General features: G+C 44.8%; 9 protein-coding genes, 1 long non-coding RNA gene and 1 pseudogene across 43 annotated transcripts; 8 read left to right on the top strand and 3 right to left on the bottom strand.

The window, feature by feature from the left end:
- Positions 1-9925: 9925 nt before the first annotated feature.
- LOC144300002 (piwi-like protein 1) lies at positions 9926-24167 on the top strand. 2 transcript variants are annotated; one of them, XM_077875967.1, is made up of 8 exons: positions 9926-10822; positions 16926-17040; positions 17514-17699; positions 18230-18302; positions 20427-20627; positions 20768-20871; positions 22955-23025; positions 23426-24167. In XM_077875967.1, exons 3-8 carry the CDS (start codon positions 17671-17673, stop codon positions 23611-23613), a joined length of 666 nt encoding a protein of 221 aa, XP_077732093.1. In that variant the 5' UTR covers positions 9926-10822; positions 16926-17040; positions 17514-17670; the 3' UTR covers positions 23614-24167. The 2 variants fall into 2 exon arrangements, with proteins under 2 accessions (XP_077732093.1, XP_077732092.1); XM_077875966.1 differs by lacking the exon at positions 9926-10822 and having other exon boundaries at positions 16633-17040.
- A 2027-nt stretch (positions 24168-26194) lies between these two features.
- LOC144300000 (uncharacterized) lies at positions 26195-53145 on the top strand. Of its 14 annotated transcripts, none has more exons than XM_077875950.1 (10): positions 28096-28360; positions 29259-29390; positions 31398-31526; positions 33855-33983; positions 36303-36431; positions 38755-38883; positions 41211-41339; positions 43609-43788; positions 48395-48829; positions 52231-53145. In XM_077875950.1, exons 2-8 carry the CDS (start codon positions 29330-29332, stop codon positions 43773-43775), a joined length of 873 nt encoding a protein of 290 aa, XP_077732076.1. In that variant the 5' UTR covers positions 28096-28360; positions 29259-29329; the 3' UTR covers positions 43776-43788; positions 48395-48829; positions 52231-53145. The 14 variants fall into 14 exon arrangements, with proteins under 14 accessions (XP_077732081.1, XP_077732091.1, XP_077732083.1 ...); XM_077875954.1 differs by having other exon boundaries at positions 52217-53145; XM_077875951.1 differs by having other exon boundaries at positions 51888-53145.
- A 2026-nt stretch (positions 53146-55171) lies between these two features.
- LOC144299999 (uncharacterized) lies at positions 55172-67145 on the bottom strand. 16 transcript variants are annotated; one of them, XR_013366657.1, is made up of 9 exons: positions 66946-67127; positions 65377-65504; positions 62678-62816; positions 60152-60289; positions 58383-58447; positions 57800-57980; positions 57004-57080; positions 56519-56542; positions 55306-55343 (listed from the first exon to the last, which is right to left on the bottom strand). XR_013366657.1 is itself a non-coding variant. In XM_077875946.1 (6 exons), exons 1-6 carry the CDS (start codon positions 59403-59405, stop codon positions 55209-55211), a joined length of 420 nt encoding a protein of 139 aa, XP_077732072.1. In that variant the 5' UTR covers positions 59406-60145; the 3' UTR covers positions 55172-55208. The 16 variants fall into 16 exon arrangements, 3 of the variants coding, with proteins under 3 accessions (XP_077732072.1, XP_077732075.1, XP_077732073.1); XR_013366659.1 differs by lacking the exon at positions 55306-55343 and having other exon boundaries at positions 55966-56542; positions 57800-57853; positions 57956-57980; positions 66946-67130; XR_013366664.1 differs by lacking the exons at positions 55306-55343; positions 60152-60289 and having other exon boundaries at positions 55966-56542; positions 57800-57853; positions 57956-57980; positions 66946-67134.
- A 469-nt stretch (positions 67146-67614) lies between these two features.
- LOC144299630 (uncharacterized) lies at positions 67615-102299 on the top strand. Its single transcript, XM_077875019.1, has 6 exons — positions 67615-67676; positions 70052-70417; positions 70522-70565; positions 91634-91726; positions 94571-94726; positions 100739-102299. The coding sequence occupies exons 1-5, from the start codon at positions 67615-67617 to the stop codon at positions 94648-94650; spliced, it is 645 nt and encodes a 214-aa protein (XP_077731145.1). The 3' UTR covers positions 94651-94726; positions 100739-102299.
- On the top strand, positions 94740-143228 carry LOC144299629 (small G protein signaling modulator 2-like). Its single transcript, XM_077875018.1, has 5 exons — positions 94740-94744; positions 96260-96412; positions 121510-121577; positions 140359-140408; positions 142210-143228. The coding sequence occupies exons 1-5, from the start codon at positions 94740-94742 to the stop codon at positions 142243-142245; spliced, it is 312 nt and encodes a 103-aa protein (XP_077731144.1). The 3' UTR covers positions 142246-143228.
- LOC144299468 (phosphoglycerate kinase 1 pseudogene) lies at positions 104178-109165 on the bottom strand (annotated as a pseudogene).
- A 19674-nt stretch (positions 143229-162902) lies between the features above and the next one.
- LOC144299995 (2'-5'-oligoadenylate synthase-like protein 2) lies at positions 162903-177367 on the top strand. Its single transcript, XM_077875941.1, has 6 exons — positions 162903-163319; positions 170819-171107; positions 171901-172076; positions 172792-173033; positions 173688-173829; positions 176105-177367. Exons 1-6 carry the CDS (start codon positions 163122-163124, stop codon positions 176615-176617), a joined length of 1560 nt encoding a protein of 519 aa, XP_077732067.1. The 5' UTR covers positions 162903-163121; the 3' UTR covers positions 176618-177367.
- Positions 177368-181478: 4111 nt separating this feature from the next.
- Positions 181479-195148, top strand: OASL (2'-5'-oligoadenylate synthetase like). Its single transcript, XM_077875942.1, has 6 exons — positions 181479-181946; positions 185118-185400; positions 186691-186866; positions 189850-190091; positions 192626-192773; positions 194119-195148. Exons 1-6 carry the CDS (start codon positions 181749-181751, stop codon positions 194617-194619), a joined length of 1548 nt encoding a protein of 515 aa, XP_077732068.1. The 5' UTR covers positions 181479-181748; the 3' UTR covers positions 194620-195148.
- Positions 195149-196272: 1124 nt separating this feature from the next.
- Positions 196273-206089, top strand: C27H12orf43 (chromosome 27 C12orf43 homolog). Of its 3 annotated transcripts, XM_077875943.1 has the most exons (7): positions 196326-196459; positions 196678-196982; positions 201949-201991; positions 202189-202287; positions 203388-203461; positions 204108-204198; positions 204686-206089. In XM_077875943.1, the coding sequence occupies exons 2-7, from the start codon at positions 196739-196741 to the stop codon at positions 205038-205040; spliced, it is 906 nt and encodes a 301-aa protein (XP_077732069.1). In that variant the 5' UTR covers positions 196326-196459; positions 196678-196738; the 3' UTR covers positions 205041-206089. The 3 variants fall into 3 exon arrangements, with proteins under 3 accessions (XP_077732071.1, XP_077732070.1, XP_077732069.1); XM_077875945.1 differs by lacking the exon at positions 196678-196982 and having other exon boundaries at positions 196273-196459; positions 204689-206089; XM_077875944.1 differs by lacking the exon at positions 196678-196982 and having other exon boundaries at positions 196273-196459.
- HNF1A (HNF1 homeobox A) lies at positions 206035-226838 on the bottom strand. 3 transcript variants are annotated; one of them, XM_077875938.1, is made up of 10 exons: positions 226288-226832; positions 219343-219542; positions 213922-214108; positions 213228-213469; positions 212065-212216; positions 211722-211923; positions 210897-211088; positions 209600-209721; positions 209369-209513; positions 206035-207451 (listed from the first exon to the last, which is right to left on the bottom strand). In XM_077875938.1, the coding sequence occupies exons 1-10, from the start codon at positions 226611-226613 to the stop codon at positions 207324-207326; spliced, it is 1896 nt and encodes a 631-aa protein (XP_077732064.1). In that variant the 5' UTR covers positions 226614-226832; the 3' UTR covers positions 206035-207323. The 3 variants fall into 3 exon arrangements, with proteins under 3 accessions (XP_077732064.1, XP_077732063.1, XP_077732065.1); XM_077875937.1 differs by having other exon boundaries at positions 211722-212216; positions 226288-226838; XM_077875939.1 differs by lacking the exon at positions 226288-226832 and adding an exon at positions 221291-221683 and having other exon boundaries at positions 211722-212216.
- On the top strand, positions 222019-234355 carry LOC144299998 (uncharacterized). The gene is made up of 3 exons (XR_013366654.1): positions 222019-225756; positions 229802-229989; positions 230490-234355. It is a non-coding gene; the product is annotated as an uncharacterized LOC144299998 (long non-coding RNA).
- Positions 234356-234578: the final 223 nt, after the last annotated feature.

Raw genomic sequence — 234578 nt, 5'->3', positions numbered from 1 at the left:
AGCTCCGGATTCTATACTTGCACCCCTCCCCAAACTATAGACTCATCAATCCCTGGTTCCCTGGGTCCAATCTTATGCTGAGAGTAATGGGCTTGTTCCAAGGAGGGCTCCTGTGGAACGTCCACCGGACTTGCAGAGTTCCCCTCCCTCCGCTTTCCCTCCCTGGTGAGAGGACTTCTCTGCATTGTCTCTCTGCCCCCCAGAGAGGAAGGAACCATGGGGTGAGGTGAAGACCTGCCCCCCACCACAATGGGAAGCTGGTAGGTTTGGCTGGTCTGTCACCTGTCCCTGCTCTTTGTCCCTGGGATGTTGTGAATCTGAATCTGCATCAGAATGTTCTCTGAGCTTGGGACCCCTCTGGGGACCTCTATGGGGATCAATGTGGAGGAAGAAGCTGGGCTATGGAGGCCACTTCATTGAGCTCAGGGCTTCACTGTGGAAAAGAGGTTGCATCCTGATAGGGAGGCTCCTGGGCAGAAAGGAGACCCCCATCTGGGAGGAGGGAGCAGCGGAAGGGAGCATGGGGTGCAGTTCTCTCTCTCCAGGGTCCCCTTTCTGTAAGAGCCTCTGGCCCTCAGGAAGCAGGGGGAGCACCCTCCTGGGGCACAGCTTCTACTGGTTCTCGGCCCCCTACCCCCACCTTGGAGCTCAAGTGCAGGACAAGAGAGATGTGCTGACTCCCCCACCCTCCCATTGAGTGGAGCAAGTGGGAAGCAGAGCTCCAGGGGTTTGTCCATCACAGCCTCTATCCCTCCCGCACCTCCTCCCTCTCTGCTCGGGTAATCTGCTGTCAGGCATCAGGGGAGGCCTTGCCATTTCCTTCTTATAGGAGGGGCATCACATGACAGTGACTCAGACTCCCCACTTTTGTGTGTCTCTCCCTTTATTTCAGGACGCCCGGCACAGTGTGTACTGTCTCGGGAATCTCAGGGTTGGGGTATCCTGGACAGAGAGGTACCTGCCTTGCACTGGGCAGGTCAGCACTTTTGGATCAGGAGGTCCAGGCTGGTATCAACAGCTCCCTGGAGCTGCCCCCAGAACTGTGATGCCCAGAAGTTCTTGGTGCCCACCTCATTCCACTATTATGGTTATATTTGCCTCTTTAATTAGTTGTGGAATGAACCAACCGTCTTCTATTCAATGGAAAACTTTGAGTCTATTTAGAATGATCTGTTCACTGAACAGATGCAGGAAGTGACCTCTAAGGGTTCCGTGTGATTTCTATTCCTTGGGAAGTTGTCTTGATGACTCATCCCATGTCTTCAGTGACTGTAGGACTAGCCATGATTTTCTGCCTGGCTTCGGACAAGTAACCTAACCCCTCTGAAGGCAGCTGCATGCAGAGGTGACTAAACTCACTTTATACGTTTGGGCCAAATGGACAAAGCCTGGTTAAGTGCTTGGGATACGTGGGGGAGGGTGGGGGGTTCTTTGGAAGGACCTGTGAGGCTGTACAATGAGTGTGCCGGGAGGGCAGTGACACGGCAACACTGCTGTATATCCCACATGCCCTAGATTCTGGTAGAGACAGCCAGCCCCTAGACATCTATGTTTTAAGAAAAAATGGCAGGCACACAACATAGAACTGAGAAAAGAATGCCCATGGCAGAGGTTGGCTGGGGCTGGCTGGGACCATGGGGGCAGCAGCTCTGATGCGCGTGGCACCTCTGAGCTGTTCAGAGGCTCAGGCCTGCTGAGCAAGCAGGGTTTGCACAGAGGACCCGGTTACGTGGGGCAGGCCACCAGCAGGCCGCCACGCAAATTTGGTGGACAGTAACGCGACACACTCCACGGACCTTACATGAATAATACTTCTCTCTGTCCTCACGAGTAATTCCAATTACTGTCACTCCTATTTTATTTATTAATTTTTTTCATTTTATTTTTTATTTAAATTCAGTTAGCCAACTTATAGCATATCCTTAGTTTCAAATGTAGCTTTCAATATGTCACTCATATTTTAGACACGAGGCATGGGCGCTCCTAGAGAAGTTTGTTGATCCGGCCCTGGGTCACGTGGCGCGAAGGGCAGAGCTGGGCACAGAGCAGACTGTGCAGATTCAGATCTCACGCTGTCCCCAGCATGGAGTGTTGTCCTCATTGTCCTGTCTCCAGAGAATCTCTGTCCTGTTCATCAGGTGCAACGGGGAGTGTGCAGCATGCTCTGGAGAGTAAGAACGTCACATCCTCTGCCTCCATGGATCCCAATTATTCTGAGGAAGATACACGTAAAATAACCTCACAATGAATTGTCTCCTAATAGGAGACCCCTGAAACAGATCAGCTGGGCACAGCTCTAGTCAGGGAGATCTTGGGAGGCTCTCTGGGAGGGGGCTGAGTGTCCATCTGAAGAAAGCATTCGGGGTAACTGGGGTGCAGCCTGAGTTATGGCTGGGTGGGCAGTGGGAGAGAGGATGTCTCCCTGAATGACCACTGGTCTGCTTGACTCCTAACTGTCGCAGAACCCGTGACATTCTAAATCAACTGTCCACATGACAGTTGCCCAAAGAATGAGCTTCAACTGACCAAACCTGGGCGATGAGCAGCTAATATTAGCTAGGAAAGGGGCCTGCCAGGCTGGTGCTCTGGTGGCTTAATGGATGGAGTCTACAAAGCCCCAGTGTCTTGATGACCAAGGGTCTGACCCGCCCTCCGAGCAGCCAGAACTAAGGCACGGCCCAGAATCGGCAGGGGCTCCCTGGCTCTGAGCGGGCACCTTCCTTCCTCCTTCCTTCCTCCCCAGCATCCAGTCTCTGCTGCACAAACTACAGTCAGTCGACTTGCATCTACTCACGGATTTTGTACCCACAGGACCTTCAATGGAGTAGTCCATGGAGGTGATATTTGTGGCTCTGCCCTGTTGTTTGGCCAGAAGTCCATTTGGATGCTGCCGAGACACTGCTGGGGACAGCCAGTAGATTTTCTTGACTACAGATGATTTTCTTGTGAATCCTGTGTTTGAATTCCCTATGATCTTCTCTTTTTGTAACCTAAGCCATGATCCTGGAAGTACACTAACCACAGAACGGTCGCTATGCAGCTGGGAGAGGACCCTGGGAGTGCGATCGTTCATTGCTGGGTCACACTCCCGTTCTCCTTGTTCACCTGTGCCTGGGGAGCCAACTGAGTCCAGGCTGGGCCCAAGAGGGGCATTGCGATGTGGTGTGTGCTTACCACCCCCAGCAGAGTGATGCGTGGGGACGCGATTTTATTTGGATGAGACAGTACAGAAAAGATAATAGGACAGTGACCAGGAGCATGGGAGCTCGTGTCTGATGACTGGTATCCAATCATACTAGAAGCCACCTGGGAAAGTTACCTAAACCCCCTGTCCTCAGTCCCCGTCCTGTGACATGGGGCCTACTTACTAGTATTATGCTATAAAGCTTACTAAACTCCAGGTAACGCCGAAGGAAATGACTGGTACCTCGTAGTGCTGCATAAGTGATCCCATATGCCACATCTGGAGGAATAAGCAAGAAATGCAGAAGTGGCTGCCTGCAGAGGGGGAGCGTGGATGGCTACAGGGCAGGAGAGGGTGGAAGGTGACCTTTCACATGGGCACGATGCTTTACCTCAGGGAGAATGTCTGCCATCGTCTCCTGTGATCCCCCAGCAGCCCCCCATGGCATACACGGGGCAGGTGCAGTCACCCTCTATTTCGTAGTTCATGGCACTGAAGTTCAGAGATTTTTAGTAACTTGCCCAGAGTCATGATGTTGATGACAGACGCATCTGGGACAAGAAAGGAGTTGGTTCCCTGGGGACGGAGATCCCCGAACCTGGCCCCCAACTGAGTCCTTGGATCATGTCCTGGACTCCAGACCAAGTGCTTCCCTTTCTCTGTTCCCCAAACTCTCTTGCTGCAGAGACACAGGAGGTGCTTGTGCCAAAGAAGGCATATGCTTGACTCAGCCTCCACCCAGAGGTTTTCTGAAAGAAGTTCCTTGAAAGGTCAAGGGCTCCAATCTGTGTCCCTTCTCCCTCAGCATCTTCACACAATAGCTGCCCAAGATGAACTCCTGGGGGTCTGACCAGTGGTCTGCGTGGCTCCCACGTGGCTCAGAGTCCAGGCATTTCCAAGCCAACTGTCCACATGACAGCTCTCTAGTGAGTTACCTTGGCCTTCACCGACCAACTCTAGATGAACAGTTGGTGCTGATTAATGAGGACAGTGATCAACTGGGCTAGTATTTGGTGGTTTAATGGAGGAAGCTGGCATGTCCCCCGCTGTTTACTTACTGATCTAAGCACCTGTCTGAGCAGCCTGGCCTAAGGTCTGGCTGAGGGCAGGCAGGGACTGCACTGGCTCTGAGTGGGTATCTCTCCTACTCCTCAATATGACAGAGTCTCTACAGACTCCTCATCCTTCTTAGTCTCCACAGTGGTAGCGGAGAGAGTCTCATGTTCTCCTAGAGGGTCACCTCCATAGCCATAGCCTATGACACCCACCCCCCAGGACTCTGAGAGTCACCCAGGCCCTCCTTCCCTCTGTCACCAAATGTTCATTCCATCAACCCGATGGCACTATCCCTTCTCACCACTCCCCTAGGCAACACCCAAATGGCCAGGGACCCTGTCCACATCCATCCATGGAAATCCCACCGTGAGATCCCAGTTTCCTTTTTTTTTACCTGTTTCCTTTCTAAATCTCCAGATTTACACTGCTAATGTTTGGTTTTGGATTTTGACATCTACATCCAGGGGGGTTGACCTGTGACACCCACCCACCCCCGCCCCATTCCTGTCGTGTCCATGCTGGGGTAGCATCAAAATGCTCCTAATCCCATGAAAGCAGTGTGGGATGTTCCTCTGTGTCTATTCCCTGGAAGAGTGTGTAGGAGACTGGCATTTCCATCTTCAATATTCATTTGAATTCAGAGGAAGCCACCTAGGCTTGAAGTTTGCTTTGTGTGAAAATGTATTTTTTTATATCTCTTGTTTTTATTTTTTTTTAAATATTTTATTTATTTATTCATAGAGAGAGAGAGAGAGAGAGGCAGAGACACAGGCAGAGGAAGAAGCAGGCTCCATGCACAAAGCCTGACATGGGACTCAATCCAGGGTCTCCAGGATCACGCCCCGGGCTGCAGGTGGCACTAAACCGCTGTGCCACCGGGGCTACCCTATATCTCTTGTTTTTAATTGTTACTTATGCTACATATTATGCAGTGCACACATCTTAAGTGTACAGTTTTATGGTTTCTTATAAACACACTTGCCGCCAACACCCAGTTTCCACATGCTGAGCGGCTCCAGCACCCTGGCAGCCTCTTGTAGAAGGACGTCAAAGTCATTGCTAATTTATTAGGTTACAAGGATGAAATCAGTTACTCCATGAATATTCCAAGCACAATGATTACACATAGTTGGTGCAAAAATAGTGTGGCAGCACCCTGGGAAGGTAGTGGAGCAAGCGGGAGAGTTTCCACTGTGGGAGCCTGGGGCAGGGCAAGGAGGCTGAGAGAAGCTTCTCGGAAGCATTTGGCTTTCGCGGAGTGAACAGCCACTGCTCCAGAGTGCAGTACCTACATTAATTCAGCGACTGCTTCCTTTGCTTCAAGTGCTGTTCTGTTTTTGTGTTTCATTTTACATAAAAATATTTTAAAGATCAAACTAGCAGAAGATAAATTCTGCTTCCTGTAAAAGCCTCCAGCATTAACTATAAAATGTTTCTCTGCAACTCAGGTGGCATTTGTACAATTCACACACTCGGAGGCTGGCACTGACTTAGTTGGCTGGGGCCCGAGGAGCAGTGGGGAGCCCTTGGTCCTTGGCCTCCTGTCCCCTTTAAGCTTCCAGACACTCTGCAAGTCCAGGAGCTCTGAGATCCCAGCCGACACCTGTAGGGCACTTCCTTTCCGGGTCTCTAAGCATCTGCTGTGCAAAAGGGTGCAGGGCTTCCCCCCGACCCCCCGCAGAGGCGCAGAGGAAGGGGGACTGCTTGGGGGCGGTGTGCGGGACCCAGAAGGCTCCTCAGGTCCTGGAAGGTGACCTCGGGCCTGCAGGTCCCCAGCAGTCAGATCCGTGGGGCACTGGGTCTGTTTGTGGCTCTGAGGCTGAGGGTGTCACCCATCTGAGGAGTGTGTCTGTAAGTGTCCTCCAGGAGAGAGACAGCCTGGGCCTGGGGCCAGGAGCCCTCAAGCCCTGGGTGCCCTGGACAGTGAACTGGAGCGGCCGAAGGGGAGGCTCCAGACTCTGGGATGAAAAGCCTGAGTCCCACCCCTGGGCTTGTGAGGAGCAGGAGGTCTGAGAACATGGGGCAGGAGAGGTGACGTGTCCCCCACCTCACGTGTGATGGGGCCATGTGGCAACCTACACCACCAGGGTGCACAGTTCCCTGGAGGGCTTCCCTTTCTCCCCTAAGAATCTTCTCCACCAATGCCTTGCCTGTGCCTTTCAGCTTAAAAATGGTCATGCTGAAGTCATAAAAAAATAAGCTTACGGCTCAATGTGTTTCAGTGTGAAAAGGCACTACGGGGACACTGCTATTTAAAATGTGATGAAACCTAAAAAAAAATTAGAAAGTAATGAAACTGGCTATTTCTGTTTTATTAATTAAAAAAATCAGAAAATAGAAGAAACATAAGCAATTTGCCATTCTTTTTCTTTACCATATCCAAAATGGGCATCGCACTACATGTCCTTTCACTTTGTGTGCATGTTTCATTTGATTGTTACATATATACTTGAAAGTCTATATAGAACTTTGGCTTGGGGTGCCCCAGGTCCTGTGTGGAGAGGCTGAGGGGCCCCTGGGGCTTGGGCAACTCCCAGCTGGGCTCGGACGCTGCGGTGTCGCCTCCTGGCCGCCGGGCTGCCCTGCACCTGCGGGGATGGGGAGCTGGGCCGGCTGAGGGGCCTCTGTCCTCCCCACGGGCCCCGGAGCCTGAACTGGGAGGAGTCAGGGCTGTGCTCTCACATAAAGAATGGACCAGGCATCAGTTTCCAGGATAGATGTCCCCAGGACACCCTTCACTTACCTGCGCTGGTTCTTCCCACCCTCCTGCGTCCCTTGGGCAGTCACGTGAAGGGTGGCCCCCGAGGGGCCCCCTTTGGGTTTGTTCCTTTTCCCAAAGTGCAAAGACAAAGTCAGGGGAGCAGCGGAGAACACGAGCGCTTGTCTGCCTCTGCTTTTCCTCCTGTCTGCTCTACACGCCCGTTTCCTCCTCTTCTTCCACTCCATCAGCTTTCACTTCCTTCATTCCATCTCTTGAGCCCAGGATGAGGGAGCTTCTGATACCACACTTCTGTGGGACCCGAGAAGAATCCGGGCATGTTCTGAGCTCCCCCCACCCCTCCCTGGGGCAGGAGAGCACCGAGCAGGGCTGGTGCCCGGGGCAGAGCCAGTCTTCCGGGGCCCCTCCAGCATGGGGACCCTGCCTATCTCACCTCACCCTCCCACCCCCCTCCCACCACCCAGGGCTGCTCAACACCATTCAGATAGTGCAGACCCGGGTTGGAGTCAGGGTGATGCCGGGAGAGCGGGTGAGGGGGGCAGTGGTGGGAGATTTGATAGACACCAGAGATGCGAGGACCTCCTGTCCCCAGATGGAACCGGGTCCTTCAGGAGGACAATCATCTAAAGAGGGAATGGGGAAGAGGTGCAGAGGAAGCTTATGGGTAGGGAAGAGAGAAAATCCAAAAGAGATGACGAGATAAATCACTGGCAGTTTTGCTCCCTCTATCCAGCCTTCATGCAAAGTAACCCTCTGCATGGACCATAGCGGGAGTGGCCTGGGAGGGGGTGGCCTTGGGAGAGGACAGGGGACAGTCAGGGCTGAGGTGAGAGTACCTAGGGTCATGGCCCAGAAGATTATGTGCCTGACCCTAGAACTCAATTCTGTCCCAGGAAAGACCATGATGGCTTCCCCTCTGCCATGAGGGACTGGGTCTCTGATCCCCACCACACTCTTCCGGCTCTTGGGTTTCATACTGTGGTCTGGAATGAAGGCCTGTGTCATCTTGTCCTTCCAAGAAGGCAGCCACCATCACCATGCATTTCCATGTGGGATGTTGCCTTCCTCAGTACCCACGACTCACTGCTTCCCTTCTTCCTATCTCTCCTGATCAGTGTTTGCTTCCCTTCTCCTGTCACCTCCACCCACCAGATGGTTCTCTGACATGAGAGCAGTGGAAGAATGATCATGGGTGTGCTGCCACCCTCCATAATCAATCAGTTGATCAATTCACCAATCCAGCCAAATCTGGGGGCACTTGCCATCAGCCTGGGCTGGGCCCTGTGAAAGGGAACAGTGACCCATGCCACATACTGCATATCTGCCCTGTGCTGGGGTGACCTCAGCTACTTGGAGTTACTTAATCCTCAGAACAGCCTCTTTAAGTTTCCCAGCCCCTTCGAGTGGATGAAATTAAAAGGAACTTATCCAAATTCCCCTAGTCTATAAGTGGTGTGAAAGGGGTACCAGAGCAGGTGTGGTACATAAACTCGGGTATCTGCCAGCATTTGCCCTGAGCCCCAGTAGGACTGGGGGGGGCCTCTGGGCAGGCCCGAGGGAAGTTCCCAGGTGGGGCCGAGCCCCTGGTGTGGGGAGCAGGCCCAGCACTGTGTGGCTGGAACAGCAGGTCCTGACGGGAGCAGGGAGCAGGTACTCAGAGCCTCTGTCCTGGGCCTGGTCAGTCCCAGGAGACCAGCTCTGCAGGTCCTTGAAAGGGACTGTGTGTCACCTTCACACAGGTCCCTACAATTACTGCCGCCCAGGGAGGATCTCGGGGTGTTTACACACAGGCCTCTGTCACTTGGAGGCAAGTGCAGATTTCATTCTGGTCCCAGGACTGGGGATCTGGGCGAGGAGAGGAGAGAAATGTGCTCCAGGCTGTGTCTCCCACCTCCCTTCTGCAGTGGGACCTAGGAGCAGTTGCAGGAGGCTGAGAGGGAACATTCTCTGTGCTGCCCGCTCAGGGAGCACCCATCACCCAGGAACAGACCTGAGGGCGGCCCTGCTGGTGCTGCTGGGTGCTGCTCCATGACCTAAAGCTGCAGAGGGAGAGGGTCCCCAGCTCACAGAGATGCACTCTGTCTGCCATTTAGATGTATGGGACACAGTGCGTCCCACCAGACAGCCTTTGTCATGGGTCACCCCAAACCCGACCCAGTACTCCCCTACTGAGTTCCCAAGACACATGATCCAAACATAAGCAAGGCTTTGCTGCTTGGCAGAGGCAGAGCAGAAGAGAGCGGGTCCGGGGAGAAAGTAAACTTTAAATAGCAAAGCACATGTGATGCCTACACACATAATATCTCCTACTACTATGTCATTGATATGTGAAGAAAACAAGACAAGCCATCACACGTATTTGCCTCTTCTCTCTGATTTCACAACACCCTCCCCCACCTCAGTCTCCAAAGCAGTAGGTGTAACGTGGCTGTTCCCGGAACCATCTTTCATTGATTCCCACTGGAGCGTAGTTCCCAACCTGGAGAGTCTTCACCCTCACTACTGCAGTCAAAAATACTCTCCAACCCCCAATCTTTAGGGACACAAGCATGAGCAGCAGGTTATTAGAGAGAGGGGCTCCCCTGTTGCTGCTACTCCAGCTGAGGCCAGGCTCGCTCACCCAGCATCACCCGCTCTTCCTCTGGGTCCTCATCCTTCCTGGGCTCCGGGAACTAGAGCCCTTCAATAGGACAGTGACCACAGTTGCAAACCTTCAGTGACAGAAAGGATCCCCCTTCACCTGGCACTTCCCCATCTCCACAGGATCATGACAGCTCTCACCTGCACACGGATCCACCTGAGATCCCAGCTCTGATGGACACACGCTGGGTTAGGTGGGGTCCAGGTGCAGCCCCTGTGCAGGATCACAGCCATTGTTCAGGGGAGCCATCTGTGGTAATAGAAATGTCCTCTGACTCATTGAATAGGTAGCCTCTGGCACATAACTATCGGGCACTTGAAATGTGGCTAGTGTGACTGATGGGTTAACATGCTTCAATTTATGTATATTTAATGAATTGAACTAATTCATTAATTAGTTATAAACAGGCACATCTGGCTAGCGGCTATTCTCCTGGAAAGTGCAGCTCTAGGATCCAAAGATAAGGGAAATGTCATGTCCCTGCCCTGGGGGTTCCCACAGAGGAGTTTGCTGGCTTGATCTGATCGTCATTTGTAGATTGTCCTTGGGCGAGGAGAAGGGTGGGGCAAGATGGCGGAAGAGTAGGGTCCCCCAAGTCACGTGTCCCCACCAAATTACCTAGGTAACTTTCAAATCATCCTGAAAACCTACAAATTCGCCCTGAGATTTAAAGAGAGAACAGCTGGAACGCTACAGAGAGAAGAGCTTGGGCTTCTAACAAGTACAGCTTGTTTTTAGCTACTCTGCACTGAGCAAAATGACTAGAAAGAAGAACTCACCACAAGAGAAAGAATCAGAAACAGTCCTCTCTCCCACAGAGTAACAGAATTTGGCTTACAGTTCAATGTCAGAAAGCCAATTTAGAAGCACAATTATAAAGCTACTGATGGCTCTGGAAAAAAGCAAAAAAGACTTCAGGACTACAGAATTTAGATCTAATCAGGCCGAATTTTAAAAAATCAATTAAATGAGGTGAATGCAATCCAAACTGCAGGTCCTCACGACAAGGGTTAATGAGGTAGAAGAACAAGTGAGTGACATAGAAGACAAGTTGATGGGAAGGAAGGAAGCTGAGGAAACAATACAAAAACAATTAAAACAGCATGAGGAAAGTTAAGAGAAATAAATGAAAGCCTCAGAAGGAAAAATCTATGTAAACTTGGGGTTCCAGAGAGCGATGACTGGGACAGAGGACCAGAAAGCGTATTTTAACAAATCATAGGTGAGAACTTCCTGAATTTGGGGAGGGAAACAGGCATTCAGATCAGGGAAATAGAGAGGTCCCCCCCCTAAAATCAATAAAAACCGTTCAACACCCTGACATTTAATAGTGAAACTTGCAAATTCCAAAGATAAAGAAAAGATCCTTAAGGCAACAAGAGAAAAGAGATCCCTAACTTATATGGTGAGAAGTATTAGGTTAACAGCAGACCTCTTCACAGAGACATGGGAGGCCAAAAAGGGCTGGCAAGATATACTCAGGGTCCTAAATGAGAAGAATATACAGCCAAGAATCCTTTATCCAGCAAGGCGCTCATTCAGAATAGAAGGAGACATAAGGAGCTTCCAAGATAGGCAGAAACTGAAAGGATTTCAGTGACCACCAAGCCAGCTCTGCAAGAAATATTAAGGGGGACCCTGTAAAAGAAAGAGGAAGTCCAAAGAAATAATCCACAAAAACAGGGACTGAATAGGTATTATGATGACACTAAATTCATATCTTTCAATAGTAACTCTGAATGTGAATGGGCTTAATGATCCCATCAAAAGATGCAGGGTTTTAGACTGGATACAAAAGCAAGACCCATCTCTTTGCTGTCTACAAGAGACTCATTTTAGACATAAGGACACCTACAGCCTGAAAACAAAAGGTTAGAGAACCATTTACCATGCAAATGGTTCTCAAAAGAAAACAGGGATAGCCATCCTTATATCAGATAAATTAAAGTTTATCCCAAACACTGGAGTAAGAGATGAAGAGGGACACTGTATCATACTTAAAGGATCTATCCAACAAGAGGACTTAACAATCATAAATATGTATGCCCCTAATGTGGGAGCTGCCAAGAATATCAATCAGTTAATAACCAAAGTTAAGACATACTTAGATAATGATACTTACACTGGGAGACTTCAACACATGCTTTCTGTAAATGACAGATCTCCTAAACACAACATCTCCAAAGACAAAAGAGCTTAAAATAACACACTGGACCAGATGGATTTCCAGATATTTACAGAAATTTACATCCAAACGTAATTGAATACACATTCTTCTCAAGTGCACATAGAACTTTCTCCAGAATAGACCACATACCGGGTCACAAATCAGGTCTTAACCGATACCAAAGATTGAGATGATCCCTTGCATATTTTCAGACCATACTGCTTTGAAACTAGAACTAAATCACAAGAAGAAATTTGGAAGAAATTCAAACAGGTGGACATTAAAGACCATCCTGCTAAAAGATGAAAGGGTTAACCAGGAAATTAGAGAAGAATTTAAAAGATTCATGGAAACTAATGAGAATGAAGATACAACTGTTCAAAATCTTTGGGATGCAGCAAATGCAGTCCTGAGAGGGAAATACATCACAATAAAAGCATCCATCCAAAAACTGGAAAGCACTCAAATACAAAAGCTAACCTTGCACCTAAAGGAACTGGACAAAAAAGAGCAAATAAAACCTACACACAGCACAAGAAAAGAGTTAATAAAGATTTGAGCAGAACTCAATGAAATAGAGACCAGAAGAACTGCGGAACAGATCAACAAAACCAGGAGTTATTTCTTTAAAGAATTAAAAAGATAGATAAGCTATTATCCAAACTTATTAAAAACAGAAAAGAAAAAAAAAACAGAAAAGACACAAATTAATAAAATCACAAATGAAAAAGGAGAGAGCACCACCAATACCAAAGAAATACACTGATTTTAAATTTTTTTTTAAAAAAAATATTTTATTTACTCATGAGAAATACAGAGCGAGGGAGAGAAGGCAGAGGGAGAAGCAGGCTCGATGCAGGAAGCCCTGTATGGGACTCAATCCCAGGTCTCCAGGAACAAAGAATTGGGCTTCAGTCAGCAATAAAACGCTGTGCCACCAGGGCTACACCGATTTTAAAAACATATAATGAGCAATGTAGAAGAAATTACCAAAACTGGAACAGGAAGAATAGAAAACCTGAAGAGGCCAATAACCAGGGAGGAAATTGAAGCAGTCATCAAAAACCTCCCAAGACACAAAAATCCAGGGCCAGATGGCTTCCCAGGGGAATTCTATCAAACGTTTAAAGAAGAAACCATACCTATTCTACTAAAGCCGTTCAGAAAGAGAGAAAGAGGTGGAATACTTCCAAACTCGTTCTATGAGGCCAGCATCACCATAATTCCAAAACCAGACAAAGACCCCACCAAAAAGGAGAATTAGAGATCAATATCCCTGATGAACACAGATGCAAAAATTCTCAACAAGATACTAGCCAATACCATCCAAGAGTACATTAAGGTTATTCACCATGACCAATGACCAAGGGGGATTTATCCCTGGGATGCAAGGCAGGTTCAAAACTTGTAAAGGAATCAATGTGGTAGATTATATCAACAAGAGAAAAACAGGAATAATATGGTCCTCTCAATAGATGCAGAGAAAGCATTTGACAAAATACAGCATCCATTCCCGATCAAAACTCTTGAGAATGTAGGGATACAGTGAACATTCCTCAGCATCTTAAAAGCCATCTACAAAAAGCCCACGGCAAATATCGTTCTCAATGGGGAAACACTGGGAACCTTTCCCTAAGATGAGGAACAGGATAGGGATGTCCACTCTCACCAATGCTATTCAAAAGAGTATTAGTCCTAGCCTCAGCAATCATGCAATAACAAATAACATGCATTAAATTGGCAAAGAAGAAGTCAAACTTGCCTTCAAACTTTCAAACACCAGATGACATGATACTGTACATAGAAAACCCAAAAAATTCCACTCGAAGATTCCTAGAACTCATAAAAATTTGGCAGTATGGCAGGATACAGAATCAATGCCCAAAATCAGTCGCACTTCTATACACAAACAAGGAGACTGAAGAAAGAGAAATTAAGGAGTCAATATGATGTACAATTGCACCCAAAAGCATAAGATACCTAGGAAGAAACCTAACCAAACAGGTAAAGGATCTATACCCTAAACACTACAGAATGCTCCTGAGGAAATGGAGGAAGGCACAAAGAGATGGAAAAATACTCCATGCTCATGAGGGTTGGAAGAACGAATATTGTGAAAATGTCCATGCGAACCAGGGCAATTTACACATTTCATGAAATCCCTATCAAGATACCATGGACTTTGTTCAGGGAGTTGGAACAAAGCATCATAAGATTTGTGTGGAACCGGAAAAGACCCTGAATAGCCAAGGGACACATGCACCCCAATGTTTATGGCAGCAACGTCCACAATAGCCAAACTCTGGAGGAGCCTCGGGGTCCATCGAGACATGAATGGATAAAGAAGATGTGGTCCACAGCTACAACAGAATTATTACTCAGCCATGAGAGACAACAAATACCCACCATTTGCTCCGACGGGACGGACCTGGAGGGATTATGCTGAGTGAAATAAGTCCATGGGAAAAGGACAAACTTGATACGGTCTCATTCCATTGGGGAATATAAAAATTAGTGAAAGGGAATAAAGGGAATGGGGAAAATGAGGGAAAATATCAGTGAGGGTGACAAAACAGGAGACACACCGAACTCTGGGAACTGAACAAGGGGTAGTGGAAGGGGAGGTGGGCAGGTTGTTGGGGCGACCCGGTGATGGGCACTGATGGGGGCACTTGGCGGGATGAGCACTAGGTGTTATGCTATATGCTGGCAAATTGAACTCCAGTAAAAAAATGTAAAAACAGAAAACATTTTGCTAATATTTAACACAGACTAGTATGTCCAAATGTTAGCTTCACAACCCCTCCCATTAAATCTGACCAAATTAGAGTTCTCAATGCGATTTCACTATTTTGGCCACAAACTAATGACTGACCTTTTAAATTAAGGTGTGGACACATGAAACATAAAGAATACGGCTTAGGAGGTTTGTCTTAACAATGGCACCCCGAGCAAAACTGAATAATGATTCTGTTTTGTGTGTGTGGATAGAGCAAAAGAGCAAGTGTAAGGAGGAGACGGGCAGAGGGAAAGGAAGAGAGAATACGAAGCAGGCTCCATGCTGAATATGGGTGAATCTGATGACCTTGAGGTCATGACCAGAGCTGAAAACCAGGAGGCAGAAACTTAGCTGACAGAAACACCCAGATGCCCCTAGGACAAGATTTTTGAAGCTATTTAATGAATCAATTTTCATGTTACCCTCTGGGATCTCCGCTGATGGGTCAAGTTCTTGCTATTCAAGATGGTAAATATTTTCACCCGTTTTCCAGGGCAGATGTCCCCAGGTTGTCTGCTCGTTTTTCCTTTTGTTGTTTCCACAGGAGATCCTGGGAAATTAATGGACATAGAAGGAGCTGTTGACTGACAGGTTGTTGTTAGAAGAGCCTCGAAAATTAAGGAGTCAATCCCATTTACAACTGCACCCAAAAGCATAAGCTACCTAGGAATAAACCTAACCAAAGAGGTAAAGGATCTCTACCCTAAACACCACAGAACGTTTCTGCAAGAAATCGAGGAAGGCATAAAGAGATGGAAAAATTTTCCGTGCTCATAGATAGGAAGAATTAATATTGTGAAAATGTCCATGCTACCCAGGGCAATTTACACATTTCATGCAATCCCTATCAAAATAACATGGACTTTCTTCAGAGTTGGAACAAACCATCTTAAGTTTAGTGTGGAACCAGAAAAGACCCCAAATAGCCAGGGGACTATTCAAAACGAAGACCCGCATTGTGTGGGGGCATCACAATGCCAGATTTCAGATTGTACTACACAGCCGTGGCCATCAAGACAGTGTGGTAGTGGCACAAAAACAGACCCATAGATCAATGGAACCAAATAGCGAATCCGGAAGTGGATCCTCAACTTTATGGTCAACTAATATTCGAGAAAGCAGGAAAGACGATCCCTGGAAAAAAGACAGTCTCTTCAAAAAATGGTGCTGGGAACATTGGACATCCACATGCAGAAGAAGGAACCTAGACCATTCTCTGCCACCACACACAGAGATAAACTCAAAAAGGATGAAAGATCTAAATGTGAGACAAGAATCCATCCAAATCCTAGAGGTGAATGCGGGCAACACTATGTTTATGAGAGTCTTGTTCTCCTGGGCCATGTGTGCTTACAGGGAAAAAAGAGGTCATCCCTGGGACATCTAAATTAAGAGACTTTTAAGAGTATCTTTAACGTGTTCTTAAACTTGGGGAAATAGTCTTCCTAGCACACCCCTGGGCCTCTGTTAGTGATCCAGACTTTTATGTACCTATTTAGGTGACTTGACTAGCCTTTGCTGACAGTCACACCAGTGTTCTTTCTCACCTCTTTTGAGCAGCAGTAGAATACAGAGGTTACCGACCTAACTCAGCCACTGTTGATCAGCAAAGGTAAATGGAAAAAGAGCCAACAGGACGTACCCCATAAGCCTATAATGCTGGTTCCTGAGCTATGCTACCTGACAGGTACTTCAGATTTATGCAGTCCTCATAGAAGACCACCCCTTTCAAGCCCCAGATGTTATGATGTAGAAGTACAGGCTTCTCACAGTACTCCATAATGACCCAGAGCTGTGTTCTCTCCGTTGGCTCTTCCTCTTCCAGATAAAACCATCAAGGCTTCTTCACATACATATTTATTCTTGCTTGTTTAGCTATATCTTCTTAACTTTTTAAGGGTCTATCAGTTAAAATGCTAAAAGATTACAGGGTGATGAGAGACTTGGCTCTTCATATGAGGTTGGATCCAGAAAAAAGGCAGCACGAATTACGGAAACTGATGAATACTATACAAATGTTAAGTCCTATTCTTCTCTGTATGTGTTTGTGTGTGTGTCCTGAAGTTGAGACCCGTGCAGAATTCTCCAACTAAAAAACAACAGGTTGGAAGAAAACGACCTCTTGTGGGAACAACTCTATTTGTTCCATCGATGCAAAGTTAGAGGAGGTCTGGAGGGGAAGAACAAAATAGAAAGACCCTAAGCACAAATGTGAGAGTAAGGACATGACTTCAAAGTACTAGAGACCCTCTCTCTGCAACATGTCAATACAGAAGACAAACAACAAGGCATCTTAGATTAAAGGAGAATTTTGCAAATGAATCATCACTTTTGCTTATTTCCTTTGGTTTGATTCTGTGGAAATATTTTTACTTTCAGAAATAGGGAGGTACAACGGGAACTTTGACTCTGGGGTTTGAAGTTTGATACCAACTTCTTGTCCTTCTCGAAGAGGATCTTGAAAGGAGTAAGAATTTTTCAAGGAAGAACAGTGGTAAGACAGCTTCAAAATGGTCATGTTCTAGTTACTCATGTAGTCATTTGGGGCCAAATGAATAATAATGCAGAGGACCTAAGTCAGGTCAGTAACTCTCTGCTCTCTCTACTTGGCCTGTTTGTCCTTTCTCTACGGGAGAGCAAGCAGGTGTTCGATTAGAATGTATGTAACACCTTGGTTAAAGGTAAACTTTAGTTTACCTTTGGTTAGTGTTGGTGGACATCTCTTATGGCAAAACAATCTGCCAAGTATATCCTTAAGAGTCAAATAGCTAGAATCCAAACAATCCAGAGTAACCCATGATAGAATCCCAGTATTACTTACCACTATCTTAAGGAAAGAATATGTAATTCAGTTTTGACCAAAGTTTAAAATTATAATGTTTCGGTAGGAAGTAGCAAGGATTTGCAATAGAAAGGCTCTTTGATGGTATTTCTTTAAAAACTGAAGTCTTATACTGTGTCTTCCAGTTTGACTCCCATCCACAGTTTGCAGATTGGTTGAGAGAGACCAGAAGTGGACCCTTACTCAATGTGAAGTCGCTAGATCATTGGCTAATACTCTATCCTACGAGAAATTATGGAGCGGCTTCATCCTTAGTACAGTCTACGGAAAGTCACACCCACCATGGGCATAGCTATGAGAGAGGCAAAAATGTAAGTAGAGCTGAAATTAAGATCTATAACAACCGATCTTCAAATCAGAGGTAAAGTGGAGTCAGACGATATTAAATTATAGGAATTGGTCACTGTATTAAAACCATGGAGGTTTGTAAACAAAGTCTAATCTATTCCAATTAACTGTAAAATAGGCTTTGGGGATATATAGTTTTGGCTATTGGGATACATGCTGAGGAAGCCAAAAATTGAACTTATTTTTGTTTTAAGAACAAACTTTCAGGGCACCTGGGTGGCTCAGTCAGTTAAGCATCTGACTCTTGGTTTTGGCTCAGATCGTGCTGGGTGCTCAGTGGAGAGTATGCTTAAGATTCACTCTGTCTGCCCCTCCCCTTATGTGTGTACGTGCACAAGCTCTCCCTCAAATAAGTAAATCTTTCACGACCATTAGTTAAAAGTAATTTTTTTTAACATTATACCTTGTTTTTATGTGGTGCTCCATTGGGCTGCATAAAACATTTGTTACATATTTGCCTTTTGAATACAGATGACATATACTTATTTTCTAGGCTTGAAGTAAGTGATACAGTCCAGTCCTATACAACTGTCTTAGAAAATCATGTTTCCTCCAAAACACAGATGGTAAGTGTCTATCTGATAGCACTTCCTTTAAAAACAACAACAAAAAAAGATTTTATTTATTCATGAAAGTGACGGGAAGACAGGAGAGACAGAAGCAGGCTCCATGCAGGGAGCCTAATGTGGGACTCCAGGATCACACCCTGGGCCAAAGGCTGGCACTAAACCGCTGAGCCACCCCGGCATCCCATTGACAGCAGCTTGCTGTCTTACTTTGTAGTGTTATAAATCTCACCTGTTTAATTTTGAGTGGTAGACGCTCAAAATCTATCTCAAGTGCCCTTTCTTTGGCAGCGACTTGTCTTCAATTTCTGTCCTTTCCTGTCTCTGAGGCTGTCAGCCTGTTCATGGTCTCTGACCTTTCAACCATGTTCACTGGAGAGTGGGCAGACACTTTGGGAGAAAGTGGCCTCAATTGCTGAGATCACCTCTCTGGGTCCCTACTTCTTTCCTGTCTTAACCTAATAACTCTTTATGACCTTGTTAGACTGGCTGAGCCCCAAACAGGCACAGTCCCTGTGTTTTCATCAGTTTGAACAGCTCTTCTTAGGAGGAGACTGGCCTATGCTATTCCAGAAGCTGAAATTGTAGGATACGTTAGCTGATCACTCTCTGAATACTACTCAGAAATCATCACAGAAAAAATTAGAATCTAGATTTTGCACTTGTACTTAAAAGCTTGACTTATTGAGCTATTGAAATATACATATATGTGTATATGTATATACATAAATTTATATACATAAATATATATGTATATTTATATATGTGTATATATATAAATAAATGGAGGTGTGTGTGTGTGTGTGTAATCTGTACGCAAAAGATTAGGTGCTTTAAGAAAAGCATATCTGAACCTTAATGCACTAAGCGCAGTGAACCAAAACAAAGTAGAATAAAATAAACAAAAAGCAGAAACTAAACAGAATGACAGATCGAAAGCAAGAAGTGTTAAAACTTGGTGTTGTCAAGATTGAAGAAAACAGTCTGAGGGAGGCTTGGCAACATTAAGAACAAGGAGAGTTCATGATTAACAGATTTGCTAGAGGTTAAAGAAATATTAGGAGATGGGGCACCTGGATGGCTCGCTCAGTCAATTAAGTGTCTGCCTTCAGTTCAGGTCATGATCCTCAGGTCCTGGGATCGAGTTCCACTTCAGGCTCCCTGCTCAGTGGGGAACCTGCCTCTTTCTCTCCTCCTGTGATAGCTCTCATTCTCACTCTCTATCAGATAAGTAAATTAAAAATCTTAAAAGAAAAAGTAGAATACCATGGGCCTAGGATAACAGTAAGCCTGAAATGCAATCTTCAGAAAAAGAAACAGTTAGTGTGGTGAATTATAGGAAAAATAATTGCAGATGAAATGTAAAAAAAAAAAGTACAAAATGCATTTGATAGAATTCCACATTCATTCACGTGAAAAGAAAATTGTAAAATGAGAAAGGAATTTCCCTAGTCTGATTGAGGATTATCCCCAAAAAATCTTCCTAGAAGCATCATCATGTTAGAAATAATACATTGAGGATCTTCCATTATAGTTAGAAAGCAACCAAACAGTAATTGCTCTTTCTTATGATCCCATGTCCTGTTGGAGGTCTGAGCACGTGTTAGAAGTCTTGCCCTGCTGCCTGTACATCAGTTTCCATAACTCCTGAGCTTATTTGCTTATCCCCACTAGTAAAATGGGGATACTAGTCTTGATCTCAGTAGGTTATTGAAGAATTAACTGAGTCAAGTACAATGCTTGGCAAGTGCTCTCACAGCACCCATCATGTAAGTGGTGACGTTCCTGATGATGGTACGTTTCAGTCTGTGCTTGTTAACCCTCTGTGTCAACTTCGTGATGAACTCCTAGAAACAGAATAGCCAGGACGTAAAGACTTTGCAAGTGCAAGTGATTCATGCATATTGCCCGTGCCTGGCTCCTAGGCTCTTTCTTCTTCCATATGCTCACCTTCGCCATTATTGAATGGAATGGGATTCCAGACCCTTTACCCTCCTGGGCCAGCTGTGGATTGAATGAACAGACTCTGTTCCTCCACCTAGGTAGTTTGCTTGACGTGACATCCACTTCTCCCATTACTGTGGTTTCATGTCCTAGGTAGTCTTGTTGCTGCTTTCTTTCAAGGTCCTTTGTGTGCTGTCCAGTGAAAAGAAAGACCTGTATGATGGCATAAAACAATACCTGTGTGTCAATTGTCCGACCCCAAGCCAGTGTGTCGTGGCACGGACCTTAGACAAACCCCAGACGCTGATGACCATTGCGACAAAGATTGCCCAGCAGATGAACTGCAAGATGGGAGGAGCCCTCTGGAAGGTGGAGACAGGAGTACGTTGGATTTCATTGCCTTCTCTTTATTTCACTTGTGTTCAGTGGAATTTAAGACTCAACCATCTTAAACGCAATTGTTTAATTGTGCTTCTATTGTGTTCTAACTCAATGTCTTACCTTTTTAAAAATATTTTCAGTTACAGAATGCGATGTTCATTGGTATCAACTCTTTCCATGATATTGTAAATCGGCGGAAGTCAGTTGCAGGCTTCGTGTCCAGCATCAATCAAGAATTGACGCAGTGAGTGGGCGTAGGCAGACATTGTGTAGATGGTAACTAGCTGTAGGCCAAAGAGGAGAGGTGGGCCTAACTAATGTTTGTTGACAAGGGCCATGGGCAGGGTATTCTCTCCCTCTTCTGGCAAAGTTATGCTCCAAATACATTTGATGTGGAAGGATCTATATCATTTTTCTGTTGCTGCTTAACAGATGATGACAAACATGGCAGCTTAAGAGGACACTCCTGTGTCTGCGCATAGGTGTGTCAGGCAGCCATCAGGTTGGCCATGTTGGCCAAGCCACAACCTCCTCTGGAGGCTTGAGGTCCTACTCCAAGTGCACATATTGTGGCAGAATCTTTTTTTTGTTTTGTTTTGTTTTGTTTTTGTTTTTGATAGATTAAGGACAGAGGTCCCCATTTCCTTGCTGGCTGCCAGCTACAGACCTGTCTCAGCTCCTGGGACTTCATCCATATTCCTTCTCGAATGCCCTGCTCCCCCAGAGCACACACTCCTTGTTCTGCTTCAAATCTCTCTCCCCCTTCTGCTATCTTGCTTTTTCAGGGGGTTATGAAATTAGATAAGGTCCATCTGGAAAATCTCCCCTAAAGCCAACTGTGACATAGGGCATAATCCCAGGGGCGATACAATAGTCACAGATTCCAAGCGTTAGATTTCTGCTCACTGGGGGCTCTGATGATCAGTGAGTCTCCCCATTAACACATGGGGAAGGACTCAGGCCCCACATGGGGAAGACAGACCTAGGAATACAATCAGAATCCTATAGGTACAGGATCTGCTCTTCACAGATCTATATGTAATGGATCTGCCGAAGAAGATATGCTTCCACATCTCATGTTTCTCCCTTGCTCCAGGGATACTTTTGTTTTCTGTGCTTAGAGTAGAACCTACCTTCAAAAGAGTTTGCACATTCTTCAGTTTAGTTTCTTGAGCATTAGCACGTGTATAACCATCACCAGTCATTTTTATGCTTCCTGAGAATTGTGGCCCCCTAGGTATAATTACAGAGTATTCTTTAAGGGGGTCCATTTTTATTTTCATGAATGGCATCAATTATTCCAGTCTAGTTCCAGTTCTAGTTTAATATAATACTGGTTTGCTTTTTTGGTAGAAGGGCATGTGGAAAATAATGTTTCAATCATGGGAAGAAATTAAGCTCTCATTCAGTTCATTTTTTAATTTTTAATTCTTTTAAATTGGAGCTCAATTTGCCAACATATAACACCCAGTGCTCATCCTGCCAAGTGTCCCCTCAGTGCCCATCACCCAGTCACCCCAACCCCCACCCACCTCCCTTTCCACTACCCCCCATTTCCCAGAGTTAGGTGTCTCTCATGTTTTGTCACCCTCACTGAGATTTTCACTCATTTTCTCTCCTTTCCCTTTATTCCCTTTCATTAATTTTTATATTCCCCAAATGATTTCATTTAGTTCATGAATAATGTTGAAATCTTGCTTTTTGGCACAACATTTCCACTGCTCTGTTCTCAGCATTTGAACATACCATGATTTCATCTTGTAGACTGTAAATTTTGGAAAAGAAGCAGACAAATGTATTATATCATGTCAGGTCATTGTAATACTTTGAAGCAATTAAAAAAAAAACAGGGTATAGAAACTTGAGACCAGTATTGCTTGAACTGTTGGGTAGTGGTCAAGTAAAAATTACTGCTCCAAAGCAACTGGTTCCCTCAAACCATGATTATGGATGAACCATTGTTTAAGACCTCAGCCTGAAAGCGGCAATCTCCAGTAACACTGGTTATTTATTTTGGGTGTCCACCATGAGACAGCAGTAGTCCTGCACATTGAAGTGCGTGTAATTTGTACCAATGTTAGTGAATGCTTCCATATTCCTATTTGTGTGCATTCACAATTTTAATGAATGCCTAGGGTACTGGAAGAGACCAATGCTTCGATATCGGCAGAGGCATCAAAGAATGGATTCCTGACTGTATCTTCAGCTACCCATAGTGACTCTCCCCTCCCCCCACCACCACCAGAGGTTCTAGACTAACTCAGGATGAAAAATAAGGGAATTTTAAGACTCGTATCTCAAACTGACAGCTTATTTTCTCCAAACAGGTGGTTCTCTCAGTGCATTTTCCAGGAGTCGGGTCAAGAGCTTGTGAACGGGCTTAAAACCTGCTTGGAAGGTTAGTGTCCCATCAAGATTGGTTGCCTGACTCCATCCGGTAGTTGTCTGCCAGCGGACACACTGTCCCCCCGGAGATGTCTGGCAATGCCTAGAGATGCGCTCTAGGATGGGATGGAGGTGGGATGGAGGTGCTACTGGCCTCCAACTAGCGGGTAGAGACCAGGCATGCTACAGAAGACAGCAACACCCATTCTGCCCCCACAAAGAATTATCTGGCTCAGAATTTCTGTAGTGGTGCTGTTGAGAAATGCTGAGCTCACGTGAAGACCAAAAGGCAGTGAATGTGTCCTGGAGGCTACAGGATTGAAAGAACATGAACCTAGAAGCTGTTACAAATAGCAGTGGCCAGTTGGTTCTGAGTTACGGCTTATTCACCCGTGTTTCTGGTTTCCTTCCAGCTGCCCTGAAGCTCTGGTGTAAACATAATCAGTTTCTACTACAGGCTATCATTGTGTATCGGGATGGAGTTGGGAATGCTCAGCTTCAAGCACTGATGGATCATGAAGTCCCACAGATTGAGTCCTCCTTGAAATCTGTGTACCCTAAAGACTCTGGGTATATAAATTGTAAAGTGCAGATTGTGTAAACTCTACATTTCAGTCTCTGAAAGGAATATCACAGTTATGATCTGTGAATTAAGAGAGAGAGCATGGCACAGAGGGCATCAGTTGCTGGATGGGGAATTCATTCTTTGACTTTCTGGTCCACACCCAAGTCAGAGGACAGAGCAGAACTAGAACGTTCCAGATTGTGTTCTCCCCATGGAACCCCCTAAGAACCTGTTCCTTTTTTTCTAATCTCCCTGCAAGCCTTGATGTAGGAGGGCTTGTTAAGCTCGGGTACTTATTAAAATCCATAAACACAGCCTGGTGATGGTTTGTGTTTAGTCAACTTCTTTATTCTGGAGTTTTGTAGGTCCTAGGGCTGGGGAATGCCTCTCCTCTGCCTCCTCTGCTTGTCACTGGGGCCTGGTTCCCACCACAGATAGAAGCAGCCCCAACCTTGTGAGGAAGTTCCTCCCCCTAAGATGTGAGTGGCTGTGAATAGAAACCTCTCTTACTGCTTAAGTCAGGCTCATGGAGCTAGGACAGTAAAGTTGGTGTGTGGGGGGACTATACCTCCCGCAGATTCTTCTTAAGGAATCCTGTGTGTGTGGTGCTTCAAGTAGTTTGCGTGATCCTAAATAAAGCTGACTTTATTTGAAAAACAAACTTGAATTTTGGGGAATGACAGGTTCATGGACTAACCTCCTGATCAGTTGGATTAGGCCTGTTAAAAAAAAAATAAATTTCAGATGGATGGAAGAAAGCGGAGTAGAGGTCCTCATGTCAGCTGGTCCCCCAAAATTAGCTACATAACTATCAAGCCATCCTGAACACCAATGAAATCAAGCTGAGTTGTAAGCAAGAATGGCTGAGTGTACAAATAGAAAAGTGAAAAAATGAAGCGGAGTGTGGAGAAGTAAAACGGAAAGGGATATATTAGAGGATAATGGGTGGGGTGGGGGAGGGAGCACGTGTAAGCCACCTTTAGGAAAGTGAAAGTGCCCCCAGGTTCAAATCTGGGCCCTTAGAAGTGTGCTCCTCTAGAGATGTCCCTGCCTGAAAGGGACTCATTGGTGAAAGGGTGCAGAACCACAGGTCATTGCGGGGGGGGGGGGGTTCTCAATATTCCTGGAGGCCAGAAAGCACTCAGGTGCCTGAGCCAGCAGAGTTCCCAAGTACTGGTTCAGATGAGCAAGCCTGCGAGAATGTTCAGTTTGTGGTGCCATCAACCACGATCCCCCGCCGGGCCAGGTGACCCCCGTCCACACTGGCCTGGAACACAGCCTCCACCTTCCTCTGGGAGAGGAAGAGTGGGTCAGCATTGGCCCGGTTGAACGTTCTCCTTGTGGGGGGCCAGCAACCACAGAAAGGGACACACCTCCCGTTCCTCCAGGAAGAGGCGGGGAGGGCAGGAGCGGCAAAGACTGCCTGAGGAAACCTAAACATTGCACATTTCTGCGTCCCCCCAGGTCCCCTAGGAGAGAATTGGAGTAGGCAGGCACCATCGGAGTCTGCAGATTGGTCAGTCACCACATCCCTCATCTCTGGGGCTGGAGATCAGGGTGTGGTCTTTTTGCCTCTCACTCCCCAAAAAGACATGAAAGGTTTCAGGGAACAAAACCCTCACAAAGCAAACAGCCTGGCCCCCTGACAAGGTCGGTGCAACACCACCCAGGCACACACACCTGAGAATCTGTGCAGCAGGCCCTTCCTGGCAGGATCAGCTGGAAGGACAGGTGACCAGCACATTTCCTGACCAAACAGAAGTGGAACCTCTAGCACTGGGGAACAGAGCACAGCAACTCAAGGTTTTCCTTGTATGATTCCGTTTTCTTTCAAGATACAGTCATCCTCTATTTTTTCCTTTATTCTCATCTCACCTAGTTTCTTATTTTATCAAGTCTTCTTTTTGAAATCTTTCCTTTTTTAACTTGTATATATTATTTATTTATTTATTTATTTATTTATTTAAACTTTTATATTTTAATGATGTATTTTATTTAAAAGATTTTATTTATTTATTCATGAGAGACACAGAGAGAGAGGCAGAGACACAGGCAGAGGGAGGAGCGGGCTCCATGCAGGGAGCTTGATGTGGGACTTGATCCTGGCACTCCAGGATCACGCCCTGGGCCAAAGGCAGGCACCAAACCGCTGAGCCACCCAGGCGCCCCTAATGACATATTTTAATATTACTTGAGAAATGGACAGAGCAAAGGGGCAGATGTTTCTCGAAAGAGGACCTACACGTGGCCAAAAGGCATGGGAAAGAATGCTCCACAACACCTGTGAACAGGAAAATACAAATCAAAAGCACAATGAAGTACCACGTTACACTGGTGAGAATGGCTAAATTTAACAACGAACGTTGGCAAGGATGTGGAGAAAGGGGAACCTTCCGGCCCTGCTGATGGGAAGGAAACTGGAGCAGCCACTCTGGAAAACAGTGCGAGGGTCCTCAGGCAGCTTAAAATAGAGTTTGCTATACAAACTCTACTTATCTAACACTTTGTGATACAAAGTGTCTCCTCTCAAATACCACCCTTGTCTCCCCAGATGCACCTCAGTCTACAGAGCAGAAGTTGGTTGCTGTGCAGCTGCATTCACTTTGAAAGCTTTATGAGGATGCCCGTTGCCATGGTGACGGGAAACACCTCTGACTTTCTTCCCACCTGTCACTCTTTGAGCTGAGTGAGTGAGAAGTGAGTAGGTGCTCAGCTCTCTACCTGGCGTCGTGACAATGGGCAATCTCAATTCTTTACTCTGCGATGGTATGTTCCTAAAGATCTTCTGAATGCTCTTTGCTACCAACTGGATGGTTAACTCTTTCTCCGACTATATTTCTCATTGTTTAGTTTCCTCTCCCCAAATTGTCATGCGGCGTTATACGTACGCGTTTTCGTTTGTTCTATTGCTCCATTTCTGTTTTTCGTTATTCTACCAAACTAACTGCCTTGAATATTGTGCCTCCGTTTTGAAAAAATGTCTTACTCCCTATTATATCCTGCAGCCCTCATTTGTCATCACAAAGGACCTCACAGGGGGAAATATGGCCACGTCTATTTTCAGGTTTCGTTAGTGTCCAAAATTACACATTCAAAGTATTCATTTCAGAAATTAAGTGCAAATCCAGAAAGGTTGATATGGAGGATACTTGTCATTGTTTTATCAATGCTTTACAATGTCTTCCTTGCGTTTTTTCCCAAAATGGGGATCGAGTTCCGTATTTGCAGGGGCACGTTGCTACCTTCATCTGAATGGTTGCCCAAAAGTCCCCCTGTGAATATGAATGTCTCTGATTCCATTTATGCCCCAAACACATATTTCCTGTTACCCTTTGGGCATTTTCCAAAATTACACTTTATAGAGATATCAATTTTATGCTATCCCTCATCCCATTCCTCCCCTCTTAAGGTGTAAGCATAGTGAATATATGATATTATTCTCAGGTGTGCAACAAATAGCCAGTCTTTCTACTTGCGTGGATAATTGGTTAATAAACTAATGACTGAGAGATAACCATGTAAACACTTATTAGTCATTCTCAAAGAAAAATAGGTGATGCACACAGTTGAGTAGAGAAAGTAAATTTTACAGATGTGGAGAATGGCAAGCGTTTGCACTTAGGAATGTCGCTTGAAAACAAAGAGACTTCATTAGAGTTGTTTTCATATAACGTCTTACTCAGTTCTCCTAAACTGCCCTCCAGAACTCTGTCCAAAAGCTAAGCTGTGGTTTATCCGAGGACATGCCAAGGGTCACCAGGCACTGTTTTGAGGCACGTATATTAGTGTGAGGAATAATTAATGCACAGTGACCTTGTCTCACACGTTTTAAAACACAAGAGTTGATACTAGTGACTCTACTTTCCTGCACACTACTATGCATCACATTTGATGTGCTGATCATGACTCAGGAATTGGAACGTCGTGCAGGATAGTCAGGATAGATCAAGGGTCCCAAGAGTATATTCAGGGAGGAAGCAAATAGCTTTTTTTTTTCAAGGCCTCCAATTCTGTGAATACTAAATGGTGTTAAGGTAAAATACTTGTATTTAGGCAAAGCCAGTTTGCGTTACAAGGCAATGGTCTGGGAAGTCAGATTCCCAGGGTTCAATCTAGCTCTGGAACTTGGGAAACGTGAGATGTCAGACAGGATATTTAGCTTCTACTTAACCTTCCTGATCACTATCCATACCTTTATTCATTCAATGCTCATCAAACACATATGTGATGTTTTGTTGACACTCCCTCCTCCTCAGGTGGGGAAACAGAGACACAGTGATGAAGTTCATGAACTCCGAATTAAGGAGCCAGGATATGAATCCAAGCTTAGAGTCCAAAACTCATATTCTAATTAGTGAACTAAACTGCAATGATGACTCAGGCATGGAGTTATTGGTTACTGTGCAAAGGATCTTTAGCGTCTGTGTGTATGTCAGGAAGGACCTGTTGTGCCAAGGGAAATCCCAGCACTGTCTACCATTATGAGGTCACCTCCGTGGTTACATAGCCCAGGGAAGCTCTTGAGCCGTAGTGGTAAAGATCTTGCCATAATCACTAGTAGGAAAAGGACATAGGAGGCTGGTCAATTCCAAGTCATAGTTCTGGTCAGTTAAAGCATGATTATGGTCAGCATAAAGCTATGATAGTGGTAGGTGCAAAGCCATGGTTGTGGTCGGTTTGCAGATTCTGAGGGTTTGGAGGCACCATTAGATAACCTGGTCTAAGTCTGTCAGTGCTGAGCACGTGACCTCGATCCGCTGAGAATCGAGGACTTTCTTTCATGGTATGTGATGGCATTGTCTGTATGATGAGCGCTAGTAATGGTGAAATGAGAGCCTACCCCTGGGACAATGAAGATCAGACTCAAGGGCCAGGTTATGGTTAGCTTGGTATCCATTCCCCGCTCATTGCTATTTGCTTGTACAGCTGAGATACAGAGCTGACCAGTGCCCGGCCATCAGTGTCATGGCATGGTCTGACCTCAGGCCGTGGCACACATACAATAAGAATTGGAAGCAGAGTGGAGACTGCCCGGCTGGCTCATTAGTGGAGAATGCAACTCTTGATCTAGAGTCATGTGTCTAGTCTATGTTGGGCATGCAGCCTTCCTAAGGGAAAAAAAAGTGATAAGACACATGTGGTAGTATGTCTGATAACACATTCACCCTGAGGCCTAAAACATGCTTGAATGTCATGAATTCACAATAACTGTTCAACATGTTTGGTCAGTTGAAGAGAAGAAGCTACTTCTTGGCAGAGCCCTCATGGGACAGTATGTTTGGAAAATCCTGGGTTCTGAGTCAGCTTGGGAGAAGTCCACTGGTCACTGAGGGCGAGTCCACTGGTGCCCAGGAAGGCTTCATGGGAACCAGATGGCAGTGTGAGCACTGGGGGAGGATGACCACAGTTGGGCTTCCCGTTGCCATTTCCAAGAGCTTGACTTGGGGGCAACTGCTTTGTGTTTTGGGTCAGGGATTGAAACCGGGAGGTGGATGACTCCGTTAGGATGTGAACTTTACTCTTGGCTCAGGCAGTCCCCCTTGTTGTGGAATGTCTTGCACAGGGAACTTAGGGCAGGAGGATTTGAGAAAGAGACTGAGGCAGCCCTTGGTTCAGGGGATCAGAGCATGATCTCCGGGACCCTAGGCAGATCTGAAGTGTTCAGGGAACTCTCTCCCCAGGGAACCAACTCACGTCCTGTCTCGGACCCCTTCCTCATCAGTATTGTAACTTTTGGCAAGTCATCAACACTATGCACTGCGTTCTCAATGACTATGTTGTTCTGTTTTGCATATTGTCTCATCAAAAGAAAGGTATGTCCCCACACAGTGTCTGCTAGCGAATTTCTTGTTCTTTGACAGTAAGTGCATTTGATATCCTCTAATCTCTTCCTGATTTCAAGCATATAATACAGCGTTGCTTATGACAGGCCCTTGGTTGCAGATAGAATTCCAGAACACATTGAATTTGTATCATTGAAGCTTTGTATCCGACCAGCAACATTTCCCCCTTTGTCCCTCCTTCTAGCTCCTATTCTCTTTCCTGATGCTGTGTGTTGACCGTGCCAGTGCACATATAAGTGCCATCATGCAGTATTTGATTTACATGGCCATGCATGTCATCACAATTCTTGAGATTTCCTTCCTCTTACCTTGCGATAATATTTCATTGTAGAGATAGACTAATCTTTTTATCCTTTTGTTCATCAATGGACGTGAAATCATTGCTTTTTTCTTGGGTGTGCTGAAAGGTGCTGCAGACACTGCACAAAATCTCTGCAAAATTCAGCTTTCAATATTTTGTGAACTATTTGCCAAAACTCAGATTTCTAGAATATACATCAGACCTTTTTAAATACCTGGAGGGGTGAGACTCCATATTGTGTTTCATTGTAAATTTAGCAGATTATATTCTCAGTCAGGAACCATAAGCATATGGCAACTCCAGGCCTTTCTGCACGGCATGCTGACTCAGGTTGCTCTGCAAGGCAAATGACCAGTAATAAGATCAAAGTTTGACCTCTGATAAGGTTATCACTCATCTTCAATGCTCTTCTAACAGCTGCACCAGTTCACATTCCCACGTACAGTACAAGAGGGTTCGCTTTGTCCGCATCCTCTCCAACATTTGTGGTTTCCTGTCTTGTGACTTTTCCCCATTCACACTGGTGTGAGGTGGTATCTCATTGTGGTATGGATCTGTAGTTCCCTGATGGCCAGCGATGCGGGGCATGTTCTCATGTGCTTGTTGGCCGTGTCTCTGTCTTCTCTGTGAAATTTCTGTGAGTGTCTTTTGCCGGTTTCATGATTGGATTGTTTGTTTCTTTGCTCTAGAGTTGAATACGTCCTTTATAGATCTTGGACACTAGCCCTTTATCTCAGAGATCGTTTGCAAATACCTTCTCCCGTTCTGTAGGTTGTCCTTTACTTTTGTGGACTGTTTCTTTTGCTGTGCAGAAGCTTTCGATCTGGGTGAAGTCCCAATAATTCCTTCTTGCTTTTGTTTCTCTTGCCTTCGCGGATGTATCTTGCGAGATGTTGCTGTGGCCAAGTTGAAAAAGGGTGTTGCCTCTGTTCACCTCTAGGATTTGGATGGATTCTTGTCTCACATTTAGATCTTTCATCCTTTTTGAGTTTATCTTTGTGTGTGGTGTCAGAGAATGGTCTAGGTTCCTTCTTCTGCATGTGGGTGTCCAATGTTCCCAGCACCATTTATTGAAGAGACTGTCTTTTTTCCAGGGATAGTCTTTCCTGCTTTCTCGAATATTAGTTGACCATAAAGTTGAGGGTCCACTTCTGGATTCGCTATTCGGTTCCATTGATCTATGGGTCTGTTTTTGTGCCACTACCACACTGTCTTGATGGCCACGGCTTTGTAGTACAACCTGAAATCTGACATTGTGATGCCCCCAGCTGTGGTCTTCGTTTTGAATAGTCCCCTGGCTCTTTGGGGTCTTTTCCGGTTCCACACTAATCTTAAAATGGTTTGTTCCAACTCTCTGAAGAAAGTCCATGGCATTTTGATAGGGATTGCATGAAATGTGTAAATTGCCCTGGGTAGCAGGGACATTTTCACAATATTAATTCTTCCTATCCATGAGCATGGAACATTTTTCCTTCCCTTTATGCCTTCCTCGATTTCTTTCAGGAACGTTCTGTGGTGTTTAGGGTACAGATCCTTTACCTCTTTGGTTAGGTTTATTCCTAGGTAGCTTATGCTATTGGGTGCAATTGTAAATGGGACTCACTGCTTAATTTTCAAGGCTCTTCTAACAACAACCTGTCAGTCAACAGCTCTTTCTATGTCCTTTTTTTTCCCAGGATCTGCTATGGAAACAACACAACCAGAACCTAGCAGAAAACCTGGGGACACCTGCCCAGGAATGCAGATTAGACTATTAAACATCTGCTGCAGCTTACAAGTAGAACTATCACTCGAACCATCAAAAGGTAACATGAAAATTGATTCATTAAATAGCCTCAAGAAATCTTGTCCTAGGGGCACCTGGGTGTTTCTGTCAGCTAAGTTTCTGCCTCTAGGTTTTCAGCTCTGGTCATGACCTCTAGGTCATCAGATTCACCCATATTCAGCATGGAGCCTGCTTCGTACTCTTTCTTCCTTTCCCTCTGCCCCTCTCCTCCTTACACTTGCTCTTTTGCTCTCTCGACACAAACAAAACAGAATCATTATTCAGTTTTGCTCGGGGTACCATTGTAAAGACAAACCTCCTAAGCTGTATTCTTTATGTTTCATGTGTCCACATCTTAATTTAAAAGGTCAGTCATTAGTTTGTGGTCAAAATAGTGAAATCGCATTGAGAACTCTAATTTGGTCAGATTTAATGGGAGGGGTTGTGAAGATAACATTTGGACATACTAGTCCGTGTTAAATATTAGCAAAATGTTTTCTGTTTCTACATTTTTTTATTGGAGTTCAATTTGCCAGCATATAGCATATGCTCAGTGCTCATCCCGCCAAGTGCCCCCATCCGTGCCCATCACCAGGTCGCCTCAACCGCCCACCCACCATCGCTTCCATTACCCCTTATTCAGTTCCCACAGTTCGGTGTGTCTCCTGTTTTGTCACCCTCACTGATATTTTCCCTCCCTTTCTCCATTCCCTTTATTCCCTTTCACCAGTTTTTATATTCCCCAAATGAATGAGACCATATCAAGTTTGTCCTTTACCGATGGACTTATTTCACTCAGCGTATGTCCCTCCAGGTCCGACCACATCGGATCAAATGGTGGGTATTTGTCGTCGCTCATGGCTGAGGAATAATTCCGTTGTAGCCGTGGACCACATCTTCTTTATCCCTTCATCTCTCGATGGACCCCGAGCTCCTTCCACAGTTTGCCTACTGTGGACGTAGCTGCCATAAACAGCGGAGTGAAGGTGTCCCCGCATTTTTCCGCATCTGCAGCTTTGGGGTGAATCCCCAGAAGTGCAAAGGCTGGGCCATAGGGAAGATCTGTTTTTAACTCTTTGAGGAACCTCCACACACGTTTCCAGAGTGGCTGCACCAGTTCACATTCCCACCTACATTGCAAGAGGGATCCCGTTTGTCCGCATCCTCTCCAACATTTGTGGTTTCCTGTCTTGTGACTTTTCTCCATTCCCACTGGTGTGAGGTGGTATCTCATGGGGGTTTGGATCTGTAGATCCCTGATGTCCAGTGATGCGGGGATGTTCTCATGTGTTTTTGGCCGTGTCTCTGTCTTCCCCTGTGAGATTTCTGTTCGGGTCTTTTGCCCATTTCACGATCGGATTGTTTGTTCCTTTGCTCTTGAGTTGAATATGTTCTTTATAGATCTTGGACACTAGCCCTTTGTCTGAGAGGTCGTTTGCAAGGCTCTTTTTCCCGTTCTGTAGGTTGTCTTTTATTTTTGTGGACTGTTTCTTTTGCTGTGCAGAAGCTTTCGATCTGGGTGAAGTCCCAGTAATTCCTTGTTGCTGTTGTTTCTCTTGCCTTCGCGGATGTATCTTGCGAGATGTTGCTGTGGCCAAGTTGAAAAAGGGTGTTACCTCTGTTCACCTCTAAGATTTGGATGGATTCTTGTCTCACATTTAGATCTTTCATCCTTTTTGAGTTTATTTTTGTGTGTGGTGTCAGAGTATGCTCTAGGTTCCTTCTTCTGCATGTGGATGTCCAATGTTCCCAGCACCATTTATTGAAGAGACTGTCTTTTTTCCAGGGATCGTCTTTCCTACTTTCTCGAAGATTAGTTGACCATAAAGTTGAGGGTCCACTTCTGGATTTGCTATTTGGTTCCATTGATCTATGGGTCTGTTTTTGTGCCACTACCACACTGTCTTGATGGCCACAGCTGTGTAGTACAACCTGAAATCTGACATTGTGATGCCCCCAGCTGTGGTCTTCGTTTTGAATAGTCCCCTGGCTCTTTGGGGTCTTTTCCGGTTCCACACTAATCTTAAGATGGTTTGTTACAACTCTCTGAAGAAAGTCCATGGTATTTTGATAGGGATTGCATGAAATGTGTAAATTGCCCTGGGTAGCATGGACATTTTCACAATATTAATTCTTCCTATCCATGAGCATGGAACATTTTTCCTTCTCTTTATGCCTTCCTCGATTTCTTTCAGGAACGTCCTGTGGTGTTTAGGGTACAGATCCTTTACCACTTTAGTTAGGTTTATTCCTAGGTAGCTTATGCTTTTGGGTAAAATTGTAAATGGGATTGACTCCTTAAATTTCGAGGCTCTTCAAACAACAATATGTCAGTCAACAGCTCTTTCTCTGTCCATTTATTTCACAGGATCTGCGGTGGAAACAAATAAACAAAAATTGAGTGGACAACCTGGAGACACCTGCCCTGAAAAACGGCTGAAAATATTCACAATATACCGCAGCAAGGAACTTGAATCATCATCAGATATCCGAGAGGGTAACATGAAAATTGATTCATTAAATATCCTCAAGAAATATTGTCCTAAGGACACCTGGGTGTTTCTGTCAGCTAAGTTTCTGCCTCCTGGTTTTCAGCTCTGGTCATGACCTCAAGGTCATCAGATTCACCCATATTCAGCATGGAGCCTGCTTTGTACTCTCTCTTCCTTTCCCTCTGCCCCTCTCCTCCTTACACTTGCTCTTTTGCTCTCTCCACACACGCAACACAGAATCATTAGTCAGTTTTGCCGGGGTGCCATAGTAAAGACAAACCTCCTAAGCCGTATTCTTTGTTTCATGTGTCCACATCTTAATTTAAAAGGTCAGTCATTAGTTTGTGGTCAAAATAGTGATATCGCATTGAGAACTCTAATTTGGTCAGTTTTAATGTGAGGGGTTGTGAAGATAACATTTGGACATACTAGTCCATGTTAAATGTTAGAAAATGTTTTCTGTTTTTACATTTTTTTATTGGAGTTCAATTTGCCAGTATATAGCATAACACCCAGTGCTCATCCCGCCAGGTGCCCCCATCAGTTCCCTTCTCCCAGTCATCCCAACCACCTGCGCAGCACCCCTTCCACTACCCCTTGTTCAGTTCCCAGAGTTTGGTGTGTCTCCTGTTTTGTCACCCTCACTGATATTTTCCCTCATTTCGCCATTCCCTTTATTCCCTTTCACCAGTTTTTATATTCCCCAAATGAATGAGACCATATCAAGTTTGTCCTTTTCTGATGGACTTATTTCACTCAGCGTAAGTCCCTCCACGTCTGTCCATGTCGGATCAAATGGTGGGTATTTGTCGTCTCTCATGGCTGAGGAATAATTCCGTTGTAGCCGTGGACCACATCTTCTTTATCCCTTCATCTCTCGATGGACCCCGAGCTCCTTCCACAGTTTGCCTACTGTGGACGTTGCTGCCATAAACAGCGGGGTGCAGGTGTCCCCGCATTTCACCGCATCTGCAGCTTTGGGGTGAATCCCCAGCAGTGCAAAGGCTGGGCCATAGGGAAGATCTGTTTTTAACTCTTTGAGGAACCTCCACACAGGTTTCCAGAGTGGCTGCACCAGTTCACATTCCCACCTACAGTGCAATAGGGTTCCCCTTTGTCCTCATCCTCTCCAACATTTGTGGTTTCCTGTCTTGTGACTTTTCCCATTCCCACTGGTGTGAGGTGGTATCTCATGGGGGTTTGGATCTGTAGTTCCCTGATGACCAGCGATGCGGGGATGTTCCTTTGTGCTTTTGGCCGTGTCTCTGTCTTCCCCTGTGAGATTTCTGTTCGGGTCTTTTGCCCGTTTCACGATCGGATTGTTTGTTCCTTTGCTCTTGAGTTGAATATGTTCTTTATAGATCTTGGACACCAGCCCTTTGAGAGGTCATTTGCAAGGATCTTCTCCCGTTCTGTAGGTTGTCTTTTATTTTTGTGGACTGTTTCTTTTGCTGTGCAGAAGCTTTCGATCTGGGTGAAGTCCCAGTAATTCCTTGTTGCTGTTGTTTCTCTTGCCTTCGCGGATGTATCTTGCGAGATGTTGCTGTGGCCAAGTTGAAAAAGGGTGTTACCTCTGTTCACCTCTAAGATTTGGATGGATTCTTGTCTCACATTTAGATCTTTCATCCTTTTTGAGTTTATTTTTGTGTGTGGTGTCAGAGTATGCTCTAGGTTCCTTCTTCTGCATGTGGATGTCCAATGTTCCCAGCACCATTTATTGAAGAGACTGTCTTTTTTCCAGGGATAGTCTTTCCTGCTTTCTCGAATATTAGTTGACCATAAAGTTGAGGGTCCACTTCTGGATTCACTATTCGGTTCCATTGATCTATGGGTCTGTTTTTGTGCCACTACCACACTGTCTTGATGGCCACAGTTGTGTAGTACAACCTGAAATCTGGCATTGTGATGCCCCCAGTTGTGGTCTTCGTTTTGAATAGTCCCCTGGCTCTTTGGGGTCTTTTCCGGTTCCACACTTGAATCCTAAGATGGTTTGTTCCAGATCTCTGAAGAAAGTCCATGGCATTTTGATAGGGATTGCATGAAATGTGTAAATTGCCCTGGGTACATGAACATTTTCACAATATTAATTCTTCCTATCCATGAGCATGGAACATTTTTCCTTCTCTTTATGCCTTCCTCAATTTCTATCAGGAACCTTCTGTGGTGTTTACGATACAAATCCTTTACCTCTTCGGTTAGGTTTATTCCTAGGTAGCTTATGCTTTGGGGTGCAATTGTAAGTGGGATTGACTCCTTAATTTTCGAGGCTCTTCTAACAACAACCTGTCACTCAACAGCTCTGTCTATGTCCATTTATTTCCCAGGATCTGCTGTGAACATAACACAACCAGAACCCAGCAGACAACCTGGGGACACCTGCCCTGCAACACGAACAAAAATTTTTCCCATCTTCCGTTACAGAAAAGTTCAGCCAACGGATCAGAGCCCAGAGGGTAACATGAAAATTGATTCATTAAATAGCCTCAAGAAATCTTGTCCTAGGGGCACCTGGGTGTTTCTGTCAGCTAAGTTTCTGCCTCCTGGTTTTCAGCTCTGGTCATGACCTCAAGGTCATCAGATTCACCCATATTCAGCATGGAGCCTGCTTTGTACTCTCTCTTCCTTTCCCTCTGCCCCTCTCCTCCTTACACTTGCTCTTTTGCTCTCTCCACACACGCAACACAGAATCATTAGTCAGTTTTGCTCGGGGTGCCATAGTAAAGACAAACCTCCTAAGCCGTATTCTTTGTTTCATGTGTCCACATCTTAATTTAAAAGGTCAGTCATTAGTTTGTGGCCAAAATAGTGAAATCGCATTGAGAACTCTAATTTGGTCAGTTTTAATGGGAAGGGTTGTGAAGATAACATTTGGACATACTAGTCCATTTTAAATATTAGAAAATGTTTTCTGTTTTTACATTTTTTTATTGGAGTTCAATTTGCCAGTATATAGCATAACACCCAGTGCTCATCCCGCCAGGTGCCCCCATCAGTTCCCTTCTCCCAGTCATCCCAACCACCTGCGCAGCACCCCTTCCACTACCCCTTGTTCAGTTCCCAGAGTTTGGTGTGTCTCCTGTTTTGTCACCCTCACTGATATTTTCCCTCATTTCGCCATTCCCTTTATTCCCTTTCACCAGTTTTTATATTCCCCAAATGAATGAGACCATATCAAGTTTGTCCTTTTCTGATGGACTTATTTCACTCAGCGTAAGTCCGTCCACGTCTGTCCATGTCAGATCAAATGGTGGGTATTTGTCGTCTCTCATGGCTGAGGAATAATTCCATTGTAGCCGTAGACCACATCTTCTTTATCCCTTCATCTCTCGATGGATCCCTACGCTGCTTCCACAGTTTGCCTACTGTGGACGTTGCTGCCATAAACAGCAGGGTGCATGTGTCCCCGCATTTCACTGCATCTGCAGCTTTGGGGTGAATCCCCAGCAGTGCAAAGGCTGGGCCATAGGGAAGATCTGTTTTTAACTCTTTGAGGAACTTCCACACAGGTTTCCAGAGTGGCTGCACCAGTTCACATTCCCACCTACATTGCAAGAGGGTTCCCCTTTGTCCGCATCCTCTCCAACATTTGTGGTTTCCTGTCTTGTGACTTTTCCCATTCCCACTGGTGTGAGGTGGTATCTCATGGGGGTTTGGATCTGTAGTTCCCTGATGACCAGCGATGCGGGGATGTTCTATTATGCTTGTTGGCCGTGTCTCTGTCTTCCCCTGTGAGATTTCTGTTCGGGTCTTTTGCTCGTTTAACGATCGGATTGTTTGTTCCTTTGCTCTTGAGTTGAATATGTTCTTTATAGATCTTGGACACTAGCCCTTTGTCTGAGAGGTCGTTTGCAAGGATCTTCTCCCGTTCTGTAGGTTGTCTTTTATTTTTGTGGACTGTTTCTTTTGCTGTGCAGAAGCTTTCGATCTGGGTGAAGTCCCAGTAATTCCTTGTTGCTGTTGTTTCTCTTGCCTTCGCGGATGTATCTTGCGAGATGTTGCTGTGGCCAATTTTAAAATGGGTGTTGCCTCTGTTCGCCTCTAGGATTTGGGTGGATTCTTGTCTCACATTTAGACCTTTCATCCTTTTTGAGTTTATTTTTGTGTGTGGTGTCAGAGTATGCTTTAGGTTCCTTCTTCTGCATGTGGATGTCCAATGTTCCCAGCACCATTTATTGAAGAGACTGTCTTTTTTCCAGGGATCGTCTTTCCTACTTTCTCGAAGATTAGTTGACCATAAAGTTGAGGGTCCACTTCTGGATTTGCTATTTGGTTCCATTGATCTATGGGTCTGTTTTTGTGCCACTACCACACTGTCTTGATGGCCACAGCTGTGTAGTACAACCTGAAATCTGACATTGTGATGCCCCCAGCTGTGGTCTTCGTTTTGAATAGTCCCCTGGCTCTTTGGGGTCTTTTCCGGTTCCACACTAATCTTAAGATGGTTTGTTACAACTCTCTGAAGAAAGTCCATGGTATTTTGATAGGGATTGCATGAAATGTGTAAATTGCCCTGGGTAGCATGGACATTTTCACAATATTAATTCTTCCTATCCATGAGTATGGAACATTTTTCCTTCTCTTTATGCCTTCCTCGATTTCAATCAGGAACGTCCTGTGGTGTTTAGGGTACAGAACCTTTACCACTTTAGTTAGGTTTATTCAGGTAGCTTATGCTTTTGGGTACACATGTAAATGGGATTGACTCCTTAATTTTCGAGGCTCTTCAAACAACAATATGTCAGTCAACAGCTCTTTCTCTGTCCATTTTATTCCCAGGAGCTGTGGTGGAAACAAATAAACAGAAATTGAGTGGACAACCTGGAGACACCAGCCCTGAAAAACGGCTGAAAATATTCACAATATACCGCAGCAAGGAACTTGACTCATCATCAGATATCCGAGAGGGTAACATGAAAATTGATTCATTAAATATCCTCAAGAAATATTGTCCTAAGGGCACCTGGGTGTTTCTGTCAGCTAAGTTTCTGCCTCCTGGTTTTCAGCTCTGGTCATGACCACAAGGTCATCAGATTCACCCATATTCAGCATGGAGCCTGCTTTGTACTCTCTCTTCCTTTTCCTCTGCCCCTCTCCTCCTTACACTTGCTCTTTTGCTCTCTCCACACACGCAACACAGAATCATTAGTCAGTTTTGCCGGGGTGCCATAGTAAAGACAAACCTCCTAAGCCGTATTCTTTGTTTCATGTGTCCACATCTTAATTTAAAAGGTCAGTCATTAGTTTGTGGCCAAAATAGTGAAATCGCATTTAGAACTCTAATTTGGTCAGTTTTAATGTGAGGGGTTGTGAAGCTAACATTTGGACATACTAGTCCATGTTAAATATTAGAAAATGTTTTCTGTTTTTACATTTTTTATTGGAGTTCAATTTGCCAGTATATAGCATAACACCCAGTGCTCATCCCGCCAGGTGCCCCCATCAGTTCCCTTCTCCCAGTCATCCCAACCACCTGCCCAGCACCCTTTCCACTACCCCTTGTTCAGTTCCCAGAGTTTGGTGTGTCTCCTGTTTTGTCACCCTCACTGATATTTTCCCTCATTTCGCCATTCCCTTAATTCCCTTCACCAGTTTTTATATTCCCCAAATGAATGAGACCATATCAAGTTTGTCCTTTTCTGATGGACTTATTTCACTCAGCGTAAGTCCCTCCACGTCTGTCCATGTCGGATCAAATGGTGGGTATTTGTCGTCTCTCATGGCTGAGGAATAATTCCGTTGTAGCTGTGGACCACATCTTCTTTATCCCTTCATCTCTCGATGGATCCCTACGCTGCTTCCACAATTTGCCTACTGTGGACGTTGCTGCCATAAACAGCGGGGTGCAGGTGTCCCCGCATTTCACCGCATCTGCAGCTTTGGGGTGAATCCCCAGCAGTGCAAAGGCTGGGCCATAGGGAAGATCTGTTTTTAACTCTTTGAGGAACCTCCACACAGGTTTCCAGAGTGGCTGCACCAGTTCACATTCCCACCTACATTGCAAGAGGGTTCCCCTTTGTCCGCATCCTCTCCAACATTTGTGGTTTCCTGTCTTGTGACTTTTCCCATTCCCACTGGTGTGAGGTGGTATCTCATGGGGGTTTGGATCTGTAGTTCCCTGATGGCCAGCGATGCGGGGCATGTTCTCATGTGCTTGTTGGCCATGTCTCTGTCTTCTCTGTGAAATTTCTGTGGGTGTCTTTTCCCGGTTTCATGATTGGATTGTTTGTTTCTTTGCTCTAGAGTTGAATACGTCCTTTATAGATCTTGGACACTAGCCCTTTATCTCAGAGATCGTTTGCAAATACCTTCTCCCGTTCTGTAGGTTGTCCTTTACTTTTGTGGACTGTTTCTTTTGCTGTGCAGAAGCTTTCAATCTGGGTGAAGTCCCAGTTATTCCTTGTTGCTGTTGTTTCTCTTGCCTTCGCGGATGTATCTTGCGAGATGTTGCTGTGGCCAAGTTGAAAAAGGGTGTTACCTCTGTTCACCTCTAAGATTTGGATGGATTCTTGTCTCACATTTAGATCTTTCATCCTTTTTGAGTTTATTTTTGTGTGTGGTGTCAGAGTATGCTCTAGGTTCCTTCTTCTGCATGTGGATGTCCAATGTTCCCAGCACCATTTATTGAAGAGACTGTCTTTTTTCCAGGGATCGTCTTTCCTACTTTCTCGAATATTAGTTGACCATAAAGTTGAGGGTCCACTTCTGGATTTGCTATTCGGTTCCATTGAACTATGTGTCTGTTTTTGTGCCACTACCACACTGTCTTGATGGCCACGGCTGTGTAGTACAACCTGAAATCTGGCATTGTGATGCCCCCACACAATGCGGGTCTTCGTTTTGAATAGTCCCCTGGCTCTTTGGGGTCTTTTCCGTTTCCACACTTGAATCCTAAGATGGTTTGTTCCAGATCTCTGAAGAAAGTCCATGGCATTTTGATAGGGATTGCATGAAATGTGTAAATTGCCCTGGGTACATGGACATTTTTACAATATTAATTCTTCCTATCCATGAGCATGGAACATTTTTCCTTCTCTTTATGCCTTCCTCAATTTCTATCAGGAACGTTCTGTGGTGTTTACGGTACAAATCCTTTACCTATTTGGTTAGGTTTATTCCTAGGTAGCTTATGCTTTGGGGTGCAATTGTAAATGGGATTGACGCCTTAATTTTCGAGGCTCTTCTAACAACAACCTGTCACTCAACAGCTCTGTCTATGTCCATTTGTTTCCCAGGATCTGCTGTGAAAATAACACCACCAGAACGCAGCAGACAACCTGGGGACACCTGCCCTGCAACACGAACAAAAATTTTTCCCATCTTCCATAATGGAAAAGTTCAGCCACCGGATCAGAGCCCAGAGGGTAACATGAAAATTGATTCATTAAATAGACTCAAGAAATCTTGTCCTAGAGGCACCTGGGTGTTTCTGTCAGCTAAGTTTCTCCCTCCCGGTTTTTAGCTCTGGTCATGACCTCAAGGTCATCAGATTCACCCATATTCAGCATGGAGCCTGCTTCGTACTCTCTCTTCCTTTCCCTCTGCCCCTCTCCTCCTTACACTTGCTCTTTTGCTCTCTCCACACACGCAACACAGAATCATTAGTCAGTTTTGCTCGGGGTGCCATAGTAAAGACAAACCTCGTAAGCCGTATTCTTTGTTTCATGTGTCCACATCTTAATTTAAAAGGTCAGTCGTTAGTTTGTGGCCAAAATAGTGAAATCGCATTGAGAACTCTAATTTGGTCAGATTTAATGGGCAGGGTTGTGAAGCTAACATTTGGACATACTCGTCTGTGTTAAATAGTAGCAAAATGTTTTCTGTTTTTACATTTTTTTATTGGAGTTCAATTTGCCAGTATATAGCATAACACCCAATGCTCATCCTGCCAAGTGCCCCCATCAGTGCCCATCACCCGGTCGCCCCAACGGCCCGCCCGCCTCCCTTTCCATTTCCCTTTGTTCAATTCCCAGATTTTGGTGTGTCTCCTGTTTTGTCACCCTCACTGATATTTTCCCTCCTTTTCTCCATTCCCTTTATTCCCTTTCACCAGTTTTTATATTCCCCAAATGAATGAGACCATATCAAGTTTGTCCTTTACCGATGGACTTATTTCACTCAGCGTAAGTCCCTCCAGGTCCGTCCACGTCGGAGCAAATGGTGGGTATTTGTCGTCGCTCATGGCTGAGGAATAATTCCGTTGTAGCCGTGGACCACATCTTCTTTATCCCTTCATCTCTCGATGGACCCCGAGCTCCTTCCACAGTTTGCCTACTGTGGACGTTGCTGCCATAAACAGTGGAGTGAAGGTGTCCCCGCATTTCACCGCATCTGCAGCTTTGGGGTGAATCCCCAGCAATGCAATGGCTGGGCCGTAGGGAAGATCTGTTTTTAACTCTTTGAGGAACCTCCACACACGTTTCCAGAGTGGCTGCACCAGTTCACATTCCCACCTACATTGCAAGAGGGTTCCCCTTTGTCCTCATCCTCTCCAACATTTGTGGTTTCCTGTCTTGTGACTTTTCCCCATTCCCACTGGTGTGAGGTGGTATCTCATGGGGGTTTGGATCTGTAGTTCCCTGATGACCAGCGATGCGGGGCATGTTCTCATGTGCTTGTTGGCCGTGTCTCTGTCTTCCCCTGTGAGATTTCTGTTCGGGTCTTTTGCCCGTTTCACGATTGGATTGTTTGTTCCTTTGCTCTTGAGTTGAATATGTTCTTTATAGATCTTGGACACTAGTCCTTTGTCTGAGCGGTCGTTTGCAAGGATCTTCTCCCGTTCTGTAGGTTGTCTTTTACTTTTGTGGACTGTTTCTTTTGCTGTGCAGAAGCTTTCAATCTGGGTGAATTCCCAATAATTCCGTGTTGCTTTTGTTTCTTTTGCCTTCGCGGATGTATCTTGCGAGATGTTGCTGTGGCCAAGTTTAAAATGGGTGTTGCCTGTGTTCTCCTCTAGGATTTGGGTGGATTCTTGTCTCACATTTAGATCTTTCATCCTTTTTGAGTTTATCTTTGTGTGTGGTGTCAGAGAATGATCTAGTTTCCTTCTTCTGCATGTGGATGTCCAATGTTTTCAGGACCATTTATTGAGGAGACTGTCTTTTTTCCAGGGATAGTCTTTCCTGCTTTCTCGAATATTAGTTGACCATAAAGTTGAGGGTCCACTTCTGGATTCACTATTCGGTTCCGTTGATCTTTGTGTCTGTTTTTGTGCCACTACCACACTGTCTTGATGGCCACGGTTGTGTAGTACAACCTGAAATCTGGCATTGTGATGCCCCCAGCTGTGGTCTTCATTTTGAATAGTCCCCGGGCTATTTGGTGTCTTTTCCGGTTCCACAGTAATCTTAAGATGGTTTGTTCCAACTCTCTGAAGAAAGTCTATGGTATTTTGATAGGGATTGAATGAAATATGTAAATTTCCCTGGGTATCATCTACATTTTCACAATATTAATTCTTCCAATTCATGAGCACGGAAAATTTTTCCACATCTTGATGCCTTCCTCAATTTCTTTCAGGAGCATTCTGTGGTGTTTAGGGTAGAAATCCTTTACATCTTTGGTTAGGTTATTCCTAGGTAGCTTATGTTTTTGGGTGCAATTGTAAATGGGATTGAATCCTTAAATTTCTAGGCTCTTCTAACAACGAAATGTCAACTGCTCTACCAATGTCTATTAATGTCCTTGGATCTGTTGTGGAAACAACACGAGAAACATGTGGACAAGTTTTCGACACCTATCCTGTAAAACAATCGAAATTATTGAACATCTTCCGTCGTAGAAAATTTCAAGAACCATAGGAGATATCAGAAGGTAAGATGAAAGTTCATTCATTAAATCGCCTCAAGAAATCTTGTCCTAGGTGCACCTGGGTGTTTCTGTCAGCTAAGTTTCTGCCTCCTGGTTTTCAGCTCTGGTCATGACCTCAAGGTCATCAGATTCACCCATATTCAGCATGGAGCCTGCTTCGTATACTCTCTTTCTTTCCCTCTGCCCTTCTCCTCCTTGCACTTGCTCTTTTGCTCTCTCCACACACGCAACACAGAATCATTAGTCAGTTTTGCTCGGGGTGCCATAGTAAAGACAAACCTCCTAAGCTGTATTCTTTGTTTCATGTGTCCACATCTTAATTTAAAAGGTCAGTCATTAGTTTGTGGCCAAAATAGTGAAATTGCATTGAGACCGCTAATTTGGTCAGATTTAATGGAAGGGATTGTGAAACTAACATTTGGAAAAGCTAGTCCATGTTAAATATTAGCAAAATGTTCTCTGTTTTTACATTTTTTAATTGGAGTTCAATTTGCCAGCATATAGCATAACACCCAGAGCTCATCCCGGCAAGTGCCCCATCAGTGTCTATTACCGGGTCGCCCCAACCGCCTGCCCACCTCCCCTTCCACTACCCCTTGTTCAGTTCGCAGAGTTCACTGTGTCTTTTTGTTTTGTCACCCTCACTGATAGTTTCCCTCATTTTCTCCATTCCCTCTATTCCCTTTCACTAATTTTTATATTCCCCAAATGAATGAGACCATATCAAGTTTGTCAAGTTTTTAATAGTTCCCTGGTTAATCGGGGTCTTTTCCCTTTCCACAGAAATCTTACGATGGTTTGTTCCAACTCTCTGAAGAAAGTCTGTGGTATTTTTGTAGAGATCGCATGAAATGTGTATATTGCCCTGGTAACATCAACATTTTCACAATATTACTTCTTCCAACCCAGGAGCACAGAATATTTTTCCACCTCTTTGTGCCTTCTTCAATTTCTTTCAAAGTGTTCTCTAATTTTTAGGTTATAGATCCTTTACCTCTTTGGTTAGTTTTATTCATTGGTATATTATGCTTTTGGGTGCAATTGTAAATGGGATTGTTTCTGTAATTTCTTTTTCTTCAGTCTTATTGTTAGTGTCACATGCCTGGTTCTTGATGTGCAGAATCCTTTTCTGCATGAAAGAAAGTCCTTGGATCTTTTGGAGTTTTAATTTGAGGATTCCAGTGTTCAGTATGTTAGGAGAAATCCACCAGTGTAGCTGACGCGATAAGTTCACAATCTCATGTAGGAAACTGCATCCTTGGGATGGCCAGCCCCAGGCTTATTGCCGACCAAGCAAATAGTTCATTTTTGCCTGCGTTCTTCCATGAGGATACAACTAGAATGAGTTCTGATGTGGCGGGAGGCTAAACTCCATATCTACCCATCTTAGGATTTCCGGGGGGACTCATTACCAAGAGGATATCATCAAAAGAAAAAATTTATAAAGGTTTGCAGTGCACATCACACCGAAGAAATCAAAAACAAGGAGGAACTCAAAACAGCAGCTTAAAACTGTGGGCTTTATAGCATCTTCAGCAAAGAACAATAATACGTTTGTAGAAAGAATGATAACCTAAAGAAAAGCAGTTTTAGGCTATCAAGGGCAGCAAACTGGAAAGGTAAATATATGGGAAGACATTAACACTAAGATTTGTTTCTGGATTCCTCTTCCCAAAAATATATATATATGTATATTTTGGGGTGGCATACCCCGGCTTCCTTCACAAGGCTTTATACCTGGCTCTAAGGAATCCCTGCTGAGCCAAGCTCTAGTTATTGGTATTTGAGTTAAATTACAGTTATAGGTGGAATGGGTGCATGAGTCATTTCATTAGAATGTTTTCAAAAGATGTGCCCTTAGTCTCTTCTTTGACCAAAAGTGTGTGCAGAAGCCCCATCCTCTAAGGGATTGTACAGAATGTCTGGAGCTCTGTAGAGTTGGTTTTTTTCCCCCCCTCCTGAGGAAAGCAAGATTACTCTTTAACAGTTAAAAGCATTGTTCCTATTAGGGATAATGTAACACCACGTCATCCTTCCTATATAGTACAATCATTATGCATACGCTATAAAAACAGACTCTGCATGGTGACTAATTTTGGAATAAAACCATAGACTAAATCACAGCATATATAAATCATTTCTATCTCAACTGCTCACTTAAACCTGAACAAATTTTCTGGAAGCATGTTAATTTTCCTATGATACTCCTTAATATTTCTTGCAGAGCTGGTTTGGTGGTCACATATTCTTGCAGTTTCTGCCTATCTTGGAAGCTCTTTATCTCTCCTTCTATTCTGAACGAGAGCCTTGCTGGATAGAGTTTTCTTGCCTGCATGTTCTTCTCATCTAGGACCCTGAATCAATCCCGCCAGCCCTTTCTGGCCTCCCAGGTCTCTGAGGAGAGGTCTGCTATTAATGTAATAATTCTCCCCATATTCATTAAGAATCTGCTGTCTCTAACTACTTTACGGATTTTCTCTTTTTCTATGGAATTTGCAAGTTTCACTATTAAGTGTCGAGGTATTGAACAGTTGTTATTGATTTGGGAGGAGGACTACTCTATCTCCTGGGTCTGAATACCTGTTCCCCTCCTCAAATTAGGGAAGTTCTCAGCTTGGATTTGTTCAAATATGCTTTCTGGCCCTCTGTCCTTCTGGGTGCTCTCTGGAACCCCAGTGATACGTAATTCTACCTTCTGAAGCTGTCATGTATTTCCCTTAACCTTTCCTCGTGGTCCTTTCATTGTTTTTCTCTGTTTTCCTCAGCTTCCTTCCTTGCCATCAAGGAGTCTTAGTGTTGCTCATTCTTTCTTCCAGCACCTTATGCCTTGCCATTAGGACCCCCAATTTGGATTGCACCTCATTTAATTGATTTTTAACTTCAGCCTGATGAGATCTTAATTCTGCAGTCATGAAGCCTCCGCCTGCCCCGGGGGCAGGCAGGACTGCGGCCGTGTCCCCTGCACCCTGGGCTCCGGGGCCTTTGCTGCTGGCATCGCCCTCCCGGGGCCGCAGTGGGCGCCCGAAGGCAGAGGCGCAGCGCCCCGCCTGCCCCCCCGCTTCTCCCTGAGGCCCCGCCGGCTGCGGCTCCAGCGCTGTCCCGAGCTCTCCCCCTTCCTGTTTTGTCTTGTTAGAGGCCGCTCCCCCCCCACCCGCCTCTTTCTTTCTTTGTATCCACCTTCTACCTTGTTAGAAGGGAAAACCCTTCTCTTTAACTCTCAGCTCGCATTGGTAGGTGTCCAGGATGACTGGAAATTTATCTAGGTGAGTTGGCAGATCGGGTGAGTTGAGGACTCTACTCTCCGGCCTTCTTCCCCCTGTTGTCTCCATTTTGTTTTAAAGCCCTTTCTGCGGATCCCTGGGTGGCTCAGCTGTTTGGCGCCTGCGTTTGGCCCAGGGCATGATCCTGGAGTCCCAGGATCGAGTCCCACGTTGGGCTCCCGGCATGGAGCTTGCTTCTCCCTCCTCCTGTGTCTCTGCCTCTCTCTCTCTCTCTCTCTCTCTCTCAGTCTATCATAAATAAACAAATCTTTAAAAAAAAAAAAGCCATTTGCACATGATCTACCAGTGTGTTGTGGTCCCTGTAAGGGCTCCCTTTCCATTTCCATGTATGTTTATGAGTGAGTTCTGCAATTTTGGGTTTAGCTCCACTGACAGCAGGAGAGGAGTTACTATTCCAGCAGCATCGTTTTCAACTCATGAATGAAATGGAAAGTCATTTCCCTGTCTGTCTGGAACTTGTAATTACCTGATTATTTAATTAGTTTCCTTTATATTTATTTCATTTTGCATGACTCTATTATGGTCCTGCCTTTCTTTTTTTTTTTTTTTAAATTTTTTTTTAAATTTTTATTTATTTAGGATAGTCACACAGAGAGAGAGAGAGAGAGAGAGAGAGGCAGAGGGAGAAGCAGGCTCCATGCACCGGGAGCCCGACGTGGGATTCGATCCCGGATATCCAGGATCGCGCCCTGGGCCAAAGGCAGGCGCCAAACCACTGCGCCACCCAGGGATCCCTGGTCCTGCCTTTCTTTATGGTAGTGCATTTTCAGGATATCCCTATGCGTAAAAAAAAAAAAAAATCATTATTCTAGTTTGCTTGTGTCCCATTCACAGGTCAAAAGTTCTAAGCCATATTCCTACTGTTTTCTGTGTGAATATTTCAATTTAGAAGGTGAGACATCATTTGATGGCCAGAATAGTAAAAATGCATTTTCCAATCAAGTTCAGTTAATTTTTCAAGATTTAATTAGTTAATTAACTAATCAATTTATTAAAGAGGGAGAGAAAGAGAAAGGGATAGAGGGAGAAAACATGAGCAGGGTGAGGGTTAGGAGGAGGAGTAGGCTCCCCATGTGGAGGGACGCCAACATGTAGCTGAACCCCAACCATGGGATTAGGTCCTGACCCCAGGGCGTACAATTAAGTGACTGATACTACTGGCACCCTACAACTCAAATGTGATTATGGTTAATGATTCTTAGAGTAAAGCTAATATTTGGACGTTACTCTATTGCTCAACTTTAGCAAAAATAAATCTTCTATTGTTTTTATTCAATAGATGTTATTACCTAGTAAAAACTGATCTTTATTGCTCTGAATGACTTTAGGAAACCAGATGGAACATCATGTTTGAGACCATGGTGCCCAAAGGAAGTGAAAGGATACCTGGAGGAAGTTGTTTGTCCTGAAGGATGTGTCTCTCCAGTCCATTCAGGATGGTGACTACAACATTCCCCAGCCAAGCAGGAGACACCGTTGATGAGGGAAAGTACCCCATCACTGTCTTTATAAGCAGCTTTGGTGTCGCCAATGGTAAACATCCTCTCAGATAAGCTAATGCATGGCAAGAGGCAAGCACTCAGCACCCTTGCCACCAGGAAGATTATGTATTTCATCCCAAATGGACGCTGTCTGATGTTCATCAGAATTTGTGTGGAAAGCAACCGAGAAAGCAACATTCGTTCCTCAAAGATACTGAGCTCACCTTGACAGCATTAACTTGCACTTCTCCTCTGATGTTCTGGAATACTCTCATGATGAAGGTATTATAAAGTGCTTCTAGAAGGACACAGAGTACCCGTCAGCACATTGGTCATGCTGCTCAAGAATAATTCAGGTAGTGGTGCCTGAGTTGTTCAGTCAGCTAAGAGTCTGCCTTTGGTTCAGGTCACGGTGTCTGGGACCTGAAATGGAGCCTGATGTGGGGCTCCCTGCTCAGCAAAGGGTGTGTTTCTTTCTCTCCCTCTGCCCCTCTTGCCTCTTCTGCCCTCTCTCTCTCAAATACATAAATAATTTCTTGAAGAAAATAAAAGGCTAATTTGGGGACTGTTGATCAGTATGAATGAAGGCTAGTGAACATGATGGCATTTGGTAACTAAGCATGGGCTGAGCTACCACTGTTGGGCCATTCACGGGGTTAGGGCTGGAAAATATGGTGTGTTAGGAGTTTATTTTGGAGAATGATGAGAGAAGCCATGGTGCAGTGTCAGTGGGACAATGTTGGGGGAAAACTCTCTTATTCTTTCTCTCTCCTTCTCCCTTTCTCTGTATTTCTGTGTCCATAGCTGTCTCTCACTCTCTCTCTCTCTCTCTCTCTCTCTCTCTCAATTCTCTCTCTGTGTCACACACATGCACACACAACTCTGTCACACTCATAGGTTTAAACAAGTCACTCCACCCTAAGAGTCATGCACTCACAACCATACCAAACAGTGAACACACCGGCTCCTAGTATTGTAGAAATGTAGGCATGTTTTCTCACCTGGGAAAGCTGCCTATCTCACACCCCCAAGCCTCAGGAACATGGAACCGGGTGGCTGTCCAGAAGAGAACAGCAGGTTGCTGCATCTGCCGTACTATTTAGATTTTTTTTTTTTTCTGCAAGAGAGTGGTTCCAGAATACGTACCACTTTCGCTGGTTTCTGAGATGTCTGCACTTACACAAAAGAGTAAACCATGAGGGTCAGGTCATGTGTGTCCTTTGTCATTGGTTCTCCTAGTGAGTATTCAACACCACATGAGCAACAATAGTAAAACGATAGGCCTCCAAAGGAAGCACAGGTTGCACCCATGAAAAAGCAGGAGCTATTCCTGGGGGATGGATCTCTCCTTCACTGAAGGAGCCACACGAAATTCTTGAGGAAAAACTGCATGTGAGAGAAAGGTCCCTTACTACACAGTTTAAAACATCCCCTCCAAACCCCACGAAAATGGTCCTTACTCCTAAAAAATACACTGTTCCTTGTCATATCTGAATTCGCTCCAAAAAGAGGAAAAAAGGACCATTTCTAATTCAGGAAAATGGGTGAGCATTCCATAGAAGAAGTTGCAAACTCATTCACTGACTTTTTTTGTGGAAAAACTCCTGCACCACACACTTGGCAAGATTTAGGAGGACACAAAATAACTGTCAATGCATTCATTGGATGTGGTGCTCAGGAATTACTGAGCGATCACTGTTTATATGGATACAGGGCAAGACTATTGTAGTGAGTGATCAATAAGTATCATATGAGGGTCTGGGGTCCATCCTCCTTGGTGGATGAGGAAAACCTTCAGCTCAGGCCAAGGCCCCAGTGTCCTGCAATCCATCCCCTCCTTGGGGCCTTGTTCAGCCCAGAATGTGCTTCTCCCTTTCCCTCTGCCTTTCTCCCTTGCTTATGCTCTCTCTCTCTCTCTCTCTCTCTCTCTGAAATAAATAAAATCTTCCCCAGAAAGTCAACAGCAACTTCAAGTAGCCTGACATAATCAGGGCACAAATAGAACTGATCTGCACATAGATTCCAATGATGACTTCCCATCGCTCATGCAGCTTGTTGTGAAACCCAACTAAAAACTCCCACCTTCTGGACATCTGGCAAAATCATTTCTGTCTCTGTAGGTCCACATATGCTGTCCTCTCTTTTGTAAGTTTTTCAACCTGATTTTACCCCTTTTCTTGGTAGGTTTGATTCAATGCTAGACAATTATTCTCTTTTGTTCTATTTAGTCTAGTGCTCTATTTTATTTATTCACTAACAGGTTTTTTTTTTTTTTAAGGTTTATGTATTCATGAGAGACATAGAGGCAGAGACATAGGCAGAGGGTGAATCAGGCTCCCTGTGGGGAACCCGATGCAGAACTCGATCCCAGGCCCATGGGACCATAACCTGAGCCAAAGGCAGACGCTCAACCACTGAGCCACCCAGGTGCACCGGTAATCAGTTTGGTGAAAATATTCCATCCGGGAGAGGTTTAAATACTCAAAGTATACCATTTACCAATAGCCATAGCTGTGAAGCAGAGTAGGAGGGACAGGTTTCTCATTATGCATTAAAAAAATCACGGAGATCAAACGTACAGCATAGGGAATATGATCAGTGGAATTGTAATAGTGCTCTATGGGGACACATGGTATCTACACTTGTGGTGAGCACAGTATTACCCTATACAAGTATCGAATCCATATGTGGTACACCTGAGACTAATGTAACCTTGTGTACCATCTCGATTTCAATTTAAAAAAACAGTAGTAATGTGGGCACAAGGCTCATTCCTTTAGTTGGGCATCTACTTTGGGCTCATATCATGATCCCAGGGTCCTTGGATACATAATATTATGTATTTGTCAAAACAGTCAGATGCATAACACAGAGCAGTCCTTAATATATGTGGTCAACTTCATTGATAATAATGTCTCTACACTGGTTTGTTCTTTGTGATAAAAATTCCACACTAATGCAGGCATGTATGATCGTGGAAAATATGTGCCAAGGGATAGGGTGATATGGAAATTTTTATATTATATGCTGCCTTATGACACCAGTCTAATCCTAATCTCAATAAAAAGGTCTCCTTATTAAAACATAATCAGTGATTTTATGTTGTTAATACTGTACGAAGACTAGTGTCCAAATGTTAGCTTCACAACCCCTACCTTTTAATTTGACCAAATTTGAGTGGTAAAAGCAGTTTTACTATTTTGGCATAAACTACTGACTGACCATTTAAATTATGAATTTCACATATAAAATGTAAATAATATAGATTTGTATTTTTGTGTTTAGTATGGTATCCTGAGCACAGTAAAAGAATGATTCTTTTTTTTTTTTTTTTGTAAAGAAAGCAAAAGAGAAAGTGTAAGGGGGAGAGCAGTAGAGGAAAAGGGAGAGAGAATACTAAGCAGGCTCCATCCTAAGCATGGAGTCCAACCTAGGATAATCTGATGACCTGAGGTATGAACTCTGAGATGAAACCAGGAGGCAGTCACATACCTGAATGAACCAAACCTGTGCCCCTGGAATAAGTTTTCTTGAATCAACTAAAGGAATGAATTTCCTGGTTACTTTCAATCGACTCCTTTGCTGGTTGTATTTTGGTTTTTCCTCAAGCGTGAAGTAGTTTGGTCCAGTTTTGTATCCACAGAGATCCATAAACATTTTTCACCTAAGGTTTTTGATTGTAGACACTGGAAAACTCGTTACCATAGAAAGAGCTGTGGACATCTTGCTGTCAGAAGACCAAGTGGAAATTTTGAAACTTGACACGCACTATCCAGGATGAAAATTCACTGGATAGGCTCAGCAATCTGATGAAGAAACAAAGTAGACAGTGGACGTGTAAACAGAACAAGAGAAATCGTACTATCATGAGAGGAGTGCGAAAAGACTGAACAAAAATTGATAGGAACTTAAACATGCATGCCTAGGATACATCAAAAGTGCTAAGTTCCACAGCATGGAGTTCCTGTAGGAAAGCAGTTGGTGGGGATCCCTGGGTGGCGCAGCGGTTTAGCGCCTGCCTTTGGCCCAGCGCGCGATCCTGGAGACCCGGGATCGAATCCCGCGTCGGGCTCCTGGTGCATGGAGCCTGCTTCTCCCTCTGCCTATGTCACTGCCTCTCTCTCTCTCTGTGTGTGTGACTATCATAAATAAATAAAAATTAAAAAAAAAACAGTTGGTGTAGAAGAAGGTATGGGGGCAAAATGGCTGAAAATTTCACAAATATGTGACTCAGATCTACAAAGCTCTGAAAACCCTCCTCCTGACACATTGTAACCAATCTGCTGGCAAAGAGGAAGAAAAACCTTGAAAGCAGAGGAAAAGGACACGTTCAACCTAACAGAATACGAATTCCAAGGCCCGTGACTTCTCAGAAAACAGAGGTCAGAAGACACTGCAATGGTGACACAAAGTATAGAAGGAAAACACCTCTGAGCCTAGGACGTTATGTTCAGGAAAGATAGCTTTAAAGAATGAAGGCAAAAGGTGAATGAAAATGAAAACAAGACAAAGTCGGCAGACAAGCAGGTGGTAAACAACTGGAAGAATCAGTCATTGAGCCTGATTTATTTATTTTCATTAAAAAAATTTTTATTGCAGTTCATGTTTATTATTTTTAATATAGTTTGATTGAGGGAAGGCCAATTTGGATATGAATGGGCTGAGGAAGAGGGAGGCAGAGAATCCTAGGAAGGTTTCATGCCCAGTGAGGAATCCCACGAGGGGCTGGATCTCAGGCTCCTGAGAGAATGTGCTGAGCTGAAATCAAGAGTCAGATGCTTCCCTAAATGAGCCACCCAGTTCCCCTCAGTAGGTAACTTGGACATTAAATGATGAGCAAGAACCTTCTACCGAATGGAGTGAAATGACACAGGGAGATGCTTGGAACCTCAGGAACATAAGAACCTCAAAAGGGGTGGTTTTCTGGGTAAATGAGGTGTCCTGCTTTTCTGTCCTTCCAAATTTTGTATGGCTTTTGAGGGCAACAAGGAGACCACAGTCTCAGAGCCTAGGGCTCCCCTCCTTAATCAGTTGATCAAAGAGCCAATCCAGGCAATGCTGGAGTAGGTGCAATGGGCCTGGGGGCCTATGGTTTGGGGTTGCATGTGGCCCTGAGAGTGATATCCCACTGGGCTTATAATGTGACTGCTTTGTGCGTGGGGTGATCCTAGGTACTTGAGACAAATTTAACCTTTATTCTTTTTTAAACATTTTTATTTATGCTTAGGTAAATTCAGTTTGCCAACATATAATGTAACAACCAGTGCTCATGCCATCAAGTGGTCTCCTCCTGGAATATAAGAAATAGGAACAAGATAATGAGGGAAAGGAGGGGGATTGAGTGGGAAAAATTAGAGAGGGAGACAAACCATGAGACTCCTAAATCTGGGACACACTGAATTTTTGGAACAGCCCATACATGTCGTAGCCCATAGAGGAGATGAATGTGATGCTAGAGGTAAACTATGTTGCCCAATTTCCCTTAGCTTAAAAGTGGGCTGATGGCGTTTGTACAGCAGGTGAGGCCTCCTCAATACCAGCTTGAGCCAGCATCTGCCCTGATCCCTGGAAGGACTGGGCCATGGGCTCCAGGCAGGCATGAGGGAATGTCCTAGGCTGGGCCAACCCTTGACGTGGGGAGCAGGCCCAGCACTGTGTGGCTATAGCAGTGAGATCAGACAGGAGCAGAAATGCTCGCCTCCCTGCCTAGGGCCTGTGTCCTGGGCCTGGTCAGACCAGGAGACTAGTTCTGCAGGACCTTGAGCGCAAGCGTGTGCCGGCAGCCCAGCAGCTTTCACAGATTCCTCTAGATTCCCTGCACCAGTGAAGGCCTTGGCTGGCTGCACTCGATCCCTTCTCACACAGAGGCAAGTGCAGATTTTATTCTTGTCCCAGGACTGAGGATTGTGCAAGGAGGGGAGGAGGGAACTGTGCTCCCGGCACCCCTCCCACCTCACTTCTGCTGGACCCGGGAGGAGGTGCTGAGAGGGACCATTTCAGGGATGCCCATCCCTAGAGTGCACTTCCACCCTCTGGGCAGAACTGAGGGTAGCCCAGCATTGCTACTGTGTGACCTGTAGGTGCAGAGGGAGTGGGGCCCCGGCTGTACCAGCGACTGGCTCCCACGGAAGTAGTCTGTGTGCAAGTTCAGATGGGCGTGGCACAGCTGTGTATCAAGAGATTGGCTCCATCCAAGACCAAAGGCAATAACCCGAACCAAAAGGTCTCCTGCTCTATTCCCAAGAGGTGCTAACCAAACATCAACAAGGGCTTTGATGCTTGCCACTGACAAAGGGAGTCAGAGCTGGTCTGCAGAGAATGACCATCAAATAAAAAGAAGAATATGACCAACTGCACAATCCAATCCCAGGGCAGAATTCTTCCTACTATTTTATCCAAATACCCTACTGTTTATGATGGAATAGACCAGAGAAGAGCACCTTCGTGGCTCAGTAGGTTAAGTGTCTGACTGCAGCTTGGATCATTACCAGAACCCTAGGATCAGGCCTGTATCAGGCTCCCTGTTCAGTGCGGGGTCTGAATATCCCTCTCCCTCTGCCCTTCCCATTCTCCTCTTCCTCTCTCAAATAAGTAAACAAGTAAATGAAAAACAAAACAATCGCATTCCTATACATCGTCGTCTTTATTTCATCCCGCCCACTCAGTCTACAAAGTAGCAGGTATACTCCAACTGCACCAGGGACCCCCTCCTGTTGATTCCCGCCTCATTGTGCTTCCGGACCTGAGGTTTCTTCCTCTTCAGGAATTTCATCCTGAATATTCTCCACCGCCCAATCTTTAGAGATACAAACACGAGGATGAGGTGATTAGACAGTGAGGCCCCGTGTTCCTGCTATTCCAACTGAGGCCACTTTGGAACACCTGTCAACACCTGCTCTTCCTTGGGATCCTCAGACCTTCCCTGGGCTCTTGGGAGTTAGAACCCTTCACCAAGACATTGACCACAGTGGCAAACCTTCCTTGAGAGAGAGAGGATGCCCCTTCACCTGGCATTTCCCCATTTCCACAAGATCATGATAGCTCTCACGTGGACACGGATCCACCTGGATCCACCTGTGATGGGTGGTGGACACCCGCTAGGTTAGATGGGGTCCATGTGCAGCCACTATGCCAGACTCAGAGCAGCTGCCCAGGAGAGCCATTCATGATGATGGAAATGATCTGTGTTTTCAACATGCTCTACTGGGCTCTGGCACTGTGGTTGGTATGATGAGGGATGGAATGTGTAACGTCATTGACTGTAAGGAATTTCAACATATGCAGGCATGTCTGGCTATCGGCTGCCTCTTTGGATAGCTCAGGTCTAGGATCCAAAAATGAGGAAGCTGTGACCTCCCTGCCCTAGGGTTTCCTGCAGTGGAATTTGCTGGCCTGACCGGACTTCATTTCCATTGGTCTCTGGGCTCCTATCCATGAGGCAGGCACTACAAGAGGTCCTGGCATCACTCAGACAGGAAGGTCTGCACTCGGGTCCTAGAGGAATCCCAGCAGGGGCTGCTTCTAAGCAGAGGAGAGGACCCCATACACATGGGCTGGTCATAGTCAGATAGGGGCACACCTCATCCTCTTCAGGAGCTCACACTTTTCCTTCCTGATGCAGGCTAGAGCCTAGGTAGGTACTGGTTTAGTGTGGGGCCCCACACCCCAGACATGCTGAGCAGGGACCTTGCCAACCCAGAAGTGGATCCCAGTTTTTGAGTTGCTGAACTCACTGAGCCCTGGCGTCCATGTATCTCTACTTCCCTCTATCTCTCTGGACACAAACTCCTTACCTGAATGCTACCCCTTTGCTTGTGAAAACATGTCCATGGGTCTCCACCTGGAAGACCCGTTTTCTGGTTTGGGTTTTTGTTTAGTTCACTACACCTGTGATTTTCATTCCAGTGAGGACCCAGGATCAGATTGGTGCTCCTGACTAAAAACAGGAAGAGACTGCTTCAGGGTACGTACCGCTGTCACTAGTTCTGAGGCCACCTGCAGGTTCAGAAGAGAGAACACCATGAGGCTCAGCTCCCCCTTACTCTGCACTGATTTTACTGCTCTCAAAAACTTAAGGAAGCCAGATGGGACATCATGTTTGACACACTGGTGCCCAAATAAATGACAGGACACCTGGAGGAAGCTGCTTTTCCTGAAGGATGTGTCTCTCCAGCTCATTCAGATGCTGACTACAGGATCACTCAACCAAGCAGGAGAAACCATTGCTGAGGGAATGTACCCCATCTCGCTGTTTATTTCCAGCCTTGGTGTTGCCAATGGTAAACATCCTCTGAAATAAGGTAACGGTTGGCAAGGGGCAACCACTCAGCACTTTTCTCAAGAGGAAGATTATGTATTTCACCTCAGAGAGCCACTGTCTGATTTTCATCAGAATTTGTGTGGAAAGAAACCAAGAAAGCGACATTCATTCCTCCGTTAACGATACTGAAGCTCACCTTGATGATACTGATTTGTTCTTCCTCACTGATGTTTTCCATGAATTTTGTTATGAGGAATGAATCCAAGGATGAAACTAGAAGGACACAGAGAATCCATCAGTACATTCATCATGCTGCTCAAGAATAACTCAGGTAGAGATTCCTGAGTTGCTCGGTCATTTAGGAGTCTGCCTTCAGCTCAGGTCAGGCTGTCTGGGACCTGGAATTGAGGCTAGTTTGGGGCTCCCTTCTCAGCAAATGGTCTGTTTCTCTCACCCTCCCTCTGCCCCTCTCACCTCTTCTGCTCCCTTTCTCTCAAATAAATAAGTAAAAGCATGAAGAAAATAAGAGTAATTTTGGGACTGTTGCTCATTACGAATGGAGGACTAGAGAGGACCTGAGGCACTAGGTTAGCAAGCATGGGCCGATCTGCACTGTTGGGCCACCCACGGTCTTAGGACTCTAAGATGTACCGTGTGAGGAGGTTCTGTTTTTTTGTTATTTTTTTAAGAATGTCGACTGAGTCCATCTTGTGGTGTCGGTGGGACATATCTACTGGGGAGTCTACCTCACTCTTTCTCCTTCTCACTTTCTCTGTATTTCTCTGTGTCACTATCTGTCTCTATCCTCTCTCTCTGTCTCACTATCCTTCTGTCTCTCTCTCACACACAAGCACACACTCACACTCACACTCTCACACACTGCATAGAGTCAACAAGTCACCTCTCCCAAGCCTGTTGCACTCACAGCCACTCCACGCACAGAGAATACATTGGCTTCCTAGGAGTGTAGAAACATGGACCTCTTTTCTCACCTGGGAAAGCTATCTCACACACTCCCAAGCCTCAGGAACATGGAATCTGGGTGCCTGGACAGCAAGGGTGTCTGGGTGTGAGGACAGCAAGGTTGCCCCATCTGCCTTACTATTTAGAGATTTTCCTAAGCAAGAGACTGATTCCAGAATACACACCAGTTTCGCTGCTTTCTGAGACGACCTGCAGTTACACAAGAGAGGAGAAGATGGGGGTCAGTTCATGTGTGTAGTTTGTCATTGATTCTCTGGTGAGTATTGAACACCAAATGAACAAGTGTCGTAAAGTCAAAGGCCCCCAAAGGAAGCACAGATTGCACCCAGGGAGAAAGCATTAGCTTTTCCTGGGAGATAGATCTCCCAAGTTGACTGAAGCAGCAATTCCAAATTCAGAATTCAAGGCGGAAAAGTGCTTCTGAGCAAATGTCCCCTACTGCACAGTTTACATCCTCCCCTCCCAACACCCCACCAAGATGGTACTTACACCAAAAAAATATACTGTTCCTTACCATATGTGTATTCCCTTCAAAAAGAGGAAAACCAAGAGAGCAACATTTCTAATACAGGTAAAATGGGGCAGGCTTACCATAGAAGTGGGTGGAGAGTCTTTCAAGGATTCTTCAAACTCAGACGCCACAGCCTTGGAAAGATCTAGGAGGACACAGAATATCAGTGCATTGGTTGTGGTGCTCAGGTATTAGTGAGATCAGTGTTTATATCCATACAGGGGAAGCCTGCATGGTAATGAGGCTACTGCTAGGCCGTCATTGGTGGATGAGGAAAAACCTTCAGCTCAGGCCAAGGTCCCAGGGTCTGGGATCCATCTCCTCTTTGGGCACCCTGCTCAGCGGGGTTGTGCTTCTCCCCTTCCCTCTGCCCTTGCATATGCTCTCTCTTGCTGTCTCTCTGTCTCTCTCAAATAAGTAAAAACTTTTTTAAAAAGGCAATGGCAACTTTAAGTATCATGAAATAATCAGTGTAAAAGAGAACTGATGGGCACATCGATTCCAATGATGGGTTCCCTTCGCTCGTAGAGCTCGTTGTGAAGCCCAGCTCCATGTTCCTACCTTCTTGACCTCTTCCAAAACCATTTCTGCCTCTGTAGATCCACATATGCTGTCATGTCTCTTGTATGGTTTTGCACTTGATTTCAACCGTCAAAAGAGGGTGGGCTTGTGCAATGTTGGGCAATCCTTCAATCTGTTCTTATTTAGTCTATTACTCTGTTGTTTTTATTCATTAATCTGTTATCATCAAAATCATCCATTATGGGAGAGATTTAAATACCGAACGTGTACCATTTACAAATAGCCATAGTTGTGAAAAAGAACGGAGAGGGCAGGATTCCACATGTATATCAAAGCAGTCACAGGGCGAAAGGTCCAGCATAGGGAATATGATCAATGGAATGGTAATAGTGCTCTATGCGGACCCAAAGAATCTATGCTTGGGGTGAGTGCAGTTTCAATAAACACAAGTGCAAATCATAGGTGGTACACATGAAACAGATGTAACCTTGTGGGTCATCTTCACCCGAATTTAAAAGCCGTAATAATGTGGTCAGCAGGGTGGTTCCTTCGGTTGAGCATCTCCCTTTGGCTCGGGTCATGATCCCAGGGTCCTGGGTTACAGAATATTATGCATATGTCAAAACACACCCTAATGCAGAGCAGTCCTTAATAGAAGTGGTCGACGTCGATGATAATAATATCGCTACACCGTTTTTTTTTTTTTTTTTTTGTAATAAACGCTCCACACTGATGTTGGTGAGAATAACTGTGGACGTTTTGTGCCAAACGATACAGTGATGGGTTAATTTTTATAGTATATGCAGCATTATGATATCAACCTAACCTTAATGTCAAGAATATGGTCTATTTAATTAAAACACAGTAAGAGTTTTATTTGCTAATATTAAACACGGACTAATATGTCCAAATGTTAACTTCACAACACTTCCCATTAAATCTGACCAAATTAGAGTTCTCAATGCGATTTCACTACTTTGGACACAAACTAATGACTGACCTTTTAAATTAAGATTTTCACACATGAAACAAAAGAATATGGCTTAGTATATTTGTCTTTAGTATGGCACCTTGAGCAAAATTGAGTAATGATTCTTTTTGTGTGTGTGTGGAGGGAGCAAAAGAGCAAATGTAAGGAGGAGAGGGACAGAGGGAAAGGAAGAGAGAGTACGAAGCAGGCTCCATGCTGAATATGGGTGAATCTGATGACCCTGAGGTCACGACCAGAGCTGAAAACCAGGAGGCAGAAACGTAGCTGACAGAAACACACAGGTGCCCCCTGGACAAGATTTCTTGAAGCTATTTAACGAATGAATTTTCATGTCACCTTCTAATGACACCACGGAAGGTTCCAACTTCTGGGTGTGCCACAGGGGATGTTAAATTAGTATTTTCACCCACATTCCAGGGCGGGTGTCCCCAGGTTGTCTACACGGTTCTCGTTCCAGCGTTTGCACAGTAGAACCTGGGAAATAAGGGGACATAGAAAGAGCTGTTGACAGGTTGCTGTTAGAAGAGCCTCATATTAAGGAGTCAATCCCATTTACAATTGCACCCAAAAGCATAAGATACCTAGGAAGAAACCTAACCAAAGAAGTGAAGGATCTATACCCTAAACACTACAGAACGCTCCTGAAGGAAATGGAGAAAGGCACGAAGAGATGGAAAAATACTCCGTGCTCATGAGGGTTGGAAGAACGAATATTGTGAAAATGTCCACGTGACCCAGGGCAACTTACACATTTCATGCGATCCCTATCAAGGTACCATGGACTTTCTTCAGGGAGTTGGAACAAACCATCTTAAGATCTGTGTGGAACTGGAAAAGACCCTGAAGAGCCAGGGGACTATTAAAAACGAAGACCACAGCTGGGGACATCACAATGCCAGATTTCAGGTTGTACTACAAAGCCGTGGCCATCAAGACAGTGTGGTACTGACACAAAAACGACCCATAGATCAATGGAACCGAACAGTGAATAAAGAAGTGGACCCTCAACTTTACGGTCAACTAATATGCGACAAAGCAGGAAAGACTACGCACTGGAGAAAAGACCGTCTCTTCAATAAATGGTGCTGGGGAAATTGGACATCCACATGCAGAAGAAGGAAAACGGATGATTGTCTGACACCACACACAAAGATAAACTCAAAAAGGATGAAAGATCTAAATGTAAGACAAAAATCCAACCCAATCCTCAAGGCGAACGCGGGCAACACCCTTTTTCAACTTGGCCACAGCATGTCTCGCAAAATACATCTGCGAGGGCAAGAGAAATAAGAGCAACAACGAAGTACTGGGACTTCACCCAGATCGAAAGCTCCTGCACAGCAAAAGAAACAGTCCACAAAAGTAAAAGACAACCTACAGAACGGGAGAAGATCCTTGCAAACGACCTCTCAGACAAAGGGCTAGTGTCCAAGATCTATAAAGAACATATTCAACTCAAGAGCAAAGGAACAAACAATCCGATCGTGAAACAGGCAAAAGACCCGAACAGAAATCTCACAGAGGAAGACACGGACATGGCCAACAAGCACAGGAGAACACGCCCCGCATCGCTGGCCATCAGGGAACTACCAATCCAAACCCCCATGATGAGATACCACCTCACACCAGTGGGAATGGGGAAAAGTCACAAGACAGGAAACCACAAATGTTGGAGAGGATGCGGACAAAGGGGAACCCTCTTGCACTGTAGGTGGGAATGTGAACTGGTGCAGCCACTCCGGAAAACCGTGTGGATGAAGGTTCCTCAAAGAGTTAAAAACAGATCTTCCCTACGGCCCAGCAATTGCACTGCTGGGGATTCACCCCAAAGGTGCAGATGCGGTGGAATGCGGGGACACCTGCACCCCGATGTTCATAGCAGCAATGTCCACAATAGGCAAACTGTGGGAAGAGCCTCGGGGTCCATCAAGAGATGAATGGATAAAGAAGATGGGGTCCATGGCTACAATGATATTATTACTGAGCCACGAGAGATGACAAAGACCCCCCATTTGCTCCGACGTGGACGGACCTGCAGGGACTTATGCTGAGTGAAGTAAGTCCATCGGAAGAGGACACACTTTATATGGTCTCATTCCTTTGGGGAATATAAAAACCAGTGAAAGGGAATAAAGGGAATGGAAAAAATGAGTGAAAGTATCAGTGAGGGTGACAAAACAGGAGACACACCGAACTCTGGGAACTGAACAAGGGGTAGTGGAAGGGGAGGTTGGGCTGGCAGTTGGGGCGACCGAGTGATGGGCACTGATGCGGCGGGGGGGGGGGGGGGGCCCGAGGCGGGGGCGCGGGTCGCACTTGGCGGAATGAGCACTGGGTGTTATGGTATAGCGTTCAATTTGCCGGCAAATTGAACAGCCATAAAAAAGTTTTAAAAAAGAAAACATTTTGCTAATATTTAACACGGACTAGTACGTCCAAATGTTGTTAGCCTCACAAGCCCTCCCACTAAATCTGACCAAATTAGAGTTCTCAATGCGATTTTACTACTTTGGCCACAGACTAATGACTGACCTTTTAAATTAAGATGTGGACACGTGAAACATAAAGAACACGGCTTAGGAGGCCTGTCTTTACTATGGCACCCAGAGCAAAACTGAATAAGGATTCCTTTGTGTGTGTGTGTGTGGAGAAAGCAAAACAGCAAGTGTGAGGAGGAGAGGGGCAGAGGGAAAGGAAGAGAGAGTACGAAGCAGGCTCCATGCTGAATATGGGTGAATCTGATGACCCTGAGGTCATGACCAGAGCTGAAAACCAGAGGCAGAAACTTAGCGGAGAGAAACACCCAGGTGCCCCCTGGACAAGACTTCTTGAGGCTATTTAACGAATGAATTTTCATGTCACCTTCTAATGACAGCACGGACTGTTCCAACTTCGGTGTGTGCCACAGGGGATGTTATATTAAGTATTTTCACCCACGTTCCAGGGTGGGAGACCTCACGTTGTCTACACGGTTCTTGTTCCGGCGTTTCCACAGTAGAACCTAGGAAATAAGTGGACATAGAAAGAGCTGTTGACCGGTTGCTGTTAGAAGAGCCTCGAAAATTAAGGAGTCAATCTCATTTCCAATTGCACCCAAAAGCATAAGCTATCTAGGAATAAACCTAACCAAAGAGGTAAAGGATCTGTAACCTAAACACCACAGAAAGTTCCTGAAAGAAATCGAGGAAGGCATAAAGAGAAGGAAAAATATTCCATGCTCATAGATAGGAAGAATTAATATTATGAAAATGTCCATGCTACCCAGGGCAATTTACACATTTCATGCAATCCCTATCAAAATGCCATGACTTTCTTCAGAGAGCTGGAACAAACCATCTTAAGATTCAAGTGTGGAACCGGAAAGGACCCCGAAGAGCCAGGGTACTATTCAAAACGAAGACCACAGCTGGGGGCATCACAATGCCAGATTTCAGGTTGTACTACAAAGCCGTGGCCATCAAGACAGTGTGGTAGTGGCACAAAAACAGACCCATAGATCAATGGAACCGAATAGCAAATCCAGAAGTGGACCCTCAACTTTATGGTCAACTAATCTTCAAGAAAGCAGGAAAGATGATCCCTGGAAAAAAGACAGTCTCTTCAATAAATGGTGCTGGGAACATTGGACATCCACATGCAGAAGAAGGAACCTAGAGCATACTCTGACACCACACACAGAGATAAACTCAAAAAGGATGAAAGATCTAAATGTGAGACAAGAATCCATCCAAATCCTAGAGGCGAACAGAGGCAACACCCTTTTTCAACTTGGCCACAGCAACGTCTCACAACATACATCCATGAGGGCAAGAGAAACAAAAGCAACAACGAAGTATTGGGACTTCACCCAGATCGAAAGCTCCTGTACAGCAAAAGAAACAGTCCACAAGAGTAAAAGACAACCTAGAGAACGGGAGAAGATACTTGCCAACGACCTCTCAGACAAAGGGCTAGTGTCCAAGATCTATAAAGAACGCATTCAACTCAAGAGCAAAGAAACCAACAATCCGATCGTGAAACGGGCAAAAGACACGAAGGGATCATTGGGTGGCGCGGCAGTTTGGCGCCTGCCTTTGGCCCAGGGCGCGATCCTGGAGACCCGGGATCGAATCCCACGTCGGGCTCCCAGTGCATGGAGCCTGCTTCTCCCTCTGCCTATGTCACTGCCTCTCTCTCTCTCTCTGTGTGACTATCATAAATAAATAAAAATTTTAAAAAAAGAACCAATAAAACTTCCTTTAAAAAAAAAAAAAGACACGAACAGAAATCTCACAAGGGAAGACAGAGACACGGCCAACCAGCACATGAGAACATGCGCCGCATCGCTGGTCATCAGGGAACTACCGATCCAAACCCCCATGAGATACCACCTCACACCAGTGGGAATGGGGAAAAGTCACAAGACAGGAAACCACAAATGTTGGAGAGGAAGGGACAAAGGGGAGGGGAACCCTCTTGCACTGTAGGTGGGAATGTGAACTGGTGCAGCCACTCTGGAAACCTGTGTGGATGGAGGTTCCTCAAAGAGTTAAAAACAGATCTTCCCTACGGCCCAGCAATTGCACTGCTGGGGATTTACCCCAAAGGTGCAGATGCGGTGAAATGTGGGGACACCTGCACCCCGATGTTTATGGCAGCAATGTCCACCATAGCCAAACTGTGGAAGGAGCCTCGGGGTCCATCGAGAGATGAATGGATAAAGAAGATGTGATCCACGGCTACAATGGAATATTACTCAGCCATGAGAAACGACAAATACCCACCATTTGCTCCGACGCGGACGGACCTGGAGGGACTTATGCTGAGTAAAATAAGTCCATCAGTAAAGGACAAACTTGATATGGTCTCATTCATTTGGGGAATATAAAAACTGGTGAAAGGGAATAAAGGGAATGGAAAAAAGGAGGGAAAATATCAGTGAGGGTGACAAAACAGGACACACACCGAACTCTGGGAACTGAACAAGGGGTAGTGGAAGGGGAGGTGGGCGGGTGGTTGGGGCGACCCGGTGATGGGCACTGATGGGGGCACTTGGCGGGATGAGCACTAGGTGTTATGCTATATGCTGGCAAATTGAACTCCAGTAAGAAAATGTAAAAACAGAAAACATTTTGCTAATATTTAACACGGACTAGTATGTCCAAATGTTATCTTCACAACCCCTCCCATTAAATCTGACCAAATTAGAGTTCTCAATGCCATTTCACGATTTTGGCCACAAACTAATGACTGACCTTTTAAATTAAGATGTGGACACATGAAACATAAAGAATACGGCTTAGGAGGTTTGTCTTAACAATGGCACCCCGAGCAAAACTGAATAAAGATTCTGTTTTGTGTGTGTGGATAGAGCAAAAGAGCAAGTGTAAGGAGGAGACGGGCAGAGGGAAAGGAAGAGAGAATACGAAGCAGGCTCCATGCTGAATATGGGTGAATCTGATGACCTTGAGGTCATGACCAGAGCTGAAAACCTAGAGGCAGAAACTTAGCTGACAGAAACACCCAGGTGCCCCTAGGACAAGATTTCTTGAGGCTATTTAATGAATCAATTTTCATGTTACCCTCTGGGATCTCCGCTGATGGGTCAAGTTCTTGCTATGGAAGATGGTGAATATTTTCACCCGTTTTCCAGGGCAGGTGTCCCCAGGTTGTCTGCTCGTTCTTCCTTTTGTTGTTTCCACAGGAGATCCTGGGAAATTAATGGACATAGAAGGAGCTGTTGACTGACAGGTTGTTGTTAGAAGAGCCTCGAAAATTAAGGAGTCAATCCCATTTACAATTGCACCCCAAAGCATAAGCTACCTAGGAATAAACCTAACCAAAGAGGTAAAGGATCTGTAACCTAAACACCACAGAACGTTCCTGAAAGAAATCGAGGAAGGCATAAAGGGAAGGAAAAATGTTCCATGCTCATAGATAGGAAGAATTAATATTGTGAAAATGTCCATGCTACCCAGGGCAATTTACACATTTCATGCAATCCCTATCAAAATACCATGGACTTTCTTCAGAGAGTTGGAACAAACCATTTTAGGTTTAGTGTGGAACCGAAAAGACCCCGAAGAGCCAGGGGACTATTCAAAACGAAGACCACAGCTGGGGGCATCACAGTGCCAGATTTCAGGTTGTACTACACAGCCGTGGCCGTCCAGACAGGTGGTACTGGCACAAATGTGATCCTGGGAAATAAGTGGAAATATAGATCATGACTTGTAGAATTGTCCTGGTGTATGTAACCTCAGTCCTTCAAAAACCCAGGAACCCAGAGGGGACGTACATTTCCAAAGTAAAGTTTTTAAAGGATTATTTTGAGCGCACTCAGCTGTGCACCCAAATACTCTAGGGATAGTCTCCTCAAGGGGCAGAAAATCAATTATGTAAAAGCAACAAGTTATTAACAGCAGCTTACTTAAGAAAAACATTTGGTGCCCTTACAGAGCAATTGCTTTTGACTCATATCTGATATAAAGTGATTTAAATTGGCAGAAGTAATGATTACAAAAATGTCTCTAAAATATCCTTGGCCCTAAAGGGAGGGAAAAACAAAACAAGACAAAACCAGGGAGGGAGACAAACCAGAAGAGACTCAACTATAGGACGTAAACTGAGGGTTGCTGCAGGGGAAGTGGGTTGGGGGATGGGGTGACTGGGTGATGGGCAGAAGGAGGGCCCATGATGTACTCCTGAGTCCTTGTCGTATACACTGATGAATCAGTAAACTCTGCCTCTCAAGCAAATAATACGCTACATGTCTCTTGGATTTTAATTAAAAATAAGTAAAATACACTTGGCCCTAGATGCCCTAAAATTTACATCCAAATATCCTAACTGTAACTCCTGAAAATCACGTCCTCTAGGTATTCTAAGATATCGGCAAGCGTGACTGTTTTGTAGTTTAAGTGACACGTTTGCTTAATTAACAGAAGATGTCTACCTAAGAGAGAAAAGGGATTTTCAAAATACTGGATGAGAGGTTTCATGAAGTAGCTTAAGCACTTCTCACTTCACCTTCAGATGCCTAATCCTTACAGATTCCTTAGAAGGCTGAGAAATTAGTAACCATCCATGTTAACGCAACATCTTTCATAGCTCTTAAAACCACTAATCCGAGGGTTAAGCTCCTGGGGTACCTGGGTGACTCAGTCCGCTGGGCTGGTGACCTCAGGGTCCAGGGGTCCAGCCCCTTAAGCAGGCGGCGCGCGGGGCAGGGGCTGGAGGCTGCCCCATCGGAGGCTGCGGGGCGCCGGCAACGGCCAGGAGGCGGCGGAGATGATGAAGACGGCGGTTGCGCTGGGAAAGAGCTTGGTGCACGCGGCGTGGCGGCGGAGGGGGCGGGGCCGTGGAAGGGGCGAGGGTCCGGCGGGGGCGGGGCCGCGGAGGGGCGGGGCCGCGGAGGGGCGGGGCCGCGGAGGGGCGGGGCCGCGTGGGGGCGGGGCCGCGGAGGGGCGGGGCCCCGGGAGGAGCCCGGAGCAGCAGGTGGCCCCGCCCAGGCACCCCCCAGAAGCGCTGAGTCAAGGCAGCAGGTCGGCCCACCGGGCCAGTGCGGACGAGGAGCAGGAAGGGCGAGGCGCTGGCGACCCCACCACGGGAGCCGCTCCCTTCTACGCACGGGGCCCGCTTCTGAGACGAGCGCTGCGTGTTATGCTGTATGTTAGCAAATTGAGCTCCAATAAAAGTAAAAGAAATTAGATTCTTTGTATCTGAACCTAGAATATAATATTTCAACCTGTAGCTTCTTTGTTTATTCTTCATTCCAATCTTCTATAATTCTCATAAAAAGAACATGGGTCTAGAACACAATGAAGAAAAATGAAACTCGTGTGTATGTGGAGGGGGTTAATAATTCTGGGGAGTTCCTAAAGTAAGGTAATATTACTCATTTAATATATGTTGATAGCATCAGTCTACACCCTCGTCAGTATCTGTTCTAGGGACATTTAAGTGGAGATTTTCTTCCATGTGACTGGAATTTCCAAAGAACGAGACCAATCAAAGCCTCTAGCTCTAGTAACACAGTATATTTTAATGACCTAGAATTTCTAACATATTTATCTAATTCAGCATCTTTACTGATCCAAATTTTCTATTTTTCTCTTTTCTTTCTTTCTTCTTCTTTCTTTTTTCCTTCCCAGCTAAATATCTTTTCCATTCCCCTTCTTCTTCTGTATTTTGATCAGGTCCTAAGAATTACATCCACAAAATATGGAAATCCTTCCATATAAAACAGATAACTTACTAACTGGATAACCAATTGATTGAGAACTAAGAAGGAAGATCTTATTGAAAATTTTGGAACTTTTGTTTTGATTCCAGAGATGCTGGCATGAGTACAGAAAGGGAGTCATCTCAGATAAAATGATTTATAGATTTTTCTTAACAGAAGTTTTTTGAGGTCCTTTCATATGCAAATTTATTCAAATAGCACTTACAATTAGCCATCTACCTCTCTATATTTGACCATTTAATTCTCAGAGAGCATCTATTTTCTTTTCTTTTTTAAGATTTTATTTATTTATTCAGAGAATACACAGAGAGGAGAGAGAGAGAGAGAGAGAGAGAGACAGAGATACAGGCAGAGGGAGAAGCAGGCTCCATGCAGGGAGCCTGACGTCCTCCGGGATCACGCCCTGGGCTGTAGGCGGCGCTAACCCGCTGAGCCACCGGGGCTGCCCGAGAGCATCTATTTTCTGTGAAAGAACCCGGGTGTTGAAATGCAGGAACAGAATACTAAGTGAACTATCATTCCAATATTGTGATTATACGATTTGTTAGAAAATAAGAATTTATTTATTCATTAAAGATTTATTTTTTTACTTATAATAGACATAGAGAGAGAGAGAGAGGCAGAGACACAGGAGGAGGGAGAAGCAGGCTCCATGCCGGGAGCCCGACGTGGGACTCAATCCCGGGACTCCAGGATCGGGCCCTGGGCCAAAGGCAGGCGCTAAACCCCTGAGCCACCCAGGGATCCCCAAGAAGAATAATTTAAATATGTATTATTGCCTTCTCTGTATATCTGTACTAAGCTGGTGGTAGGAGGAGTAAGCCTATGCAGCTATTTCTGCATTTACTTGTGGAACCAATTATAGAAATAATTATGAAAACGAATGCAAATAGGTATTCACTTGGCATAGAAAATTATTTTAGCAATGAAATTCTTGAGTTTCCTTAATACCACTGAAATATATACGCGCATATATAATACATACAGACCATGTGTATCATTTCTCTGACAAGCACACACACACACATACATATACATATATACAAATATATGTATCAGTGGTCAGAGGGATTCTCCTCTTTTCTAATTTTATCAGATTTCTTTCATTTGGCATTTCCTTTTCTTTATTCAAAAACTCCAGCTTTCATTTCAGTCATGAGCAAGTCTAGGACTTGAGCTAAAGTGGCAGGAGATGAGTGATAGTAATAGGGAGAGAGATCAAGAATGAAAGGGAATTGGTATGACTAAGCCTCAGCCATAAATGGCCCCTGAACCAAAGTCCAGAATAGTCTTGTGAGTGTGTGTATGTGTAAAAGAAGAAAGGATAAACATTAGGTCCAACATTATTAGTACAAACATGAGATAAACATAAATCAGAGAAATACATTAAGCAAATCTTCAGTGGCCAAAATGACCAAATGAGGGGGAAAAGTGGAAATGACTGATAGGGAGTCACTCATCTTTTGGGTACTCTGGGACACTTAAGAATCTCTGCCAAAAGACTCGGTATTTCAAGGACAAGAGATTGAAGAGCCTAACATGAAAATCTCTTACATAGGTCTGGGGGTTGAAGTTAAACTATTGATAAGAACAGAGAAATCCCACAGAAAGAATTTAACCAAAAAACCGATTTCTGGTTTCGTACCTTCACATTCAGTGTCCAGAGTTCTCTAGAAAGGCACACCCCCAACGAAAGATTTAGAGATGATGAATATAAAGCCTTGCTAAGCAGTTATTCAAATCCTACTTCTCAAACAAATGAATAAATCTCGAGTGAGAGTCAACAGAAAGACCAAAGAACAAGATTCTCAATAATAACAATAATACGAATGATTAATAATAATGTAGCAGCTATCTCGTAATATCGCAGGATCACGCCCCCAGCGGAAGGCAGGTGCCCAACCGCTGAGCAACCCGGGCGTCCCATATTCTGTCCATTGTAGAGATGAGAACACTGAGGCCAGAGAGCGTCAGTGACAGTCCCGCCGACTCCCTCCCGCGGCCGCCTCCAGCCTGGCACCGGGCGCACCTCCAGGAAGGGACGCAGCCCCGCCCCGGCCCGCCCGGCAGAGGGTGGGACCTGCGGCGCCGCGCGTGGTGGGCGGGGCTGCCCGCGGGGGGCGGGGCGCTGGCCGGGCGAGGCCTGGGGCGTGCGCGCGGCCCGGAGGACCCTCCCGCTGGGCGCCCCGGCGCGCGGCGGCGGCTCGGGAGGGGCGGGGCGGGGCGGCCGCGCGGGGGGCCCTGACGTCACCGGCCCTCGGCCCCGCCCCGCCCCGCCCCGCCGCGGCTGCTGCAGCCGAGCCCGCGAGCCAGCGAGCGCCGCCGCCGCCGCCCGGACGGGAACGCAGCGCGCGCGGCCATGGCCTCGGGCCCCGCGGGTAAGCGGGTGAGCGGGCGCGGGGCGCGGGGGCGGCGGGAGGGCGGCCCGTGCCCCCGCCCCCAGCGCTCGGCTGACCCGCCGTCCCCCCGTCTCGTCCCACAGAGGCGGACACGCGGCAGAGGCTGCTGCGCACTGTCAAGAAGGAGGTAGGTGCCGGGGGTGGGGGGGGGGATGGGGTGGGGGGGGCCGGGGGCGCGACCCTGGGGAGGGAGCCGCCGAAGCTCCCCCGGGGCAAGGGTCTCCAAAGGGGTGGTGGCCCGTGGCAGCGGGGCGGCCACCTGAGCCGTGGGGCTCACCTGGGGAGGGATTGGCCTCCTGCAGGACTGGAGGCGGGTGAGTTTGGGGGTGGGGGCCTCAGGTACGGGGGGGGCTCGATGTTTTCCTGCTGTGTGTAGGGGCGGACGCAGCGGGAGGGCCGCCCCAGATAGGGGGCACACCCGGGTGTGTCTGGGTAGGACCCCCTCTGGTGGAGGAGCAGGTGGGTGGGTCTCTTTAAGGTGAGGCAAGCACCTGGGGGCTGACTGGACTTACTGGGAGGTGAGGGGCTGGGTAGGGCTGCAGGAGGAGGACCAGACTTCGGCAAAAGGGAACGGTTCACTTTGGGATAACAGCCCCCATCTCCCCTTCCCCACAATTCTCAGTCCTTAGAACCGCCCCCAGGAGCTTGGGGACTCCCTCCCCGAAAGTCCCTGGTCATTGGGTTACACCATCTGTGGGCCTGTGCCAGGGCGTCTCGGCAGGCGAGTTCCCCTCACCCACCCCTCCCCACCCCCGACCCGCAGTAGGGTGCGAATCAGGCAGGGTTCACCTGCCCCTCTGCCCCCTTCACTCTCCTTGGGGCCAGCTGGGAGCCCAGTCTAGCCTTTCGTGAATAGCCCTGGACTTCCCGAAGAGGGGCGAGCCTGCAGCGGCGGGCTCCTGGGAAGCATGTCGATGCCCGGACTGCGTGTGGAGCACGCTCACTCCTGTGTGGGCGACGACATGTGCCTGTGAGTGTGTGTATCTGAGGCTGTCTGTGCATCTGCCTGGAGATAACCAAGTGTGTCTCCATATTGCGTGTACACGTGTCTGTGTGTTGATCTGTCTTTGTGAGTGTGGTGTGTAACCGTGTGATGCAGAAGTCTCTGTGTGCGTGAGTGAGGCTGCGGCCATGTATGTGTGACTGTATGTGTGTGTGCTGCCCTCCTTATGCTGCCTCACATCCCTCACCCTGGGACCCGGTCACTGTTGAGCGGCATCACCTCTGTATCTTGGGTCCTCAGCTCGAGATCACAAATGGCTGTAGACCTTGGGGCTGGCCTGATGGCGCACGCGCCTGCGTGTGTGTGTGTGTGTGTGTGTGTACGCATGCGTGTGCACACACGAGGAGGGTGTCAGCCTGGTGTCAGCACCGAGCACCCAGAAGCCCCTCCCTGCATGGTGGCAGTCAGCCATCAAAGACAGCCTGGAAGAGGGGACCGGTGGCTGCCCCTCCCTCCTCAGGAAGCATGGGCGCATGTTGTGTGTAGGTCTCTGTGTGGCGTGTCTCGTGTTGTTTAAAGAATCAGCTCTAGAGCTAGTTGTATATTCTGGCATTTCTGAATAAGGATACATAATGGGAGACGTGGAATTCCTCAGAAAGGCCCAGAACTTTTCAGTTTAGCCCTCTTAGAGGCATTGTGGGGACCTGAAGAAAGCTCTATCTAGATAGACCACCTTTGCAACAAAACCTGCACACCTACAATTTTCTGATGACTGAGTTGGTGGAGGGTGTCTTATAGAAACTCTCTCAAAAGCCTTCAGGTTAAAAGCCTGTAGTCTCTTTGTTCATTGTTTAAACCTAGATGTCATTTGTACTCCCCGGAGACTGTCACATGGAATGGCTGTGTTTTCTTTTCTTTTGAAGCGTTTAGTTATTCATGAGAGACACACAGAGAGAAGCAGAGACACAGGCAGAGGGAGAAGCAGGCTCCCTGTGTGGAGCCTGACGCGGGACTCGATCCCAGGACCCCGGGATCAAGCCCTGAGCCAAAGGCAGACACTCAGCCACTGAGCCACCCAGGCATCCCCGGAATGGCTATGTTTCTCAGGAAATGGCTTGCTGGTTCAATGGAAGGGATCTATACAGGTAGAAGAGCCTGTGAGCAAGGCGTCTGGGAGGGCAGTGCCTCTCGGTATCTGCTTCTGGGCAGGGCTTCAGCTGGGCCTCTGGCCTGGTTCTGCCAGGAGCTCCCTTGGTGCCCTGGACAAGTCCTTTCCTCTCTCAAGGACTCAGTTTCCACAGCTGGAGAAAGAGGCATTGGTGCAATGCTCCTGGAGGTCCTACCCATGTCAATCTAGTTTGGAATATCGGCAAGCTGTGGGGGACACGTTGCCTCTAGTGACCAGAGTTGTCAGCTTGCATCCTCTGTCCTGGGAGCAGCCGAGTTTGGGGCTTAGACTGAGCTTTCTGCCTGGCCTAAGGCTGAGGCCATCACTTGATCAGAGGGACCCTTTGGCATCCTGCTTGGTGCCTGAAGTGGTCAGGGACAGAACCTCGCAAGTTTGGGCAAAGGTCCTTGACCCTGGATCTGCAGTCAGAGGGCAGGTTTATAGTCACAAGTTGGTGGCTGATTCTAAATTCTGCATTTCTCAGGGCACATCATTTCAGTAATCAGAGTTTCCATAGAGTGGGTACTATTCTGTGCCATATTCTGTGTACACGGTGACTTGATGAGGTGACTGAGGCTGCCCCCATTTCATGGACAAGGAAACCAAGCCTGGAGACGAGGTGTGGATTGCTCAAGAGAACACTGCCAAGAAGGTGCAAAGCCAGGGACTTAACCCCCCAGATCTGTCTGACATCAGAGCCAGGCTCTTACCTCTATATCCTAAACGTGCTCATCCGTGTCTCCACGGCACCACAGTCTCAGCTGTGGGTGGAATGATTTCCATCTTACAGAGGTGAAAAATGGCCCAGACGGGATAAGTGATTTCTCAAGGGCACGGAAGCAGTCAAGGGAAGACAAGTTCAAGTCTTCTATGAACCCCTTGCTGAGCATGGGTGCCCCTAAGGGCATGGCAATGAGTCCATGCCCCACCAAAGCAGACCTCCTCTCTCCTTGCCTTCCTCTGCCCACCTCTTGGGAGAGCATCTTGTCCCAGTATCAGAGAGCCAGTCTTCAATGGAATGGTGGAGGGAAGCTCTTTGACTAGAAATCTGGGAGTCAAGTCTGCTCTTCCTTCTCCTCATCTTTTGGGTTCAGAGAAGTCACATCCCTGCGTGTCACAGCCTCATCCAAAGGTACCTCCCGTCATTCTTCCTGGAAAGGGTGGCTTAACAGTCAGTTTCTTTAGACAAGGTTTGCAAGCTTGGGCTGAGCCACAGAAGCCAGAAAAGCCAGCAGTGGCTATGGGGCTGGAAGCTCTGTCCTGTGCTGACTCTGGGAGCCAGTATGACTCAGAACCATGAAGCAGGTCAAGAAGGAGCATTGGGCTCACCCGGAGCTGGGTTCAAATTCTGCATGTTTACTTACTGAAGGGCGTCAGTGTGCCGGACACAGGACTGGGCTCTGCGGATGCAGCAGTGAATAAAAGAAGTCCTGCCCTCTTAGGGCTGACATTCCCATTTTGGTACACAGATCCTGATAGACATTCTGAGTGTAATTCAGAGAATTATGACAGCCTTTGCACCAAGGTGTGAAGGAGAGGTACTCGGCACCACAAGAACATACAACAAGGTCAAGGTGGCCCAGGAAGGCGCCCTGGAGGAAGTGATGTTAAGAAGATACGTGAAGGATGAGCACACCTTTAAGATGAAGGCAGGAGGTGGGAAGACAGAGGAGAACCATTCCTGGCAGAGGGAACTGCATATACAAAGACTTTGTGGCTGGAGGGAGCACCGTGAACTTGAGTGATGAGAGGACTCTGAAGTGGCTGGAGTACAGAGAGGAAGGAGCATGGTGCCAAATGCAGAGGGGCAGAGCAGGAGGTCCTATCCTAAAAGCACAGGGAAAAAGGATGGGGAGGACAGGAGCCAGGTGGAGGAAGAGGGCGGACCTAAACTTAAGGCTTGTAATTGCACAGCCTTAGCGGGGCATCTGTCTTTACCTTCACAAGGGTCTGAGTTTCAGTTTATTCCTAGTGAGGATGAAGATCACTTGTCAGGATAAGCGATGTGAAAACACCCACCACATTAGCCTGAGCTGCCTCTGGGCAGGCATCTTATTTTTTCTGTCTCCCCAGTGTCGCCCAGGAGATAGGGTGGCCTGGGTGAGATTTCCTGCAGTTAAACCCAACCAGCTCCATTCTGGCTCCTCCCTGGCTGGCTATGCCCTCCCCTCCCTTCCCCTCCCCGCCTCCAAACCTTAATTTTGTTTTGGTTCCCAGAGTGGCAGCTGAGGGGACCGGCTTCTTCTTGCCATGACGACTGCCATTAAAGGAGCCAGCCACTTGAGCCAGGTTGATAAGGGAAGCCAAGTGACTAACTGCCTTGTTTTCTTGCCTTGGGCTAGGCCTAGGAGGCCTCTTAATTGGAAGAGACAAAAGCAGGTGCTTGAGGGCGGGAGGACAGACCCCCCGGGGGAAGGAGGCAGGGGGATGAGGCCGGTGCTGGAGAGGAGGCTCTTGTGGACCTCTGCCAACTGGAGCTGGTATGAGAGCTGCCATGGGGGGCCCTTGCCACAGCGGCTGAGCTGGGCGCGTTTGGGGAGCTGTGCCTTCCAGCCTTGGGACAGGGTAGGGGTGTGACGGGATGCTGTAGGAGGGTTTCACATCCTAAGAAGATTGGAGGAAGTGAGAGAATCAACTGATGTTTCTACTGAGACCCCTGTGGTGCTTCCACTTGGATCTACTTCTTTCTTCTCAATAAAAGAGGGGCAACAGTTTTGCCCCCCAGGTGAGGTTGCCGGACAACGTATAGGTCATCGAGTTAAATTCGAATTCCAGATAAACAGAAGTAAAGTGCCTAGTGCTAAATCTGGCAGCCCTAGCCCAGGGGACATTTGGTAATGTCTGGAGCCATTTCTCGTCAAAAACGAGGGTGCGACTGACATCTAGTTGGTAGAGTCCAGAGATGATGCTCAACCTCCTGCGATGCACAGGACAGCCCCCACCACCAAGAAGTGTCAGCCCAGACTGGCACTGTGGTTGAGACGGAGAAACCTCTGTGCTGGAAAACTCCTTCACTTCTTCATGACGGCCCGAAGAGGGAGGATACTTGTCTTCTTCGCTCCATAAAGGAGGAGCTGGAGGCACAGAGGAGTTAAGCAGCTCACTTTAAGGTCACACAGCCAGTCTGTGGAGAAGCCAGGATTCAAATCCTGCTTTGTCAGCTCTGAGGGGTGGCCTCACAGAGGTCCAGCAGAGTCCCTGGAGACATGGCTTGAGGTCAGGTGTATGTAGGGGAAGAGATGGGGCAGCAAAGGCCCGCTAGATGCACCCTGTTCGGGGCTTTGCTCCACTAGACGGCAGGGAGCTGTAGAAAATTTATGAGCAAGGAGGGTCTTGCTTGGACTTGGACTTCAGAAAGTATCAGCTGGTAACAGGGTCCAAGATGGAGCTTTTTGCCACTTCTTAGAAGAAAGCTTCCTCCTTTCTTTCCTGCCTCCTTCCCTCCTTTCCTTCCTCTCTATCCCACCTCCTCTCCCTCCTTCCATTCCTGACGTTTTTTGCTGCCTCCTTTCTTCCAGGAATATTTATTGAACATCAACTATGTACCAGGTACAGCTCTAGGAACTGTAGAAAAGGTGCAAAGCGGCATCCCTGCTCACATGCTCTCATGAAGCATAGGATCTAGTTGGGGGACAGATAGATAAACAATAAATATATGCAGGCACCCCTTGGAGATATTGTGGGTTCAGTTCCAAGCCACCAGAAGAAAGCAAATATTGTGATAAGTCAAGTCAAAGGAATTTTTTGGTTTCCCAGTGCATGTAAAAGTTGTGTTTACACTATAGTGTAGTCTATTAAGTGTGCGAAAGAATTATGTCTAAAAAAATATGTAATTATTATTATATTTTTAATAATATAATCATCTTAATCTAGAAATACTGTGTTATGTTACATATTACAATTATATTGATTTTATTTTTATTTTATTGTACATATTGTATACATGTTTTAAGGGGAGTGGGAGGTGAAGGCTTCCAAAAAAACCCATTTTACTGCTAAAAAAATGCTGACCATCATGAGTTTTCATAATCACTGATCACAGATCACTATGACAAACATAATAATAATGAGAAGTTTTGAAATATCGTTAGAATTACCCAAGTGTGATACAGAGTCAGGAAGTGAGCAAATGCTATTGGGAAAATGGTGCTGATACAGACTTGCTTGATGCAAGATGGCCACAAACCTTCAATTTGTAAAAAGAAAAAAAGAAAAGAAAAACAAAAGTAGTGTCTGCAAAGTACAATAAAGCTAAGTATGCCTGTATTAGAAGTCACAAATGCTGTGAGGAAAATAAAACTAGAAAGTGGGTGGAGAGGTATCTGGGTAGCTCAGTGTTTGAGCATCTATCTGCCTTTGGCTCAGATCTGATTGCGGGGTTCTGGGATCAAGTCCTGTATCAGGCTTCTCGCAGGGAGCCTGCTTCTCCCCCTGCCTATGTCTCTGCCTCTCTCTGTGTGTCTCTCCTGAATAAATAAATAGAAATCTTAAAGAAAAGAACGAAAAGAAAAAGAAAGTGAGTGGAGAGGAATGGGCAGTGCTTTCCAGAGGAGGTGGTCAGGCATGGCCTCTGATACTCTGACACTTGAGCAGAGACCTAAAGGGAAGGAGGGAACCCTGCTGACCTCTGCAGGAAAGGTGTTCCCGCCAGAGGGAACAGCATAGGCAAAGGCCCTGAGTCAGGAACGATGAATAGCAAATAGGTCAAGGAGCCTGGAGTGGAGTGAACCGAAGGGAGGAGGAGACAGGTCAGAGAGGGAGCAGGAGGCCATTCCTGCAGGGTCTTGTGGCCCCCCGGAAGTGAGACGGGACCCGTGGGAGAATTTTGAACAAGGGGAAAAGCAAGAATTCATCCATGTTGTGGACTGCTCTGGCCACAGCCGAGCAATAAATGCAGGGCACAAATCGGGGGCACAGAGTCTTTAGGCAAGAGAAGAAACTTCGCTGTTCTCTTCTGAGCTTTCAATTCTTAGGCTCGAAACCACAGCGCCTGACTCTGCCTCACTCCCCCACTGGCCAAATAGGGGTTCCAGAAATACTTGCCAGTCGAGTAGATGCAGGAATACTGGGTGTGGATATTTTGGGGTTCTCTGATGCTTACAGGGTTGACTCAAATCAGTTCACGTGTGTCGTGTTTTCAGGCTTAAGCTGGCAGAAATTCTCCTCGTGAATAATGCAGCCACATCCGTGCGGTGTGTTTTGATGCTTTTTTCAGGTCTCCGGCAATGCGGCTTCCGGGAGCTTTTGCTAGCGCAGGGCCTGGGCTTCAGCACCCTGGTTTGACGTGAGCAGGGTGGCAGGTGGGGCCTAGCTTTCCGGCTGGGTTATGTCTCCTGTGCAGTCTGGCTGGGTCTTCCCTGCAGTAACCTCATGAAGGGCTCCGGGAAATGGTAGTGTAGCATTTGTTGCTGGTCGGCAGGTAGGAAAGGGCATTTGTGCACCCCAGTGCGACACCCCACTTGCTGGCTGCAGACCCCAGGATGGGAAGTGAGGACACCAAAGTCCTTGTCCCAGCGCTGCCCCTAACCACCTGTGGCCGCCAGCAGTTTCCTTCTGCCTATGCCATTCTGCTTTCCAAGTGGACGCAGTTGGACAGCTCCAGGATTCTAAGAACCTCAAACCATCAGATTTGGCCAGCATCCCTCCCCGAGAGCCAGGTCTCTCGCATTTTCTCAACAAGGAATTTGCCAAGTCTGTATTTCAGACCTATTAAAACTTGGTCACTGGTAAGACCATCTGGGAATCTTCGTTCCGGTCAGGAAAAGCAAAGGCTCAACTAAAGGCATTCTAACAGGGTAAAGATTTTTTTATTTCTTAAACAGTATTTACTGAGCATCTTATGGTGATGGCCTCATTTAATTGTCATGAAGCCACACAAAGTGGATAAAACACTGTCCCTTAAAGGTAAGGATAGTGACTCACGGAGATGGCAAATAAGTCACCAAAGGTCACCGACAGTGTCAGTGGTACAGCTTGGACTCTGGCTCTGGAACCGGGCTCCGCGTCACTCCGGAGCTGAAACCAATGACCTATCACATATGGTGATGAGCTCCTCTGAGCACGTGGAGTTGGCAAAAGGTCCAAGCTTTGGAACCGGACAGCCTTGTGTTCCAAGTTTGAGTCCTGCCATTTAGTGGATGCTTGGACCCTTCCAGCTTCGGTGTCCTCATGCATCAGATGGCGAGGGTATCCTGTACCACGCAGCACTGCTGCGATGCTATCACTGCCAGGTATTCACCAGTATTTATGAAGGGACCAGGCAGAGTGCTTGGCTTACCCATTTAAGAGCAAGATAGAAATCAGTCGCAGAAGGACATTGTGCTGCCCTGTCTGGTCAGTCACATGAACTTGTAGATGTTCTCAGTGTAGGATCTTGCTCTCTTTGGGTAAGCCCCAGGCTGGGGGTGCTGCTGCCACAGGAGCAGTGCTGCAGCCTGGGAAGAGGGTATTTCTTGGGGTCCAAAGGAACGAGCCCTTGAGCGGGGGTGGGGAAGGCTGAGTCTTGCCTGGCTGCCTCAACATCCTGAGGTGGGCAGTTGGATCTTCCCTCTGGGTCTGCTTATTCATTGGCCTCGTGGCGTTAATCCCTCAGCTGAAGGAATTCTGACGCCCTTGTGAGCTTGCGGGTCTTGTCACTTAGCCACCGCGAGGCCCTGGATGAGCAGCTAAGTGCTGAAGGCCAGGGGGAGGCAGTGTACTTTTCCTTGAGTAGTAGAGGAAGACAAGAAATAAATAGATTCTTGTGCTTTTTCATTGGACAACCTTGAAAGAACTCAGTTTTGTAAAGGACAATAACCGTTCCTTTGGCAGTGAGTCTCCTACTTAAACATCAGAGGATGGAAGCCTCAAGACTTGAGACTTGATGATACCTGGGACCTTGACTGGATTCTCCTTTAATTTTTATTATTTAGTAAATTACGTCTAATTAGTTAGAATTATAGCAACTATCATGCATTTGTTTCCTTCTTTTTGAGAACTAGACATCTTTACAACCACCATTTATTAAATGCTGCTCTAACTTGCTTTGTTTGATCTCATTTAGTGCACAAAGCGAGCTTCCTATAGAGCAGGTACAAATAGCAACTCTTCTTTACTGATGAGAGAAACTGAAGCTCAGAGAGGTTAAGAAACTGGACCAAGGTCACACAACTGAGAAGTAGCACAGCACGGTATTTTAGCCAGTTCCACCCATTTCAATTTGGATGATAACTTGCTAACAAAGCCAGCTCGAGCAACGAATAAATATATGAAGATCAAGCCAAGAGGGAAAGAGAGCCTTACGAAATCGACGTTGTGGCTTCAGGGGTTTGGGAAGTTTGGAGTGAGGCCAGCTTTAGGTACAGCTCTATCCAGGGGTTCCAATGATGTCATCAGGACCCTCTGTGTTTTCTGGTCTCTGCACTGATTTTCTCTGTGCTAGCTTTCTGCTTTGCTGGTCTCTGTGGGGAGGGAGAATGTGGCCCAGCTCTCAGGTTACAACCTGCCAGCTTGGCATCAGCAGACAGAGAGCTTCCTTCACCCCCCCCCCCCCCTGTGGTTCTCCTAGAAGATTCAGGATTAGGTTTCATTGGACCTCCGCCCTGGTCACATATGGCTTTTGTGCCAATCACTCTGGGACTCATCGCTTAGATCTGTCAAGCCTGGAGGGACGCTGTGGGGTCAGCCCAGTGAGAGGGAGGGAGGGGACCCAGAGGAGAGTCCAGGTGACATGACCAGGCAGGGACATGGGAACGAACTAGGCAGACAAGACACAGAATCCCGCCTGGGCAGGGTGAGGGCCCCAGCATCTGGAGCTCAGCCCCGCAGTGCGGAAGTGACCTCCTGGGTGCTAGGTGTCTGTGGGATCTAGGGGCCTGGGCAACCCTGAAGTTACGCAGACACTTTGTACTTGTTGTAGGGAGAGAGTATCCTCAGTACGTCTCTGAGGTCCACAACCCCAAAACCCAACACTTTGTACTTGTTGTAGGGAGAGAGTATCCTCAGTACGTCTCTGAGGTCCACAACCCCAAAACCCAAATGCGGTTCAGAACCGCTCAGCAAGATGCTGGAATTTGAAGATGAATACAGTTTCCCCGATCTCAGCTTGCTCAGAAATGAAATGCTCCCTAGTTTGTAACCCAGTGAGCCCTCCAAAAACAACCACCCCTAACAACAATCATAATTAGCATTTATTGGGCACCTACTGTGTTCCAGACCTGCACCATCCAATTGGAGCCACTAGTGTTACATGTTTACATTTAAAGGAAGTAAAACTCAAATAAAAAAATCCTGTTGCTCAGTTGTCCCAAGTTTCAAGTGGACAATAGCCGCATGTGGCTAGGGATCCTGTTTTGGACATTTTAGGCACAGAGCATTTTCCAGAAAGTTCTGCTGTGTCCTAGACATTGTGCTAAGTGCTCTACATCCATGAACATATTTCAGTCTTAAAACAGCTCAGAGGAGTAGGTCCTATTTATTATCCCTTTTTATAGAGGGGAGTAAATTGAAGCACGAAGGAAGTGAAGTGACTTACCCAAGGCCACACAGCTGGTGAGGGAGCAGAGCCAGGGTACTCACCCAGCCCTTGGATGTGATGCTTGGCTGCTTTTCCTCCCAATGTAGGCTAGAGGTGGCTGATGTGTTTTCTGGCTCACCCTGTGCTGTTTGAAGCAACCATCTGGGAATTCATGTTCTTATCTCCTATAGCTGCCCAGACCCCCAGAGAGAATTGAGGCCGCTCCAGCGTCTGTGCGTGCCTTCCTGATCCACGAGGCCCGTGGGTCTGAGGAAGTGGGGCGTGTTGCCAGGGGAGCCGCCTCACACAGCAGCAGAGCACCCAGGAGAAGGCTGGCCAGTCTCCAGGGCGTGGGCTGGGAATGTGAGACACGCAGGCTGTTTTCTCCGGGAATGGAGGGGCGGCGGGGGACTGACTGTCTTCACAGTTCCATCATCTCCCTGAGTGGCTATGTGCGGGAGGTGTAGCTGGGGGGACCTTTTTGCCAAAATGCCCCCAGGTGAATGCCCCAGAACCAGGCACTGGGGTGACCTCCTCGTCAGGGGGTGTCTGAACACCCGTGCAGGGCACCTGTGTGAGGGAAACCCAATCTCAGCGCCCAGAACGCCCTGCTTCCAGGTCAGGGCAGGTTGGCCAGTCCCTATACTCTGAGGGAACGATGCGTGGTGCCTATTTATAGCATCCCAGAAAAGGATTAACTGGGGCCGGCCCAGCAGCAGCCCACTGAGAGACAGGCTTTTGCTTCCCTTGTAAGGCCCACAGCCATGTTTAGGGCAGGTTAAGAGGGTGGTGCTAAGAGGGAAGACTTTGCTAGCACCGGGACTCTGAAGATCCAGGTGCCATAGCTTCATCACCTATGTCCCCGCCCTCCCGCTCTCTCCCACAGGCACAGATGGGGCTGCAGAAGGACCGTCCTGTGTCTCTGCTTTCATTATCCATCTGTGTGGATGTGGAGGGCAGGGTGGAAGTGTGTGGCTGGGAGGGTGGGGCAGGGCTGTTCTGGAACCGTGTATGAGAGAGAGCAAGAGTCCAGGAGAGGAAGCTTTGATCCATTCACCAGTGGCTACTGGGCTCCCGCTGTGTGCCAGACGCCTTCAGACCCCTTCTCTGAGAAGGCCCCAGCCCCGTGCAGGCTGTGATGGGCTGAGGGCAGGGAGGAACCCATCTGGAAGGAGGCCCTTCGCCTATGTGCCGGAGTGGAGCGTTGGGATCCCTGCTGACATCCTACAGTAGCAGCAGAGCACAGACAAGATATTTCCTTTTTTACTTTCTTCTTTTTTAATAAGAGACTTTATTTTTTATAGCACGTTTAGGTTCACAATGAAACTGAACAGAAAGTACTGAGATTTCCTATACATCTCTTTATCTGCCCTAAAAATCCTCTGCGCTCTGCTGTTCATCCCTTTCTCCCCCCAGCCCCTGGCAACCACTGATCTTTTTGCCGTCTCCATAGTGTTGCTCTTTCCAGAATGTCCTGCAGCTGCATTTGGACAGCATGTAGCCTTTTCAGATTCTTTGGTTTCAGTAATACGTGTTTCAGGTTGAAGGTTTCCCTCTTGCTACCATGATTCTCCATTGGAGACCTATGTGCAGAGGGGAGAGGGAGCTGGGAGGTACTGGGCACACCTGGGGAGGTCAGTCGTGAAAAGGTTTGGTGGGGCAGAGGTGGAGCTGGTTGGTGCTGCAGGACCAGGACTCCAGGAGCAGGGAGTTGGCCACCTGGGACTCTGGAGCCGGAGATGATTCAGACCCCAGCCTCTTCACGGACCAGATGGTCTCCATCCCTCCTAGCTCAGCTGCCTCATTGGGAAAATAGAGTAGTAGCAATGGCACCCACATGGCATGCTTCTTATGAATCTTTGGGGTTCATGGATGTGAAGCACCCACGTAGCTTGTGGGATGCACCAGTACGTGTTGAATGGATAAATGAACCTACTGTGTGCCAGGCTCAGTGCAGGGCAGATGGTCGTGGGTTCGAGTCCCCACTCTGCCATTCAAAAGCCATGTGCTCTTGGGCAAGTATTTGACCTCGCCAAGACTCCGTTTCCTCATCTGTAAAAATGTGCACCCACACCCATCTCACCTAATTACCCTGAGGATTCGATAAAATAATGCCCCAAGCATGGTGCCAGGCTCAGCGAACACCTCATAAATAAGTGTATAAAGCACTTACTGTGCGGCTACCACTGTGTTAAATGCTTTTGATCTATTATGCCTGTGAGGCAAATACGGATACCCATTTTACTGATGGGAATGATTTGCCCAAGATTCTGTGCCAGAGCTGGGGTTTGAATTCTGGAAGTTTGACTCTAGAGCCCAGTGCTCATAGCTGACCATTGGAGCTTGGAAGTGGAGGAGGTCCCATCAACTTTGGCGGGGGGTGGGGGGTAGGGGTGGCTCGGGAAGGAGGGCAGAGGACACCTTAGTGAGTCCCAGAAGATGCAGTGGTTTTGCCAGAGCTGGAGATGGAGGTCAGAGTGGGTGGGGATATCAGGTGCAGGGGACTGCACAAAGCACAAAGCAAAGGCAGGGGGTGGGAATCGTAAGTCCTATAGAAGGAATGGCACCTGTGACCTGAGCTAGGCGTGGGAAGGGGCGGGGAGGGGACAGGATGTGGCAGGAAAGGAAGGTAGGGCCCCATGGTAGAAGCAGTCACAGCTCGCAGCCCTGTTGCAGGCCTTCCCAACTCACCTCCTGTGCGCCCCCTCCCCCATAAGAAATTAAAAAATAAAAAGCCGCCAGCTATTTCCATGTCGTGCCTTTCCCTGCCACATTGTCCTTCCATCTGTTCCTTCCGTTGAGCTCTAGGGTGGCTCTGGGGGGGGAGGGGCAATTGCAAGGGCAGCATTTTCCTCCTCTGGTTTAGAGTTGGAGAAACCAGAGAGTTCAGTTCTGTTTGTACTTTAGATCTTGAGCATCACCTCCTCCAGGAAGCCCTCCCTGACCGCTAGACCTACCTCATCAGCTCAAGTTCCTTTGTTATTCTCCAAGAACCAAATTCTTTTGCTGCAGAGAACTGGCCTACTTTTTTGTTGTCATGTACCCGTTTGTTGAACGTGGTTAATATCTGTCTCTGTAGACTGCTGTGTCCACAAGGACAGGGATTCTATCTGCTCGTCACCTTGTACCAAACTCCTAGGAGGTGCTCCATAAATGTTAAGTGAATGAGGGACAGCTGTGGTTCTTGTGAAGGGAAGTGCTGGGAAGGCAGGTGTTGGCAGAACATGGAAGAGGTACATTTATCCCTGCTTGGGTATGGAGAGTCCAGGAAGGCTCCCAGAAGGAGGTGACACCTGGGCTGAAGCCTGAGTTGCACTTAGCTAGCTGGAGCATGTAGGGAGGGACCCTTGGCAGAAGGCATGTGTGAGCAAAGGCACAGAAGAGGGCCTGAGTCTGAGGGCCCGCGGTCCCAGGCAGGGCTGGGTCTGAGGGCCCGCGGTCCGAGGCAGGGCTGGACATGCTGGCCTGCTAGGGCATGTGCATCTCGCCCTCAGCATCCAGAGTGCCCACCCGGGAGGCAGAGCTGCCCTCTGCTCATTCCCCTCTCCCCCTCACTTTGCCCAGATGCTGCGAGCTATTTTTAAAAGTCACCCCGAAGGCCGTCCAGACACCCTAAATGAACCGGCCTTTCCACTGTGAGTTTCTCGCGGCCGGGAGAGGCAGGGGGCCTCCATCTCATTAGCTCCTGCTGGCTCAGCATTACTCACGCAGCTGCACTGCCGGGCGCCAACCACCCTGGACCCCAGCTGGGGTGAGCTGTGCTCTGAGCCAGCACCGAGGCAGCAGGACTTGGAGGAGCAGGTGGCAGCTCGGCTGGTTTTTATTTTGGCCTAATGTGAGCCACAGGCACAGTGCTGGGTGCTTTATGCCAGGGGTCCCTGTGGCCAAATCCAGCCTGTGTGTGCACTGCCCTTAAGCCACGAATGGTTTTTACATCCTAAAAAGGGGTGTGAAAACGAGAGAGGATGGGACATAGACGGTATGTGGCCTGAAAATAGGTTTGACAGATTTAGCAAATAAAAATGCAGATCACCTGCTGAAACTTGAATTTCAGAAAAACCAGAGAATCTTTTAGTATAAGCCTGCACAGTATCTGGTACATACTTACACTAAAAGAAATTCCGTATGTATTTGAAGTTTAGATTTCACTGGGCAGCCTGTATTTTTATCTGGCAGTCCTGCTGTAAAACCTGAAGTGTTTGCTCTCTGACCCTTCACAGAAAACGTTTGCCCACCCTGGCCTTGAACACAGAGCAAATGAGATCAGGTGCCAGAGGGACTTAAGGACACTGGAACCAAACCTGATGAGCATGAGCTGCCGGCGTGTGTTACTAATATAATCAGAGTGATCGATCACGCAACATAGATTGAGCACCTCCTGTTTGCCCGGCACTGTCCTAGAGATAAGCGTGCAGGTGTATAGTGAAAGTCAGGCCGTGATAAATTCTAAGCAAAAGTATACAGCAGCAGAAGGGGGTAGAGAGTGACATGCATGAAGCTGTCTTTTACACTGTGTGGTTCTGAGCTCCTGCTCCCATTCTGAGCGCTGTGCATGCTTTTTTCATGAAATCTGCACATAGCAGCCCTGACAGGTGGTATATCATCTCCATTTCACAGATAAGGAAACTGAGGCCTGAGGTCATCCAGCTAATGGCAGAATCGGAATTTGACCTGACCCTGGTGACTCCTGATCTCCTGTCCTTACTGGCTTTACTAAGGTGCCTCCCTTTATAGGATGCCAGCTGTATTATGCTGGGTCCTGTTAGAGACCCTCTGCTGATACTTTCCATAATCCTTATGGGAAGGGGGATGGGGGAAAAAAAAATCCTTATGGGAGCCTTGCACGCTGGGCTGTATTATTCCGATCCAGGCATAAAAGCGGTGAGCACGGCACTGTGTGGAGAGGCAGCCGGGAGTAGTGAGTTGATCTGGAACCTAGCAGGGTTCCAGGTGGGCCACGTGAGGCTATCTGGGTATCAGTGGGCAGGTGGCAGGAATGGGGTGGGGAGAAGACACGGCAGGCCGGGGAGCCCCCAGGAGTCCCGTCTTCCTGCTTTTCGGATTGGCCTCGATTTCCCTGCCTGACTTCCTCCTGAGATTGACTACTCCTCCTGTGTGCTATTGAAGTATTTGCAGGTGGAGGGTGGGAGGACGGGGCTGGTTCCTGAATTTGCAGGGTGGGGCTGACAGGGCCTGATGGTCTGAGATCCCAGGTGCAGGGGTGGGGCCAGGCCACTGCCCCAGAGGCCAGTGAGGTCCTAAATAGCCCCTGGATGGGAAGCTGGGGTAAGTGCATCGAGCTGAAGGGCCCCATAGCTCACACTCATGAATATCTACTGTGGGCCGGCCCTGAACTAGGCAGTCCCTATCCTCTAAGACTGGCTCCTGTCTGTAGAATCCCTACCATGTGCCAGGCACTGTCTCCACAGGGCTCTTGCAAGGCTCCCATTACCCAATGAGGTAGGGACGCTATGATCATCCACCCTATTTGACAAGTGAGGAAGCTTGTCCAGCATCATGAGTGGTCAAGGATTCGATGTCAGGTCAGTGACTCCACATTCCGGCTCCTAGCCTCTCCACTGCCTCCTAACATCCTGTCGTTAGAGCTAATAAGCTGGTTCTGGAGGAAGTGAGCTCCCCTCCCCATCATTGGGGGAATGCAAGCAGATGTTGGAGGACTCCTTAGAATGGGTGCTAGACAGGGATGAAAGCTTCCTGACCACTGTGACCTTTGAGGTCTCCCTGCCCTGAAGAGGCCCCCACAGGACATGGGTGGCAGAGTCAGGTCTGGGTGACTCAGGACTCCTGACTTGCAGTTAGTGCTTCTTTGGTCTCCACGTTGGGCGAGACTGAGGAATCCCTTTCTCATAGGTTTCCCAGCACCTTGGGATTTTAGAGGGCCTGACCCCTTTCTGGGCAGGGCTGGAGGCATTGCTGACTGTGAGACCTAAGTTCAAGAGGTCCTGACTGTGCCCTTTCCTGGTTTTGTAACCTTAGGGCAAATTGCATAAACTCTTGTGAACCTCAGTTTATGCAGCTTTAAAATGGGGATGATGATGTTCCTGCGAGGATTAAATAAGGTATTCTGTACAGAGACCCTGGCACATGTAGGTGCTCAGTAAACATACTCTCTCACTCTAAGCTGGGCAATAACAAAAGCATTTTGTTCAAAATGGCCTCCAGCTTCTGCTATGAGACAAAGTATTTGTTAGAATAAAGGCCCTGGGTCTGATCGTGCCTCCTCTGCATGACCTGGGGTGGTTATGGAACAGCTCCCTGCCTCAGTTTCCCCATCTGTGAAAAGGGAATAATTCAGTAATCCACTTCATTTGGGTTGTCATGCTATAAACAGTTCCAGGAACACAGTGAGTGCTCAAAAAATAAAAAATGGCAGCAAGCTTTAGCATCACGAAACTTCTACTATGTCCTAGCCAGGCCTGCCCTTTTGCAAACAGCAGCCCATTTAATCCTCAGCCCTGGACACGAGGGGTTGAGCCGGGATGCAGATGGAGGTCTATGGGCCTCGAGTCCCAGCGACCACAGCCACTGCCTCTGTGCTGCCTGAATCAGACATGATCCCAGGGCTGAAGATTAGAGAAATCACAGAGGCTGGGGAGGGGCCGGGAGGCCACCTGCCACCGCCACCATGCCCAGACCACCCCGAGGTCCCTCACATCTGTCAGCTTTACAGCCGACCGAGTCCAAGCCCATGCCTGGCGCCTGAGAGGGGAAAGGTGGTTGAACTGAATTTCAGAGGCCTTCTGTGGCCCTCTCCCTCACCCCCACAGGTCTGGCCAGTTCCCTGGGGATGGGGCCCACCCTCGAGGGTATGGGTCACAGCCTCTTCCTGCGGCGTGTGCTCTCTCCTGGGAGGCTGTCAGCGTCCTTCCCAGGGAGACTTCCGCCCCGCTGCCTTTTTAATTTCCTCTTCTGGCCTCAGGCTGGCAGCCTGTTACTAACTTCTGGAGACGGGTTCTAGCCCACAGCTGGGAGCCAGCAGAAGTGGGGGGCACCTCACTTGTCAGGGCCCCTCCCCAGGCTGAGCACTACCCACTACCCACGGGTGCTGCATTTGCACCTCCACCACCCACCCCACCCCAGATCCATCCCCAGGACAAGAGTCCTGGAGCCAGCCTTCCCTGGGGATTGCCCTTCCTGAGTTTCAGAGTCCACAGCGATAAACGGACAACCTTCTCCACTCTGCAGAGTTTGGACTTGAGACAGCGCGTGTGTCCAGTCTGGGTAACGATAGGAAACAGAGGATTCCCCCAAACGGAGTACAGTAAGGTGAATTTAATAAAGGCACTACTGACCAAGGCAGGGTGGGGTGCGCCAAGGATGCAGCACCCTGTGGTGGTAATAGTGAGGAAGCCGCAACTGTTACCTCCCCTAGTCCGACTTGGGGGCCAGGAGAGGTGGCCAGAAGGGGCTGGCTGTGTGGGGAAGATCCCAGACAGGAGCCGTGACTGCTGAATCTCTTCCTAAGGATTTTGGGACGGCTTCTTGTTTTCTATCCTCTCACACCTCCTGCTGCCATCTGAGCTTGCGTGAGATTTCCTTGGAGAGCTTGATAAACATCCTGGAGTTGCTGATTCCATGGGTCGGAGGCCAAGCATTTGTATCTCTACCAGGTCCCACCTGGTGCTGGTGCTGCTGGCCCTGCTGGGCAATGTCACACTTGCCCTGTGCCTGTCTTAGTTTGTCCTACCTTTTGGCTCATTGGAGTGAAAGGTCTTCCTGGGCAGGACTGTTTGACTCCATCCCTGCTGCTCTGTGCCCTCAGTGCGAGGGCCTCCTGCCGAACTGAACTGCATTCATGAGCATTTGAACTGTTTATGACGACGTCTCCCTGTTGACTGTTGCTCACATGTGTGCATGCTATGGCTTGGCGGTCCCTGAGTGGAGGCCATTGTGGAGATGGAAGTCAGCATGCAGGTTTATTTGGGTATGCCTTTGGGATTGACACCCGGGGAGCAGAGTGAAGCAAGCAGGAGAGGGCCAAAGGAGAAGATGGGCCACGGGGCTTTCATGGAAGCGCCACGGCGAGTTCCCAGGGAGCTTTGTGGCCCTTCAAAGCTGTCCCAATCTGGGGTGAGGATGCCAAATCTTCAGGGCCCGCCTGCTCCAGTCTCTGGGTGAGGGCCACCCTGGGAAGCAGTGAGACCTTGGGGGAGGCTCTCCCTGTGGCTGAAGTAGTCCCCTGTCCTCTAAGGGACTGGCAGCCGAGGATTCTCCAGCACCCCCCTAAGCAGCCTCCAGTCCTAAAGGGTTCTGTGGGGCACACTGTGATACCTACCATGTGATCAGCTCCTGTCCAAGGGGCCAAGGAGGGGCCAGCGGCCATCCCTGGACTCCGTGCCCCGAATTGGAAAGCCCTTTTGCTCTCCCTCAAGCACACAGGAACCCCCCCCTCCAAGAACTCTGCCCATGGTTTTTGCCAACAGCGGACTTCTGAATCTTAGTTTTGCGGGGCCAGGCCATCATGTAGCAGAGAGAGGCCGAAGCCCCCAGACTCCACCCCAGCTTGTGCTGAGCTGGGAAATAAGTGCACCAGTGTTGCTATGAACCACAGACAGTGGTTAGGGGGTCTTCCCGGCCTTCTGGAGAGAGGGAGAGTAAGAGGAAGGGGTTGTTTCCTCTGTTGTGTCACGGAGGGCGGTGACCCCAGTAAGTGCATCTGACCCCTGTTTCTGGAGTGGAGTGGAGTGGGCAGAGGCTCCCCTTGGAGTCAGATTGCCCAGCGTAGAAACCTCAGCAGGATGACCTTGGATGTTCTGATGACCTTGGCTAGGTAGTAACCAATACCTCTGCATTTCATAATTTTCTTGTGTTTTTTTTTTTTAATTTTTATTTATTTATGATAGTTACAGAGAGAGAGAGAGGGAGGCAGAGACACAGGCAGAGGGAGAAGCAGGCTCCATGCACCGGGAGCCCGATGTGGGATTCGATCCCGGGTCTCCAGGATCGCGCCCTAGGCCAAAGGCAGGCGCCAAACCGCTGCGCCACCCAGGGATCCCCATAATTTTCTTGTGAATGAAGTGGGTGGTAGGGGCCACCTGGGAACCATGCTGTGGGGATTATGTGGGGCTTGCCGCGTGCCTCTGCTCAGACTGGCGTAGCAGAACACCACAGATAGAGTGGCCTAAACAGACCTTTATTTCTTGCAGTTTGCCAGCTGAGAAGTCCGAGGTCAAGGTGCTAGCAGATTCAGCTCCCGGCCAGGGTTCTCTTCCTGGCTTGCAGGCAACCACCGTCTCACTTTGCTCTGATTTCTTCCTCTTCTTTTAAGGACACCAGGCCCATCCTGAGGCCCTTGCCTTCAGGACCTCGTGTAACCCTGATTACCCCCCAGAGGCCCCACCTCCAAATACCATCACACCAGGAGGGGGAGAATAGGGCTTCAGCATATGACTCCATAATACCGTGTGTGCTTACCACAGTGCTGTGCACATAGTAAGCTAGAGCAGCTTTATTATTTTCAGAGACAAGCCATTGGCTGAAGCTTCTAGAGTAGCATCAAGAGCCTGGGTTTCTGCTTCTGCCTCCTGTACACTGTGTGACCTTGGGCTGGCTGCTTAGGCTCTCTGATCTTCATTCTCATAAAAATAGATCCACCCCGCACAGGGCTGTGGAGAGGGTACAGTGAGTTAATACGGGTAAGCCTAGAACTCATTCACTCGTTCACTCATTCCTCCTCTGGCACAGAAGTGCTCCGCTGGGGGGATGAGGACATGGAGCGTGATGGTGAGGATGCTGACGGTGGATGTGTCGGTCTGCCCCGGCTGCCATAACAAGCTGCCACACCCGGGGGGACCTGAATGCCAGATATTTACGTTCTCACGCTTCTGGAGGCTGGAAGTCCAGTATCATGGTGTTGGCAGAATTGACTCCTTCCGACGTCTGTGAGGGAAAGCTCTGTTCTGGGTGTTCTCATACATGGCCCTCTTCTCCCAGGATGGGGGACTCTTCCCTCTGTAGTGGTCTGTGTTCAGACTTCCTTTTATAAGGACACCAGTCGTACCAGATGAGCGCCCACCCTAATGACCTCATTTTAACATAATTAGCTCTTGAAGACCTTGTCGACAAATAGATGACATCCTAAGGTACTCGGGGTTAAGCTTTCAGCGTATGAGTGCGGGGATACAGTTCAGCCCCTAACATCGGGGAGGCCACAGTTTGCAGGCTCTGAGGCAGATGAGGCCCTGCCCTCAGAGCATTTATATCCTAGAGGAGGGAGATGGTAAGCAAAGAGACAGGACAGGAATAGTGTAAGTACCCTGAAGGAACTGTAACGAGGGATGGATGGAGTCAGGGGGAGGGCTGTCTCAGATAATGGGGTCAAGGAGGGAGATGACATTTCGTGTGACATCTGAAAAGTGCAGAGCAAGCACCCGAAAAAATACTTCAGGAGAATGTGAAGTGTGGAGCTCTTATAGGCCACAGGCCTCAGACTTAACAGAAGACGGGGTGAGCAGGGTGTGAAAGGAAAGCAGTTATCAAAACACTGCGGACGGCCTGAGAAGCCCAGGAGGGGCGACACAGCCCTTTGGGGTGACCACACCCCGGGTCGCATTTGGGTCTCCCGTCCAGCTGCCTCTGCCTTCCAGGTGAAGCAGATCATGGAGGAGGCCGTCACACGGAAGTTTGTCCACGAGGACAGCAGCCACATCATCTCCTTCTGTGGTGAGTCCGTGGCCTGTGGCCTTGAAAGTGGCTTCTTTCTCTATGGGCTGACCTGACCTGGGGGAGTGGCATCTTTGTGCAAGCAAGCGTTCTTAACTGCTTTTTTGCTTTGTAACTCCAGTTATTTTCAGATTTCCAAGGGGCCCCATTAGGGAATTTGGAAATACAGCAATGTCTCCAGAAGACATTAAGAATGGCCCCCTTGCAACCTACGAAGGGTTAATCACTGTTGATGCCGGAGGGCCTGCTTTCCCCTCTCAGTTCACAGCCACCAACCCACACCCCTAGTGATGTGGGTCTCGCATCTGAGGAATGGCTCCATCTGAGGAATGGCTCCGTGCCCCTTCCCCCGCCCTGTCTATGGCTGTTGCTAAATAATGGGAGGGGATGGATGGGCTTTAAAAATACAGGGAGTGAGGAACCATCACACCATCCTGAGGGATCATGTCCAGCTGGCTCAGCACAGGAGGCAGGCCCAGGGCTCAGAGCATGACTCAGACGTCTCTCCTTGAATCAGCTTTGCTTGCAAGGCTCCAGAAATAACCATGCTGCCAGGTTCTCACTATACTTCCACCTCGGCCACAGACGCAGGTTTTGGGTGTCCCCGGAGTCAGGATTCCGTTTCGACGTATCAGTGTGTACGTATAAGTGGGGGAGTTTCTTTCTCCCTGAAAACCTTTATTATTTCATGACTGGCATGTGTTGGGGTGAAGGACGTGCTGTAATCCCCCTCTCGTGGCCTTGGTCTCGTAGAGAGGCCCGAGCGAGGAGACCTGACTGGCCCCTCGGCTTCATCCAGATGGCTGGGCGTACCACCTGTGGGAACACACGTCATGACCTGGGAGCCTGCTGACCTCAGTTTGGGCCCTTTGCAGCCAGGCAGACCTGGGTTCACATCCCTTCTCTGCCACTTGTGTGTTGGGTGACCTTGGCAAAATTTTATGTTTTTTGAAGTGAGATCTGTTTAACCTACATGTATATTTATATACTTGCATATTTATGTATATATAGAGGAGTATATATGCACATAATTACATGAACATGTATGTATATGAAAGGACACATATACACACAAATGTGAATATGGGAATGTATTTACCTATATTTTTTTCTCCCAGATATCTTTATTTGCAAAGAAAATAAGCGGCATGCCCATTTCAGAAAGTGCTACGATACCTACTCATTAAAGACTTAGAGGAATAGAAAGTGATAAAAATCACAATAATCCTTTAACTCCAGCCACAGTTTGGGATGAGGGGAGAAATGTGATGGCACTGAGTAAGGCCTACAGGGTCTCCCTGAGGTGTCTCTGATCCACCGTTCCTTAGGATTCATTGTCAGAAAGAGTCCACCAAGCTGCCAATACCTGGATAGTTACTTAACTTCTTGAAGTATAAATGGATGAAAAGTGTTGTGTGTGTAAGCGAAAATGAAGGTGTTTAAGAGATGCTCATCCAGACTATTTTAAGCCCATAAGCAAATTAGGCAATAGGTGGACATTCATTCAAAGCCAAGCAATTACTGGGGCACCTGGCTGGCACAGTTGGTAGAGCACACAACTCTTGATCTCAGGGTTATGAGCTCAAGCCCCATGGTGGATGTGGAGCCTATTTAAAAAAAAAAAATTAATTAAAAAAAAAAAAGCCAAGTAATTGCTAACAACAACAACAACAAACCCAAGACAAGAAATTGAACCAGAACTTCTCAGTATTTGTCCTTGCACACAACATGACCTTGGCCGGGCTCTTAACCCTTGGACTGTTGGCGTTCTCCTTCTTTGGAGTGACGGCGACTAGCACACTCACTTCATGGGCTTTTTCCACCAGGATTGAGTGGAAAAAGCTTTTTCCTCCACACTGGTCTCACTGTGTGAGATAGAAGGTAGGAGAATACTTAATAGAGGCCTGCTGAAAGTACCAGAAATAAGATTGGGGTCATCAGAATGGCCTACACAGGGACTGTCCCCCAGCAGGGAACACTAAGTCCCAGAGATGGAAAGCGATTCGCTTGAGGTCACACAGCAAGTTAGAGGTAGAGCCCAGACTACCACCCAGGGCAAACACAGACACGGGAAGATGATGAGTGAAGCCTCTCTTCAAATCCTTCATGGAGGCACAGGCGTTGTGAGCACACCGTGGGCTCAGGCCTGGTTTTGAATCCCAACTTGGTCACTTATTTGCCAGGTGGCCCTGGGCAATTTGGTTTGCTTCTTAGAGCCTCGGTTTTCACATCTGAAAAATGGGGATGGTTGTCCTTTCTTCCTTGGCTGTGGCAGAGGGAGAATGAGATCTGTAATGCTAGCTGTTACTGGAATCACAGGAGTGACGTTCATGTCACTTTTATCTTGAGCCCAGACAAAGCTCAACAGTCCTGTGGTCTGGTCCCTCCTCTCTCCCTGGCAGGAGTAATAGCTAATGTTCCTAAAGCACTTACTGTGTACTGGGCTCTATGTGAAGTGCTTTCCATGCATTTTTTCCACCTCATTCTAACAGCAACCTTTTAAGATGCACGTTCATGTTCTCCCCACTTCACAGATGAAGAAACTGAGACACAAGGAGGGGAAGTAGTTGCTGGAGGTCACACGACTGCTTAGTGTCTGGGAAAGGATGTGGGCAGATAGTCTGACCTTGGGCAGCGAGCATAGGTTAACTCCTCAGCTGTCTTGCTCCCTTTCGAGGGAGTGGAAAGGAGAGAGGCATATGCGGTTTTCCCATGTGATGCTCTCATGAATTCTGAGATGCTGGGCCCGCAGCTCTCCAAGGCGCCTCTGTGTGACTGAAGTCCTGGGCTGGGCGCGTGGGAGTGTGGGCAGGGCAGGGCCTACTGACTGTCATGTCCCTACAGCGGCTGTGGAGGCCTGCGTCCTTCACGGGCTGCGGCGGCTGGCTTTCTGCACAGCAACAAGATTGCAGCTCTCTTCATGAAAGTGGGCAAGAACTGCCCGCCAGCCGAGGAGCTGAGCCACTAGGTGCAGGACCTGGAGCAGCTGATTGAGAGCACGTGAGTATGGAGCATGGGGTATGGGCAGGGCACGCCCTGCAGAGGACAGTCCCCCTGACTCCACGTTCCTCCCTGAGCTCTGCAAGAACCCATGCCTCCTGCCAGTTCCTCTCTCCAGTTTCCTTTCTGCTCCCCAAACCTGCCAGATTGTTTCCTACCCCAGGGCCTTTGCACATGTTCTACCCACCACCCGGTTCCCATACTTCATTTTCTGTGGCTAGTTTCTTGTCATCTCAGGCCTTGCCCCAGTTAAGGATAAATTCCAAACCTCACCCAATTTTTCTTTGAGATCATCACTCTATTTACTTACTTCCCTGTGGTTATCACCACCTCTAATTACTCTTTAATTTGTTTCCTTGATTCTTGTCTATCTTCCCCGCTTAACTCTGAACTCCTGAGAACAGGCAACTAACATCTGTTACTCCCCATCCCCAGTGCCTGGACAGTGCCTAGCACCTGGAAAATGTTCGAGACACGATTGTTGAATGCATAAGTGGCTCTTGGGAGCCAGACCCCATTCTGAATGCAGGAAGACCAAAGTTTAATCAAAGCAGTATGGTCTCTGTCTGCATGGACCAGGTGTCACATTGAGGCCACCATTGAAGGGGAGCCTTGACTTCACTCACATGTCTTAAGAGCTGATGATGTTTGCTGGGGGGAGGCTCATGGCCTGAGTATGTGTACTGAGCCCCCTCCACCAGAGCCTCACGAGAGCCCCAGTTGTTCAGCCAAAGCCTTGATCTGGAGCCTGGTCAGGGATGGCAAATAGGTTTCAGCTCCAGTTGTTGCTAGAGGCTGCCCAAAGGACCTTGTTGTGAAAGATTCTAGAGCTACTCTTGGGTTTCACAGGAAAGAATGCTCGGATTGATTAGATGGCAAGAGACAGGAGAGAGAAGCACGCATGCCATGTTTGCCTTCTCTGCCGTGGGTACTCCCTCCACTTCACTGGATGGGCAATGGCCCTTGCCTTGCCTTTCAGGCCATACCAGCCCAGAGCTGCTGGCCAGAACTGTGTGATGGGCAGGGCTGTGGATTTCACATTGCCAACTCCCATTAGGAATCTGACTCCTCAGCCACTTGGTTTTCAGGTGTCTTCCAGTCCATCTGTTAAATTCCCAAGTGTTTGCTGAGAACTTCTTAAAGGGGTAGATGTCCATCAGCCTTCCATGATATTGGGAGTAACTTTCTAATGGAGGAATTAGAGATACCCATGCCAGGTGGTAAGGGAGAGCCATTCCTTCATTCATGCAACCACTCATCCATGACAGATAGGTAGAAGAGAAGAGAATTGAATCACTATGAGAATCCGGCTTACCCATCAACAGTGTATGAAAGTGTATTTCACTGTGTCTTCATGTTTGCTGGGTATGATGATTCCTCCAACTCTTTGTCCGCTTGCCAGGAGCAATAAGGGCTCTTTTGTTGTTTTAGTTGCCATTCCTTCATTTCCTTGAGAGGTTGCTGTTTGCATATTGGTCCTGTTGGATTTCCTCTTTTGTCAATATTCATCCTTCTTCTTTACTGGTCTTGAAGGCGAAATCAGATCCAGGGCCTCCAGGAGAATGTGCGGAAGCTGCCGAAGCTGCCCAGCCTGTCCCCACTGGCCATCAAGCACCTGTGGATCCGCACTGCCTTGTTTGAGAAGGTGCTGGACAAAATTGTGCATTACCTGGTGGAAAACAGCAGGTGAGCCAGAAAGACCGGACGCCTGGGTGTGCTCTGCCGCCACCTGCTGGCCTTCTTGGAAATTGCACCCTGTTGCACAAAGCACCTTTCTTTTCTCCCCCTTGATATGGACTTGACTTGAAAGAGATTACATGAAGGCCGTCTGGATGTTCGTCTCCGAATTAGCCTAGTTTAGGACCTTGGGACAATTCAGTTGCTTACTGGCAACGCCGGATCTCCAGATTAGGAGTTGGGTGTAGGATCTTGCAAATCTTAGGCATCTTTCTTCTCCCATGAATTAAGCCTATTGTCTTCTTACTAACCATGGCCCTTAGAGGAGTCATTTAGCTTCTCTGTGTCTCTGCTCTCATTTGGTAAGTGGGACAGGGATCGCTGCCATTCTGGAGAAGAGGTGAGAAGGGAAGATAGTGAGTCCACAGCGTTTTGGAAATTTATAATGATACTTTCTTACATTTTTTTTTTCTAGCTCAGATCAACTTGGTGTAAATGTTTTGTAGTATGAGCCCTCTTGGCAAGCATTTATCCATCCATTCATTCTTCCAACAAATATTTAATGAGCACCTAGCAAGTGCCAGGCACTAACCTGGGATGTTGGGGATACATTGGTCTTAACTGTCATGTTCAAAGCTTGGATGTTATGCTAAGGGATAGGGAAGCTGGGGAAGAATGTAAAATCTGAGACTTCATGACCAGTACTCCTTTCCAGCCAGAGGGAGAGGGAGAGAGAGAATATCAAGGAAATACATGAGAATCTCCTCATCTCTTGGTATATGAAAGTGCCTATTTAACCACATCCTCACATAAAATGGGTATTATGATTATCTTTCATTCTTTGCCTGTTTGCCTGGAAAACATATCTGAAAGTATAGAACAAATCCTTCTCTTCATGAACCTCACATCGTAGCAGGGAAAACAGGTAACTAGTAATTGGGATAATATATGATGAATATTCCAAACTAGGTGGGTGGTGTTTAATCTCCTCTGGGTGGTCAGGGAAAGTGTCCTGGAATACATGCAGTTAAGCTTCCATTTGAAGTGCCGGTAGGCATAAACCGGGTAAAGGTGTAGGGGAAAGAGTGTTTCTAGCAGAGGGACAGCAGGTGCAAAGGCCAGGAGGCAGGAGAGGAACTGGAAGAAATCCAGGCTCTGGAGTCCAATTACACCTTCTCATGAATTATGACAAGTCTCTGCTCTGTGCCCTAACGTGGGTTCAGGGCCTCTGTAGTTACTGCCTTTGGTCTATGACCTTGTGTTTTCTGCTGAATAAATCAGTCAAAAGGAATTAGTGATTTATTTCAGCAATAACGCCAACCTCTTTATTTATTAAACTTCTTATTTTTTTTTACATTCACACAGAAGTTGTAACATTAGTATATGTGCTGCCGAAGCGAGCACAAGTTGTAACATTAGTGCAGAGTCTCCCCTACCCTTAGTGATAACATCCTCCATAACCTGCACTGTACCTTCATAACCTATGAAGGTATGTTCTGTGTTATATGGAAGAGGTTTTGGTTCAAGAAAAATTCAGGTCTCCCCACTGGCTGTGGGGTAGGGACCCTAGAAACAACACAAATGTTTCTTTTTCAATTTAAACGTTTTTATTCCAGAGCAGAGGTGCATAAACTATAGCTCGTAGACCTAATCTAGCTTTCTTCACGTTTGGCAAACAAAATCCTATTGGACCCTAGCCTTACTGATTCATTTGCCAGTCATTTATGGCTGCTTTTGTGCTACAGGGACAAACTGAGTACTTGTGACAAAATCTTACGTTCTTCAAAACTGAAAATACTTATTGTCTAGCTCTTTGCAGAAAAAGGTTCTTGACCCCTGCTTTAGAGAAAAATCTCTTCATCACTGTCCATCACAGTCCTGGCTCTCTAATCAAGCCAGCAACATGATATACTTGACTCTGTTCTAACTACAATAAACTGTTCTTTGCTCTGATCTTTCTTCAAATAGAACCTATCCTGCCATTGCCTTTGAAGAAACTTCCCCAGATGGCCTTGTGAGTTCTTTGCCTCTCTTAGTTATTGTGGCCCATGCCAGGCATACAAAACTAAGACATTTCTTGTGGTCACGTGGAATGGTGACTACCTCAGACTTTGAACTCTAACCGTTTTAACATTTCTCTTGATTTGAAAACAGGTTTTCTTTTAAAAGAGTCTTTGGTCAGAAAATCTCTCTACTAACTCAGAGGTTAATATTGTAGTGGAGACTAACCAGGGAGCCAGAGCTGCTAAGGTAAAAAATTGGCTGAAGTTCTGACAGCCACTCCTGCTGCAGTGCCACCGCCTACTTCTGGCCAGTCTGACAGGCTCCTTCAGGCTTCAGATAGTCCTGTGCGTTCACATTTCAGCAGAACCTGGACACTGGCCGCAGGTGCCACTTGTTCTTGTTCTGCCTGAGATCTATTAATTACAGCATGTGCTCCTTCTTCCCTATCCACTTCCATATTCTTGGCAGTTACCCCCGTCCTGTTTATAAACCACTGTAATTCATCTACAAGCTTAGGAAATGTTTGAGAGCGGAAAGTATACTGACGAGAATTGAATAAATGCAAGTCAAGACACACTGCACTCTATTAGCTGGGTGACTTCAAATAATTTGATTTACTTTTCTAGGCCTAAATATCACCACCCTGGATTTAATAGTCATTTAACAATAGCGGTTATATCTTGGCTCTATTAATCAGCAGGAATTAGGCAAGTGTTTATTTTTCTTCCTTGCAATGATTCTTTAATACTGCATGACTAAATTTTAGAGAAAAGCAAAGAATAAGTAAATAAGGCCACTCTGCTAATTACCAACAGAGCTGGGATAAATATCCACTCCTCCCAGTTTTAAAATCCCTACTCCCCACCACCACCACCCCGATCCATCCAGTTTATCTGTAGCAACTGACCCTAAAACAACATGATCAGAGTTCTGATATCTGAGACTGCAGGAAGGCCCCAAGTGTAGCCCTGACTCAGTCTCACTGAGACAGCAGTGAGAGAGCAAGCAAACTGGGCTCTTTACCTCTGGATTAGGTCTTTGTAAACTGAACTCTGTGTCACAAAACAGTTATAATAATTAAACAAGAGTTGCAAGAATATCAAGTAATAGAAATGGGAAAGGAAAATAATACATAATTTTTAAGCATGAATGTAAGCCAGTGGCAATCTATAATTTAATCGACTGGGACTTGGTTTTTCCACTACAGGGAATACATATTTTCATATTCTACATAACCATAGCTAAATGAGGACAAAAATTGTTCCTTGATTTATAACTCCAGGTCATTTGTTGATTCCTATCTGATTTTCTCTAATGATTAATGCTTTTCACAAGGATCGGTTCCCAGATAGACTGGTTTTTTTTTTTTATGAAGTCCTAGACCCAATAAACTAGTTCACCATTTACCTTGGTTTAGAATTTTCATTTACATTTTGTTCTTAGTTTTCCATTTGTCCTGAATTTTAGTTTTACCCAATCTATAACTAAGAGAAATTGCATAGAGAAAATATTGTAGAATGATTAAAAGAAAGGCTGTTTTTTGAATATGATTTTTTAAAAATCCGTCGACCTGTTTTTGCAAGATTGTGAACTTATTGTGCAATGCTTTTCTCACTTCAGTATCCATGAGATTCTAATTCAGTAAGTCTGGGATTAGGCCCAGGAATTTGAGTTTTTAACAAGCATCCAGTTGGCATCAGGTAGATCATTGGACCACACTGTGGAATAACCTTTAATTGATTACGTATCGTTAATATCCTACAGGGTGGCATGGTGCTAGGTACTTAGTAACAAATTAGTTGAATAGATAATGAAAAGGGCTAAGGAGAAATGAAACAATGTGAGGTGTTCCTTTATTCACTCAGTGATTCACTGTTTCAGCCCTCAGTGAGTGGCTATCAGGTACTGAACTTTATAGTATTGCTCGTGTGTGTGTGTGTGTGTGTGTGTGTGTATAGATACAATACATGTATGGACACTATAACTAGAAAAGGCACTTTATGCATACTCTGTGCTTCCAAAGAGCATGAAATCTAGTGAAGGTTTTGAGAAACAAAAAATGTCATCTCAAGGTAATATTTAGGTGTTATTAAGGTGATGAGTGTGCAGAGAAGTTACAACAATAAAAATAGAAAAAATAATGTCTTACCTTTTATATAACTGTTATATTAAATGAGCTATGTGAAAATAAGCTGGTAAGTTGTGAAAGGCCATATATATGGAAATAATAAGATTTATAAATCTCTACCCCCTTTATAGAGATGGCAAGGTCTCCCCATCCCCATTGAGTGTGTTGACCAGATGCCTCAGCTTATCTTCCTTACTCCACAGGGTAGCGAATTAGATATCCCTGTCTGAATTTCCATCAAACGAAGTATATGTTGCCTGTTTCTGACGCATGAAATCTGCAGGACTGAGGCTCTGTGCTAATGACGTGCATCCTGAACTTTAAAATGTTTTACAAACTATAGTAGCTATTAAATAATTACTTGAACTTCTGGAAGTAATAAAAACCCCTGTCTTGAGATGCCTGAACAGAGTTTATCTCTTTACTAAGTATGTAAAATAATACTGTGGTAGGATAATCCTTAAAAAGTGCTTCACTGTATCCTTTTATTTGAGCACTATACATATATTTTTACCAATATTCAGAAAAGAGGGTATGAACTTTTTTCCTAGATTCCTTCAAGATCCAAACTTTACATGACAGTGGACTTCAATAATATTCATGAACTTGCATGAGGTTCATGGAAAGCAGCACATTGAAAATTCTGTGATGAATTACTAGGAGTTTTGGTTGACAAATACTTTCGTACATTTTTCCCTTTGAGATGTAGTATTGTTTGGTTTGTGCAATATGTGATTCAAAATAATGAGAAGTGAAAGAAAAAAGGTGAATCTCCTATGTATTAATCAAGGGGTCATCTAGACTATATATCCAACATGACATTTCCCACACAGTGTGTCTAGTTCTTCAGTTGCTACTTGATTTCTTGGTGTGTCTTCATGTGAGAAAATACAAAAAGCAGAAAAAAACCTATTTGTCTTGGCAGCAAGTACCGTGAACTATGAATTCAGTGAGTCCTAAATATATAGAATCAGAATTGAATACAGCCAACCTAATGGTCTGTTTTGAGAAACATCAGTCCTTTTGTCCCTTATCCTATACGGAAGGCACACTAAATTATTCGGTGTCCCCAAATACTTTCCATGTAGAGTCTGTATTTTGAGACACTTGATGGCTAGGAGATTTTAGGAGCCTTTAACAGGAATATGATGTAAAAATAAAACAAATTCAAGTTAGGAAAATGTTGGGAGTCTGCTCAGAACACCATCAGCATCACATCCCGTCCTGGCAGTCCACGTGGAGCTGCAGCTGAGTCCACGGCATGGAAAAGCTCCTCAGTCCAGGCATGCTCCACTTCCAACTTAAACTAAATGTATTAGAACAATATAATGCCTCTAAAAGCAGATTGCACCTTATAGTCTTCGTTCTCAAGGAGTTTAAACATGTCTTAAGAAAGGGTGATGCCTCTTTGGGATTTATGATTATTACTCATGGGCTTTATTGCTCATTCTGGTTTCCCACTGAACACCCGCATCACATCCACCGCCGAGCATCCAGAGGCAGGCTCATCGCTTCAAGTTGTTTTGACAATCATTTATCCTAGAGGCTGACTCCATTGTTCTGCATGTATTACATAGAACTTCTATGGAACATCAAACATATTTATTGATGGGAGAAAATTGTGTCTTTATGAATGTTTCTGTAATGAAACAGGATGAGGGATGTGGAAAGTCCCTGGCAGTTTCAGTCCAAGAGGCTCTCTTCAGGAAAAGAAAAATGGAAATGTTTTTATGAATGTGAAATAAAACTCTAAAAATGATGAGATGCTCTTCTAATACCCACTGTTCAATAATAGTCCTAGTGTCCTTTGTGAATGAAGAGGGCACTGCAGATTCTTTCTGGTTGCCACAAGTGTTAAGTGTTCACAGTTAGAAGCAATGAGCATAAAAAAAAAAAAAGAAAAAAGAAAAAAAAAAAAGAAGCAATGAGCATTACACACCTCTCCCCGTGTTTCCTCACAGCCTGGACAGTGACTACTCTCACAGATGTTAAGACCCTTTCCGTGGTTGTTAGAAGGATACTGATTACCGATTTAGGGAGAAGTTCTTAATCTCCTCCTGCATCCCGGTCCCTTCCCTTGACAGACATCAGTGCAAGTGAAACAGGGTCTTAAGTTTAATACCATTGACAAGATAACCCTCCCTCTCTGGAGCAGTGGCTCACCATAAGGCTATTACCTTGTTGGCCATGAACCATATCTCTTTGCTGCCTGCTAATGCTTTGCTCCTTTCTTTTCTTTTCTCTTTTAATTTGCATATAGAAGAGCTAGCAACCTCACTTGGCAAAGCTAACTGCTGATGTAGCTAACGATAACGCACTATGGCATCACTTGAATCTCAAAAATTAGAAGAAAATAAAGAGCTAACATGTATTACCGTATTACTTATTTTTCCAAAAGCCAGAGCCTACTTTAATTTTGCCAAAATTGTGTTGGAGAGTTATTTCAGTGTGGGCTAGGTCATAGCATTTGAATTGTATGGAAAGGTCAAATGAGAGAACTACAGGGGGTGCGAAGGAGTTGATTGAATGAGAATAAAGACTGTCGATGCGAAATATAGGGACACTTGGAATACACCACAGCAAGAGAGGGCTTAATATTTTACTTTGCTTAGTTTAAAATCGGAAGAAATCAGTTTAGACAGACACAGCTTTTCAATAAAGGATGTTACGGAAGCCAAACCTCCCAATGTTCTAGGTAAGGATGAGTATGGTTATGTAAGTATCCTAATTATGTACCTGCCCAAAGTGAAAGATTAGGTTAGTTAATGGACAACAGAGTGATTTGACATAGTTCCCTTTAAGGGACTTCTAGTCTACTTCAGTCCTTTTGTGTTCTGAAATATGTACATCCTTCTTTCTCTGCAGTAGGCCTTGCTAGCCTAAACATGTCTATGAATTCAGCAGCTTCTTCTCCCTAGAGGACTGGAGAATATGACACAGAGTAGGAATCTGAAATTCCAAAAGATGACTTTATAGCTCCCAGACAAATGGAGCTTTCTACTAGAAGAACTTTAAAATTAAGGAAAACCATGCAAGGCTGATGATGCTAACTCTATTTGTTGAAAACAAGCTATCTCTTCCCCTCCCCATCCTCCTTTTCTCTATATGTATGATTCAGGTAAGATTAGTGTCAAAATCCGTGAATGCCAAAGTTGATGTAAAAATCTTTAAAACTAAGAATTATTTTAATTCACCCACCTTATATGCTCTCTAGACTTCCTGCCTCCTTGAGGATTTTGTTTTATCATTTATTTCCCTTCTATATATTAAACATTAAGTTCTCAGAATGTTGCAACTTCAACATTTTCAAGTCTCTCTCATCTTATGGGAAACAACCCAAAATACCACCTTGGCCCTACATATCTTCACAGAAGTCCTCTTCTTTCCATTGTCAAGTATCTTAAAGAGTTGTTTTACTCAAAGTTTATACTTCTTTACCTTTTGTGCATTCATCTCAGTATAATAGGAAATTTAGGCCCACCAATTTCACTCTTCTAACCATTGACCTCTATGTTGCTAAAGCCAAAACACACATTTTTCATCATCCTTCTTGTTTTCTTTGTGATGTTTCGTTTCTGAAAATCTCGTAGCTTCCAGTACACTATACTTTCTTCCTTTTTTTCTACTGTTTCTTTTCCTCTGTTCTTTATTTTTTTTTCTGTTTCAGTGGATACTTTTATTGATTTAATAGATCACCAACTTTGTCTCCCTACCTACTACAATTGGAATTTCATCTTATTTCCATGCTGAGTAGTGAAACAATGACACAGCTGTAATTAGAATAAGCTACTTCAAAAAGAGAAGCCAACACAGCTCATTTTCTTCTAACAGGCAAAATATAAATATATGCACTCTAGAATGCACAATGGTTAGGCACTAAGAAATTCAAATGGGGTCCTGAAGAATGTAGGCAAATCCAGGGTGCAGTAAAGAGGAGCTGAGATGCTGTGCACCTCTTTAAGGGTTCCTGGTACTGCATCTCTTGGCCACTAGCTGAATCTTGACATGAGGGAAGATTTTAGCTAATGCCAAGGAGAGATGCAGCAAGTGCTAGGTTGACTTAGGGGCTGTGCACAGGAACCAAAAGGCAGGAAAGTACTAAACACTGCTAAGAGCATCCACCCCAGGAAGGACTTGACCTTCCAAAAGCTCTAAACTCGCACCACCCCCAGTGCTCACATGGCTGACTTTATCCTCTGTGTTCCATTTGGCACAGCAAGTGGCAGTGTCTCCACCACCTATGATGGTGATGCAGCCCCTGGCGGTGGCTTTCACCACCTCATCCATGAGGGCTTTGGTTCCTTGGGCAAAAGCTTCCCATTCAGATATGCCCACAGGTCCATTCCCCATAATCTGCTTAGCCCGAGCAACTGCCTCAGCATATTTCTTGCTGCTCTCAGGACCATGGTCCAAGCCCATCCAGCCAGCAGGTATGCCAGAGGCCACAGTGGCTTGGCCAGTGTTGGCATGCTCATCAAACTTTTCAGCAGTGACCAAGTCAACTGGCAAGGTAATTTTCACACCATTCTTCTCAGCTTTGGACATCAGGTCTTTGGCGATCTTGGCTCCCTCTTCATCAAACAGAGGAGTCCCAATCTCCATGTTGTTGAGCACCTTCAGGAAGGTAAAAGCCATTCCACCACCAATAATCATCTCATTGACTTTGTCCAGCATATTACTGATCAGCTGGATCTTGTCTGCAACTTTAGCTCCACCCAGGATGGCCAGGATGGGTCGCTCTGGGCATTCCAAGGCCTTGGCAAAGTAGTTCAGCTCCTTCTTCATCAAGAAACCTCCAGCCTTCTGTGGCAGACTGACTCCCACCATGGAGCTGTGGGCTCGGTGAGCAGTGCCAAAAGCATCATTGACCTAGACATCTCCTAGCTTGGAAAGTGAAGCTCGGAAGGCTTCTATTTTGGCTGACTCAGCTTTAATCTTATTCCCAGAAGCATCTTTTCCCTTCCCTTCTTCCTCTACATGAAAGCAAAGGTTCTCCAGCAGGATGACAGACCCAGCAGCTGGGTCAGCACAAGCTTTCTCCACTTCTTGACCCACACAGTCCTTTAAGAATAAAACACCCTTGCCCAGCATAGACTTAAGTTCTACAGCAACTGGCCCCAAAGAATACTTATCTGGCATGGAGACACCATCAGGCCGGCCCAGATGGCTCATAAGAACTGACTTGGCTCCATTGTCTAAGCAGAATTTGATACTTGGGGTGGCAGCCTTGATTCTCTGGTTGGTTGTTATCTGGTTGTTCTTCATAGGAACGTTGAAGTCCACTCTCATGACGACCCGCTTGCCCTTCACGTCGAGCTTGTCCAGAGTCAGCCTGTTAGAAAGTGATATCCTGGCAATAGAAGGGCTGCGAGGCTGAGAGCTTAAACAGCAGAGAAAAAAGCAGGCTGCGTGTGCTCCAACCTCGTGCAGAATGCCGAGAGCTCCTCTGTTCTTTAAACTTTTTTTTTTTTAATTTTTATTTATTTCTGATAGTCACAGAGAGAGAGAGAGAGAGAGAGAGGCAGAGACATAGGCAGGGAGAGAAGCAGGCTCCATGCACCAGGAGCCCGACGTGGGATTCGATCCCGGGTCTCCAGGATGATGTCCCGGGCCAAAGGCAGCGCTAAACCGCTGCGCCACCCACGGATCCCCTCCTCTGTTCTTTAAATGGCAGTGTTTTCCCAGGTCTTCTCCAAGCCTGTTAACTTTTTGTTTTTCTTTTTTTTTCTCCATTCTCCTTGGGTGATTCTATTTATATTCATGGCTTCAAGCATAACCTGGAAAGCTATGATATCCAAATATGTATTTTACGTTCTATCTGGATAATAAACCCATAAGATACTATGTTATCAATCATTCAGAAAAAAAGTAAGATATTCGTGGACACTTTAGTTGACTTTTATGGTGTTTAGGAGTTAAGATAGTAGTGGTAAGCACAATGATAGTATTGAGAGAGGACTCGTTTTAAGTCTTGAGTCAGTCATGACCTTGAGTAAACTGCTTTAATTATAAGCCTTGTATATACTTCATTTGTTTTTTTTTTAATTTTTATTTATTTATTTATGATAGTCACAGAGAGAGAGAGAGAGAGAGAGAGAGGCAGAGACATAGGCAGAGGGAGAAGCAGGCTCCATGCACCAGGAGCTTGATGTGGGTGGGATTCGATCTCTAGGGTCTCCAGGATCGTGCCCTGGGCCAAAGGCAGGCGCCAAACCACTGCACCACCCAGGGATCCCTATATACTTCATTTGTAGAATGAAGTACGCACTTCATAAGATTTCCATGAGGATGAAGTGAGATCATAATTGTGAAGAGCCTGGCACATAGATAGTTCACAATAAGTAGTAGCCCTTATTGTAATAAAATGATCTCTTGAACAAGTTTCACTTCTAATTGTAGAAAGCCAAAGTAGCACTCTGAGCCCAATCAGGAGACAAAAACAAAACAACAACAAAAAAAAACATGTAGTAGGTTAAAGCAGAACAGTTTAATACAAAGAATTATTGACTCTGACAAACATTATAAGATATAAAGAAATTCTGTGTGGTAAGGCAGAGAGAGAGTACCTAAGGGTAAACTTGAAAAGGGTATTAACAGATACAGAGATAATCCAGAAATCACAACACTGTGAAAATGTGTTCAAATACTGGAGAAAATGTAGTTTGGCTCCTGGAGAGCAGAGCTGACCACTGGTATGGCCAGGCCAGAACTGCTGTGCAAACAACAGCCACCTCCTGAGGTATAGACAAAGATAAGAAAATGACATGTGACAAGAAAATGGTTGTGGATCTGCAGTGGGAATCCAGGTGCCAGGAGGGGTGAAAGGTTGTTAGAACTTACTCTTTGAAGAAGGACTGACTTGGTGTGTGACCTTCTGGACACAAGTAGCTTTATGCAGGCTGTGCTAGGCTTGTCAGAGGAGTCCAGGCTATCTGTAGAAATATCATTGCCAGGATGAGGCTGAAGGGTCAAAGGACCACATCCTAGGCTTGTGACTGCTAAGTAGTAGTTCCTTACCAGATGTCCTTATACCCACACTGCCTATCCTCCTGGATAGTGCTGTGAATTGAAGGAAGTCTCTACCTCCTGCAAAATCTCCCCTGCTGCCCTCTACTGAGAAACTTAACAGTGTGCATTTAAAAAGAGAAATGCTTAAGCCAATTCTGTTGTTTACCATATTGGAGGTACATTTGGAAATGAAAGGCAATGAATTGATAACTGGCACAACAGACAGGCTTAACAAATACAGAGATAATCTAGAAATCACAACACCATAAAAATGTGTTCAAATACTGTGTTTTGCTCTATAGTTCTTTCAGTTCCAAGCTTTTTGATATGAAAAATTGGCGTATATATGTATAAGATAACTTTAGTTCATGATTTAAATATGAATATCCATTAGCATCATGATAGCTATGCATGTGCTAGAAGATAATTTAATGAATTACAATATAGCACATCGAAGAGTTGCTATGGTCTATTGAATCAAAAATCCAGTTCTTGAAAACTGCCTAAACATAATTTACCTATCCAATGTCAGTTTAAAATTTGCACAATAAGCCACAGTGAGTTTTAAAAATCTCATACAAATAATGATCCATTTAATATGTTCCACAAAGAAATATATTTTAAACAGTCTTTTATACATCTTTTATATATTCTAAGAGAGGGCTCATTTTCCCCCCATTACCTAAAAATGTTTCTCAGAAAAAATAATATAAAAAATTACTATGTTGATCATAATTCCAGGAGAAAACTAAGAATCCTTGAAAATATAAGCTTAGTTGAACTGGTAAGAATTGCTGTTATAGCAAAGTAGCATGGCATTAGAATAACTCCCATCAGTTATCAGGTTATCTTTAATTCACAATTTACAACTAACCATTTTGTAACCTCAAGAGCTGTTCCTTTTCTCTAATTTCTTTATCTCTAATCATAATTTTTACTCACAATTGACCATTTATTATACCTCAGTGATGAGTACTTTTTATTTTTTTTATCACACTTCATATTTATATTTAAATTATGTTAGCTAACGTATAGTACATTATTAGTTTCAGCTGTAGTTTTCAATAATTCATCAGTTGCATATAACATTTCTTAATACAGCAACAAGGTCTTATTTTCATCATTGCATCGATGGAGAAAGTGAGGAGAAATGTTGCATTACCTGTTCAAGAGAATCACTTCAGAAGCAGAAGGGCTGGGATTTGAAGATTTTTTTTGTTTGTCTCAAAAGCTCCTACTGATTTTAGGCATGTTTCTAACTCTAGGTCAAAGTGGAGACTTATATTTTATAATCAGAGGTGTTAGAATTGATGGCACTGCTTCTCAGACTTTCATGTACACATTGATTGCCTGAGGACTTTCATCAAATACAAGCTCTAATTTAGTAGGCCTGGAGTGAGACTTGAGATTCCAAAAAGCTCGTATTTGGTGCCTATGTTACTAGTTCATAAACCATACTTGGCATAGAAAACGTAAGCGGCAATGGGATTGGAACAGACCAAGATATTAGGGACATCTGGATAATCTGAAGATTTCAGCTCCTTGGCATTTATCTGAAGGACCTGAAAACTTATGCTCACACAAAACCCTGCACATAGATGTTTATAGCAGCTTTTGTTCATAGTTGCCAAGACTTGGAAGGAACCAAGAAGTTTTGCAATACGTGTATGTGATAAATACAAACAAATATTATCCAGCACTAAAATAAAAATGAGCCATCAAGCCATAGAAATACATGGAGGAAACTTCAATGCAAATTACTAAGTGAAAGAAGCCAATGTGAGAAGGTCACATACTATATATAACTTTAACTATATGATGTTCCAAAAAAGAAAAAAAAAACTGTGTTAACGATAAAAAGATGAATAGTTGAAGGGAATATAGGGAGAAGATGAATCATTTTCCTTTGTTTGTGTTAGGGCACTGAAAATATGCTATGATATTATAATAGTGAATAGATGTTATTGTAAATTTGTCCAAACCCATAGAATGTAAATATTGAGTGGACCATAATATAATCTATGGACACTGGGTGATTACGATGTGTCACTGTAGGTTTATCCTTGGCAAAAACTGATAAAAATAATTTATATTTATAGTGTAAGTATATAAATAAAAATAAATATATATTTTATATCCATATTAATTTAATAACAATTATTATTATTTTTATAAATACCTCTTGGTGAATGACTTTGATGATGGGAGAGAAGCTATGCCTGTGTAGAGCATGATGTACATGGAAATCTCAATACTTACCTCTTAATTCTGTTGTGAGCCTAAGACTACTCTAAAACAAAGTCTAAAAGTCAAATAAGAAAAAATGTTGACATGGGCAGCCCAGGTGGCTCAGCGGTTTAGCACCGCCTTCGGCCCAGGGTGTGATCCTGGAGACCCAGGATCGAGTCCCACGTCAGGCTCCCTGCATGGAGCCTGCTTCTCCCTCAGCCTGTGTCTCTGCCTCTCTCTCTCTGTCAATCGTGAATAAATAAATAAAATCTTTTAAAAACATTTTTTTAAAATTCAGCATCAGTCAATAAATATGCACATGGTATCACATAAGGAATATTTGAATGTGTCAGTGAATGTACAGTTAATACACATGTATGTGCATATGTGCATGTATTTTGAAATGTTGATTAAGATACAATGAATAAAGTATATAGCAAAGTCTATAATGTGTCTATGTTTCTATATGCTGATTAGAAGAGATCAAATATTTTATACATTGGATTTCTGTTAAATTTTTAAACAATAATATTTCCATTTAAAGGTAATTTTATTGACATACACAAAAATATATAGTGTTAACAGTTGTCAAGTAACTACAAATCAAAACAATTAGATACCATTTATTTTTCCTATAAAATTTTCAAAAATTATAATGATCAATATAAAGACTCAGTTCATGAGTCTGGTATACCAGATACTTATACTAACCAGTTTTATGTGGAAAAAATGCTTGCAGAAGCATTTTGGTGTTAGTGACAATTTGGAAACAACCTAAATATTCAACAATAGAAATTATGGCACATCTAGCCATTTTAAAAACTACATTGTTAGAACACTTAAAGACACGAAAATGCTTACAATATGAACTCAAATGAAAAGACACAAAATAAAAAGTACAGGGCAGCCCGGGTGGCTCAGCGGTTTAGCTCCTCCTTCAGCCCGGGGTGTGATCCTCAAGACCCGGGATCAAGTCCCACGTCGGACTCCCTGCATGGAGCCTGCTTCTCCCTCTGCCTGTGTCTCTGCCTCTGTGTGTGTGTGTGTGTGTGTGTGTGTGTGTGTGTGATGAATAAATAAAAATCTTTTAAAAAATAAAAATAGGGATCCCTGGGTGGCGCAGCGGTTTGGCGCCTGCCTTTGGCCCAGGGCGCGATCCTGGAAACCCCGGATCGAATCCCACGTCAGGCTCCCGGTGCATGGAGCCTGCTTCTCCCTCTGCTTGTGTCTCTGCCTCTCTCTCTCTCTCTATGTGACTATCATAAATAAATAAAATTTAAAAAAAATTTAAAAAAAAAAAATAAAAAATAAAAAATAAAAATAAAGCAATAGAACTCTAATTCTGAACACACATGTTCAGTCAATATCCACCAAGTGCCTACCTTTTTTTTGTTTTAGTAAGCACTGTGTAGGTATTTGGATATATTAGCAGAATAGAGGCTCCTGATTCATATACATCTTATGGTTTAGCAGCAAAAAGACAAGAAACAAAAGGATTGAAACTTTTATTTTTTTTAAAGATTTTATTTATTCACGATAGACATAGAGAGAGAGAGAGGCAGAGACACAGGCAGAGGGAGAAGCAGGCTCCATGCCAGGAGCCTGACGTGGGACTTGATCCCGGGACCCCAGGATCACGCCCTGGGCCAAAGGCAGGTGCCAAACCGCTGAGCCACCCAGGGATCCCCAGGATTGAAACTTTTAATAGTAAAATATTGATAGTAAGATTATAGGTGAGCTATATTTTATTTCTTCCATTCCCCCTTTTCTAATCACCTACATGGAGAGAGAGTTACTTTTACTGGAACAAAAATGCAAATATTTAAAAATGCAAAGAATCTATCAGAAAAATTATTATACTACTTAAAATGTTGCTTAACTAGTACTTTAGTACTAGTTAGTACTTGTGCTAACTAATCCTTAGTCTTTTTCGACTATTCGACCATTCCCTCAGGACTCTAACTTTAGACAATACTCATATCATTTTTTAAAACTTTTTCTTCTCTATTCCAAAGAAGCATACTGGTCTCTCTAATTTGTTCTTAAAAAAATCAATGAAAATGTAATTAGTTGCAATTAATATATAAGTATGAATCTTTGGTACTGGAATTGGTTTGCCTGACCCAATTTAGCTCTGTAATTCTATGTGATTATCCATCCATTTAGAGTAGTGCCTTGATAGTGCACATCTTGTTTGAATTCTCTTTGTAACATAACTCAATACTAATTTACCTACGACTATATGACCTGTGATTTTGTCATTTAACCAAATCACTTTTACATTTACATCTGATATTTTTGAAAATATCATGGTTAATGGCTGCATAATGTTATAGTTGTTCAAGTACTAAGTAGGTAATTATTCTCATTTGCACCATGACTACTATTATATTGAAATAAGCTACATTATAAAGCCTATTGATGGATTCCTAACCTACCTTTACCAGGCTATACACTGCTGATTGTCAGATTTTAGCATATCATCCCTTGACATCTCTACGTCAGTGGTCCCAAGCACAAATGTATATACAAAGACTAGCCCACCAACATGAATGAATGGAGAGGGTTGGGAACAAGGGGAACAAGGTCTTTGGAGAACATGGGCCTTGAGTACAAGGGACAGCCAGTATTCAGCTTCAGCTAATTTTGCCAATCAAGAGTATTAGTCTAAATTTTCTGATTTTTTAAAATAAATTAGAAAACTACTTTTATTATTTTATTTATTTTATTTTTTATTTTTATTTTTTATGGGAGTTCAGTTTGCCAACATATAGCATAACACCCAGTGCTCATCCCGCCAAGTGCCCCCCTCAGTGCCCATCACCCAGTCACCCCAACCCCCCGGCCAACTCCCCTTTCATTACCCTTTGTTCGTTTCTCAGAGTTAGGTGTCTCTCATGTTTTGTCACCACCACTGATATTTTCACTCATTTTCTCTCCTTTCCCTTTATTCCCTTTCACTAATTTTTATATTCCCCAAATGAATGAGACCATATAAGGATTGTCCTTTTCCGATTGACTTATTTCACTCAGCATAATACCAGAAAACTACTTTTAAATATAAAATTTCCCAATTACATAAAACACCAACCAAACACAACAGTCTAGCCAACTGGATTTGGTTTTCAAATTAGAAGAGTTCAAATTTATGAAACTTGTACATTGTCACTTGTTATAACCATCCTGAGATAGACTTTTTTGTTTCTGTTTCTGATTTTTGTTTTTTAAATATAGCATAGGGAAAAACTTTAAAGAAAGACTTACAATTTTCCTTACAATTTAAGTATATAGAAACACCCTCACCCTGAATTGTCAGATTGTCAGATTTATTGATGTTCAATTAGATGATTCTATTTAAAGTTTATTATTTTAGGTGCATCTGGCTTTTTTAAATTGTTAGGCTTTTTAAACTTTCCTTTGATAATAAATCAACATAGGTTCATAAATGCCATGTATAATCATGACAAGAATATACGGAAATTAAGTGTATGTGTACAAATCACACATCCAGTCTCTTGCTCCTTAAGCATTGTTTACTCTTAGATCTATAATCTAATTTTTTAAAGAAAATGCAATGTATAATAAATCTTGAGTTTCGAATACTATGTGCAATCACGATGCTCTAGCATCTCAAAAGTAGACAGGGAAAATAAAGAATCAGAACAAAGGGAAACTATTTGTTTCCAAATCAAGAACAAACAATAAACCATGTCTTAGTGGCTATAAACTCATGACATCAAGCCATAGAAGAGGGTAATTTTTACAAAATAAAGTATAGAATAATCTACCATGCATCAAGCAAACTGTATTGAATCTAATAAATCTAAAACTCTTAATAAAGTGCTTGGCAGGAAATCATCAAGCAGATCCAGTGTTATGAGCTCATGTGCCACAGCTGTCACCAGAGGACCGGGGTGAAATTCTGAGTAGCTACAAAGGCAAAAACACAGAAAGTAGAGGAAATTTTCATGTCACTAACACTGTGAAGCAGTGTTTGCTCAGCTCAACAGCCTCAATGATTACATTTTGTTTTTCTGCATATCTACATTCTATTCACGTAATACCCATATGGTTCAAGTGGTGTCCCTATTATTAGTCTTCTGACAGGAATGTCCCTTGCAAAAGACCATTGTTTGCTTTATGGGGAAAGGAGATATTTAGAGAGACGTTTGTCTTGAGGATCCACCCAGCTTTAAGAAAGGGTGATGCCCATGACTGGACAACTTTAATTCAAAAACATTAGTACTATATTTTAGGTAAATGCTTAAGGAAGAGGAAGTATTACTAAGCTCAGATTCCATTCTCCAGATGCTATAAAATGGCGTGTGTTACCAATTTTTGAAAATTCATATAAATTATTATTTTAATAGAACAACAATAGTAGTAACTAATGGTTGGTAAGCAATATGCCAAGAAATATACTGTGTATCTCACATGACTTGATTAATTTATCCTCTATCACTCTGTGAGGTAGCTACTATTGTTACATCTATTTTCAGATATGGAAATAGAGTAAGTGGCAGAGCTGGGATTTCAATCTGATCAGTTTGATTCAGGAGGTAGTTTAACCTCTTTGAGTGTCATTATGGTGAGATATTTGCCTGGTAGGCAGTCAAGTATGATTCTAACCCATACTTAGTCCAAGTCTTCAAAATGGAAAGTCTATTCATTTTGCCAACCTGCCTTTGATTCAAATGAGGAATCTGCAGGATGCAGCTGATCACTACAAACCCCGAGAACTCCCTCATTCACTTCAAGACTGGCAGGGTTTATTTACCCTTATTTAATCAAATTGTAACTGAACCAAGTGAGAGTTTGTCCCCTCCATGCACAGAGAGCCAATAAAAACTGACACTGAGCTTTTGCAGTGAAGAAAAATAAGCTGTTAATGGTGTGGTCTCACCCATGAGAACAGGACCTAATGCTCAAAAGTCCTGTACCCCCTCATGGTTTGCAAGTGAGGATTTTTAAGGTCAAAATTTGGAGCAGTGGGCTCCTGAGAAGGTGGACGCTATTGATTGGAGGCCCATGATGTCATGCTAGCAGATGCTCCGGCGCCATTTCATTAAGTCCCACAGCAGTCTTCTCCGTCTCAAGAGATTTGGAATCTGAAAAACGTCTTGATTCCTTATGTTAAAAATTTCACTAAGTACATCTGGTGATCATATCTATTTGTAAGCTAGTGGGGTTGCATTCTTACAGGTTTCTTGGCTAGTTCAGTTATGCCTGGGGATGATATGACCTCTATTGCTCATTCTTTCATCTGAACTGATAAGATGGAGGCCAGCTTCAAATATGATTGGATTACTTGTGATTTGTTTAATTTATGCTGTAAATCTAAAATCATATTGCTAATTCTTCTTTTTAAAAAAAAATATTTATTTGTTTGAAAGAGGGAGAGAAAGAGAGAAAGTGGAAGAGAAGGGAAGAGGGGGAGGGAGAGAGAGCCTGACAAGAGGCTTGGTCTCATGACCTGGAGACCATGACCCTGAGATCATGACCTGAGCCAAAAACCAAGAGTCGAGTGCTTAACCAACTGCAGCACCCAGGTGCCCCATATTGCTACTCTTCTAATGTTTGCTTTAGTAGGGAGGGATTTTTTTTTTTTTTCTTAACTTACTGGATTCTTTTGGCTGGTCTACTAATTAAATTGGTTAACATCTAATTTTGTACTTATGAGAGACCCACAAAGACATGAAAAGCTTCAAGACAGGCAATAGAGGCTTATATGCCATTCTGAGTTAGGGAGTTAGGGGTAGGGATCTGGGGCTTCAAAAGGAAGGAACACACAGAAAGATGGTAAGAGCAAATAATTGGAAAACAAATGTTTGTCATGACCTGCAGGGACAGTGGGACACAGAGGAAACTGAACAAACGTATCTTGCTGAGTTCCCCTTAGCTTGGCACACCTAGCCTGTACTTTTTGTAGATATTTCTGGTGGTACCTCTCTTCCAGGACCAGACCTCCTCTGAATTATCAGAGACAAATAAGGGGGAGGGGAAAGTTATTGAATCGTTGGATCTTGATTGCCTTCAGCTCAAAACAGTCCACAGGACAAAGTGACACATTTTGTGGCAGCCTATTCTGATTCCCTTTAATTTCAAAGGGATTTAATATGCATAAGTGAATAAACCATTACGTTCAGTCTGTATAAAGGGTGTTATCAGTCATCTGCTTTGCATTGGGGAGTTTTCCTCTGAGGGTAAATTCCTCTGAATTATGCTGCCCTATGAAAGGCAGCTATGCTTATCACAACATCACTAGTGCTGCACTCTGCTGCACTATGATATGGCAGAAACACATCCTTTATAGCAGTGCCGAGGAATCAGATCTCCCCACCAAAATGAGCTTTCCAGATAGTTCTGTGTGCCTTAAACATTGAAGAACAGCATTCAAAAGATTTTATTTTATTTTTAATTTTTTTTGAAGATTTTATTTACTTATTTGAGAGAGAGAGCAAGAATGTGTGCATGAGTGGGGGAGGGGTAGAGAGAGAGGAAAAGAGTGAATCTTAAGCAGACTCAGAGCTGAGAGCAGAGCCTGATTTGGGGCTAATCTCAAGACTCTGAGATTAAAACTAAACTGAAACCAAAAGTTGGATGCTAAACTTACTGAGCCACCCTGATCAGAAACTCTTTCGCTTAACATACAAGTTCATAGCTTTTTTTTTTTCTAAAATTGCCAGATATTATCAGGAGCATAGCCTCCCAAATAATGGAGGAACTTCATCCTAGCCTCATGATGTACCAATTTAGTAATGGAGAATATAGAAGCAGGCAGGGATAGAGGGAGGAAATAGTTGAAAGCTATTTGGGCAGCCCTGGTGGCACAGTGGTTTCGGACCGCCTGCAGCCCAGGGTGTGATCCTGGAAACCCCAGATCGAGTCCCGAGTCAGGCTTCCTGCATGGAGCCCGCTTCTCCCTCTGCCTGTGTCTCTGCCTCTCTCTCTCTCTCTCTCTCTCTCTGAATGAATAAATAAATCTTAAAAAAAAAAAAGTTTTAAAAATTGAAAGCTATTTGTAGTTTTAAAAAATTCCCAGATTTCACTCTATCATACAATAAGCTTTAAAGAAATTGCTGTTGTATTGAGACCAAACTAATTATAATGAGACAGGTCCAGATAATGATAATGTGCTGTGATTTTAAAAATGAAATTCAGAAAAAAATAAATTAAAAAAAAATTAAAAAAAATAAAATGAAATTCAGGACATAGCTCCAGGGTCTGTTTTTAATGACACCTCCATTGATAAAGGATGTAAAATTTTCCAAGTCTGTTAGCTAGTCATTCAATAGTAAATTTGACCAAGTGTAATGACACCCACATTTTCTTATTAGAGTGCTTATGGTTATCTACATAGCAAATGGCAAATTGGAGATTTATATGCCATTTAAACTAGGTTACATCTAGGAAAATTCATTCTGGGTCATTATGGGAAGACTGCTCTTAAAACAGTCTAGTGGAACAGTTTTAGATGGTTTTCTGTAGTACCAAGAGTCATTAATATAACAAGAGATTCCTTTTTAGGGATCCCTGGGTGGCGCAGCGGTTTGGCGCCTGCCTTTGGCCCAGGGCACGATCCTGGAGACCCGGGATCGAATCCCACATCGGCCTCCCGGTGCATGGAGCCTGCTTCTTCCTCTGCCTATGTCTCTGCCTCTCTCTCTCTCTCTCTCTGTGACTATCATAAATAAATTAAAAAAAAATTTAAAAAAAAAAAAAAAAAAAAAAAAAAAAAAAAAAAAAAAAAAAAAAAGAGATTCCTTTTTAGCAGAAGAGTTATTTGAATAGACAGCTGGGCATTGTAGTGCAAAACAGGCATCAGCTTAGTTTTGCACTTTGGCCTTATAACATAAAGCCGTCTCATTACGACAAGCCCTATTATGGTAGGAAATCTGTCTAATGTAGCTCATTCTTGCTCTTAGTCCAGGGAGGTTTAATTACCAGAAGAATTAATCTCACCAATAATGGGGGATCCCTGGGTGGCGCAGCGGTTTGGCGCCTGCCTTTGGCCCAGAGCACGATCCTGGGGACCCAGGATCAAGTCCCACGTCGGGCCCCCTGCATGGAGCCTGCTTCTCCCTCTGCCTATGTCTCTGCCTCTCTCTCTCTCTGTGTGACTATCATGAATGAATAAATAAAATCTTTAAAAAAAATCTCACCAATAATAATAAGTAATATTTGTAAGGACTTTGAAGTTTACAAGGATTTTCACATATAGTTCCTGCCCTTGTATCATTGCCCATACTTCCTAACTGTTCTTCCTGATACCAGTTTCAACTCCTTCCAGTACATTCTCTGTATTTATGATCAAAACACAAATTTCATCACATTATTTTCCTGGTTATACATTTGCAGCGTTTCCTTATTGCCTACATGGTAAAGTCTAGGTCATTAGCAAATCATACAGTGTAGTAATATTGCTTGTGTGGAATCAGATTTTCCGTAACACACGCACACACACAAACACACACAAATATACCAAAATGTATTTAAAAAGTAGTGACAACATAGAGAGGAGTAGATGCTGCAAATCTTTGCTAGTCTTGTTTCCTAACATTTTCCATTGTAAAGAGTTCACAGCTTCCAGTGGCATAGATAATACAGGTCAGGGACCAGATAGATCTCAGACAAAATTTTAATAGCTCATATATATTAAACATTTTAGACAACATGGCATAGTACTTAATACATAATAACTGCTCAACAATAATTTTCTAAACTTTATTTCAATGTGGCAAGTACTGCAGTATAATACATCCTCTACTATGGAATTTCCACAGATTGAGGATATTGTAATGGTAAGGTTCCAGTGTATAAATTATGTGAAAATACTGGGCAAAAGGGAAGGAAATATTTTGCCAGCTGATAATATAATGTTGCAAAACTTCTATTCAAGGAGATTTTTAAAAATCTGAGTTTACTATTGTATATTTCACAGTTGAAAATAAGCTCTGGCCCATGAGATTTTTACCTACACATTGGGGACAACATCTTGTTAAAACAAGATTGTGAAGTTTATATAAGAAAGTCTGCCTTTCGATATAGACTTACATTTTTGTTCTTCCTGTTTCTTTTGGAATCTGCATTTTTCGGTGAATGATGAGTATTTCTTGGTCACCAAATCCTCTCTTAGTCTACATTCATTTGGTAGTACACTGGAAAGCTGAAGAAAAGTGATTAAAGACCAGGAATGTCAATGTTTTTGGCATGAAAATGGATCATATTTGACTTTTTCAAATATATGCTCTTGAAAATTGGCCATTCGTATGTACAGACATTTAAATTTCTAAATATAATAAGCTGTGTAAAAGGAGATATGATTTGAGGAAATGACTATAGTAATGATCATTACGGGAAGGACCAGTGCAAAATTACCAGTTCAAGAACACTTTATGGAACATAATGAATTGTCATAGTTGTTTTTAGAGTTAGAAAGATTCTTTGACTAAATGTTAGAACATCTTTGTTTAACAGCATTCATTCTAAGAAAGACATACAAATACACTGATATAGTGTCACTGATCTCTCTTATATACAAATCATTTAAATTACAAAGAACAAACATTCCCTTCACAAAATCTGAATATACCCTTCCTTAGCTTGAACTTTAATTGAACTTGATAAATGTAATTTGATTTTCAAGGTTGTTCCTATCATATCTTAATGAATTAAAGAAATATAGCAAAGATTCCTTGTGTGTATGTTTTTTGTAATAATGAAAAAAATCACAGTTACACATTACCTATAAAGAAAAAGAAGGAAAAAAAAAGAAAAAGAAGGAATATGATGTAGGTTGAATTGACTTATATACTACATCATTTAATTCCTGCAAGTCTTTTGTTTTGTTTTGTTTTATTTAAAAATTTTTTTTAAATTCCTACAAGTCTATTGAAAGAGGAATTGCAATCTTCACTTTAGATGTAAAGTACCAGTGCAATACTATCTTATATAGAATAAAATTACAATTGTTTATAATGAATTGAAGATTATTGTTTCACTGTTTAACATTTTCTGGATGATGCTGTTTTAAAAAAAAGTAGTGTAAATGTAAAAATTCAATATATTGGTGGGATCAATAATTGTGATCACATTCAATATTTGTAAATTCATTTTCTCTCTAAATTGAAAAGGACTGCAATTTTTTTTTTAAAGAGTTACTTATTGGGCAGCCCGGGTGGCTCAGCGGTTTAGCGCTGCCTTCAGCCCAGGGTGTGATCCTGGAGACCCGGGCCTGCTTCTCCCTCTGCCTGTGTCTCTACCTCTTTCTCTCAATCCTCTCTGTGTGTTCTCATGAATAAATAAATAAAATCTTAAAAAAAAAAGAGTTACTTATTGATTTATTTATTCATGATAGACAGAGAGAGAGAGAGAGAGAGAGGCAGAGACACAGGCAGAGGGAGAAGCAGGCTCCATGCACCGGGAGCCCGACATGGGACTCGATCCTGGGTCTCCAGGATCGCACCCTGGGCCAAAGGCAGGCGCTAAACCGCTGAGCCACCCAGGGATCCCCAAAAGGACTGCAATTAAAGAAGATACCAGAATTATTTATATCATTAACTTTATTATTTTCAGTGTTCAGAATAAAAGTCAATACCAACTTGTGTAATAACAAGTCTTTTCCAAAAAGTCTATCTCTCACAACTATTTTTAATAAAAGCAAAGATAATAGGAAAGAAGTGTTATCTAGTTATCTAATTATCTATAGATATCTATGTTATCTAGTTTTGTGAAAACACATAATACTGAGAATGTCAAAATTTTTTGTTTAGGAACATGATCTCTTTAAGAGTGTGATGAAAATAATAGATCATCTTCTCAGAAGAAGAACTACATATGCATACACACTAATCCTCCAATCCTCAATCAATTAAAATCCCTTTTATGTATGCAGTAGTATGAAATATAGAACCCACAGATTTATGATGACCCAAGATCCTACAATTATTTACTCCCTGCAATCTTCATGCTTACCCCCAAGGATTTCAAACCCCTATTACCCTCCACTGTTTGTTTTCCCTAGCATTTTCACCATCCGACACATGATGTAATTTACTCATGCATTGAGTGTCCATTGCCTGTTCCACTTTCCAGAATGCAGCTTCCACCAGGGCAATGATCTTTGTCTATTATAGTCAACAGTTCACCTAGAACAGTTTCTGACACAAAACAGTCCCTCATTATTTCCTGAACCAATAAATAGATTTATAGTGACTGTATATGTCGTATTAAGAATATAAGCCTCAAATTTGAATTCAAGAACCTTTTATTGAATTGTTGATCTGCATATCCCTAACTTCATTCTTTTAAAGGTAATAGACCATGCATGTTGTTGTAGTGTTTTTAGGATGAAATAACAAATATATAATCTTATAAGAACCATCTATCACTTATATGACTGCACAGATTGTTCCCTGAATTAGCCATAGAATGTGGAGGCCAAAGCCACCACTTCTCATAGGATTATCAAATGTCCATATTAAGTGTCAGTTTTAATTGAAAGTTTCTTTAAGGGTAAACTGATTGTTTACAATGTCTTAATGACCAGAAAATTTTTATCAAAAATAATGGTAATTCAAATATTATTATAGCGAGTAAATTATTAAATTCGGAATTACACCCATACCGACACCCCCCCACACACACACACACACAATTAGACATTTTTCCCAAGTGTATTTACCTCAGATGATATTTCTTTGATTCGCTAATTGGTTTTCATTATTTTTTTTTTCAGCATTGTGTCCTTACTCTCATATTTTTGGGCCATTCTTCAAATAGAATATCCAGGTTTCATTACCAATGGTAAGATGAAACCATGAACTTAAAAAGTCACCTTAATAACCAAATGTATCATGAAATGCACAAGTAGAAAAAAAGTCTATGGCATCGCTAGCCAATATATCTTTATCACAGCTACTATTGAGAAGACAGACTGATAAAATGTGGGAAGATAATTCAGATTTTGTGAGGAAGGAAAACATGTTCTTACACTTAGGGACTATTCATTACATTTTAGTACAAAGGAAATTTTTCATATAGCTGAGTTATCAGCCAGTGAATGAAAACTGAAGGATGAACAGTTCTATATAATTGTTGTAGAATACTCGCCAAGTCTTGTGAGATTCAGCCTGAGGATAAGTGGGGAAGAAAGAATAAAGGGAGCTCATCAAACAGTTGATATTCTTTGTAGGGAGAGCCTCTTGGTTGTTGGATAGGAGGAAGCAGGCAGATGTCAAAACTATGTTCATAGCTCCTTCCTCTACAATGACACAGGTTCTGTTAGATACTTCTCACACTGAAATAAACGACTCTGTTCACACACCTGTGTGCAAGATTAGAATATTTATTCTCCATGATATGACTACTCCTTAAAACCCAGGTCATCTGGCAAACTATGCGTGAATGAATGAATGAATGAATGAGATCTATGAGTCACCTGCCACAGAGAATGAGAGTTTATTGTGTTTGTCTAGATAAGGAACATACTGGGGTGTAAGTTTTGTTGTTGTTGTTGTTCTTTTACCTAAACTTATCAATTATACTCCTTCTTACCATTATTCAGTTTTATCCTAAATTTCATTATTATCTTCTTAAATAATTTGTGCTATAAACAGCCAGCAAGTCCCCTTGTTCCTGTGTTTTCTCATACTGCTGTGATACCATTTTTTTGTTGGATTAGTCTGTATGTCACACACGTAAGAACACAGCAATTGAGATATTAACAATGTAGGGGATCCCTGAGTGGCTCAGTGGTTTCACGCCTGCCTTTGGCCCAGGGTGCGATCCTCGATCCTGGAGTCCCGGGATCGAGTCCCGCATCGGCTCCCGGCATGGAGCCTGCTTCTCCCTCTGCCTGTGTCTCTGCCTCTCTCTCACTCTCTCTATGTCTATCATAAATAAATAAAAAAATAAATCTAAAAAAAAGAGATATTAACAATGTTAAACAATTTTATTAATAGAATATATCTCTCCATTTCTTTTTTTTTTTTTAATTTTTTTTTTTATTTATTTATGATAGTCAGAGAGAGAGAGAGAGAGAGGCAGAGACATAGGCAGAGGGAGAAGCAGGCTCCATGCACCAGGAGCCCGACATGGGATTCGATCCTGGGTCTCCAGGATCGCGCCCTGGGCCAAAGGCAGGCGCCAAACCGCTGCGCCACCCAGGGATCCCCTATCTCTCCATTTCTTCAGGTCTTCTTTAATATCCCTTCATTGGGTTTCACAATTTGCTACATAAAATCTGTAAATATTCTGCACTTAACAACTATATATTTTGTAGCATTTTCTTTCTTGTGAATGGTAGCATATATTTGGCTATATTTTCTAACTTGTTATTGCTATGTAGAGAAATGTGCTGATTTTAGTTTACAGAAGTTCTAGAAATGCTGATAATAATAACTGGAACTTCAGAAATCTGGATTAAAACATAGAGAAAAAGAGAAAAATAGTAAACTAGATAATGAATTTGATGAAATCACTCAGAATGAAGTGCAGAGAAATAAAGATAAGAATAGAAGAAGAAGAAGAAGAGAGGTGCCTGGGTGGCTCAGTCGGTTAAGTGTCTGCCTTCAGCTCAGGTCATGATCCCAGGGTCCTGGCATGGAGCCCTTCATTGGGCTCCATGCTCAGAGGAGAGCCTGCTTCTCCCTCTTCTCCCCATTTATGCTCTCTGTTGCTATCTCTCTCTCAAATGAATAAATAAAATCTAAAAAAAGAGAGAGAGAGAATATAAGAAGAAGAGATTGGGATAACTGAAGGAGAAAGTGAGGAGACCCAGTCTATAGTAACAAGTTCTAGAAGGGGATACCATAGATATTGGAGGGAGAACTGTATCAAAACTTGGCCCAGGAAAGCTCAGGACTGTTCTGGTGGCCTTGGAGAAGCCCACTAGGGCATGATGCATCATGGTTAATGACATGGACTTTAGGTTTAAATTAGTATCGGTTAAAGTCACAGCTCCAACATTTACGAAAAGTGTGAGTGGCCTTGTATAAAACATGTGGTTTTTTTGTTTTCTAAAGCTCAATTTCCTCATCATCCTAATGGGCATCACGTGAGCTCCTACTTTATCATATTGTCAGTGAGACAATACAAGGGCACTGTTCAGTATTGTACCTGACACATAACACCCAGAGAGTGTTACCTCTTATAGGATTCTAAAAGTGTAATGCTACTCATATTAATAGAATAAACTGATGAATGATAAATCAATGTATTAATATATTGTATAGAATTATTTAATTATTAATGTATTAATAATAAAGTAATGATTGATATATTGCTATATTATATTAATATTAATTATATGGAGGTGTAGAGGTGCTAAATAATATCTTTAAGACCTAGCTATCATGGGATTAAATACATTGTTCCTTAGAGATGAAAACACTTGTCATGCATATCTAGCGCTGCAATCATTCCAATAGTAGTATAATTTTATTCTCATTTGTCAGCTCAAAATATTCCAGTTTGGCGGGATTAGGAACTAAGAATTGTGGGGAGCTAAATTTTGGGCTAGGGGGCACTTTAGATAAAACAAAATACTAAAGCTTGGATCATTTGTCAAAATGACACACCTGAGTAGTGATGAAGCCAGGATTCAAATCCATGTGCACCCCTGTGCAAATTTCTTTCTAATAAGCCACTATGAGAGGAACCGAGTCATTGAAATGCAGAGTAAGTGATAGGGGAAGCATTCACATTATGTTTACCAATAATGTAGCGAAGGAAGGAAGGAAGGAAGGAAGGAAGGAAGGAAGGAAGGAAGGAAGGAAGGAAAGAAGGAAGGAAAGGAGGGAGGGAGGGAGGGAGGGAGGGAGGATATACTATGAATACATTTTAAATAGGATACAAATTTGTACAGAGCTTGTAACAAAAAAAAGACTTTTTTTAATAGAAGTTTAAAAAGGTCTGGGAAGGAATTAAACAAAAGATTTGTATTTGTTACCTCTTAAAAAAACTCCTTATTGCTTTCCATACTTTTCTACCTTGAAAACTTTATTACTTTTTAATAATTTTATTTAAAAATGACTTTTTAAAACAAAATATAGTCTCAAGAAAGGCAAGAAACCACATTTGGCGTTACGAGTTTGAAGGGAAGCAGTAGTTTCTATTTATAATGAATTCAGAATATAAAAAAGTAGTAAAGGACAGGCTTCCACCTCCTCTCCTTCCTCTCCTCCCTCTCATATTGCCCTCACTCATTTTCCCTTTGATTTTTCCAACATTTATGGTAGTTCAGGGTGCATATTGCATGAGAGATCCAGTCTAACAGGATGAAGGAGGGCTTTAGTCCAGTGCTAAGATACCACTGCATCCACCAGAAGAAGAGAGATTTCTTCTTTCTTACTTGATAACCTTTCCACTCCTATTTTTGCATGTCTGTGCTGTGATCAAAGCACAGGCCTTAGTTGTGAGGCTCTTGATATTGAGGGCAGAGTGGGGGACTTTGGGGGCATACACCTGAACAGTCAGCTGTTCACCTAAGCCAAGTGGAGCTGAAATCCTGCATATGTGCCAGAATGCCATTTTTTTCTTTCTCCTTTTCTCTGTTGCTTATCATACCCTGGACTATTCAGGACAATTAGCAATCGGACAGAATACTCAAGGAGGGGGATATTAAGCTCTACTTTTTTTTTTAAGATTTTATTTATTTCTTTGAGAGAGAGAGAGATCACCAGCATGAGCAGGGGCAGGGGGAGGTCAGAGGAAGAGAGAAGCAGAGTCTCCCCGCTGAACAGGACCCCAACTCAGGGCTGCATCCCAGGACCCCAGGATCATGATCTGAACCGAAGGCAGACACATAAACAACTGAGCCACCAGGTGCCCCTGAGCTCCACTTTTGAAGGGAAGAGTAACAAATAATTTTTAGACACATTTTAAAATGAAAACTGTTTTTATATTGTTTGCATAAAAATGCCAAGAAGAATTACAGTGTTACGTATACAGAGATAATTTAACAAAGAATCTCACACTCTAGTTTTTGAATACAAGAGAACAACACTATAATTTGTACTGGTTATTTCAGAAAAATGTATATATGCTAATTTTAAGACAACTTCTCAAATTTAGAATATCTTAACCAACTCTTCCAATTTATAATTTGGGTTAAATATTGCTATGCTACATTCAGTATTTAACTCAAAAATATTTCTGTACTCAGAACTCTGTAGAATACCAGATTGTTATAGATTGTGAACAAATCTATATGAAAAAATACATCCCAGGGTTCCTTGGGTGGCTCAGTGTTTAGCGCCTGCCTTCGGCCCAGGGCATGAACCTGGAGTCCCAGGATCGAGTCCCATATTGGGCTTCCTGCATACAGCCTGCTTCTCCCTCTGCCTGTGTCTCCGCCTCTGTGTGTGTGTGTGTGTGTGTGTGTGTGTCTCATGAATAAATAAAATCTTTAAAAAGAAAGAAAAAGAAAAAATACATCCCAGACTGAGTTCAGGTATCATTACTATTGTAGCAAACCATATTCTATATTTAAATAGTTTCTAATTTGGTAAGCAAATATAGAAAATTTGGAGTGGATTTAATTCAAAAATGAATTATATTATAAAGCAACAAAATACGCTTCTGTAAAATCTGATTTCTAAGGAAGTTAATTGCGATTTTCTTAGAACAGTAAAATCCTGAAGTTCTGAGTATATAATCATTTTCAGGAAAAATATCTTTAATCTTGATACATGGCTTTTGTGCAAAAACTTTATATGAATAGGAGGGATGACGTAAAATATAAGATGATGGGATACCTGGGTGGCTCAGCAGTTTAGTGCCTGCCCTTGGCCCAGGGCATGTTCCTGGAGTCCCAGGATCGAGTCCCACATGGGACTCCGGTGTGGAGCCTGCTTCTCCCTCTGCCTGTGTCTTTGCCTCTCTCCCTCCCTCCCTCTCTCTCTCTCTCTCTCTCTCTCTCTGTCTCTCATGAATGAATAAATAAAATCTTTAATAAAAAATATATATATATAAGATGCTGACAGGGGTTCCTGAGTGGCTCAATCGGTTAAGTGACCAGCTCTTGATTTCAGCTTGGGTCAGGGTCTCTGTCTCAGATCTTAACCAAGCCCTGCCTCTCTTCTCAGAGTCCACTGGAAATTCTCTCTCTCTCTCTCTCTCTCTCTCTCCCCCCTCCCCCGCTCTGCCTGTCTTCCTGCTCATATGCACTCTCTCTGTCAAATAAATAAATCTTTCTTAAAAAAGATATAACAATCAATAGATTAAAAATATTAGTTATGCTAACAAGGAAAATTAGAACAATCTTTTATCAACACTGCAAATTTAGTATTTGGCATATTTTTTTAAAGATTTATTTATTTGGGAACCCTGGGTGGCGCAGCGGTTTAGCGCCTGCCTTTGGCCCAGGGCGCGATCCTGGAGACCAGGGATCGAATCCCACATCGGGCTCCCGGTGCATGGAGCCTGCTTCTCCCTCTGCCTGTGTCTCTGCCTCTCTCTCTCTCTCTCTATGTGTGACTATCATAAATAAATAAAAATTTTTTAAAAGATTTATTTATTTATTTATTTATTCATGATAAATAGGCAGGCACTAAACTGTTGAGCCACCCATGATAGACATAGAGAGAAAGAGAGAGAGAGAGGCAGAGACACGGGAAGAGGGAGAAGCAGGCTCCATGCCGGGAGCCCCACGCGGGACTCGATCCCGGGACCCCAGGATCGTGCCCTGGGCCAAAGGCAGGCACTAAACCACCGAGCCACCCAGGGATCCCCAGTATTTGGCACATTATTTTCTATTTAACATTCTGATATTTCCCTATTTTGCTGCCAATTTTTTCACATATCTCTTTATCTTCCGATCTATTCCTGTCCACTTTTACTACTGAACTGAAACTACTTTCTCCATTATCATCTATGACACATCATTCTATTTTCTATTTTTCACAGATCATTGATCTTTTCATTTTTCCTATTTCTTGACTTTCTGTACTGTTGAATTTCTCTAGTTTTATAAGATTCTTTCACACGCTAATTTTTGCACCTCTACAGTATTTTTGTTTTCCAATAATTCTTTAAGGATGCACATTTCTGTAATTATCAGGTCAAACAATATAAAATATTGTTAAATCAGTACAATTAATATGCCATTATCAACTAGTGATAGCATTTATAGTTTTCTTTAAAGGTATGGTTTTTTTCCTTTCTTACTCTAATAGGCTGGAAACCTGCAATGGGGGTGGTTACATGTGTTTGCCTTTGTCCACTTCTTTGCTTTTAACTATGATTTTGATTCTCCTCCTTGTTTTCCTCCCCTCTCCATGTTAGAGTAACAGAGATGTTTAAGGGCCTATTCCCTCTCTCTTATTATTTCCCTTAGTTTCTCAGACACTGGGAGTTTCCCACCTACAGTTTCTTTGACACAAGCCAATGTATCTTCATTCCTGCTCATTACATCTTTCTCAGTCTCAAAGCCTTCTTTCTCTGACCCATCCAGTTTCTTCATCGTGGAATAGTCTTGCCAAAACAATAGACCCCAATTTTATTAATGATAAAGTTTATATACTTACTTGTGTGATTTGTAAATAAAATCATACATATAATTTGTACTTCTGAAAGACATTTTAAATTGAGGGCAGATTGTCTTTTATATTTCTTTTTTTTAATAAATTTATTTTTTGTTGGTGTTCAATTTACCAACATACAGAATAACATCCAGTGCTCATCCCGTCAAGTGCCCCCCTCAATGCCTGTCACCCATTCACCCCCACCCCCTGCCCTCCTCCCCTTCCACCACCCCTAGTTCGTTTCCCATGTTAGGAGTCTTTATGTTCTGTCTCCCTTTCTGATATTTCCCACACATTTCTTCTCCCTTCCCTTATATTCCCTTTCACTATTATTTATATTCCCCAAATGAATGAGAACATACACTGTCCTTCTCCGATTGACTTACTTCACTCAGCATAATACCCTCCAGTTCCATCCACGTTGAAGCAAATGGTGGATATTTGTCATTTCTAATGGCTGAGGAATATTCCATTGTATACATAGACCACAGCTTCTTTATCCATTCATCTTTCGATGGACACGAAGGCTCCTTCCACAGTTTGGCTATTGTGGACATTGCTGCTAGAAACATCAGGGTGCAGGTGTCCCGGCGTTTCATTGCATCTGAATCTTTGGGGTAAATCCCCAACAGTGCAATTGCTGGGTCGTAGGGCAGGTCTATTTTTAACTCTTTGAGGAACCTCCACACAGTTTTCCAGAGTGGCTGCACCAGTTCACATTCCCACCAACAGTGTAAGAGGGTTCCCTTTCTCCACATTCTCTCCAACATTTGTGGTTTCCTGCCTTGTTAATTTTCCCCATTCTCACTGGTGTGAGGTGGTATCTCATTGTGGTTTTGATTTGTATTTCCCTGATGGCAAGTGATGCAGAGCATTTTCTCATGTGCATGTTGGCCATGTCTATGTCTTCCTCTGTGAGATTTCTCTTCATGTCTTTTGCCCATTCATGATTGGATTGTTTGTTTCTTTGGTGTTGAGTTTAATAATTTCTTTATAGATCTTGGAAACTAGCCCTTTATCTGATACGTCATTTGCAAATATCTTCTCCCATTCTGTAGGTTGTCTTTTAGTTTTGTTGACTGTATCCTTTGCTGTGCAAATGCTTCTTATCTTGATGAAGTCCCAATAGTTCATTTTTGCTTTTGTTTCTTTTGCCTTCGTGGATGTATCTTGCAAGAAGTTACTGTGGCCAAGTTCAAAAAGGGTGTTGCCTGTGTTCTTCTCTAGGATTTTGATGGAATCTTGTCTCACATTTAGATCTTTCATCCATTTTGAGTTTATCTTTGTGTATGGTGAAAGAGAGTGGTCTAGTTTCATTCTTCTGCATGTGGATGTCCAATTTTCCCAGCACCATTTATTGAAGAGACTGTCTTTCTTCCAATGGATAGTCTTTCCTCCTTTATCGAATATTAGTTGCCCATAAAGTTCATGGTCCACTTCTGGGTTCTCTATTCTGTTCCATTGATCTATGTGTCTGTTTTTGTGCCAGTACCACACTGTCTTGATGACCACAGCTTTGTAGTACAACCTGAAATCAGGCATTGTGATGCCCTCAGATATGGTTTTCTTTTTTAAAATTCCCCTAGCTATTCGGGGTCTTTTCTGATTCCACACAAATCTTAAAATAATTTGTTCCAACTCTCTGAAGAAAGTCCATGGTATTTTGATAGGGATTGCATTAAACGTGTATATTGCCCTGGGTAACATTGACATTTTCACAATATTAATTCTGCCAATCCATGAGCATGGAATATTTTTCCATCTCTTTGTGTCTTCCTCAATTTCTTTCAGAAGTGTTCTGTAGTTTTTAGGGTATAGATCCTTTACCTCTTTGGTTAGGTTTATTCCTAGGTATCTTATGCTTTTGGGTGCAATTGTAAATGGGATTGACTCCTTAATTTCACTTTCTTCAGTCTCATTGTTAGTGTATAGAAATGCCATTGATTTCTGGGCATTGATTTTTTATCCTGCCATGCTACCAAATTGCTGTATGAGTTCTAGCAATCTTGGGGTGGAGACTTTTGGGTTTTCTATGTAGAGTATCATGTCATCGGTGAAGAGGGAGAGTTTGACTTCTTCTTTGCCAATTTGAATGCCTTTAATGTCTTTTTGTTGTCTGATTGCTGAGGCTAGGACTTCCAGTACTATGTTGAATAGCAGTGGTGAGAGTGGACATCCCTGTCTTGTTCCTGATCTTAGGGGAAAGGCTCCCAGTGCTTCCCCATTGAGAATGATATTTGCTGTGGGCTTTTCGTAGATGGCTTTTAAGATGTTGAGGAATACTCCCTCTATCCCTACAATCTGAAGAGTTTTGATCAGGAATGGATGCTGTATTTTGTCAAATGCTTTCTCTGCATCTAATGAGAGGATCATATGGTTCTTGGTTTTTCTCTTGCTGATATGATGAATCACACTGATTGTTTTACGAGTGTTGAACCAGCCTTGTGTCCCAGGGTTAAATCCTACTTGGTCATGGTGAATAATTTTCTTAATGTACTCTTGGATGGTATTGGCTAGTATCTTGTTGAGAATTTTTGCATCCATGTTCATCAGGGATATTAATCTGTAATTCTCCTTTTTGGTGGGGTCTTTGTCTGGTTTTGGAATTAAGGTGATGCTGGCCTCATAGAACAAATTCGGAAGTACTCCATCTCTTTCTATCTTTCCGAACAGCTTTAGTAGAATAGGTATGGTTTCTTCTTTAAACATTTGATAGAGGGATCCCTCGGTGGCGCAGCGGTTTGGCGCCTGCCTTTGGCCCAGGGCGCGATCCTGGAGACCTAGGATCGAATCCCACATCGGGCTCCCAGTGCATGGAGCCTGCTTCTCCCTCTGCCTATGTCTCTGCCTCTCTCTCTCTCTCTCTCTCTCTCTCTGTGACTATCATAAATAAATAAAAATTTTTTTAAAAAAGTAAACATTTGATAGAATTCCCCTGGAAAGCCATCTGGCCCTGGACTTTTGTGTCTTGGGAGGTTTTTGATGACTGCTTCAGTTTCCTCCCTGGTTATTGGCCTGTTCAGGTTTTCTATTTCTTCCTGTTCCAGTTTTGGTAGTTTGTGGCTTTCCAGGAATGCGTCCATTTCTTCTAGATTGCCTAATTTATTGGCGTATAGCTGTTCATAATATGTTTTTAAAATCCTTTGTATTTCCTTGGTGTTGGTAGTGATCTCTCCTTTCTCATTCATGATTTTATTTTTTTTTATTTTTTTTTAAAGATTTTATTTGTTTATTCATGATAGTCACAGAGAGAGAGAGAGAGAGGCAGAGACACAGGCAGAGGGAGAAGCAGGCTCCATGCACCGGGAGCCCGATGTGGGATTCGATCCCGGGTCTCCAGGATCGCACCCTGGGCCAAAGGCAGGCGCCAAACCGCTGCGCCACCCAGGGATCCCTGATTTTATTAATTTGAGTCTTCTCTCTCTTCTTTTTAATAAGGCTGGCTAATGGTTTATCTATCTTATTAATTCTTTCAAAGAACCAACTCCTGGTTTTGTTGATCTGTTCCACAGTTCTTCTGGTCTCGATTTCGTTGAGTTCTGCTCGAGTCTTTATTAACTCTCTTCTTCTGCTGTGTGTAGGATCTATTTGCTGTTTTTTCTCTAGCTCCTTTATGTGTAAGGTTAGCTTTTGTATTTGAGTTCTTTCCAGTTTTTGAATGGATGCTTGTATTGCGATGTATTTCCCCCTCAGGACTGCTTTTGTTGTATCCCAAATACTTTGAACGGTTGTATCTTCATTCTCATTAGTTTCCATGAATCTTTTTAATTCTTCCTTAATTTTTTGGTTGATCCTTTCATCTTTTAGCAGGATGGTCCTTAACCTTCATGAGTTTGAAGTCCTTCCAAACTTCTTGTTGTGATTTAGTTCTAATTTCAAGGCATTATGGTCTGAGAATATGCAGGGGACGATCCCAGTCTTTTGGTATCGGTTCAGACCCGATTTGTGACCCAGTATGTGGTCTATTCTGGAGAAAGTTCCATGTGCACTTGAGAAGAATGTGTATTCAGTTGAGTTTGGATGTAAAGTTCTGTAGATATCTGTGAAATCCATCTGGTCCAGTGTATCATTTAAAGCTCTCGTTTCTTTGGAGATGTGCTTAGAAGACCTATCGAGGGTAGAAAGAGCTAGATTGAAGTCACCAAGTATAAGTGTATTATTATCTAAGCATTTCTTCACTTTGGTTAATTGATTTAAATATTTGGCAGCTCCCACATTCGGGGCATATATATTGAGGATTGTTAAGTCCTCTTGTTGGATAGATCCTTTAAGTATGATATAGTGTCCCTCTTCATCTCTCACTACAGTTTTCGGGGTAAATTTTAGTTTATCTGATATAAGGATGGCTACCCCTGCTTTCTTTTGAGGACCATTTGAATGGTAAATGGTTCTCCAACCTTTTATTTTCAGGTTGTAGGTGTCCTTCTGTCTAAAATGAGACTCTTGTAGACAGCAAATAGATGGGTCCTGCTTTTTTATCTAGTCTGAAACCCTGCGCCTTTTGATGGGGTCATTAAGCCCGTTCACGTTCAGAGTTACTATTGAAAGATATGAGTTTAGTGTCATGATGATATCTATTCAGTCCTTGTTTTTGTGGATTGTTCCACTGAACTTCTTCTTAAAGGGGAATTTTAAGAGTCCCCCTTAAAATTTCTTGCAGAGCTGGTTTGGAGGTCACATATTCTTTCAGTTCCTGCCTGTCTTGGAAGCTCTTTATCTCTCCTTCCATTTTGAATGAGAGCCTTGCTGGATAAAGTATTCTTGGTTGCATGTTTTTCTCATTTAGGACCCTGAATATATCCTGCCAGCCCTTTCTGGCCTGCCAGGTCTCTGTGGCGAGGTCTGCTGTTACCCTAATACTCCTCCCCATAAAAGTCAGGGATTTCTTGTCTCTTGCTGCTTTAAGGATCTTCTCTTTATCTTTGGAATTTGCAAGCTTAACTATTAAATGTCGAGGTGTTGAACGGTTTTTATTGATTTTAGGGGGGGGGAATCTCTCTATTTCCTGGATCTGAATGCCTGTTTCCCTTCCCAGATTAGGAAAGTTTTCAGCTATGATTTGTTCAAATACATATTCTGGCCCTCTGGCCCTTTCGGCGCCCTCGGGAACCCCAATTAAACGTAGGTTTTTCTTCCTCAGGCTGTCGTTTATTTCCCTTAATCTATCTTCATGGTCTTTTAATTGTTTGTCTCTTTTTTCCTCAGTTTCCCTCTTTGCCATCAACTTGTCTTCTATGTCACTCACTCGTTCTTCTACCTCGTTAACCCTCATCGTTAGGACTTCTAGTTTGGATTGCATCTCATTCAATTGATTTTTAATTTCTGCCTGATTGGATCTAAATTTTGCAGTCATAAAGTCTCTTGAGTCCTTTATGCTTTTTTCTAGAGCCACCAGTAGCTGTATAATAGTGCTTCTGAATTGGCTTTCTGACATTGAATTGTAATCCAGATTTTGTAACTCTTGATAGAAGCGCGAACTCTTCTCACTGTAGCGTTCCAGCTGTTCTCTCTTTAAATCTCAGGCCGAATTCGTAGATTTTCAGGATGATTTGAAGGTTATCTAGGTAATTTGGTGGGGACAGGTGATTTGGGGACCCTACACTTCAGCCATCTTGCCCCTCCTCCTCTTTTATATTTCTTTGTACTCAAATATTTAGAATGAATTTGAGCTAATAATAATTCAATGTATTATCTAATTCATATAGGTAATTCTAGTAGGCTATTTAGATACTGGTTTAAAGAATATGAACTGGTACATACATTTTGCTAGTCTTAGAAAAATGAGCCTACTATCACAAATGATTTATGAGGTGATGTTTTAAAAATATTTCTGTGTATTAACAATTACAGCTAACCCTTCTAAAATAAAAAAACAATGAGGTTCTTTATAAAGTGAACAATGGAAAAATATAGTATCATCCTTCCAAGGACCAGTAAGGAAATACAAAAGGTACTTCTGAATACTCTATTGAATATATAAAGATATTTACATATAATGCATATGTAACATGCAGAACACTCAGATAATTATTCTATTGGCATACTGTTTATTTTATATAATGTCTCTGCTCAAAAAATATTCACTAAAGAAATCTTTAATATTTCCTATTTTTTAACTCATCATTATGACTCAAACATTAGAATAAACACCATCTAACTTAATACCTATTTAACTTAAGTGTAATGATAAAGAATGTTCACATACATGTTCCTTTGCCCATGAACAAGTACAAGTACTATGGTTATTCTTAATTTTATATATATATATATATATATTTTTTTTTTTTTTTTACTAAAACACAAACTTTTCCAAAGGATGTGTATGCTCATGGTATAATGAACACTCCAAAGAGAAAAATTATTTGCCCTGGGTGGGAATAGGAATAGTGTTTTGCATTAATTCCATTATATAGCGCATCTGAGAACTGACAAAACACTTTAACACTGGTATCTAAGGAATTGTATCTAATTCATTTATCTTTAAATGCTTGTCTTTTATCATTTTGTTCTATTTTATTAAGTTCCTCCTTTGTGTTCTAAAATAATCTGTACTAAACTGACAGTTCTAATGCAACAGAGATACTATAGAATTGTAATAACTGCATTATTAACTACTATCCATTGCTCATATACAGATACTACAGTGCTATCCTGCACTACTATGCCAATAGATAGCCAAGACTTCAAACACCTTTACTAAGGCTGCAGGAGTCTTAAGCAGGAGATACCTTCCTTGGGTAATGAAAAGGGTATGGTAGTCATGAAGGATGTCACTTGTCCTGCATAGTTAGATGGGGTGGGAAGGTTGCTGTGCTATGTTGAGGAAGGGATAAATTGTCTTGGTGATAATTGCATGCCTTCAAAAAAAGGCTAATGATCAGATGGAAAAATGACTAAGCTTCCTCAATGACCTTAACTTTGGCTCTCCCCTAGTTTTAGTTTCAGGACAGAGGGTCCTCTAACTTCTTAGGACAATTATCTCAGCTTTTGGGAATGCTCCCTGGGAATGTCCTATGCTCAATCTCTTGGTATTTGTCGTCTACTTTCTTATAATCTGGAATGACTCCCTCCCACGTTCTCAACATTTCCCTCAGAGGTACTCCCTCTTGCCTCAAAACCCACTCATCATGTTGTCTCACAGGAGTCTTTAATGGACTATTAAAATCCAAGCAAGAACAACAAAATATGTTTCTCTTTCCTTGTGGAGAAAGATTGTTCAATATTCAAACCTTTGCAGAAGTGAATACAGATATAACACTAGATACACATGCATGTGTAAATATACATATTTGTATTCCTTGCCCCTTTTGCAATGGAGAAAAAGGAAGCTAATATTTCTCTGTAGTTATATCAACATCATTGTCACAGCTGATATTTGGTGAGTACTTACTATGAGCCAGAACTTTTCTGCACACTTTGCATACATTTTATCAGTTAAGCCTTGTAAATATCTGTAAATATCTTGTAAATATCTGTTGGAAAAGCGCATGCATTGCTAAGCTAATATTGAAGTTATATATGTTATACATAGTTATAGTTACACAACAGATTTACATAGATCGTAACCATGAGATGTGTTGATAGTCCTAAAATCCATCGCTACGGGTCACTCCAACTTTCCTAGGGTTCATGCTGCATCAAACTAATAGGGTGAGAGAGTTTGTGTTTGAAACTCAGCTGTGCCTTTTACTTTGTTATCTTGGGCACATTTATTACCTTTCTAGTTAGTTTTCTTATCTACGCGATAAGGGTGACCAGAATACCTGTTAGGACTGCTCTAGGGATTAAATGAGATGAATTTACAGCATTAGCATACTTCCTGCGATGCCTGGGTAGCTCAGCTGTTGAGCGTCTGCCTTGGGCTCAGGGAGTGATCCTGGGGTCCTGGGATCCAGTCCCACATCAGGATCCCCCAGAGGAGCCTGTTTTTCACTCTGCCTGTCTCTGCCTCTCTCCCTCATGAATAAATAAATAAAATCTTAAAAAAAAAAAAAACAGACTTCCTGACACAGTATATATTCAATGAATGCTATCATTATTTTTACCTAGGACCAACCAACCAAGATGATAGTAGACATATAATGAATGTGTAATTACATGTACATGATGCCCCCCAAAATGTAAATATGTGCATTGTAATGCCAATTGCAAGAATACTCATAATGATTAAATATCATGTAGAGACTGTAATGTAATGTTTCATACATGGCACAGCCTCTGAAGCTAGGATCTGTGTTTAAAAAATAAATAAAAGAAAGTATTGTAAAGAACAGCTCAGTTCATCTCTAAAGATACAGTTGTAAGAACCAAATGAGTTAATAATACAAAAATACCTGGCCCAGTACCTGACATATGGTATGTATTCAATAAATGTTATCTCTTAATATTATCCTACCCTGGTATATAAATTAATTGGATTCTGAATGTAATTAAGCTTGGGTTGAATTTTGACTCTACAAGTCACTAGCAGTAAGACATTTTGGGGTTTATTCAATCAACTGTTAGTTTCCAATGTCTTTTCTGAAAATGTGGAAAATAATCACTAATCACGAACTTTTGTGAGTATCAATGTAGAACACACAATGTAGAGTTTAGAAATCTTAGCACTGTGCTATTTATTATCCATTGCTGATTAACTATGATTTTCCTAAAGCCACCAAACTATGTTTAAATTTATCTATTATTATTTAACATTTTCTATAATTATTTAAAATGATTTCACAACCTTTAGGTTACCAAATCATTTCAAAATTCTGATTCCTTCCACTTCCTCCAAAATATTGAACTCCCTTGCAAAAGTGAGCCACGAGGAGATAACACAGTCAAATTCCTTTTAGCATCACAGAAAAAGGGATCCCTGGGTGGCGCAGCGGTTTGGCGCCTGCCTTTGGCCCAGGGCACAATCCTGGAGACCCTGGATCGAATCCCACATCGGGCTCCCGGTGCATGGAGCCTGCTTCTCCCTCTGCCTGTGTCTCTGCCTCTCTCTCTCTCACTGTGTGCCTATCATAAATAAATAAAAATTTAAAAAAATAAAAAAATAGCATCACAGAAAAAATCAACATCTGAAATGCTGATTCCATGAATTTCTCCAAATGCCGAGTCACATATCTGATAAATGCATTCATTAATAGCATTAGTTAATTTATAGAAATACTAATTCAAGTACAACTTCTCAAGTCTTCTGCAGTACTTTGGCAGCCTTGTAGACTTATAAAAGGTGTAGGATATTAGAATTTCAGAATTACCAAAATTGCAATTTTGCTGAGGTATGCTTACTTTGCTCAGCATAAATTCTTTCTGAATTGCTATCCCCGCATAGACAAGTAGTACAAATGAAAGGAGTATATCTGATCAAATCTATTTACTAGAATCTTATCTATGAAATAAAATTTCTTGAAATGCATCAATGAAAAAATTCTAACATAGTACCAGTGTCAAGGACAGTTTAATGACTGATGCTTCACTACAAATCTCTTCCCTAAAAATAGTTATCTTATCTACATCATGTTAAAATTTATTTTCTCTCCTTTAATTGTGTCCCAATACTCAGTATTCTTGCCTGAGTCAGGCCATGTAAATGAATTTTTTAAAGTAGGTTAAAGTTAGGGGAAGCCATTTTTCTGCTTTGGCTTTCTAATAGGCCTACAATCCCCTCTCTGGCTTGGCTTTCCCTTTGAAGACCAACTAGCCAAGTGTGTCGAATATCACTTCTGGAATTCCTGAATTTATTCACAGGTCATGACTTATGTCTGAGGGTCTAACTTATCTACTCACTATAACAATGCCCAAAATACAAACAAGAATGTTCTTTGGATTTACTGTTATTATTTAAATATTCACATTCAGATATAGATAAGCATTTTCGATATAACTAGAAATTTCTTTGTGTACTTTTTATGTTAAAATTCTGTTATTTAGGTAAAATTGTCAATATTTAATTTAATATTGCAAATATGCAACATAGTGTCTGTTGGAGCAATCTAGCATCTGATAGTGCCACAAGAAATTATTGTTCCTACTTTAAAATGTCAAACCTTAAATCTTGACTTTAAATCTTTAATAATAAAATGATAATAACAATGAAAAAATTTTAAATATGTATCTAAGGAGTTCATTCTACAATGATGATACTTTGCTTCAGCCAAATGTAGGTTCTAACACTTAACCCTTTAACATCTACCCCAAATTTATTTTGATGCATCTCTTGATAAGAAAGGAGGGACCAGATCATATATAATTTCTTGATTGACTTATTGAAGTAGAAGTATTTAGATCACAGTAGATTCTTGAGGAGGGCTTCTTCTTTAGCGAGCATTAGCATGAAGTAGATCTTTTGAAGTCAATTTCTCAATCCTGGTTCCTGCAGGGAAAATAAAAGCAGAACACAATAGAGAATAAATAGCAGGTCCACAAGGTTAATCCATGTGCACTGGAATTTGTAAAAACAATGCACAGGAGAGAAATCTGTGAAAGTCTAAGGAACAGTATCTACCAACTCAGGAACAAGGAGACCTGGACTAGTGACCAATAACTGGAGTGAAATACAATGGATTGAGAATCAAAGACTCAGAAAGCAGTGAAGTTAGCTCAGGGACTTTGACCAAGAAGATCTGAGCATTAATTGTTGAAGATTTTACTCCACACACGGATTTCAATGGGCAGAATAAGAATAATAAATTTAAAAAAATTTTTTTTAATTTTTTTATTTACTTATGATAGTCACACAGAGAGACACAGGCAGAGGGAGAAGCAGGCTCCATGCACCGGGAGCCCGACGTGGGATTCGATCCGGGTCTCCAGGATCGCGCCCTGGGCCAAAGGCAGGCGCCAAACCGCTGCGCCACCCAGGGATCCCAAGAATAATAAATTTTAATGTGAACATTCAGCTCTCAGAGATCGTGATATTTTGCCCTCCACTAACATTTCACCAGAAGGATATTAGAAACATTTTATTTCACTCCTCAAGTGGTTCTTTTAGTACCAGAATCACTTTTACATGTGATAATTCCTCCTAAGAGTTAAATATCATTTCTTTGGCAGATAAGCTACGTTAACATAACGTTTCTTTCAATTATATTAGAAAACAGAATAATTTGATACATAGACCTTTGAGAAAAACATATCCTTAAAAACAACACCACTCATTAAGGCATTGACATAATAGTTTCAATCTATTATGGTTTGTCTTTTCTATTAATTTAAATTGTAATACATTACACAGTGGAGCACCTGCCTATATACCAGTGATTCATAGTTTTCAAAAGGGTTTACAAAGGTTACTAATGTCTTCACTGATGTGAAAGATTAAATCTTCAGTTTATTCTTTTGTTCATATAGAGAAGAATCTACCTAAAAGTAAACAAATTCAAGGGCTTAATAAATATGTGTTAATTAGTTACCACTGCATCAAAATATTAAAACTTGCAAAGCTAACTATTAAATATGATCACATATGATGCTAACTAAATGGCACAATTTAAAGATGGTAATATTAACCAATATCATATTGTATTATTATTAGATCAAATATCTTAATTTAAGGTGTATAACAAACTATGGAGTATTATACAGCCTTTAAAATCATGATAGATAATATTTATATCGATGGAAAGTTATATATGCTCCATTGATTTAAACAAGACAAAGATAAATATAAGATTGTAGTATGATAACCACGTTTGCATATGAGTGCGTGCACACCCACTTGTAGCATGTGCGTGTGCATATGGGTGTGCATATATTTGAAACTGTTAAATGTTTCTCCACAAGAAACAAAGGAGACAATAAAAATTCTCTACTTGTTTGTCATCACTGCTTTAAAGAGTTCAACTTGGAGTAATTAATCTTAAATCACAATAGTTTGATGTGAGCTGAGTAATGATAACGTTATTTCAGAGGAATGTTGTAGTCAAAATTGTTTGTCAAATTATGTGTATGATAATTACTCGTACAATGAAGATTTTTCTATAATATTGAATCACTATTTGACATTTTGTGATTCTTGAATTAAAATGCGATGCCAGTAGTGACAGAAAATATTTTTGTTTATGCTTTTCTAGGTCTCAGCGTGGTGAACTTTTTCTCTGAATTCCTAACCTGTGAGCTTATGGTAAGATTATAATTAATACGGTCAATTTTAGAGTTTTTTCCCCTTTACTATCCTTGCTTGATTATATCCAATAAATATAAAGGTAATTTGCACAGTTCCCTTGATACTTTACCATACTTTTACATAAATGTTGAAGAAACTGTGTGATGTTTTCTATCAAATGTTCATGTTCTTGGGTGGATTATAATAATAGAGTTATTTGAAACAGTCTTTGATAGTTTCTAAGTGAATTTGGAGGTGTTGTTCAGAATGGTAAGATTTATACCACTGAAAAAAAGTTCTTTGGACATGAATGACAATTTTATATATTAAAAATTTTTGTAGTGAGGTCCATTTGATGGCAATGAATAGAGCTGATGAGTTATTGAAAGGAAAACTTACTTTATCACCTGTCAAGATTTATCAAAATTGGATTCCTCTATGAAAGCTCGATAGTGGAGCTTTTAGAAAGGTGAAAGTAAAATATGTAACTATGGAAATAGAAATGATAAGAAGTAATCAGTGACTTCTAAGGTGATCTTATGGGCCCTATTAATTTGTCAATTTCCTTGGTTCATGTATGCAATAACATTTGTTAAAAATGTGAATCTGGGTTCCACTTATAATTGATTAGTACAGAATGTAAATAAACAATTTCATTTGTGTTATTTTAGTAAGATAATTTTTAGTTTATCTCTTCTTTAATAGTAGGCATAATAAAGATTTAGCTTGTAACTGGTATATAAAATGCAGATAACATGGATATTTGTGTTATATAATTTCTATTTTTGGGTAAATTATATCTTAAGAAACACAAAGATGATCAAGTAAACTTGTTGGTTTGGTGATGTAGCATTATTGAAAGGTATCTTGAAAAAAAAATTTTAAGGACTATAGGAAGGAACCACCTCTGGGCATTATAAGATGTATGCCTTGATTACATTTTTTGAGATGCTCAATATATGGTCGTTAAAGACAAGTGTCACATAGAAACAAGGGGAAATTCCAACCAGACTCTTGATAATGGAAGAAATTTTTTATGAAACACATTATTTGAATATGCATAGAGCAACAATTTTATTCCCAATAAGCATTGTTAAGTTGTAACTTATATTTTACAAATATATGTAAATGAAGTTTTCTCACAAGTTGATTCAACTTCTAAAGTATGCCAAAATATTTTTTAATTACATTTATCATTATTTATCAACTCATATCCTGCCATACCTTTTAGGTATATAAGCTCAGTGATTTGTAACAAAATGAACACACCCATATAACCAGCTCTTACACTAAAATATATATATATATATATATATGACATTACACTACCAATAACCCATTGCATAGTGCTCTTCTGGTAATATATCCATGGAACATAAGCACTATATTGACTTCCAGAAGGATAAATTACTTTCCGTTTTACATTCTATAAATGAAATTATATAGAATTACTACTTTGCCTCTTTTGCTTAGCATTACATTTGTAAGATTATATGCAATGAAAAATCACTCATTTTCATTGTTGTGTAGTATTTAACTGTGTGGATGTACCAAATTATGATCCTTTATCCCATTTATATGCATTTAAATAGTTCTAGACTTTGATTTGTATGATGGTAGTTATATGGACATCTGGAACATGTCTTTTAGGAAACCCATGCATGTATTCTGTTAGATATTTGGGCTATGCATATGTTCTGCTTTAGGAGATACTGATAGTTTGCCAAAGTGGTTCTATCGATTTTTGAAAGCAGGATGTGAGAGTTCAGTTGGTCCATATTCTCACTAACATTTAAATTTTTTTATCCTTCTATTTTAGCCATTCTGGTGTGTTTATAGAAATATTTTAATTTGAATATCTTGAAGTTTAATGGCATTAAACACTTTTTGATGATTATTTGTCATATTTGTGATGATTATTTGTCATATGAATATTCTCCTTTTTGAAGTGTTAAGACTTGCCCTTTTTCTACTGTACTACGTGTCCTTTTTCTTTTTTTTATTTATTTTATTTTTTTTTTAAAGATTTTATTAATTTATGATAGTCACACAGAGATGGAGGCAGAGACATAGGCAGAGGGAGAAGCAGGCTCCATGCAGGGAGCCCGATGTGGGATTCGATCCCGGGTCTCCAGGATCGGGCCCTGGGCCAAAGGCAGGTGCCAAACCGCTGCGCCACCCAGGGATCCCTGTCCTTTTTCATTTTATATATACAATGAGTATCAAATCCTCTGTGATGGAGCTGGCTGATTCACAAGAGCCAACTGTTAAAGTGTCAGGAATTTTGAGAGCTGCTTGGTAGTTTGAAAATATGTCTTGGTAGAAGGTTTTACACCACATACACACTGGGAAACACTAAAACAAACAAAGAGACAAAAAAAAAAAACAGGAAAGTTAGTTGCTAAACATTTTCTGGCACACCACTGGATATTTCTGCTATATATTAAAACATTTGTTGGATTTTTCTTTAGTACTCTCCTAGAGGTGTCTTTGGATAGATATTCAAATTCTCAATTAGGTTTATTTCTTGTCTGATTAGGGCTTCTTGTGTCCTATTCCTATTTAAGAAATATTTAAAAAAGAGAGAAATCTTTGCCTTTGCCATGGTTGCTAAGATATTTTCCTATGGTTTCTCTAAAAGCTTTGTTGCTTAACCTTTTATACTTATTCTTCTTCAGGTTTTAAGGATATCATTCTATTGTTAAATTGTAAGGATATTGTTATTACCTTGTATTTAAGAGAGTTTGCTGGATAGCTTTTCATTAGAATAGTAATTTAATTACTCTGTGTATGTTTTAACTGTATCATAAAATTCATAAATAAATATGAAGAGACTGATGTTTGTTTAATAGTTTAATGTGGCTACTTATAAGCAATTTGTAGGATTTTATAAAATTTAGATACGTATTTATGTATTGTCTACTCTGTGTCACACACCACCATCAGTTATGTGGCCATCAGTTACAATTTTGAAATGAACATTCAGCAGCATAACAAGATCAAAATTTGACTTTAACTCTTAATGTATTCTGATAATTTATTTCCAGCATATATTAAGTGAAGCCTGCAAAATAAATAATCTACAGAATCATTTAAAAAAACTCAGAATTTAGTCTTAGCATTCAAATAAAATTAATAAAATGTACTTAGTTGTCTCCAAAATATCATGTTTAATAAATTGCATAAACACATAACAGCCATGATAAAATATAGTCTAAAGGATTAACTACAGAATATTATGTACTACATTGAGATTTTATTTGCCTTGAGATTTATGTATAGACATGTATATGTATAAAGTTTTCCATGACACAGAAGTTCATCGCATACCTGTTTTGTGCTTGATAGGAATAATAGTGTAAAAATCAGTATTAAGTCTTCCTTAAGATTCGGAGTCAATTATGCAAATGTGTATATGCTTGCCACAGACTGTTTTGTTCTATTGTGCATGGTTTGAATTGCATGTTTTCTATTATGCATGGTTTGAATTGCATGTGAAGAAGTATTCATCTTGATTTAAATACCTTCAACTGTCTCCAGAATAGTTGAAATACTTAAGAAACGTAATGAAACATAATTGGATAATCACTTAAAATGGAAAGTTCGATAATTTCATATTCACGTACCCAATTTTGACCATTTAAAAAAAAAACTCTAGGTCCATAATACAAGCCATCATTAACTTCGGAGTAACTCCTAAGCAATGGAAGTATGAAAGAAACCATATATATAATAGGTTGTTTTTAATAATTAGCAATCATTTAAAAATCTTTATAATAGTGAAAAATCTGATGAGAAAAATATAGGGCTTATTGGTTAAAATCCTTAAGGCTAAAAATGGTATTTTATTTACTTTCATATATTTGGAGAGTGTGGTGTTTGTATCTGTTTTTTTTAAGAAAGAGCTTTTTTTTTTTCTTCTTTTAGATCTGCTTGTCTATTTTAGATAGCCAAAGATGATGAAATATGGAGTGTGTGCTAATTAAAAGCTAATTAGGTGATTTTCACTTTTACTAAGTTACTGATCTATGTCGGGTAATTAGAGCAGGGGGAGCAGTGGTGAAACCAGAAAGGTATCTTGATGATTGGTACAAAGACTGTATGTAGCATTGATAGGTTTGATCCTCCACTAGCCATTTCAAATAGTTAAATAACAAGTTTATTAATGTTTACCTGTGAAATACAGCATGATTTACACAAATACTTCAGGATTTGATTTATGAAGGTATCCCTGAAGGTAAATGATAGTTAAAGGGAACAATGCGGTTGAGACATATCACAGACACAAGTAATTGATGCCAGTTAAATACTGGCACTTGACTTGTTTTTCACAGAGATTTCAGCGCTTGGGGGCAAAAGAGTTCAAAGATGTGTAATTAACATGCTACATGAAGGAAAGTGGTATAAACTAAAGAATTATACACATGTACATTGTTTTATTATGCATAGTCTGAACTCAAAATTAAAAGATTGAATAATACAATAAAATTATAATCTGAGAGCACGAACACCCTTTAAAAAGACCAAAAAGAGATAAAGTCTGAAAAAAATATATAACAAAAAAGCTTTGGTACATAGATGAAGAATGGACTTCAGGATAAAATGATTGGACACACGAAATAGTCTATTTTTTCTTTTATTTCTGTTGACCTATTCAGTGGTATATTTACTTCACTGAACTCTTAAAGTAACGTTAGAGTTCCCCTATGAAAAACAGAAATATTTTCTAGTTCCTGGCACAACATCTGGCAGTAGCAGATACCCTGTAAATTTTTGCTATCTAGAAAAACAATTGTATATGAGCTAGACAGATTACTGGGTTTCTTTTGCTAAATCAAACATTTGTTTATCAAACACATTCCTTTTCCAACCATCTCTCTCTCCATCCTTTCTTTTCTCTCTCTTTCCTTCTTTCCATTAAAAAATTTAGGAAGAATTCACTCTGTGCTAAGAAAATGTCTAACTTATCTCACAATGGCAGAGCTGACAAAGTTTTTATCTTACTTATTTCACAGTTTAATGGGGAAAAAAGAATTAAACGTGCAAAATAAATCTCACCTTTGATAAATGTCATGAAGGAAAATATTCTCAAATGTAGAATAATGAATACAGAAATTGATAATTAATCTAATAACTTTACATGAAAGATGAGTTCACTACATGAAGAAATGGAGATAGAAAGACAGTATAATGGGACTTCTAGATTCTGAATTAAGGAGGAGCTTGGAATGTCCAAAGAAATAAAAGAATGTTAGTGTAGCAGGAGCATAGTACGTAAAAAGGAGAGGGGCTTGAAATGAAGTAAGCTTTGTAGTCCATAACAAGTGTATTGGATTTCATTGTAAATGCCATTGGAAGCCACTGGATGCTTTTAAGCAAAAGTGTATGGTAATTGCATTTATGTTTTAAGATAAGTGCTTTATGGAGAATGAATTAGTGGGAAGTAAGACTAGAAGTGGAAAGAGCATTTAGGAGGAGACACTTGAAGATTTCCAAGAGAGAAAGATATGATGTCCTAGACCAGGATGGGACCACTGACATGGATTTGCAATCTATTGGAGGCAGAATCAAAAGGACTTAATAATTGATTGAATGTAGAGGGTGAGAGAAAAAGAGACAACAAGCATGAGTCCTAGATTAGAGCAATTGATTATATAGCAAAAACATTCACAACTGAGTTGGTCAAGATGAAACTGGGAGACAGGCGCTAGTAAAAGAATCAATAACTCGGGACGCTTGGGTGGCTCAGTGGTTGAGCGTCTGCCTTTGGCTCAAGGCATTATCCCAGGACTCTGGGATCGAGTCCCACATCAGGCTTCCTGCATGAAACCTGCTTCTCCCTCTGACTGTGTCTCTGCCTCTCTCTCTCTCTCTCTCTCTCTCTCTCATGAATAAATAAATAAAATGTTTTTTAAAGATTTATTTATTTAAAAAAAAGATTTATTTATTTATTTATTCATTCATTCATTCATTCATTCATGAGAGACAGAGAGAGAGAGGCAGAGACACAGGCAGAGGGAGAAGCAGGCTCCATGGCTGGCACCCAACGCGGGACTCGATCCTGGGACTCCAGGATCATGCCCTGGGCCAAAGGCAGGCACCAAACCGCTGATCCACCCAGGGATCCCCTAAATAAAATATTTTTTAAAAAAGAATCAATAACTGCATTTGGGATTGAGAATGTATTGTTTTACTTTCTTCTACTCAGGGTATGAATTTGGAGTTATTACTTTAGATAAAAACCAAATTAGAAGTGGGGAAGAAAGATTAAATACTAGACATTCCAGGGATTCATTCAAGCCAATGATCTAACAACCCAATTGTAGCTAATTGTTCTAGGTTGATATGTGTAAATACATGTATGAATTGACACTGCAAAGACATATGGTAACCATTGAGACCTCTGCATTCTACGGGTTGAGATTAAATCTATTTTTAATACAACAGACTTCAACAGTATTTGGGATTATAAAATGAGTCTACAGTGTGATCAGGGCAGTGACAAATGGAAAGGAGTAGCAATGCCTGGTATTCTTAAAGAAACAATTGGGGAAAAATAGGAAAAGTTTATTTTATTGAGCAAATAATTTCTAACCTTCACATGACCTTTCACAGTTGAACATAAGCACAAGTAAGAACAATATAGAAGGAGGAATTTACTAGAATAAGTGAAAATTGAAAGAGTTCTATAAACTTCTGTCATTACCATCATCGTCTCTAGAAAACCACATCTCAAAACGAGAGAATCTGATAGAAGAGAAATGAAAATGGACCATTTTTCCTCATTAACTTGCAAGGAAGTTTCTATACATTTGTATCTTCCTTTTTTGGCAAGGTTGAAAACATCGGCAATCAAAAATTTCCTGTCATTCCTCAAATCTGTTTGTGAAGGTGGGACAGCTGATTGCCTTGCAGTTGTGTTTGTAGCATGTCGTCCCTGATGCCTCATTTCATTTATTTAATAGCATAATTATATCATAATTTATATCTATCTGCACTATCATAAACTGACGTGTATTCTCACACATTCTATCTGAAATTTTGCCCATAAGAATTGTTTGCATTTACTTCAGACCATCCCACTCCATTTTTGTCCAGCATATCCCTAATTATAATCTTGAGAACAGCATATGAGATTAGCCATGATTAATAAATACAGAAAAACTTGGAATTTAATCAAATGGCTTCTCATTCAAAGATCTCCTTTTTTTTTACCCATAATAACCATAATTTGTGTCTGCAACAGAAGAATATGGTAATATTAAAACCCTAATTATCTCAGAATTCATTATATGCTTATGATACCCTACGCGCAATCGTGTAAACGCTATACACATTGAATAAAAACCATACTTCAAATTTTGAATTTGAATCTTTCCCCAGGCTGATAATATGTAGCACAGTCCTCTCCCCTAATGCCAGGGAGTAGCAGTGAGCCACAGCTCCTGGTCTGTAATGCCATCACAAGAGTAAACAACTGATACACTGACAACCATTCTTAAGCCGCATGGCCAATCTATTTCACTTTCAGTACAGTATTCAATAAATTACATGAGACAATCAACATTATTAAAGGATTTTATCCAACTATAGACTAACGTAAGTGGTCTGGGCACATTTAAGTTGGGCTAAAACTAAGCTATAGTGGTCAGTAGGTTAGGTGTACAAGTGCGTTTCAACTTATGACATTTTTAATTTATGATAGGTTAATCAGGATATAACCCCATCATAAATCAAGGAAGTCTGTCTCGAAATTTTGATTTCAGAGTCAAATAAATAAGCTAAGCATGCTTATTTGAAATGTATTGTTACTTGTTATAATCATTCACTGATTAGTGAGTTTATTTCAATGTATAATTATTACAAAATTCAAATATACTATATTTAATAGAATGCATTCCAGAATATGAATTCATTTCAACTACGTCATCTTATTCCAATCTGGTGGGCTACAAAGAAAGATAATGTCATTATGAATACCTTGTTATCTCAAAATAAACTTAAGAGTAAGAGGTGCTTTATTTCTTTTGCTGTATTCAAAGAGGTCAATCTATTTTTAAGTTAAATCAATAAGTCTCCATTGTGTGCTTAGAGTAAGATCACGAGCATTTAGCTCATAAGTAAAGTGTCAAAAGAAACCACAATGTTATCATTAAGAATTTGACTTAGAAATTCTTCTGGTTTCCTACATTCTTGCTAAGTACTCTGGAATGGACAATAATCTGCACTATTGTAAAATGAATGGAATAAGATGGAGGATGGTGAAAGTCTGAGGAGACTGAGGAAAACCTATTATTATTCCAAAATATATAGCAACTTTAAAAGATACGGTAATTATTATTCTGTTGATACTCCTATTGTGCTGGATATTTATACTTATAGGAGATAATTGTGTGTGTGTGTGTCTGTGAGAGAGAGAGAAAGGGGGGGGGAGAGAAATTACGAATGCTCTAAATATTTTGAAGCAGCATAAATGAGATCCACCTTCCCGTTACCCTTTCTGCCAACTTGAAAACGCCATTTCATAATATCTGAATCAATGAAGAAATCACAAGCTATGAACATCTATAATTTAGGAGTAATGCTAATTTTCTTTTTTGAGTGTAGATCTTTAAAATGAGCTTTTTTGCCCCTGCTATAAAATCTGTAAAGTGCATTTACCTAAGGTAGACTATCCCTGAAAGTATTATATGAAAAATTTTAGCTAAGAGGGGCTTTTTATTTTGATAAGTCTCTGAAGCCAAGAAGTCGAGTTTCCTCTATTATAAGTGATAATACTTATAATCAACTAATATCTAATTCAAACAAAAATCTTTGTGAGGTTTGTTTCTAACCTGAAGAGGTTCTAACGTGTCTCTCTTTTTTAAATTTTTATTTATTTATGATAGTCACACAGAAAGAGAGAGAGGCAGAGACACAAGCAGGCTCCATGCACCAGGAGCCCGACATGGGACCCGATCCGGGTCTCCAGGATCGCGCCCTGGGCCAAAGGCAGGCGCTAAACCGCTGCGCCTCCCAGGGATCCCCCTAGTGTGTCTCTTATTAATAGAATTGGGTTCCTGTGTTCATAGGATCTGTATGACTACCCAGATAGAAGTCTGTGATAGAGATGGGTTTCCTACAGCATAATAATTTTACAGTAAGTCTTTTCCAATAGCAGAGTAAACATGTTTATCCTTGTGAATATTGATTTTTTTCGCATCATAGATTATTTTCAAAATTGATAATTATAACAGCATGTTTTATTATATTTAAGTATGCATTTATCTATTAACTGAATCATTAAAGTAAGATTCTTTACCTTAAATTATTCTAAAATAGAATTTTATTCATGGGATCCCTGGGTGGCGCAGCGGTTTAGCGCCTGCCCTTGGCCCAGGGCGCGATCCTGGAGACTCGGGATCGAATTCCACGTCGGGCTCCCGGTGCATGGAGCCTGCATCTCCCTCTGCCTGTGTCTCTGCCCCTCTCTCTCTCTCTGTGACGTATCATAAAAAAAAAAAAAAAAAAAAAAAAAAAAAAAAAAAAAAAAAAAAATCTCTGCTAGCAGGAGCATATATTAAAAAAAAAAATAGCTGGAGGCTGGAACCTAATTCCACATTTAAAAAAAAAAAGAATTTTATTCATGAATTTTCATAGTTCCTTAAAGATATCATTAAGTAAGGAAGTCAATTATTCTTCTAATGTAAATTTCAAGCATGACAGGTAAAATGTTCTAGAAAAAGCTTGCCATGCAAAATTGTTTTGAATACTATGGCTAGAGCATTTGCCCATGCATGAAATAGAGATATAACTTCAATACTTTCAGGTCAAACCACAGCATCAGGAAAAGGTTGAATATAAATTAAGGATAAAATCCAATATATTTGGGTGGGACTACATTTTCTTCTTGAGAAATCATAGAAGGACACATTAATTATACTTGGTATGAAATTTCTCAAGTAAAACAGAAAATCCTGACTTTGCTAAGGACACACATAACCAAAGCACTGGCTTGTTCTATGTTTTATTTTAAACTTTTGGAAATAATTTTGATTAAGGGATTAAATAGCATTGTGCCTATTCTGAAGGATATATGATGGAGAAAGGATTTTATGAGGGACCAGGCATGTAAGAATATTCATTCTTCAAAAAAAAAAAGTAAAACAAAACAAAACAAAAAATTCATTCTTTAACATGTTCAATGCAGACTTCTTGAAGGTAAAGTGTGCACCACCCAGTGCCAATCACTGGGCTGCTGACCAAATAAGAGCTCATTTTGGGATCCCTGGGTGGCGCAGCGGTTTGGCGCCTGCCTTTGGCCCAGGGCACGATCCTGGAGACCCAGGATCGAATCCCACCTCGGGCTCCCGGTGCATGGAGCCTGCCTGTGTCTCTGCCTCTCTTTCTCTCTCTCTCTCTCTCTCTCTCTCTGAGTGACTATCATAAATAAATTTTTAAAAAATTAAAAAAATTAAAAAAAATTAAAAAAAAAAAGAGCTCATTTTGGAACTCCCCAATTAGTGAAAGGGAAGGACATGTGGATACGTAAATTAGCCCGACAACACTAAGATTTGTTGAGCATGCATGATGTACCAGGAAATGTGCTAAATCCTTTACAATGATTATTTCTTTTAATCCTTACAGTATCCCCGAGAGAGGGACTGTTGCTTATTGCAGTAAAATTGAGATTAAGATATGAAACTTGCTCAAGGTTTCACAGCCAGAGAGGTGTACCAGAGACCATAGATCGTATTAGAAGGATATGAAACAAATGTTATAGGAGAGGCCAGGGTAATAATAAGTGCCTATGGGAGTCAATGAAAGTGTCCTACCTCACAGATATAAAATTTGAGCTAGATCTTAAAGAGAGAATACGAGGTTTGCTAGTAGTGAAGACAGATAAGGGGAATGTTTCCATCTAATAAGATTTTCTAGAAGTATAGCCTTCTGGTCTTCATTTTATCATTTATAATATGTGATAGTGGAATAATCTGATTTCTAAGTTTTTTTTGAGTTCTGGAATTTTAGGATGATGTTTTGTTTACATAAAAATAAAAGAGCCTTCTGAGTAAATGCTGAAACATCTGAGACTTTTGACAATATATCACTTACTCTCCAGAAAGAAGAAAGATTTCTTTTATCCTGCACATGGATAAAACATCATCTGTTTTCTTCAAAGATAGCTAGTTACATGTGGAACTTCTCCTCCCTTAAAAGAGATGGGAGAAAGTATGATATGACATATGGGGGGACAGCCTAGCCAGTCTGTAGTAGCTGATAATTAGGGTTCTGTATTCCATAAACCCAATTGCTTCTGGTTAGGGCTCTCTTATCTTTTTTTCTAGTTACTTTGGGAAAACTTAAGGTTTTAGACCTCAAAGGATTTCCTTTTGTTGTATGAGGAAAGCCAGGATATTCATAGCCCCTCTCCCTTCATAGAGAGGTGTTGCACAGTGCTGGGGGGTGACAGCCACTTAAACTCCCAGGAAAAGCCAATGGAGATGGGAAGATAGCAAAGGAAACACATACAAAATGGCCTTGATTGTACATAGTTTCTGAGAAGGGGAAACTGGACAGTCAAAAGGTAATACTTCTTTTTTTCATAGTCAGCATCAGTGACTTTAACTGAAACAAAAATGATTTTAAAATATTGCTAGCCAAGTGTGTTTCACTCATTCATTTGAAGCCCTGTGATCTTCCTAGAGAAAATAATCATGTAACTGAAGACACACACAATATTCTGATATAATTTTTAAAAGTTATCCTATGGAACTATACTCAACATACCCATGTGTTTTCATACACCAATAATTGAATTTGTGGTTTGAAATGACAAACCACATGTCATGCTGTCTTACTTCTACTATATTAAGCAGTTTTATTTCATCTATAAAAAAACAAGCAGTGAGAAATATTCAGGAAGCTCTTTTACAAATTTAAAGAAATAAAAATATTTATTGTCACGTTTTCATTTAAATGCTCAAATTTTCAGAGAAGAGTGACAAAATTGTCTTCTTACCCATAAACGCTGTCCTTTCTGATTTCTGTACTATATTACGATATTTTTCTTCTAAAATTAGGATATAGGAGGGAAAGAAAAGATGAATAAGCAATACATTTATTAGTATTTAGTAACATGTAATACAAGGAATCCAGAATGACGATCAAAAATCACAAAAGGAAGAGTCAGCCACAGGTTTCTGGTGAGTTATTCAAGTGAGTGCAGTACTCCCACAATCATCTCTGTCCAGGTTGAACTGTTGTGAAGGGCAATTAATTCCATTTCCCACTTTTAGTTTTTCTTATGTTAAATTTAGAAGGCAGCCTGCCAGCTATGATTAAGATTTTCTCAGAAAATAGTTTCTAGAACCTAATATAAGACTGTTAAAACCACTGTGTAAGCATAATGGTTTAGATCAGTTGTATGCAACTTCTGTGTGCACATTTCCCAAAGCAAGCTTATGAAAGCACACATTTCCAGGTACCCATACCATCCAAGGTGTCCGATTTGGTAAGATCTAGAGTAAAGCCTCGGAAGTGAAATTTTCATCAAGCGTCCCAAGAGGATTCTGACACAGATTTGCTTTTAGGACACCGTTTGGGAAATTGTTTTGGAGCAGAATGAAGAACAAAGTGTATTTTTATATGTAAGCACAATGGGAAGGAAACAAGGAATTTAAAACGTGAAGGAGGAAAAGGGGACTCTCATATTGTACATAGTTAAAAGTCTGTGATTCTCAGATAATCATAACTTTTCCATATGTTACCAGCATGATAGCCTCCAAAGCTTATGCTGTCTTCACTATACCAAATGAAGCTTAAGGAGTGAGTGAGACGGGGAAAAAAGAAATTATTTAAGCAATAGCTCAGGGAGAAGCTAACAAGTTTTTGTTAGCTTCCAAAAAGGCAAGTGCCCATAGTATGGTCAGGAATAAGAAACGGGGGGGCGGGGGGGGGAGAATAGACAAGAAAAAAGAAAAAGAATGTAATTGTTCGTGTAACCCATTGTGTGCATGTGTACACACACGTACCACAACATGCCACCTACCACAACATACCACTTACCACAGCACACTACAACCCTTCACCACCTGGAAGCTGATGGCTACAGTACAGTCTTCATTATGTCATGCTCCCAGAGGTTTTCCTAAATCCAATGTTATGTACTTTCTCTTTAACACTTTGCACGCATAATGCCAACAAATTCGGCTCCTTAGGAAGTGCTCACCTTGATCTTCAGAATATTTTATACAAAAAACACTTTTATTTATTTTTTTAAGACACTTTTATTTTGACCAAAGTTTCCATTTATATTCACATGGTGAGTTACATGTTGAGCTACTTAGCCAATGATCATGAGTCAATTATGGTTTATGGAAATTCACTTGGAATTGTCTATCTGAGAATTATGAAACTTTAAAAATTGTCACTTCCAATTGCCTGAATTTAGAATGGGGAAAACTGAGGCTTCTACTATTCTACTTCTCTTCTACTCGTCTTTTGAACTTGTAAACCTCTTCTTTGTAGAAATTTATTAACAAGTACCATTATATAATGCTTTCTCCAATAAATGAGAAACACACACACATACACTCACACACACCTTTTCATTTCTATTATCCATGGCAAAATTTTATCTTGGGTAGTATACTTACTTCCTGGTATCCTCTTTCCCCACATCCTCCTCTCTGCACTCTTATCTAGTAGTAGGTGTTAGAATATTGCTACTTGATGATTAATATTTTCTTTTTTTAATTTTTATTTATTTATGATAGTCACAGAGAGAGAGAGAGGCAGAGACATAGGCAGAGGGAGAAGCAGGCTCCATGCACCGGGAGCCCGACGTGGGATTCGATCCTGGGTCTCCAGGATCACGCCCTGGGCCAAAGGCAGGCACTAAACCGCTGCGCCACCCAGGGATCCCCCGATGATTAATATTTTCAATGAAAGAGATTAAAGTTGGAAATCTTGCAGAGCATTTGTATTTATATTTCTATTCTGAGATTTTGGAAATAGACACAAATTCTCAAGTTTCATTTGAAAAACGTTTTAATCATGGAATAAAGACAAGTGTATCTGAGATTATGGTCTTACTATTCAGTAATAAGAATACTCTTAACTATCTGATGGATGAAAACTAGTATTCTAACTCAACATATTTATAGTACAGAGTTTTACTTATTTCTTTACTGATCGCTATGCCAAATCCTGAACTCTGTTCCAGTTGTTTTACTCTGTAATGACTCTTAATCTTTCTACTAATTGGATTGGCTCATATGCCTTTTAGCCTGTCTTCCCTCAGATCCTCATAGCACACTTTTGGAAGCCTGACACTAACAGAGGTCATGTAAAATATTTTAGGTAACTGGTGGTGATATAATCCTGCATAGCCAAATTGAACAACACATAGAAAAAATGGAATTTACCTTCAATTACCATTTATGAAAATCTGGTTCATTGATGTTTACTTATAAAATACCTCCTCCAAATCCTTTATTTTTTTTTATTTATTTATGATAGTCACACAGAGAGAGAGGCAGAGACACAGGCAGAGGGAGAAGCAGGCTCCATGCACCAGGAGCCCGATGTGGGATTCGATCCCAGGTCTCCAGGATCGCGCCCTGGGCCAAAGGCAGGCGCCAAACTGCTGCACCACCCAGGGATCCCTCCAAATCCTTTAGTCTGAATACGGACAATCACCTTTTTACACCTTTCAATAGATTCTTCCTATCTGGATAGCTCACACCTAATTCTGATTAAATAAATTATCCATCTGTGAATTCTACCGGCTTAACTTTTAATACTTACCCTATATTCTTTCCAGCAGTCTCCTCCCTGCTCCCAACATGTCAGAAACAAGTAATTTAGTTGCTATGACTTTTCCATTTGTCTAAAGGCAAACCTATCAACCTCTATAAACATGTGTGTTTTATCTTGCTCCCTGTTTGGTATACCATGGATATGTGGGAGAATCAAGATTAGACTTTTGTTGATCTGACTTCTTGATAATAAGGTGTTAGGAAAGCAATAAATGTATTGGAAAAAAGAGCTTTAAATCATATTTAAGGATCCCTGGGTGGCGCAGCGGTTTGGCGCCTGCCTTTGGCCCAGGGCACGATCCTGGAGACCCGGGATCGAGTCCCGCGTCAGGCTCCCAGCATGGAGTCTGCTTCTTCCTCTGCCTGTGTCTCTGCCTCTCTCTCTCTCTCTCTGTGACTATCATAAATAAAAAATAAATAAATAAATAAATAAATAAATAAATCATGTTTAAGCTTACTAAAGCCTTTCAACAGAACATATTTAATTCTGGTAGTAATAAAATGGATGGGATTTCATTGTAAAGCGGAGCAGAATTCAGCATATACTATGTCAGCTTTACATGACAGATTATTAATAAACTGCCACTGTTACCACTTGATGCCAGTCTTTGGTGTTGGCATTTTTTTAAACTTGAAACTCAAATGTATTTTTTAAAGTAATCTTATTTTGTGAACCAGTTTCTTCTTTTCAATACATTTTTTTCTCTTCTCTGTAGAATTATTGTGTGATTCAATTAATGGTTCCAAATTCATTATACTTATATGTTCTAAAAAACCCTAAGGCATTGTATGACTTCACATGGATCAACTTTGGTTATTTGTTTGTTTGTTTGTTTGTTTTCATTTGATGAAGGTGAAGACAAGGCAGAGTAAGAATTAAGAAAGAGGATGTACTTTCAACTTGGTACCTAACAAAAATGAGACATTTGGTAGAATTCATTTTCTCAACTAACTTTCCCCAGTATGTTTGCCTTTTTCTCTCTTTTCTTCTCCTATCCCTGTTCTAGATACACTTTTTTAAAATATTTTATTCATTTATTCATGAGAGACACAGAGAGAGAGGCAGAGACACAGGCAGAGGGAGAAGCAGGCTCCATGCAGGGAGCCCGACGCGGGACTCTATCCCGGGTCTCCGGGATCACGCCCTGGGCTGAAGGCGGCGTTAAACCGCTGAACCACCCAGGGATCCCCGATACACATTTTATATTGTCCATTAATTCAACAAAACACTTAAATATTTGTATGAAATAGTCATTTTGCTAGTGTTGGAAAAATAATAAGTAGTGGGCAAAGCCTACAGGAAATAGACAGTTCAAGAGAGCTTATAGGGTCTAAGGTTATCCTTTAGATACAAGAGGGCCATTACCTGGAAAATTTTTTATGCTTTACAACTCCTTGTCACTCCATCAAAACTTTAGCTATCTATCAGAGAGAAGTTAAGAGTTACTTTAAAATAAGTTGCAATCAGTGGGTTAAAGGACATAGCATCTGATGATGGGGTAAAAAGTGTGTATAATGTCATAGAGAGGGCAAAGTGAATAGCAAAACATGCAGGTGATGCACTGAGTTTTATCTAAGTAGTATATATTATCCTCATTGTCTTAATTGGACGGTTAATGTCAAACCTTTGGACAAAGCTAAAACTAAAGATTCATACCTAGTAAGGTACCCACTGGTATTCTGGAAATAAAGGAATAGAGACCAGAAGAACAATAAAAAATGATCAATCAATGAAACTAAGAGCTGGTTTTTCAAAAAGATAAAACAGGCGTGTGTGGCTGGTTCCATCAGTAAAGCATATGACTATTAATCTTGGGGTCATGAGTTTGAGTCCCACATTGGGCATACAGATTACATACATAAATAAACATATATATATATATATATATATATATATATATATATATCAGGGCACCTGGGTAGTATAGTCAGTTAAGCCTTTGACTCTTGGTTTCAGCTCAGGTCATGATCTCAAGGTCATGAGTGCAGAGTCTGCTTGAGATTCTCTCTCCTCCCACCTGTGTGCTCTCTCTCTTTCTCTCTCAAAACAAATCTTTAAAATGTACATGTATTTTTGAAAGATAAAACTCTCAAACCTTTAGCTACACTAAACAAGACAAAGAGATTTCAATAAATAAAATTAGAAACTAAAGGAGCCATTACAACTGACACTACAGGAACGCATGTGATCAGAAAATAACTTCCATATACAATTATATGCCACTAAATTGGATAACCTATAAGAAATGAATACATTTCTAGAAGCATACAACCTACCAAGAATGAATCAAAATGAATAAATAATATGAATAGGCACCAATGTGTTACACATTAATACTCCATAATGAACAGTGGGCACTGGCTCAAATGTCCCATACTGGTTTTTGCCTTTGAGTCATTCTACATGGTGTTCCTTCTGCCTTATAGGGTTTACCACTTCCCAGCAGTAGGCCTGGGCAAGTTTCTCAGGCTCATTGACCTCAACTATCTCCCATAGAGAATGGGAAACACATTGGTTGTGATGCTTACCTCATAAGGACATCAAGAGGATCAGATGATGTGTGAAAGCACTTTACAAACTGCCAAGTCCTCTGCCCATATGAGCTAATAGAATATAAAACAATGGATGCCAAGGAGTTAAGACAGGGAGGGAACTTATAAGATAGAAATAACTGCTGTGTGGAAATGGTAGACGTGATTTTTGCTCAACATTCTGGCAAGAGAAGCTTTATAAAAGTACAAATTAATTAATAGAGCAAATTGGGGTAAGGGATAGGGAAGAAGATAATTGAGAAGGGGAGGCCTGGATGTATTTGGATCCTCTGAAGTCTAGAGAGCGGAAAGTGTTTGTTTGTTATCCAGCAGACAATTCCTGCAAGCAAGCTGGAGCAATTTTTGCCTGACCCAGACAGATTCAAATCTGGCCTGTGCCATTTTGACATTAAGATTCAGTTTCCTCACCTGTAAAGTGGACATAATAATGGTACCAGCCTCAGAGCATTGTGGAGATGCTTTAATTCATTTATTTTTTTTGTCACTCAAAAAGATTTCTTAATAATACGGCATTGGACTATAACCAAAATATGAAATAAATATACACAGGTTTATATTGATATAAACAAATGAACAAATAGGGGAGAAAAGGCTAATTTTGCTTTAATAGAATTCCAGATAGGGGCACCTGGGTGGCTCAGTGGTTGAGTAACTGCCTTTGGCTCAGGTTGTGATCCTGGGGTCCTGGGATTGAGTTCTGCATCAGGCTCCCCAAGGGGAACTTGCTTCTCCCTCTGCATATGTTTCTGTATCTCTCATGAATAAATAAATAAAATCTTAAAAAAGAAAAAAAAAAGAATTCCTAATAATGAACTCCTCACTTCAGGAGGTGAAGGAAAATCCTCCCCACCCCCTACCCCAAAGGTGGGGTAGATTTAGAGCACACTTCCAAACAACAGAGTGTAGAGAGGGAAACAGTGACTTGGGGCAGCAGACTGGCACACACAACTTTAACTGAGTGACAAGTCACTCAGTGATGAAAGTCAGCAGTAATGCTGTGTGAATCTCATGCACACCCAACTGAGATGGGATGGGAAGGCACAGAAGCGCTTCACCGCTGTGGTATTCTTTCCATAATTCCATATTCCCAGCCTACTCATGACAAAAATATCAGACAAACCCAAAATGAGGCTCCTGCAACAAAATAGCTGACCAGCACATCCCTTCAAAACTGTCAATCAAGGTCACGGAAAACAAGAATGAGAAGCTGTCCCAGACGAGAGGACATTGGGTAAGCCGGACAACTAAATGCAACATGGTGTCCTAGGTTGGATCTGCACAGGGAAAGGACATTAAAGGGGAAACTGGCAAAATCAGGTCTGGGGTTTAGCTAACGGAACTAAAACGACATTGTCTTCTTCATAACCACAGTCACGTGAGGTGATCACAATAGAACCTAAGTAGGGGGTATTACTGGAGCTGCCTGTGCCACCTCTGCAACTCTTCTGCAATTTTAAATTTATTTCAAAACAGTTTATTTGAAAGAAAATAAAAATAATCTTTCTTGGGAGCATCTGTTTATGGCTGTGATGGTACCGGGACTGGGGACCCAACAATAAGACAGATATGGTCCCTCATCTTGAATCTACAATGAGAAACGATCCAGAAACAGAAAAGAAACTGATATATAAAAAGGAATATTGGGGAGTCTAGGTGGCTCATTCAGTTAAGCACCTGACTTTGGCTCAGGTCATGATCTCAGGGTCCTGGGATCAAGCCCCACATTGGGCTCCCTGCTCAGTGGGGAATCTGCTGCTCCCTCTCCTTCTGCTCCTCCCCCCTACTCGTTCTCTCTCTCTCTCTCTCTCAAATAAATAAATAAATCTTTTTTAAAAATAAAATAGACTATTATTCAGCCATATGAGAAAAGGAAATCCTGCTATTTGCGACAACATGCATCAAGCTCAAAGGCATTATGCTAAGTGACAAAAGTCAGAGAAAGACAAATACCGTGTGATCTCATTTACATGTGGAATCATAAACAAAACAGCAACAAAAAAGAACTCCTTGAAACAGAGTGCATTGGTGTACTAGGAGTGGGGGGTGTACCAAGAGTACTAAGGGTGGGGGGAAGGGGAATGGGTGAAGGTAGTCAAAGAGTACAAACTTCTAGTTATAAGATGAATGGACTCTGGAAATCTCAAGTACAGCATGATGACTGTTGTTAACAATACAGCTGACCCTTGAACAACATGGGTTTGGACTGCAAGCATCCACCTATATGCAGGGTTTTTTTCTTAATAAATACAGTACAGGACTGTAAGTGTATTTTCTCTTCCTTATGATTTTCTTAGTAACATTTCTTTTCTCTAGCTTACTTTATTGTAAGGATACAGTATGTAATATACAAAATGTGTGTTTGGTTGACAGTTTATGTCATCAGTAAGGCTTCAGATCAATAGTAGATTGTTAGTGGTTTCCAAAGAGTCAAAAGTTTTAACTAACCTTACTAGAATAATCATTCTACAATAAGTAGGTAGATCAAATCGTTGCTTTGTACATCTTAAACTTATGCACTGTTATATGTCAATTATATTTTAATAAAGCTAGGAGAAGATAGGCTGGAAGACAACCTCCAAAGAAAAGAAAATATACAGATGGTGAATAAGCATCTGAAAAGAGGCTCACCATCACATCCTGGTGGGAATACAAAATGGTGCACTTTGAAAGACATTATGGCAGTTTGTTACAAGACTAAACATTCTCTTACTGTATGATTCAGCAGTCATGCTCCTTTGTATCTATCCAAGTGAGCTGAAAACTTATGTCCACACCAAACCTGTACAGGAATGTTTACCGCAGCTTTATTCACAATTACCAAAACATGGAAGCAACCACGATGTCCTTTAATAGGTGAATGGATAAACAAACCCTGGTATACCCATACAATGGAATATTATTTAGCAAGATATGAAGCCATGAATAGACATGGGGGGAAATTCAAACACATACTGCTAAGTGAAAGAAGCCAGTCTGAATAGACTTCTTCAACTGTATGATTCCAATTATGGGACATTCTGGAAAAGGAAACCTATGGAGACAATAGAAGGATGAGTGGTTGCCAGGGGTTTAGGGAGAGGGAGGAAGGGATGAGCAAGTGGAGCACAGGGAATTTTTAAGGCAGAGAGACTATCCGGTCTGATACTGTAATGGTGGATACATGTCACCGTGCCTTCCGCAAAACCCACAGACCGTACAGTGCATTGAGTGAATCCTAATGTAAATTATGAACTTTAGTTAATAATAATGCTTCAATATCAATTCACCAGTTATAACAAGTGTGCCACACAAATGAAAAATATTAATTATAGGTCTATCTGTGTGTGGGAAGTGAGGAAGATGAGGTACATGGGAACTCCATTTATTTAACAATTTTTCTATAAGCCTAAACTGCTCTTAAAGAGTCTATTAATTTAAAAAATTCAAAGATGAGAAAAAGATATACCATGAAAACAGAAAAAAAAAATGAACATAAGAAAAAAAATAACTAGGGAATACTCTGATGCTCTGAGAGAAGCAAGACAGGCAAACACTATCCCTGTCTTCATGTATCATTCATTCATCACCACTGTCTGCTCCAGGAACTGGACCTGAACTTGAGCTTACTGCCTGCAGGGATGAGGAAGGTTTCATGGAGGATCCCAAAGGACAAGTGGGATTCGGCAGATTAGGGGGTAGGTGCATAGTAGTAAATTCATCACAAGAAGGTCTGAAGGCTGGGAAGTTTCAGGAAGTGAGAACAGGAAGGAGTGTAGTGAGAGATGAGGCCGCTGAAATCAGAGACACCTTGATCTACAACCACATGAAGAAGCCTGAAATTTAACCACAGACAGGAGGAAGGAAGCCACCACAGGATTTCAAAAGAAGAATGATGTGTCCGTGATGAACTTTTTTTTTTTTTTTTTAAGATTTTATTTCCAAGTAATCTCTATACCCAGTTTGGGGCTCAAACTCACAATCCCAAAATCAAGAGTCTCATGCTCTAACAGTTGAGCCAGCCAAGTGCCCTGTAAGGTGCTTTTTTCGATCTAGAACTAATTTATATCTTTCCCTAACCCTTTCACAGTTGGCTTTTAATTTGTAGGACTGAAATATTGATGAGGATGTGACTTAAGGTCTAAATAACTTTCAACTCGTAAGACTCCATTATGCATAAATTGGACATAGCAAAATTAAAAATTTTTGTGATTCCAAATTGAACACCAATAAAAAATAGATTTATTATTTAAAAAAATTTTGTGATTCAAAGGGCATGATTTAAAAAGTAAAAAGATAACCCACAATGTAGAGAAAAAATTAGAAAATCATGTATCTTATAAGAAACATGTATCTAGAATATATAAAGAACTACTACAACTCAATTATAGAAAAGACTTCAACTAAAAAAAAAAAATCACAATCCAAGCTAGCAGAGATGATGACAACAAAGTGACCTGTAAATAAGAAAAGACATTTCAAGTTCAGACCCAGCATGATAACACAAGGAATGTAGGAAAGTGAGTAAACGGATTGAGGAGGATAAATAAGGGGAATGGGAGGAGTTCTATGTAAAAGGCATCTTTGGAAAACAAATAAAACCCAGCGTTTCTGAAGGGGCAAATGAACTGTTCTATTTTCTTATTTTCTCAAAGATGCAATAATAGACCTCAATGGACACCTGGGTGGCTCAGTGGTTAAGCGTCTGCCTTTGGGTCAGGGTGTGATCCCAGGGTTCCAGAATCGAATTCCACATGGCGCTCCCAATGCGAGGAGCCTGCTTCTCCCTCTGCCTAGTCTCTGCCTCTCTCTGTGGTGTCTCATGAATAAATAAATTTTAAAAAAGAAAAGAAGAAAGAGCTCAGTTCATCCTGGGCCTGGCCCCAGGACCTCCTCAGGCTCAGCCCAAGCCCCGCACCCCCCACCCAGGCATCAGCACCTCCTGACCCCCCGGGTAGACACAATCCTGCTCCCGCGGCGGGGGTGGGGGTGGGGGTGGGGTGGGGTAGGGGTGGGGTGGGGTGGGGGTGGGGGTGGGGGGCGAGGTCTCCTCTCCAGGCTGCAGGAGATGGGCGTGGAGGCGGGGAGGCCGGCTCCGGGACGCCGGGAAACGATCGCCCGGAGATTCCGCGGGTGACCTCCAGAGGGCGCTTGGCTCCACGCTGAGCTGCACCCCCCAAACTACCCCCGAGTCTAAACCCGGAAAGGAAATTACAGTTTCGGTTTCCAAATGACGGCAGCCGCAACGACTCCCTGAAAAAAGCAGATTTGAGGACCAAAGGCAGCATGAGGAGACCTAGAAAGTGCGCCCCGGCCCCCGGAGAAAGGCTAGTGTAGCCCCCTTAAAAGGCAGGGACAGAAGCCGAGAGAATTTACGCCGAGGGGCCGCGGGCAGGGGGAGATGGCGCTCGTGCAGAAGTTGTATGAAACCCCCGCAGAGCGGCTGCTTGCCTTCGTGGAGCGGAGCCTCCAGCCCGAGGGGGACTGGAAGGAGGAAGTGAAGGATGCCTGGCAGAGAATCGAGCGTTTCTTCCGGGACCAGTGCTTCCGTGATGAGCTGGTTCTAGACCAGGAAGTGAGGGTGCTGAAGGTGGTGAAGGTGAGCAGGGACGGGGTGGGGTGGGGTGGGGTGGGGGTGCATCCCGGCCCTGTGGCCTAGAGACCTTGTGACCCCGGAGGAGAGGTCATTGCATCTCTGGATCCCCCTCCATCACCCAGACTCGGGGTTTTTTGGTTTATTTTTATTTTTTTTATTGGAGTTCGATTTGCCAGCATATAGCATAGCACCCAGTGCTCATCCCGCCAAGTGCCCCCCTCAGTGCCCATCACCCGGTCGCCCCAACCGCCCACCTCCCCTTCCACTACCCCTTGTTCAGTTCCCAGAGTTTGGTGTGTCTCCTGTTTTGTCACCCTCACTGATATTTTCCCTCCTTTTCTCCATTCCCTTTATTCCCTTTCACCAGTTTTTATATTCCCCAAATGAATGAGACCATATCGAGTTTGTCCTTTTCCGATGGACTTATTTCACTCAGCATAATACCCTCCAGGTCCATCCACGTGGAAGCAAATGGTGGGTATTTGTCGTCGCTCATGGCTGAGGAATATTCCATTGTAGCCGTGGACCACATCTTCTTTATCCCTTCATCTCTCGATGGACCCCGAGGCTCCTTCCACAGTTTGGCTATGGTGGACGTTGCTGCCATAAACATCGGGGTGCATGTGTCCCCGCATTTCACTGCATCCGTATCTTACCCAGACTCGTTTTAAGGAATAAATGAGATAAACTGTGGGAAGGTGCTTTTATTTTTTTCTCAAACATTTTTTTATTTATTTATGAAAGTTAATCTTTTTTATTTTGTTTTATTTTATTTTTTTAATTTATGATAGTCACCCACAGAGAGAGAGAGGCAGAGACCCAGGCAGAGGGGGTCTCTTTTATGCCTGGGTCTGCCTGGGTTTCTTTTCTGCTTTTAAAAGAAAAAAGCAGGCTCCATGCACCGGGAGCCCGACGCGGGATTCGATCCCGGGTCTCCAGGATCGCGCCCTGGGCCAAAGGCAGGCGCCAAACCGCTGCGCCACCCAGGGATCCCAAGTTAATCTTTAAAAAAAAAAATCTATGATTATTATTTTTTTTAAGATTTTACTTATTTATTCATGAGAGACACAGAGAGAGAGAGAGAGAGGCAGAGACACAGGCAGAGGGAGAAGCAGCCTCCACGCAGGGAGCCCAGGGAGCCCAGGGAGCCCGACGCGGGACCCATCCCGGGTCTCCAGGATCAGCCCCGGGCCGCAGGCGGTGCTAAACCGCTGCGCCACCCAGGCTGCCCGGGAAGGTGCTTTTAAACTGTAAATTATCCTACCAATCCGAAGGAGGAGGATGATCAGGATGATAATTTGGGATCCAGCTGATTGCCAGGGTGGCAGATGGAATATTTATAACAAGCTTCTCCAAAATGTATGCTTTTGTTCCTTTTTTTAAGAAAACCGGTAAGGGCACCTGCGTATCTTATTTGGTTAAGCATGGGATGCTTTGTTTCCACTCAGGTCATGATCTCAGGGTCGGGAGGTGAAGAGATAGAGCCCTACTGGGGCTCCAGGCTCAGCTCCAAGTCCTCCATCTCTCTACCTCTCTGCCCCTCACTCCACTTGTGCTCTTTCTCATGCCTCTTGCTCTCACTCTAAAAAAATCTTTAAAAAAAGAAAACCTGGGCACCTGAGTGGCTCAGTCAGTTAGGCGTCCGCCTCGGGCTCAGGTCATGATCCCAGGGTCCTGGGATCAAGTCTGGCATCAGACTCCACGCTCAGTGGGAAGCCTGTTTCTCCCTCTCCTGCTCCCCCTGCTTGTGCTCCCTCTCTGTCAGGTAATTAAAATATTTTTTAAAAGAAAAAAGAAAACTGGGACACTTGGGTGGCCCAGCGATTGGGCATTTGCCTTCATCTCAGGGTGTGATCCTTCGGTCCCAGGATCGAGTTCTGCACTGGGCTCCCTGCATGGAGCCTGCTTCTCCCTCTGCCTGTGCCTCTGCCTTTCTCTCTCTGTCTCTTATGAATAAGTAAGTAAAATCTTTAAAGAAGAAAAAAAAGAAAGAAAGAAAGAAAAAGAAAAGAAAAAAGAAAACCTGCACTCTCATAGTCATAATCTATATTTTTCTTCTAAAATGGCACTATATTTAGTTGTATTAGAATGTACCTAGCAATTATGAGTACTTCATGGGTTAATGGATTTTTAGGGGCTGCCCATGTAATTCAACACTCACTTATAGCCTTAGAACTAGGACAGCTAAGGCAAAACCACACTAGCGACCTGTTTTACACCTTAGCACCATCCTGTCTAGCAGTCTCTGCGGGGATTTTTCCTGGAAAGTACTACATTGTAACTCAACTTTTAACATATCACCCTAAATCAGGTGTCTTGATCATCATCGGTCTAGGTTTTGCCAATTTTTGCTAGATGAAAGATATCTGTTAACCTAAAAAAAAAAAAAAAAAAAAAAAAAAACAGCCAGTTATTTTACCAGCAAAATGAGTTTAATAGGAATAACAAAGAATGGTAACTCAGCACAGGCCAGCTATGGCAAGACCATAGGGAAGTCCAATACACAAAAGAGGAATTTAGGAAGAAGGAAGAGGAAGTTGGAGAGGTTATTTTGAAGGGAAGCCTATTCAGAGTGATGAGACTTTCTCATTGGCTGAATTGCTGGGGTAGTCGATTTCTTATAGAAAATGCAATGTACATCTTTTCATGTTAGGGCCTGTATTTTTTTTTTTAATTCTATTTATTCATGAGAGATACACACAGAGAGAGAAGCAGAGACATAGGCAGAGGGAGAAACGGGCTCCACATGGGGAGCCCAATGTGGGACTCCATCCTGGGACCCCTGGATCATGACCTGAGCCAAAGGCAGATGCTCAACCACTGAGCCACCCAGGCACCCTGGAGCCTATAATTGATGTTTCTTTCCTATTTATAGTTCTGTTGGGGAGTCTGTAATTGATGGTTCCTATATTTGGCATTCAGTTCCACTACTCTTCCTGAGGGCCTCGCCCTCTGGCCTCAGACTCTGTTTTGTGAGGCTTCCCTTAATTTTCATACATCTAATTATTAAGTAAATAAAGCCTAATGGAGGGGGGTGGTATTGTTAGGAACTAATTGGACATTTAGGTAGTCAGCGCCAGGGTACCCCACAAGAAAACAGGGAACCAGGACAGCTAATACAAAACCACACTAGCATCCTGTTTTACATCTTAGCACCACAGTAGCATCCCGTCTAGCAGTCTCTGCAGGAGTGACTTTTACAAAACATCCTGAAACAAAACAACCATAAACCATTGGTCGTTATCACAAGTTGAGACAGTTGGTGTCCAAATGTCCAAAAGACAATCAGCACATGAACAATAACCCAATAGGTATACAGGTGCGTGATCAAAGCCCTGAGTGGCACACCTGAGTGGCCAATCCACAAAGGGCCCACACTCAGGATGCTCAAGATTGTTCTGCAAAAGAGCTTATAAAAATCTGTAGATTTGAATGCCAAAATGGCAACCTCTTGGGTCCCCTCCCTCTCCATGAGCTTTGCACTATTGTTCAATAAACTTTGCTTTGCTGCCCACCATTCTTTGTCTGGTCTACCTCTTCATTCTTCAAAATGGTGTGACCAAGAACCCCTGGCCTGAGGGGACACAAATCCTGTAACATTGTGGCTGCCAAAGAAAGGATATGCAGCTTTAAAGAATTGCAAAAGAAAAAAAAAGAATTGCAAGAGAATACCAAGCAAATTCCTTTTTGAGCGCAGAGCTCAACACAGGGCTCGATCCCATGACCCCGAGATCATGCTCTGAACCAAAATCAACAGTAGGTCACCCAACTGATTGAGCCACCCTGGCACCCCAAAGAATCTTTAAATAAAAGATTCAGGTGTCATCAGCAAAGCATGAGCTTCCAAATGGAATTTCAAGAAATACAAACTATTGTAGTTGCTTTAAAAGATACAAACTCTGTGCTTCTGGGCTCTGGCTTTTCCACATATCTGAACTTCCTGGAGTAATTGAAATGTATGCTACTATAGAGCTCCATGAGTATCTTTGCTTTCAGGACCTAAAACCATATAAGGAAGTCCCCATCAGACTCAGAAATGGGATGCATAGTCTCTAAAGGACGAGTTTGAAAGTGTTCAAGTGTTTTAACATATGTTCCAAATAAAGCTCTTCTATGGATTTGAAGATGCTGTGTTTCCATTGGAGACCTGCCATTTATGTTACTTCAAATACTCATGTCTTGAAGTTCCCATTCTCACCTTTATGGGTGTATGTCAAGTGGTGACTATTTGGAGAAGGGAAAAAAATCACTTTCCTTTTCCTCTTGTTCTTTCAATGATGTTTATTTCTAGAAGTTTAAATACTCCTACAGTAACTATGTCCAACTATTATCAAAAATGCCTGGAGCCAGCACTGGATGTTATACTATGTGCTGGCGGATTGAATTTAAATTTTTACAAAATGCATAGAGCCAAATATTTATGGAGTTAAACACCCTATAAACATTGGTAAACCAGCAATAGCAAAAAGGACACATATTTGTAACAAATGTTTCTGTTTCTATATGAAGAGGAAGGAAGAGGTTACATAATTCAACAGTTCTTTGTCTTTCTGGACCTGGTTGAGCACTAGATTTTCTTAATTGCATCTACTATTTCAGGTCTCATCTCTATTGTGGTGAGGGTGCTATAATTTTCTTGAGTTTGATGTACTGACTTCATTGGATTTCCTACTATGAGTGGCCTGGAGAGTCTTCTAGGACCAGAAGTAACTTTTTCAAAGACGTCTCTTGCTGGGCCTGATCACTGCCACCCACTAACATCCATATTCTTCCTTTTTTTTCTGCTATTCTGTTTCATTGGGTGAAGGAAGCTGGTGCCAAATTAAGGTTACATAGGAATCTGAAGTCAAAAATCCCTCATGATTTTCAAAAACTAATGCTAGTAATTTCTGGTGCCAGCCAAGATGAAGTAAGGAGTACAAACTCTCTCACACACAAATTGCAGCTGAAACTCTGGACAGACACCAAAAAGCAAGAATCTGAGAACTCTGAAAAGTAAACAGTAAGCAGACAAATTGGGGACTGAAGTCAAAACTCGAGGGACAACCTATAAGAAAGGTGATTACAGTAGAGCAAACTAGTAATATGTGGAACAGCATGGATGTCGAAAGCACTGTACTAGGGGCGCCTGGGTGGCCCAGTCAGTTTAGTTAACTGCCTTTTGATCTCAGCTCAGGTCCTGATCTCAGGGTTGTGAGTTCAAGCCTTATGTTGGGCTCCACTTAAAAAGGGGGGGAGGGGCTGTGCTAAATGAAAAGAGACAAGCCAGCTTCAAAAAGTCACATACATGGGGATCCCTTGGTGGCTCAGCAGTTTAGTGCCAGCCTTCGACCCAGGACGTGATCCTAGAGTCCCAGGATCGAGTCCCGCGTCGGGCTCCCCGCATGAAGCCTGCTTCTCCCTCTGCCTGTGTCTCTGCCTCTGTGTGTGTGTGTTTCTCATGAATAAATAAATAAAATCTTAAAAAAAAAAAAAACTCACATAGACTGTGATTGCATCTGTATCATTCTCAGGATGACAGGATTATGGAAATAGAAAAGAGATTAGTGGTTTCTAGGGTTTGGGGATGGTCCAGGGAGGGAAGTGGGTGTGGTTCTAAAGGAGTTAAAGGAGGAAGTAGAGTGGAATTGTCCTGTATCTTGATTTCAGTGGCGATTACAGGAATCTACACATGTGATGAAATGTCTTAGCACTACATGCAGTGTATCGGTGTTGATTTGCTGGCTATATTTACATAAGACATGACCATTGGGAGGAAACTGGGTGAAGAGCACAGCCGACCTCTCTAAACTATCTTTCTGCAAATCTATAATTATTTCCAAATAAAATCAACTTATTGTATGTGGGACAGAGAAGGGCCACCCCCCTTCTTTGCCTACTGAAGGAGCCCTCCAGGTCTCCTTCCTCAGAGGACATGTTCATTTCAGGTTGTTTAGACAAGGAGCAGAGACCACCCCTCAGAACTGCCGGGATTTAGAGGTTCAAGGTGCTATGGCAGGCATAGCAATAACCACTGAAATGTGGGTGGGAGTCTTTAAAAAAACACTCCCCAGGACATTGGTTGCCTTTGTTTTTTTCTTTTAAAGATTTTATGTATTTATTTGAGAGAAAGAGATTGAGAGCACAAGCAGGGGGAGAAAAAGGGGGAGAAGCAGGGTCCCCAGTGAGCAGAGAGCCCGATGTGGAACTCAATCCCAGGACCCCGGGGTCATGTCCTGAGCTGAAGGCAGATGCCCAACCGACTGAGCCACCCAGACACCCCCAGTGGTTGCCTTTCTACACTTCAATCTCTGCTTTTCTTGTTGAGATTTCTTTTGACCAAATACTAGGCACATGTGGTTTTCTGGTTCATTCTCTGCCAAGTGCATCAGCACTAAGTGGCAGAAAGGACCTGGCAAGAGGACAATGGCTTGCAAATGAATTAAGGGCAGGTAGGACTTTCCATCCTCTGTCCCGCTCTGGTGGGGGAACCCCATCATCGCCTTGTGCCTGGATTTGGATGCTTGTCCATAACATTCAGATTCCTTTTCCTGCTTATTTCTTATCCAAGAGGAAAGATTTATGATGCACCTTTCAAGGCTACACCTGGGCCTCATTCTCTGAACATGCCTGCTGCCGATGCACTAGGGTTTCCAGCATCCCTGCATAAACACACATGCGCACACATGAAGTCTGAAAAATATATTTGTGCATACACACTAAATGTATGCACAAAATTTATATGTAAAAATATGCTTGCCAGAGCTGCCCGGTAGAACTTTCCTAGTGATGGAAATGTTCTATACATGCTCTTCCCATCACTCTCTGTGGGTGGCTGTTGAGCAGTTGAAGTGAGTCTAGTATGGCTGAAAAACTGAATTTTTATTTTTTTATTTTTTATATAAAGGGTTTTTTTAAGTATTTATTTATTCATGAGAGACAGAATAGAGAGAGAGAGAGAGAGAGAGAGAGAGAGGCAGAGACACAGGCAGAGGGAGAAGCAGGCTCCATGCAGGGAGCCTGATGTGGGACTCAATCCCAGGTCTCCAAAATCAGGCCCTGGGTTCAAGGTGGCGCTAAACTGCTGAGCCACCTGGGCTGCCCAAAACTGAATTTTTATTTTTATTTTTATTTATTTTTTTTTCAAAACTGAATTTTTAAATTTCATTCCACTTAAATGGAAATAGCCACATGTGGCTCTTGGCTACCATATTGGATACCATGTGTTTAGGCATCAAGCATCTCTGGGATGATCTATAAGAAGCTGGTAACTATTGGTGCCTGAGGTGCCCGTGGTACTTTACATTTCATTTATATCCTTTGAATAGTTTATTATGTACTTAATTTTTCTAACTCAACTAAAAGATGTGGTCAGCAAAGTCCCCACCAGTAGGGAGGAGGAGACCAAAGGCTCCTTTTGGCACCCGTGTAAACAGCCTAACATGGTTGCTGCTGGCTTCACCCCGACCTCAAAGCTCCAGGCCCTGAGGGAGGTGGAGCTTCAACATCAATGTCCTCCACAGGGTGGCTCTTCTGGGAAGGGGACAACGTTGAACTACAGCTCTGATGTGGACTTGGTTTTATTCCTGAGCTGCTTCTCTAGCTTCCAAGACCAAGCAGCACACCGCAGATCAATCATCAGCTTCATCAAGAAAAGGCTGATTCAGCATAGCAAGAACCTGGCCTACAGCATCACCATCATCCCTCAGAAAGAGACAACCAGGGTCCCCCGCTCCCTGTCCTTCCAGGTCCAAGCCAGAAAGACCAGTGAAGTCATTGGAGTGGATGTGCTCCCAGCTTATGATGCTCTGGGTAAAGACAATGATGGTTTGAGGCCAGGGAAGCTAGTCAGGGACCCTTCACTGATCTGGCCTTGGGGAGGTTTAGAAAAGTAGAAACCAGGGGGGAGAAAGCAGAGTTTGCTTTTTTTCTAGGGGGCTGCAACTAGAGCTGTACCTGGGAGTTCAGTCCTTCCATAAATGCATGTGCTACCATATCCCATGTTGGGGAGAGAGGGGACATCTGGATTCCCACCCAACCCAAGGAGGAGTCTCTTCTCTGACCCTCTGGGAAACACCAGGACAAGTGAGCACGTCGAGGTCTTTGGAGTTAGATGGCAATCATTTAAAAAACAGGACCCTTAATATTTTTAAATTTTGGCTTGATTTACTAACTGTGATCTTGGACAAGATCTAACACCTCCAAGATTCAATGTACCAACCTGTTAAGTGGGATAATATTAGGCTGAACCATAGGAAATTGACAATATTTGACCGTGTTTGATCCACAAACACTGGCACTCCCTGTGGTTCCTCTTAATTTTACCTACTTCATGGAGCTGTTCTAAGGATTCCATGAGCTTAGCCCAGTGTCTGACACATGGTAAGTCTTCGGCCACTGTGAATTATTTAAAATCTCTGTGACTTCTGAGGGCGTTCCCAAACCCTGTAAGCTTCCACTTGTTTTATGGTAAAGTGGGGAAAAGAATGCGGTAGAAAGGACTGTGTGAGATAATTTATGAACACTCTATACCTAGCAGTTTTTTTCCCCATATTCCTCTCCTCAAAGGATGGATTTTCTTGAACCAGGTCCTTTTCTCTCCCAGGACATTTTTCCTCCGACTTTAAACCATCACCAGAAATCTATGAAGATTTAATAACCAGTGGTGGCCCCCCAGGGGAGTTCTCGCCAAGCTTCACAGAGTTGCAGAGGCACTTTGTGAAAAGTTGCCCTGTTAAGCTGAAGAACCTCCTACGGATGGTGAAGCACTGGTATCTGCAGGTACAGGGCTGGGTGCAGGGGCAAGAGGGAGGGCGTGCACATACTAACATTTTTTTTAAGAGAAAAAGATGGGGGCCCCCAGGTGGCTCAAACGATTAAATGTCTGCCTTTGGCTCGGGTCATGATCCTGGGACCCAGTCCCTTGTGGGGCTCCCTGCTAGGTGGGGGGTCTGCTTCTCCCACTGCCCCTCCCCCTCTCCCTGCTTGTGTGCTCTCTCCCTTGCTCTCTCTCTCAAGTAAATAAATCTTTGAAAATAAAAGAAAACCCACATAGGTTGATGAGGCCCAGAAGGTCCATGAGAGGCTCCAATTTTCTCTTTCATTGAAATTTTGATGGCTGCAGGATGTAATCCATCCAGGACATAATCTATCTAGAGACCAGGCTGCTGGGCCCATTTCAAATTTCATGGATGTGGTATATAATCCAAATGTAAAGTAGAGTTGACAAAGTAGTTCTTTTCTTTACTATTTTTGTTTGTTTTTATGCAAGCTCTACACCTAACGTGGGGCTTGAACTCAAACCCTGAGATCAAGAGTCCCATGTTCTATCACCTGAGCCAGCCAGATGTTCCTGAAATTGACAAAGTATTACTGGGACCTGGAAATAGAGAGACATGTAAATTCTCAATTCCCAGGATAGCATCTCATATTCATTCTCTCTCTCTCCCTCCCTCCCTCCTTCTTTCCTTCTCTCCCTCTCTCCCCAACCTTGAAGTGCTTGAAACCTAAATATCGAAACGCAGCATTGCCCCCCAAATATGCATTTGAGCTATTGACTATCTACGCCTGGGAAATAGGTACAGACAAAAGCGACAACTTCAACCTGGATGAAGGGTTTAGAGCTGTGATGGAACTCCTCCTAGATTATGAAGACATCTGCATATATTGGACCAAGTACTATGATTTCCAAAATGAGACTGTCAGAATCCATATCAAACAACAGTTGAAAGAATGCAGGTGAGTGTGTTGGTTGCATTAATTTCGGCTGCCAGGAATGGAAAAACCCAACTCATACAGTTTTTAAATTAAGGATAATTTATTGGCTTTTGTAACTGAGAAGTCCAAGGATAAATGAAGCTTCAGGTATAGTGTGATACAAATGGTCACTATTTCATCAGGGTCCCATTCTGTGAAATCCATCAGCCTGTCCCTCCCCTGGGTTTTGCCTTTGAATTCAGGCTAACATAACGACATCAGTTCCAGTCTTGTCATCTGGACTCCTCCTTTGCACTCCAAAGGAGAGAAAGCACCTTTGCCCTAGAATTCTTTTTTCTTCTTTTTAAGATTTTATTTATTCATGAGAGACTGTGAGAGAGGCAGAGATACAGGCAGAGGGAGAAGCAGGCTCCCTATAGGGAGCCCACAATATGGGACTCGATCCCAGGACCTGGGATCAGGACCTGAGCCAAAGACGCTCCACCACTGAGTCACTCAGGCACCCCTGCCCTAGCATTCTAAGCAGAATCCATGAGATTCACTCTGATTGGGCCAACTTAGCTTACACTTCTAATCATGAACCAAGAGCTTTAGCTGCAGGAAGTCCCACAGACTTGAGTTACAGAGGCCAGAGTCCTAAGTGTGATGGAGATCCACTCCTTTTCTTCCTCCCAGACCAGTTATCTTGGACCCAGCCGATCCTACCAACAACCTGGGAAGTGAAAAGAGATGGGATCTGGTGGCCAAAGAGGCTGCTCGCTGCCTAAGACAGGCCTGCTGCAGGACCGAAGACCCCAGCCAGGGCTGGCACGTACAGGTACCATCACCCCCACCCCTCAGTCATGACTCAGTGATGACCTCCCTTCAGCCCCTCCCCCCATGAATCCCCTCAACTTCTACCATAGTGCCTCTAAGACCTCAGGACAGGTCACCCCCCCCTCCGCCCATGGAGATGTCCCAGCCAACCAGCTGTGCAAGTTTTCCCCTTCTGCTCCAAGTCCCTGGGCCTCAGTTCTTTCATCTGTGAAATGGGCAGCCGGTTTCTGCCCTACTCTGTAGCCATTTGAGAGATAACCAAAAGAATTTATCACATACATACATACCCCTGTGGGGTAACATATTCCCTATTATGGGTTGTTGAAAGCTCAACTTCTTGCTGTCAAAAAAAGAGATTTAAGGGGTGCCAAGCTGGCTCAATCAAAGAGCATGTGACTCTTGCTCTCAGTGTTGTGTTCAAGCTCAATGTTGGGTGTAGAGATTACTATAAAATAAATAAACTTATTTAAAAAGAGAGAGAGATTTGGGGCACCTGGTTTGGGCATCTTCTGCCTTTGGCTCTGGTCATGATCTCAGGATCCTGCTCAGTGGGGATCTGCTTCTCCCTCTGCCCTTCTCCCCTGGTTGTGTGCATTCTCTATCTCTCTCTCTCCCCCCCTCTCTCTCTCTCTTTCTCTCTCTCAAATGAATAAATAAAATCTTTATTTAAAAAAAAGAGAGAGGAATGCCTGGGTGGCTCAGTGGTTGAGCGCTCATCTGCCTTCGGCCTAGAGCATCATCATCCCAAGGTCCTGGGATTGAGTTAAGCAACCGCTCCCTGCAGGGAGCCTGCTTCTCCCTCTGCCTGTGTCTCTGCCTCTCTTTGTGTGTCTCTCATGAATAAACAATAAAACCTTAAAAGAGAGAGAGAGAGAGATTTAATGATGTATCCAGAAGCAATCAGGAAGGAGCATAGGATTCCACTGCAGACAGCAATGCCAGTCCCGCAGCTACCTTGTGCATGGCTTTTCCCACACTGTCACAGCAGTCCTGGGTCTGAACACCACATAGGAATCCAGGGTTCAGAGACCAGGACATTGCTATCAGCTCAAATCGTTGCCAGTCCCACATTTCATAGCCTGCAGGGAAATTCTGAAGCTGGCTTCAAGGCAAATCAAAGGCAAATCTGTAGCAGCTCCCACATGGTGGATGAGAAGGACCCACCACCCAGCCCAGGCCCACTGGCTGTCATGTCCAACAGACTGGGAGCTCCACTCCCCCCAATCCCTCCTCTTTCCCCACTCCGCCCCACTGTGAGGCAAGATTCATGAACAGTCTTCCAACTCTTGCTAAGAACCCTCACCATAATCTTTTAAATATTATTGTTTTGTGAAAAAAGTAGCACACATTTTTAGCAAAGAAAATATCAAACCAAAAAAAAAAAAAAAAATATCAAACCTTCAAAAAGAACACACAAAGTCAGTTTCTGGGATGCCTGGGTGGCTCAGTCAGTTAAATGTCTGCCTTCGGCTCTGGTCATGATCCCAGGGTCCTGGAATGGAGCCCCACATCAGGCTCCCTGCTCAGCAGCAAGGCTGCTTCTCCCTCTTCCTCTACCTCTGTGATATCTCACACTCTCTCTCAAATAAATAAATAAAATCTTTTACAATAAATCAATGAAGTAAGCAAGTGAGTAAATAAGTTTCCCTCCCATCTCAAGCCTCTCCCCAACATCCACTGATCAATGTCTTGCGTCTCTTCCCATGGATAGATACGCCACCTGCACACTAGCACATTCTAACTGTAATCTTACTTTTTTTTTTTTTTGCCTTTTTACTTTTATTTACTTATTTACTTATTTACTTTTATTTACTTTTTACTTTATTTACTTTTATTTACTTATTTTTTTTACTTTTATTTACTTTACTTATTTTATTTACTTTTATTTACTTATTTACTTATTTACTTAGGTGATTTGGTTCCTCAATTATCAGAAAGACAATTCTGTATCCACACCTATAGACCTAAAAGGGTATGACCATATAACAGAAAGTCCAAACCAGGATATTTTTGAGTATGAAATGTTGTGATGCTGCTTATGCCAAAACAAGGGACACACACCTGGACTGCCCTAGACCAGTGGGAACATCAGGCCACCCTGGATTAATAGCTATATTTTGATCCAATGGAGGAAAGTAGGAAAATACCTTCTCTTTTATGACCATTGCCCCGCTGAAAGAATTTTAGACTGCTCCAGACTTTGGATCTTACAATGAATATCCTTGACCATACATCCCAGTGCCTGACATCCTTATCTGCTTCTCCTTCCCTACTAGCCAGCAAGAAATGTCCAGGTGCTGGTGAAAAAGGCAGGAGAGGAGCCCCAGACATTCTCAGTGGACCCTCACAGTCCCATCTGGAAGATGAAAGCAGAGATCAAGAGGACGTTTGGCTTCTACGGGCAGCAGCGTCTCTCTTTCCAGGAGCCAGGAGGGGAACGGCAACTGCTCAGCAGCCAGCAGACACTTGCACATTATGGGATCTTCTCTAAAGTGAACATCCGGGTATTAGAGACCTTCCCTTCTGAGATCCAGGTCTTCGTGAAGGACTCTAGTGGCCAGAGCAAACCTTATGCCATCTACCCTGAGGACTCCATCCGTGACTTGAAAGAGAAGATTGAGGAAGCCGGAGGACCTTACGTGGAGGATCAGATACTAAAGTTCCAGAATCGGAGACTGTGGAATCACCGCAGCCTCTCAGACCTACAGATCAAAGACTGTGACACAATCACACTCATTAGGAGAAGCCACAGGTCCCCAGGACTACCCATGATCAGACTTTTTACATGATGTAGACTTCTATGGCGCTGTTCTCTCACCTACCCCTTTCTACCCAGACGACTGTGATTTTTGGAAGCATAAATATGAATCTATCCTTCCCTGCATGATGTCCTCCAATGGCTCCTATTACCTATAGAATAAAGTTCCAGTTCTTTTGCTGGGCATTCAAGGTCTTTGACAATTTTGCCCTTGCTTGCTTCTCAATCTCTCCTCTTCACAAAACACACCAGAGGTGCCCATACTCATGCAGCTCCAGAGTACTAAATGCCTGATCGTGACACAGTGACCGACTCAACCATCCCTTTCTCTTGTGCTTCTATCTTTCAAAACTCAAAGCTCTAAGTCATCATTCTCCAAGCATAAACCCCAGACCAGCAGAATCAGCATATCATCTGGGGACATCTTAGAAATGAAAATTCTCAGCAACTATCCCAGATTCACCTAAGTGAATCAGCAATCTGATTCACTGATCAGCAATCTTAACAAGCCTTCCAAGTAATTCTAGTGCATGCTCAAGTTTGAGAACCATTGCTAGAAGCCCCATATAGCCAACTGCATCACTTCCTGCTCCTACACCCGATTCGGACTTCTGTGAAAGCACTTGGGACCCTCATTGTGTTCCTTTGTTGGGTCATCAGTCTACCTGGTCTAATGAGACTTGACAAGTACCTTATTCCTGTGTCCCCATAGTCTAGAATGCTGCTTGCCTGGTGCACGTGTTCTGCACATGCTAGCTGAATAAATGAACCAACCAAAGAATGACTTTGAATTCTTCCCTATTGTCTTTGTGAGGGTCTCAGTCCAATGCCATTTTGGAGACCACACGGTTTGGGATACTCCCTGCTATGTCTCATTCTTTGAAATTGCCCACGTTCGCCGGGGTCCTCCTACCCAATAGCTTCATTCATGTGTCCAAACCTAAATGGACCGAGAGTGATCAGCTGACCTAGCATAGAATCCATCTCCTGGTTTTACTTAGCCTCTCAGATTGTGAGCCCTGGGCGGTGGGATCAAGTACAGCAGTTCCTGGTATAGTTAAATGAGAGTGAATGTCTGAGCAGAAATGCAGTCAGAGCAGAGCAGCCAAAGCTTAAGTCTGCATATGAGTGAAAAGCCCCCCCACACAGAGAATGAAGCTATGCATAGCAAGAGAGAATCAAAAGTGCTCACACAGCCCCAGGGCAAAATACTGCCTGGGTGCTGTTAGACCTAACCCCCTTTTTAAAAAAGATTTATTTGAGAGATAGCGTGAGCAAGAGAAAAGAGAGAGAGAGAGAGAGGAGGAGGAATAGGGAGAGAAGTAAAAGGAGAGGGAGAAGCAGCTTCCCTGCCTTGGACATGGGGCTTGATCCCAGGACCCTGGGATCACAACCTGAGCTGAAGGCAGACACCTAACGGACTGAGCCACCCAGGCACCCCAACCTGCCTGTTTTTGTTTTTTTTTTTTTAAGATTTTATTTATTCATGAGAGAGAGAGATACACACACACACAGGCAGAGGGAGAAGCAGGCTCCATGCAGGGAGCCCGACTCGGGACTCGGTCCCGGATCTCCAGGATCACACCCTGGGCCGAAGGCAGGCGCTAAACCGCTGAGCCACCCGGGCTGCCCTGGTTGTTGTTGTTTTCTTTTTAATCAAATTCTTCCATAACCTTTCATCAACCTAAATGGAATGAACAGCTACTCACTGAGTGAATGTGAGTAGGTTGGGTATCCAAAAGCCTTGACTAAGATCTGTTTTCGCAGCTCAATAAAATTCTTTTTTTCTATGCCTCAGTAAATTAATAATTCCGTGCATCAACAAGGCGTTGACACCAAGCGTGTCTATTGACATGATGTCATTTGATTCCTATCCTCACAGCTGCCCCAGAAGTTAGGTGGAGGAGTAGGATTAATGCTGCCTCCCCTTTTACGGATGAGAATACAAGGCTTAGAGGTTTCTACACTGCGCCCTTCCCAGTCTTTCCTGTCTCAGGTAAGGACAATTCCATCTTTCCAGATGTCAAGGTCAAAGCCTCTGTGTTGTCCCTGAATCCAGTCTTTGTCTCACATCACCTTCTATCCATTAGCAGGACCTGTTTATATTCAAAGTAGACACAGGGAAATGGTGTGAAATCTAGGATTCAGGTTTAAATTACACAGGAGAGGAGATGTGGATGCGAATTGAAAGATTGTCTGCAGTTCTGTTGCAGGATTGCAGGGATCTTGTCTCACAGAGTCGAAGAATGGACCTCGCGGGCACAGAAGGGGGAGGTGCAGTAAAAGTTTATTAGGGTGAGGACAGAAAGGAAAGAAAAAGCTCTCTAGATTGAGAGGGGTTTCAAATGGGTTGCCACTGAAGGTTTTTAAGGCCAGTCTTTTATTGCAAACTTGGCTAGGAAGCTTATGCCCTCTTGAGATTCTTGTACCCTCTTGGTCTGAGCAAGGACCATGACAAAACCCTTAATGACTTCCTTCTTTAAGGTCTGGTCATTTTCTGTGATTACAATGTAGCCTCCAAAGAAAAACAGTCCCTAACATCCGGGGCCAGGTGGTCTGATCTATTCCCTTATCTCTTGTTCACTCTGTCTTAGAGATTTTGCCTGCCAGGAATAGTTTCAGAGCCTATTCAGGGGCCCCCTATCTCTCCCTGCCTATACCTTAACCCTTTCCTTACTCTCCTTACTCAGTTGGATAGTTGTTGAAGCTGTGTGATGGTACACAGAGGTTCCTTTTGTTACTCCACTTTTGTTTATGTTTGAAATTTTCCATAATAAAAAAGTTAAATCATACTACTTCTCTCTACCCTCACCACCACCATCCTGATCCAAGCTGCCAGATCTCCTGGTAGGACTATTTTTTTAAAAAGATTTTATTTAATTATTTGAGAGAGAGCATGAGCAGGAAGGGGTGGGGGGAGAGGGAGATGCAGACTCCCCGCTGAGCCGGGAGCCCAATGTGGGGCTCCTTCCCAAGACTCCGAGAACATGACCTGAGCCGAAGGCAGATGCCTAACGGACTGAGCACCCAGATGCCCTCCTGTTGGGACTATTGCAGTAGCTTCCTAACTGAGCTCCTGCTTCCCCTCTCACCTCCACCACCACTCTCTGCTTTTAATCTAACCTCTCCCCACCGCCACCCCCCCCCAACGGGCCCACAGCCAGTATGATCTCATTAAAATGAAAGTCAGACCATGTCACTCCTCTGCTTGAAACTCTCCAAGGCTCCCCATTTCATTCAGAGCGAAAGTCAGTCTTAATCATCTTCAAGATCCTACACTATTTGCTCCCCAGCCCTTTATCACTTAAACCTTATCTCCTTGCAGTCTCTCCCTTTGATCATTCCATTCCAGTCATGCTGTTTTTCCTCAAACCTATGAGGCACACTGACACCACAGGACCTTTGCACTTACTGCTCCTTCTGCAGTGAATTATCGTCTTCCCTTGGGCATACACATGACTCACTTCGCCTCCTTCATGTCTTTGCTCAAATATCTCTTTTTCCAATCACCTTATTTGAGACTGAACATCTACTCAACCATACACACACACATACACACACGCACAGACACACATATATACATCTTAACCTCTTGCCTTGCTTTATTTCTTCTGCTTAGCACCTTATTTACTATAGTTTGACTTATTTATCCTGTTTATGGTTTGTCTCCACCATCAGAATGTAAGTCCTCTGCAGGCAGGGATTTTTGTCTATTCACTGCTCTACCCCCAGCACATAGTAGCTACCCAATAAATACTCATTGAATGAATGGATGAATGATGGCACTCCGATATGCAACCCCTCCCCACCTGTCCAGGCACATCTCTCACCTCCTGCCTCCTCTCCTTCCGTGCCAATGAATATTTGACAACTGAATCCCTGGCACTCATCAGGGTCATTTAGACTGCTACGTTGCCTGCAGGATGCCCTCCTCTTCCTTCCTGGCCAGATCCCCAGTCTTTTAAGGCTCACACTGGACCCTCTCTCCTACCACTCTTGGAGCCCCTTGGGACAGGAATGACATCTTTTTCTTAAGATTTATTTATTTATTCATGAGGGACGCACAGAGAGGCTGAGACATAGGCAGAGGGAGGAGCAGGCTCCTTGTGGGGAGCCCAATGTGGGACCTGATCCCGGATCCCAGGATCACGCCCTGAGCCGAAGGCAGACGCTCGACTGCTGAGCCACCCAGATGTCCCAGGAACAACGTATTGTCTATTTAACACATTGGGACCTAGCAGGTGCTCAATAGGTATCTAGTGAACAAATAATAATATTTGCATTTACTGAATGCTTTCCATGCTCAGCGCTCTCATTCATGATCTGGACAACAACCTATTGGGTAGGGTGTCATTACTAAACCCATTTTCATGGATAAATTATGGGAGGGTCAGAGAAGTTAAGAGTGTGGCAAAGGGCAGACTGGAGGGGATCCCTGGGTGGCTCAGCGGTTTTGCACCTGCCTTTGGCCCAGGGTGTGATCCTGGGGTCCCGGGACTGAGTCCCACGTCGGGCTCCCTGCATGGAGCCTGCTTCTCCCTCTGCCTCTCTCTCTTTCTCTTTCTCTTTCTCTCTGTCTGTCTGTCTCTCTCTCTCTCTCATGAATAAATAAATAAAATCTTTTAAAAAGGAGGGGCAGACTGGAATTGAAAGTCTGTTCTGCTGGACTCTCGGGGGTTCCTGCTGCTCACCCCAAAACCGTGAGCAAGTCCCTTTCCTTTCTGAGCCTGCTCAGGTTCCTATAACACAGTGGAGATGACTGGATTATTGGATACCAACCCACCCTGGCCTCCTGGGAGAGATGCCTCCTCGAGGGCCAAACCCAAGCCAATTTCAGTTTCTAAACATCATAAATGGAAACTGAAAGCTGAGAATAGAAACTAATAGCAAAAGAGATGAGGCCGGAAGCCAAGCTTGTTAAGGTGGCCCCAGAACTCCCAGCTGGACAGTCCCTCAGTGCCCCTGCTGCAGCAGAGGGATTCCAAGGAGAAGACCCCAGGTCAGGCCAGTCACCCCTGGTTGCCTCTCCACTCTGGTCCCTTTTCCCCATGGGGTGCTGGCAGTAGGCTGAGAGGGATCCCCCTTGAAGAAGTGGGTGTATACAGGGAACTGGGTAGGTGTGTGGCTATATATCTGTGCAGACGGGGTACTCTGGCTCAGAGATGGCACAGGCCATGGAGCTGTATGACACCCCTGCCTCCAAGCTGGACTCCTTCGTGGCTCAGTGGCTGCAGCCCCACCGGAGCTGGAAAGAAGAGATCCTGGAGGCCGTGAAGACTGTGCAACAATTCCTGAGGGAAGAGCACTTTGAGGGGGATTATGGGCCGGACCAGGAGGTGCGGGTGCTAAAAGTGGTCAAGGTGAGACCGGTCCCCTCCACCGACAAACCAGGGTGGAGCAAAATGCAGCATGAATGTCCTCATCCCAGAGGGTGCCAGGGACCTCCTGTCTGATTATCCTTAGCTCAAGCTTCTCCCATGTCAGGGCAACCCATGGAGCGGCCTGCCCCCTACCCTACTGTACTGCCTTGAGCAGAATAAGTCGGGTAAGGAAACTAATGGGAATAGTTCAGTTCTCTGGGATGCACTAGCCTAACCCCTTACCATATGCTAGCTCTAATTAATGCATACCCTATAGGGTATGCACTATTCTTTTCCCATTTTCCAGATGAGCAAAATGGAAGTTCAGAGCCTTAAGATTCATAATGACCAATAGCAATATAAGGTCTCTGACTGGGTGAAAAGACCATCCATAAAATACACTTTGGGGATAAGTAGGGAAATTTTAATATGGCCTGGATATTAGATAATATAAGGCAGTCATTGTTGATTTTGTTAGGTGTAATCCTTTTGTGGTTATAGGGGTGGGGAATGCTCTCTTTGATTGGATACAAATGCTGAAGTATTCAGAGACAAAGTTCCTCGGTATCTGTAATTACTCTAAAGTGGTTTTGATGAAGCAAATGTGGCAAAGAGTTTAAACTTGTTGAATTTAGCTGGCTGGGTATGAGCGCTCATTGGATTCCCTTCCTATTTTTTCCTATGTTTGAAGTTTTTGATTAGAAAAAGTTTTCTTAGGATGCATGAGTGGCTCAGCGGTTGAGTGTCTGTCTTTGGCTCAGGGCGTGATTTCAGTCAGGGGATTGAGTGCTGCATCGGGCTCCCTGCAGGGAGCCTGTTTCTCCCTCTGCCTGTGTCTCTGCCTCTCTCTCTGTGTCTCTTGAGAACAAAAAATAAAATCTTAAAGAGAAAAAAAAGAAAGGAAGGAAGGAAGGAAGAAGTTTTCTTTATTTTTTATTTTTTTAATAAGTTTTCTTTAAAAGAAGTTCAGAGAGGTAAGGTGACTTGCCCAAGTTCACACAGCTAGCTGCAATTTGAACCAGGATCTGATTCCACAGCCAGGGCTCTAGGTTGCCAACAGTGATTTTTTCCCCCCATGCCCTTCCTTCAGCTGCTTCTTGTCCTACCTGCAGTCAATTTTCTGTAGTCAAAGTTAGAAAGTCCCTGGAGAATCAGACAGTCTCAGCCAAGCCTTTGTTTAAACATTAAAGAAACTCTAGCACAGAGAAGGTGAGAGATGTCTCAAGTTCACACAGTGAACTAGTAGCAAAGGCAAGACTAGAATTAGGGTGTCTGACTCCCAGCCCAGTGCCCAGTTCTCAGCCACCTCAGGAAGAGCTTTAGAAATCTCAGGCCTCCAGCCCTTCCTTCCACCCACCCCAGCACCTAGAACCTGAGGCCATATGATTTAGACAGAGCAGGGTTTGACTCTTGGCTTCTTTCCTTTCCAGCTATATGATCTTAGACTCCTCTTGTCTCTCAATCCCTCTGTCTCCTCCTCATCATCATCATCTCCTCCTTGTCCAGCAAAAGCCTCATCAATGTAGGCTAAAAGATTTGCACATGGTAAATGTGCAAAAGCATCATGATAAATTCTTACTCTGAGTCCAGCAGACTCTCCCAGCCCATCGCACCCCTGACAATCCTGAGGGTGAAGTGGATGAAAAAGGAGACGTCTGGAGACCAGAAGATGCTACCAGCAGAATGAGTTTTAAAGACAGGAAGTGGTATTTACCCAGCCCTCAAATTCTGTCTGCAGACCAGAGTTCCTTCCCCCCCCTCCCCGAAGCTATAAAATAGAAGAGATACCTCCAAAACAATGGCTGAGGAGAAATAATGCTTTATCCAGGCTCTAAACTCTTCCCACTCCTGCAAAAACCCAGTGAGCTGGGCTGGTTCGCATGAATGAATGCTTATCCTTGAATGAGTTGGGTTTAAATAGATTTGGACGGGAGCAAGTCATGAAGCTTATTCTAGAATGTTCTTTCTTCTCTGCCTGGATCTTATTTGAAAAAGGCAAGAAGTCTAGGCTCAATTTTCAGCTTTGTCCCCACACCGGGTTCCATCCCCAGCCCTGCCAAATGGGGGGATTATAAAGCAATCTGTAGTGATTCCACCAGCAGGAGAAGTAGCTACCCTGAGGTCTGAGGCATCACTAGCAATCCCATCTCCCAACCTGGGGTAAGAAAGACAGGAGGCCAGAGAGTTGTACGGCTTTGTACACCAGAGACAGGAGGGACTGGAGAGCAGGTCTAGACTATCCAAATATCAGGGATCCCTGGGTGGCGCAGCGGTTTAGCGCCTGCCTTTGGCCCAGGGCGCGATCCTGGAGACCCGGGATCGAATCCCACGTCAGGCTCCCGGTGCATGGAGCCTGCTTCTCCCTCTGCCTGTGTCTCTGCCTCTCTCTCTCTCTCACTGTGTGCCTATCATAAATAAATAAATAAAAAAAACAAATATCAAATAGACTGCTCCAAATCATCCAGCTCAGGCTCCTTCCATCCAGATGGGGAAATGGAATCCCAGGCAGAGAAGGCATGATCTAAGCCAAGACAAAAAAGAGGACCAGAGATATGTATATATGGCTGACTTCGTGTATGCCAGGCACGTGTCAAGTCCCCGACACACCTTATCTTACCGAATCCTCCCAAGAACCAAATGACTTGTATTCCATGGTTACTCTCATTTCGTGGACAAGGAATTAGGCTGTGTAGATCACACAACTGAGAAACAAGGGCAGGAGTCAGGCAGGGCCAAAGCCAGGCTGCTCCATGGCTCTTATCTACCAGGCAATCCTACTCCCCACTTTTCAATGTCATGAAATTACTCAGATGCCCAGAATGCTCAGAATACTCTGTGGAGTGGGCATCAGCTTTAGCGGTCCCGGAGAAGGCATCACTCTGCAGGTGAGACCACCCCATCTCAGAAGCACTACAATGTCATAAATAAGAAGCTGGGCCTCTGGAGTCAGGCTGCCTGGGTTCAAACCCAGGCTCTGCTGTGTACTATGTGATCCTGGGTGAGAGATTTATTCCCTTGAAAACTCAGTTTTCTCACCTGTAAAGAGAGGATGTTAGTACCACCCACCCATCCTTCTGGGTTGTGGGGAACATAAATGGATATTTCAGGTGAAGAGCCTCAGGGATGGCCTGGCAGAGGCAGTGGCAGGTGACAGGGCTCTGTGTTCTGCAGGTAGGCTCCTTTGGGAATGGCACAGTTCTCAGGAACACTTTGGAGGTGGAACTGGTGGTGTTCCTGAGCTGTTTCCACAGCTTCCAGCAAGAGGCCGAGCACCACCAAGCCATCCTGAGTCTGATACAAAAAAAGCTATGGTGTTGCCGTGATCTGCTGGCGCTTGGGCTTGAGGACGTGGAGATCAACCAGGGAGTCCCCGACACTCTTGTCTTCACCATCCAGACCAGGAGGACCGCAGAGATCATCACTGTCACCATCGTGCCTGCCTACAGGGCCCTGGGTAAGAGGAGGGGAAGCCCATCGGACTCACGTGCTCACCATCCCACAGAGACCTGAACTCCCTTGCTTGTTCATGCCCACATGCAGACCTTGCATTCATCTGCTCAACCCACATCCTGAGCTGGGGGCTTAGCAACTACAGACATGAGACTGGCCCAACTTGGGCCATTGTGTCACTCGGGAAATACTTATCAAAGAATCACATGGATAAATATATGATTGCAAGAGGAGATGATGAGACCAGCAGAGGGGAATATTTTAGAAGCAGAACCTGGGGTGCTTCTGTGGCATTTATCACAGATGCCAGGGCCTGTCATTGTTTGGGCTTTTCCAGAAGCAAACCCCAAGACAAGGGTGTGAGGATAAGCAGTCCCAGGAAATGCTGATAGGGAAGTAGGGGAGAGGGACAAGGAAGGGAGGAGGCATCACAAGGTTACCACCATGAGCCCCTGAGTTTTGTGCCCCTGGAGAACTCTAGGTAGCAGCACAGAGGACCCCTCAACTGAATCCCAAGTGGGATCTTAGATTGGGTTGTTTATTCCCATCACCCTTGGCTGAGGGCTGCTTCCTGGGACCATTAGCTCCCCAGCACTTCTGGTTTGTCCTCAGGCAAAGAGTCCTCAATGTTTGAAGTAAACAGTATCAACTAAGACTCCAGACCACCAGGTTTCATCTTGCACCAGCTCCTCTTAACTAGAGTGGCTGCCACTATTTGCTTTGTAGAGAAGATGTCAGCAATGGGATCCCACCTAGGCAAGACAGAGAGTGCCAGGATGCATTAGTGATGCGTACCACCAAAGCACACCCTCCAGCCAACGTGCTTGAGCAGTCCAGCTTTCTTATCTGGGATGGTTCTCTGCTTCTGGTATCAGGAGGTTAGAATAAATCACTGAGAAAGAAATCCCAAACAGCCATTAAGGGAAATTGGGGTTTTGGGGACCTCGAGGGAATACAACAGTCCTTGAGTGCCCTGAGGAATTGAAAATCGACTTCTGGTTCTCCAGAAGGACAATCAAGGGACACCTAGGTGGCTCAGTCAGTTAAGCATCTGCCTTCAGCTCAGGTTGTGATCCCGGGGTCCTGGGATAAAGCCCCATACCAGGCTCCCTGCTTGGGATGGGGGGGAGCCTACTTCTTCCTCTCCCTCTGCTGCTCCCCCAGTTTAATTCTCTTAGGCTGTGAGGTATCAGGTTTCCCCGGAGAGACACCCCCAATGAATTAGTAGACTCCCCGCCACAGACCACTTATCAATCTGGGGCTTCCTAAATCCCTGCTCTGCCTCCCACCCCAGGGCCTTCTGCTTCCAACTCTCAGCCATATCCTGAGGTCTATGAGAGTCTGATTGAGGCCCAAGGTTTCCCTGGAAATTTCTCCCCATCCTTCAGCGAGCTGCAGAGAAACTTCGTGAAACATCGGCCAACCAAGCTGAAGAGCCTCCTACGGCTAGTAAAACACTGGTATCTGCAGGTGAGGGGGCTGCCAGGATGGAGCCCCTCAGGGGTGCTGGAAAAAAGGCCTGATTTGCCATTCCAGGGAACTGCATTAAAGGGGGGGGAGTGGGGGGGATGGTAGTGGGGGGTGGGGGGGAAATGCTAAACTTTTATACTGTAGAGTGAAATAGTGGAGAAGGTAGAGGAGGAAGAGGAAGGGGAACAGAGACAAAAGGAGAAAAGTAAGGAACATACAATATTTCCCAGGACACAAGTGTTTCTAACACCCCAGTTGCAGTCTACACTGGCTAGTGTCGACTTCACTGAGTTCTCCAGACGTTAGTTAATCTCAGCTGGTTAAGGACTAACAAGAGGGAAGTTTCAGTTATTGCACCTCTACCAGTTTCCCCTACAGATCACCGTGTTCCTATCATGATCATTACCAAGTGAACATATCCCTAACAGCTACTTTTTAGATTTCATGTGTGATGGCTCACATGGTTCCAAGTATATTTCAAAATAGCTAAATGTGCCTGGGTGGCTCAGTCGGTTAAGCCTCCGCTTTCAGCTCAGGTCATGATCCTGGGGTCCTGCGTCAAGCTCCCTGCTCAGCGGGGAGCCTGCTTCTCCCTCTGCCTCTGCTGTGCCCCTAACTTGTGCTCTCTGGTTTGCACTCTCTCTCTCTCTGTCAAGTAAATAAATAAAATCTTAAAAAAAATCCAAATGAACAAAGTCATCTAAGCTTATGAAAAGCAGACACAGAAACAAACCAAAAAATTAGAAAGTGGGGGAGAAAAGATACTTTCTTATTAAAAAATAAAAATCAGGGAGACCTGAGTGGCTCAGTCAGTGAAGTGTCCAACTCTTGATATCAGCTCAGGTCATGATCTTGGGGTCCTGGGGTTGAGCCGTGGGATGGAGCCCAGCAGTCAGTCAGCAGGGAGTCTGCTTAAGGATTTTCTCACACACTCTCCCTCTGCTCCTCCACCCACCCTTACTGTCTCATTCTCTCTCTCTCTCTCAAATAAATAAATCTTTAAAAAACAAAATCAGAAAATTTTCAAGGTTAGTAGGTTTACAGTCACTCTGTTTATGGTGAGAAAACAGCCATTTTCTTATATGACTATCACATCAACCAACATTGTGAAATATCCTCAGACATCAGTATTGCCAAAGCCAAGAGTAAAACGGGTTTTGTTGCTAAATGAATTACTTACAGGAAATGATGCAAGGTTTTTTGGCTTCGGAGAACTAGAACTCCATAGAATGATTCATTTGCTTGCTTTGTCTGTTTGAGAGGGCAAAGTGTTTTCTCTTCCTACGTATGATATACATAGTTGTGTTTTTTTTTTTTTTTTGTAATGTCCACGGGACATCATACATCAGCTTTGCTTTTAGAATCTTCCCTTCTGTTTTTGTTCAAGCCTCCTCCTTAAAAAAAAGACTTTGATCACATATGGTTTCTCTCTCTTTTTTTTTTAAGATTTATCTGAAAGAGGGTGTGCATGCGAGCAAGGGGTGGAGGGGCAGAGGAGAGGGAGAAACAGACTCTCCACTGAGCACGGAGACTGCTGTGGGGCTCAATCTCATGACCCTAAGATCACTACCTGAGCTAAAATCGAGAGTCGACCACTTAACCAACTAAGCTACACAGGCTCCTCTATAAAGACTCTTTAGACAAGAAGTGACTGGTATCAATTAAGATGCTTTCTTTTGTGAGTAAGAGAAAAACCAATTCAAACTGATTTAAATAATAAGGACAATTTTCAGCTCCTTTGTGAAAACTCATACCAGTGGGAAGGGGGCTTCAGGCACTGTTTGTTGGGGTCTTCAGACTTGTCTCTCTATACTACCTCTCAGGCTGTCTTTCTGTGTCACCTTGGACTTCAGGCTGGTTTAACCTCATGATGGCAAAATGGCCACAGCTATTCCTGCCCTCATGTCCACACACAGTAGATTTTTCTTCAAACAAAAGAACTGGGCTTCAATCAAATTGAGGCCAGCTTACATCACAAGCTTCTCCTGAACCAATCACTTAGCAAGGAGAATAGGTTTATGCTGAGGACCACGTTGGGTCAGGATCCACCCTGGATTTGAGTGTGGTGGTAATTGCAACTAAACAGTGCAGCTACCATACAATGGAGAAGAAAGAAATGCTTTCTAGAGCATTTTTTGCTCCCCACAGAATCTCAGCATTGCCAACTTCTATGGAAACCTCCAACCTCCCTTTTTTTCTATCAGCAAAGAAGACTTTTCTTTAAAGGAAAACTTTCAGAAGCCCAGTATAGTAAAATAGAAATGGAGCTGCTTAAGCTGGGAGCTAGTGGCAGAGACCCAACCCACTCACTCTTTGGGACACCTCCTAAGTTCATTCCAGGAGTTATGTCAAGCATATTTTGTGGGGCACCTGGCTGGCTCAGTCAATGTGAAACTATCTCATGGTTGTGGGTTCAAGCCCCATGTTGGACATAGACATTGCTTAAATATAAAATCTTAAAAAAAAAAAAAAAAAAAAAAAAAGAAGGGGAAAGAAAGAAAAAGAAAGAAAGAAAGAAAGAGAGAAAGAAAGAAAGAAAGAAAGAAAGAAAGAAAGAAAGAAAGAAAGAAAGAAAGAAAGAGTGCCTGGATGGCTCAGTAGGTTAAGCATCTGCCTTAGGCTCAGGTCATGATCCCAGAGTCCCAGGACCAGGCCCCGCATCTGGCTCCCTGCTCAGTGGGGAGCCTGCTTCTCCCTCTCCCCGCCCTCCACATCTGCTCTATCTCTCTCTCTCAAATAAATAAATAAAATCTTAAACAAACAAACAAACAAACAAAAACGTAGTCTAAAACCCACTGGACCAACTGTGCCCCTTAATTCTAAAATGGGGAAACCTTTTAGAGCCAGAGGAGGAAGTGACTGGCTGATATTACACAGCTGGTAGGTGGCAGAGCTGAGACAAAAAGTTGGATTTTACAGTTTCTGGTCCATCCAGAGCCAACCTGACACAGTATCTTGGGGCCCCTCCTGTCTCTTTCAACAGTATGTGAAAGCCAAGTGCCCCAGGGCTGCGCTGCCCCCTGACTATGCCCTGGAGCTGCTGACTATCTACGCCTGGGAGATGGGCACTCAAGAGGATGAGAGTTTCAGGCTGGATGAAGGCTTTACCACTGTGATGGAACTGTTCCAAGAGTATGAGTTCCTCTGCATCTACTGGACCAAGTATTACACATTCCAGAACCCAGTCATTGAGGATTTTGTCAGGAAACAGCTCAAAAGAGACAGGTACTGGGCTCCCGCTTGTCTGCCACATCTCTCAGGGAACAGAATGAACTGAGGCAAAGGCGGTATCGCATCTCAGAATGGGTGGGCTTTATCAAGCAGGAAGACTGCACTGGGATCCCAAGACCATCTTTGAAAATCACCAGGGGTTGGGGAGCTGTAAGCCATCTCCTTGTTCCTCAAGGAACCCCACCCTACTTAGTTCCCTTGCTTCCAAAAGGCCATTTCAGTGCATTCTAGCAACAACATGGAAAAATGGAAAGAATCACATAGAGCCCTGTTTCATCCCAGCTCTGCCTTTTTCGCACCTCTGTGAGTCTCAGCTCCTCATCTGTGAAATAGGAGTAAGTGGCACCTACAGTGCAGGCTGCTGTAAGGGTCAGAGAAAATATATATAGTCTACAGGGTCTAGTTTATGGTAGATGCCAGAGACATGTTCACTATTGTAGCGCATGTAGCTCTATGTAGAACTAGCACCCATCCCCAATCTCCGGATCGCCATTTCAGTGAAGGCTGGCTCAACCTCCAGCACTCAGCACTTGTGTCCTTTGCCCGAGGGCTTTCAGCCTTCCCCAGTGACCGGTGGAAGCTGGTGGATAAATACCCCAGCTCCCTCCCATCTCAGATGGAAAGACTCTCTGGATCACATGTGCTACGTTGTTGCCCAGAGTTCCTGCAGTGGGACTAACCTTCAGTTGCCCACAGTGGTAATCACCTCAATACAAACCCTTCCTGTCTCACTCTCCCACTCCCTTACTGGTGCTTCCTGGCATGTCCTTCCCAATGCACCACTGCACTCAAATCCATCCCTCGGGATCCCCTCTAGGTCAGCGCAAGCAATATCCCAATAATGTTTATGGTTCCCTTATATGAGTCTTGGACCTCTTTTATATAGAGAGAGAAGAAAAAAATTAATCTCCTGATGCAAAGAAGGTTTATTATGAGACATCCAAAAATTCAAGGTTAGAAAGCCATCAGGACCTGAAGCAAACCTGTAGACACCCCCTTTCTCTGCCACTCTTTCATGGGTCCACATTCCTTCTTTCCTCTCACGGCCTCTGCTTCACTCCCCACACCTGCCCTGCTCCCCTCCTACTTCCATGTGATGAGGGACCTCCACCATCCCTGGTCTGAAACCCAAAGGGAACTAGTCTACTCACTGGGCCCAGGCCCTACATGTTGGGTCACCTGGTGGGTCACTTTGGGTCAGGGGATCTCACAATATAGGCACTGGCACTGCTCCCTATTTTAAGCAGACTGTTTCAAGGATGCAGGGATGTTGGGAGTAGCAAGCACAGAGCCTACGTGTCCAGCAAACTCCCATAGCGTACTGTCACATTCTGTCATAGATAAAGTCATAGCTCCTTCCTAAGCCAAAAGCTTCTAGAGGGCAAGAACCAGGTCTTTTTTTTTTTTTAATTTTTATTTATTTATGATAGTCACAGAGAGAGAGAGAGGCGCAGAGACACAGGCAGAGGGAGAAGCAGGCTCCATGCACCGGGAGCCCGACGTGGGATTCGATCCCGGGTCTCCAGGATCGCACCCTGGGCCAAAGGCAGGCGCCAAACCGCTGCGCCACCCAGGGATCCCAAGAACCAGGTCTTATTCATAGGCTTGGCATCCAACACATGTGATCACCCCAAGCAACCTAGGGAGGCTGTTAGACCCACTTCAAGCCAATATGCTTTAAGTACTCTTTCATCATTTATAGAGAAGAGAGATACTTGGCGGCAGCTGAACCTCTTCTCCATGAAAGCAGAGCAGATGGGTAAGAACACCCATTTGCTGGCTGTACGAACTTAGAGAAGTCTATGCCTCAGTTTCCTTATCTGTGAAATGCGGTCGACAGCAGCAGCAATAATAATAGTTTCTCCTGGGGCACTTAAGTGGCTCAGTTGGTTAAGCATTCAACTCTTGATTTCAGCTCAGGTCATGATCTGAGAGCTGGGATCCAGCCCCACCTTAGGCTCCCACTAAGCAGGAGTCTGCTTGTCTCCCTCTCTCTCTGCCCCTTCCCCTGCTTGCACTCCCTCTCTCTCTCTCAAATAAATTAATCTTTAAAAAAAGAAAGAAACTAATAGTCTCTCCCTCTTAGAATTGTTACAAGGATTAAAATAAGTAAATTCACATAGGGCTTGACCCAGTGCCTCAATAAATATCAGGAGTTGGTAGTGGTGGTGTTTCTATTATCCAAAGCAATGCAGCAGCCCTAGCCTCAAACTTACGTATGTAGCCTGCTCAGCAGACCAAAAGCCCTGACCTTATGATGCTCACCTGCCTGAGCTGGCATCTGTTATAGCTACCAAATGCCTTTGGGAATCATAACCATTCCACACCCCCAAAAGGAATTCTTGGAAACATCATCATCCCCATCCTATTCCTCTCCAGCAATGTTCTCAGGCCCTCCTGAACTGATGGGCCTGGGGCTCTGGACACAGCATGTGTTCAGTGATTTGATTCGATGATTGCTTGAGCAGGCTTCTTTTTGGCTTGCTGGCCCCCAGAAAAAGCCTGGGCACCCTCTCCTTGTGTTGCAGACCCATCATCCTGGATCCAGCTGACCCCACCCACAATGTGGCAGAAGGGTACAGATGGGACATAGTTGCTCAGAGGGCCCGCCAGTGCCTGAAACAGGACTGTTGCTATGACAACAAGGAGAAACCAGTCCCCAGCTGGAATGTGAAGGTAATGACTCATCTTGGGGCTTTCAGGGGCTCAAAGCTCAGAAGGAGGTAGCTGCATAGAATTTACTTATTTACCTTCTGTGTCAATGGAGCTTACAGGGCTTTAGAGCCAGGACAGGCGGCTCTCTGAACTTGGGGACAGTTTTCAACCCTCTGAGCCTCAGGTGGCTACCTTTCAAATTCATGTTCTCCTTCTCTTTCTCTTTCCCATAACCTCCTGGAGAATCAGTCATACTCTCAATCATTGGTACATGAGCTGAGGCCAGGAAAGTGGATTCATCAGCTGTTTTGTGCCAGTACTTAGGGATGGTGGGGGGCAACAGCAGTGCAGAAATAAAACATGGCCCCTACCCCCAGAGGGCTCACTGGATTTTGGTAGGAAGCAAGCCCATGAAACAAGTTTGCACAAAACTGCTAGAAAGAAAAGAATTGCCAGAAAAGCTACTCAGGGAATAAAAAATGCTAAATAATATTATCATGTAATGGCAAACCTATCGTACAGGCAAAGATCATAATAATCAATTTTATTCTATTCCTACTGTACTTAATAGTACAAGCCAAGCGCTTGTCTGGGGACAAGTCTGTAAAATAGAGGGGTTAAGTATTATCATCATCATCATCATCATCACTATCTTGAACATTATCATCTACATTTTACAGATGAATAAACCGAAGTTCAGAGAGGTTAAGTGAATTAACCAAGATCACACTGCTAAGAGCAAGGTCAGGATTTGTACACCCAGGTCTTCGTGGGGCCCACCAGCCAAATGAGGCCCACAAACAGACTGAAAAGTATATGCCTCTGGATTTTTCCTGAATGTAAAAATCATTGTGCAAAGAGTTTTATCTTGAAAAAATCAGAAGACTTGGGAATTCTGGGCCTATATTCCTTCTTGAAAAGATCAGCTAGGGATCCAGCCCTGCCCAGCACCTTACAGGTACTGTTTTCAGCCATCAGAGACTCCCAGGCTCTGGAGCATGACCTCTGGTGGTGGCGAAGAACAGACTTTAGAGTCTTGACTGACCTTGGTCAAATACCTGCTGTGCTCCTCACTATCTTTGTGATGGTCAGTACATCACTTAACTCTGCTCGACCACAATGTCCTCATCTGTACAATAGGCTAACAGGAACCAACCTCATAGGGCTACTGTGAAAATAAAATACATTCAGAGGAGTGTGACAGGTGCCCAGCACGGGGCCTGGAAGGTAGTTGGCACAACTGAAATGTTTGCTGCTGCTGCTCTGCTGCTGCTGTTAGAGATACGAGGACAGGTAAGGAGAGCTTTTGCATGTCAGGCAGAGGAGTGTGAAATTAACCGCCTCTCCCTTTTCTCTTCCTTTCCAGAAGGCACGAGACATCCAAGTGACAGTGGAACAATGGGGTTATTCAGATTTGATCCTTAGGGTGAACCCTTATAAGCCCATAAAGAAGATTCAAGAGAAGATGTGGCAAAGCCGGTGCTGCTCAGGCTTGCAGCATCTGTACCTCCAGGAGCTGGGTGCCAAGCAGCAGCTCCTCAGCAGCCAGTACTCCTTGGCCGATTACGGTGTCTTCTCCAACACTCGCATCTGTCTGGTGGAGACCAACTCCCACGAGATCCAGGTCTTTGTAAAGAATCCTGATGGTGGGAGCGATGCCTACACCACTGACGCCAAAGGCTTCATCCTGGGCCTGAAACAGCAGATTGAATACAAGCAAGGGCTACCCAGAAAGCAGCAGCAGTTGGAGTTCCAAGGTCAAGTCCTGAAGGATTGGTTGCCTTTGCAGAACTATGGGATCCAGCACCGCGACACCCTTATCCTCTCCAAGAAGAAAGCTGAAAGGTTTCCATTTCTGCCCAGATAATACAGGACTCAGCCTATCAACCACTTCTTCCAGCCCTTGCCTGGGGAGGTGTGGCGTCTTCACCAGCTTTGGAAACAGCCTAGCCCTGCCAGTAGGGGAACAAGGAGGGATGGGAGACACTTGGTATATAATAGACAATGGCCAGACCACATATGAGAATAGGATTCTGACCCACACAACCTCCGCAGTCCCCAGCCCGAAGCCAAACCACCATCTCTGCCGCAATCAATTCCAAATCGTCAGGACTTGGTCAATAATATCCAGCTTCCCTAATTCCACCTCATTTCCAGCTTAGAGCCAACCAGAAAAAGCCAAATAAGCTCCCTAGCCAATCACACAGGGAGGCCCTGCTTTTAGTTAGCCAGGATCCTGGGATGGAGTCCCCAGTCAGGCTCCATGCTCCGGGGGTGGGGGTGGGGGGTAGGGGGGGTTTGCTTCTCCCTCTGCCCCTCTGCACTGCTCATGCTCTCTCTGAAATGAATAAAATCTTAAAAAATAAAATAAAATGCACTTTATAACTGGTTTTCAACAGCCTCTGGGCAATTTATCAATACTATTCCCTATCAAATCTATTTTCCACCTCTCTTTGCTTCAGGGGCAGAAAAGTGCCTCCTTTCCATAGGGTGGACAGGCTGGTCCACCCCCTATCTTTTATCCTTTATAATGTCCCAGTGCCCACATTTATAGGTAGTGGGAAAATTCTTCTTTTAAAAAAGGGAGGGGCGGGCAGCCCCGGTGGAGCAGCGGTTTGGCGCTGCCTGCAGCCCGGGCATGATCCTGCAGACCCTGGATTGAGTCCCACATCGGGCTCCCTGCATGGAGCCTGCTTCTCCCTCTGCCTGTGTCTCTGCCTCTCTCTCTGTCTGTCTCTCTGTGTTGCTCATGAATAAATAAGTAAAATCTTAAAAAATTAAAATTAAAATTAAAAAAGGGAGGGGTGCCTGGATGGCTCAGTGGTTAAGTGTCTGTCTTCAGCTCAGGTTATGATCTCAGGGTCCTAGGATCCACCCTGAGTCCTGAGTCTTGCTCCCTGCTCAGTGGAAAGCCTGCTTCTCCCTCTCCCTCTGCCTGCTGGTGCTCTCTCTCTCAAATAAATCTTCTCAAAAAATATTTTTTTAATTTTAAGTATAAGTCACCTTCTTCTCTTTCATAATGGAAAAGCCCAAGGCCAAAGAGGGTTTTTTAAGATTTTTTTTTTTTTTTTTTTTAAGTAATCTCTACACCCAGCTTGGGGCTCGAACTTACAACCCCAAGATCAAGAGTTGCATGCTCACTCTCATTTGGTTAATTTTTGTTAGACACAATAACTTCTAACAAGTTCCCTACGGTGTTTCTCTTGCCTAGATGAATCTGGGGATTAGTGGAACAAACATAACACTGACCTGAAACTACATTGGATCAAAGCCTGGGAACCAATGTTCGTTTTGTCATTAACTCCCTGAATGACCGTAGGCAATTCCTTCTCCTCTGTAGGTTTCATTTTCCTCATCAAGAAAAGCATGGAAAAGTTCACTTCTGGGCCCTTCTAGTTGGAGGAAACCCTCAGGGGGTAGGTAGTTCGTGGCCGAGGAAGGCCGCAGTCTGAGAACTACAATCCCCACAATACCCTGCGCTTCTCCGCCCTCAGTGCGGCTGTGAAGAAAGTTCGCTAGCAGAAGCGCTCCCCACAATCCTCTGCGGTGGCTCAAGATGGCGGCGCCCAATGGCGCCCTGAGCGATTTGGAAAGCAGCAGCAGCAGCAGCGGCAGCGATGCGGAGGAGTTGGCACGGTGCCGCGAGGCAGCGATGCCGGCCTGGGGCTTGGAGCAGTGCCCGAGAGGGCCAGAGAAGCCAAGAGCCGGTAGGAGGCTGTGTTCAGGGCGTCTGGCCGAAAGGCGTAGGGTCTTCCCCTGGGGTCTGAGAGGATGGATGGTGAGGAGGGCGTGACGCGGGCTCGACTTCTCTCGCTGAGAAAGCTCCAGGGACGGGGTGGGACTCAGGATCAAAGAGCGGGCAGGGGGAACAGGGAGGGTTGTCTCATTGTCCCAGTCAGGGAAACTGAGGCCCCGCATGTCGCAGGACTCTGTTTCCTTCGGCCCACCGTCACCGCCACACTCCGGCAGCCTGCCGCCTCCCTGAGATGACTGCGACACCCCCCTTCCTGGATCCCGGCCTCCAGCACGTTTTCACACCTTGGGGCTGCGAACGAGCGAGCGGAGCCCTCCTGCGTCCCACCGGGACGCTCTCGTACCCTAGGAGTCAGTCCAAAACCCTTCAGCACGGGGTAGAGTCCACAGGATCTGTGAATTTGGAATCGGAAAAGTATTTCACCTTGACCTTCACTAACCTGCATTTGAAATTTAGCAGCGCTTCCTGTCCTACATGTGAGCAAAAAACTACAGTACTTCGAGCAATACCTGTTACTTTATCCTAACAAAGTCACAGATTTTCATATCCCATTACCGTCTTTGCATATGTATTAAACTATCATTTATTCACAGTAAAATGTTGGGGGAATATAATTTACACTCATCCCTGTTATAAAATTGCAGTCATTTTTAGGCTTATCAGTAGATCTTGCTTAATGTATTAAAAATGTATTAATATAGAAGCCCATAGAGTCACGTTGCAGGGTTCTTGTCTCACAGAGTCCAAGAATGAAATCTTGCAGACAAAACGGTGAAATGAAGTGAAGGGTTGTTTTTTTGTTTGCTTAAGATTTTATTTATTTATTCATGAAAGACAGAGAGAGGCAGAGACACAGGCAGAGGGAGAAGCAGGCTCCATGCAGGGAGCCTGCCGGGGACTCGATCCCAGGACCCCGGGATCACGCCCTGGGTCGAAGGCAGGAGCCAAACCGCTGAGCCATCCGGGGATCCCTGAAGAGAAAGTTTATTAAGGGAAAATGAGAACAGAGAAAATCTCTCTAGAGTGAGAGGGGTTGTGAATGTGTTCCCTCTAAGGGCTTTTATGCTCAGTCTTTTATAGAAAACTGACCAAGGAACTGGGTAAATATCTTGTCTATAACATTTAAACAAGGTGGATTTGTAAACATGAAAATATCTCGTCTATATTTAAAACAAACAAGGTGGATTTGTTTTGTTCTCTGCTCTCTGGTTAATATCTTGTCTATAACATTTCTCCACATCTGGAATTTCTATGAGCCTGCTTACATAGCCCCCTCCCTACCTGTCTCTTTCTACCTAGCCTTCCCTGTCCTTTACTAAGTAATGTGCCAAATTTATTTATTTATTTTTCACTATTGCTGATAACTGGATTTCTGTATCATTGGTTTTCTTTGTAATCGTATGTGTTGTGTTTTATGCATTTAAAACATTATTCTAAAAAAATAAAAAATAAAAATAAAACATTATTCTGAGGAAGGAGCTAGGCTTTACCAGATTGCCAGAGCAGGCATAGCAAGGCAAAGAATCCCTGCTTTTGTTTGAAAAGATTTACAAGCCCTTTGGGAATCCATTCCCTGCCTGCCTGCCTCTCCCTTCCTGCTCTGCTGTCTTGCTATGTTGCATTTCCCATAGGTAGACTCCAAACCAAATTACATCCTCTCATCTCTGGACACCATAACTCAGCACTTCTCTCTTGAACTTCTATATACAGGTCTGCCTTTCCAGCTCCATCACTCGCTAGCAATGAGAATTTGGGCAAGGTACTCGTACAGTAGGGTGATGGCAGCCTCCCTCCCCTCCCCAAGATTGAGAAATAACTGAGATGGTACATCTACAATGTTTGGCACGTATTAAAGGCCCAATAAATGGCAATAGTTATGTGATTGGTCTCTCTATGTGGACTACTTGCTCTCTCCTGCTTAATTCATGCTTACCCTTTGACACAGCTGAGATACCACCGTTTCAGAAAAGCTGGTTACATGTCTTCACAGTGCTACCATCATACCTCTTGTGATTCCCTTCATAGATAGTGTTTCCTCTTCCCCTATGGTTGCCTCTTGTCTTTTTTCTTTTCATCCCTGCATCCCTAGCCGGTAGGAGTCAACCCTGGCCTGACTTACTCCACAGATATTTTAGTGAGAGGATATGTGATGTGACTTTAATGAAGGCTGGGTTCTGGCCTGTCCCTTCACCGTGGTATCCCCGGGGCCTAGCACGGTGCTCAGGAAAATAGTTCTGGAATGAACTTGCCAGAAAGGCACGTCTCTGATGAATGAGGGAATGAGACTCCACAACCAGACTTCCAGTCCAGTTGCTTCTGTCTTGACAGAATGGACTTCTCTGTAGCAGTAGAGGGAGGACTTGATATCAAGTGCCAGCGCTGAAGGATAGTCCCAGGCAAGTAAAATAATTTCTTAGAGCCACAATTTCCTCATGTGTAAAATGCCTAAGTCCTGGGATTGTTGGGAGTTTCAAACATGAACAACTTTGACCAACAAATGAAGAGATGAGGGACACCTGGGTGGCTCAGTGGTTTAGCACCTGCCTTCAGCCCAGGGCGTGATCCTGGAGTCCCGGGATCGAGTCCCACATTGGGCTCCGAGCGTGGAGCCTGCTTCTCGCTCTGCCTGTGTCTCTCCCTTTGTGTGTGTGTGTCTCTCATGAATAAATAAATAAAATCTTTAACAAGAAAAAAAAATGAGATGCACATGTGAGAAGTGGCATCCAAGATATCAGCTTTACAACTCATTGTTTTTGTGAAATTGTAAACCTTCTGCTGATCAAAGTAGATGTAGCTGCTGCTGATAAACCCTACTATTAATTGAGCACTTACTGTGTGCCAGGAAAAAATACTGAACACTTGACATACATTCCTGGGCTATTCTAATGATAATAGCCACTATGAGTTGAGTGTTCACTGTGTGCCTGTTCTTTTTTTTTTTTTTTTTTCCTTAGATTTTGTTTACTTAGGGGTGGAGGCAGAGAGAGAGAAAGAAACTCAGGCAGATTCCACACTGAGCACAGAGCCTGACGCAGGGCTCAATCTCATGACCCTGAGATCATGACCTGAGCTGAAATCAGGAGTCAAACACTTAACCAACTGAGCCACCCAGGTGCCACTGTGTGTCCTGTTCTAAACACTTTGTATTTGTTGTTTAACTTTTCCAGCAATTATTAGCCCCATTTTACAGATGAGAAAGTGGATGCTCAGAAAGGTCCAGCTTGTAGGTAGTGGAGCCAGGCATAAATCCAGGTCGACTCGGAGCCCGTGCTATTAACTACTATACTGCCACTCCCTGCCACAGACAAAGGCCTATTGTGGGCAAAACTCCTACCCTTTGGTCCACGAACATGTGGAAATGTAGATCACTATATTATTAAGATCTTTTTTTTTTTTTTTTTTTTTTTGAGAAAGAGCATGCTCACGTGGGGCGGGTGGGCAGAGGGAGAGGGAGAGAGAATCTTAAGTCAGCTCTACACCCAGCGCAGAGCCTGATACAGGGCTCCATCTCACAACCCTGAGATTGTGACCTGAGCTGAAATCAAGAGTTTAACAGACTGCGCCACCCAGGTGCCCCTTGGTGACTCTATTATTACTGTAACCCTTCATACAGCTCTGTAATCATCTGTACCTCCAATCACTTACATTGTAGAGCAACATACACTTTGATTACTTCATGCAACATTTCTTCCACACCAAGGCACTATGTCAGGAGCTGGAGGTGTAAAGATAACAAGAGGCAGACCATGTGTTCCAGCCCCTTACAATCCAGAGAGGAAACAGGCATGCCAACAAAGTGTCTAAAATATTGCAAAACTTCACTATGTCCTCACACTAACTCTGGGAAGTTAGTGGTCTTATCCCCATTTTGTAGATGACAAAAAAAGGCCCGGGGAGATCTGGTGACTTGCCCAGAGTCACAGTGGAAGAACTGGAACTTAACCCTGTCTTCCGGGGTTTAGGGTCTAATACTGTTGCTATTCCGTGACATTATGTCACCGCCCTTGCTCTGTAGTCATGAAAGAGGAAATACTCCTCCTCCTTGGGATTATGTGCTCAGAAAGAAGGACTGGGTCCATCCCAGGTTCCCATATTCCCCAAACCCAGGAGCATCGGGCACCCTGCGTTCTGTGTTGTCCTCCAAAGGACGCTTGACACAGACTACAATGTGAACTGCGTGCCCTGGAGTTGTTCAAGGCCATGTGGCCCTGCTTAGGGCCCAGAGTTACCAAGTGATCATTTTGTCCAATTGGCTCCTTAAACACACGAGCGTATTTTGTCCCATTACTCGAGTCAAAAACCTGAGAACCATCTCTCCATCTCTCACACCATCTGTCTCGTCCATCAGCAGAATCCTGTTGACTCCTTCAAAATACATGGATCCAGGGTCCGCCACTTCTCATCTCCACAATTACTGTGGCCCCCTCCTGCCCTCACCCCAGTGTGGTCTTGTGTCTACACTGCAGCCAGGGTTTTACAGTTGGGTGTCAAATCCCAAGTCCATTTATGTCCCTCCTCTGCAGAGTCCTCCAGTGGCTTCTCCCTCCCTCAAGGCCCAAGTCCTCATGTTGGCTCATCAGGCCTTTCATGATCTGGCCCCCATAAGGCCCCCATTTCTGCTTCTCCCCAACTCACTGGGCCACAACCACAGCAATCTCCTTGCTAGTTGTAAACTGCCTCAAGGCCTTTGCAGGTGCTCTTCCCTCTACCTGGAAGACTCTTCCCCAGGGAGCCACTTGGCTCACTCCCTTGCCTCTCTGAAATCTCTGTTCACATGTCACCTATCAGTGAAGTCCTCTCTGCCCACCTTTATAAAATTTTCCTCCACTTAGATCCTCCCCCACTTCCTCAAAGCCCCTGCTTTGTTTGCTCCCCCTATATTTATCATGATCTAATTTTATATTCTAATTGTGTGGGTTTTGTCTTCCATATCCACCAACTAGAATGTAAGCACCATGACAGCTGGGATCTATGTCTAAATTGATCAGCAACTGGCACACCACCAGAATAATAATAGAGCTTCAGTATTTGGTTGAGCGAACGACCACCAGGCCAGGCATCCCCAGTGTCGGCTTGAAAACCGTAACCTGCGTAAATGAGCCGCCTTCTCTCTCCACAGCCCTTAGCACACAGCCAGGCAAACTATGTACACAATAAGTGCCGAAATCAAGTACACTTAGACTTTCTTATCCAGCATGGAGGTTCAGAGGGGGCTCTGGAGCCAGATGACCTGGATCTTGCCCCAGCTCTGTCACACTGAGTAGCTGCATGACTCTGGCCAAGTTAGTTTACATCTCCTTCCTCGACTTCCTCTTCTGCAGAATGGATAATGACTCCTTTAACAGGGTTGTTGGGATCATTCAGTGTGTTCTACATGTAAATCACATCCAACCGTTGCTGTCATTTCCCCTATAAATGCCTCAATTTTTCTTATTTCTACAGATGCTGCAAATAATCAGCGGCCAGCCAGCCAGCCAAGCCTCAGGTACTGTGCACTTTGGGTTCAAGTTTAATCTGTCCTTTCAACAAATAGCCATCCCCTGCCATTAGCCAGACACGCAAGGTTAGAGCCTTGGGATATCAGGGTCAAGGAGACCCATGTAGTCCCTGCCCTTATGGGGGTGGGCATGGGGAGCAGCTGCTGAGTTGGCAGGAAGTGAGGTCCTTTCATGTGTGTTGTAGGCGTAAAGTGGATGAACACGAACAGGACGGCAATGAGCTTCAGACCACCCCCGAATTCCGAGCCCACGTAGCCAAGAAGCTAGGAGCTCTGCTGGACAGGTAACCAACAATGTACCTTCTCTCCTCCTGCCTCTATTTAAGATGAACAGGGATGGCTCACACTGGCTGGGAGCTTAGGCTGTAAGGCAGGCACTGTGATAAGCATGTGCTGGATGTCACCTGATGGCATTCATAATCAGCCCGTGATATAGGTCCTGTAGTTGTCCTCGTTCTGTAGATGAGGAAACGCTGCCTGGGAGATGGAGATTTGCTTGAAGCCACAGGGTGTGAGGAGCAGGGCTGGGACTCAAACCCAGGTGTGCTTGGCCTTAGAGGCCACACTCTTAGCCACTATATGATCCTGCTGCCTTGAAAGTGAGAGGAACCCAAGAAGCAGGAGCTCGTTCCTACCACAGGAGGGCTAGAGGTGCCAAAATTACTATTTCTTGAGTGTCAATCCCTAATTACCTCACATTTTTAAAAAATACTTAAAAATTAAGAGAAGAAGCAAACAGAAAAACAGGTCTGCCCTGCTCTAGAAGCTGACCTCCAAACCAGTTCTCCAGATTGGTCTTATTTCCCTTTTCATACTTGCTGCCAGGAAGCTCAAAGCAAAACATGCAGCCCTCTCTCCAGCAATTTCCTTCCCTCCTGGCCCATCTACTGTTTGCTCTGTTTTAGATTACATTCATTTTATTGTACTGTGGGTATCTTTAAAACTTCTTCAACACTGTCTGGAATAAAGTGAGGTTCCAAGAACTGAAGCACTGCAATTTGAGCTGCCAAGGGCTGTTCAGTATGTTATGGCTATTAGCGTTACCATCCTTAATCAGGCCAGTGTGCTTCCTGCTGTAGTATTTCACATCACATGCCCCTGTTCCCGCCACTTTTAAAAAATATTGTTTTAATTTTTTTTTTCTTGTTACCCCAAATCTCATCCTAAAAACCATTTCTTGGGACGCCTGGATGGCTCAGCAGTTGGGCGCCTGCCTGCCTTTGGCTCAGGGCATGATCCCGGATTCCCGGGTTTGAGTCCCGCATCAGACTCCCTGCATGGAGCCTGCTTCTCCCTCTGCCTGTGTCTCTGCCTCTCTCTGTGTGTCTCTCATGAATAAATAAATAAAAATTTTAAAAAAGAAAAACATTTCTTTCTTCCATAGCTCAATTACCATCTCAGAAGTAGTGAAGGAGCTGAGAAAGGCTGAGGTACAGAAAGTCTCCACAGAGGATGATGGTGAGCAGTCATACTACTAATGCCAGCTGTTGTTTCTTTACCCACCTGCTGTGTGTCTGGGGCAGGCAAACGGTTTGGGTATGCTCTTTGATCCACACAGCCCTCTCTGAGGCAGGTGTGATGATGATGCCCTCGTTTACAAGGGGAGCCGTGGGGGAAGCTGAGGCTCTGAGAAATGAAGTCACTTCCCTTCCCCAGAGAAGCCGAGGTTGGCACCAGACTGGCCTTACTCCACTTCCCTGGAGTACCTTTGTGTGTCGAAGCCGGAGTGGGAGTGTCGTACCACCACCACCCATAGCCGCTCCCACCCTCAGCCACTCCGGCTGAGTCTCTGTCCCCTGCCCAGTTCCCTTGCCACTGTGGAAGCGGCCTGAGGCAGAAGGTTCACCTGCTGGCTTCCGCTTCCTCTTAGGGCTTGCTGACCTGATGGGGCAGCTGGCCTCCCCTCAGTACCCCGTCCCTGGCTCCAGCAGGCACCATGTGTGCCTCTCAATGTACAGGGCACCTTTTTGTAGTCAGCCAACAATGATTCCTGGGTCTTTGCCTCCGGGTGTGGAGTTCCTTGAGGGCAGGGGCAGGGCAGCCCTGGCATCTGGGAGAAGGGGCCAGTCCCTGGCAGGGCTTACTTGGCCCCTTTGGATTTTAGGTTTCCGTCTCTTTTTCACATCCATCCCTGGAGGCTCTGAGAAGAAAGAGGCTCCCCAGCCTGGTCGAAAGCGATTACCTTCCAGCTCCAGGTGAGGTCTCACTCTCTTGTCTCCTGTCCACTCCTTTTTGCCCGTTGTCTGTATTTGTCAGTCCCCTGGAATAGCCGAGCAGAATCTGACAAGATCCAGACCAAGAAGGAGCCCTGTCAGGTAGCTCGAGAAGTAGTGCCCTTGGTTGGAGGGGGAAGAGGTTCTGCTGCGTGTTGGCTTTAGATTTTTACTGCTTTTTGAGCACCATCTTATGCCAGACACCTCACTCCTGGGGCATCCCCATGAGACCAGGGCTCTGCTAAGATCCTCATTTTGTAGATGACACTGAGGGTCAGAGAGGAGACATCACTTAATGAAGTCACACAGCTAGGAAGCAGAGAAGCCAAGGTTGGCGCCCAGACTGGCCTTACTCCCAAGCCAGAGCTCTCTAGCCGCCTCCCCCTGGGTCCTCTTCCGGGTGGCTGATACTGAGGGCAGTGAGAGGCAGCTCTGGGACCCTGTGCCCACTCCATGCCCTCCCTTGCAGCAGCGAGGACAGTGAGGAGGAGTGGCAGCGATGCCGGGAGGCAGCTGTGTCGGCCTCCGACATCCTCCAGGAATCTGCCATCCACAGTCCCATCAAAGTGGGAGGAGAGGCAAAGAAGAAGAAAAAGAAGTTGAAAAAGAAGGCCAAGAAGGAGGCCAGTGCCGACCTGGTCGCTGCCACCACCACCACGTATGGGACTACAGGTGGGAAGCAGGAACAGCAGTCCCCCAAGCTCAGTGGAGACCAGGCATCACTTGGGACCAAAAAGAAAAGAAGGAAGAAAAAAGCCAAGAAGGCCAATGAGGCTTCCCCATTCTCATCAACAAAGAGTGCAATGGCTGCTCCTGCACACTGACCCCTGCCCATGGGCACAGGGCTCTACTAGCCCGAGGACAAAGGCACTTCCAAGCCCCACCTCCCTCTCCAAGTCCGAGAACTTGGATGGCAAGACCATACTCTGCCTGTGACTGGGGCTTGCCCAAGAGTTGGGACAAAGAGGGCTGTAGGGTGAGAAGTCTAATCAAGGCCTGCCCATCTGGCTCCCACTGGGGCTGGGGCAGACCTGTGGTTCCAGAACACTCCATGGCCTTCCAGTTTTTCAAGACTGTTGATGATCAAGTGGTGAAGCTTCCATCTTCCCGGTCCTGTCTGAGGAGAGCATGTGAAGAGAGAGCTTTGCCTTCCCTCCCACCTCCTCAGCCTGGTGGGGGAGACCACCTTAAGAGATGGAGGAAAGGGGTCGGCCCAGAAAGAGTTTTGTACTTCTCCCTCCAGGCCACACAGATTTGATGTAACATTGTCTGAAAAAGGAGAGATTCGTCCCCCACTCCAGATTTCCAGAAGTCTTTTCCATTTGTGAATGTACCATGTACAATCATGTCTCTGAGCCAGCCAGATTATTGAAAATAAATTGTCGAGAGACCCCAAACTTAAAGTGATTGGGGTGCTGCCTCCATATCAATGCTGAACCTTGATGAGACATTTTAAGTAAACATTACATAGGTGGTGTCCTGCTGCCTGCAGCCCAGTGGGTGTTCCCGCACCCCAGCCTCAAGACTGGAAAGTATCGCAGCACTTGTGGATGGGGTTTTACACACCAGGAGTGTTCTGCAGGAAAGAGGAGCAGCTCAGAGTTAAGGGGAAATTCTGGCTTCGTGGCCTTGCCTCCGGAGTTCAGCCGAGTAACAAAGACAGAGGTGGGACCTGAGAGTCTGTGCGCTGAGCCATCTCTCCTCAGGCCCCAGCCCTCACCCTCCCCCACCCCCCCACCCCCCGCCTCCCTCTGCCTGCCCAGCCCCACCTGGGCGCTGTGTGGACAAGCAAGAAGTTTCCACTACTCATTTCCACTCTTCCGTTCCTCCTTTCCTTTACTAAAAGTTAAATAAATGTACAGGTTTGCCCTTAGCTGGCTGCAAGCTGCAGGGGGCGCTGGTTCTTCCCTGGCCCCTTCCTCAGTCCCAGGATGGGAGCAGTCTGCAAGCCAGGTTATCTGCAGCAGCCCCAGGAAGTGGAGGCCACGGAGCCCCAGGTTTACACAGCTGGCTTGTCTCTCTTGGTGGCACTCGGGACCTCAGGGGCCTGGGTGTGGCTGGACCTCTCCCCATCCCTCAGCCAGCCCTGTGACAATCCTGTCCATGCAAGTGGCTTCTCTCCACTGGTTCCTTTCCCTTCTCTGGGCCCCTCGGATCTGCCACTGCCATTAGCCCATGTAGGGAAGGCCTTGGTGCCTTCCAAGCTCAGCAGCTTCTTCCCCAAACCAGGGAGGGGCTGCAGGGCCCCACAGGCCAGAGGAGCTGTTGCTCAGAATCCTGACAGCACCAGGCGCAGTCGCAAGGCTCCCATGGGGCAGAGATGATTTCCTAGCCCAGAGGGGGTCTTTCCCGCAGAGGCAAGATGCCAGACTGGCATTAGAGGTGTGATACCCAGGAGAATGGACGGCCAAGAGGCTGCAGAGAGGGATGGCTCAGCACGAGAAAAGCTGGAGAGCCCTGCATGCTTTTTGCTGCTAGCTGGAGCTCTCCCAGGGGGTTGCATCCAAGCCCCAGGCCCCAGCACAGAGGAACCACTTGGGGAATGCTCATGCGATTAGGGGCAGGGTAGGTACAAACAGGCATGTGGGACTATAGCTAGAAGGGGAGCAGGGTGGAGGGACCTGATCAGGACACAGGTGACAGGATGGGGCTGTGTTGATCCTGGGCCTCTTGGAGCTCAGTGAGTCACAGCTCCACAGCCTCATGTCTTGAGAAGTGCAACTGCCAGAGTGCCCTTGGGGGTTCTGGGGCTCTCCACAGGCATGGGCTGGGGGCACCAGGGGCACCAGGGTCCCCAAATCCAAAGGCCGGCCCTTGTGTTCCAAATGACAAGATTGACCCTGAGCACCAGGAACAGTCCCTCCTGTGTCTTGCTCTGCTTCCCAGCTCTCCACAGTCCCCTCTTGGGCACTGAAGCAGCCCTCCTGAGGTCGGGGAGCCTTGGAACTCTTTCTGACGCTGACAGAGCAGGCTGGGAACCAAGGCACAGTTTTCAGGCTGCACTCCGGTGGCAGTGAAAGTGTCACAGGCTCAGATGTCCCAGTCACCCCCCAAGTAGGCCAGGCAGGCTCCAGGCAGGGCCCAGCCCCTGGGAGGCGTTGCCATGGTTACTGGGAGGATGAAGCCATCTGCGTGGAAATGAAGGTCTCGATGACGCTGTGGTTGGATGGCAACAGGTGGCTGTGGCCGTTGTTGGAGTCGGAGCTCTGGTACAACACCAGGCTGCTGGAGGACACTGCAGGGGCGAGTGAGACAGCTGGCTGCCGGCCAAGCCCTTCCTGACCCCACCTCGCCCACCCATCCCAAGGGGTTCTTGGCACCGAGGACACGAGGCCTTGCCATCCCCTGAACTGCAGCAGATAACCAGAACTCCAAAACCAAACCTCTATGCTTGGGTCTCATCAACGCCCCCAGCCAGGCTCGGGGGCCGCACAGTGAGTGGCCTCCTCAGAACATTTTAGTGGAAACATTTGAGAAGCCCTGGTGAGATGGTGTGGTTAGTTTTATGCGTCAGCGTTGCTAGGCTATAGAACAGGCATTGAACCAAACATTTAAGTATCACAGTGGAGGTATTTTGTAGATGTGGTTAACACCTATAATCAGTTGGCTGGAAACAGTGAGAGATTTCTCTTGAAGACGTGAGGGAGTCTCATCTAATCATTTGAAGGCTTTAGGAACAAAAGCTGTGGTTCCCTAGAGAAAAAGGAATCCTACCTCTGTTGCCAGCCTGCTGGTCTGCCCTACAGCTTTCAGACTTGCCATCCCACAGGCACCTGAGCCAGTTTCTTACATATACTTGTGTTGGCCCTTTAACAGTGTGGGGGTTGGGGGCACTGACCCCCTGCACAGTCAAAAATCTGCATATTACTTTTGACTCCCCAAAAACTTAACTACTAATAGCCTACTATTAGCCAGAAGCCGTACCAGTAACATATACAGTCAGCACATATTTTGCGTGTTCTAGGTATTATACGTGGTATTCTTACAACAAAGTAAGCTAGAGAAATGTTACTAAGAACATCCTAAGGAGAGGCGCCTGGGTGGCTCAGTGGTTGAGCATCTGCCTTTGGCTCAGGTCGTGATCCCAGGGTCCTGGGATCGAGTCCCACATCAGGCTCCCCAAAGGGAGCCTGCTTTTACCTCTGCCTTTGTCTCTGCCTCTCTGTGTGTCTCTCATGAATAAATAAATAAAATCTTTAAGAAAAAAAAAGAACATCCTAAGGAAAAGAAAGTACTTTTAACAGTCCTGTGCTCTACCAAAAAAAATCAGCATACAAGTGGACCCAGGCTGTTCAAAACCCGTGTTATTCAGGGGTCAACACTGTATTCCTGTTGGCTTGTGTCTCAAACAGAACCCTGGCTGACTCCAGTGGCTAAAAGAATGGGCTCTGAGTTTGGACCTGGGTTCAAGTCCTGGCCCTGCCACCTGGTCACTGTCAGAGGCAAGGTCAAGTCCCTCACCTCCTGAGTGTGCAAATTCTCATTTGTAAAATGGGGACGATGACACATGCCCCATGGATGAAGCATGGAGGCTGGCCCATGGATCCCTCAGTAACTTGTCACTGCAGCCACTAGCACTAGAGAAAGGAAGCTGAGGCTCCGGGAGGGGAATGGAGAGCAGGGTAGTGGCCTAAAGTCACGCACTTAGCAAGTGATCGCCTGCGGCCTCAGAGCCCAGCAGCCTGACTTCCAGGGGCCTGCTCTTCATCACTGCAGATGCAGGGCACCAGGGACTTGAACCGAATGGGTCAAGTGGGATGTGGTGACCTGGAGAGCCCACACTCTGTTGTCACTACATGGGAACATGAGTCTCCAATTTTCCAAGAAAAGCCAGAAACCATGATTTCTTTGTGAAAGCTAACTTTTAAATGTGGGCAACATACTCAAACAGGGCTAAGCCCTGAGCAACACCAACACGCCTGTGCGCCGCTTCTGGCCCCATGGGCAGCCCCGCGTACTCCTCATCAGTACCCTCTGCCTCTTTCAATTAATCTTTTTCCTCAACAGAGTCAACGAGACATTCCTGTAAGATAGGCCCATTTTCCTGTGGTTTCGTACCCCTCTTGGCTGACTTCAGGGGAGCACAGGGTGCCCTCCCGCTTGTGGCACACACCTTCCTCCCCAGCTGAGGGAGCAGGGAAAGGCTGCTCACCGGTGGGGCTGGCGCTGAGCCGGTGGGCAGGCTGCAGGTGCTGGATGCCAACAGGATCCTGGCTGGGGATGTGGATGGTGGTGGTCTGAGACGCCGGCGTATGAAGCCCGGACTCACTGGAGGCCTCAGCATCTGAGGTGAAGACCTGGGGGGACAGAGCAGCCTCCTGAGTTCCCCATGGGAGCACTTTGCAGAGGGGCCTGATCAAGGGGGGGGCGGCCTGGGCCTTACCTGCTTGGTGGGCGTGAGGCTGGCCAGGGCGCTCAGGTTGGTAGTGTCGGTGATGAGCATGGTCTGCGGAAGCAGGCCCGTGTGGGTGTACTGGGCCACCTCGGGCTTGTGGCTGTAGAGGGCTGGCCACAAGGGAGGAGAGAGAGGGATATAAAGACATGGCATCCTGGGCCAGGCTGGACCCCTCCCAAGAAGGCCTCAAAGCTGGGTGCTCTGGGGGAAGTGGGGCAGTGGAGCAGTGGTTAGGGACTCAGGACAGATTTCCAAAACTGGGAGCTCCAGATAGAGGGGTTAGATCCTCTCCCCAACTACAAGACCCTGCTCAGGCTGGCTTGGTGGAGGCCCAGGAACCCACACCCAACACCTGGGGACCACAGGTATGACCGGCGCTGGGAGGCACAGTGCTATTGTACTAAGTACAGGCCATGGAGGGAAAGGCTGGCAACCCCCATTAGTGGGTGCACAGAGCAGAGGACAGCGTAGCTCCACCCCCAGGACACCTCTCCAAAATGTAACCCAAAGTTTCACCTACAGCCCAGACCCTCCAAAATGCACTCAGGCGCCAGGAGAAAAGCACATAAACCACATATTCTCACAGTGACTCTGATAAAACCATACACACGGAAGTACAGGCACTCAACCAAACCCACACAGACAGGTCCACAGTCCCTTACTCTAAATGCCAAGTTCCAGAAAGGTCTGAAAACCAACAGATTTTCATAAACTCAGTAGCACTAGAGCTCATTTGGTGGCAAACTCTGACCCGACCCTGATGTGAAGTTACGCAAAGTCTTTATTAACCCACCTCATGGCATTCTACCTTCGGCCACAGAAATCCCAGGGCTTTGATGACAAGATGCTGCCCCAACCCTGTGCGGAGTGTGATAGAATATATGGTGGATGCACCCTACCACCTTTCTAAATTCTGAGAAGTGGGACTTCTGAGACACGTGGCCCCATGCGTTTCAGAGAAAGGACTATGACCTGTCCTCCCACACGTGGCTTGTGCACCTGCAAACACCGATCAACATCCACTTGCACCTCCACTCACGGAAACTCGTGTGCGTGCACGACCACACACATTCACATGCTGGAACATGTTCTCGCCCACAGGTACGAATCTGAGCCCCTGCAGACCCCCTCAGCACAGAGGCGCTCACGTGTGTGCCCTGCACGCATGCACACACTCACACACACACACACCACGAGAGCTGCTAAGCTTCCCTATCTCCCCCCAACCTCCCCTCCCCCCAGCCCCTCCCACCCACTCCCCCAGCATGAGGCTAGGAGTACTCACCATGGGGGCTCTGAATCTGGGCCATGGTGGCCATGAAGGGGCTCTGGGCCACATGGCTCTGCATGGGAGACATGAGTGGCTGCTGGTAGGAAGGGTGCAGTGGCTGGGAGAACTGGACTGGCTGCAGGGTGGTCAGGCTGCTGCCCATGCTGTTGATGACTGGCACGCTCTGGGCCTGAGTGGAGGCCAGGCCTGGAGAAGGAGGAACAGGAGTCAGCCAGGCCTCCTGTTGGGAAGGGAACAGGGAACCAGGAGACCCCTTCACACTAGGACCTGTCACTAACTTACATGGTCTTGGCAAGTCACTCCACCACTCTGAGCCTCTAACACATCATATGGGCAGGGGCTGTCAAACTAGGATCCCATGGCCCTGGGGTTCCACAGCAGTGCAAAGGCCCTGCGGCTTAACTCTGGGCTCCTCTCCCAGCAGCTCCCTGTCTTATATATTCAGCCTCTGCATAATGGTACCCCCAAATAAAGTCTTCTTGGGCTTAAAAAAGTAAAAAAAAACTGTATAATCTACAAAATTTTGACTCCCTCTTTCCCCACTTAGTTTTCCCATAGACATTTTGCTTTCCAAGATATTATCTAATGTCTGTATTATGTTTTCTGTCTACCTCCCCACTTGAGTCATTGAGATTTTGGTGTGTTTGGTTCACTTGTGTATCGCTGATGTAGCATAGTGCCTGGCACAGTGCAAGCACTCAATAAGTATATGAATAAATGAGTGAATAAATGAGTCCCAGTGGCTCCTCCAGCTTCTGGATTCTGTGGAAGCCTCATGAGCCCTCCCACCCAGGTGTCCCCCCATGCCCACCAACTTACCAATGACCAGGGTGGAGGCACCCGTGTTGGTGAACGTGGGGCCCAGGGAGGCAGGCTCACCAGGCCCAATGGCCATGACCCCGGGAAGTGAGGCCATGATGAGATTCTGGGGCTGTTGGTTGAGGCCTGGGGAGGTCTGCTCCAAGCTGTGCAGTGCTGTCAGGGTGCTGACAGGGGGCAAGGGGCCCCCAGTTGCTGAGACCTTGGAGGGGAAACCAAGCTGAGTGTGGGTGAGGGTCCCACACTGTCTCCCTGGGGACCACTCCAGGATCTCCCAGCCAAGGGAAGGTGGAAGGTCAGGTTGGAAGGGTCTTCCCCACCTGCGGGGTGTGGGGACACTCACCAGCTTGGCTTCGGTGCTCAGCAGACTGTGACTGGGCTCCAGGCCTGTGGGGGACACTTGGTGCAGGGGCGCAGACACCGTCACCAAGGGACCACCGCTGCTCGAAGGCACTTCCGCCCCCTCGCTAGTTGCTTGCTGTCCATAGCGCACACCTGGAATGAGAGCAGCGTCCGACCTCAGCAACCCCCCCACTTCTCTGCCCTCTGTGGCTCCCATCACTCCAGACCGCATCAGTTTGCTTAGACCACTTGCCCCAGCTTTCCACATGCAGCCAGCAAACCACTTGAGCATCCTCCTGCCTGGTCCTGCGCTGGCTGCTTCTGACGCCTTGAAGGCAAGACCTGCATTTTGTTAGCTCCATGGCCCCCACTGGCCAGTGCTATATGTGGTAGACGATAGGTGTGCAATGAAAGACATCTGGGTCAAAGTGAACTGAAGTTGTTGAAATGAAACTGCAGAGAACAGAGTTGAATAGAAACAATGGGAATTAGTCAAACAAAATGAAATCTAGTCGAATTGAAACCGAAATTAATTGAACTAGATTGAGCATGATGGAGTTGAACTGAATGGAACCAAATCGAATCGGATTGAATCGGATTGAATTGAATTGGATTGAATTGAATTGAATCGAATCGGATCAGATCAGATCGAATCGAAATGGATTGGATTGGATTGGATTGGATTGGATTGGATTGGATTGGATTGGATTGAACTGAGTCATACAAAATGAAAGTAATTTCCTTGGGTTATGTTTAGTTGAACTGAGTGGAATTTAAAGCAACTCTAAAAAAAAATATAAATAAAAAAAATAAAGCAACTCTATTGGATTGTAATGAGGTAAACAGAATGGAATTGAATCTAATTGAATTGAATTGAACTGAAAGGAATTGAATTGAGTTGCTCTTAAATGAGTGACTTGAGTGGATGTGACCTGAGTCAAGTTAGGCTGGATTGGATGGAAGGTCACGGAGTGGTTGCTGGGGTGGAGATGAAAGGACTGGACAGAGGAGTGTAACGAGTGGAGGGGAGTGATAAGGAACCAAGCTGTAATGCTAAGAGGTTTGGGTGGTTACTGCCGCTGGCGTGATGCTCCCCAGCTCCCCAGCCTACCCTCATGTCTCTTCTACCCACTATTTCAACCCTCCCCCCACCACAGCACTCACCGTGGACCTTACTAGGGGAGAGGGCAGGTGGGGGCAAGCCCGGAGAGCTGTGGGCAGGCAGTGTGGGGCCCGGGCCTGGCCCAGGTGGTGGCCCGCTGTATGTGTCCATGGCCAGCTTATGACGAAAGGCTTCTTCCTTGCGGCGATTGGCAAACCAGTTGTAGACACGCACCTCTGTGACAAGGTTGGAGCCCAGCCCCTGTGCCTGCGATGGTGACACCCCCCTCTGGATGCATTCCGCCCTGCAGAAATGGCCACTCATGAGCCTCCAGGCCAGGCTCAGAGGAACCCTCTCCTGGGGCTGGAGGCAGGGGAGAGAATTCTGAGAAGTAGGCTTCTACCTTAGGGTTTAAAGCCAGAAGATCTGGGTTCCAATCCCAGTTATGCTGGGTGACCTTGAACAAGTGTCTGAGCCTCTTTTAGTCTCTCCATTCATAGAGTGAGCAAAATAGCCAAAGGGTAGTAATGAGGGGGAACAGAGATGAGCAGCCACTCAAGGATTGCTTGGGCAGGTGAGGAGTGGATACTAGGAATGGGACTAGGTTCCAGACACTGAGCAGGATTTGAGTGCCCCTGGGCCAACAGCAGGAGCTCTCAAGGACTGCAAAGCCTCCCTCAGAACTCTGAGCCACCTTCCCCCAGCCTTGCCCCAGCCCAGACCAAACCAGCCCTGCTAACCCACCAACCGTTCTACCTATTGCACTCCTCCACCAATGCCTCTCGCTCCTCCTTGCTGGGGTTCTTCTGCCTCTCATAGGCCTGGAACAGGATCTGCTGGGAGGCTGGGCCCCACTTGAAACGATTCCTCCGCCCCTTCTTGGTTGGCAGCTCATCACCTGTGGGCTCTTCAATCAGCCCACCTTGCCCTGCGTGGGTGAACTCTGTAGGCACAGAGAGCCATGAGGAGGATGCTGGTCACTCCCACCTCCCCACTTCAGTTCATCTGACCATGCGCCTGATTCTTTCTCATTTTTAGGGTGTTGAGCCAAAGAAGCTTATGGCTAGAACTTAGAAATCCTCTAATCCAGTGATGACACACAGCACAAATACCACCACTGTCTTAACCTGTGTCCCAGGCAGACATTGCTAATTAACTCCTGCACAGTTTTCTACTGCCCCAAGATACAAGCTCATAATCCTTCTCAACACAAGGCTCCAGGAAAGTATTAGCATTTGTTTAGACTTAACACGTTTGCTATCTTATTTTACAGATGAAGAGCTAAGGCTTTGAGAGGCCAAATATCTTTCCAGGGCTGCACAATAGAACCAAGCCACATCTCCTGAGTACATGCAGAACTATTTTAAACTTTTTGGACCTATAAATCATAGTTAAAATACAAGGGTTAACCAGGAGAGGAGAGACCCACTCAGCCCTTGTCAGGTGGTTCCACTTTAATGGAAACCATTCGATGATCTCTGAGCAAGCAATCAAGAGACTAGAACAGATAAATGGAAAGACATTTTTTATGGAAGGGGAGGCAGGAAGGATGAGTCAGGGATAATGCAGAAGCAGTGCCTTCATCATCTGAGTGCCAACAGGCAGAAGCCAGCGTCAGTGCTCTGGGGAGAGGTGGGATTAGACTCACCAAAAGCCAACCCTAGAAGCCCCTAGAAGCCTGCTGGACATCAGGTTCCAACATCCTCAGCAGCAGAGGTTTGGGTGCCCACTCACACTGACTCGGTTGGCCATCTCGCCTGGCAGCAGGCCGGACCAAGATCTGGAGTACCAGACACTGTGACTTGGCCCAGAAAACTAAAACATTTCAGCTTAAAAAAAAAATTATACTGTCAAGGCTATCAAAACCAAGGAAGGAATCTGAGGAACTGTCACAAGCCAGAGAAACCAAAGGCAACATGACTATGAAATGTAGTATGTCCACAACTGGATGGGATCCTGGACCAGAAAAAAGGACATTAGGGGAAAACAGAGGAAATCTGAATAATAAAGTATGGACTGACTGATTGTGTGACAGTGTTGGTTTGTTGATCGTGACAAATGTCCCATACTCGTGTTAATAATAGGGAGAACTGGGTCTGGGATAAACTGGATTTCTCTGTACTATCTGCCTGGAAGCTCTGAAAGTCTACACTTACTCTAAAATGAAGAGTTTGTTACGTGTTATTTAAGTTTTACCTGCTAAGAAGCATAAACTAAAGCCATGCCAGTTTTCTAAAAACACTTTAGTGAGAGTGCCTTCAAAGTATGTCATACACAGTCCCAGCCACCTGAGACCCAAAGGATTCCTTTGGCAGGTACAGGTGGTGGAGACACCGTCTCCTCAGGCCTCAGTATGTGTCGCTATTTCTGCACGAATAAGCAATCCATGGTGATCTTTTATTGTTGTTGTTAAAGACTTTATTTTTTTATTAATTCATGAGAGATACAGGGAGAGAGGCAGAGACACAGGCAGAGGGAGAAGCAGGCTCCATGCAGGGAGCCCGATGTGGGACTCGATCCCCAGTCTCCAGGATCACACCCTGGGCTGAAGGCAGCACTAAACCGCTGAGCCACCCGGGCCGCCCCATAATCATCTTTGTAAGAAAATATTAACACTTCACCATGGTGGCTTCTCAGTAAATATTAATTAACCTAAATGAAGTTTGGGTTGTTTTTTTTTTTTAAGATTTTATTCATTTATTTATCTTAGAGAAGGAGAGAGGGCGCACAAGCAGGGGGAGAGGCAGAGGGAATCTCAAGCAGACTTTGCACCAAGCATGATGCCTGACACAGGGCTCCATATCAGGACCCTGAGATCAGGACCTGAGCTGCAAGCAGGAGTTGGACACTTAAACAACTGAGTCGTTCAGGCTCCCCAATTAACTTAATGTTTTAATCAGCCCCTTGATAATACTAATATCATAGTTTGGGGAAGGGCAGATGGAGAGACAGAGAGAGAATGTTATTAAGCAGGTTCCACACCCAGCGCAGAGCCTAACTCAGGGCTCAATCTCATGACCTGGAGATCATTACCTGAACCAAAATCAAGAGTTGGCTGCTTAACCAACTGAGCCAACCAGGTGCCCCTACCAATATCATAGTTTTAAAAAATAAATTATATAAATGATCATCACAGCTTTTAAAAGTTGCTTTTTGCATTCAGTAGAAAATGGTAAGTAGCAGATGCTCAACAGATATAAAATGAGGGGGAGCACCTGGCTGCCTCAGTCAGTGGAGCTTGTGATTCTTGATCTCAGGATTGTGAGTTGGAGCCCCTCATTGGGTATGGAGAGGACTTAAAAATTAAATCTTTAAAAATTAGGGACACATAAAAAAAATTAGGGACACATGCTCACTTCAGCTGCACATATACTAAAAAGGGTGGGGGGCACCTGGGTGGCTCAGTGGTTGAGCATCTGCCTTTGGCTCAGATGGTGATCCAGGGGTCCTGGGATCGAGTCCTGCATCAGGCTCCCCACAGGGAGCCTGCTTCTCCCTCTGCCTGTGTCTCTGCCTCTGTGTGTGTGTGTGTGTGTGTGTGTGTGTGTGCGTGTGTGTGTGTCTCATGAATAAATAAATAAAATCTTTTTAAAAAATATTTTAAAAATAATAAATAGGGGCCCCTAGGTGGCATAGTCAGTTAAGTGACTAACTTTGGTTTCAGCTCAGGTCATGATCTCAGGATCCTAAGATCCAGCTCCTCATCAGCTCTGCGCTCAGTGTGGAATCTGCTTCAGACTCTCTCCCTCTCCCTCTACCCCTCTCACTTGTACTCTGTCTCTCAAATAAATAAATAAATCTTTAAAAAATATATTTAGGAGCGCCTGGGTGGTTCAGTCAGTTAAGTGTCTGCCTTTGGCTCAGGTCATGATCCCAGGGTCCTAGGATTGAGCCCCGAGTCAGGCTCCTTACTCAATGGGGATCCTGCTTCTCCCTCTCCCTCTGCCTGCACTCCCTCTGCTCGTGCTCTCTCTCTGTCAAATAAATAAATTATTTTAAAATTAATTAATTAGGGCAGTCTGGGTGGCTCAGCGGTTTAGCACTGCCTTCACCCCAGGGCGTGATCCTGGATACCCGGGCTCCCTGCATAGAGCCTGCTTCTCCCTCTGTGTCTCTGCCTCTCTCTGTCTCTCTTTTTTTTTTTTTATTTTTTATTTTATTTTATTTATGATAGGCACACAGTGAGAGAGAGAGAGGCAGAGACATAGGCAGAGGGAGAAGCAGGCCCCATGCTCCGGGAGCCCGACATGGGATTCGATCCCGGGTCTCCAGGATCGCGCCCTGGGCCAAAGGCAGGCGCTAAACCGCTGCGCCACCAGGGATCCCCCTCTCTCTGTCTTTATGAATAAATAAATAAAGTCTTTAAAAATATTTTTTAAAAAATTAAAAATTAAAATTAAAATTAATTAATTAATAATAAATATTAAATGAGGTGTAGCTTGCTCTTTCTCTCAAGCTCACCTACTCTCATATCTCAATAGTATACTTTTCACTTTATTTTTAAAAAAAGATTTTATTTATTTATTCATGAGAGACACACACACAGAGAAAAGCAGAGACATAGGCAGAGGGAGAAGCAGGCTCCATGCAGGGAGCCCAACGTGGGACTCGATCCCAGTTCTCCAGGATCACACCCTGAGCTAAAGGCAGCACTAAATCGCTGAGCCACCGGGACTACCCACTTTTCACTTTAATAAACTTTCCAACTTGAAAAAAAAAGACCCAGAAAACTTTCCAGCTTATAAAATAAATAATAAGTAAATAAATGAATATTAATGAGTGTGCAAACCAATATGTGAATTTGAGAACTTTAATATTTTAATAAATGTTTAGGAAGCATGGGGAGAAAAGCTTATTTTTTTAATTACTGAACATGCAAATTGTGACCATGTCTTCACAAAGGACTACAGGAATATCTAGCAAAGATTTTAAAGTACCTACTCTCTGACCCAGAATTCCACATCTAGGAACTACTCTACAGACACTGTCTCGTGAGAACACAAATATATACAAAGAAGGATGTTCCCTGAAGCAGTTGGTTATAACAGCACATTGGAAAAACCCTAAAAGTACTTTGGTAGGGAGCCAGTTAAACAAATATGGTACCTCCAAATAGCGGAATAGCTAGCAGCCCTTCAAAGAGCAGAGAAAAATATATATATTATTTATTGCTAGTATATGCATAAAATATCTCTGGAAGGATACATAAGACTGGGAATGTCCTTTAGGAGGACACCTGATTTTTATTGTAAACTCTATTTTCTCCTATTTTTTGAAACTAAGTTTGTTACCTTTTTTTTTAAGATTTTATTTATTTATTCATGAGAGACACAGAGAAGTAGAGCAAAGAGACAGGCAGAGGGAGAAGCAGCCTTCCTGTGGGGAGCCTGATGTGGGACTCGATCCCAGGACCCCAGGATCATGACCTGAGCCAAAAGCAGATGCTCAACCACTGAGCTACCCAAGTGCCCCTGTGTTACCTTTTTAAAAAATAACTTGGATAATTAAAAATAAATTTAAAAACATTTTTTTTTTACACATAGGCTCAAAAATGTGAAAGTGCACTTGGGATTTTGTGGGGTGTGAAGTCTCAGTAAGAAAACCCTCCCTTGCCGCTGAGCCTCTACTTGGGCCACTCCTTCTGCCCAAAACGCCCTTCCCTGCATCTCCATAGGCCAAAACTCCACTCAGACTTTAAGACTTAGTCTGAAAGCTCTCCTTCTGTGTGGTCCCTCCTGATGCCCCTGCCTCCCTGTGGAAGAACAGATTACTCTCTGGTCCTCTGCTGGCTCGGTATTTTGAAATACTTTATGTAGTACTACTGTGCACTGGGCCTGGCACGTGGTGAATGTTCCACAAACACCAGCTGTTACTGTTGTTTCTGTCATATTATAATACTTGTCTCGCTGTATCATAATGATCTATTCGGCTTCCCCTCTACGCAGAGTTCCCAGAAGGCAGAGATCTAATTCATGCACCTCCAAATACCTAGGACCAACCTACTCCCCTCCCCAGAGTGCCTTGCACAGAATAGGTAAGAAGTGCCCGTTGAATCCCTGACTTCCCCCCCAAGCACCCAGTCCTGGTAATGTGGTGGAGAAGCTCTCAGTCCCCACCCCTGAGCTGCAGAGAGTCCAGGGCCCTGCCAGGGAGGACGGGGCTGTGGTCATTACTTACGCTGGGCCACCTCTCGCTGCTTGCGGACGTACCAGGTGTACAGGGCAGCTCGCTTCTGTGTCTTCATGGGGGTGCCCTTGTTGAGATGCTGGGACAAGTGTGACTGGTTGAGGCCAGTGGTGTCGACTACCTCCCGCTGTGGGATGTTATGCTGCTGCAGGTAGGATTTGACCATCTTGGCCACGCGCCACGGGTCCTCCCTAAGAGGACAAAGACAGAGCCTACTCAGCAAGGGGGGTGCGGGAGTGGTGCCGGCACGGCTGGGGGGCCCGTGAGCCCTGGGAGTGGGGGTTGTCCTCACCTTTGTACCTCCTTTAAGGATCCTCCCCTCACCCTACCCGGAAGTGTTATTTGTGACTATGTCTTATCCACTGGGAGAGCCTGTAAACATTGTGGGGGCAGGAACGGTTCTCAGCACCCAAAATGGATTTGACATAATGTATGTCCATGGTGAATGCATGAATGAATGAGTGGATGGGTGGATGGGTAGGTAGATGGGATGGTGGATGGGTGGATGGGTGGATAGATGAATGGATAGATGGATTAATAGACAGTAGATGGATGGATGGAAGGGGTAGATGGATATGGGGATGGGGTATGGCTGTATGAATGGATGGGTGAGGGAGATCTATTGGGGAAAAAATGGGTCTGAAAACAAGGAGAGAAACATGATTCTCTAACTAATGCTGAGTGCTTGTATCTTTTGCCCAAGGTCACAAAGCCAGCCCAACAGTCCCATTCCACCTGAAGGGATTCCATTTTAAGTCAATCTATGGGGTAAAAATCACCTAGAGTCAAGACACCTCCTGAAAATCTGCACTAAACCCCAGGCTGTGGCCTGGCCAGTTTCCCTACAGCACAGGGGCAGCCAGGTCCAGGTGATGGAGTTACGGGGCTGGTCTTCAGAGGCTTCATACAAAAAAACATGTGTGTTTGAGCACCCGAATCTCATTCTGTGGGCTGAGAGCCTCTCACTGGAGAAACTCAAGGGATCTGCAGCCATCTACGATCACACTCCTGTCCTCTGCTCACTGTGGGGAATGGCAGGGGGACAGGCTTGACTGCCTACACTGCACGTCTCTCTCTCCGTCTCCTGTTCTGGCTCGACCCTCCTCTCCTGCCCTGGTCCTCTCCTGAGCCCGATTACAAATATGATGAAAGCAGCTCCGTACAACAGTGCTGAAACAGGCAGAGCTGGGGTTTGATGCCAGCTCTGTGTGGCTCCAAGCCTGAGGTTCTCACCCCTTTGAGCAATCTGCTTCTAGGATCAGGACCTCCCAAGCATTTGCACGTGTGACAAAGGGCATGTGTCAGAGGCAGTTCATCACCGTGTTGCTTGCCACAGCAAAATATCAGAAGCAACCTAAGTGTCCAGCAGAAGGCTACTGTGTGCGGTGCCTCCAGGCAATGCAACCATTAAAATGCACTGAGGAAGCTCAGCCTGCACCCAGGCAGAACAGTCTGGTAGGTCTGCTGTGCTGTTTGGGTAAAATCTGAAGTGGTGCCCAAGATTTCTACATATTTGCTTCCATTTGCGTGAAATACCAGAACCCAGAAGAGGCTAGCGACACTGATTGTCTCAAGATGGGAATGGGGTACTGGGGACAGGGAGAGAGGGACACTGTCTGCTGTTGCTTTCCTGTAATATTAAAATATGCAGGCAGCCCGGTGGCCCAGGGGTTTAGCGCCACCTTCGGCCTGGGGCGTGATCCTGGAGACCAGGGATCGAGTCCCACATTGGGCTCCCTGCATGGAGCCTGCTTCTCCCTCTGCTTGTGTCTTTGCCTGCCTCTCTCTCTCTCTCTTTCTCATGAATACATACATAAAATCTTTAAAATATGCAACATACTATAATATTATATAATATGCTATACATGAATATAGAGCATTTAAAACTTAACTGTAAGGAAACAAACAGCAAACAAATCCCCAGTACTTTGAAGCTCACCCCGTACTGCCTTCTCCCCTTCTCTCCTTCCCAAAGAGCCAGCCTGGCCTTGTCCCCTTGACGATGCCCTTCTCAGGGGTGAGGGCACAGCGCTGGGCCCCATGACTCCCTCCTTTTTATCAGCAGCAGTTCCCACGCACGGGGAGGAGAGGGAGGCGGGGATGGTCCCACTTGCATTGGGCAGCAGCCGGTCGGCCAAGCCCCAGCGGCGTCCATATGACAGATGGGAGGATCGCGCTCCTTGAGTATTTACCCTGAACCAGGCACCGTGCTAAGGGCTGGTCATGTTAGTCTTACCATAACCCTAGGAAGTAGGTGCTACTTGTATGCCCATTTCGCAGATGGGAAAAACTGAACCTCAGAAAGGTGAGCACTGGTCCAGTGACCCAGCCTGGACTCCAGAATATTTCGCTTTGCCCGGACCTCTCAGAACTCCCCCCAAGCTCTTCTTCCTCCCTGCATTCAAGGGCTCCTAGGATCCTCCTTCTCCACCCCTCCCTGGCTCCCTGGGTGCCAGTCAGAGGCAGGAGGGAAGGGCAGTACAAAGTCCAGCATTGTGCTTCGTGGCAAACATGTTTATCTGATTCTGGAGCCAGGCTGCCTGATGGCCTCCCTCCTCCCCCTGCTGCAGGCTGAGCAACACCCCCCACACCCCCACCCCCCCACCCCCGCCTTCTCCCTTCCCGGGGAGAATGAGCTCCGCTTCCTCTCAGCCGGGCCTCCCTGGCTCCAACTGAAGATGTACTGTCCCGTCACTGCCCATTTGACTCCATGTGTGTGTGTCTCTATCTCTTAGTTTCTCTCTACCTGCCTCTCTTCTCTCTCTCTCTGTCTGTCTCTGCATGTGTCTCTGTTGTTCGTTCTGTCTCTTTCCCCCACCACACACATTCACTCACCCCCAGTCTCCAGGGACCTGACTCTTCCCAGGACAGTTTCCCCAACCCAGAACTAATGCACCATGTCTCCAGGTATCTCCTGCTTTCTCTCCAGTGGGTTTAAGGGTCAAGCCAACCTGGGTTCACCTCCCACCGTGGTGCCCTAGCACCTCCCGCGTGTATGCCACATGCCTCCTCAGGATGGTGCCATAAGCCCACGCCTGCCTCACAGTGCCCCTGGGAGGAGCGAGGCTTGATACATGGTAAGTGCTCAGTAAGTACAACAATTTGTCACCATCAACATCGTCGTCATCAGGGATGATGTGGTCATGGGCCTCCCAGCCCTGATGCAGAGGGAAGCGGGCCCAGGAGACGTGAAGATCTGCCCACATCTCCTCCTCCCACCTCTTATGGATTCTGGGAGTGATCAATCAGAAGTTCAAGACTTTGGGCCTTTGGCTCGCTGGCCCCTGGGACTTCAGAGGGTCCAAGGGCTATGGAGCTCAGAAACCAGTGGGAAGGGCCACGAGTCTGGAGGGGGAGTGGAGTTCTCAGTGCATGGAGGTTGGGGGAGCTCAGAGAAGCTTCCCAGCTCGGGTCAAATCCCAGCTCTGCCACGCACTATCCAGGTGGCCTTGGGAAACTGCTCAACCTCTGTGTGCCTCAGTTTCCCCAACCGTGATACCCGGCCAAAAGAATTTCATAAGTTGCCAGGAGGAGAAAACAAGTTTAACGCATTTGTAAGTGGTCGGGAGCTCTCGAGCACCACGTGGAAGTGAGCGGATGTGAGGTTAACAGCAGAATGACGAGAGGATAAAAAGAGAAATAGACCTATAAGGACAGCGCGGTCAGCATGCAACCTCAAGGATGCTGTGCAGAGCGTGGGATTAGGGCGGCCTGGGTCCAAGCCCTGGCCTTACTGCTTCATAAATTATCTTGGGCATGTCACTGCCTCTCTGAGGCTTAGTTTGCTTATCTGTAAAACGGGACTATTACTCCTAGCAACCGTTCACTGCGCCTGCATGCTGCTTGACCCTGTGGGTAAGTGCTATCGTCATCCATGCCTTGCAGAGGGCACAGGGCTCAGGGACGTGAAATCACCTGCCCGAGTCAGGGTCGGGCTGAGTTGGGATTTGAACCCCGGGCAGGTCGGCCTCAGTCAGGGATATCAGATTGTCCCACCGTGGCCACTGTCTTCCTGGGTCTCAAAGACCTGGTGCTGCCTGATGGAGGGGACCCAGGACATCATCCCTCAGGTTGAAGTTCAGGCGGCTCGGGGACAGGGAGGAGCCAAGAGGACACCCAGGAAGGAGCCCTGGGTACAGGTTCCTCCCTTGGCCATAACAGCAGATGTCCCCAGGGCTTCAGGGAATCCTCGCCACTCATTCATTCATTCATGCTGTATTTTAGCCACTGGGCTGCATATCGGGGGTACGAGTGGTGAACAAGACCCCACAGATCTTGTCTTTGAACAGCTTCTATTTTCATGGCAGGAATTAGAAACCAGACAAAAACAATCGTACGTAAAGTTAAGGGACAAGAGAAAGTAACAGAAGGTAGTGAAAGAGAGAGTGACTCTGGTGGGACCTGCTTTTAGATGGGGGCAGTGAGGGAGGGCCTCCCTGAGGAGATGACCCTTGAGCAAAAGGAGGAGAGGGCATTGGTCATGGGAAGATCTAGAAAGAAGTGTCCAGGCAGAAGGAGCAGCACATGCAAAGACCCTGAGGTGGGAATCAGCAAAGTCAGTCGACCCTCCTGGGGGTCCTGGGAGGGATGTGAGGGAGGCACAGAGGTCCCTTGAGAAGAGGTCAGGGAACCAGGACAGGGAATTTGAATTTTATTCACTGGCCAATTAGGGAAAATGAGGCAGGAGATGATACTTGCCCAAGGTCACACAGTGAACTAAGGGGGGTGGGGGTCTGAGAAGAGCTCAGGCTCCTGCTGTGGCCTCAGGCACGAGGTACCCGGGGCGGGGGGCAGGACCCACCCTGCCCCTTCCCACACACCGTCCTCTGCAGAGAAATGGCGTCCACTGGCAACCCTGCCTCTGCACCATCCTTTCCAGCCTTAAGCTCCTCCAGCCCTGCTGTCCAGGCTTTCATCAGGGGTGCCCACCCCACTCCCTCCTGGGTCCTGAGGGTAGAGGCCCCACTTTTTTCCCTCGGGGCGTTTTCAGATCCCTTTTGTTACCTGAACAATAAGTAACCCAGGTAGTTAGTTATAAACTCCGCAGGAACAAGGAGCTGGTTGATAATTTATAGCAACATCTCAAATTTAAATGGAAAGTAAATAGCATGCTGTTAGCATTAAAGAAAACCCAATCGGGTCAGGCGGGAAGCACTCCAGCCTTCTCTGCAGCTTGGGGTGTCTCACTCTCTCCCCAGCCCCTTCTCCCAGCTGGGTGGGAGCCCCTCGGCCCTCCCGGCTCTTCTGCTCTCCTCTGCTTCTCCAGGCCTCTCCATCTCCCCCCCAACCCCACGCCCTCCCTCTTCCTCCACAGCTCCCCGATCTCCCTCAGCTTCCAGGTCTCTGCTGGCTCCCAGGGAGCACTTTGACCCCTGCTCCCCCCTCGGGTGCTATGGATGAAGCCTCCCCCCTACTCACCATGCCACCAAAGGGGCTGCTGATCAAGAGGCCCCACCCAGCCAGGTAAGAAAGGCCCTTGGCACCCCCTGCCCCCACTCCCACCCGAAAGCCCCCAGTGCTATCTGGGCCCCGGAGCAGGTCTGGCCCGGCCCCACCCTGTCCCCTGTCGCCCTCGCCCTGGGTCTGGCAATGCCTGACTCTTTGCCCCTCCCCTGCAGCGCAGCAGGGCCCTTTGCCCTCTTCTTCCTGCCAAGTCAGGGGGCCCTGGCTGCTCCCTTGCCCCCTGCCCAGGCCCTCACAAGGCCCGGCAGACCCTGAGGGCTCCCCCCACCCCAAGCTGGGATCAGGACCTTGGACAGAAAAGGTCCCGTAGAGAGTCTGTTTGGGACTCTTTCTCCCACTGCCCAGCCGCCGCAATTGAGAGCACCAAGCAGAGAGGCTGTGGAGCGCCAGTGGGTGGCCTTAGTCGAGCTACTTCCCCTCGCTGGGCCTCAGTTTCCCCAGCTGTGAAGCAGTTATCCCTCGCTAACTAGTCAGCCGCCGTTCATCCCAACATTATCCGACCATATGCACCTGAAACCTCAGCTTGGGGCCTGGCTGTTAGGATTGGAGCTTAGGAGCCTTGGGGAGGGCAGTCCCCACAGCCCCTAGACCCCTTTCCCCCGCCCCTTTGGGTAGGAGGGTTGGTTGGCCCAGGCCTCCCCAGGCCACCATCTTTACAAGTTAATGATCACAGGCCTTATCAGAGCCTTTTACCGTTTATAAATTTATAAAACAAAAGAGAAATAATAAAGCTCATGGGTAATTAGTAACCAGGTCAGCTCTGCTGAGGAGAGGGGAGGCATCGGGCTCAGACCCACCCAGTTCTCTGGGACTTGGGGAACCAGCCAGCGGATGGGGGTGCACAACAGGGAGACCTCTCAGGGTGCCTGCCGGTGAGGCGGAGGGGCTGAAGCTGTGCAGGAAATGGGAGCAGGTCCTGCCCCTAGGCTCCATCTCCCTCAGGTAAGACCTGGGCTTTCCTAGCTTAATGCTTGAGTCCCTAGGTGGCCGAGGGAGCCCCTAAAACCCCAGCCTCGGCCCCCCTCTCACTAACAGTGCTTCCGGGCCCCAGAGCCTGCAACTGGAATGCCTAGCAGGGAGGGGAGGGTTGGGGGAGTAGAAAGGGCCATGGTGACTGACCATTGCCACCACCCTCCGGTTCTCCAGGCACATGAATTACAGACGTGCCTGCTCTGTCCCCATCTCAGAGCTCCCCCGGGCCACGGGCTTGCTTCCTGGCTCTGGGCTGAAAGCCTTGGCTCCTGGGGACTCCCGACCTTGCAGAGGGCCTGGTTAGGGGCTCGTAGGCTCCCGCCACCGCCACCGGGGAGCAAGGACGCCCGGAGCTCTGACGGGCCCTGTGGCCCTTCCCGGCAGCCAGGCTAAAAACTAGAGCTCGTGGAAAGCTGGACTCGGAGGAAGGTCCAGTCAGGAGCTGGGGGGGGGGGGGTCCCTAGGCTCCTTGGATGCCGGGGATGGGGAAGGGGTCCTTACTGCAGCAAGGTCTCCACCACGGCTTTCTGGTGGGCCGCCTCCTCGGGGCTGAGGTTCTCCAGCTCCTTGAGGATGGGCGGTGTGAAGTCTTCCCCATCGTCGTCCGTCTCGTCCTCGGAGCCCCTCGCCTCCCCCAGCCCGTTGGGCAGCTCGGCCAGCTCCCCCCGACCGCCGCCGCAGGACTCCCCCTTGTCCAGGGGGCCATCTCCAGCCAGCAGGTAGGGCCCCGGCTCACCCAACGCCTGGATCAGTGCCTCTTTGCTCAGGCCCGAGTGGAGCAGGGCCGCCAGGAGCTCCGTCTGCAGCTGGCTCAGTTTAGAAACCATGGCTCTGCCGCCACTGGGCCACGCGGCCCGGGGCCACCAAACCGGCCGCCTCCCCCACCCAGCGGGCTGTCGACCTGCTGGCCGACCGGCAGGCAGCCACAAACCAGGCTCCTTGCACCTACTGCCCCCCCAAACCCCACTAACCAAGCCCCGTGGGCACCCCCAACCCCCAACCCTGGCCCCAGCCGGCCAGTGAATCAGGGCCCCTGCCCGCTCTGTTTACATTGGAGCTGGGGAAATTCTCCAAGGTTCATATTTATCCGTGTGCTTAGCAAAAGGACTGAACTTTGGACTTCAGCCCTGCAAAGTGCAGGCCTCATGGCAGTGCAGAGGGATGGGGGAGCCGAGGCCTTCAACGGGAGTGGGGGGGGAGCAGGGGGGAGGGGGTGCAGGGCAGCCGGGATGGAAGGGTTGGGGGGCCACAGAGGCCTTTTGGTAACAGCTTGGGGTCCCGCCCCCGAGGACTTTGACGGGGGGCTCAGGCTGAGGCAGGAGAGGGAAGGAAAAAAAAAAAGAGCAGCTTTCCCTTGGGAACTGGAGCAAGAAGCGGTTCGAGGCAGGTGGGCCAGCTTTCTTCAAGGTCAGTGCTAGGTCACAGCCATGTTGGGACCCACCTCTCCAGGCCCAACACCAGGCCTCTCTGTAGGAAAGACACATTGACTTAAGTCGACTGTGTGCTGGTCTGGGAAATGTGACATTGCCTCATTGTAGCCCCCTAATAGCTGTGAGTGGGTATAGGGATCATCTCTGTTTTACAGACCAGAAAACCAAGACTCTGAGAGGCTGAACAGCTTGCCCAAAACCACACTGCTAGCAAAGGACAAGGCTTATAAGGTGGGAACCAGAGGAGGCCAGGCAGGCACTTGCCTCAAGTATAAATTGTTTAAGGGGCATCCAAAAACTCAGTCATCGAGAAAACCTTTTTCTACAATATATTAAAAATCAAAATTAATGCCAACCCCCAAAGAATTAAAAACATGTCCTTGCAAAAGCTTGCATGTGAATGTTCACAGCAGCATCATTCATGATAACCAAAAAGGGGGAGAAGCATAAATATCCAGCAATGGACAAACAGATAAGTAAAATGTGGTGTATCCATGCAACTGTGTATTATTCGGCCATAAAAAGGAACTAGACTCAGACACTTGGTACAGCGTGAGTGACCCCCTGAAGGTACTATGTAAAGTGAAAGAAGCCAGTCACCAAAGGCCACACGTGATTCCATTTATAGGAAATATCCAGAAGAGGCAAATCCATACCAGACAGAAAGTAGATTAGTGGTTAAGGGTGGGGTAGGGTGTTGAGGGGAGGGGAAGAGGGAGGGACTGCTTAATGGGTATAGGGATTTCTTGCAGGATGATGAAAATGTTCTAAAATTGGGCAGCCCAGGTGGCTGAGTGGTTTAGTGCCGCCTTGGGCCCAGGGCCTGATCCTGAAGACCTGGGATTGAGTCCCACGTCGGGCTCCCTGCATGGAGCCTGCTTCTCCCTCTGCCTGTGTCTCTGCCTCTCTCTCTCTCTCTCTCTCCTCTTGTGTATTCTCATGAATAAATAAAATCTTTTTTTTAATTTTTTAAAAATAAAATCTTCTAAATTAAAAATTAGAAAAATGAAGTTCACCCATTTCTTTTTACTTTTGTAACAGTATTACTGGAAAAATGTAAGTTACATATGGGGCTCGTGTTCTCTTTCCTCGGGACAGTGCTGCTCTGGCGTTGCCTTGGGTGTTCCGTGTATTATTTATGCTCTGTGTCCCTCTGCTACGGTGCAAGCTCCCTGAAGCCAGGGCTTTTTCGTCGGTCTTCTCGTTGCTAGAGTCCCAGAGCTTAGAGCATTGCCTCGATGGTACAGGAGGTGCTCAATAATTATTTGTTGAAGATGCACAGGCGGCTAAATTTCACTGCACGAGGACCATGTATGCGGCGCGCTCCACTAAGTATAGGCTTCAGTAACGGATTAAATTCTCAGAAGTCCACCTAGTAGGCCCTGCATTCCCCTCCGCAGGGCGAGGGGTGGGAGGACAGAGGCTCAGAGGCATTAAATGACTGGCTCAGCATCCCGCAGAGCCCACAGCCTGCCTGTGCGCCTGACGCTGACGCTGGCCGCGGCCCCTTGGGGAGGTGGGACCGCCCCTGCCCGCAGTGCTTTTCCTCCCTGCGGCCACGCGGCTGCTGCTGCCCCCCGCTGCCCCCTGGTGACTTTCACCTAGAATAGGGACCCGGAGGGAGGGCACCGGCGGTGCCTGGATCCTTGCCCGCGCCGCTGAGTGCTGGCTGCTGAGTCCTCCCGCAGCCTGGTGGCTGAGCCTGGGACTCCTGATGGATTTGGTGGTGGTGGGAGGAGGGGGAAGTGCAGAGCCTCACGGAGCTTCTGCCCCCAGCGGCCGCGACGCTGCGGTCCTGGTCCCCGGGAGAGGGCCCTTTGGGATGAACAAGAAGGGACGCATCAGGAACATGACCCTGCTTCTCCCCAAACAGAAAGGGGTGCCCTTCCCCACAATCCGCAGACAAATGTAAATGGAGAAACTGTTTGCATCCTAGAGGACACAAGACCTCGTTTGAATGTTCACTGTTCCCACATTCGACCTCCAGCCCCACCCCCGGGGGGCCTCAGGCACGTGAGTTAGCCTTTCTAGACTCATCTGTATAAAACAGAGGTATATCTCCTAGGGCTGCTAAGACAACGTTTGGTAAAGAGCATGATGCAGGGATCCCAAACTTTCTTGATTCAAGGCACCCTCAGTGTCTCCGAAATTATTTCAGGGCACCTCCTATTCCCACTCGTGTGCTAAACAAATAAACACACCCCCCCCAATAAAACCTAACTGGTTTTGCAAGTATTTGGGTCAAAACAACTCTTAAATATTTATGTCCCAAAAACTTAGAGGCCACTTGAAAAATACACATAAGTTGAAAGAAAAAATATTATTTTAGTTCCTTCTGGAATAAACCTAAATACATACTAATGGAATGAGAACTTGCTGGACTCTGCGAAATTCGACCCTTGGAATTATGTTGGGCATTTCCGCCCTCATTTTCTGTGCCACAGTAATTTCTGTAGGATACTTGCTTTTAATCGGAACCGCCCCTAACCCAGCTTTAGCGAGTTTCCCCATCCTCCAAAGGAACGAAGTTCCAACGTTCAAACGAGAAACTACCTTGAGCTAGCAGTTTGCACGATGTCCGGCAGGTGTCGCTGTGGACCACCTAAAAATCCCCTAAAGTCGTCTGGGGCACCTGTGCACACCCGCGAGCGGCCCGCCTAGTCAAGGAGCAACGGGGACACGGACACGGCAGATACTCAGCAAGTGGTAGCCCTGAGCTTTATCGCCGTTCTCTCCTACTGGGCAAGCAACGATTTGCAAAGCCAGAGTTCAGGTAAGGCATAAGGCTGTGTCCCTTGGCCATAGGAGGCAGCGCAAGAGGGGTGCCCTTTCAACCAGTTTCAGGGCTCTCTTGGAATTCAGTTACCACCCTAAATCCCAACTCAGGCCCCACTGTATTCAAACTCGTACATTCTTCCTCCTGACCCTTCACCCTTATCGAACATGGGCTGGTCTATGCACTGTTGGTTTGTTTTCTCATTTAACTCCCTAAGTAGGAGTAGGTAAGTAGGTACTATTATCCCATTTTACAGCTGAGAAAACTGAGGCTCTAAGAGACTATGTAACCTGCCCAGCGGGTGCAGGGCAGAGCTAAGATTTGAACCCAAATCCTTCTGAGGGCAAAATCCAAGCCCTGACCACTATTCCACACTACTGCTTTTGTTGAAGCAGTTTGTTCTCACTAAATATTTGTTACTATTACTTTGGTGAAGGTGATGGTGGTTCTGGGTAATTCTGCCTATCGGCCTTGTCACTTTCAAACGGGTTTTGCAGATTAAGAGGTTATGGTGCCAAGGATGAAACAATGGCCAAGAGCACAGACTCTGGCCACCACTGCCTGAGTTTGAGTCTACCTCTGCCATTTACCAGCGGTGTGGCCTTGGGCAACTTGAGTAACATCTCTGCACCTCCGTTTCCTCTTTGCTGAAATGGACATGAAAACACTATCTGCCCTGTGAGTTGTTAGGAGGATAAAGGAGGTAAGACACAGGAAGCACCATGCCTGGCGTAACGTAAGCACATCGCCCTACTGAATGATTGTCTTTACATGGCTATTAACATGAGTGCTCCACTCCCCTTGGCCAGGCTGAGTTCTCTTCTTTTGCAAAAGTTCTTCCCATAAGAAGAACTTTTGCAAAATCCCATTTGACTTATAAGCCCTGATTCTGGCATTCAAGGCCATCAATACCCCAGCTCCACTCTCTAATCAGCCACACTATCGACCATCTTCCAGGGCACACCCAGAACACTCTCACATCTATGCTTTTGCATGAGTTGTTTTCTCTACCTGGACACCTCTACCTGTTAACCTGTCCTGAAGATCTTCCTGGGTCTCCTTCTGATCCCTTCTATTGCCAACAGCCACAGGAGCCTTCACAAGCCAGCCTTCCCTACCTCCCTAGAACAGGACCAGCAGTACCAGGAAGCTGGTCAACATCAGTTACCTTGGATGGGACAGTATGTACAAACAAAAACAGGGACGCCTGGGTGGCTCGGGGGTTTACGCCTGCCTTTGGCCCAGGGTGTGATCCTGGAGCCCTGGGACTGAGTCCCACATTGGGCTCCCTGCATGGAGCCTATTTCTCCCTCTGCCTGTGTCTCTGCCTCCCTCTCTCTCTGTGTCTCTCATGAATAAATAAATAAAATCTTAAAAAAAAAAAAACAGCAGAGTTGGGGAAAGAAAGAAAAGAAACATCAAAAAAAGGGGGAAAATGTAACTACGTGAGGTAATGGATGTTAGCTAAGACTATTAATGGTGATCGTTTAGCAATATATACATATACCAAATCACGTTGTACGCCTTAACCTAATACAATGCTGTATGTCAATTATAGCTCTACAAAACTGAGAAGGGATTAGATTGTAGGTGATAATTGCACAACTGTGTACAATGTCCTAAAACCATTGAACTGATGCCTTAAATGAATGAGTTTTATGGTATATGCAATATATCTCAGTAAAGCTCTTTTTTAAAAAGATTTTATTTATTTATTTATTTATGAGAGACAAGAGAGAGAGAGGCAGAGACACAGGCAGAGGGAGAAGCAGGCTCCATGCAGGGAGCGCCACGTGGGATTCGATCCTGGGTCTCCGGAATCTGGCCCTGGGCTGAAGGCGGCGCCTAACTGCTGAGCTACCAGGCTGCCCAGTAAAGCTCTTTATAAGAAAGAGAGACAGAAAGAGAGAGAGAGAGAGAAAGAATGAAGAAAGAAAGAAAGAAAGAAAGAAAGAAAGAAAGAAAGAAAGAAAGAAAGAAAGAAAGAAAGAAGAAAGAAGGAAGGAAGGAAGGAAGGAAAGAAAGAAAGAAAGAAAGAAAGAAAGAAAGAAAGAAAGAAAGAAAGAAAGAAAGGGAGTCTCAGACCCTGCATGTATAATGCAGTGAAATGTATAATAAGCGATTTGGTGTGTGTGCACGTGTCAGAATAAACCACAGTGAGCAATATGGACAGATGGTCTCCAAAGATCTAACGGCAGTTATTTCTAGATAGTGGGATTTCAGGTAATTTTTACTTTCATGCTTGTTCTTTTCTGTATGATTTGAATAGTTTAATATGAATATTTAATTTTTATGTCAAAAAACTAATTTTTTTAAAGTAATCTCTATGCCCAATGTTGACCTCAAACTCAGGACACCACAGATCAAGAGTCGCATGCTCCCCCTACTGAGCCAGATAGGCACCCTAAGGTAAAGCTATTTTTATTTGAGTGGTAGCTCCTCTATGCCCCCCACCCAAAAAGCCAGGCTCCCCAGGCTATGCTGGCACCCACAGTCCTACTCCTCAACTCCGGTGTTCATCTCTGGATCCCCACCTATTGGCAAAACGTACGGTATGTCCTGGGCACAGAGTTCATAAATGCTGATCCTACACTCCTGGGGTCCGTCCACAGCACATGCTCAGGAAATACTTTAGCATGGAGCCCAATCCACACTTTCTGAACCTGTTATGATTTTCTTAGGATATTGTGTCAGTACAATTAGATCGTAAACTCCGTGGGAGCAGAAGAAATCTGCCTTCTTTTTACTCCCCTTACCCCTGCCCAGTTCTTAAAGATTTTGATTATTATTGATGTGACAGAAAGAGAGAACCAGAGAGCACAAGGTAGGGGGAACAGCAGAGGGAGAAGGAGAAGCAGGCTCCCCACTGAGCAGGGAGCCCTATGCGGGGCTCACTCCCAGGACCCTGAGATCATGGCCTGAGCCGAAGGCAGCCGCTTAACAACTGAGCCACCCAAGGTGCTCCACCCTGCCCAGTTCTAATATGGGCACCTAGTGACTCTCAAGGGTAAACAAGACAGAGGGCAGAAAAACACCAGCAAGGAGAGGGACCAGCGCCCAGAGCGCCTTCCTCCGCCTTGATTCATCCTCCTTGACAGCAGAGGACGCTCGACTTCCACGCAGCAAAAATTTCCAACTCCCCGCCTTAGCCTAAGAACCCCAGACACAGGGTGAAGAACTTTCCGATTCCACTGCCCCGCCCTCGTTCCTGAATTGGACTCCGGCAGAAAGGACAGAGAATCTCTTCTTTGAACAAGACCTTTGGCAATTTTCTCAGGATCAAGCGAGTTGCAGCACGTTGGGTGTCTCAGATGTGGCTTATAAACACACAGTGTGTTCATAGGCAAAAGCCAAAGCCCAGAGACATGTACTATTATACTCACTATATTACTATACTATGGTACTTATTGTAATACAAGGACCAGCAATCGGAGCAAACAAATGCGTGCACTAGGCAGGACTTCACACTTCAGCCCCAGAGCTGGGCAGTGGTGCTGCTGCCCACAGAGCAAACTTCCCTGCTCTGCTACGTACAAGTGGGGGCCCTGAACAAGTCCCAGAAGGATTTTGAGCCTCAGTTCCCCTATCTGCAAAGTAGGGATATTGTAGGCCTCACAGAGTGGCTGTGATAATCCAATGAGATGAATTACTGTTGTCTCTACAGCAAGCAGCCATCAATGAAACGTCCGTTTTCAACCTAATAAAAATAGCTGATGTTGTAAGCATGTACTATGTGCCAAGCCTCGCAGTAAGTGCTTTACGTCATTTGCTCCTTCAACCCTCACAATAACCCTATGGGGTAGCAGGGTTATTCTCCCCATTTCCCAGGTGAGGAAACAGGCACAGAGAGGTCAAGCAACTTGCCCAAGATGTCTCAGCGAGGGAGCCGCAGAACTGGGAATTGGAGCCCAGGGAGCCTGGCTCCAAGCCCCAGGATGAACTAGCCTCAGAGGAATGAAACTAGAAAGTCCTGCAAGAATCATGAAAATTGGCCCTCAGCTTCTTTGGAGAGAAGTAGACCAATCAGCTGAACAAGTCCAAGAAGCAGCTGAGGGTTCAAATGCAACTCCAGGCTGCCAGCCAGTGGGGAGTCCTAGCCCTGCGAGTTTTCCCAGAATGACTTCTGCACCTCTGAACCGGTGGGAGCAAAGGTGCTGCTGCTCTGGTCTTGCTGAAGCTGGTATCGCTTGCAGGTGTCACACTGATGGACAAATGTCAATTAGTCACAGCCTCCATGTAGGACATCACCAATTCCAGAAAGCCACTGCTCCTGGACTCCACCCACTGAAAGCAGGTCGGAAGGGACCGGCCCTTCTGGCGGTTGGTCCGAAGGGAAAAGCGGCAATAAAGATGAACTGGCTGTCCTGGCTGGGGGGGGGGGGGGGGGGCGGGAGGTTGGAGTCCCATCCATTCACATGCCTCAGTGAACCTCGAGATTCACAAATTCTTGATAATCCAAAACCAATCAACAAACAAAAACCAGGTGATGGTGTTTCTGGATGGGCAGGTACCAAAGAGCCTGGGGACACTGGCTGTTTCTGGGGAGGGAAACCCCAAGCCTGGAGGCTGCTCTTTTGTGCTACTTC

Source organism: Canis aureus, chromosome 27 (genome assembly GCF_053574225.1).
Source record: "Canis aureus isolate CA01 chromosome 27, VMU_Caureus_v.1.0, whole genome shotgun sequence".
Taxonomy (NCBI): Eukaryota; Metazoa; Chordata; class Mammalia; order Carnivora; family Canidae; genus Canis; species Canis aureus.
Note: the sequence above shows the minus strand (reverse complement) of the source record. Positions and strands in the feature narration are given on the sequence as shown.

Excerpts from the sequence above, each read along its gene's own strand:
- LOC144300002 (XM_077875967.1), top strand. The coding sequence starts at position 17,671 with ATGGGCATAGCTATGAGAGAGGCAAAAAT. Across the intron at positions 18,303-20,426 it reads TTTCCTCCAAAACACAGATG|GTCCTTTGTGTGCTGTCCAG; the intron begins GTAAGTGTCTAT and ends CTTTCTTTCAAG. Across the intron at positions 20,628-20,767 it reads TCTGGAAGGTGGAGACAGGA|TTACAGAATGCGATGTTCAT; the intron begins GTACGTTGGATT and ends AAATATTTTCAG.
- LOC144300000 (XM_077875950.1), top strand. The coding sequence starts at position 29,330 with ATGCACTGCGTTCTCAATGACTATGTTGTTCTGTTTTGCATATTGTCT. Across the intron at positions 36,432-38,754 it reads AACGGATCAGAGCCCAGAGG|GAGCTGTGGTGGAAACAAAT; the intron begins GTAACATGAAAA and ends TTTTATTCCCAG. Across the intron at positions 38,884-41,210 it reads ATCATCAGATATCCGAGAGG|GATCTGCTGTGAAAATAACA; the intron begins GTAACATGAAAA and ends TTTGTTTCCCAG.
- LOC144299999 (XM_077875946.1), bottom strand. The coding sequence starts at position 59,405 with ATGACCCGAGCCAAAGGGAGATGCTCAACCGAAGGAACCACCCTGCTG. Across the intron at positions 57,081-57,955 it reads CTCAGAAAGCAGCGAAACTG|TTTCATCCTTGGATTCATTC; the intron begins GTGTGTATTCTG and ends GTGTCCTTCTAG. Across the intron at positions 56,543-57,003 it reads AACAAATCAGTATCATCAAG|GTGGCCTCAGAACTAGTGAC; the intron begins GTGAGCTTCAGT and ends CTGAACCTGCAG.
- LOC144299630 (XM_077875019.1), top strand. The coding sequence starts at position 67,615 with ATGAAGAAAAATGAAACTCGTGTGTATGTGGAGGGGGTTAATAATTCT. Across the intron at positions 70,566-91,633 it reads TGCGCACTGTCAAGAAGGAG|CTGCCTCTGCCTTCCAGGTG; the intron begins GTAGGTGCCGGG and ends TCTCCCGTCCAG. Across the intron at positions 91,727-94,570 it reads CCACATCATCTCCTTCTGTG|CGGCTGTGGAGGCCTGCGTC; the intron begins GTGAGTCCGTGG and ends ATGTCCCTACAG.
- LOC144299629 (XM_077875018.1), top strand. Across the intron at positions 121,578-140,358 it reads TCCAGGTTTCATTACCAATG|GTCTCAGCGTGGTGAACTTT; the intron begins GTAAGATGAAAC and ends ATGCTTTTCTAG. Across the intron at positions 140,409-142,209 it reads TCCTAACCTGTGAGCTTATG|CCATTCTGGTGTGTTTATAG; the intron begins GTAAGATTATAA and ends CTTCTATTTTAG.
- LOC144299995 (XM_077875941.1), top strand. The coding sequence starts at position 163,122 with ATGGCGCTCGTGCAGAAGTTGTATGAAACCCCCGCAGAGCGGCTGCTT. Across the intron at positions 173,034-173,687 it reads CAACAGTTGAAAGAATGCAG|ACCAGTTATCTTGGACCCAG; the intron begins GTGAGTGTGTTG and ends TCTTCCTCCCAG. Across the intron at positions 173,830-176,104 it reads GCCAGGGCTGGCACGTACAG|CCAGCAAGAAATGTCCAGGT; the intron begins GTACCATCACCC and ends CTTCCCTACTAG.
- OASL (XM_077875942.1), top strand. The coding sequence starts at position 181,749 with ATGGCACAGGCCATGGAGCTGTATGACACCCCTGCCTCCAAGCTGGAC. Across the intron at positions 186,867-189,849 it reads TAAAACACTGGTATCTGCAG|TATGTGAAAGCCAAGTGCCC; the intron begins GTGAGGGGGCTG and ends CTCTTTCAACAG. Across the intron at positions 192,774-194,118 it reads TCCCCAGCTGGAATGTGAAG|AAGGCACGAGACATCCAAGT; the intron begins GTAATGACTCAT and ends CTTCCTTTCCAG.
- C27H12orf43 (XM_077875943.1), top strand. The coding sequence starts at position 196,739 with ATGACTGCGACACCCCCCTTCCTGGATCCCGGCCTCCAGCACGTTTTC. Across the intron at positions 202,288-203,387 it reads CTAGGAGCTCTGCTGGACAG|CTCAATTACCATCTCAGAAG; the intron begins GTAACCAACAAT and ends TTTCTTCCATAG. Across the intron at positions 204,199-204,685 it reads CGATTACCTTCCAGCTCCAG|CAGCGAGGACAGTGAGGAGG; the intron begins GTGAGGTCTCAC and ends CCTCCCTTGCAG.
- HNF1A (XM_077875937.1), bottom strand. The coding sequence starts at position 226,613 with ATGGTTTCTAAACTGAGCCAGCTGCAGACGGAGCTCCTGGCGGCCCTG. Across the intron at positions 219,543-226,287 it reads GTGGTGGAGACCTTGCTGCA|GGAGGACCCGTGGCGCGTGG; the intron begins GTAAGGACCCCT and ends TTGTCCTCTTAG. Across the intron at positions 209,722-210,896 it reads CCAGATTCAGAGCCCCCATG|CCCTCTACAGCCACAAGCCC; the intron begins GTGAGTACTCCT and ends CCTTGTGGCCAG.